General features: G+C 41.8%; 57 protein-coding genes, 4 long non-coding RNA genes and 1 pseudogene across 100 annotated transcripts; 31 read left to right on the top strand and 31 right to left on the bottom strand.

Annotated features, from left to right (window-relative positions):
* The first annotated feature begins 117 nt into the window (after window positions 1-117).
* On the top strand, window positions 118-2,705 carry LOC110182371 (uncharacterized). Its single transcript, XM_020950412.2, has 4 exons — window positions 118-402; window positions 486-588; window positions 1,074-2,040; window positions 2,125-2,705. The coding sequence occupies exons 1-4, from the start codon at window positions 221-223 to the stop codon at window positions 2,544-2,546; spliced, it is 1,674 nt and encodes a 557-aa protein (XP_020806071.2). The 5' UTR covers window positions 118-220; the 3' UTR covers window positions 2,547-2,705.
* Window positions 2,706-21,029: 18,324 nt separating this feature from the next.
* On the top strand, window positions 21,030-46,010 carry Syt1 (Synaptotagmin 1). Of its 5 annotated transcripts, none has more exons than XM_020950440.2 (11): window positions 21,030-21,194; window positions 22,265-22,624; window positions 28,659-28,926; window positions 30,226-30,485; window positions 30,549-30,638; window positions 31,509-31,703; window positions 31,765-31,941; window positions 37,994-38,102; window positions 39,514-39,647; window positions 42,243-42,476; window positions 43,564-46,010. In XM_020950440.2, the coding sequence occupies exons 3-10, from the start codon at window positions 28,677-28,679 to the stop codon at window positions 42,447-42,449; spliced, it is 1,422 nt and encodes a 473-aa protein (XP_020806099.1). In that variant the 5' UTR covers window positions 21,030-21,194; window positions 22,265-22,624; window positions 28,659-28,676; the 3' UTR covers window positions 42,450-42,476; window positions 43,564-46,010. The 5 variants fall into 5 exon arrangements, with proteins under 5 accessions (XP_020806099.1, XP_020806097.1, XP_020806098.1 ...); XM_020950438.2 differs by having other exon boundaries at window positions 37,988-38,102; XM_020950439.2 differs by having other exon boundaries at window positions 30,543-30,638.
* Window positions 46,011-48,252: 2,242 nt separating this feature from the next.
* Window positions 48,253-49,733, top strand: LOC110182362 (rab-like protein 3). The gene is made up of 2 exons (XM_086830984.1): window positions 48,253-48,745; window positions 48,802-49,733. The coding sequence occupies exons 1-2, from the start codon at window positions 48,679-48,681 to the stop codon at window positions 49,464-49,466; spliced, it is 732 nt and encodes a 243-aa protein (XP_086687110.1). The 5' UTR covers window positions 48,253-48,678; the 3' UTR covers window positions 49,467-49,733.
* Window positions 49,734-49,987: 254 nt separating this feature from the next.
* Window positions 49,988-50,779, bottom strand: HINT1 (histidine triad nucleotide binding protein 1). The gene is made up of 3 exons (XM_020950403.2): window positions 50,634-50,779; window positions 50,415-50,556; window positions 49,988-50,349 (listed from the first exon to the last, which is right to left on the bottom strand). Exons 1-3 carry the CDS (start codon window positions 50,672-50,674, stop codon window positions 50,080-50,082), a joined length of 453 nt encoding a protein of 150 aa, XP_020806062.1. The 5' UTR covers window positions 50,675-50,779; the 3' UTR covers window positions 49,988-50,079.
* Window positions 50,780-50,852: 73 nt separating this feature from the next.
* Taf10 (TBP-associated factor 10) lies at window positions 50,853-51,689 on the bottom strand. Its single transcript, XM_020950359.2, has 2 exons — window positions 51,295-51,689; window positions 50,853-51,238 (listed from the first exon to the last, which is right to left on the bottom strand). The coding sequence occupies exons 1-2, from the start codon at window positions 51,535-51,537 to the stop codon at window positions 50,981-50,983; spliced, it is 501 nt and encodes a 166-aa protein (XP_020806018.1). The 5' UTR covers window positions 51,538-51,689; the 3' UTR covers window positions 50,853-50,980.
* Window positions 51,690-51,759: 70 nt separating this feature from the next.
* Taf10b (TBP-associated factor 10b) lies at window positions 51,760-52,377 on the top strand. The gene has a single exon (XM_020950358.2). The coding sequence runs from the start codon at window positions 51,760-51,762 to the stop codon at window positions 52,237-52,239; it is 480 nt and encodes a 159-aa protein (XP_020806017.2). The 3' UTR covers window positions 52,240-52,377.
* A 91-nt stretch (window positions 52,378-52,468) lies between these two features.
* On the bottom strand, window positions 52,469-54,055 carry aph-1 (gamma-secretase subunit Aph-1). Its single transcript, XM_020950357.2, has 2 exons — window positions 53,021-54,055; window positions 52,469-52,963 (listed from the first exon to the last, which is right to left on the bottom strand). Exons 1-2 carry the CDS (start codon window positions 53,414-53,416, stop codon window positions 52,640-52,642), a joined length of 720 nt encoding a protein of 239 aa, XP_020806016.1. The 5' UTR covers window positions 53,417-54,055; the 3' UTR covers window positions 52,469-52,639.
* On the top strand, window positions 53,834-56,355 carry Snx21 (Sorting nexin 21). 2 transcript variants are annotated; one of them, XM_020950352.2, is made up of 4 exons: window positions 53,834-54,082; window positions 54,137-54,283; window positions 54,608-55,304; window positions 55,363-56,355. In XM_020950352.2, coding segments are annotated over exons 1-4 (981 nt in total). In that variant the 5' UTR covers window positions 53,834-54,081; the 3' UTR covers window positions 55,499-56,355. The 2 variants fall into 2 exon arrangements, with proteins under 2 accessions (XP_020806011.1, XP_020806010.1); XM_020950351.2 differs by having other exon boundaries at window positions 53,994-54,283.
* On the bottom strand, window positions 56,326-60,258 carry Tnpo-SR (transportin 3). Of its 5 annotated transcripts, none has more exons than XM_086830979.1 (5): window positions 60,242-60,258; window positions 59,872-59,996; window positions 58,711-59,802; window positions 58,276-58,442; window positions 56,326-58,213 (listed from the first exon to the last, which is right to left on the bottom strand). In XM_086830979.1, the coding sequence occupies exons 2-5, from the start codon at window positions 59,983-59,985 to the stop codon at window positions 56,842-56,844; spliced, it is 2,745 nt and encodes a 914-aa protein (XP_086687105.1). In that variant the 5' UTR covers window positions 59,986-59,996; window positions 60,242-60,258; the 3' UTR covers window positions 56,326-56,841. The 5 variants fall into 5 exon arrangements, with proteins under 5 accessions (XP_086687105.1, XP_086687104.1, XP_086687108.1 ...); XM_086830978.1 differs by having other exon boundaries at window positions 60,120-60,252; XM_020950350.2 differs by lacking the exon at window positions 60,242-60,258 and adding an exon at window positions 58,555-58,651 and having other exon boundaries at window positions 57,840-58,213; window positions 59,872-60,112.
* Window positions 60,259-60,304: 46 nt separating this feature from the next.
* On the top strand, window positions 60,305-61,600 carry Snapin (SNAP associated protein). The gene has a single exon (XM_086830985.1). The coding sequence runs from the start codon at window positions 60,404-60,406 to the stop codon at window positions 60,812-60,814; it is 411 nt and encodes a 136-aa protein (XP_086687111.1). The 5' UTR covers window positions 60,305-60,403; the 3' UTR covers window positions 60,815-61,600.
* HemK2 (HemK methyltransferase 2) lies at window positions 60,824-61,600 on the top strand. Its single transcript, XM_020950353.2, has one exon. The coding sequence runs from the start codon at window positions 60,824-60,826 to the stop codon at window positions 61,490-61,492; it is 669 nt and encodes a 222-aa protein (XP_020806012.2). The 3' UTR covers window positions 61,493-61,600.
* A 1,871-nt stretch (window positions 61,601-63,471) lies between these two features.
* Bacc (nuclear regulator Bacchus) lies at window positions 63,472-67,157 on the bottom strand. Its single transcript, XM_020950417.2, has 3 exons — window positions 66,835-67,157; window positions 64,004-64,166; window positions 63,472-63,941 (listed from the first exon to the last, which is right to left on the bottom strand). Exons 1-3 carry the CDS (start codon window positions 67,081-67,083, stop codon window positions 63,892-63,894), a joined length of 462 nt encoding a protein of 153 aa, XP_020806076.1. The 5' UTR covers window positions 67,084-67,157; the 3' UTR covers window positions 63,472-63,891.
* On the top strand, window positions 64,095-65,431 carry LOC147644019 (uncharacterized). The gene is made up of 2 exons (XR_015271231.1): window positions 64,095-64,207; window positions 64,361-65,431. It is a non-coding gene; the product is annotated as an uncharacterized LOC147644019 (long non-coding RNA).
* Window positions 67,158-70,502: 3,345 nt separating the features above from the next.
* Window positions 70,503-71,300, bottom strand: LOC147644018 (uncharacterized). Its single transcript, XR_015271230.1, has 2 exons — window positions 71,115-71,300; window positions 70,503-71,036 (listed from the first exon to the last, which is right to left on the bottom strand). It is a non-coding gene; the product is annotated as an uncharacterized LOC147644018 (long non-coding RNA).
* On the top strand, window positions 71,254-75,038 carry Pgk (phosphoglycerate kinase). The gene is made up of 3 exons (XM_020950383.2): window positions 71,254-73,538; window positions 73,608-74,552; window positions 74,611-75,038. Exons 1-3 carry the CDS (start codon window positions 73,375-73,377, stop codon window positions 74,849-74,851), a joined length of 1,350 nt encoding a protein of 449 aa, XP_020806042.2. The 5' UTR covers window positions 71,254-73,374; the 3' UTR covers window positions 74,852-75,038.
* Window positions 74,610-77,076, bottom strand: Cwc25 (CWC25 spliceosome associated protein homolog). The gene is made up of 4 exons (XM_020950382.2): window positions 76,986-77,076; window positions 76,760-76,898; window positions 76,482-76,704; window positions 74,610-76,420 (listed from the first exon to the last, which is right to left on the bottom strand). The coding sequence occupies exons 2-4, from the start codon at window positions 76,775-76,777 to the stop codon at window positions 75,036-75,038; spliced, it is 1,626 nt and encodes a 541-aa protein (XP_020806041.2). The 5' UTR covers window positions 76,778-76,898; window positions 76,986-77,076; the 3' UTR covers window positions 74,610-75,035.
* On the top strand, window positions 76,964-80,410 carry LOC110182344 (uncharacterized). The gene is made up of 3 exons (XM_020950384.2): window positions 76,964-77,304; window positions 77,369-77,477; window positions 77,539-80,410. Exons 1-3 carry the CDS (start codon window positions 77,105-77,107, stop codon window positions 78,616-78,618), a joined length of 1,389 nt encoding a protein of 462 aa, XP_020806043.2. The 5' UTR covers window positions 76,964-77,104; the 3' UTR covers window positions 78,619-80,410.
* Window positions 78,661-82,283, bottom strand: Hrs (Hepatocyte growth factor regulated tyrosine kinase substrate). Of its 3 annotated transcripts, XM_020950378.2 has the most exons (5): window positions 82,068-82,283; window positions 81,803-81,887; window positions 81,484-81,748; window positions 80,508-80,888; window positions 78,661-80,455 (listed from the first exon to the last, which is right to left on the bottom strand). In XM_020950378.2, exons 1-5 carry the CDS (start codon window positions 82,096-82,098, stop codon window positions 78,968-78,970), a joined length of 2,250 nt encoding a protein of 749 aa, XP_020806037.1. In that variant the 5' UTR covers window positions 82,099-82,283; the 3' UTR covers window positions 78,661-78,967. The 3 variants fall into 3 exon arrangements, with proteins under 3 accessions (XP_020806037.1, XP_020806039.1, XP_020806038.1); XM_020950380.2 differs by lacking the exons at window positions 81,484-81,748; window positions 81,803-81,887; window positions 82,068-82,283 and adding an exon at window positions 81,278-81,429; XM_020950379.2 differs by lacking the exons at window positions 81,484-81,748; window positions 81,803-81,887; window positions 82,068-82,283 and adding an exon at window positions 80,944-81,210.
* Window positions 82,284-82,663: 380 nt separating this feature from the next.
* On the bottom strand, window positions 82,664-94,952 carry qtc (GRIP domain-containing protein quick-to-court). 10 transcript variants are annotated; one of them, XM_020950372.2, is made up of 8 exons: window positions 94,781-94,952; window positions 91,969-92,438; window positions 86,749-87,101; window positions 85,741-86,677; window positions 85,038-85,136; window positions 84,194-84,286; window positions 83,166-83,365; window positions 82,664-83,104 (listed from the first exon to the last, which is right to left on the bottom strand). In XM_020950372.2, the coding sequence occupies exons 2-8, from the start codon at window positions 92,434-92,436 to the stop codon at window positions 83,002-83,004; spliced, it is 2,253 nt and encodes a 750-aa protein (XP_020806031.2). In that variant the 5' UTR covers window positions 92,437-92,438; window positions 94,781-94,952; the 3' UTR covers window positions 82,664-83,001. The 10 variants fall into 10 exon arrangements, with proteins under 10 accessions (XP_020806031.2, XP_020806030.2, XP_086687101.1 ...); XM_020950371.2 differs by lacking the exon at window positions 94,781-94,952 and adding an exon at window positions 92,585-92,753; XM_086830975.1 differs by lacking the exon at window positions 84,194-84,286.
* Window positions 94,953-97,862: 2,910 nt separating this feature from the next.
* Window positions 97,863-99,251, top strand: Rpn11 (regulatory particle non-ATPase 11). The gene is made up of 3 exons (XM_020950392.2): window positions 97,863-98,048; window positions 98,130-98,903; window positions 98,967-99,251. Exons 2-3 carry the CDS (start codon window positions 98,139-98,141, stop codon window positions 99,126-99,128), a joined length of 927 nt encoding a protein of 308 aa, XP_020806051.1. The 5' UTR covers window positions 97,863-98,048; window positions 98,130-98,138; the 3' UTR covers window positions 99,129-99,251.
* Window positions 99,224-100,297, bottom strand: LOC147644017 (uncharacterized). The gene is made up of 2 exons (XR_015271229.1): window positions 99,628-100,297; window positions 99,224-99,573 (listed from the first exon to the last, which is right to left on the bottom strand). It is a non-coding gene; the product is annotated as an uncharacterized LOC147644017 (long non-coding RNA).
* Window positions 100,298-100,649: 352 nt separating this feature from the next.
* On the bottom strand, window positions 100,650-101,514 carry His3.3A (Histone H3.3A). Its single transcript, XM_020950395.2, has 2 exons — window positions 101,128-101,514; window positions 100,650-101,041 (listed from the first exon to the last, which is right to left on the bottom strand). Exons 1-2 carry the CDS (start codon window positions 101,407-101,409, stop codon window positions 100,913-100,915), a joined length of 411 nt encoding a protein of 136 aa, XP_020806054.1. The 5' UTR covers window positions 101,410-101,514; the 3' UTR covers window positions 100,650-100,912.
* Window positions 101,515-101,826: 312 nt separating this feature from the next.
* On the top strand, window positions 101,827-102,393 carry LOC110182348 (uncharacterized). Its single transcript, XM_020950388.2, has one exon. The coding sequence runs from the start codon at window positions 101,918-101,920 to the stop codon at window positions 102,197-102,199; it is 282 nt and encodes a 93-aa protein (XP_020806047.1). The 5' UTR covers window positions 101,827-101,917; the 3' UTR covers window positions 102,200-102,393.
* On the bottom strand, window positions 102,307-104,150 carry senju (UDP-galactose transporter senju). Its single transcript, XM_020950386.2, has 3 exons — window positions 103,752-104,150; window positions 103,568-103,685; window positions 102,307-103,500 (listed from the first exon to the last, which is right to left on the bottom strand). The coding sequence occupies exons 1-3, from the start codon at window positions 103,834-103,836 to the stop codon at window positions 102,522-102,524; spliced, it is 1,182 nt and encodes a 393-aa protein (XP_020806045.2). The 5' UTR covers window positions 103,837-104,150; the 3' UTR covers window positions 102,307-102,521.
* Window positions 104,151-104,239: 89 nt separating this feature from the next.
* Window positions 104,240-105,840, top strand: eIF3h (eukaryotic translation initiation factor 3 subunit h). Its single transcript, XM_020950321.2, has 3 exons — window positions 104,240-104,485; window positions 104,703-105,380; window positions 105,442-105,840. The coding sequence occupies exons 1-3, from the start codon at window positions 104,408-104,410 to the stop codon at window positions 105,697-105,699; spliced, it is 1,014 nt and encodes a 337-aa protein (XP_020805980.1). The 5' UTR covers window positions 104,240-104,407; the 3' UTR covers window positions 105,700-105,840.
* Window positions 105,841-106,319: 479 nt separating this feature from the next.
* Window positions 106,320-106,613, top strand: LOC147644016 (uncharacterized). The gene has a single exon (XM_086831148.1). The coding sequence runs from the start codon at window positions 106,320-106,322 to the stop codon at window positions 106,611-106,613; it is 294 nt and encodes a 97-aa protein (XP_086687274.1).
* LOC110182309 (uncharacterized) lies at window positions 106,575-109,567 on the top strand. Its single transcript, XM_020950325.2, has 2 exons — window positions 106,575-108,639; window positions 108,701-109,567. The coding sequence occupies exons 1-2, from the start codon at window positions 107,457-107,459 to the stop codon at window positions 109,054-109,056; spliced, it is 1,539 nt and encodes a 512-aa protein (XP_020805984.2). The 5' UTR covers window positions 106,575-107,456; the 3' UTR covers window positions 109,057-109,567.
* Window positions 109,057-111,310, bottom strand: LOC110182306 (ankyrin repeat and death domain-containing protein 1A). Its single transcript, XM_020950322.2, has 3 exons — window positions 110,263-111,310; window positions 109,924-110,130; window positions 109,057-109,870 (listed from the first exon to the last, which is right to left on the bottom strand). Exons 1-3 carry the CDS (start codon window positions 110,363-110,365, stop codon window positions 109,635-109,637), a joined length of 546 nt encoding a protein of 181 aa, XP_020805981.1. The 5' UTR covers window positions 110,366-111,310; the 3' UTR covers window positions 109,057-109,634.
* On the bottom strand, window positions 110,388-110,922 carry LOC110182307 (uncharacterized). The gene has a single exon (XM_086830972.1). It carries the CDS (start codon window positions 110,920-110,922, stop codon window positions 110,485-110,487), a length of 438 nt encoding a protein of 145 aa, XP_086687098.1. The 3' UTR covers window positions 110,388-110,484.
* On the bottom strand, window positions 110,388-115,223 carry LOC110182308 (uncharacterized). Its single transcript, XM_020950324.2, has 4 exons — window positions 115,041-115,223; window positions 113,319-113,727; window positions 111,745-111,848; window positions 110,388-111,310 (listed from the first exon to the last, which is right to left on the bottom strand). The coding sequence occupies exons 2-4, from the start codon at window positions 113,398-113,400 to the stop codon at window positions 111,113-111,115; spliced, it is 384 nt and encodes a 127-aa protein (XP_020805983.1). The 5' UTR covers window positions 113,401-113,727; window positions 115,041-115,223; the 3' UTR covers window positions 110,388-111,112.
* LOC110182368 (reticulocalbin-2) lies at window positions 115,179-119,082 on the top strand. Its single transcript, XM_020950409.2, has 4 exons — window positions 115,179-115,486; window positions 115,539-115,993; window positions 116,826-116,973; window positions 118,155-119,082. The coding sequence occupies exons 2-4, from the start codon at window positions 115,774-115,776 to the stop codon at window positions 118,810-118,812; spliced, it is 1,026 nt and encodes a 341-aa protein (XP_020806068.1). The 5' UTR covers window positions 115,179-115,486; window positions 115,539-115,773; the 3' UTR covers window positions 118,813-119,082.
* SP555 (SPRY domain-containing SOCS box protein SP555) lies at window positions 118,878-122,272 on the bottom strand. The gene is made up of 3 exons (XM_020950410.2): window positions 120,575-122,272; window positions 119,800-120,018; window positions 118,878-119,691 (listed from the first exon to the last, which is right to left on the bottom strand). Exons 1-3 carry the CDS (start codon window positions 121,238-121,240, stop codon window positions 119,650-119,652), a joined length of 927 nt encoding a protein of 308 aa, XP_020806069.2. The 5' UTR covers window positions 121,241-122,272; the 3' UTR covers window positions 118,878-119,649.
* LOC110182370 (uncharacterized) lies at window positions 121,556-122,270 on the bottom strand. Its single transcript, XM_020950411.2, has one exon. The coding sequence runs from the start codon at window positions 122,268-122,270 to the stop codon at window positions 121,626-121,628; it is 645 nt and encodes a 214-aa protein (XP_020806070.1). The 3' UTR covers window positions 121,556-121,625.
* A 1,767-nt stretch (window positions 122,273-124,039) lies between the features above and the next one.
* Window positions 124,040-132,235, bottom strand: Col4a1 (Collagen type IV alpha 1). 3 transcript variants are annotated; one of them, XM_086830970.1, is made up of 9 exons: window positions 131,949-132,235; window positions 131,274-131,381; window positions 130,301-130,349; window positions 129,279-130,226; window positions 128,716-129,212; window positions 127,192-128,642; window positions 126,153-127,127; window positions 124,942-126,086; window positions 124,040-124,872 (listed from the first exon to the last, which is right to left on the bottom strand). In XM_086830970.1, exons 2-9 carry the CDS (start codon window positions 131,291-131,293, stop codon window positions 124,612-124,614), a joined length of 5,346 nt encoding a protein of 1,781 aa, XP_086687096.1. In that variant the 5' UTR covers window positions 131,294-131,381; window positions 131,949-132,235; the 3' UTR covers window positions 124,040-124,611. The 3 variants fall into 3 exon arrangements, with proteins under 3 accessions (XP_086687096.1, XP_020806044.2, XP_086687097.1); XM_020950385.2 differs by having other exon boundaries at window positions 131,823-131,969; XM_086830971.1 differs by lacking the exon at window positions 131,949-132,235 and adding an exon at window positions 131,630-131,862.
* A 2,359-nt stretch (window positions 132,236-134,594) lies between these two features.
* On the top strand, window positions 134,595-153,687 carry vkg (Collagen alpha-1(IV) chain viking). The gene is made up of 9 exons (XM_020950389.2): window positions 134,595-134,685; window positions 134,795-134,995; window positions 147,175-147,357; window positions 147,416-147,460; window positions 147,528-150,138; window positions 150,195-152,112; window positions 152,172-152,286; window positions 152,350-152,573; window positions 152,638-153,687. The coding sequence occupies exons 2-9, from the start codon at window positions 134,906-134,908 to the stop codon at window positions 153,332-153,334; spliced, it is 5,883 nt and encodes a 1,960-aa protein (XP_020806048.2). The 5' UTR covers window positions 134,595-134,685; window positions 134,795-134,905; the 3' UTR covers window positions 153,335-153,687.
* Window positions 153,688-156,013: 2,326 nt separating this feature from the next.
* Window positions 156,014-158,276, bottom strand: SelT (selenoprotein T). Its single transcript, XM_020950348.2, has 3 exons — window positions 157,721-158,276; window positions 157,035-157,624; window positions 156,014-156,935 (listed from the first exon to the last, which is right to left on the bottom strand). The coding sequence occupies exons 2-3, from the start codon at window positions 157,178-157,180 to the stop codon at window positions 156,485-156,487; spliced, it is 597 nt and encodes a 198-aa protein (XP_020806007.1). The 5' UTR covers window positions 157,181-157,624; window positions 157,721-158,276; the 3' UTR covers window positions 156,014-156,484.
* Tfb5 (transcription factor B5) lies at window positions 157,527-158,457 on the top strand. The gene is made up of 2 exons (XM_020950429.2): window positions 157,527-157,672; window positions 157,729-158,457. Exons 1-2 carry the CDS (start codon window positions 157,638-157,640, stop codon window positions 157,913-157,915), a joined length of 222 nt encoding a protein of 73 aa, XP_020806088.1. The 5' UTR covers window positions 157,527-157,637; the 3' UTR covers window positions 157,916-158,457.
* LOC110182388 (zinc finger HIT domain-containing protein 1) lies at window positions 157,962-158,457 on the top strand. Its single transcript, XM_020950428.2, has one exon. The coding sequence runs from the start codon at window positions 157,962-157,964 to the stop codon at window positions 158,409-158,411; it is 450 nt and encodes a 149-aa protein (XP_020806087.1). The 3' UTR covers window positions 158,412-158,457.
* A 140-nt stretch (window positions 158,458-158,597) lies between these two features.
* Window positions 158,598-179,072, top strand: Rtnl1 (reticulon). Of its 9 annotated transcripts, none has more exons than XM_020950334.2 (7): window positions 162,057-162,136; window positions 164,004-164,324; window positions 164,813-164,848; window positions 176,782-176,989; window positions 177,051-177,259; window positions 177,326-177,431; window positions 177,500-179,072. In XM_020950334.2, the coding sequence occupies exons 2-7, from the start codon at window positions 164,249-164,251 to the stop codon at window positions 177,567-177,569; spliced, it is 705 nt and encodes a 234-aa protein (XP_020805993.1). In that variant the 5' UTR covers window positions 162,057-162,136; window positions 164,004-164,248; the 3' UTR covers window positions 177,570-179,072. The 9 variants fall into 9 exon arrangements, with proteins under 9 accessions (XP_020805991.2, XP_020805992.2, XP_020805993.1 ...); XM_086830969.1 differs by having other exon boundaries at window positions 162,066-162,136; window positions 164,156-164,324; XM_086830968.1 differs by having other exon boundaries at window positions 162,066-162,180.
* Window positions 179,073-180,960: 1,888 nt separating this feature from the next.
* LOC110182310 (bridge-like lipid transfer protein family member 3B) lies at window positions 180,961-194,009 on the bottom strand. Of its 7 annotated transcripts, none has more exons than XM_020950326.2 (18): window positions 193,470-194,009; window positions 190,973-191,174; window positions 190,016-190,654; window positions 189,241-189,955; window positions 188,812-188,841; window positions 188,606-188,698; window positions 187,252-188,345; window positions 187,025-187,184; window positions 186,276-186,417; window positions 185,666-186,220; window positions 185,043-185,157; window positions 184,447-184,467; window positions 183,401-183,543; window positions 183,203-183,326; window positions 182,991-183,138; window positions 182,763-182,937; window positions 182,585-182,702; window positions 180,961-182,265 (listed from the first exon to the last, which is right to left on the bottom strand). In XM_020950326.2, the coding sequence occupies exons 1-18, from the start codon at window positions 193,511-193,513 to the stop codon at window positions 182,215-182,217; spliced, it is 4,569 nt and encodes a 1,522-aa protein (XP_020805985.2). In that variant the 5' UTR covers window positions 193,514-194,009; the 3' UTR covers window positions 180,961-182,214. The 7 variants fall into 7 exon arrangements, with proteins under 7 accessions (XP_020805985.2, XP_020805989.2, XP_020805987.2 ...); XM_020950330.2 differs by having other exon boundaries at window positions 187,103-187,184; XM_020950328.2 differs by lacking the exon at window positions 184,447-184,467.
* A 270-nt stretch (window positions 194,010-194,279) lies between these two features.
* On the top strand, window positions 194,280-196,139 carry LOC110182359 (UBX domain-containing protein 7). The gene has a single exon (XM_020950399.2). The coding sequence runs from the start codon at window positions 194,447-194,449 to the stop codon at window positions 195,932-195,934; it is 1,488 nt and encodes a 495-aa protein (XP_020806058.1). The 5' UTR covers window positions 194,280-194,446; the 3' UTR covers window positions 195,935-196,139.
* Window position 196,140: 1 nt separating this feature from the next.
* On the top strand, window positions 196,141-197,203 carry LOC110182354 (inosine triphosphate pyrophosphatase). The gene is made up of 3 exons (XM_020950394.2): window positions 196,141-196,558; window positions 196,621-196,930; window positions 196,999-197,203. Exons 1-3 carry the CDS (start codon window positions 196,435-196,437, stop codon window positions 197,138-197,140), a joined length of 576 nt encoding a protein of 191 aa, XP_020806053.1. The 5' UTR covers window positions 196,141-196,434; the 3' UTR covers window positions 197,141-197,203.
* Window positions 197,133-198,646, bottom strand: LOC110182353 (mannose-P-dolichol utilization defect 1 protein homolog). The gene is made up of 2 exons (XM_020950393.2): window positions 197,995-198,646; window positions 197,133-197,938 (listed from the first exon to the last, which is right to left on the bottom strand). Exons 1-2 carry the CDS (start codon window positions 198,080-198,082, stop codon window positions 197,259-197,261), a joined length of 768 nt encoding a protein of 255 aa, XP_020806052.2. The 5' UTR covers window positions 198,083-198,646; the 3' UTR covers window positions 197,133-197,258.
* A 12-nt stretch (window positions 198,647-198,658) lies between these two features.
* Gmd (GDP-mannose 4,6 dehydratase) lies at window positions 198,659-200,420 on the top strand. The gene is made up of 3 exons (XM_020950363.2): window positions 198,659-198,932; window positions 199,063-199,498; window positions 199,554-200,420. Exons 1-3 carry the CDS (start codon window positions 198,780-198,782, stop codon window positions 200,132-200,134), a joined length of 1,170 nt encoding a protein of 389 aa, XP_020806022.1. The 5' UTR covers window positions 198,659-198,779; the 3' UTR covers window positions 200,135-200,420.
* A 35-nt stretch (window positions 200,421-200,455) lies between these two features.
* On the bottom strand, window positions 200,456-201,845 carry mRpL28 (mitochondrial ribosomal protein L28). Its single transcript, XM_020950367.2, has 3 exons — window positions 201,636-201,845; window positions 200,696-201,519; window positions 200,456-200,590 (listed from the first exon to the last, which is right to left on the bottom strand). The coding sequence occupies exons 1-3, from the start codon at window positions 201,654-201,656 to the stop codon at window positions 200,527-200,529; spliced, it is 909 nt and encodes a 302-aa protein (XP_020806026.1). The 5' UTR covers window positions 201,657-201,845; the 3' UTR covers window positions 200,456-200,526.
* A 252-nt stretch (window positions 201,846-202,097) lies between these two features.
* On the top strand, window positions 202,098-202,756 carry LOC110182338 (uncharacterized). Its single transcript, XM_020950370.2, has 2 exons — window positions 202,098-202,237; window positions 202,295-202,756. Exons 1-2 carry the CDS (start codon window positions 202,151-202,153, stop codon window positions 202,673-202,675), a joined length of 468 nt encoding a protein of 155 aa, XP_020806029.1. The 5' UTR covers window positions 202,098-202,150; the 3' UTR covers window positions 202,676-202,756.
* Window positions 202,757-204,184, bottom strand: eIF3i (eukaryotic translation initiation factor 3 subunit i). Its single transcript, XM_020950365.2, has 3 exons — window positions 204,100-204,184; window positions 203,431-203,920; window positions 202,757-203,371 (listed from the first exon to the last, which is right to left on the bottom strand). Exons 1-3 carry the CDS (start codon window positions 204,100-204,102, stop codon window positions 202,884-202,886), a joined length of 981 nt encoding a protein of 326 aa, XP_020806024.1. The 5' UTR covers window positions 204,103-204,184; the 3' UTR covers window positions 202,757-202,883.
* Window positions 204,127-204,381, top strand: LOC147644015 (uncharacterized). Its single transcript, XR_015271228.1, has 2 exons — window positions 204,127-204,245; window positions 204,306-204,381. It is a non-coding gene; the product is annotated as an uncharacterized LOC147644015 (long non-coding RNA).
* On the bottom strand, window positions 204,278-205,301 carry Scox (Synthesis of cytochrome c oxidase). Its single transcript, XM_020950369.2, has 2 exons — window positions 204,795-205,301; window positions 204,278-204,731 (listed from the first exon to the last, which is right to left on the bottom strand). Exons 1-2 carry the CDS (start codon window positions 205,186-205,188, stop codon window positions 204,370-204,372), a joined length of 756 nt encoding a protein of 251 aa, XP_020806028.1. The 5' UTR covers window positions 205,189-205,301; the 3' UTR covers window positions 204,278-204,369.
* Window positions 205,278-207,051, top strand: Polr1C (RNA polymerase I and III subunit C). The gene is made up of 2 exons (XM_020950364.2): window positions 205,278-205,538; window positions 205,599-207,051. The coding sequence occupies exons 1-2, from the start codon at window positions 205,399-205,401 to the stop codon at window positions 206,458-206,460; spliced, it is 1,002 nt and encodes a 333-aa protein (XP_020806023.1). The 5' UTR covers window positions 205,278-205,398; the 3' UTR covers window positions 206,461-207,051.
* Window positions 206,434-207,736, bottom strand: l(2)05714 (lethal (2) 05714). Its single transcript, XM_020950368.2, has 3 exons — window positions 207,647-207,736; window positions 207,206-207,596; window positions 206,434-207,116 (listed from the first exon to the last, which is right to left on the bottom strand). Exons 2-3 carry the CDS (start codon window positions 207,452-207,454, stop codon window positions 206,544-206,546), a joined length of 822 nt encoding a protein of 273 aa, XP_020806027.2. The 5' UTR covers window positions 207,455-207,596; window positions 207,647-207,736; the 3' UTR covers window positions 206,434-206,543.
* Window positions 207,662-209,898, top strand: LOC110182330 (KIF-binding protein). The gene has a single exon (XM_020950362.2). The coding sequence runs from the start codon at window positions 207,855-207,857 to the stop codon at window positions 209,643-209,645; it is 1,791 nt and encodes a 596-aa protein (XP_020806021.2). The 5' UTR covers window positions 207,662-207,854; the 3' UTR covers window positions 209,646-209,898.
* Window positions 209,782-216,672, bottom strand: LOC110182328 (cilia- and flagella-associated protein 44). The gene is made up of 10 exons (XM_020950360.2): window positions 216,359-216,672; window positions 214,479-216,295; window positions 213,769-214,416; window positions 213,601-213,708; window positions 212,728-213,355; window positions 211,676-212,668; window positions 211,187-211,609; window positions 210,905-211,129; window positions 210,527-210,850; window positions 209,782-210,469 (listed from the first exon to the last, which is right to left on the bottom strand). The coding sequence occupies exons 1-10, from the start codon at window positions 216,617-216,619 to the stop codon at window positions 209,906-209,908; spliced, it is 5,991 nt and encodes a 1,996-aa protein (XP_020806019.2). The 5' UTR covers window positions 216,620-216,672; the 3' UTR covers window positions 209,782-209,905.
* A 124-nt stretch (window positions 216,673-216,796) lies between these two features.
* Window positions 216,797-219,696, bottom strand: Marcal1 (SWI/SNF-related matrix-associated actin-dependent regulator of chromatin subfamily A-like protein 1). The gene is made up of 7 exons (XM_020950361.2): window positions 218,713-219,696; window positions 218,167-218,657; window positions 217,951-218,101; window positions 217,723-217,887; window positions 217,376-217,658; window positions 217,114-217,308; window positions 216,797-217,056 (listed from the first exon to the last, which is right to left on the bottom strand). Exons 1-7 carry the CDS (start codon window positions 219,492-219,494, stop codon window positions 216,850-216,852), a joined length of 2,274 nt encoding a protein of 757 aa, XP_020806020.2. The 5' UTR covers window positions 219,495-219,696; the 3' UTR covers window positions 216,797-216,849.
* LOC110182357 (serine protease 1 pseudogene) lies at window positions 219,682-220,532 on the bottom strand (annotated as a pseudogene). Its single transcript, XR_015271227.1, has one exon. The product of XR_015271227.1 is annotated as a serine protease 1 pseudogene (transcript).
* A 2,756-nt stretch (window positions 220,533-223,288) lies between these two features.
* On the bottom strand, window positions 223,289-224,381 carry Jon25Bi (Jonah 25Bi). Its single transcript, XM_020950406.2, has one exon. The coding sequence runs from the start codon at window positions 224,137-224,139 to the stop codon at window positions 223,339-223,341; it is 801 nt and encodes a 266-aa protein (XP_020806065.2). The 5' UTR covers window positions 224,140-224,381; the 3' UTR covers window positions 223,289-223,338.
* Window positions 224,382-225,112: 731 nt separating this feature from the next.
* On the top strand, window positions 225,113-226,018 carry Jon25Bii (Jonah 25Bii). The gene has a single exon (XM_020950405.2). The coding sequence runs from the start codon at window positions 225,151-225,153 to the stop codon at window positions 225,979-225,981; it is 831 nt and encodes a 276-aa protein (XP_020806064.2). The 5' UTR covers window positions 225,113-225,150; the 3' UTR covers window positions 225,982-226,018.
* A 2,115-nt stretch (window positions 226,019-228,133) lies between these two features.
* Window positions 228,134-228,958, top strand: Jon25Biii (Jonah 25Biii). The gene has a single exon (XM_020950345.2). It carries the CDS (start codon window positions 228,149-228,151, stop codon window positions 228,923-228,925), a length of 777 nt encoding a protein of 258 aa, XP_020806004.2. The 5' UTR covers window positions 228,134-228,148; the 3' UTR covers window positions 228,926-228,958.
* A 21-nt stretch (window positions 228,959-228,979) lies between these two features.
* jet (F-box and leucine rich repeat protein jetlag) lies at window positions 228,980-230,499 on the top strand. Of its 2 annotated transcripts, none has more exons than XM_020950343.2 (2): window positions 228,980-229,820; window positions 229,943-230,499. In XM_020950343.2, the coding sequence occupies exons 1-2, from the start codon at window positions 229,072-229,074 to the stop codon at window positions 230,124-230,126; spliced, it is 933 nt and encodes a 310-aa protein (XP_020806002.2). In that variant the 5' UTR covers window positions 228,980-229,071; the 3' UTR covers window positions 230,127-230,499. The 2 variants fall into 2 exon arrangements, with proteins under 2 accessions (XP_020806002.2, XP_020806003.2); XM_020950344.2 differs by having other exon boundaries at window positions 228,985-229,820; window positions 230,161-230,499.
* betaggt-I (geranylgeranyl transferase type-1 subunit beta) lies at window positions 230,384-233,059 on the bottom strand. Of its 2 annotated transcripts, XM_020950341.2 has the most exons (4): window positions 232,922-233,059; window positions 232,583-232,694; window positions 232,368-232,518; window positions 230,384-231,534 (listed from the first exon to the last, which is right to left on the bottom strand). In XM_020950341.2, the coding sequence occupies exons 2-4, from the start codon at window positions 232,690-232,692 to the stop codon at window positions 230,608-230,610; spliced, it is 1,188 nt and encodes a 395-aa protein (XP_020806000.1). In that variant the 5' UTR covers window positions 232,693-232,694; window positions 232,922-233,059; the 3' UTR covers window positions 230,384-230,607. The 2 variants fall into 2 exon arrangements, with proteins under 2 accessions (XP_020806000.1, XP_020805999.1); XM_020950340.2 differs by lacking the exon at window positions 232,922-233,059 and having other exon boundaries at window positions 232,583-232,853.
* mRpL24 (mitochondrial ribosomal protein L24) lies at window positions 233,021-234,371 on the top strand. Its single transcript, XM_020950347.2, has 4 exons — window positions 233,021-233,435; window positions 233,549-233,702; window positions 233,765-234,154; window positions 234,215-234,371. The coding sequence occupies exons 1-4, from the start codon at window positions 233,352-233,354 to the stop codon at window positions 234,328-234,330; spliced, it is 744 nt and encodes a 247-aa protein (XP_020806006.1). The 5' UTR covers window positions 233,021-233,351; the 3' UTR covers window positions 234,331-234,371.
* synr (BH3-only protein sayonara) lies at window positions 234,327-236,009 on the bottom strand. Its single transcript, XM_086830963.1, has 5 exons — window positions 235,701-236,009; window positions 235,369-235,635; window positions 234,887-235,287; window positions 234,639-234,824; window positions 234,327-234,578 (listed from the first exon to the last, which is right to left on the bottom strand). The coding sequence occupies exons 1-5, from the start codon at window positions 235,794-235,796 to the stop codon at window positions 234,392-234,394; spliced, it is 1,137 nt and encodes a 378-aa protein (XP_086687089.1). The 5' UTR covers window positions 235,797-236,009; the 3' UTR covers window positions 234,327-234,391.
* Between the last annotated feature and the right edge of the window lie 3,092 nt (window positions 236,010-239,101).

Here is a 239,101-nt window from a genome sequence, read left to right as displayed (position 1 = left end):
TAAAATAAGAAAATGTAATATTAAGTAACTAATTTAATGAACCAAACTTGAAATAAACTAATATAATCAATCACTGGAAGGTAGCTCAACCGTTAGTCATGGCCCAAACTGAGAGACAACGTTCAGTTAGTCGAGAATTACGGAGCGTTGCCATAGCAAGCGCTTCGAAAATGACGAATCATTAATTCCAGTTGAAGAAAGTTATGGTCGTGGCCAGCATATGGCTCTGCAATGTATCGTAAAGCCCAAGATGTGGTTGGGTCTTAAGCAGATCCTGCTCTACGTGGGTCTCCTGCTCTGCGTCCTCCTTCAGGTGTGCAGGAGCAAGACCCAGCTACAAATGTACTGTCCCACCGTTTGCCACTGCGATCTCCACGCCCAACGCAATCGGGCAATATGCAGGTGAGTACTTTGGAAAAGTACTTGTTTTTCTTTGAATTTATTATTGATTATTTAATAATATATATTTTGTATATATTTTTCAGTGCCAAGCGCTTGATAAGCGCCAATATAGAAATGCCAAAGACAGTTGAATTGTTGGATTTGAGTTACAATGATATAACCAGCATTGACGATGACTCCTTCAAGGCAAGTGTATAAATAAATAAGCTTTGAGCTCATTGAAAATGTAAATAGTTCGATTAGATCGTTTATATACATTTAAAAAAGCTAAATGGCGTTTTTAATTATGACAAAGACTAGTTAATTCATTTTGAATACCACTGGCTTTTTATAAAAACATTACTCACAAAGGCTGTTTATATAAAAGCAATGGAACTCATTGCAAAAACCAAATATTTCTTATTAATAAACTACCTAAGGCTCTAAGGCATTAAATTGTGTTTAGTTTATAGCAATTTTAATCACAAACCATGCTAAAAAATCTTTAAACCTTTTATATATACTTCATAAGAGCAAACGAAAATATTTAAGTTAAAGAAAACTATTTAACAAATTCAAACCTATCCTTTTATGATTAGTTTTGTCTATAAAATCACCTGTTTGGTTTATAATTTGTATACCTTTATATTTATTTATGTGCATTTATTAAGTATATTTTTGTAACCCCTTAGACCACCATTCACCTGCTAAACCTTACCCTAGCCCACAATGCCATTAGCACCTTGTATGGCGATGCCTTTGCGGAGCTGCATCGCCTTCGGTATCTGGATCTTTCCTATAACCGCCTGGAGCAGATCGATGAGCATATTCTGGAGGCTAATGGCCAACTGATTCACCTCAATCTGGAGGGCAATAAGCTGACCACCCTGGGCAGTGGTCCCATATTGAGGAGTCCTTCGCTTCGCTCACTCAATTTGCGCAATTCGCAGGTAAACCAATTGGGATTGGTACTCCTAAGTGCCCTGCCCCAACTACGCCAACTGGACTTGGCCCAGAACCTTCTGCTGACTCTAAGTCCTGGGGATTTCCATGCTCCTCGATATCTTGCCTCGCTAAATGTGGAGGAAAATCCCTTCAATTGCGATCGGGCTTTGGCCAAAGTGGCAACCGGATTAAGGCAGCGTGGAGTGGCGCTCTTCATGAGCGACTGCGTGGAGGAGGAGCAGGTGGAGTCGAATCAATCGGCGGAACTGGTGGAAATCAAGGAGACGGCCACCATGAAGTTCGAGCGTATGGAGCATGTGGAGCCCAGTACCCAGGGACCTCAGTCTGTGCTGGAAATCTGGCGGGAACTGGACTCCAGTGAGGAGGACAGCAGCGATGAGGAGGAGGCCAACGGTCAGATGTCCTCGCTCAGCGACGTTTGTGAGGGAAGTCGCGAGAAGCTGTGCCTGCGTTACCGCACCTGTTTGGAGCGTGTGAGCCACGAACTCCTGGCTGGCGGAAATTCCAAGCTGGACGACAGCATGGAACGCACACACACCTACGACGAGGATGACCTTAAGCTGGCCTTCATTGTGGGTGGAGCCACCGGCGTTTGCATGGTCATCTTTATCATCACCTTTGCCCTATGTCTCAAGAGTTGCTGCGAGATGCGCAAGAAAAAGAGCAACGAGGAGGTGACCGATGGGGATTCAGGTAGGATTGCATATGGAGATTGTTTCTCCATTGAAATATATATTCAAGTTTGATGATTTAATGTTATTATTTTGTCTGATTTAGCCCCCCTGGACCCCTCCCAGGAGAACCTGCCCACCATTCACACCTGGACGCCGCAGCGGTCACGTCATCCAAGGCGCTCGAATCCACAGCGCCCCCATAGCTCCTCGTCGCGCGCCATTGTCCGGCAGCCATACGGACCGCAGGATAACTTTGTGAACCGCCTATTTGGACGACCGGCAAGGAGTCAGTACTACCGGACCATCAATCAGAATACAGCCACGCTCATCCGGCGGTTGAGTCGGAGCAACCTCTTCAGCAGTCGGGATCGGGGGGAGCCGGTCACGCCAACCACGCCGGCACCAACTTCCACGACCCGATTCTACACGGATGTGGTGGAACGAGGAGCGGCCAGGCCGGAGACACCGCCTCCAAATTATGGGGACGTGGTGGTTATCGATAATTGTGATACGAGTAACAAGTGATGTCGCCCCACCAATTCGCCCTTTATAGTTTTTAAGTATAATTTACCTCATTTTAAATATTTTAAACTGCTCTTAAATTCAGTTCAAGAAAAATATATATATATAAATATCTTGAGTTTAAGAAATTCTTATATGCCTTCAAAGATTTTGAATATTTTGAAAGAGAATAAAATAAAATATATACATATAAAATATATATATATAAATATAAAATATATTATACTCAAACAAAGTCAAGCTATGCTTGAAAAACCCCTTTGAAATTGATATTAAGAAATGGGGTCCATGATAATAAGGAAATTAGTTTAATAACAAATGCATAGCTAGCACAGCGGATATACATATATAAATAATAATTGTCATGGTTAATACTTACCGCAGTAAAGGAAGCACGGTGATCCTCTCTGTCGTCATTTCTTCCAGTGTAGAGTTATGCTTTTGATGACTTCATCGAAGTGAGCGTCTTCCTGGTCATCCAATTGCAATGCCTTGATCAGATGGCATAGTTGAAGTTGAAGATCACTATCACTAACACTAGCACTATCACCACAGATGTTTACACTACAAAGGCCACGTACAGACTGAGGGCAGCGGCGTTAGCGTGCCTCTATTTATAGTTCCCGAGTGAAGAGAACAGAGAAAGTGTGAGCGAGAGAGTAAGAGATACCTCCAGAGAAAGAGGCATCCCAAGAGATAATTAGAGAGTGATAAACATAGCGAATAAGTGAGAGGGAGAGAGAGAGGGAGCGGGTGCTGGAACAATTTAAAATAATGCATTTTCATTGTTTACATTTAGCCATGATCGATGCGGTTATTGATGCTGTTCAGGAATATATATTTGGGGGATAGGCATCGACTCCTTCACCCCATTGCAAAATTCTAATCAATTTCCCCCGCAAGGAAATAAATACTTGTTAAAATTCGCATATATCATTTCAACAAATATTTAGGTAATCTCTTTAAATTTATAGCTAGGAAGATCCCCTTTAGCGAACCCACAACCTCGTGTTCAGCAAAGACCCTGAAATAAACTTTAACATTTCTTCATTCCCATTCGGTTACTCGCAAAAATATCAATTGGGGAATTCCCGCATTTTTGCTTCCTCTTCCCGTTTCTTGGATGAGCATTACTTTTACAAGACTTGGACTTGCAGCTGCAACAAATCGCAATAAAAACTTTTGACAAAACTATCAAAGTTGGCATGGGGGGTATGGCAGAACCAACTGTGAAATTGCCACAGGAAAATCCCAAAAAAAAAAAACGAAAATCCCACAAAAATTCAAGTAGCAAAAGTTTACACACTCAAATAAATGGTAAGGCGCGGAGTGGAGTGAGCTCTTTTTTGGGGCACCCCCTTGCTTCGCCGACAGACAAATCGAAAAACACCACAAAAGCAAATAAAAACCGCACAAAAAAAAATGCCATAAGAATAAAACTGCAAAAACTGAAAGAAAAGAACGGCAAACCCAACAATTTGCACTGCAAAGCGGCAAAAGTGTCTCCAAAGAAACAACCACTAAAGCCCAACCAGATACAAAAAAGAAAATACATATATGTATAAAATATATATTTTTATATATGTGTGTAAATGAATGTATAGGGAAAGAAAAAAAGTCCAAGTTATGTTGCAATGATACAAAAAAATACCCATATTGTAGCAAAAATGTTATGTGATAAAGCACTGGGAGAAAGCTATGAATAAATAATAAAACATAACATATTTTATACCTTGTATAGATCAGATATTAGATTAACAATGAATAGTTACTGATTGCAAGTTAATACAATTTGAAGTCATTACATTCATCACATAATGTTTTAAGATCAACTAACTAATAAATATTACAGGCTTGATCTTTACTTGATCTACCATCTTGCAATATTTTCTTACATTTCCTTTACAAATTCCTTAGTTTTTAATTATAAAGAAAAGGGTAAAACAATTTTCGTATACCATTCCATATTACCTCTATTCTATTTTTAAAAAACCCCACTCTGTTAATTTAATATGCAAAATGCCTGGTCTCAAAATTCCTTAAATATTCCTCCGTAGAGATCTAAATTCAGTCAGAATAAAAATCCTGCTGGCATTTTCAAGGCAACACAGCTCCTTAATTCATTCTTCATTTGCCAGTTCGTTTGAAAAGCAAATTTGCTGTGCGGCATCTTCTAGTGTTCTGTTGTTAAGTGTTTGTCTGGCTGTCTATCTATCTATCTAGCCAAACGTATCTGTGTTTTGTGGTGCCAACTTTCATTGCACTGAGCTGCGGTGCACAAAAGTTAACGTATCCAGGGACCAAAGTTGCGTTGTCAACAACCAAAACGCAGGGACAAAAAATAGAAAAGCATAGGAAATGGGGGAACCAAATCGAGGAAGCTTAACTGAAGTAAAAAAAATATAAAATGCTCACCATGAGCCCAAAGGGGGGAATTGGGGGAAAGTTACACAGCTACAGAGCGTGAAAAAATATCTAAATCCAACATTAATGAAAAACTTTTTGCATAATCCACGAAGAGCAGCAAAACCCCCAAATCAAACCCAACTTCCCCTCTCCCAAGTGGAAATGCAGCCAAGCGAAATCCTTTGCGGGAAAAGGAGGAACTCCCCGTCGAGTGAATAAAATGCAATAGAAGAGGACCGCAGGATAACAAAGCAACAGATTCCGCTGGGAGGCCACGGGGAATGGGGGATTTTTTTTTTTTTTTTGAGGCATTGAAGGACACGCCAAGCGGCTTAAAAGGTGCCGAAGGTTACACCGCACCGCACCGAAGAAAGTAAGTGATGAGATGGCTCAGACTTTTGGGGCTTGGGGAGTTTGCAAAAGTCGCACTAAATCTAAGCCACGACTTGAGAAAAAATGGAGAGCTCGATTTGAAAGGGCATTGGGTGTAGGGAAAACTGATTGGAAAATGGTTGAAAGAAGATCAAACGATTTGAATGTCTATTGTACAGAGATTTTGTAAATTAAAGGGTTGAGTTTATGGTAGAAATAATATAATTACGAGTTCTAAAAATGTTAGATTCTATTAACTTAAGTATAAATTTATGTTTTAGCATGGCATACAAATAAATTATGCTAAAGATAAAGATAATTATCATTCAAGATAAACTTGATTATATTTCTTTTAAACTTATTGTCAAATGATAAGCATGGCTTGAAATTTGGCTAAAAGAAATATTATACTGCAATTGCCTTTAACCTATTTTAAACATATTAAATAGGAAGCTGATTAAAGTCAAAAAGCACTTAGTTTGTTCCAACTACCGCTTAATATTATTCCATTTTTACTCATTTCTTATACTCATAAACTTCCCCCCCTATCGATATAATTTCGTTATTCATTTGCCAGAGAACCTGAACCCTCAATTTAGGCATCTGTCTGTTCATAAGTTTCAGTAAACCGTGATTTGTTTGCCGAGTGTTAAATGGCAACATGGCCATTTGCCAACACTTTGCCCGCTGCAGAGTAAATAAATTAAATTCTTATTTGCCGGGCTGCCCTCGGGCCCTTTAGGTTCCGTGTAAAAGTTTCAGCAGTCGCCGGACACGGTTGCCCGGTGTCGCCTGCGACTTTCGTCCTGTTCCTGGTCCCGGCTCCCGGCTCCAGGACCCTGCAAAAGGCGTCGTTGCCGTGTGTTGCAATAACAAACTCATGCTAATTGCTTTGCTAACAACTCGCAGCAACAGAAACAGGAGCAGAAACTGACTGTGCAACTGCAACAGCAAAAGCAAAGGCAGCAGCAGCAGCAGCAACAGCAGCAGCAACAACATCAAGTTGCACTGACAATAAGAGAGCAGAAAATGCAGCTAGGACAATAAATATCAGCAGTAACTGGGAAGGAGCTAAGGAGCTACAAGTCCTGGCTACCTTTAATTACGGTTTTGCAGGACATCCAGACCACACACACACACATACACGGTGCTAACTAGTTGCACATGGCACAGATACACCCATGACACGATTGACCTCTCGCCTTCGGGATGTTGCCGCTGCCATTTACTCGACGCGTCTGGACAGTGTCTACTACACTGGGACAAAAACTTTACAAAGTTATTGATGACTTCGTAAAAGATGTTGGTCTTTAATGGAGCTAGATGTTTGCTTTTCTTTTAACTGTTGAACATCATCAAACATCATCAGTTGATAACTAATTTATTATAATATTTATGTAATATCCTAAAACGGAATTTTCCTTACTTTATATTCATTATAGTGTACTATCATTTTTATACTATTCTGAGCTATTTTCTCTCTCTGCATCTTCTCCAAGTCCTTTCGGTTTATAGAATTTGCACACGAACTTGCGATAATTGCTGGGAAATGAAATAAAAATGCAATTAAAGCCGGTGACGCTGTGAAGCGGGATCCCAAGCTCGTTGAAATGAGCATTCAATTAAGCGGCAGCCAACGAGCTGCGAGACCGTGTCCTGGAATGGGTAGTGTCCTGTATTCAGTGTCCCTTCTCGTCCCTTCTGTCACAGCCATGCACACACTTGACGGCGACAACGTCGAGGGCGTTTAGAAAATGATTTTTATCTTTATCAAATTAGAAAACGACAACAGCCAGCGGTACTGGTACTAGGAATCGTTTTGCAACGGAATCCCGATTCCTGATCCCAGATCCCAGATCCCCAACCAATGCCTCCGGCTTTCAGCCAACCAGTCAGTCGTGTCTTGGCAGTGTCGTAGCAATTAAAACTCTGCCATGGCTTTTGTGTAGATTACATCGCCAGCGATTCTGGGGCGTGTCCCCTGGTCAGTGGGCAAAATGTTAAACGCTTTGAAGTTTATTTCTAGATTTGCACGACTGCCCTCGGTGAATCTATGTGGGAGTATTATATATATATAAAGATATATATGTATATATGAATGGAAATGGAGGAACCAAATGGTTGTGGGCGGATACGGCATCAGGAGTCTGCTACTATTAGCAGATTACATTTGTTTAACCCAGATCAGAAGAGGATGCTAGCTGTTAGTACATATAAAGCTTTAAGTTGAAATTATATTGAATAGAATTTTAAAATATATTTCAAAACCTTCATTCTGAATCATAAATACTTTTATATTAAGTACATTAAATTCCCTATCACAATCTCAATTACATATCCCTTTTCAAGCTCAACCAGCGTAAGGATCGTTTAACATCCTTTTATAATTTACATTTTCACCTGCTTCACCCCAAAAAAGAAACAAAATCCTTCATTTAAGCAACAATTGCCACTGCCTGTTGCCGTTTGTTCATGTTCTGACAATTTATCCCTGGTGACAGTTAATTTTTAATTCAATGTACGTCTGCTTGCTGGCTTACACAAAGGCCCAGTTCATTGCCTCATTCGCTTTCTTAATGCCGTTCGGTGACTGTTTTCAATTTACATGAACAGGGCACAAAAGGACCCCTTCTCTCCCTTACAGGTCTCTGGTCAAAAACTGCCACGTGACAGGTGAGTGAGGGAGGAGCAAGAGGAGGTGGAGAAAAAAGCCCCCTGGCCAAATGCGCCCTGGGGACACTCGTGTTTTTTCGCTTTCAGCTCCAACTTTTTCAGACCACCCCCAGTAACTCTGCTAAACTTCCACTAAACATTTGCCTTCAATTTTGTGGCTCTTTTTTTACGCCCTACACTTTTTTTTGCCTTTGAACTTGTTTGGCAGTTGGCTGTCGTTTCTGTTGCTTTTTCTGCGGCTCTGTCTCTGCCATAGTCAATGTACTAAACATTTTTTAATGGCTTGTTTTGTGGCCCAAAGTTGTTGACTGGTTGACTGGCCAGCAACCTTTTAATGAGTTTGTTTCCTTCCAGAACACTGTCCTTTATTATTCACAGCTTCATCAATATTTTTTTCTGTCAAGTGGCTGGAAGGAAATCATAAAAGGCAAGTTAAAACGGGATAGAATTAGAAGGGAAGCCAACTTTGGGAAACTGAAATTTCAATTTGCTTGCAACGAAAATCCATCATAACTCTGTCAAAAATTCACTAATTTACAATCGGAAAACGTTTCTATGTTAGTTTTTATTATGACAATAAAACTGCATACTCAATTTAAAATGTTAAAAAATTAAAGTTTTTGTCGATTTTTTACGATTATAAAATTTTTAAAAATTCAGAAAAAAATTTTAAATTTATTTTTCCACCAGATATGGCTAGATCGACTCGGCTGTTGATGCTGATCAAGAATATATATGATTTATAGGGTCGGAAATGACTCCTTCATAACGTTCTAGGCGAATCTCTTTAAGAAATATTAATCATACGCAGTGAGGACATTGTATGTGTTTACCTTTTTACTTAATTTTTAATTTTAAATAAAATCTTAAAAATTAAAAGAGCTAGCAATAAAGTAAATCTTAAGGATTTCTTAGTAAGTATAACCAAATTAATTCTTATTGCCAAAACCGTAAAACAAAATACTCATACGCCCTGTGAACATCTCAAATATGTTTATTTTATTTAAATTTTAAAGACTTATGTTTTTTTATAACTATATCCTAAAAACCATAGTTTATCAATTTGTTTATCAAACCCATGCTGATCTTCTGATCAAAATCATAAAACCCAAAGATTCCTATTCCAGTGAGGGACTAACAAAGTGTTGAGCATAATTTTTTCTTTTCCTGGTATTAACCCCTGAGTGCCGCTTGGTTCATTAGCTTTCATTTTATGGGCATTCCGCAATTTTGTTTGCTCAATTTCATAAGCAATTGTGCATTGCACTGCAATTGCATTGGCTTCTTCTTCTCCGCGCGCCTAAATGTATGCAACACACAGGCACACACGTGCCACACAAGAGATGCTAATGTATGCCAAACACACACACACACATACATTCGAGCTAGAACATTTCTGAATTTCAAAATGGAAGCAAACGAAGTTGCCGCTCACAAAAGCAGGCTACACAAAAGCAGCAGCAAAGTTGCTTCTCATCACGAATAGGGGCGGGGGAGGAGAGGCCTGCGTTCTTGCTTTGCTTTCCTTTGGGCCGCGCAAATGTGTGGAGAAAGTTTATCGGGGGGCTCTACGAAATTTTTCTCCTTCTGAACGCATCACAAGAAGTGCAAATTTTTTCCATCTATTCAAGGATTGAGTGAGGGTAGATTGCTAACAGAAAGTATTTAAGGCGGTAGAAAGGAGTTGAAATTAATTCAAATTACTTTTGAGGTGTGTTAACTTTATTTCATTCAAAATTAAATTAAGATAGAAATCAAATGTGTTACCAAAATAATATTTATATTAAAATATTGTAGTATTTAATATTAAGATAGTTTTTTATGTTAGAAGTTTACAGTTTGCAAATTAATTAAAAGATCGAATTGGAAATCGATTATAAGTAAGCTTTAAAATATTCAGATTATTTAATAGATAATTTTGTATGATAATTTGTTCGAAAAATCGAAGTTTAAAAAACCAAAGCCAAAATAGCATTTATTTCAATTTGAAAATCGTTCCTGTGCTTGTTTTTATTAGATTATTAAATCTGTAAACTGAAATTTAAATTTTAAGAAACTCAATATTTTCGTAAATTTTTAACAATTTTAACGATGTATCTTTAAAAAAAAATAAACGAAAATTTTTTTAATTTTATTTTTCTACCGAACATGGCCAGAAAGAATTGTCTGTTCATACTGATCAAGAATATATATGGTTTATGGGGTCGGAAATGATTCCTTCACAGAATTTTAAGCTTCTGACTGAAATGAGAATACACCGAAAACGTATAAATATTTACAAATTTACATGCCTTAAATTTATAAAAATACAGCTTTACTATTTTTGTAGGTCTCTACTGTTTTATTTTATGTTTGCAAATTAAAAACGAATTAATTCCTATGAATACAAGAAATAAACCAAACCTTTTGGTCTCATATTCTATATTTTAAATTCCTCTTTAAATAAATTTTAATTTTTTTATAATAAAAATTAAAAAAGTTGATAGAAAATATCCCTAAAAAAAAGAAAACCCTTCCCTACAAGTTCCTCTCCGAAACCGAATCATTGTAAAAGTTTTAGCTGGAGTTGCACTCGCCTGATTTGCAGTTGGGTTCGCAAAGCGTTGGTTCGCTGGGCGAAAATGTGGAAAAATGTGGAAATGCGGCGTGTGTGCCTGGGATGAAAAATGTGTGAGAAGTTTGTGAAGTAGTTTCAGGTTTGTTTGCCATGCATCATAAATCCATTTTGTGACCGCAAAACCGTTGGACTCTAGCTAGGGAAACTCCTTCGGTTTGGGTCAAGTGGACAAAGTGGTCAAGTGCCTGATTAGCCTTTAATTTGAGGTCCTTTTGTTAATTTAGATCCGGTGATCCCGCCAAGGGAGAGGTCATGTCAAATGGATGCCTGCCAGTTGGCCACTAAAAGCCCTTGTTCCCAGTTCAGGGACGAAAGTAATTATTCGGTTAAGAGGGAAGGAGGGGTGCGAAGCTCCATATCCATTCAATTTCGGGACACTGAGGGGGAAGGGGCGTGGCCGTGTTGTGTGCTAATTTCCGGTGCTCATATTTGGCAGACAGTCACGCCCACTTACACAGCAGCAGCAAGGGCAACAAATTGCACCACATCCTGCGACGACGCCGTCGATGACGTTGCTTGATGTTAATGATGACGTCCAGCGAGGACACAACGAGAATGTTGGGGATGACCAGGCAAGTGCAGCAAACAAAAATATATAAACAACAATAAACCGGGGGAAACAACAGCTAAGAGCTGACACCCTTGCACAGGCCAAGCATAACATACTAAATCTATTATCCTTACACAGTGGCCATCATCAAATGTTTATTGCCATTAACATGGCACAAGGATTTTCTGGTTTAAAATTTATTTAAAAAGGTTTAAGGGAAGAAAAATAAAATAGATTATAGGAAAAACATTTTTCCATGAATTTAGAAAGCATTTAAGTAATATAATATTTCCTTCTGATTTCATTTATTTCAGTTTCCAACTATTCACTCTACTTTTGTGGCATCTCAACCTAGCCACAATCGAAGCTCGAAAATATTTCAATTGTGCTTGGCGGACCATAACTTTCCCGCCTCATGAGTCACGAGTAACCCGAATGCCCAGGAGTCCTTGCAAAAACAGCCATCAAATGCTCATTCAATGCGCAGCATTGTCCTCATGCCTCTCGTCCTTTGTCCTGCCCTCCTCTTGAGTATTGTTGCTGCTGCTGCTGTTGTTGTTGTCTGCCCGTTGTCCAGTCGACCTACCACCTACCTCCCCCAAACCCCTCATAAGTGTTTGCAGCAATCAGTTATGACCCTTTTGCAACAGCAGTGTGGCACCACCAACAACAATGCACATTTCAGGCATCCTTGGGAACTTGCTTGCCCACTTCCTGTGGCGATTGTCAACAGAGAACGTCGGTTATGTTCGGTTTTTTTTCTGTTCTGCTGGACTGGCTGGACTTTTTCTCTCTGGTTTTATCCCCTGCGGGATGATGTTGGCAGCCTCTATAAATCTGCACAAATTGGCAGCCCTGTGGCTGCATTAAAAAATATTTTATAAAAGAGCAAAAGTAAATAAATACAGCGAAGGCCAAGCACATGTTGCCAGTCAGTTCTTTATACCCGATTTCTTTTCCCCCTCCAACATCTGTTTGTTTATTTATGCTTGCAACGTTTATAAATCGCTTTCCAAAAAAAAGAAAAAAAGGAAAAGAAAAGGACCGCCGCCGGAAAGTGCAGAGCACAAGGCAAAATCTGTGACTGACCAAGGGGACAGACACACACACACATCCTCCTTGTTCTCCCAAAAGGTAGCAGCGAACAACGTGGCGTATGCGCGATGTCCTCAATTGAGTTGTCATGGCTGGCTAGCTGCACTTTCGACCCCCTTTTTGGGGGGGGGGGTGGGGTCACCCTCGGCGTCTTTGCCGTGTGCTGACCACACAACTTCATAAATCAGTCGACACAAAACCGCATCGAACGCTGGCGTTTTGATGACCTTATTACTTGTCAGCCAGCAGTCGCAATTCCAGCAGCTAAGCAATGGTAAATATTTAAGCGATGCACTGTGGTACTAAATACTACTGAAAGTTTCTTTTTAAAATTCACTAAAGGAAAGAGCTCCTTTCATTTATAAATTCTTAAATTGTATTACTTTCTTTAAGTATAAGTTTAAGGAAGGCTCTCTAAAACTGCTTCCTTATATTTAAAAATATAGTATTCCTTTACTCCTAAGTCGAGTATTTTAACTATTAATTTATTTAATAAATATATCATTTGTTAAGGACAGAAAATATGGAATATATGGACTAATGTCTTACTCACTTTTTTATTTAGAAATCAGTTGAAACAAGGCAGAACGATTAATAAAAAAGGAGACGGCTTACTTCACAAAACCAAAACTCACCAATTTAATTTGGAAAGCGTTTCAATTTTAGTTTTTATTAGGTTAACAAGCCTACATTCTCAATTTTAAATATTAAAGATTTCAAATTTTTGGTGATTTATTTTTAATTTTAACCCTTATAAAATTTTAAAAATTATAAAAAAAATTATATTTTTGCAAGACATAGCTAGATCGATTCAGCTGTTGATGCTGATCAAGAATATATATGATTTATAGGGCCGGAAATGACTCCTTCAATGCGTTTCAAGCTTCTGATTAAATATATAATGCCCGGCAAGAATATAATAAAGTAGCAATTTGATGTATCACTTTAAATTAAAATTAACTAATGGGCTTCATGGCAATAAAGAAATTAGTTTAATAACAAATGCATAGCTAGCACTGCTGATATATATATAAATAATAATTGTCATGGTTAAGACTTACCGCAGTGATCCTCTGTCATCATTGCTTATTTCTTCTTCTAGTGTAGAGCTATGTCCTTAATGACTTCAATTAGGTTGTCATCGAAGTGAGCGTCTTCCTGGTCATCCAATTGCATTGCCTTGATCAGATGGCATAGTTGAAGTCGAAGATCACTATCACTAACACTAGCACTATCACCACAGATGTTTACACTACAAAGGCCACGTACAGACTGAGGGCAGCGGCGCTTGCGTGCCTCTATTTATAGTTCCCAAATGAAGAGAACAGAGAAAGTGTGAGCGAGAGAGTAAGAGATACCTCCAGAGAAAGAGGCATCTCAAGAGATAATTAGAGAGTGATAAACATAGCGAAAAATTGAGAGGGGGAGAGAGAGGGAGCGGGTGCTGGAACATTTTAAAATAATGCATTTTCATTGTTTATCACTAGCCATGATCAATGCGGGGATCGGCATCGACTCTTTCGCTCCATATAAATAAATTAAATTTGAGCAGTAAGTAACTCTGAACACTAAGTATCTATGACCAGTAATTGACTACGATCAGTAAGTATCTATGACCTGTAAGTATGTATAATCAGTAAACAACTTTGAACACTAATAAACAATGACTTGCAACTTTTGTAACACAACACATATCTGGGACTTGGCCGGTAGCAGTCACTTCGTTCCAGGGATGTTAGAACCAATTGGGAATCATATGTTCGCATGTGCAAGATTTGTTTTGGAACAATTTTAAGCTATTTCAATGAAACTATGGAGTTATTCTTTTATATAATTTTACTAGTATATAAGTCGGAGCATGGCGAATCGGTGGACTATATATGTATATACATATATGTATATAGCTGCCATAGGAACGGCCGGAAAATTTTTAGAAAAATTATTATAACTTTTCCAGTTTTCAACAGAATTTTATGAAATTTTATATTTAGCCACTATATATTTATCTAGAATTTTATATACAACAACAGTTAAAACAAAATTCTTCTTAAATTTGAAAGACCTATTATATTTATTTTCCCCTGTTTATTTATTTCCACCAGATTCTTTATCATATTTTTAAAATTCATTATCGGATTGACAATTGTGAGTACACTCATAACCACTGTGTCCCGCAGGTGCACTCGCTCGTTGGCCATTGATTTGGCTCGCTTCGAGTGGAGCTGGCTTACCTCGTTGCGTTTGGCTTCGGAATCGAATCACGCGCCTTCCGCATCGCAAATATTTGCCCACTGGCGATATTTCATTTGCCTCCACCGACTCCGAGGCGGGAGGAGAACTCATAAATCTTTGAGGGGAACCACCGGGCACCGGGCACCAGAGATGGGTCGATGGGCAAACGAATGTAATCGGGAAAAGTTTCCCTTTTTTTTACCCCCGTATTGATGGCTGAGGCACCTAGGCAACCACTGAAGGAGGAGCAATCGTTAGACTGACAAACAGACATCAACATCACGTCGGTCGCGGAAAAAGACGAAGGGGGGGGGGGGCGAGAGGGGAATCGAAATCAATATTTTCATCAGAATGAAAAATGACCCGGCCATCAGGAGTGGGGGGCTAAATTGTCCAGCATCCATAAAATCACTTGAAGCCGCCGTAAGCCGTTGGGATCCTTGAATGAAGTGCGGCATCTCAGGGGGGCTTTAGACACGGACTTTATATACTATATATATATATTTATATATACTGGCAGCTTATGTTTATTGTATTCCAGTGATTAGCGAAAATAACTAACTCCTACGCAGCTACGTGAATTTGCAAACGTCGCATAATTGATTAAACTCTGGCAAACGAGAGCGACTTAATCAACGAAGCGAGCAACATGGCGTATACGCAATGTGAGCAGAAAATATCCTTGAGACAAGGAAGCCGCATGCCAATGAAGCTTGAGCTTGATGTGATGAACAAGACCAGCAGCGACCCGAAACAGATACAAAAATATAGATATACAAACGTGGATTTGGGGGGGAGGAAAAAGGGGATAGGAAAACAAAACAAAAAAGGAACACAAAGACACCAATCAGCAGGAAAAACAATGAGGGCCATGAAATAGCTTAAGGATGGGGCGCCAGATGAAAGTGGGAGCCTTTAATAGGCGAAACAGATGTGACTTGGATCTTCAGGTACATGGATTATTATAGGGGTTAGGATTAGTGTGTAGACTATACAAGTCAATAGTTATGAGGGTTTATTTGGTGTTGAATTTCGGAATATATATATTATACATAAATCAATCAAGAAAGAGGTGATTACTTTAAGGTAACATTTTAAGAAGTAAGTAATTCCTTTTTATTTAGAAGCTCTTTAAACTTATGTTTGAGAGATATATTTAAAAAATATTTAAGAAGATAACCCTTATAATACCTTAAATCTTCTCTTGTTTTCCGGCTCACAACCCCCTTAAAATCCAGGTTCAATTTCAGGTTTACAAAACACATATTCCTATGTGGCAGGTCCTTAATTCACTCGGTGTATTCTCCGAAAATCTATTAGTGTATCTAGGGTAAGTCACATTGACAGTATCCGTTTCTTTATCGTCTCGAGCACACTTTTGCTGTTGTTTTTTTGTTATATTTTTTGTTATTTGCTTTGTTGCCGCTTTTGGCTGCTGGTGTTTTGTTATTGTTCCTGTTTTGGGGCACACTCGGCTACGTGACACTGACATGGATTTTCGAGTTCCCTACCGCCTAAGGGGGAGGTCCTTAGAGGCACTCACACACACACTCACACACACACACACACACTTACACACACGTGCTCGCTTATGAGGTGCCTGTCCGTCCTTCCGTCTGCCTACCCGTTCATTTGGCATGTTCGTGCCGTAAGTCGTCGTCGTTCTACTTGCACTTTGTCAATTCGCAAATCTTTTCGTACGCCATTCTTTTTAGCGAATTTAGCCGCTATGTCTCTTCATCATCAAAGGAAACGCACATATTCACTCGGGCCAAGTTTGGAGAACTAAACTGGAACAAAATGTTGAGACAGGCAGGGAAATCGCTGAAACAAGTCTTGAAACCTTGAGGCATCCTCGGTGGCGGTGGTAGCGGTCTCCCTCTCTCTCTCATCACAATTGTGCAAGTTAACTTTGATGAATTCAATTATTTGAGCACAACAACATCCTGTCCCCCTCCCCATCGCTATGTGCATACAACTTTTGCCAAAATACTAGAGCTCTACCTACAATCAATAATGCAAACGTATTTCATATCATTTATTATTTAAACATAGCTGTGAGTTATTTTTAAATGGTAGTATTTTCATTAATATTTAGCTGGGCCATTTGATGGCATTAAGGATTTATGTATGATGATGGTATAAAGGATTTTTGTATGTATTAAGGATTTATGTTTTATTATTGGTAGGTTTTCAAATGGGAATATGTCATTTATTTTCGTTTAAATCATGGAATTCGGTATGTTATTTGTTTATAGTTTTGAAAACTCAAATAATATGATAAGAACAATTTACATTGTTGGAAAAAGTATGCCTTGATTTATAGCAAGCACCAAGAATATTCTTAATTGGTACTTGACTTTATTATTAATATATCCCAGGCTTACCTTATTTTCCTTTTTAAGTTTACCATAATTAAGAGCTGCTATTATTTTGCCCTTGGCTGTATGTATCCCTCAGCACGTGTTTGTCTTCGCCCTCGTTCAATGAGTTTGTCCCCAACGTCGTCGTCGTGCTTAGAAGGAATTGAAATTCCCCCATGTCCTCACGTCGCAAATCCTGCTCCTGGTCCTACTTCCTTCTCCTCCTCCAGTTTCTTCTTCCTCTCCAACTCCTGCTCCTGCTCCTGCTTCTGCTGGCTGTCGTCTCAATCTGTAAAGTGGATTTATTTCGTTGAAATCGAAAGTTGATTTCTCCCATATCCACATGGCCTCTACTGTGTATGTCATTGTGTCACGACCCCGCTGTACTGTACGGAACTGAACCCTTTTGTGCATTATCCGCAAAACATTAAAGGATTTATCAATTTACGCAATGGAAGTTGAGCAAAAGTCAAACAGGTTATTCTTACAGATTTGTGCCTTATTATATAGTTTGGGCGGTTGATTGATTAAATTGTTTCCCCGGCTTTTGTGTGTGGCCAAGTCCCTGGAGGTATTACAGCAACTTTTGGAGTTAAGTAATAAGTTTGATCTTTGATTGAATTTAGCCGAGAGCCGAGAGCCATATCGGGAATTGGTAAGACCTCATAGAACTTAACTGGGCTTTGAGGCGGTAAGCCGCGATAACTTAATTTAATGCTAAAAAGATTTTCAGTTTTGATTTTGGGTTGATTATGATTTCAAAAGAGTTTCTAAAGACGATAGGGTTTTAGGAATATGAGAACATGAGAACAAAAGATAGATTAACTTTTAAAGGAAATAAAAATCGGAAACCTTAAGTTTAAACTGAGAATTGCAGCAAAATCTATTCCTGCTATTTTATTGCCACTTAAAGAAATAAATTAATCAAATTTCCCTCGATTTTCTTGAGTATTCCACCATTTTGGTAACCAATTTTGAGCCAAAGTAATCCCAACAGCTCCATTTCCTAAGCCAGAACCTTCAAAAGAATGGTCATAAACAATCGTAAACGAAAAGTGCAAATGCAAATTGCTTTTTGTGGTTTGAAACAACAACGAGACCTAGAGGAAGAACAGTCCGCAGAAAGCCACAGTAAAACTAGGGGGCTGAATTATGACAATGGCTGGCACTGTACTTATGAGAATGCTCTGAGGTCAACAAATTATGCTTTATTAACGACATGCATCGTAAAAATCGTAAATGGAAATTCCAACTTGGTTTACGATTATCCTCGCATCAATATACATATTATATATATTATATGCCATGAAAGAGATTCCAAGCAGCTTTGGTTGGGAAAGAAAGGAAGGCAAAAATGCCGGAATACTGTTTCAAATTGGTCGCAAACAATCGCAAACAGTTAAAACCAAAAATTGCAAAAAATACAGAAAACAAAATAAAAAGAAAAAAAATTGGGTAGCCTGAATTGCAATTAAACGATTTCATGCATATATGTAAATGCATTGCATAATGCTCAATTGCCGGAATCCGCGGAGCCATGAGAAATGAAATTACAAAATGTAACCATCAGCAGCAACACTGCCAATTGCAATAACAATGAAAACACATCGATTCGATCGGGCCCATAACAACAACTATTAAATTAATGCTGAAAACTGAAATCAATTTATTTGTAGAAAATCATGACGCATGAGGGAACAAGGGAGTCCGAAAAAAGGACAAGAGCCTGACGCGGCCACACATTATTTAATGAATAAATCAGACCGCCGGGAGCTGTGTCGAGCAAATAACCACGACAAATAACCAAAATCACACAAAATTCAATTGCAGCTGAAAAATAGCACACACACAAAAACCTCACATGCCTTTTATCGTCATTCTTCTAATCGTTTTCATATTAATTCTAAAATACAAGTGCCCTTTTCGAATGGCATTTCAATGGGTTTTTTTTTTTCATTTTTAATTATCGTGTCAAGGCAAGAACTATGACTTTGAAAGATACAAAGGTAAACCTTTAATATAATTAATTTTATCATTAGTATTTACATTTTTGACTTAAAAACTAACCTAAAATAATACCAAAAATGATAATAAACAAATTAAATTAAATAAACAAAACCAAGATTGGACCATCTTCTGTCAGAAGTGATAGAGTCCTGAATGTAATATTATAGATTTATCTATACTGTATCTATATAATATAGATATCTTACGTTGAGATATACATACAAGTGAAAAAATCTATATACTTTTTAATATATAATATTATACTTTCCCTTCCAAAATACACCCATAATCAAATGCTCGCCTTCTTGGCAAAACAAAACGTTCTTTACGACTTTAACTATTATTTATTTATTTTGCCACCATGCACTCAATCAAATTTCACTAATTTACAAGCATATTTCAATATATATATATATATATTCTTTTTTTTTTCGGTTTTTTAATGGCAAATCAGTGTGTGGTGTCCTGGGTACTGGCATGCCAACGAGTCCCGGGAGCTTTCTAGTTGGCCAATTAAATTCAAATACATAATTGATAAGCGGCTAATTTAACGGCTCGACGCACAGAGCAACAATAATAGCGGCAACAACAACTAAACGGAGTAATGACAGGAATAACAATATGCACGAAGGCTCGAATTAATGACAAGTAACAGGATAACGATTTCAGCACGAACTCAAACAGAAGGACGAACACGAATTGGAGTCTCAAGTCGCATTCGTAGGACAGCGTCGTCAGTTTAGTTTATTTGATTTGTATTTTGTTGACAGGGACGTAAGGCCAGTGTGTAGTATGTCCTGGCCCCTAAAATGTAAATATATTCAATACCGATGCATGCCACCACTTTGTTTGGCAAAAAGTTGCTGTTTCCGGTCCGAAATCAGTTTGTGTGTGTGCGGCTATATAAATAAGTTAGATGGTTTTGCCAAATTTATTTGATTACGCAATTTATAATTGGAGCTTATCCTTTTTGGAGGGGGAGGAGGATAGGATCACGTGCCATTGGGACCAGACTTCCATGTCACACAAATTCGGCATTTGATTTGTGTTTGCCATGCGTAATTGCGCACCGGAAGTGCAGGATGGCCATTAATGATGCTCCACCATGCATTTTGATACGCTTTCAGTTGTTCCTAGTTGTAGTTTATGAAGGAATTAAATCACCACTGGCGACATCTGTCTGACAATCAAGGAAAATGGGAAAACTTTTGGTGGAAAACTTGAAATAACCATAAAAGCCTGCCTTTGAATGAAGGGAAAGCTCATTTATTTCCCTGTTAGCTTTATTCTTTGAAGCTTTTTCTAAGCTAAGCTTTGTGGTAGCTTACAGACTCCCACTCCTTTGATGTCCTTGCTGACATCCGGCTTTGTCATTGAGAAATTTCCGCCCCAGTACGCATGCACTGAAACACTATGAACAGGTTTTTGGATGAGCTTTCAGCGTAACATGCGGTCAGATGTCAGATGTTTACCTTTGTAAGGAGAAACGTAAGAGAGAGAGAGAGAGAGAGAGAGAGAGAGAGAGGGATAAAGAAAAGAGAATGTGTTAAAACATTAGGGTTGGTTTTAGAATTTAATGCGATTTTTAAGCAAATTGATTTAGATTCCAAAAATAAATTAGATATAAAAAGAAACGGATAAAGATTACAGAGTTAAATTGTATAAATAAGTATAAAGAGTAAAGACATAAATATTGTACTGTCAAGTATTGTATAAAGTTTCTAATTGGATATTATATTGTGAATATAATTCAATATAATATATAATAATTTTATTATATAATATAGATAAGAATCCAAGAACTTTATAAATATGTCACAAAAGAAATATTTGTATATATTTGTATTAATATATTTTTGATCAGATTCACCAGAAGATTTTTTTAGCCAACTTTTGGAAAGAAACAATAGATCACAGAGATTTTAAGAGCTTGTATATAACAATTTCTATAATTTCTAATACTTGATATAAGTGTACCTTGCACTTAATCATTTTCAACCATATCTTTCTTAATTGAAATAGAAATATTAAATTCCAACTGATTACAAAACTGCAAGTGATATTCCAAATTACCCTAGTCTAGGACCTTTCCCCTCTCGAGGTCTCCAAAAGATGGCCAAAAGCTCATATCGCTCGTACACCCCCTCTTACCACCCGCTACCCCACGAATCAAAATCGATGGCAGAACCGTTTCGCTCTCGTTTCTTAGGGACTTCTGGCCAGTCTCCCGAATGGCCGAAGCTTTTTCCTCGCTGCTCCTTGAGCGTGTGGGCCAAAACGCGAATGAACATCGACCGTGGAAGTTGACTGCTGAAGTACAAAGCGCTAGGCTGAAGGTGAATGGGCAATGAAAAATTCTACAACTGCATAGAGAGAGTGAAAAATCCATGGAAAATCTTTGAAAAAAAGCACAAAGAATTAAAGAAATATTAATAATTAATTGGTTAAATGCTGGAAAATGCAGTGACAGTGTTTTGCTATTTGTTATATAAATGAAAACGCCATCGAAAGCACCGAAAAGTGTTGTGCGCGTTTGTATGTGTGCGTGCTAGCCTATTTGTGTGTGTGTGTGTCTGTGTGTGTGTAGCACGCGCTTACAAAAAAGGAGAACATTTTTTGTGTATCAGAATTTTGTGGTGAAAAAAATGGCAGCAATACAAAGAAAATTTGTAATTGTAAATTCCCAAGTGCAAGACGAATAATGATAATAATTAAAAAACGAAGAGAGCAAAAAATGGGCTATCATATGAAAGTGAAAACGCATGTGAGCCACTTGCAGGGATATTGATTTTTCCACATGATTTCTGTGTTCGCGTCTAGCCAAGCAAAAAAACCAAGAGTAATTCCTATACAAGTGTGATATTTGTGCTAAAAAAACGGCTTGATAATATTTAAAATAAAACTAATAAACAAATTAAAGTCATTAAAATAAAAGGGGTTTCCTCAAACCAACTTCAAGTGTCTGAGTGCGAGAGAAAGAGAAAAAGCTCAAAAGGAGGCTAAAAGGACAAGAAAAAAGAAAAAAAAACCCGAACAAGAAATGGCCCTAAGAAAATCTCTATCCTGAATTTGCTTTCTTTGAGGGAAAAAGCGAATTTGCCAACCCCCGCCTCTCTCTCTCTTCGCCCACACACAGGCACACGGTACACACATACGCACACTCGCACACACCCGCACACATAACCTTTTGAGCAAGGAGACACACACAAATTCGCTCTATCAATATTTACGCATACCATTGTATTTTGATATTACGTATACGCTCCGTTTCTCTCTCCCGCTCTCTCTCTCACACTCACCGTATTTCTCTCTCTCTCGTTCCCTCTCTTCGTTCGCGTCTCTCCCAACATTTTGTGGAAAATATTTAAATAAACTATATCAAATAAATCAATTAATATCCGAAAAGTATACGAAATTCATGTGAGACTAGCAGGCAGCGGCCTCACTAGTGCCACAGGCAAAAAAAAAAACAAAAAAATAAGAAAGGAGTACAGCAGCAGGAGGAGGAGCACACCGCACCCACACACACAACGCCAGGACCCGCATCATCATCCTTCCTGCCAGGCTGCCGCCGTGACAACACCACCACCACCCGCCCCCAGCTCTGCTTAGCTGGAGTCTCGCTTCGTTAAACGCTGCTCAAAACCCATCATCTAACTAATAAAGCGGGCGATAAACAAGCACATTAAATACCGAAAGGAAGTGGAAGACCGAACTATAACGGCGAGTCCGATTGGAAATATTGGCAAAATTGTCTGATTAGGAGGTGAGTTTATTGGTTTGTTACAAAAATGTAGCATACTTATTGGGGCTTTATATAGAAAGAAGGAAGATGCATTATTAAATAGGAATATAAGAGTTAACTATAGTTTTATCATGAAAAATGAATCATTTTTGAGTATCCTGGATTAATTGAAAGGTATATACTACAGTAATACCTAATTATTACCTTTATTTAGACATCTATTCTTTGGTTATATGTTCAGTATTCATTTTAGAAATAAAATCTCAAGCAAATGCTTCGGAAAGGAATTTATTTTATTTACTTAAGTATAGAAAACATACTCCCAAATGTTTAAAAATATTCAAAACTTTTGTTACTTATACTATAAGTATAAGAAAGTATTCAAAAGCAAAGATTTAGCCACCAATAAATTCCCTATTAAACATTGTGTTACAATGTATTACCAATTTAAACCATCTCTATCCTAGAAACTTGTTTCCATGGTTAGCTCTCTTCTAAAAGGTCAAGACATATTTTATGTTAATTAAGTTTATTAGCCGCCAGACTGCCAAAATCCGGCCCTTGGCCACATATATCACTTATTCATTGGGCGGCCTCTTATCTTCGCCTAATAAGAGCTAAACTTGATTAAGTCCCTCTCTCTTTTTTGGTAATTAGCTGGAGACGGCCAGGGATTGTGATGGAAGTCCTGCGGCCGGCTATTAAGGGCATTGCAATAAAAATCCAGCTGAGAAGCCAGCAGAGAAACCGCACATAATTGCCAATAATCAAGTTGGCCCCCACGAGCACACACAGAACCTTTGACCCTTTCCGCCCCTAAGAGATATTTTTGGTAACAGGAGGAGTAAACGTAGGGCTTTATGAAATTTAAACATATCAATGGAAACCACTGGTTTTTGATTTTCAAAATAACACACACTTTGTGCGACTACAACGGTATTTTTGTTCAATGAAAGCGATAGAGCATAATGATGTGGAAAATTGGTTTTTCTACTCGGGCATTCTTATTCAGTCCTGAGGCCTCAAGTCCTTGTTCGCCGTCGTCTAGCTGGGGTTTTCTTCATTTTCCTTTTTCCCTTGCCATTTTTCCGAGTTTTTATTTTGTTGCCTTCTCTGGGTTATGTGCGCAGTAAGGCAAGAGAGATGGAGAGAGAAAAGCGAGTGTAGATTTTCCACACTCTCTCTCTCTCTTTGGATTTACCACTCTCTCTCTCTGAGTCGCCAAAAAGTTTAACCGCTTGCTGCTCGGGAAACGGAACGGCAAGGATTCGGAGTTTGGGGTTCCCCCTTGCGATTTTCGATTCGGCCGCATTACGTGCGTGGGTTTCACAGATGTTGCCATAGATTCGAAACGAATCCTTTTTGCCTTTCCTAGTTTTTCCTCTATTTTTTTTTTGCAGACCAGCAGGTACCGTTGTTTTTGTTTTGTTTATCCAAAGCGGTAATGGATAATGGCTGGCTGTCTATCCACTCTTATTTAGCATTAATTTGGTCTGACAGCTTGATTGTCAGCCGGGTTTGTTGGTGTCCCCTCTTACTGAATATTTGATGAATCGAAATTATCTTATCATTTCGGCAAATTTTACCCCTAATCTACGGCCAATTGTTGATTTTTTCCCCTCTGTCACACAGTGTGTCACTGCAATGCACCACAACGCCCACCGCTCACTATCAGATTTCTGATTTCTGCACCACAAATCCCCACCCACAGTCATCAGTCTATTTATAGAGACTCAGACAAAGGTCATAGCATTGGAATTATTATTAGGAAAATGGTTTGAAAATGAACATTGAATAATTGAGTAGGGTACAGGACATGAGAGCTGATTTTCAGGTATTTGCTACCCTTATTAAGGTTTAAATTCAATAAGACTGTGGTAATTGCATTGTTAATTTTTCATGACCTAATGGCTATTAAGGAAGGGCTGGGGAATAATGTACTTAAAGTAATGTATATTGAATTTTAAAGAATTTGTTCATGAACTTTGTTCTTTGTGGGGTTTTATAAAGCTAAAGTATTTATTAAATTAATTCTAAAAATCACTTTATGATAAGAATTATCACTTTAATATATACCTTACATTTTAGAGCATATATAATAAATGAAAATAAAAATATATTCAAGTTTTCCTCCTAACAAATATTATATTTTAAAAGTTATCCAACAATAAACCCACAGAGTGTTTTTTGTTATAACTTTAATTTTAAATAGAATTATCTTCTTTTCCGGCCACTTTTGATCCCCAATCTTCCACTCACTCTCCACTCAATTTCAAATTATATTACCAATAATAATAATAAAATACATTCCGCTTTGTACTTATTACACTTCTGACATTTACTGAAAATGTTTTCCCATCAATTGGGCCCTCAACAATGAACTCACTGACCATTTGAGATTTTTTACTGGCCCTCGAAATGTGAGTACTTGCAAAAAAAAATACAAACAAATGTGTGGCTGGCAAAGCCAGCTGTTGAGGCCATAAAGGGAAAATTCGCCTTTCGTTAGAAAACTGCGTCGTAGTTTGTTATATCGCTGCCACAAATTTTTTCGGGCCCAGACAAGTGGGCACCACAAAAATCAACCATCCGCCCGGTTGACCCGTTGAGGAAAAGAGTACCACGAAAATTGGCAGAATGACAAAATTGTTTTGCCAACGCGGCGACATACAATATTTTTTTGTGTGACCTTCTTTTCCCTGTGGCTTTTCCTGGTTGCACATCTTGTTCTTATTAACCTGCAGGAATTTGTTTTTTGTTTTGTTTTTGTTTTGTTGCCCCAATGGCAGGCCATAATTCAGAGGAGGATTTTCTGCTGCATTAATAAAATATGGCAAGCAAAGTGCTTTGCCTTTGGCTTTACCTTGGGTTCAAGTGTCCTGGCCTCTTCCTGTTCGTGATTGCCATTTTCCGGGAAAAAAGGTGTTTCTGATTGTTGCGTGTACATTTATTATTGATGAGTTTCCCTTCTGGGTCCGGAAAGTAGCGCTAAGTGTTTGTCCGTTTTGTTGTATTCTTCGTTTTTTTCTTTGCTTCTGTCAGTGAGCTGCAACTCAATTTATCTGGCGATATCCTTAGCACCGGAAGGACTCGTGGCACTTTCTAGTTTCCCATTTTTTATTGCTTCTTCTCGCATTTTCTTCTTTCTTTCCATGAAGTCATTTCCAGGCAGCCTCTCCATAGCAGAATGTGTCCTAGATGCATTTAAATTTATTGATTTGTTGGCTATATATTTTACCGCAGGCAAAGGCTTAAAGGCGTGGTCAGCGAACACTTCTGCCACTTATTACAAAATTCAATTTATTTGATTTTTAGAGAGTTTAAATATAAATAAATATAAAATTAAGGCAAGGGGATAATTATTTAAGCTTTTATTGTGTTTATTCAAGTTAAAGCCCTTTTCATGTTAGCTTAAATTTGGTACAACATTATTATTAAGTATATTGAAACATATTCAACTGCTTACCATAATATTATAAGCCCCCTTAAGTAAAATAAGCCCCCCTTAAAAAAAATTAAGAACACCACAAAATTCTTTAAATAAAATCCAAACCAATAAAGTAATTTTTTTGACTACACAAAAACTCCCCAAAACTCCAAATAACTTTAAGAATTTCGTGGCCCTTAAGGCGTGGTCACACGTCTGCGTGATAATTCCTTAAATTAAATAAAAAATTTACTTTCGCCTCGAGGTTAAACGACCCTTACAACATAATTTCACATACTTTCCATGCAAATTGTGTATTTTTGGACCAGCACGCAAAAAAGCGAAGTCCTTGTTAGACAAACACAGAGTTTGCATTTAAATTTTCTACGCGCCTCGAACCCACAACATTTGAATTTTAAGCATATTTATGGAACCGAATAAACAAAGCAGCTGCCTGCAGGCTTTTCATTTAAGCGGCTCTAAGAGTTTCCCCTCAAATCCCCCCTCCCCCCCCCACAAGTTTCCCTTTGCAGTGGATGTGAGTGTGTGTGCCAGGGTATAGATGTCCTTTGACGTCATTTGCCAAGTAAACACAGCGGCAATTTGAAGTCACTTTAGCCTTATATTGAGCTCCTACACCAAGTTCTCTGGTTTTTTTGTTGTAGTTTTTTTAGCCAAGCTTGTTGTTGCCTCTTTACGGGTTTTCCTTTTATTTTCCTCGCTTTCCCTGGGCGGTTGAGTGGTTGGGCGGGCATTATAATTTATCTTTGGCTGTGGAAGCTTTATGAAAAGCGCTACCGGCTTAATGGAATTCCGCGAACAAGAGGTGAAAATGCGAGATGTAAAAGCGAACTTTGTTAAGTATTTGAGAGGGATAATCGGCTTATTTAAAGTAGAATTTCCTGATGGTAATATTAATTAGCTAAAAAGGGTGAGGATTATATGGAAACTAAGTTCTTTGCGTTGCGTTTTGCAAAAGGGAATAGTTGTAGTTTAATAATGATAACAAATATAGAGAGATAATGAATATTTGAGGCATATCTTTACACTTAAAATATAGTTAATGTTGAAAGAGTTTAGTAAATAAGGCCGGATTTTACTACAAATTATTAAACTTACCTGTGAAGTCATTATCTTTGGGATATGCTTCTTTAGGAGAACCAAATCTTTTGTTTTATAGTTTAGGTTTTCATAAATAATTTGTATTCTTAAATAATAAATAAAAAATCTCATATATATTATTATAAATAATAACAACTCTTAGAAATACTTAGTAATATCTATTTATAGACCTCAGACTATAACTGATCCTAAATTCTACCATAAAATTAAACCAATAAACTGCTCTTTTGACTAGATAAATTTATAAGAACATTTTCAGAAGCAAAAACATTCTAATTCTTTTATTTATCATAACTTAAGGACCCCAAAAATATCCAGAAAAATTGCATTAGCTGACACATGTCATTCAACTTTTGTTGGGTCAACAAAATTACATTTTTCCAGCGGAGATCAGGGACTCTTAAAGTCCCTAGCTGCGACAGCTTATTGCCAATCAACGAGATATGAATATACTTATATAGAGCAGGGAAAGCCCCTAAATCCCGGGAGACCGTCTCCGCGACAATGGCGGTTCAGGGTCACTAGATGTCAGACAACAAAACATAATGCAGGATCTGAGCGGACCCAACTCAAGCAGATGATTCCCCTCGTCCATAATTAATGCGGCTCAAATTGTTAAAGCAAATGAAATGCCGCTCAGCATAGAGGGGGAAAATATGGAAAACAGAAAAATAAAGAAGAAAACTCTAAAGAGAGCTGGATGCAGTGTTAATATTAATGAATTCAATTAAAGAAGAAAGAGAGAACAAAATGAGAAGAAACAGGACAAAGTCGAGTCGGGGGATCCCTGCCATTCAAAGCCTTCTGTGTGGGTGCCATTGTGGATACGCCATACTGTTCCATATTACAGATATATATATATCTGGTGGGTGAGAGTGCGTGCCCTTGGCTGGCTAAGGATAAGCACTTTTACTTGCTGCGTACTCACACTCACTCACACACACATTTATAAGCATTTCCTCCCGTTTTAGTTGGCGCCGTCAGCGCATTTCTAGTGTTTCAAGGATGCGAATGTAGGAAAAGTTGCTAACGACTTTTGTGGGATTTCTTTGTGGCGACTCTGTTGTTTTTTTCCACTATTTTTAAAACGCAAACAGCCTGGAAATTAACCGCACATCGTGAAAATGTTTTCTCAAGTTGAATAAAAAATATATATGGGGAACATTTAACTAAAGTGGAACGATAGCATTTTATTTACTAAAGGACCTTGAGTTTGTTACATTTTTGTTACTTATAAGTATTTTATTTACTGAAATTAACTAGCATTGGGTAAATATATAAATATTTTTAATTACAAACTCTAAACAGTTGTTGGATAATTAATAAATATTGAAAGATTGTTACAAAAAATAAATAAAATAAGCTTCAGATTTTCCAGGAATTTTATTATGGCATTTAAGATATTAAAAGTACATGTTTTCAAAAGATTTATAATTACAACATTAAATATTTTACTATCTTTACAATTTAATTATTATAATATTCACAACTTCTATAATTTTTTAGAAACAAAACACAAACAAAATGCCGCCAAATGCGAAATCGGAAGCGGACGCCAAACCGGAAGCGGAACCAGCGCCAGCGTCCGCATCAGAGCCGGCAGCTGGACTGGAATCCGTGGACCAGAAGCTGGAAGCAGAAACACATCATTCCAAGTTCCGTGAGGTGGACAGGCAGGAACAGCTGGAGCAGGCCGAAAAGGCGGCGGAAGCGGCCAGTCAAAGAATCGCACAGGTGGAATCAACAACAAGGAGTTCAACCACAGAGGCTCAGGGTAAATAATTCATTAAAAATAAATATTAATTAATAAAATAAATGAATTAAGAAAGGAAATAAACTTCAGGAAGCCGAACTGTATATATCCTTAAACATATTTATAGATATTTTTCTATGACAATTATATAGATAAATTCAAGTTTTAAAAACTCATAACTTAGCCAAAAATGCATTTATTTTGATTCGGAAAGCGTTCTTATGCTAGTTTTTATAAGAGTAATAAATCTGCATACTCAATTTAAATTCAATTTTTTGTCAATTTTTTAAATTTTAACAATATACATTTTTTGTGAAAAAATATCGAACAAAATTTGAAAATGTATTTTTCCACCGGAGATGCCTAGATCGACTCGGCTGTTGATGCTGATCAATAATATATATAATATATAGGGTCGGAAATGACTCCTTCACTGATTTATAAGCTTCCGACTAAACTTAGAATACCATTTTTGGGTAGATAATCTTCTATATTTTATGTGACAATTTTGTCTGTAATTCAAATTTTACAAAACTCATAACTAAGCCAAAAATGCATTAATTTTGATTCGGAAAGCGTTCCTATGCTAGTTTTTGTTAGTTTAATAAATCTGCATACTCAATTAAAAATTTTAATCAATTCAATTTTTTGTCAATTTTTTAAATTTTAACAATGTAAATTTTTGTGTGAAAAAATATCGAAAAAATTTTGAAAATTTATTTTCCCACCGGAGATGACTAGATCGACTTGGCTGTTGATGCTGATCAATAATATATATAATTTATGGGGTCGGAAATGACTTCTTCACAGTTTTTTAAGCTTCTGACTAAACCTTTAATACCTTTCTTTGAGCCAATATTTAGATATATCTTATGTGTCAATTTTATCTTTAAATCAAATTTAAAAAAACTCATAACTAAGCCAAAAATTAACTAATTTCAATTCAGAAAGCATACCTGTCTAAGTTTTTATTAGGGTAATAAATCTGCATACTCAATTAAAAATTTTAATCAATTCAATTTTTTGTCAATTTTTTAAATTTTAACAATGTAAATTTTTTGTGAAAAAAATATCGAAAAAAAATTTAAAATTGTTTTTCCCTCCGGAGATGTCTAGATCGATTTGGCTGTTGATGCTGATCAATAATATATATGATTTATGGGGTCGGAAATGACTCCTTCACAACCTAACAAGCTTCTAATCAAAACTATAACACCCTAAAAGGATATAAAAATAAAATATCATAAAACTTCTAAAAAGTACCATTTTCATTATATTTTTATATTATATATAAATTATATTTTTCTTTTTCTTTTTCAGAATCCACAACCACCTCATTGCCGGTGATCAAAAAGATCGAGCATGCCGGCGAAGTTGTCACCGAGGCAATTGCCGAACGCACCGGCCTGCCCACATGGGGCGTGGTGGCCATCATTATCCTCGTGTTCCTCGTCGTCTTTGGTATCATCTTCTTCTGTGTCCGGAGATTCCTGAAGAAGCGAAGAACCAAAGATGGTAAGGGTAAGAAGGGTGTCGACATGAAGTCGGTACAATTGTTGGGATCGGCGTACAAGGAGAAAGTAAGTGTCTGACGCGCCATCAAATCTTAGTAGTTATTGGGTTCTGGTATGTCATAGGTTCAGCCTGATATGGAGGAACTCACCGAGAATGCCGAGGAGGGTGACGAGGAGGATAAGCAGAGCGAACAGAAGCTGGGTCGCCTCAACTTCAAGGTGGGTTCTCCCTTTCTCCAGTCCCTTTCCCCCGGGGTCTCTCTTAGCAAACCCCTCCGTAATCCCCGAAATACGATACTAACCAAATAGTTAAACGTGTGCACAGTTGGGAAAACACTTACCACACACAACAGCGGACAATAAATACTCAACATTTCCCAAAATGAGTCTTGTAACTTCCTCTTCAAGGTTTTCAATCACACTGAAACAACAAAAATTACATTAAAACTCGAAATTTTCAGTTTCCACTTTGTAACATTTGGCACTCAAGAAGTTTGTTTACGAAAGTTCTTAATTGTAGCTATATAAAAGTTAAGTTAAGGAAAGAATTAGAATTTTAAATACTTTCAAAAGTATATTAGTTAATAAAGTTGTAGTTGTAGTTAATTTATAGTAGTTTTCAATACCAATTTGGTTGCCCTTAAATTACAATTCAGTTCACCGGAAGTTAAATTAGAACAAGTTCAAGTTAGAGCTAATTTTTAGTAGTTAGATTTTGATACACTTGGTAAAATTTAACTCATTTGTTTACCATATCTCAACACGTTTTTCTTAAGAATTAAATGTTTCTTTATAATTGTTCTGTTAATCAGAAATTATGTTTACAGAAAGTTGGATAACTAGAATTTGGTAAACTTAAATCTTTAAAACTTTGTATTCTACAACTTGTTGAGTGCCTTAAATGTTATTTCTCTCAATTTTCCCCCAGTGCGAAACAGACTCAAATCAGACCTAGCCACCACATTAATAATGAAATATATGACAAATATAAACAATTGACTAACATATATTTTTTCGATCTGTCTCCTCTTTGGTTTCAAAACCGAAATCCCCCTGCTGGTGCCGCCTTTTGAATCTCTCTCTTTTTAGCTGGAATACGATTTCAATTCAAACAGTTTGGCCGTGACAGTGATTCAGGCTGAGGAGCTGCCCGCTCTGGATATGGGTGGAACATCGGATCCTTATGTCAAGGTTTACTTGCTGCCTGATAAAAAGAAGAAGTTCGAGACCAAAGTGCACCGCAAGACCCTGAGTCCAGTCTTCAACGAAACGTTCACCTTTAAGGTATATTTTGTTATATGTAATTTTAGTTAGATATTTTTAATGATATATTTTGGAATCACAGAGTTTACCCTATGCCGATGCCATGAACAAGACGCTTGTGTTTGCCATCTTTGACTTTGATCGCTTCTCGAAGCACGACCAGATTGGCGAGGTGAAGGTGCCGCTGTGCACCATTGACCTTGCGCAGACGATCGAGGAGTGGCGTGACCTTGTCAGCGTTGAAGGGGAGGGCGGACAGGTATGTGAAGCTGGGCCGGGTTTTCCACAGTTTTTGGGGGGTGATCACAACTATATATCCGTAACTCTCTCTCTCTGTCTATGTATACCACTCTGTGTGTGCCTCTAAGTGTGTTTTATTATTTACATTATAATTATTATTCTATAAATCCAACTCAAGAAAAATCCATTGAGATTTATTTATCTCTCTATATACATATATATATTTCTCTCTTTTGTAAGCCATATGATTTATTGCGTTCGTTATTTGTACTCTGAGTTTTTGAGCCAAAAAACTAAGCCAACACTGAAATCGTGTGACATTTGTTGACTTCTGTGACCTCTCTCTCCTCTCTCTCTCGATTGTGTTTTGTGTGTATTTTGCATTCGAACCTAAGTCACGACCAAATTTTATATAAATATAAATATAAATATGAGAATACAACAGAAAGCAATCAGAAGCATTTGTGACACCCACTTGATATATTTGTTTTTAAGTCAACGATCCCCTTAGACCCCCAAACAAAATCCACCCCCTCTCTATAAGTACAATTTTTGGGTGGGGCGGTGAAATAAACAAAAACAATTACAATGAAAACAGAAAAACTTTACTAAAAAAATAAGAGAAAACAGAAACAATATCAACAATGAAAACTTCGCGGTACAGACAAGCAAAAGTTTTTCGAATCTCTTGTGAAAACTTTTACACACCCAGTTCAAAATGCAAATATAAATAAATAACAGAAATTATCTTACCATTTAAATAATCAATACTCAAAACAACCGAAAACCAACAGCAAAACAAATGGGGGGAAAATCAAATGTTGGGAAAGCGCCTTACCTTGATTTTCCCCTCCACTCTCTATCTCTCTCTCTCTCTCTTTGTTAATATCTCTCCGACAGTTTTATGATTTTCCTTGTACCTTTTTCAAACCGAAAACACAACCAATACAACTAATACAACTACAAAAAAATAAAACTCTAAATTTCTCTTTCTCCAATTCCCCCTCAAAAAAAAAAAAACAAATTGATTTCGAAACATATAAAAACTCTTGTTTTACTTGAACTTTTGTAGAAGGTAAATACAAAAACATCATTTAAAATTACGTAATAAAAAACAAAAAAAAAAAGAGAACTCTAACACCTTTGCATACACAATTTGAGTTTATGATTTTCCCTCTATATAACATGCTCTGTCTCTGTGAACTGTCGCTCTTGTACACAAAAACTAAATAATAATAATAAAAAACTGTTTATAATCCATCGAAACACACTTGACTGATTGGCTTAACTAACCTACCTTCAAAACTTTCTATATTTTCCCATCAATAATCAATCAATTTTGTTCATGAGCGATTGTTCTCTGATTTTTTCTCTGTCTCTAACTCTCTCTATCTCTCTCTATATATATATATAACATATATGCATAAATATATACCCCGATATATTGTTATGTCTGCATTCTTTCTCGCATCATTAATATTGTAGTTGAATTTTTGTATTAATATTAACGATTTCATGTCCTGTTTTGCAAAAGAAAACGCATTTTATGACAAATGTTTTCACATTTCCATATGCAAATGATCACACTGCAATATTAATTTGTTGAGAAAACGTGTGGCATATAAACAAAGCCCCAACAAGAAAATCAATCAGCATGGTTGAGTGCTTTTCCTCCATTTTCTTCTCTAGCCTTTTCCTACAATTTCCCCAAAAAATAATTGCCTGTTTTCAGGCCATTTTCCTTAAGCATTCGTTGACCATGCTGATGCAATTATTTTAGTTGCTGAATTAAATCCTGCCCCCACTCTTAAACAAATTATAACAACATGACAACTCTAATAACACAATTTTTCTTTGCACTTTGATTGGAACAATTAAACATCGAAAATACTTAAAAAAAAACCAAAAACTTTTGCATAACTTTCTTAAAGTAGTAATCAACTTTTGCACCCCGAGTTATTTGCATAAAGTCTATCAAACTTTTACCCAAACACAACACACTCTCTCTATCTCTTTTCCTCTGTAAAACCCCCCACCCCCCTACACACATACAGACACACTAAAAACGCACAAAAAACAAAAACATTCTTTGAAATATAACAAATAACAAATTATCTAACTAACTAAATTAAAATGTTGTAAAATATTTGCATTAATTAAAATGAATTGGTCGAAAATGATGAAAGGAATGCTCTGAAAAAGATTCAACACAGATACACACAAAAACACACACAAACACACACAATGCACAAAGGACATTTACAAATACAAATAAATACAATCTAAAAAGCACAAACACACACACACAATCACACAAGGACACAATTTCAGAAATGGAAAAAGCTTTAAGTTTTCGCCTGTGAATGCCGGACATGAAAATGAAATGGAAATGTCTAATTAAATATTTTTCGGCAAACCGAAAGTTTATACAATTGCAGGATAAAAAAGAGTATATAAACAATATATTTAATTTCAGTATTTCTTAATAAAATTATCTTAAAATAAGTTGTGACATTTTTAATGGATTTTGAAATATATAAATATTAATATTAATATTAATTTGATTCCTGTGATATTATAAGAGTCTGATTTTCTATATAAATTAATTCGTTGAATACTTTTATACCATTTTAAAGTTTGTTTAAACAACAAACAGATTTATTTTATAGTTTATATAATAAAAAGGTGCCTTAAAATATTGTGTGAAATATTTTAAATGGAGTTTGCCATATACAAAAGCATAGCATACTTTTTGGAACCATCGTAAAGAAGTTTAATATATACATACATATAAAATACACTATAAAACAAAAACAAATAAATAAAACAAACAAATAAAGTCCCGCAACTGTTTAAATATTTTCAAAATACAATTTCCATGCATTTTGAATGCAAGGAAAATTAGCTTCAGTGCCAAAATAAAAAATCCAAATACTGTAACCTTTCCTTATATGAACTTTCAACTTACTTAACAGTTAGTTTAGAAACACTGCAAAATATACCTTTTCAACCAATTTTTTACTCTACTGCATGTATTTCCTTTTGCTTACGACTTTATACTAATATATAAAACCACACTAAGTATTAGTAACTAACACCAGAACACGCACACACACATCACACGCACATCGAACACGGACATACGACCATTAATTGGTTACAAAACTATACCAACAAAAAAGAAACATTTTTCAAAAACCAAATTTTAACAACTATTATTACTTATCAAAATTCTACTGGAAATGGAATTCAAAAGTTTTTAATACGCTCTTAATTTTTCTCTTTAATTATTTTTGAACGTATCGCTAAAAAACCAAACCAAAAAAAAATAAAAAAAAAACCAAATCCAAAATCTGTAAAACACAAAAATTCGAAAACTCGAAATTTTCAAACTGTACTCGAAATTTTTGACTCATGCCATGGAAAAATCTCGAATCCGAAATGTGAATCATGCGATAAACATGTAAGTATAAAATCGAAGCCGAAGAGAAGATTCATAATTATCGTTATTTGCTTTGGTTGTTGTCGTCATAAATGTGTTCCCAGTTCTGTTTGTTGTGTTTGAGTTACAATTCTGTTCGACCAGCAAAATATGTAAAAATGTATTCAATTCAAGAGCCAAGACATTGGACAAATCTAGAATGAAATCCAACTGAAAAACGATGATGAAAATAAAAAGATGATAATGAAAATAAATATGAAAACGCTTCTTTTTAAGTCTTACGTTTTTGTGTTTAGCTCTCTGTCGCTGTCTCGCCCGATATGTGTGTACTGTAATTACGTTTTCATTTGCATAACCTAATTGTGTACTGTAATGTGTAAGCAGAGCTTCGATGACAGTCAAATACAAAAAACAAATGCTCAATAATCCTGTTTTTTTTTTCAATATTTTTATTAAACATTTTCTTACGTTTCATTTCCGTTAACGTTAAACGTTTCTGTTTCCGTTTCCGTTACCGTTTCCTTTTCCGTTTCGATTGTTATTTGAAACATTTTAGTTACCATGAGACATTCACCAAACATTTAACAAAGAATATTTTGAAAGGCCCAGAAACGCAAAATCAAAACGATAAGAAAAAAAACCTGAACATGAAACGAGTTCAATGAATTAAAATATTAACAAAAAACTAAGAAAAACCTATAAAGTTGCGGTAAGTGACTCCGATATAAGACTCTATAAATTCTCTATAACGCTCGCTCGCTCTCTGTCTGTCTCGCTCGCTCGCTCTCTGTCTCTGTCTTGAAACTTTTTTAACTAATCCAAAATAACACACAACCACATTTTCTATAGCTAACAAATTATAGTTCAAACAATACGATTTTTTGATTGCCCGGGTTTGTTTGACCCTTGGAGAAGTGCTCGAGGAATTGGCATCGAATTGGTTTGTGTTATAAATAATAATAATTAAAAAATTAATAAAAATTAAACTGCAAGCGGTTCGAACCAGCCTAGGGTTGCTATATATGATACTTATATTAATTAATAGAAATACTGATAACTTAGATAGTGTTTTCATTTGTAAAATATATACTTACGATCTTTAATAACCTTTCATGTACATAAGAAATCAATATCTCTCTATCTATTTTTTTCTCTGTATAAGTAACATTTTATTCATTTTGATATCTATCGTACCTTTCGAATACGGGTCCAAAATAGAACTCCAAAATTTAGTCTCTTTACTGTACATAAAAATCGGTTCAACTCTGCTTGACTTCAACTTCTTAACTCTCTGTCTCTGCCTTCTCCTAATCTCATATCAATATAGTTTCTAAGAACAATTTTGAAAAAAACCAAAAATATTTTTGCATTTTGTGCAGTCGGTTTTGAGCTGGGTGTTATTTAAAAAAAAATATAAAAAATCGAAAACAAGACAAACGGAATACTAAACAAATGAATCAAATATAACTCCAAAGTGAATCTGTAAGTGGTATGGTTATCAAGTAATAAAATAAAAGTAATAAATGAAAAGGAAAAACACAAGTCCCCTTTATACAAAGAAATACACTTAAACAATATCAACGAGTTTAATTTCTGTTCAATACTTTGCCTTAGTTTCTTCAATTTTCTTTTTGGATATACTCTTCCCTCAGAAATACATATATTTAGGTATATTTATATATATAAATATTTACACTTAACAAAATCGAAGCTCTAAGACGTGCAGTAAATGTTTTTAATGTAATTTTTTGTGGCGTTTTCGTTTTGTCAATATAAGAAAATGAACTAAAGTTGATGTAACCATTACTTACTATAATACTGTACTGTTTACCCCCAAACCCAAGAACCCCTAAAACCCTGAACTTGTAACAAGTGTACTTAATTTTTTAATTTCCCATTTGTGTGAGCCGTCTTAACGTTAAACTTAGATCTTAAATTATTATATTTACTGGTTATGGAGGAAATATATAACTTGAGTAGCTTAACTGTGTGTGATTGAAAAGATAAAATCTAAGAAAAATGTGATCCTAATTAACATTTGAAAACATTAGAAAGTAGTTACTTCTATTATTTAGGCGTCTGTTCAATTTAACCAGTTAAGGGTTAAAAGTTTCAACTTTTCGAAACCTATAAACTTATCTCTGTCGTTCTATCTATCTATCGTTCAGAACTCTTCTTTATTTGTCTGATAAATTTAACCAGAGGCTTTTTTGTTTTCACTTTTAAGAAGTCTCTCACTGAGAGAGATTTTTCTTCAAAATCTTATCATAAAAGGTACCTAAACTATTTAACTGTCAGTTAAATTTAATAATAGGCTACCTTTTTAGGGTTATTACTTAATTCCTCATTTAAATCATGAGGTGATCTTTATAATAATTTAAAAACCAGTGTTTAAAAAGTTCAAATCTTATTAAATATATACTCTCCCTTGCACTGTGGTGTAGTGCTGACCCCCATTGATCTAGAAACTATATAATTATTATCCCAAATATATATATATATATTTAAATGGATATGTATGTAAATGTATCAATAGACTCTGTGTGACATGTTGTTTGATGCAAGTCTGAAACATTTTGAATAATTTGTACTAACCCAAACGTAAACTCTTTTCCGGAAACAGGAAAAGCTGGGAGATATCTGCTTCTCGCTGCGATATGTGCCGACTGCCGGAAAACTAACCGTTGTCATCCTGGAGGCCAAGAACCTGAAGAAGATGGACGTGGGCGGATTGTCTGGTAATGTGGCGTTATACCAAGGCGCTGGCAGGATTAATCGGGGCATTGATTTAGGCCTCCTTTGGTCCTGTCGGCGTTTTTATTGCTTTCTATGTGTGTAAATTAGCTAAGTGTGTGAAGTATGTTGTTCGTTTTATTTTTACTTTTTATGCCATTGTTTTGTTTTTTTCTCTCTTATTTCTATGACAACTTATTGAGGCCGAGCAAACGCCAAGGCAACGTTTGCTACGAACAAATATAGAGGATAAAGAGCAAAGAAATGCAACTTTTATTCCAATTACTATTTTGTCAACTACTTTTCAACTATCAATTAGCGCCAAACTTATCAACTTGCATATCTTACCGTATTTAACCTAAATCGCGTACGCTACAATTTCCAATTAATTCATTTACTCTCTAATCAAATCAGAAATCAAATCAAATCAATGGATATATTTATTGTCCGGCAACGTTTCCATCCCGAAATATTCGCACAGTTTTTTTTTAAATATATATATTTAATGTATGCCTGGCCAAGCCAAATAGAGAAAAAACCAAATTGAACGCCAAGCTCGTCCAAGCTAATCGACTGACCGAATTCTCGCTTGCTTTAGCTTCACTTTTGCATGTAATCTGTACAATTTATTTATTAACTTTAAACACTCGACATCATTTCGGGCCACTCGCAGGACACTAGTCCCGAGTTGGGATCCCAAAATCGAAAAGAAGTTACAAAACGTTGCCGCTGAATATATCCAAAAAAAAACCAAACCCAATTTAAAGTTCTTCTAGGCTTTTACAAACAACAGAACATTTTCCAGTATGTTTTTTAATGCTCTGAAAATATTCGGATTGAAACTTTCCAAGTGACTACAGATAATATGTTATTTATCTATGTACATTTTAATTTAACACAATTTGTGTGCGTATATGCCTTGAGTTTATAAAAGTTGCTGTGTTCCAAAACGTATCTCTGTATCCGGTAATCGATTTTAACTTGCAATAATTTAATTTTTGTTAAAGATATCAAGCCAAAGCAAAGTGCAAAAAGGTTTTGGAAATCTCCAGTAGTTATTTGAGCAAATCCCATCTAAATATCTAGAGATTTCTGTACCCCAATTGCAGTATATTATAATATTAATCGAGGATATTAGATTATACTTTTATCCTTTGGCCTGCTTTCTTTATACTACTATATCGTTGCGTATTTTCAGTTGATTTTGGGTTTGCCAATTAAAAATTAATCTATTTTTACAAATACAATAATCAATGTTTTTTGGTGTCAATTAATTATTATATATGTGTAACGCCAAAACAAGAAACAAAAAAAATAATAAGATGTGTTCATCAGATTGTTGGTAAATTTTACTTTGTTATAAAAACGAAAAATGTTTTCTTTTTTTCTTTCTTTCAATTCTTTCCTATATTATAGATCCATATGTGAAAATTGCAATCATGCAAAATGGCAAACGTTTGAAAAAGAAGAAGACAAGTATCAAAAAATGCACCCTCAACCCTTACTATAATGAGTCGTTCTCATTTGAAGTACCATTTGAACAAATACAAGTATGCGAGAATGTATTATACTATCCTATAAAAAACCACAACTACTACTACTACTACTACTACTACTCTACTACTACTTACTACCTCTACAAACTAACCTACTACTTACTACCTACTGTTACTACTGTTACTGTCCTCTTCTGAACTATCTACCAAACTACAAACTAAAACCGAGTTTTGAGTAACCTCCAACCTCCCCTCTCTTAACACACACTAGCCTACTTACGTGCAATCGTTGTTGTTAATTATACTACATATATACCGTATATATATATATCCATATATTGAATACTTGTATTCCAAAACCAAGAGACAACAACACCCAACTCTGAACCAAAACAACCAAAAAAAACAACTCTTAGAGACCAAATCTTCGTAATACCCATAAAGATATATCTTAAACTTCCCCCCCTCCTCAAAAACAACTAACTTAATCAATCTTTGTGTTCTATAAGATTTAAAAACAAACAAAAAAACCCAAAAACGTATTCAATGTTTAATGTTGTAATTTACAAGTTTTAATCAAAATTTTGTACCAGCTTTTTATTTTGAATAATCCCTTCTTTACTATTGTAAATACTCAAAAACAAAAACAAGTTAAAGCCCCGAAAAAAATTAGCAACTGTTCTCGATTTGAATAATTATAATTTTAATGCTTTTAATTGTGTGTAGTCTTTGAGAAATGAATTAATTATTGAACCTAATTTTGAGCTTCAGTTCGATGTGTGCTTAGCCCAGCTGATTTGGTTTATGTTTAAGTTCAATTAATTTGACAAGTTCGACGTGTAAGCTCAAAGGCAAAAAAGAGGAGAGCAATGAACAGCAGGCATGCCTAGTGGCTTAGGAAAAATCAGCAAAAAAAAAGCTCAATTAAGCATTATAGATGCGAAACACACACAGCATCCTAGATGCATTTGAATGGAGAGCAAGCCTGTAGTGTGCCGCTTCGCTCGCAATCGAGCAAAAAAATGAAAGCAGGGATGCCCAGTTCGAAGATCCTTTGGGATTTCTTACGAAACAACACAAACACAACACATGAGACACGACTTGTTTCTTTTCAAATTATTATTTCTTGAACTATTCGTGGGCATCCCTGCAGCAAAGCACGAGCCTTACACACACAATATGTAGCCCACACACACACTCCAGAGGGAAGTACAGTGAATACTACCAAATATATATATATATATACAAGAAATTCGAATACCAATTTAAACTACTCTTTCCATAATACAAACTATCGCAAACTCTTTATAACAACGGCGTCAATAATGCACCACGCAACCACCAAATCGCAGTGGGTACATTATTTTGACACTGTCTTCTGATTTGAATATCGAATACCAAATCGCACCACAACAGCTACAGTACAAAATACAGTAATACACAGTATAAATATATACCCCACCACAGAGAAGTATAGCGTATCACCATGAATATACCGAATTCATCAATACCAATTCCAAACATAATTCCAAAACAATCTGGAACATTATGGGAGAACTCTGTTACGGTTACGTTACGTGTGCTAGTACCCCCTGTCTCTAAACAATATATAACATGAATACAACATTTATAAGTAGGACCCGTCCATGCCATGACCAATTAACAATGAACGACAAATGGGATTGAATATTATACATTTTCGTTTACACGTATTTAATGAACATTTTTCTTTTTGGCCACAGCTTAAGTGAACTGCTATCGAATATCAAGAAAAGTAATTTGTTCATTAGTCCCCGAGGTTAAAAGAAAACAACAGACGATATATATACATAAATATTTATATATATATCTCAACCAAACCATATTCATTTGCTTCTCACCTTGCGCTACTCGAAAGCTTTTAGGAATTTCTTTCGTTTATTTTTCAACATTTATCATTTTAAGCTACTCATAATCTAGCTTTAGACATTTGCATGTTCTGCTTGTTTACTCACAACCAAAAAAAAAACAAAAAAAGGGAAAAACCCAAAAAAAAAATAATTTATACAAGTAAAATACTCCACAGCAAGCATAACCCTTTTTGAAGGAGCTTTTTGTAATGCTTGAGAACGCCTTTAGATGTTTACCCCAAAAAAATAAAAACCTATAAACTATAAACCCCAAGAGCTTGTGCTAAAACCCAGTGCCAGCCTGTGGAAAATTTCCAGCCAACGATCTTAACGATTGAACCGGAAGTAGCTTGCACTAAAATTCTTGAATATACAGCACTCAAAAGCCCTTATATATAAAGAAAAAAAATACCTCCACGTAGAGACTGATACCTCTGTCTATAGCCTGCTTCCAAAATAAAAAATCAGCATTCGTAGTGCCTGTTAGCCAAAACAACAGCTCCCACTTCTATCCCCGAAAAATGAAAAACAACTCAAAACCCAAAAACAGAACACGTATATCGAAATACCGAAAAGTTCTTCTACTCAAAAGCGCAGTTCCCCCTCCCCTTCAACCAAATAAAAAATAAATCAAATTATTTAAACAAAAAGAAGAAGAAAAACCGATAATACTCCTAGATCCTAGAATATCCCATACTAATGCCGGTACTCTGCCTTGAACACCTCTTTTCCCTCCAACTAAAAAAACGCTCGCGAGCAGAAAATCTGTCTTGTTGTGACCGTCGTGGATTATGATCGTATTGGAACCTCCGAACCCATCGGTCGCTGCATACTTGGCTGCATGGGAACCGGCACCGAGCTGCGTCACTGGTCCGATATGCTGGCCTCGCCACGTAGGCCCATAGCCCAGTGGCATACCCTCAAGGATCCGGAGGAGACCGACGAGATCTTGAAGAACATGAAGTAAGGCGCTACCATGGATAACAAAAAGCAGGTGAGAACTACATTTAAAACTAGGTTATATGGAAGGATATATGGTAGAGAGAATAATACCACATATGTTAAAAGGCATTTGAATTACCTTATGATAACCCCTTGATGAGAGGGTAATAATAGTTTTTCGGTGAAAGAGTCATTTCCGACCCCATAAATGATCAGCTTGATCAGCATAAAAAGCTGAGTCGATCTAGCAATTTCTGGCTTAAAATTTGTTTTTCGAAATTTTGTCCATTTTTGTTTTGTCAATAAAAGATAAGATTAAAATTCTAAAAATTGTCAAAATTAAAAATGTTTTCAAATTTTAAACTGAGTATGCAGGATTAATATTTTAATAAAAACTAGCATAGGGCAGCTTTCGGAATTAAAATTAATGCCTTTTTGGCTAAGTTATGCGTTTTATAAGACATTGATTTGTCAATATTTTTATATATAAATATAGATAATTAACGGCTCAAAGAATGGTATTATAGTTTCAGTCAGAAGCTAAAAACTAAGTGAAGGAGTCATTTCCGACCCCATAAGTCATATATATTCTTAATCAGCATCAGCAGGCGAATCTTTCTGGGCATGTAGGGAAGAAAATAAATTTTTGCCAATTTTTTCCTAGTTTTATCATCGTTAAACTTGCAAAAAATAATTATAAAAATTTTAATTTTTTTTAAATTTTAAATTGAGTATGTAGATTTATTAACCTAATAAAAACTAGCATAGGAAAAGTTTCCAAATTTAAATTAATGCTTTTTTGGTTTAGTTATGAAATATATTCAACGCATTAGAGGATGTCACATATTTATTACGTATACGCAAGGAGCAAATGAAAAATTTAATTAAAAATTTATATTTTTTGTTTGGCCAAGTCCTTTCTCAAGAGTTTAAATACCGATTTAATATAATAAGCGATTATTTCAAGACTTCTTGAGGGCATAAGATGCTTATATAGTCTATGATTACCAGAAAAAGTTTATTAAAAACTCGAGATCTAGATCAATCGTCTGACTTAGCTATACCATTTTTTCTGACCTCTTCAGGGTACCTGTTTTATTTTGTATGCTTATTAATGAAATTACTTTAAAAAATCTTAGACTTACAGCACATCTATCAAACGTATAAAAAAGTAACCAAAGAAAAACTTAAGCGAACCGTCAAAAACAAAAAACAACATTGAAATCGATGCATCATCAACGTCAGCTACAACTGATCCTCCTCACCCGGAACGACAGCAACAATCAGCGAAATATCGTAGTTAAAGCAAATTGTTCATCTATGCAGTTATCTCAACATAAACACAGACAGACAGACAGACACACAAATCAAAGCCGATTAAGTAATACCTTAGGTGTCTAAGTTATATATCTCATTGGTTGAACAACAAATCGAAATGGAAACTACATATAATGATCACCCACGTAAGACAGGAATCTGAAAATAATTCGAATGATTTTCCCTATATAATCTCACACATGAAATCATTTTAAAATCTATGAAAATCGTTGTTGTCATTGATTGATTCAGAATTTCCAAGCTAAATGAAAATTACGAGTATGTTAAATTATTACTGAAAAGCTCTATATATACTCAATGTATGAAACAAAAGAAAACTATTTAAACGAGGGAGAGTGTATGATTTTTAAACGTGTTAAGTTTATTTCAGTTTTTAAAATTAGTCCAATAATGAGAAGAATCTTTCCGGTTTTCGAATTTGTTTTTCAACTGTTGAAGGATTACTAGTGGATAATATTACTGACTAATGGATATATAAAAGAGCAAAGAACGTAAAGGGCAACTTAAACTGTTATGTAAATTATTTATTATGTTTAAAATTATTGAGAGCATTACGTACTTAACTGTGTAAGTAAAAATCTATGTGTGTGTTTAAATGAAATGAACATGGCCGACGACATATTCACGGGAGGAAATGGAACCGAATCGTAAAATATATATATATATATATATATATATATAGATATATATATATATATTATGTATAACCCTTGCATAGACTAATGTTATGTATACACAGAGCTGAGTTTTGATGACCTAACAAAATCAGACGTATAAGTAGAAAACCTAAAACCAAATAAAAACCGAAACCCAAAAGCAAATAATGAAAGTTAAACTTTGAAGCGTGATTTCAACGGAATATATCATCAGTTTAAACTTTACAAAAAGAAAAGATATCGAACATTTTGCACTATGAAACAGATTGGAATTATTAACTTTAGTTTAATATAGTTTACAATTTAGGGAAAATAGAGCTCTGGTTAGTTTCATTATCGTTTTCTTTGTCACAAAATTATACACAATTATTTGGAAGTTATATCTTTATATTTAGTTAAACTCAAGTATTAAGGTTTCTCCAACTACTTATCCAACGAATTATATTTTTCTCCTTTTCAACTTAAACACATTCTTTGATTTTGAGATCATATTAGGACCTAATGAAAATATACATACTAACTAAATGATTATGGCAAATGTTAAAACAGAAAAAGAAATATTAAGAACAATAATAGTTATTACTATTTATATTATATTCAAGTATATGACATCTAAACAATATACATTTATATATACTTAACAAATTTGTGCTCCTGCTGCACAAGCCTACTAAGAAATTGGGATTTTTAATATGGAAAGAAAAGCGGCGGCGATAACAACAAAAACTTCTACCTACCTAAAAAAAAAGGAAAATCAAGAAAAACAACAAATTAGCTAATTAAGCTAAATAAATAAACAACTCTCTCGAGAGCATTCCAAATAAAACGTCGCGACATTGCGGAGGGATTATTATGAGCCATGATTTTCTGATTTTTTCCATATTGAAAGTAAATGAAATTCAACTAATACATTAGATGTTTTTTGTCCTGTAAATGGTATATTATAATGATAATGATAATGAGTAGTTAGGGATCTGTGTATCCCCTGTACACACACTTACACAGTTGTAGTTATGTTCACCGACGCAAGAGAAAAGATAATGATGCATGAGAAAAAAGAAAACCACACACAAAGAATGCAAAAAACTTACAAAACGTGAAAAAAAAAATACCAAAAAATATTTATGTAATATAATTCATCTAAATTTAACAAAATCGATGTGACGTAAGCCCGATGGATGGAGACCGGAACAAAGAAAAAAAACCAAGCTATACAACTTATTACGAGTATTGTTCAATAACAAAATAAAGTACTTTGCTTTTCCAAATATTAACTGTAAATTATCTCAAACCCAAAAACAGCAACAAAACCAAATAAATATAATAATGACACAAGCGTACACGATATGTATTAAACAAAATGGTAAATTACAACAAACAAAAATCGAAACCTATCCACAACAACAGCAACAAAAGAGACAAGATGCCGACGAAGACAACAAACTATATATACTTGCATATTAAACAAATTATATGAAATTATATAAAATGATGTTGATTATTGATTTAAATTAAAAACTGAGAAAGTGAATAAAACAAATTATATATACACCTATATATATATATAAATATTAAACAAAACAAAAGCAAAACTTTCATTTGTGTTTTCCTTCAGTTGGTACATTCATATATATATATATATTCATTTACACAGCGTTACTACACTGAGCAAAAAGCCTAAAGATAACCAGATAAAACCTTGTGCGACTGTGTAAGTGTTAGCCCCACAAAATCGACATGTACATACACAAGCACAACCACATACACACACCACACCTACACCCGACACACACACACACTGAGACACCCACGAACTGACCAAAAAAAAACCAAAAGAAAAGAAAATAAAAGCAAATCGAAAACATGAATGTATTATAAATTATACATGTTAGTTAATACAATATCTCTGTATATGTAACAATTTCCGTTTTATTAATATTATTTGATAACGTTCTCAAAGCAAGCAGAATGCAGCGCATAGCCCATCACGAAAGCACAAATCAATACTTAGAAAGTGGATAATAGTAGGAGATCGGAAGGTAAATAAATAAATAAGTAACTAAAATAGGAAAAACAGAAACAAAACCCCAGATAATGTAGCAGTCCATGTACTTTTATTTGCTAGATATGTACGTATGTAATTTATATTCGATAAATCAGGCATTATGCATTTAGCAAACCACCAGACAAGAGCATAAAGAGCATGAAGAAAAACCAAACAGTTATCGAACAAGATCAAAAAAAGATCAGAATCAATCTTCCTATCATTCACCATTGAGCAGGGGTGCGCATGCGCATCACCCAAAGCTTGGCCATCCCTGTCTTAGAGTTACACACGAGCACACATAGAGGGCGCACCTGAGGGAACGGGCGATTGAGTAGCAAGTAATGAACAATGAGTAACGTAACGACAAATACAATATAGAGATATGCGTTATAGGTAAATACAAACCCAAGATATAGGACAATGTTTGATGTTGATATGAGTTAATCTGGCCACCTAGCGTGCGCATTATATGCATAGATATGAGCATACATACATACATATGACAGACGATAGACCTCCCCGCAGTGGCGATATCCTTTTACATATATACCCAGCGATCAAGGGGGGGAGGGCGCAGCAAACATTATACATAACCATCGACAGCACCGCATAGTATGAACAGAACATACGGTATATAAGTATTAACATAATCAAGCGATATACATACTTACACACGGGGATAAGGTCCACGTACTTTTCCATCCTTCGGTTCAGATTCAGATTCAGATCCAGACTCTATATACCTAGAAATACACACAAAGACACACTCATCCAGCACTTACACTCGCGGATATCATTTGATGACTCTTTCCGGAGTTTTGTTGTTTACGATAAACTGTTTATAGCTGTTTTTGAATTTTAAATCAATTATATTTACTATATGGCAAACAAAGAATAAACAACACTAAAAGCCAAGAAACCAAAGCAAGTGAAACCATATATAATAGTAATATATGTTTTAAATGCTATTACCAAAACGAATCTTAAATTGAGGCTTCGCGGGCAAAAAGTTTGCTGGCGAATGAATATTATTGAATAAACTGCATATATATATACATACTATAATGCAACTGTATTGCAAGACAAGCATAATATTTTATTTCCAAGGCAAAAGAATTTAACACACAGCCACACTCCCACACACACAGACACACACACACTGCAAACTCTGACACCTGTGCGGTTCGGCGGTAGATGCAGGTGACCCCTGCGCCCCAAAGATGCTGCTGCAACCGCATCGAAAACAATAATTAAAAACTACATATATACCTACAAAACATCTCCACAGCCTAGTAACAATGTAAAACACAAGCGATGTGAAACGACACAGAGAATATACACAGATACACAAGAACTAAACATATGTGAAATGAAACGAGGAATGTTTATAAACAATAAACAAATGTTTGAAAACTATTATCAATGACTTTTCTCTCAATAATGGCTGATAAGAAATATTTTAGTTATTTATTAATTATTATTGCGGAGCTGAGAAATGCCTCAGAGAGAGAAAGGAGAGATTAAATATTTAATGATATAACATTATTATATTGTATATGTATTCTTGATCTGTATGAACAGAAGAGTCGATAGAGGATAAAAACGTTTAACATACTTAAAATTTCAAAGCAAAAAATTCTTTAATTTATTTTATTTTTTTTTAACAAACATTAAGACATCAAACATAATTATTTTCTTATTTATATTTCTTTAATGTAATATTTTATATTAATTTAACGCAAAGGCTTAAGACAAGGCTACAAGTAGTAAATAGGTGCTATTCCCTTGGGCACGACTGTTTACAAGCAATGATGCTATTCAATCTCATTCTTAAATACTTTAAGCTAAGCCTTATCTATAAAGTACACTTTTGAATAAAGTCGCATTAGTATGGCAGCTGCAACCAAGGGCAGCGGATGTTTATCGAAAAGGATTTAAAACATTACAAACCGATTATTAGTGCTTGATCAAACGCCATGAAAAGAGCGGTAAAATTTGATCGAGTTATCGATAGCTCAGATTATATTTACTTTTATAGCTTCGAAGATTTCAGCAGGATTTCAGGTAGGGAAGCTTATAGGTGCCAGAATACAGTGTAATTATTTAAATTTAAACGAAGCAGGCGAGGAGTAAGTAGTTCGTGGCTAGAACTTCGTTTCCTAATCATTGTCAAAAGCTTGTGCACTAAACACGCAGCCAGAAACCCCAGAGAAATGAGTCAGGATCAGCTCAAAGTCGAAGATGTGTCCACCGTCCGCATTCTAATGTTGGGCGATAAAGGTAAGCAGTGATCCTCCTATACCGTTCCATATCTTATTTCACTTCCCTTTTGCCAGGAGTGGGCAAGACGAGCGTGACCAATTTGATGGCCAGTACCCCGGATACGCCCACGTTCGCATCCAGATCCGTGGGCCAGCGCTATTGGAACATCCAGGTGCGGCTGCACGAGTATCCCAACAGCGTGGACATGCCGCCCACACCCACATGGACATCGCCCTCCTCGTCGGATCGGTCGGATAAGTACTCGTTTCCCCGGAACACACCGGCCCGATCCGAGATCCTGTATTTCGTAGAATTCATTGATATGAACAGCCATTGTCGCATGGAGCGCGAGCAGCGTAAGCATATGTTCAAGAATATCGATGGCATTGTCCTCGTGTACAATCTGCAGAATCTGCGCTCGCAGGATAACCTGCACGACTGGCTCTACGAGCCGCTGCGTGAGATCTGCAAGCATCGCCACGGGCGTCCACGTTCGATCCTAAGGAGCCAGCATGTCCCCATTCTGGTGGTGGGCACCCGGCTGGACATGTTGAATCGCCGCCCATTGCGTCGTTCGGTCATTGCCCACCAGCTAAACGCAGAGGAGATCCTACTGAACAGTCAAGATCCCGAGGCCTTCGCGGACAAGAGCCGCAATCAGGGCAAGCTGTCCGGCTTCCTTAATCGCGTTGTCGAGTTCAAGGAGCGTTATCCACTCTCGCGCTCTCGTAATTTCTGAATCGAATTACAATATGTATATATTTTTGAATTTGTTATTGTTGATATTCAATAATATTTATTGAGGAAACAACAAAAAAAAATAGTATAGAGAAGATTTAAGACCTAGATATATATTTTTCCGAGAATCTTGTTACAAACGAGAGTCGTTCTTTTTAATGAGCCAAAGAGAATTAAGTACTTTAGTTGATATCGGTTTAAAAACCAAAGATTATCCCTGGACAATGCACACTATACGTTTTTTCAATAAAAATTTATTAAATAACAACCAAATGTTTTTGTTTTAAGAGGTTCTCCTAGAAGTAAATTTATCTAGAAGTTCTCTGGGCCTTCAAAAGATTACAAAAATTTAATGACTGTTTTGTTTTTTATATTTATTTAGATAAATCTTTTAAGAGTTCATTGTGTCCCCAAGATCGGATCTCCAGGCGATAAGCTGCCAGAGGATCTTAGCCAGGCGGCCACTTCATCTGGCGACCGCCGAGGAAGTGCAAATGCAAGTGGTAAACAGACTGAGCGCCGTGTTTTGTTTTTTATATTTATTTAGATAAATCTTTTAAGAGTTCATTGTGTCCCCAAGATCGGATCTCCAGGCGATAAGCTGCCAGAGGATCTTAGCCAGGCGGCCACTTCATCTGGCGACCGCCGAGGAAGTGCAAATGCAAGTGGTAAACAGACTGAGCGCCGTGCTTGCCATTGTTGATTACCACACGGTAGCCCTCCTCGAGGCCCAAGTCCTTGGCTACCTTACGACCAACCAGCATGAGATGTCCCAAGATGTCGGCATCGGAGTCCTCGGCCAGCGAGAGTTGGGCAATCGGTTTCCGTGGGATCACCAGAAAGTGGGTTGGTGCCTGCGGAGCCACATCATGGAAGGCCACACACTGTTGGGGAGTATAAAGATAATGTAATTTATTGGCTATCTAAGGGTCGATTAGACTTTGCCCACCTTATCATCTTCGTGGATAAACTTGCATGGAATCTCCTTGCGCAAAATCTTGCCGAAGATTGTATCCTCACTGGCGGCTGCCGACTGGGCTTTTTCCACTTCGCTCGCCATTCTAGCACCACAAGTTGCAATGGAGCGCGAACTGTCCAGAAGATAGATTATATATTATATGTTTAATCGATGCAATTTAGTTAACAAAGTAAAAAATAGCGTGCTCACCTGAAAACACGAACAAAATTACGGCCGGCTGACAAGAGCATTGAAAGGTACTAAAAATAACCTGACAAAACGCTCTAGGGTGTTATGTTGCTGACAAAAGCGTCAGTATTTTATTTAAATTTTGTTTTTTTTTAGTATTTTTTACATTTTCTACTTTGCATCAAAGCTAATTTAAAAACCAAAAATTAAATAGCTGTTAAGCTTCTTAAGAAACAAGGATTTGATAACTCATATAATACATATTATATACTTTCAAGAATTTCAGTTAACATTTGTAACAATTGCAAATTTGTCAAGTGCTTCCTTAACTACTTTAAATTGCGTACTACTTTATACATAAAACCATCTTAAACAAAATATTGCGGCTTGCGCATGGTAATCCCGTGATCGGCCAGGGCCGGCACCAGATCCTCCATGGCCAGCGTGTATTTGCGGTCCTTGGGGTTCTTCTTGTCCTTGCTGGAACTGTGGCCACTGGAATGCTGGATGTTCGTGGTGCGAGTCTTGCAGTGCTGCAGTGCATCGTTGGCAATGTCCGAGATAAACTTCTGGGCGGACACGGAGATCAGGCGCACAATTTGGGGGTCCACCGTGGAGAAGCCAGCCTGCAGAACAAAAACAAGAAATAGTATTACTTTGTTATTGACATGGTAGTGAATACCTTCTTTAAAGTGTGCGTAGTCAGGGCATCCGGAATGGTGGGCGTGTAGTCCTCTAGCTGACGCAGTAGCTCATCCATATCTGCATCTTCAGCGGTGGCAGGCACAACTTCCACATCCAAATCCTCTTCATCGGTCTCCATGTCGGATTGCACTTGTGCTCCCATCTCCTCGTCCTCGGTGTCGGTGGCCGAAGCTAGTGACTCCGCGGGCGTTAAGCTGATGTCCTCTCCATCGGAAGCCATTATTTCTTAATAACTTTTTATTTAGTTGCAATATTTATATAAATCTTGTGTTCGTTTTGTTTTTGTGATGGGTGTTTGTGTTTGTATACAATGCTTTATCAATCGAATATTCATATTCGATTCCTTACGAGTATTACATTTTTTTGTCGATTGATTTCGAATATTCGATATTTTGCTGGAATTGTTATTTGTGCACAGAATTCCGTTTTTCCAATTTCTACGATGGTGGGCTCAAACTTTGGCATTATTTACCACAACTCAAGCGGTGGCGGCGGCGGCACCAGCGGCACCGTTGGCGGTTCATCTGGTAACCATGCACAGCCGTCGGGCAATGCGGCCGGAGCTCCAGGAGATCGGGAGCGCTTAGCGCCGGCCTCTCATCTCAGCGATTTTATGTCGCAGCTGGAGGAATATTCACCCCTGATTCCGGATGCGGTGACATCGCACTATCTGAACATGGGAGGATTCCACTCGGACGACAAACGCATTGTCCGCTTGATCAGTATCGCGGCTCAGAAGTACTTGTCCGACGTCATTGACGACGCATTGCAGCACTCGAAGGCACGTACCCATATGCAGACCAGCAATACACCAGGCGGATCGAAGGCCAAGGATCGCAAGTTCACTTTGACTATGGAGGATCTTCAGCCGGCCTTGGCCGACTATGGCATCAATGTCAGGAAGATGGACTATAGCCAGTAGTTAAACTAATTTAACGCTTTAGTTTAAGTAGATTTCCTGCATTCGCTTCGAAATAAATAATGGTCATTTCTGTGTCCATCTCAGACCATGTTTAATCACAAACTAAATACAATTTATTAATATATATTTAAACAACTATTATATAGTCTTTAATATGATGTGACGGATCGTAAACTATCTTGATTTTTAAACCCATAGAAGTCGGAAAATAATTGAGGCTTCTTCTCGATTGGGATCAGTACATAAATATTTTTAATAAACGTGTCATTTACGAACAGTCTTAAAGTTCATATTTGAAAGCATTTACATATCAATCATATACAAGTTAATGTCTTTTTTGTTTTATCATTAAATAATGTTATCGGAGTGCTATAACCTAAGGTAAAAACTAAGCGCTTTATTACTGGCATGTTATGAACTTTTTGAAGCTGCGAGACGTTCCACCAGCCACTCGGAATGCCAGGATGCCAGTGAAGATGGTGATGGCGTAATTAATGAGAAGAGTAGTAGTATAAAGCTCGCTGGCATTAAGCAGTGTTATCAAGGAGACGAACAGGTGGCTGCCCACCACATAGCCCACATGTAGGTAGTTGTTTGTGTCGAAGGCGTTGAAGAAGATCACGCTCCAGAAGGTGTGCAGCAGAATGATGGACAGAGCCTGGGCAGCCGAGGTGACAAAGAACAGCTCCGTGCCACCCTCGAGGCCCATGGTGCCGGGACCACTCTGAAAAAGAAAGAAATCCTTCAGTAAATGGAAAGTACATGCCATGCCATAACTTACCATATCAGCTAGCACATTGACCAGTGCAAACATCCCCGATATGATCCCGAATCCCAGACCGGAAACATAAGCCAGGATGTGCTTGTTGTCCGTCACTCTCGTGTCCTCGGCCACCGCATGTAGTCCCTGCTCCGTGCTCCGCAGTATCCTGTAGATGATGTACCGGAAGCACTCCTGGAACAGCACCGAAAAGACGACGCCGAAGGCCAGGACATCCCGCAGCGGTATCATGGCGAACCACAAGAGCGACGACAGCAACAGTGAGAGCAGCCAAAAGAAGGCCGCCGCTATGAGAATGATGATTCGCACCGGGTCATTCGCGATGGTGAACACGAAAAGGGCAAATGGAGGCCCGAATGCGATAAATGTACAGCCAAAAAACTCGGGCAACGTCATCTTGTTTACTTTAAATTCCTTGAGACGAGACAAGTTTTCTTTTGTTTTTTATGGGTGTTTTGGTTTTGTGTGGGAAGAGATGCAAAGAGGTCGATACATTCGATTCCAAAAATACTATAACGATAACTTTCAGTATGGAAAACGATAATTTTGGTTCAAGTCTTTGCTTCTAGCCCAATGTTGTCATACCCTACAATAAACAGTATTTCCGTTATGCCAACTCTTTGAATGAGTATATGCAATGATGTATATATTTTATGATATAGTCCGTTTAAATTAAAAAAGAAATCGAATAGCATACAAGATTATGCTTAAAATTAATAAATGAACCATGAGAAGTTGCATGTTTCATGTCGAAGAATATGTAAAAACGCTTGTGGTTGTTCCTCCCCCGCATAGGGTATTCGTGCGTCGACTATGTGCGTTTCACCCGCGCCAAGACAAAGGCCTACCGTCCCACTTTCTGCGCCTCGGCACTTACAATATTTTTGTTTGGGGTCGGGATTAGTCACTGTGGAATTGACTCAACTCGCCCGCACCAACTATGAAAACCGCATAATCCGCAATTAACCAGAAACGAACTGCAAGTGCACAGCTGCGGATAGAACGCAGCAGCATCCAGTGAAAATAACAAAACACAAAGAGTATCCATTCCCCATTGGGCGAGTGAGTAGAGTGAACTTTCAATTTGACTGCATTTGCTAATTTGCCGTATGCCAGTGCACGCTGTGATGGCCAAGCGCCTGCTGCCCCACCAACCGTCGTTCGAGGGGGATGCCCCCGGCCCAGATGAACTGGACAGTCCAGCCATTGAGGCGGCGGCCCTCGACATTCCACCGCCGGAGGCTGATAAGGCGCTGCAAAAAGGTGTGTACACTTTCAGCGCCCAAAGGGGAGCACAGTGAAGCTTGAACAAGAGAGAAAGATACAAAAATCTTGAAGATAATTAAAAGATTAAAATGGACATAATACAAGTGCCTTATTTTCTTTAAACCTTGCCACTTTTTAATAAAAAATTATTATTTTATACCCAATAGTTAAATTTCAAGGAAAAAATGGCCATAAATTTATGAATTTATGTGTCTAAGCAAAAAAGTTATATACTTTAAGTGGTCTCTGAGCCATAAAACACTTATTTTGTACAAAAACCTCACATTTTTCAGACTTTTACTAACATGTTATTATTTTTAGGAGTCTGGGAGCGCCCCTCAAGCTCTGAAACCTTTAAACCCCTCACCGATGGCAGCACCGTCCTCCGCTTCGATATTCTGCTGGCTCACATCATGCCTCCCGATGGCGAGGATGTCAAGATCAAGCGTTTTGTGGTGTATGAGCTGACTGTGAGCCAGGATGGTGCCACTGCGGATACTCAGCCGGCAAAGATCGAGCGTCGGTACACGGACTTTCGGGAGCTTTATATGGGTCTGAAGCGTCAATATCCCGCGGAGCTGGCCAACAAGTATTTCCCAGCCAAGGTACTGATGGGGAACTTCAAGTCGGAGCTCATTGGCGAACGCAGTGCCGCCTTCGAGGCCTTTCTCACCTATGTGGCCAGTCAGACGAAGCTCCGGGATTCTGAGGAGTTCCTACGTTTCCTGCAGCACGATGAGCTGTCCAGGGCATGCCAGTTCCTGGACGAGCGACGCAATGAGAATGCCATACCAATTCTGGAGAATTGCTTTCGATTGCTAAACAAGATCTATATGAATCGTTCGCGACCGGTACTTTTGATACTCTGCCGACTGGTGGCAGCCTGCACTTCATCTCCGGTGCCCCATCATGCTGCCGAGAGATGGGCTCTAGTGGCATTAAGTCGCTTCGAGACTCTGTGCGATATTGATCTGCTGCCGCTCTATATTCCTCTGCTTCATACCTGCGCACATCTATGGTGAGTTTGAATATTAATACTTGAAATTTCTTAATTTAATAACCACATATTATTGCAGGTGGCAGCGTGGCCAGGACCAAAAGCCCATCACCGATCGGCTGACTGATATGTCCAAGCAGGGCATTAACATTGCAAACACGGAGAGTCTTATGCAGGCTATTCACAAGATCGATCCAAGGACCGAAACCATTTAAATTGGAATCTCCACCAGAAAATATTAACCATTAGTTAATCTTTTTGTTTCTGTAGTTTGTAGCCGCTAAGCGTAAAGTGCAATTATAGAACATGTGCAATTAATATTAAGGGTAACAGGAACATATATGTTATCCAAAGTAGTTCATTTTTGTTTACTAGCACCCAAAATATTTATAAAATTCAGAAAGGAATAAAAAAAACGGTTCACAAAAGTCCAGAAACACAGCCAAAACATATATCAGCTTTGTAGCAAAAACGAAACAAAGATATTTATACTCAATATTTCAAAATTCCGACTGTGATGTACAAATTACCAATAGAAATAGTAGTGATTATTGTTTGCAATTAAATGTGTAGTCCCTGATAATTGTCATTTTAAACTCACTTACAAAATTGGATTGTTTTCCATATTTAATAATCAGAGCTAGTAAATAATAATTGACCGTTTTATATTTGTAAAGCAATAGCTTAGTTAATGTCTTTTGATGTTCAGTATTTCTATAATTTCCTATTTCCGAAAAAACAAACTACTTTGGTAACTTAAAGGTTTATCTTCACATGTTTGGTTTACAATACGTATTGTTTTTTGGTATTATATATTATTCATTTGATTAGTACTCAGAGGGGGAGTTGTGGCAAAAATATAGCCCCCCCTAGAAATTGAATCACAAATGTATTACCACAAAATATCATGACGCACTGTCTGAATATATACAAGAACACAATTCCATATCAGCCTGAAAAAACAACTCCCTCTGTTATTTATTATTACAGCCAAATGCCTTGTGATTGTTTCTCTCAATGAATAAATATTATACTCAACATGTTTTTGCAGAATATACACACAGATCCTTTATATGTGTCCAGTTTTTTAATCATTAAACGCTTAAAGGTAAGGTATTTTTTATTTGTATTAGTTTGTGTTTGTTATGAGTCATTTGGGGGGAGCGTTGAACTTTAAGTCTAGGAGTGCGCTATTTAATCGTAAAACTAATGCTAGGGCTAGAGGGTTGTGAGGATCTCTTAACCGCACTCATTATTATACAATATGATATTTAAAAACTTTTGACGTCACACACACAATCGATTCAACTAGATTATTAATAGAGTGCGATTTCAACAAATTGTTTTGCGCCATTGCAGTTTTTTTTCTTTCATACATTCCATTCAAATGTACAGAATTAACCAAAAATCCAGGTCAAACTTCCAGTTTCCTGGAAGCTTCTCAGCGGAAAAGTCTCGTAAAGGTTTTCAAGGCTTGCGAAATGGCTTTCGTGGTGTCCGCGCTGGAATATAGAAATATAATCAGTTTAAAAGGTTGAAATTAATTAAAAGATAATGCTCACCTTAGTACCGTTCTGCTGAAATCATCTAGCTGTTGTTGCGTTGCGGTCACATAGCCACCGCTGTTCTTCTTGGGCAGCGCCTCCAGCGCCTGAACCAAGAACGGCTGCATCCGATCGTTGCCTACGACCTGTTTCAGTTCGTTGAGCACCTCGCCCACATCAGCCAACATGTAGGAGTGCAGCTGAAAGACCGAAGCCTGGATCAGGTTCATAACCAGTGCTCCGCCATGCTGGCAGGCCAGTTCCACGACCAGGGGACGGCACTCAGCATTCCGACTGTGACTATTGGGCCTGCCCCAAACCAGAAGATTTACAAAGAATTTCATCACCGACGAGTTCGCCTCGCGATGGTCCAGGGAGCAGGCTATGAGGGCGCACTGAAAGATCGGTGTGATCAAACTGCTCTGGAGCAGCTGAAGGGGACAGCAGTCCAGATATCGTGAGGCAAGCCGAAAGAAATCGTCGACGGTATCGGGATTATTTCTCAGTCCGTTCTCCATTTGCAGGAGGCCAAATGTGGGTTCAATGAAGGCTTGCAACATCTCTAGCAGGCCGCCGATGCACTCGCTTGACTTGGCGAATTCATCTACCAGAATGGAGCCTACGTAGAGGAAACAGCTGTGGTGCTGCACGGCATATAGTATCACCATTTGCTTAATCAGCGGCTCCACCAGCATTACTGCCTGCTTTCTCACCATCCGGATGCCATACCGAATAAGTCGGCAGGTCCGCTCCATGATGCGCAGGTCCGTCTGGTACTTGTCCATCACACGCGATATCAGTTGCCAAGCATCGTTCAATATGGCCACGGTGGGATGCTCTACGGTATCCGGAACATCGGGATTCGTGTGCCGTATTATAGCACAGGCTCTGTCTATCCAGTAAACGGGATCGCTGCGTTCTCCCCTCTGTACGCTGGTCGGACTGGTCGACTCCACCAGTTGGGCCAGCGGTTGCAGCTGAAAGCCAACAATTTCCCTTAGCGCCGGCTGGAGTTGCTCCCTTGGCAATCGGGTAAGTATAAGGGATATGCCCTTCAGTAGTCCAATGGCCACGTCGTTATTAATCTGAAAGCTATCCAAGCTGCGGGCGATTTCCACGAGGCCACTGATGTGGCACACCATCTTCTGGCGGCAGGCGGTACAAATAGAAGTCAAAGCCATGGCCGCAGCTGGTGCTAAGCCATTCTTTTGCTGGAGAGCATACAGCAGGAAGTTGAGTACCGCTTGCAGGGATTCCGCATGATTCTCGATCCAGTCGCAGAGCTCACCGATCAGTAAGATGGCCGTATATCGAACTGCTATATGGGTTTGCTCGGACATGTTAAGAATGGCCTCCACCACTTTGGGTATCACCTCGTTCTCATCTCTGTAAGAAAAATTAAGGTCTTAGTACTTGTAACTTTCAGAGGTTAATTTCTGTAAGCTTACGGCAATATGTTCTTGGCCACATTTTGCATAATAAACAGTGCCGCCTCTGTAGATTCCCAGGTTGTGTCTGGTGCTTGCAGGATCAGGAACATTTGCTTGAAGCAGGCTCCAGAACCAACAATAAAGGCCACGTCTTTGATCAGATCCGAGACCTTGCGCCGAAAGTCCTGAAGGCAAGAAATAAATATGATTTAGAGAGGGTTTCTTAAGCACTAATTTCATGATAATTAATTTATTAACTAATAGCAAATCACATATAATTGCCTTTAAGCACTCAACTTCTCTTAGCTTGAAACCGGTTCTTCAGCTCAACAGTGTCAGCTTTTGTCAATTTATCAACCTGGTGAAATCTATTACCCGTCGAGTTCATATATATCTATTCAATTTAAAGTAAAAATATGCCTTTTATGATATAATTCTAATCCGTGTACTCACATAAAAAGTATTATTCTCCTCGATTAACCCGTCATGGTCGCTCTCCATCTGGGAATGGCGATATAGGGCGCTGATCAGTCGCTCGATGTGCGGCCGAAATAATGCTGTCAGCTTGTCGTCGTTACGCTGGAATAGATCCTCGCTGAGTTTGTACCACAGATGGAAGGTGATCTCGGCGACCTCGTAGTCAAAGTGACCCACACAGAGCAACACCAGGTCCAGACCCTTGAGGCAATAGTGCGGCTTCTGGGGATCGGCCAACAGTTCGTTAAAGAAGGCATCGCACAGCGAGGTGAATATTCGGCAGTAGTTAATCGTCTTATCTGTGTCCTCGTGCGCCACACTCAAGTGATAGGGCGTCTCCAGTGTACACACAGCTGCAAAGATCTGTGCCTCGACCGAGGACTCACATTCGTTGGCACCATCCTGGCGAGTGTTCATGCAGGAGAGCAGGGCGCAAACACATTCCGTGGCATTCTCGTGCAACTTTCCCGAGGTATCTGGCAGTGAAAGCAACCGAAAGGCCAGCTGTGTAAGGGCGTTGTTGTAGACGTGGGCGACGGGAAAAGCGTGGATCACAAGCCAGGCACTGTAGGTCCGTAGGGCGGCATTCCACACGCGCTGCTGGTCGAGATCATCGCGCTGGAGGCACATGCAAAGAAACTTCAGAACGCATTCCGCACTTGCGTCTAGCTGCTTGTGAACCTCCTCCCGTCGATTGGCCCCCAGTCTTAGATACCTGGAGTCTATTTCCTCTGGCAGAACCTTAAGTACCTCCAGGAGCGGCCAAATAGCGGAAGGATGTGGCGCTAAGGTTACCAACAGATCGTTGATAGGCTCCTGCCAGCTGGCCATTAGGAGGGCCAGATCAGCCACTGCTAGACTGAGCTGTGTGACGATCACATTGTCGGTCTGCTCGTCTATCTGTCCGATGTGAGTGATCAGCGAATCGCGCAGGGATTCGTGCGTGTGCGGGGGCAGCTCACTGAAGGAGTTCTGTATCTTATTTCGCATCGTCTGTGCAGCGAAGTAGTTAGCGTGCAGGTCCCGCTTCTGATGCAGAAGCTCGTCCGCAATCGTCCACGAGTAGATCTGCATAAACCACACAAAAATTAGCAACCAAGTGGGGCCAAAACCGCGCCGGATGATGAATAAACTCACCGACTTCTGGAAGTCCTGCAGCCATTTGTTTGCCTTCTCTTGCTCCTTGGGGTTGTTGCCCTGAAAGAGGGCGCTAATTGCCTGGTACACCACGTCCACCGAGTACGTATCCATTTCACCAACAGCTATAATCAGAGCATAAATTTCTTTATCAATTATTATTATACTTTATTAGCGATGGCCGTTTATCGATAACAAGCCGGAACAATAGGCTAGAGATGTGCGTGACCGATAGTCGATTGCTGCACCTGCTGGACTTCAGCCAGAGCTGCGCGGTCACTGTTTTTCAATCTCGAACTTATTACATTGCAATTTAGGAAATTTCGTATATTATACAATTTAATTAAATATTTTCAATATGTTTGTATACTTTTGTTTAAGATTAATGAGAGTTAACAGTAATTGATGTGTTGAAGTGTAATTTTATTTCATTTTGAACCTCGACAGCCCTAAATGACAGGTGGCATTTTCCAACACTGATCCACATCAACCAAGATTAAATTAATTTTTCTTCTTGGGATCAGTTTTTGCCATGGATAAGGATTCAGACAGCACCGTGACATCCTTGGACGAGAACACGGAAAACTTCTGCACGAATCCCACACGCGACATCCTCGCCGAGGGCATCACGAACCTCTTCAAGCCCACCATTGAACGGTTGGACGAGCGGGTGGCCTCCACAATTCAACTGCAGGCGGAGCTGAGGGGCCAACTGGATGCCCTGGCTGTCCAACTTAGGGACATAGAGCGGGCGCAGAGTCAGATTCCCGAATTCGCGGACAAGGTGAAGGAGCTGCTGAACGTGAAGCATAAAGTGACTGTGATTAGCAACGTTCTGGGCACCAGTCAGGAGCGCCTCACGGGCCTGCACAAGCTTATCGAGAAGGAGCAGCGGCGGCGACAGGCACTGCTGGACTCTGCCCTTAGCACCAACATATCCTAGAGCAGCGCCATGGAGACGCCCCACATCGACCACTTAAGCTTGGAGGACTACGAACACGTTTACGAGCCGGCAGAGGATTCATTTCTGCTGCTGGACGCCTTGGAAAAGGATCTGGAATACCTGGACCAGCTGCAGCCGGGACTGTGCGTCGAATTGGGTTCCGGTTCGGGGGTGATTATCACAGCTCTGGCCAAAAGGCTGGCCAGCTCCTCGCTATGCCTGGCCACAGATATCAATCCCAAGGCCTGCGATGCCACCCAAAGAACAGCTGCCCGAAATGAAGCACGTGTCAGTGCCATACGTTGCAATCTGGCAGATGCACTGCGCCGGCGTTCCGTGGACGTCCTGCTCTTTAATCCTCCGTATGTGGTTACCAGCGACGAGGAGCTGCAAACCCAAAGGTTTGATTCCCAGAGCAAATCCGCAACAGAAGGTAATCTGGTCTTCTCCTGGGCTGGCGGACAGGATGGACGGCGCGTCACAGACATTCTCCTGAAGCAACTGGATGACATTCTCTCGCCACGAGGGGTTCTTTACCTACTCCTCCTGCGGGAGAATAAACCCGAGGAAATTATCAAACACTTAGAAGGCCTCAAATTCAAGGCTGTTAAATTTATGGAGCGACGCATTCCTGGGGAATATCTATACATACTAAAGGTGACCAGATGCTCATCATGACTTGGCTAGTTATATTTAAATTAAAAAGGTAAACAATTGTAAATTTATTTAATAATGTTTTCAATTTGATACTCCAATTAAATAATATCCTATTTCTATTTAATTGAAGTTGATGTTTTTGTAATTAAATATTTTTAGGGTTTTGGCCTGCCGAATTCTGTAAAATATAAGGGAACTAAGATAAAACATAGAAATGTAAAAAAAAAAGGAAGCTATAGAATTGATATTTACAAGTATTTGACTAGACAAAGCTCTGCTAGCGATATTAGCAATTTAATGTAGCCATTACTATATGTTCTATCTATGTTCTATGTTCCTTTTTAAGATTTGAATTTTATCAGAATTTGCTTCCAATATTTTAACCATTTCCGGTCTCAGACAAGCTGTTAATCGAAGTATTGATCTCAAATCGAATCCCTCTTCCATCCCTTGCTACATTTATTCACATGGTATATAGGGAGGATGTCAGAAACCAGTATTCTCAACCCCCGTCTACAAAACAGGAAAGCTTTGCGGAGGGATGGGATCTGTACCCATTGTACCTCATGCTAAAGGAATAATGACAAAGGCCAATCAGTGAATTATGTACCTATATGTCCTACCCCTAGACACATTATCCCGTTTACGGGGTTGATGCCCCACCCAAAATGGCTGTCCACGTGACAGCAAGGAACAGCTCCCTCCCCCAAAAAGCCATTGAAACAAAGTTTTTATTGGCATCTGATAGATGCCAATAGGTTTATCTATGTGTGACTTCTTTCGCTTTTACGTAATTACAATAATTTATTTCATCCTTTTAAAAATGTTTCATAATTTCTTTTTTATATTGATTCGTGGTTCTGGTCTTTTTGTCTTTCACTACTTCTGGATGTTATTTATTTCGTAATCTGCAGATACATACATATGTTTAGAGTTTTGTATTTACAAAAATGCATGATTCTTTAACATGGTTTTATCTGTATCAAATTGGCTTATATATCATCGGCCTGTATGCGTCAGTTATATGGTATTTAATTATCCAGTTGTGTGGGTGTGCAATCGAAGCTTTAAGCCTTAAATGCTCTTTGTTTTTTCGGATCTGGGTCAGTGGGTGGTGGTTTGTGTTTCTGTTATTGGGTTATATCGGTTGATTTTGGCGGATAGTTATAGTGGTTGGGTGGAGAGTATATACCTTGATTGACCAACTGTGCACATTTCCTTGTCCGAATATCAGTCGTTAAATGTATTTGTATAATTCATGAACTCGTTATTGTTGCTGTGTGTATAAATATTGTTGGGATACCCTTACTAATAGAGATTTAAGTAACATTAAAAGTTTATTTCTTTCTCGATTTCGGGTCGGTTTTTACAATTTACAAATCAATCGTCATCGATTATTACCGATTCGCTCGCACAATTTATCAACAGAACATATGTATATTAAACCCTTCGCTCTAATACTGACATACAAGTACTTAATATTAGTCATAATTTAATAGCTAAATGCTGAAATGAAACAAAAGGATAGAAATCAAACTTCCCGATGTGGTTTTTCCTGATTTTCCCCGGAAAAGCAAAGACCTAGAAGTCCCAGTGCGCAGTGGGGAAAAGTGTATCTTGGGGGGAAAGTGAAAAGTTTTGAAACCATAGCTAAAACGTTGAGTGTCCGAAATCGGTTGTCAATGCTGATTTTGCGGTTTATTTAAATACAATTTTTATGTTTTATATTTTTGTTTTGTATTTAATTGCATTTGCTGTTGTTGCTCTTTCACTTTTTTCAATTTTTTGCCTTTTGCATTTTGTATTTTGTTTCTTTCGATCTCATTCATAAATGTAACGTCTAATTTTAATAATGAATTTTAATAATTGTGTGTATGTCTGTGTGTGAGTGTGTAATTCATGGGCTTCGTTTACGCTACTTTTTCATATCATTGTTAAGGTTTTTCATTTACGCATAAACTTGGCGTCTAAATTAGGTCTTATGATAAAGGAAAGAAAGATTTTGGTTTTGTTTTTTGTATTGTTTTTTTTTTCTTCTTGTATATAGTGGGGATGTTTACTTTTTTGTTGGGCTTCCGTATAGATTGCTTTTATACGAAAATGCCTTCAATTACAATTTTTGTTTGTTTTGTAGTTTTTTATAAAAAAAGTACACATAAAATACAATTAAAATAAGGTAAGAAATAAAAAATTATTTCTTAAACATAAAAATTATATACTTTTGCGATTTTTTTGTGTTTTTTTATCATCTCATTCTTCTTATCTTCATCATCTTCTTCTTCTCCTTGTTGTGGTTTATTTTCTGGTTGTTGGTTTATTATTTTTTTGTTTGTTTTGTTTTGTTTTTGCTTGTAACTTTTATTTATTATTAATTTAAATTTTTTGTTTGTTTTTGTTTGTATTTTTTGACTACATTATTATTACGCCTGATCGTCCGAGCCAGAACCGTCATCATTATCATCATCGTCATCTGCAGAGGGAAATTAGGGATTAGTTAAGGAACTGCCAAAGGTCTTTATATTTCCAACTCACCATCGCACTCGATGTCATCCTCCTCGCCATCATAGGGTATGTCGTATTCGTCGCTCTCGATTTCACTGTCACCCTCAATGATTTCCTCCAGAGCCTCTTCCTCATCGGAATCGCCATCGGCGGCGGCGGCCTTCTTGGCCTTCTTTGATTCTGCGGATTTGGCCTGGAAAACAAGAATAATGGCAAACGGGAAAGTCAGTAAAGGTTCGTTTTTGGTGATAACAGCCCGCCCTATGTGTGCGCCCAACTCAAACCCACACATCTCCTTGATCAAGGGCATCCCCAAAAGCACTCTCAGTCAGTCCCTCCAATTCCCGTGTGCGTGTATACACATAGTCATAAAATGTATATTTTCAGCCCACAAAAACAGGCAGCAACGAAAATCGTTATTTTCGCCGTAAAAAAACATTTGAAAAATGCGCGCGCCAATGTAATTCGCTGCGGCAAAAGAAGAGAGTGGTAAGAGAGAGAGCCTCCAGAGAGCGAATTACAAGTGCAGCCGCGTTACATCGCCGTGAGTGTGTATGTGTATATATATGTACTAGACGGCATATTTACTACATAATGGAAAAAACAATAAGCGACGCCGACGCCGGCAGCGACATATGTATCCGCATCCGTGAGATACGAAACGAGACCAGCAAGCCAAGCGTGCCAGCGGCAAGAGAGAGGGAGAGTTACAGTGAGAGATAGAGAGAGTAACCGAGAGCGTCCCATAAGCCGAAGGAAACTGTACCTGAGAACGCGTCACGACACAGCAGTTGCATGAATGAATCTCTCTCACTCTCTCACGGGCCAGCTGCTGCAGCGGGAAAAAGGCGCAAAACAACAAGAAAAGAACAACAACAACTGGCATGCGTGGGTTCAACTCTGCTGGCCAACCAACAACAAGCTACATAGCCTAACAGCAGCGGCAGCATGGCCCGGTATATAGGCGGTCACGTTCCCAAGTCAAAGAGTAGCCCGCAATACATGGCCACTTACTATTTACCAGACTGTTACAAAGCGGAAAACAAGCTCGCTGTGGAAATATGTGCAAAATGAAAAGCAGTCGGGCGAATTCTGCCCCCCTTTTCCCATATTTCCCATATTCCTTTATTTCGCTTACAGCATAAGTCACGAGACCCAAGCATTCGAGAAATGTGCAATTACAAGCGGTAAAAAACAGGGTCACGCAGGATAAGAAGGATCTAACAGAATATAAACTTAAATAGAACGGTATATTTTAGAAAATTCAAGTATTGGAAAATTCTAGATAAGTGAAAACTATATTTTATAAGCTCGCTAAATATATTATTAATATATTCAAATAGTATACAATACTTTACCAGAGATTTGACTATCTTTTTAACTATTCTAAAGAAAACAGAATGAAATGCTTCTTTACCAAAAATGTTAAAATAAATAATACAACCTCCTATAATCAAAGGAAACTGAAAATAATATCAGAAAAAAGAACACATATTTCCACAAGGAATTTAAATGGAAACCTACTTCAAACGGAACGAAGATATAAAAACAAAATTCCAAAAAGAAGTTTACTAACGAAAACTGAATACAACCTTCCAGAAGAAGATAATTCATCCCCTTTCTTCTAAAGTATGAAAACAACCTTTCCGATAAACCTAAATGGAAATCTCATTTAAAAATAACAACGGAATAAATACATTCAGCCAAATATGTATTTGTCTAATCTAATCTACTTGCGAATAGCTCTCTCTCCCCACTTACAATATATGTATACAATTTAATTAATTGTGCCTTTTCATCTCAACTATACTCTCTCGTTAATAAGAAAACAAAAAAAGTATCTAGAACCTTGCGACACCCTGTAAAACTGTCTTGTTTTATGTACCAAAATAAATACGCATAAAGCAGAGCAGGAAAAAAGTGAAAGATAAATGTAAGCACAAACGCAAACAGACAAACGGACCCCGTGGTATATATACAAATTACGAGGGAGAGAGCGGGGGAGAAACTCACAGAGAGAGAGAGGAGAGAGTTGGAAACAGCGTGAGAGATAGAGAGCGCTCGCTCCCGTTAAACTGTACATTTTTATTTCGAGTTTGAGTTTTTGAGAATCTAGAACTGCTTGATTTGCCAATTTATCTGCCTTACTAACCCAAACTATATTTTATTTTTATCAAGAAATGTGCTTTTTGATTATGGAATGCGACAGCCAGAGACCCCCCGAAAAAAGCGTGCTCTTTGGGGGAAAACATGACATGAGTAATTTACCGGCCGGCAATGTATGTTTTTATTGAGAGAGTGCATTGGCATCGCCAAAGCGGCAATAAGGCCAAGAGTCCGCGCTATAGCTACAATATCTATAGCTTCTATTTGCCCATCAGGCTATCTGTATCTTATGGCGGCCTTTGTAATACTTTTTGCTGCGACACGTCAATGTTAATGCTAATGACCTGCTCTAGTGCGCTCCCCAAACTTGATTAAAAATACATTATCCGACCGTTCCAACCCCGAGTAACTGTACTCGCGCGGTCCTCTAACCTCGATTTGAACCTAACAATAATAATCTTTGATTAGTGGCTCGCAATCATCTTGGTTAATCGTAAACAACACACTAACAAATCTACGAGAGAGAGGCCCCACTCTCTCCAGCTCCCGCTCTCTTCGCTGTGTATCTTTTCGGTATATAAGCCACTGCGAGAGTGCGCGCGGTTGAAAAACGTGTGTATATCTATTTCTAGAATTTTTTCCCGCATGAAAAGTGGAACTCGCAAGCAAGTGAATCACTTCTGAGGATTCAAAAGCGCGTAAACAAAACCCAAAAACGTTCTTCGCTTGGCGCGCGCGATCGATAAGGTACTTACTTCTGCTGGCCTTTTGGTGCCTTTCACTGATTCCTTTGCGGGGGCAGCGGCGGCGGCGGCGTCGGCGGCATCTTCGCCGTCCTTTGCCGTACCGTTATCGGCCGCATCGCCAGCAGCATCGGCGGCGGCTGCCTTATCCTCAGCGGCCACCTTCGCTTTGAGATCGTCCTTGACGGCGGACACATCCTCCGCCGCCACCTTCTCCACGGCCACATCGCCGTTATTCTGTTGTTCTGTGGCTGCCGACATTCTGTTGTGTTGTTTTGTTTGTTGTTGTTGTTCCGGAACTGGGTATTAACCGATCGGGGGCGATTTGATTATTGCTGAAGAACAGAGTGGAATTTTGGGTTGTGTTTCGACAGTCTCTTGACAAGAAACCAGCGCAAGTATCCGGAGGGTTCGACAAAGAAAAGATCCAAAACGCACGAAGCACACAAACAAACTGGCTAGCAGCTCAGCTGCGGCCCTCTATTTAAGCACTCTCGCTCGCCGAGCGCTGCCAGCTATGCGCTCTCTCGCTCCCTCTCTTTTGGGCCCTCTCTTTCGCTCGCGAGCGGCTCTGCTGCTGCTGGCTCTCTCCCACGCCAGCTCCGCCACCAATGCAATACACTGAAAAACCGCCGCGGCATTTGTACAGCCGCAGTCGATGGCGGCAGCGCAGAGAGAAGACAACAACAACATCAGAGCAGCAGCAGCAGCAGCGCCCTCTAGCAAGCGAAAGATTTTGGAAATATTTTTGCATTGGTTTCTTGTTCGATTAAAGAGTATAGTATAGCTAAAGGAGGTGTATCAGCTGGAGCTACGAGATCCGGCAGGACGATCCATAGATGTCCCGCTGATATCCCCCCGGTGTTAGGTTTATTTTAATTTTTTTTTGTATTTTTTAGTTCCTAACCACCGATATGTGTCCGCGTCGACGGGTCGTACAAGACTGAGCTTGCCGTCATTCGCATGGCTACAAATTGCTGGTTGCTTCTTCTTGCCGATTTTGGTTCGGCGCACTTTTTCGCCTATATCTCGAAGACTTCTATTCAGATCCGATCCGAAACCGATCGAGGGTATAGCCCAGAGTGTCCCTTTAATTTTGGTGTTTTCCTCGGGGCGCTGCGATTAAAACTAGATCTGCAATTGACAAGTTGAGTGGGTTTCTTGATTATTTTCATACAAAATCTGCTTGGGTTCCGTGAGTACAGTTGTGGGCGCGTTTGGCGCTAAATTTGAAAATTGCGCGCACCACCGCTGCTGCTGGGCTGGCTGGCTGGCAATGGTGGTTGAAGAGGGGGAGGGCGGTGGTTCAAGGGGGTGGTGTGTGTGTTCGTGTGTGGTGCAGTGGCTTTTTGTCACTCTGTCTGTCCGGCGGTGGCGCCAGTGGGCGCGTGTGTGCGTGAGACACCCGGTGTTGCTGTTGTTCTTGCTGTTGCTGCTGCTGATGGGAAGAAGTGTTGCAGCATTGTTGCTGCAGATGTGCGTTGTATGTCGAGTGTGGAGAGCCGTTCGGCTTGTATTTATAGAGTGGACCAGCAGCGTGGGCCGTAGCAATGTCGTCGCGGATTGGGGTCAATTGATTGGTAACGTGTGGGGAAGCGCAGGTGATTTTGGCGGCCTAGGAAAGTGGGGATCTATTTTTGAGATTCTAACGATTTAATTGCCCCCAATTGGAGGGAACCCTGTTAGAGGTATAATTATAATTCCTAAACTTGTATTTAACTTAAAGGAACTTGGTTGCTAAAGAGTTTTCTAACAAAATCTCTTGAGAAATCCAAATTAAATAATCATAAATTCACTGAATATTTAATATTTAATAGCCTTTGTCCTACTGAATAAACACATATTTATTATTCAAACTTTCCAGATAATGGTTCTCGAATCGCTACCGCGTGATTTTTTTTTTTTTATTAGTTCCCCACCGAAATGCTTACATCACTATTGAGAGCGTGAATGCTTATCGCTGTGGACGCTCGAAGTTCGAACATGGTCCACCCTTAATTCTTTGTTGTTTCTTTTTTCATGTGCCATTCTTTCTGTTGATCTCGCATTTGTGGTTCGGCCATTTGATGGTACTGTTCGTTACACGAACCTACTTGGTTCAGAAATTGACTAATATATACGAGAACTGCCGAAGCGACAATAATATTACCTGGAAATCCAGGTGCTCAAGGGTATATTCAAGTATTTAATAATTGTGTAAATAACAGAGTTATTAAATAAAAGATCATTCGAAGGTTCATGTATAAAGTGCATTTTAAGTTGCTTAGGTAAATCTTTAAAATACAAAAATTATCATAGATAATATATCTTTAAGATAAACCACATTTTCTCAATGTACCGGAAGGCTCATTTAACATTGAACAAAGGGTCTTAAGTATTCATAAAAAAATACGATACATTTTTATTCTAACTTCTAACATATATGTATATACTAACTCCATACCTTCGCAATACCAGATATCCCTTAGTCGAGTTTCCACCGCACAGTCACCTTTCATACATCGAGCTATTTTCGTGAAAAGGCAAATACAAATACCTAGGGTATAGTTGGTAATCTGAATAATACAGTCGACGACAGAGCGAGCAGAACAGCCGGCAGTCGATGGGGCGAGAGTCGCTTGTCGCTAATTAAAAGCGACGAACCTGTTCCGAGGCATCGGCGGTGTAGTAAACACCTGTAATCGTGGGCCGTCCGCTGAGTTATCACATATTTGAGCAGAAGCGATGACTTTTCGCCAGAGCGTTCTGGCTGATAAGCCGATTTGCGTCTCCGTTTTGCGGCATGGTTTCTGGCCTTTCTCCTTTCTTTCCGCCCGCCGTACTCTCAGTATATGTTCGGCGTTCGTTCCCCCGAGAATCGGTGGGCCTTTCGTACTTCTGCGATATGAATTGAATTTCTCACCGGTCCCGTGAAGTCTTCTCTCTGGCCAGTGAACAATGGTATCTAGCCTCTCGAGGACAACCAGAGAAATTTCCTGTAGTTATCATACAGAAGGTATGGTACGAGTGTGGTCACTATTTCAAGGTTAAGCGATAGGAACTGCTGGGAAAAGCGATAAGAAAGGTTCTGTTACTACCGACAGTTCAGGCAAACGAAAAAGTAGCTAAAAAGGACCCATTTCTAGGAATAACAACATCTGCCTATGGGTTTACCACCAAGAACCATAACCTTAGCCAAGATTCTTGTTAACTTACCATCATAAAGTTGGTTAGGTTTTTTTCTACAAATTTTCTACATCATATTCTATGTATTTGCCTCGTCCCTGAACTGACCTACCCCACAAGAATTTCTTGCAGTGCACTTACACGTTGCGTCATTAAGTTGCTGTAGCATAAAGGTGTGAACAAATCTCAATGCAAACAATCGATACCCAGCCGTTCAAACATGTGTATCTAGGCACACACATCAGCTTGTATTCATGGCGATTAAGTTTTCAGTTCTCCCTTGACTACGGTGCTAATAGATTCGTAATGAGGTTGTTAAGTTTTTATGTGAGTTAAGTTATTGGGATCGCTTGGGGAGTTATGTATCCAGAAATAATAAGTCAAACTTCAAATAATATATATACGAATAAATGAAAGCAGCTTAAACCCCTTGATTTCCAATTTCTAATTCAATTATTAACTTTGTGGAAATCAAAATGAATAACAATATGATCCATATAAAACAATCGATAAAATTTTAAGATATATAATATTATATTTTTGAATCCCACTGGGAATTTATTATAATATTATTCCCAAGAGCTTGAATTCTCACGATTCCGCAAAATAAGTATAATCGAAATGGAATATGAAAGAGAGACGAGTTACTTCAAAAATTCGCTGACTATGTTAATTTTTAGGCTCATTGTTTACATTTCTTTTAAAATCGTATAATGGCTTGACCGATACAATACTGTACCGCATATGAATAACCACTATAGCCCGCCCTTGGAGCGTCTCTTAGGTACATGGCATCGTTTGGTAGAACAACCTGAACAGGTTTACGACACGATTAGAGCGACTGTTAGACTGTTGCTAGATAGTCGATTCGCTTGGCCGCTCCACTCGGGCTCTGACTTCGGATTGGCTCTGGATTTGGAAGACGGTCATCGCATCTACGCTGAGACCCTCTCGGGTCTCGTTTTCCCGGCATGTGCTAATGTTTCCACACGAGTGCCACATGGGCCGGCTGCTCTCTCTTCTCTCCCGCGCGCGCTTACCTGTTCCACCTGCGTCAACGAGCGGTTTACACGCAATTATTAAAATGAATTTCAGTGGGACCCATTGTCTTCGATTTCCAATATTACCCTGGGACCGAGCAGGTCCTTTGGAGCAAGGTGTCACTGAGAGTGGGTACCGGGTCCTTTGCTGGCGCTTTTAATTACGCAGACGACTACCCGTGACGTGTGAGTGGACATACTTCCGGTGATGTTGTTGAGAGGTGAGAGAAGACAGCCACTGTGCATCGCTGCGACTGAAAAGCACCAGAAATAGGCGCATCACCATCATCAGACCAAAGAGATGGCGATCTAGCCCCCTTGGGTGTAGAAAGATATTGTATCTATGTATCTACATTACCTTAGGAAGAAGAAATATTTCTTTGCAGAGTGAAAAAATAAGTATCATTTTATATCTATCTACAAATACTGTATTTTATATTTAGGAATATTAAGTCAATATTTTATATATTATTTTTTTCGGTAACTGAAAATATTTAAAATACCATATCTAAGCTAAAAAATCATTAATTTTATTTCGGAAAACTTTCCTATGTTAGATTTTAGTAGGTTAACAATTCTGCATACCTCAATTAAAAAAATTAAAAATATTAAAATTTTTGTACATTTTTGACAATTTTAACGATGTAACCCCTTATAAAATTTGGGAAAATGTTATAAATTTATTTTTCCACCGGACATGGCTAGATCGACTCAGCTTTTTATGTTGATCAATAATATATGTATATGGTTTATAGGATCGAAAATGACTTCTTCACTGCCTTTCATGATTTTGACTAAAAGAGGTATAAGGCAGAGGATAACTTGTATCTTTATAGCTATTCTCGAATCTGTAACTTCTCTGACTATTGATGTTGGTTAAGAATGTAGGTGGTTTAAGAAACTTTCTTTGTTCTCTTTTACTCTAAGATATATAGATAAAATCATTATACCTTCCAATATTTTTTTAAGTACCATTATGTTTAGCAAGAAAATCGACACATCGACAGTACTGATGCTCTTCCTCTCTTGGCCGGTTTTCGCACTCATCCATTCCATGTTACCTTTGTTGCCATCTGCGTCATGCATTTCGCTGCATTGAGCACTTGTGGTGGGTTGTGGGTGGTGGTGGTGCTGATACTGCCGAATGCTGGCTGGCGGTGGTTGCTCAGACCGGCGGATGAAAGAGAGAATGAGAGTGGTGGCCTCCCATGAATGAATCATTTTGGGGTAAAGAGATGAGCCGTGGTGGCATCATTGGCATTTGTTTTGTGCGTGAGAGAGTGTTTGTATGAGTACAGCCGAAATAAAACTGCGGCCAATAGCCCATCGTCCATTCAGCTGCTTTTGTGTGCGCGTTGTCTTTATTGGGACCGAGCAAAAATCATTTATTTATTTAATAATTACATATTTACACACGCCATGGGGCGGCAATTACACATACATGGACGAAGCTGTGTACATATGTAAATCACATGCTAAATCAGTCAAAATTATTATAATTGTTAGAGAGTTTGGGTTTTCAGATCTTGGAGAGTTAAGATTATTTCCCAACTGAAAACTATATTTTTATATTAAAAAAGTATCTTAATGTTTAACAGAGTTATTTTGATATTACATTACAGCTATTAGAATGGTCCGACGTTAATTAGTTGGATTATTCAGATGTTGATTACCAAACAACTTGTTTTTTTATTCTAGAAAGTATTGCAAACACAGTTTTATTAAACTCGACTACTGTCAAAACATTCTTTTTAATTAAACAAAATTGAAGATTATTTAAATTTAGTAAACCCTATTTGGCGGCACTTTCAAATTCAAAAACCCATAGGTATTTTACAACCCTATTTCACAATTATTTTGCAGCACTGGTTAGAGCCAAAACAGTTTTCAAGTGATCTTCGCATATAAAATTCCAACTACTCTGAACTTTGTGCCTTATAATATCTGGGGTCTATGTCTTTACAAAAACCGGGTATACATCTATAATAATATATTAAAGTTGTCAAGCCCAATATTGATTGTTTGCCGTTGCGATGTTATCGATAAACTCTCACCGCTAAAATCATCATGCAAAAGTGGAAAACAGCCGGCGACCCACAAATGACCTTGCCAAAAAGCGTTGCCAGACTGGACGCCCACCCCCCTAAGTTTGTTTATATCCAAAATTCTCTGTTTTTCAACTTACCCACGAAGTTTTAAACAATTTAAAATAGTCTTAATAGCGCCGCACACCATTCTGCCCCCCAAAGCAGGCCAGAAAATGAGTGGAAAGCCACCAATCCTAACGATTTATCGGTTCCGTGCCGCAAGGTTGCCACCCTTTTAAGCCCTGCCAGTGTGTTGGTGTATGTCTGTGTGTTCAAATTGGGCGAAGAAGAAGAAGATTCGCGAAGTAATCAGTGGAATCTTATCCCGGAGTCTGTTAGTACGCACGAAAGAAATCCTCAAGATGGCCTTCAACAAGCTGAGCATTGAGAACCTGGACTTGGAGGGCAAGCGCGTCCTGATGCGGTAATTGGAAACCCAATTTTCATCCTTTTCAAAAAATCCGTTGCATAAACTTTAAACCGTTTTTGGCAGAGTGGACTTCAATGTCCCCATCAAGGACGGCAAGATCACCAGCAACCAGCGTATCGTGGCTGCCCTGGACAGTGTCAAGCTGGCCTTGGCCAAAAAGGCCAAGTCTGTGGTTCTGATGTCCCACTTGGGTCGTCCCGATGGCAACAAGAACCTGAAGTACACCCTGGCTCCCGTTGCCGCTGAGCTGAAGACGCTGTTGGGACAGGACGTGACCTTCCTTAACGACTGCGTGGGCGGAGATGTGGAGGCTGCCTGCAAGGACCCGGCTCCGGGATCTGTCATCCTGCTGGAGAACGTGCGTTTCTATCTAGAGGAGGAGGGCAAGGGCGTGGACGCCAGCGGCGGCAAGGTGAAGGCCGATCCCAGCAAGGTCAAGGAGTTCCGTGCCAGCCTGGCCAAGCTGGGTGATGTGTATGTAAACGATGCCTTCGGTACTGCCCATCGCGCCCACAGCTCGATGATGGGCGATGGCTTTGAGAAGCGTGCCGCTGGTCTGCTGCTCAACAAGGAGCTGAAGTACTTCTCTCAGGCTCTGGATAAGCCACCAAATCCCTTCCTGGCCATTTTGGGTGGTGCCAAGGTCGCCGACAAGATTCAGCTGATCGAGAACCTGCTGGATAAGGTCAACGAGATGATCATCGGTGGCGGCATGGCCTTCACCTTTCTGAAGGTACTCAACAACATGAAGATTGGCGGCTCCCTGTTCGATGAGGAGGGCTCCAAGATCGTCCAGAATCTGGTTGAGAAGGCCAAGAAGAACAATGTGCAGCTGCATCTGCCCGTTGACTTTGTGTGCGGTGATAAGTTTGCTGAAAACGCCGCTGTGAGCGAGGCCACCGTTGAGGCAGGCATTCCCGACGGACACATGGGTCTGGATGTGGGACCCAAGACCCGTGAGCTCTTCGCGGCGCCCATTGCCCGCGCCAAGCTGATTGTGTGGAACGGGTAGGTGTTTAACTTTGCGTTTGTTTTAAGTTTAACTATATATTCCTTTGCAATGCAGACCACCCGGCGTTTTTGAGTTCCCCAACTTCGCCAACGGCACCAAGTCCATAATGGATGGAGTCGTGGCTGCCACCAAGAATGGAACCGTCTCCATCATTGGAGGTGGTGACACTGCCTCTTGCTGCGCCAAGTGGAACACGGAGGCGCTTGTCTCCCATGTGTCCACCGGTGGCGGCGCCTCGCTGGAGCTCCTCGAGGGCAAGACACTGCCCGGTGTGGCCGCTTTGAGCAACGCCTAAGCGGACGCAAAAAGAAGGTGCTGCTGCGCCCGCTCTCTTTGCAATATTTATATGTTAATCATGTCGTTTATCTTGTAAGCACAAAAAGTAACCAACAAGTAGTAAAAAGTTAAAGTTGAATCTATTTGTTGTTGTGGAGCCATACATACATCCATATATGCATACGAAATAAAGGAAGTTTAGTTTATTTTCGTGCAAAGTTGGTGTCCATAGAGGAGGCGGTGCGCTGGATGTTGTTTCGATTGGCTCGGATGCGATCGCCGATGGAGTTCTGGTTGTCAATGGCCTTCTTCACCTCCTTGTTGATGAACTCCTTATCGAAGTCACGTTCCCTGTTTTGGGCCTCCTCTAGGGCATAGGCCTCCCGGTGTTTGCGAACAACCTGGGTGCGATCCGCCTCCCGCCAGGTGGCATTGTCCATCATCTCGCGCAGACGAGCTTCTCGATCGGCTTCGCTAAGTTTGGGTTTGCCAACGGGTCGGGCAGGAGGACTGCGCTCTCGCCGATCCCTTTCACTTCTTTGTGTGGACTGTGGCTCGCGTTTGGGACTTCGACTTCTGCTGCGTTTTGTTCGGGATCGTTCCTCGGGGCTTCTACTCCTGCGTTTCTCTCTCATTTTGTGGCTTTCCTTTCTATCCTCTGAACTACGTTGTCTATTTTTCCGTCCTGCTGGACTCCTGCTTCTCCGCCTGTCCTTTCTTTCCTCTGGACTGTGGTTTCTCCTCCTTTGCCTGGAGCTCTCGTTTCTCTGTTCTGGACTACTGCTCTTTCGTCGCTGCTTAGAGGTCTCCTTTCTGACTTGAGGACTTCTGCTCCTGCGCCTCTCCCTCTGTTTTCTGTCATCTGGGCTTCTGCTCCTTCGTCTAGAGATCTCATTTCTTTTCCTTTGCCTTTGGTCCAACTCCCTGGAACGTTGTCGTCTGGGCCTCTCGTCTTCATCACTGCTATCGCTGCTTCTCCTCTTGGACTTTTTGCTCTTTTTCTTCTTGGTGGCCATGTCCAGTTGCTTAGATATTGTTCGGTACTTGGCGTCCAGCAGCTTGTCCAACTTTAAGTCACCATTGCCGGAGTCGCCTTTAAGCTTGCTAACTTGGCGGGCCAGTTTTCTGTCCAAGTCGTCGTCGCTGTCACTGTTTGCACTACTGCTGCTGCTGTCTTCATCGCTGGACTTTCTGTTCCTTTTCTTCATTTTCTTGGACTTCTTGCTCTTCTTTGACTTCTTTTCCTTGGCGGCCTTCATTTCTTGCTCGGTCTTGAGGATGCGGTGGATTTCTTTTAGTTTCACGGGATTCTCAAGGAGTTTTCTTCGAGACTCCATCTCACGCTGCTTAATCAGCATCAGGGGATCCTCGAGAGTCTTGCGTTGCATATCCACCTGTTCGGTGGATTGCAGGTTCCGATATTCCCGAATGGAAAAGGGCACGCAGTCGTGCTCTACATGGTTAATGGACTGCTTGACTCCGACCGTATTTTGCTCCTGGCTACGCTCTTCGGCCTGTAGCGTCTCGAAGGACTTGTCGATCTTGCGGCCCAGAAGGTACTCTTCGCGATTGATTAGCTCGGTGCTGTCTGAAATTTAGAGTATCTTAGAGTAAGTTGCTTTGAGGGTATTCCAAGACTAGTGACTCACTTTTGTACATCCACTCGAGTTTGGCTTCGCCGCCGGGTCCTCCGCTGCTGGACAACACCCCGGAGCTTTCTCCCAACCTGCGCAACTCCTCTCTATCCCTCTCCTCGTTAATCTCCTTTCGCAGATCCTGCAGTTTTCGCTCCTCCATCTTCGCCTGCTCCTCGGCTTTCCAGACACGCTCCTGGTTTTTCATCGTGTGCGGATGCCATGATTTCTTTAGGTTCTGCAATGGAAATTATGGTAAATTAATCAGTAATTCAATGGGGAATATAACTTACCAAGTCCCCGCCACCCATATTTGGGTTTTCTTAGAGTTTAATTAATGTAAAACAACTGAATTAAGATAAATTGTTTACTTTCCCTCCTTTTCTTGTGTTTTCATCAGATGTTCAATGGCAGGGCTGCCAGATCGTTAAACTGCTGAAATGGTTGCCAGAAGTTTTACAATTTTAAAATTGTTTGAAGTCTAAAATTGGCGTTATTTTATGATTTCTTCTAACTTACTTTAAATTAAAAAATTTGTCAGAATTCACCCTTTTCTTGTATTTAAAGCAATAAATAATTTTTAAACTTCTAAATATTGCCTAGATCTCTGTATATTATTATTAAAGCTACTTTGACAAATGTTTTCTTCTAAACTTTATTCAAAAATGTTCCTTTTTCAATGTCCGTTGGCGTATATGCATATACGCCAAAATACTCTCCTATGTGGACTAAGTAGGATGTTCTTTGCCAGCAATGAAGAGTACAACGGAAGGGATCAGATGGTGAAGAAGTTGAGCCTAAAAAACGTTGACGTCGCCGGAAAAAGGGTATTTATGAGGTAGATATCCTTATATTTTATATTAATTTAAAAAATAAATAATTATTTCACCCTTCCTGGCAAGGGTGGACTTTAATGTGCCGATGAAAGATGGGAAAATAACCAACAATCAACGTATTGTGGCCGCTTTGCCCAGTATCAAATATATTATTGATAAAAAATGTAAATCCCTGGTAAGTTTATCTAATAAAATTTGATTTTTAAGAATAAGTTGGTCACTTAATAAATAACCAGGTTCTAGCTTCACATTTGGGTCGCCCAGATGGGAAAATAAACAAGAAATTCAGCCTTGAGCCCGTAGCCAAGGAGCTTGAGAACGTGCTGGGGAAACCAGTGAACTTCTTGGACGACTGTGTGGGGGACCACACTCTGGAAGTTCTGAAGGATCCGACTGAGGGCAGTATCTTACTTCTAGAGAACCTACGCTTCCATGTCGAGGAGACGGGCAGCAGACAGGATGCAGACAAGAAGAAGGTAAAGGCTGATCCGGAAAAGGTTAAGGAGTTCCGGGCCAAGTTGGCTCAGCTGGGCGATATCTATGTGAACGATGCCTTCGGCACTGCCCACCGGGCTCACAGTTCGATGATGGGCGAGGGCTATAAGATACGTGCTGCCGGCTTCCTGCTTGACAAGGAACTGCAGTACTTCACCAAAGTTCTACACAATCCAGCGAAGCCCTTCCTTGCCATTTTGGGTGGTGCCAAGATAGCTGACAAAATTCCCCTGATCACCAATCTTCTCGACAACGTAACCGTGATGATCATTTGTGGGGGCATGGCCTTCACCTTCCTCAAAGTTCTCAACAACATGGAGATTGGAACGTCCCTCTATAACGAGAAGGGCTACAAGATGGTTTTGAATACAATGTGCAAGGCAATGGATAAGAATGTGAAGATCCTTCTGCCTGTAGACTTTGTAATCGCCAACAAGATCGACAAGAATCCTGATAAAATCGATACGGCCGATGTCAGGAAGGGCATTCCCAAGGACATGATGGGTCTCGATGTTGGCGAGGTCTCCAGGGCCATTTTCGCCGGTGCCATTTGTGCCTCCAACACAATCATGTGGAATGGACCACCAGGTTTATTCGAAAACGAGCTATTTTCAGAGGGCACCAAGAATATGCTGACTGCCGTAATCCGAGCCACCGAGCTGGGAGCCACCACCATAGTGGGCGGCGGAGATACCGCCACGGCATGCATTCAATTCGGGGGAGCCGATAAGGTCTCCCATGTGTCCACGGGTGGCGGTGCTTCGCTCGAGCTGTTGGAGGGCAAGATTCTGCCAGGTGTGGCGGCCTTGTCGGATGCTTAAAAACCTGTAAAATATAAATAACATAAACTTGTTAAAGGGAAATTATGTATATAAATTGTGATTTATTTTGGAATAACATGAGTCGCTGGTTAAAACTTGATAAAAGAGCTGTTCTTGGCTTAAACAGATCTCGTATAGCTTTCTACTAACCGTAATTTATTTAAATTTTTCGCTTAACTAAAAAAAAAATCAACATTTCATTATGTCTTGGCAACAAAAGCTTTTGGGAATAGTAACTGATGACCGCAATATAAAGTCAAGAATTTTGGTATTAATCCAACATCCACACGAGAACGGTTTATAGCCCAACTCTGAGGGGTAATACAAATAGGGAATAACATGGTTTGGTCTAGTCGAAACTGATTAGTTCCGCTGTGGCCGGTTCGGCAGCCTTAGTGGTCGGCTCCGGTTCGTTTTGGGGTGGAGCTGGAGCGGCAGCCACAGCTTGGACTTGATTATTGGCTATTTCGGTGACCGGTGGAGCCTGGGGAGCAGCAGGAGGCGCTTGGTTGGCCAACGGCGGATGGGTTTGAACCACATGCTGCTGCTGGAGCATTACGTGAGCCAGTTGGGGTTGCTGTTGAGGAACAGGTTGTGGTTGTGGCTGCTGAATGGGAAGTTGCTGAGCCTGTGGATGTGCCTGCTGAACCGGAAGGTGCTGTGCTGGCCCCTGCTGAAGGATTGCTGGGTTGTTGGCGAACTGATTGTCGGGCATGGCCTGCGGCTGCGGCATCATGTGGGCATTTCCGGGCGGCGGCGGTTGCTGCTGTTGCATCATTGCTCCAGGTTGCTGCATCTGCGTTTGCATTGCTGGGTTGTACATGCCTGGTGGAATGCCCTGGAATTGTTGGCCATGTCCATTGGGAGCGGGAGCAGGAGCAGGTCCTGGATAACCGGGAACAGCAGCGGCATACGGATTATAAACGTTGTTCAGTTGATGCGATGGCGAACCATGTTGCGGCACCGCCGACGGTGGAAGGTACGGGAATGGCGGAACTGCCTGACCCATCAAATACTGCGCTTTCTGCTGCTCCTGCCGCAGCTGCATCTCGCGTTCCTGCTCCTGAATACGCTGCAGCGCCAATTGACGCTGATACTGCAGATACTCTTGCTTCTTCTTGCGCATTATCTCAAGCTTCTGGGCCATCTGCATCTGGCGCTGCCGCTCCTGTTCTTCGGCGATTCTGCGTAGCTTCTCCACATGCTCCTGCCGCAGCTGATCTAGGGCAGCTCGCGAATCCTTGATCTGAGTAAGTTTGTCCTGGAGCTGCTCGTACCACATGCGTTTGTCATCCATCTCCTTAATGTAGGAAAGCTGCTGCGAGTGCAACGATGTCAGAGTCATGAACAGCGTCTGAACCGACGAATCGTTGGAGATACTGCGCCCACGACTAGAGTTGGACTTCATGCGGTTCACAAAGATCTCCACCTGGGTGCGCATATTAGCTGCAAACTCATTTATCTGCACTTCATCCGCACTCTTGGGCTGCAGGGAGAGGATACTTTGCTGGGGCTGTGGTGTCGGCGGCATAGGACTGGGGGCCGAGGGACTAGCCATGGACGAGGATTCGCTTATCTTGCGTTGCTCCCAGTAACTGCGATTCAAATATTTGGCCAGCTCCGGATTGGTGGTTTCTTCGGCTGGCTGCTGGAACTCCTTGGGTACTGACGGTGCTTCCGGGCTGGGGGACCTCTGTTGCATGCGATAGGCAGCAGCGGCCGATGTCAGTGATTGCTGCTTCTGTTTCTGCTGCTCGGCCTCCGACTGACTAAGAGCCAGAGCCAGCTGCAGTTCTTCTTCCTCCTTCAGTTCGGCCTCGGTTTTGCGAGCGGGTGTCTGGAAATTGTTATTATTTATTTATGTTTTTGTTTATTTCTGGGTGACTCACCTGCACCTGCTGCGACAATGAGCTGTTCAAATATTCTGCCGGCAAATCACTGTCCGCCGCTCGAGTTGCAGACTTTCCACCGCTGGCACTGCCGCCGCTTGTTGGACGCTGGAGAGCCGCAAAGCAGCCGTCACAGACGCGCACATCCTTCTCAATACCGTACTTGGGCAGAGGACACTGTTTGGACGTGCACTGGCCACAGAACACTTGGCCGCAGTTCCGGCAATGGTGCTTGCGATTGGTGAAGGTGAACTCCACGCGACAGCGATGACAAACCGTACCATCGGCCCAGTTGGGGGCAGTGTCGGCGGTGAACATGGCATCCGCCTCACGAAGCTCAGGGAAGGTATGGCCCTTGGCTTTTAGGATGGTCATGGTGTCCTGGAAACAAGGATTTTTTTATTAATTTGTACAAGTTGTATTTAAATTTACAAACTAGGGACTCCTCATCTAGGCTTAGTTCCTCCTCGGAGCTCATTTTGAGACAACTGAGGGGCTTTTAACATAGACAAAACGCTGGCTTTTCCACTAATTAAATTAAGGTAAAATACAGTGACGGATTTTAGCTTTAGAGGGCCTTTTTAAGGTAGAAATCCGGAAATGTACGGTGTTAAATTACAAAGTCTGTTTAAGATTAAAAACTAATGATTTTTAAAGGATAAAGAGGTGTAGACTTGGTTCTAGATTTTATATTAAAAGTAAATATGCTATAAAATATTTGTTTAACCATTATTTGCAATTAAGAAATATTTTAAGCTAGTTTTTAATACCTTAACTAAACTTTTCATAGGAAACCAGCCTAAATGACATGGTAAATTTAATTGGTTTCAATATGAGATCAATTTTTTAACTATTTAAACTTTTGCAAGCTCTAAATTAAACTAACTCCGGTCCTGAACATGGTGAAAAGTAAAATACAACATGCTAGATGTTAAAATTTCTCAAATTACCCAATGAAATAGGTATGTGGCCCTACCTTTATGGCCTGATATTTGTCCGATGAGCGAAAGGCATTAGCCCAGGTCTGCACCAGCTCCAGCATCTTCTGGCGCACGTTCTCGTGGGGCGTGGACTCAAGAAAGCTGCTAAACATCTCACAGTTCTCCTTGGTGAAGACCTCTTCGTGAACAGGGGCGCCACAGTTCTTCACAATGCTCTCCAGCACCAACAGCGAATAGCAGGCGGAGTGGGGATTGGGTGAGTTCATCTTTTTCTTGATAGCAGCAAAGGCTGTTTTGGGTCTATAAGGTGTAAGTTGTATTACCATGAACATGATAGGAAATCGACCAACTTACGTGACATCTTTTTGATTGATCTCATCGCAGATGAGGAGAATGGAGGGCCAGTCCGGCTCCAACCGCAGATGGCTGGTGGCATTCTCTGAAAATTGAAGTCCATTATTAACTGGTCTTTGTGCATTTTATCGCACTCTTTAATTGCGTTGGCAGGTCATTCGCTTTTTGTTGTTACTTCTTGGAAGTTGTTTTTTTTTTATTTGGGTTTCTGATGAGTCACTTTTATTGGACACTTCGGTCTGCCTTCAATTCGAGGGATTCTCACCTAAATTTTTGTCGAATCTTGATAGAAACATGTTGACAGTTGCTTTTCACTGTTTTTGTTTGTTTGTTGTCGGTGTTTTTCTACTGTTTTTACTGGTTTTACTAATTATAAAAAATTGTTTTGTTTGGCGACTGCGAAGAAATGTTTCTGCAATATGCGCGGCGTTGCCACATCGGACAGCAACTTGAGCTGCCAGACCGCGCTTGAGTTTGTAACGGAAATATGAGTCCATATAAAAAGTTCTAACGCCTGGTTTTTTAAATTATGTTTATTTTAACGGTTCCAAATTATTAAATTGATGAGGACCAATATGGTTAATTAAATTATTACATTTAAATATTTTGTAATGTTTGGTATGGTTTGGCAGTTATTACTTTAACTGCCAAAAGTTAAATTTGATTTAATTTTAATTTTTTAACATTTTTAATTGAGTATGCAGTTTTATTGCCCTAATAAAAAGTAGTAACGAATTTAGTTATGGGTTTTTTTAACCTTGACTTGTTTAACTTACTTGGGCTTCCCGAAGTTGGTTCCCTTTATTGCTAACTCCATATTTTTTATCAAATTCTTATTTTCCCCCAATAAAAAAGACATCATTTCCGATTATTGTTGCATTTATTTGCCATTAAAACTCCGCTGAAACGACCAAAACTATATGGTGTTTTATTCTCACATTGATTAGCTAAATCTACAAAAACTACGTAGATTTTGTAAAATTGTATTTCTCTTAGAACTCTTAATGTTTTCTCTTTTCATTGTAAAGGACGTACTAGTATGCCTTAAGCCTTATACCGAAACTATATGCATTGTAATCGTAATTAAACTTATAGGACAATTTATACACACATTTCGTTGCCAAAGAAGGAAAGAAATATTAAGTGGAATACGCTTTAATTTTAACAAAATTATTCCGGTAATCAAATAAAATTGCAAATTAAAATTGCCAAATGGCTCTGAGATAAGTTAGATAATCTAAACAATGGACTTTAGCACGAACCAAAATCTTAGACATCGACTTGCCAACTTTTGCGTGCAATCTAAGTGGTAATAATAAGTATACGCAATGGTTAACGATGAACGGAAACCGCTCTCTCTCACTTTGGCGTGCGGGCGGCGCTGATCTTCTGCTTCTCGGCATCGGTGAACTCCAGGATGCTCTCGATGGCCTGCAGGTGTCCCTGTGAGTTCTCCTTGTCCGTGAGGAAGTAGAAGATGGCGCTCTTCAGGAATTGCAGCGTCACTTCCGGATCGACGTGAGTGCGATTCTTCTGGGCCTCCATCAGGCGACGATATATGGTCTAGATTTGTATGGTTTTTGTTTTTTCGATACATTTTTTGTACATTAATCGTGTGGGTTAGTTCGGAAAGAAAAGAAGAGAGTGCAGAGAAAGTATAAGAGAATTAGTCAGATTCTTCTGTTCGAACTTGTAATCAAAGGACTGTGGTGGTTGTTAGTCGTAGAAATAAAATGTATTTACAAAAGGTTCGCTTTAATCTTTTTTGGTGGTGCTTTTGCCATATGAACATTTAGGTTATAATGTTATGGTATGTAACACTGAATAATATTCGAGATATATGGTAAAATGGTATCTGTTGGGCTTAATTCGAAATTATTGATTACTTTGGAGGAGAACTTGGATAGATGAACCACATGCTAAATGGATCTTAGGTAGATATTAGTTAGCTTTTGTGTCACTTCTAGCCTGGTGTAGTGTTTATTGATGTTTGTTTTTTGAACATACCTCTAGTTGTTACCTCTACAAAAACAGTTTTGTTTGGAAAAAACAAGTACTTACAAAAAGAAATAACTCATTGAAAGTAATATTTTAAATGTTCAGAAGAATAGTCAGTTTTTTTAAGGACCCAAGAACCTTACCCTTTCCCATGAGCGCGAATGCAGATGAAAATGCTGGTTAGTCTCGAGAAGGTGAGAGGTGAAAGTTATGGGAGGGTGGGAATTTTGGATGGTAATACCCAATGTTCGATATAGCCAATGTGCGTGATCAAAACATAAAAAGCAACTTAAAATTTGCCTTTATTTTTGCATTTTGTTTGTAGTAATTTTGCACTAATAAATCAAAAGTTAGTTGGGGGGAGAGTTTGTTGTTATTAGGGATATTACAAACCTTACGCGCGCCAAGTACCCACAATGAAATCGCCTCTTTTGCAGTAAGGAGAGCATTATTACTGCCGCACTCTCTCATTCTGCACTCTGATGCCTACAAAAATAGTTTCGTTTTTTTGTTTTTTACGACAGAAATATTTAAATTTAGAAAGATTTGTTTTTAATTTTTTTTTCGATATTTTAAAGAAAAGAAAAACATAACCAAACTAAAATAGAGAAAGAAGTAGAAAGAGAGCTAAGGGTTTAAGTCCAGCATGCGATTGGAACGATTCTTAATTAAAATACGGGGAGTTATGGACTATACTTTTGGTTATTTTCATGCACTGCTTGCTTTGCTTGCTCTCCGCACTCCGCACTACGTGACTGTACTTAGGCTACTCGAACTCGCAACGCAACGAAATGAAACGAAAACGGAAACGGAAATGAAACAAATCGAAACTAATTGAAAGTAAACGTTGCATTTAATGTAAGTTTTGAATGGGTGTTCTTGCTAAAAATTAATTATGCAAAATGGTCTTAAGATCTAGGAACGAAATCAAAACGAAAATGTTGCTCGACGGGCAATTCAATTAAGTGCCGCTTTTCCAGCCAGGCAAAGTCAGCCCAATTGAAATGCCACGCCCACAAGCACATAATGGAGAGAGCTAGAATGAAGCGAATGCGTGTCGTATTATCTCATGTCAAGATGTGTTGTTCTTGTTCTTGTGGCTGTTGCTGTTGCTGTTCTTGTGACGGTGACGGTGTCGAGCTGAGCTGAGATGATATGCAGCCTCTCACGATGCAACAAAATGCAACACACAAAACAAAACCGAAAATAGGATGAGGAATATATTGAAGAATCTTACGCGTATGTTCTCCAACTCGTCCTGCGTGCTCTGAAGCTGATGGAGCAGCTCATTGATTGACACTTTACTCTCCGGCTGACGCTGGGCCAATTCCAATGCCTGAAAAAAATTAAATGTTACAAAAATTAATAGGTATAATTTATTTAATTACGGAAAACTAAAAACAAATTTTTCTATGTTGATTGATATTCAAAATGTTCCGTTGATAACATTAACAATTTAAAAATATAGTAGAGTCATAAAAAGACATATACATAAATCCCACAAACATTAAAATTATAAAACTAAATGTAAAATATTTATATTAAAAGAAAAACCCTTATAGGTAAGTTTTAAATTTATCTTAACTAGAAAAATAAAAGTGACTGGTCCCCGACTACCTTCAAAAATGTATGACATCAAATTTTGTGACGATTAAATAGTAACATTTAAAATATACATATTAATAATTTAAATTATTAAATTATTTGCAATTTCTTCCCGGCCTGTGATACCCTCAATCGCCACAAAATCTGACATCAGAAATTGTTGTAGTTGCAGGTGTCATCGTCACTTTAAGCTCCCCTAATTAAGCGTTGTTTTCATTTAATAAATAGAAAAGAAAAGGAAATTAGAATATTCCTAGATCGCTCCTATTAGTTAAATCCTTTGGAAGAACCCTTTCTAGTAGCTGAACTAGACCTCTTATAACGAAATTCCCCACCTGATCCGCTCTGGAAATGCGCTCTGCCTCCTGTCCCTGCTGGTACATGTGCAGGTACATCTTGTTCTGCTTCTCCTCGTGCTCGATTAGCTTCCGCTGCAGATCCTCCAGCTGCTTCTCCAGCTCCCGGATGCGTTGCTTGGCCTGCTCATAGTCCGGCACCATGTCCGAGTATCGAGTGTTGCATTCCGCTAGCTTCTGAAGCAGTGCCTCCACCTTGTCGTTGTGCGAACGCTTCAGATCACTGGTGGCGCTGTCCTGGCTGCGGATGAGCTCCTCGATCCGGTGCTCATACATTCGGATTAGCTCCTGACGCTGCAGTTCGTAGTTCTCCAGGTTGGTGGCCGCATCGCCATCTCCATCGCCACCGCCGCAGGCCCCCACATCCGGTTCGCCATCCGGCGTGCTCGATCCGCAGGCTTCGCTCTGCGTCTGCGAGTCCTTCGAGTGCACCGAGGACATGGTGAGATCCTCAAAGTGGCCAGAGTCTGCGTACGAGCTTTGCATCTCAGCCGACATTTGCATAGCCTGGAGCTGCTGATGCTGCAGGGAGTGATTATGCTGCTGTCGTATGACATGCCGGGGACTGCCCTTGGCATTGCCCTCGTCCACCATGTCCACGATGGGCGAGACATCCTGCGAGGTCTTTAGTTCCGCCTCCCGCACAGTCACCGCATCCGAGGAGGCGGAACGTTCCTCTGGCGAACTTAGAGAGGCCTTGAACAGTCGCAGCTCGACCACTTCCCGCGTTAAGCGTAGAATTTCCGTATCCTTTTGCTCGAGATCCTGGCGAGCAATGGACAGTAGTTCCTTGAGACGACGTATCTGGCGTTGAGCCCGCTGCGTGGGTGTTAGATAGTCGGGTCCCACCTGACCGGCATAGTTGGAGCAATGCACCACGTACTTCATTTTGCGTCCACTGAAGGTGGTTCCGTTTCTAAGGGGGATTCATTTAATTAAATTTTAATCCTACTTAAATAAATAATTATAATAATTAATACCACCTACCTAGCCACATAGGGATGCTCGCAGGACATCGTTGAGCGTCCCGAGGTGGTGGTGGCAAACGAGTACATCGAATCTAGATCATCGTCCAGATACGTGCTGGGTGAATCCGGTGTGACTGGCGGAGTCCTGGGCGAGACCTTGGACTCGTGCAGCGTGGACAGATGCTTCCCCGCGGCCTTGACGCAATTACTCTGGCGGATGCAGGTGTGTGGCGGCGTTTCCGGTTGTAATTTGCCCTGTAGTTGCGGAGTCTGTGGCGTCCTGGGAGTCCTGGCTGTGCCCGAAGGAGGAGGAGGAGGCTCCTTGCTGTCGCCGCCGTTGATGTCACTGCCGCCGCCGTTCAACTTGAGAGACTGGAAGATGAATCAAAGACTGGAATTAGCTATCTAACTAGCTGACTATCTCTCGCCGATGTGGTGGCTGCCCCTCAATCGCTTAATCTTTTTTTACACTCTTGTTTCTTGTATTTTCTAATTTCGTTGCGTGGCCGCTGCTCAGTCGTGCATGGATTTTTGTGAATATATATTTTTTTGTTTCTTTTTTTTCGCAACAAGAGATAAAAAGGTAAAAAGTATTGGCGTAAAATGCTGGGTAAACCAATTCGAATTTGCAACGCCCCTGGAAAAGCAATTTGTTGCCATACATTTTTAGCAAAACATTGTTCGGTTCGGTTTGCATTCGCTTTGCTTACTTTCATTGCTCTCTAAATTCCCCCCTAAACTCCCAGGCATTTTTGTGGTCAATTAACTGCTCGTTAGTCTGGCTCTAAGTTGGTATTTAGCATTTAGCATTTTGTATTTAGCCAGTTAAACAGTTCGCCGCTGGGCAAACAGTTGAAATCGCCGACGTCTCAATTAAATCATTAACTTGGGGAAACTAAACAAAATTCTATAAAAATTTCCCTGACTTAATTTAGGGGAAACGTAAACCTAATATTTGCAAAAAACAATCTAGAGCTAGTTTTAAATTATTATAGATGATTTTAGGAGCTATTAAGAACGATCATCAATCATTTAAACCATTTAAAGTCTAGACTTTAAGATTTTCATATTTTATATTTAAATGTAATGTCACTCTATACATTTATTCAAAATGTATCCTTAAATCATAACTTAATTCTTAGTGTTTAAATTATTAAAATTTACTTGCCATTGCGTCTATGGTATACATTGTACACCTTTGTATACAACCCAGAAGATTTAAGAAACAGACAAATTTAATTTGATTGGAAACGAAAAGCAAGAATTGATTAAATAATATAAAGAATATAAATATTTATTAATACTAAGTAAAAATTTAAAGCTTTTTTGTAAATAACTCTTAATAAAGGAATATGAAAATATTAGTTTATGACTATAAATATTATTTCATAGTGGCATCTCTAGTGATATTTCTAATTGTAGAAGTTTTAAGGATTAATTTCCTTTAAAGTGTCATCAGACACAAACCGGAAGTGCCCTAAATATCTCTATAAAACTGACGATTTATAGACATTTTCAATATAATTTCCAATTGAGCCCAAGTAACATTTGCTAGTTATTTAAAAAGAATTTTGATTTCTAAACCAAAAAAGCAAACCATACTATCTAAATTAAACTTAAACTAAGCTAAACAGTCTTTACTAATTTAACCCGAGCATTATTATCCACATTATAGCAACTCACTGATAGAATTATTTACTTCCCCTGAGTAGTTAATTAACCTAAACAGCCATTTAATCACAGTTAACTAAGTAGTAAAACCTATTAAGTAAATATGTGACAACATAGACTGACAGTTCAATGACTGCCAATGCCTTGATTCTTTTGTTGTCCCCGATGTGAAGTGATTTAGGACTGACCACTGGCCCACTTGTTACCCCCTTTTTTTTTTGCTGTTGGCCAACTCATTGAGCTGGAGCCGTTGTCAGTGATTGGTTTCTGCCCCATTCGCATTCCCTTCCTCATTCTGTGGTAGGGAAGCTCTCTCTGAGCTTCTTGGCATGAATATTTCATAATCTTTAATGAGTTTCTTGCTCTATTTAATTGCCCAAGTTCTGGGGAATAATTCACGGCGGCACAGAAACTAAACTGTTTACGCACGGCCACACAAAACCTGACTTGTAGGGCCCAGACACTATCTCGGGGCTATAAACAAGCCTCTTGGCCACGTTACGTTACGCACTTGCATTCAATGTACTTAAGTTCAGCGACTTAAAGCCAGGCCACAGTCACGTCCCGAGCATCTAGGCGGGCTCAGGTGCCATCAATTAAGCTGCTGACTAAGAAAAATCAATGACTTTGATTCTGAATAGAAGAAGCGGTGGGCAGGTGAGCAGAAAAAAAACTCACGTAATGGCCAATTCAGCCCATTTGGCACTTGGCCAAGTCCCAATGTTCTGGTCACGTGTTGACAATCACTTCTCGCTGCAGATACAATATATGTATATCGTATTTCCGACCAAAGTTCTTTTTTTGGCAACAAAAAAGGACTCGAAAAAACATTGGCATACTTTTCAGGGTCGCATATAAGGAAGAGTTGGAGAAACAATGGCCGAGTAATGGATTTTTAAATTCCTTTTAATTGTAAAATATGGCAAGGACTTTAAATTTAGTTAAGATTTTTTGGGAGCTCAACTTTTCTAAAGAAAGTAAGAATTTATTTAGAAGAGTATTTAATTTATTTAAACACTTTATAGATAACTATTTTTAAGACACAAAACTTCACTTTTTAAGCTAAACATACATTACAATTTGCTCGTATCTCTTTACTCTTGCTTATTAATCTTTCTTTATAAAACCGTATAAATCATCCCTAATTGCAGTAAGTGAAATTTCATATCACAAAACTTTTTTGAAAAGCTTGAAATTCTTGTTGTTCAAACAAATTCAGTAGAAACTTGTTTTCAAAAAGCTTAATTGTGTGTTTATTTAAAAGAATATTTAAACTTAATCAAGTAAATACTTTTCAGGGTAGCCCTGCTTGACTTTTGAAATATCCTTTTTCCGCAGGTAAACACACATAATTAGAACTCCTTGCGTTAAAAATCAATAACAATTATGAATTAATAATGCAGTAGGGCCAACGAACTCCGATTATATTGTTGGCTAAAAATATATGGGGCGAGCATAGTAATTACCATTTATAAGCCATGGCCCCAACAGAGTTGTTGTCTTTAATTATAGACGCTTCCACTGGGCTTAGTACTTAGTATGTACTTGGAATTTCTAGCTAACCAAAAAACAGAGCAATAAAAACACAATGCACGCTTCACTCGTTGCTACCTGGTTTATGTTTTAGGCCTATAAGTTTAAACTTTAAACAATATCAGAGAGCTTCAAAGCGCGGGTCTTGTGCACGCGGCCAGTATAAAAAATCAACTGAAACGCAAATCTCTGGGCCAAGAAGCAAAAAAAAAAAAACAAGAAAAATACGGGGAAAGAGAAAGAGCAAAAGAAAAGAGACGAAGAAGATACGAAAAAAGAAGCACCAACAACAACCCTGGGAAGCAGCAGCAGCGAGAGGTGGAGAAAAGCTGCGCACTTGCTTGCACTCTCTTTACCTTCCTCCCCCGCGAAGGGACCAAAAAGGAGAAGAGGAAAACCCAAACAAACCGAGAATCAGCTGTTTCCTTGGTACGATATGGCAAACGGAACAAGCGGAAGTGGAAACGGAACAGCTGCCACCAAAGGGGGATGGGTATCCCAAAGGGGAGGGGCGGTCGAGAAGGTGAAGCGTGTGTAAGCTGTGTTTGTTGTCGCCTTTCCTTTCTTTCTTTCTTTCTTTCTGGCCGAGCATTATGCAAACTCAGCTTTGGGGTTTATATTTTTGTTCCCTTTGTACTGTACAGTGCAGTATATGCATGTAATATATCTGGTTTAATGATCGCTAGTAAGCTGCGTGTCATCACGGCAGCGATAAAAGCGCAAGTGACAAGATGACATGAGCCATCGGAATCATTTATTGAAGGGGTAATTATATTTCCGGAAACTTAAATCGATAATATCAAGAGATATTCACTTACTTGGCATTTAAATCTAAAAATATATAAATAAATTGAAATTTAAACTTATAGCTTAGAGGTTTTTTATTATTTAAATTATATTTTTCTTTTATCTAAATAACTAAAAGCAAGTGACTCAAATAATATTATTATACCCTTGCAGGGTATTATAATTTCAGTCAGAAGCTTAAAACCCAATGAAGGAGTCATTTCCGACCCTATAAATCATATATATTCTTGATCAGCATCGACAGCCGAATCGATCTAGCCATGTTCGGTTGAAAAAAAAAATTCGAAATTTTTTCGATTTTTTTCAAACAAAAATTCAAATTAAAAAAATTGACAAAATTTTAATTTTTTTACAATTGAAATTGAGTATGCAGTTTTATTGTCCTAATAAAAACTAGCATAGGAAAGATTTCCGAATTGAAATTAATGAATTTTTGGCTAAGTAATGAGTTTTTTTAAATTTGATTTCTAGATAAATATTGACTGAAAGAATGGTATTATAATTTTAGGTAGATGCTTGTAGAACTGTGAAAGACTGCACATAAATAAAACATAATCTACACTCTTTATGAATACACATATGTATTTACACTTAACTCATTTAAATATCTGATTTAAAATCGTAATATCGATTCGGTGGGTTATTTTTTCTGTTGTCGTAGGGAGGTTTTATCTTTGAAGCTTTTTCCTATTTATTATTGAATTATAGTAGGTAGCTACACGTTCGACTTGGGGGTAGGCTCTAAGACCTCTGCAGATGGTAATTTTCAAATTAATTCTTCAAACAGTTTGCCTTTTATTGTATTAATAAATATTGATAGATTTTTTAAATTCCAACTAGTGTATAACTAAAAATTCTAAAAACATATTTTATCCCAAATTTAAAGTACTATACCCTTTCAAAGCTTAAACAATACCCTGCAGGTAGCTCCTTATGGGACCATGAGATAAGCATATGTCCCACTTTCGGGGGAGTTGTTGGGTGAGAGGACACTAAATTCCCGGAAAAACGCCTCTAGCATTTCCCCTAAGCGGTTTCGTAATATATTCCTAGTACATGTAGTGCTTTCAACTACCAGTGCGTGTTCCTACCCCCTCAGAAGCCACCATATTCCTGCGTCGTAACCTCTTACCCCTAGAAGTGCGAGGGCGGTTGGTGCTCATTCGAGTTACATAGGTCAGCAATGGCAAGTGAAAATCAATATGGCAAACACCTCAAAAAAACTCACCAGATTGCGTGGCTTGCTGCTGCCGGCCATGGTGTCGTCGCTGGCCACTTGCTGCAGTAGGACATCCGTTTGGGGCTTCTCAGCTAGGGAAAGACACTCGGTGGCGGTGCATAGTGCATGGCCCGCCTGCGGATCTGCTCCTGCTTCCGGTTCCTGCTCCGTCTTGTGGCCTAGATTGCTCCAGCTGCGCTTCAATAGAACCGATTTGATCGTCGAGAGCTTTGCGCGCGAACTGAATCCGCCTCCTCCGCCGGCTCGACCTGGACACGGTTCGGTTCGTGGTCCAAGCTCTGCTTGATTCCCGCGCAGGCGCAGAGAGGCGGAACGCTGGAAATGGGCCGGATGTGGAATGCGAGTGGGCGTTGTGGATGCCGTGTGGGCGGAGGCGACCTCCTCAGGTTCCTTAGCCAGCTCCTTGGGCTCCTGCTCCATTGCCAGCGATGACGTCTCTGGCGACAGCGACGTCATCTCTAGGACAGAGAACAGGAATGAGCAGCATAACAATTAGGATTTGGAAAATATAATATTAAAAGAATATTTATCTATTTGCTAAAATCCAATTGAGAAAATTTTAACAAGATAGAAAGTAAACTTCGCCAAGTAAAAGTTTGTTTACCATTGCAGTTTGCATTTTGAATAGAAACTTGATCATAACTTATCAAAAAATGCATTAATATAAGTTGGTGTTGATTTGAAAAATTTAGTAATTTAAATTTTTTGTGAATTTTTGACAATTTAAACGATGTAACCCTTGTTACAAAATCATGATTAGATTGGCTCAGCTAATCAACAATACATAAATATGATTTATATGTAATGGTTCTCTCTCTGCCTCCCCCACTCTTTAGCTCTCACAGGTTCGATATGACTGTGTACCTCTAGAGGTTTCTCTTACTCTCTAATACTCTCTGCCTATCTCAAGGGATAGCACTTTCTCCCCCGCTCTCAGTTTCTCTGCTCTCTTGACTTGGAGAGTATAAATACAGGCACTGACTGTGGCCCGGGCCTCATTCTGTCCGCGGCCGGCCCACTGTTTACATCTATGGTGATAGTGATGCAGCAATTTTTATTAATGTTATTATTATTATCTATCAAAGTAAACAGCCTAACTTAACTATAAATCATTCCCGAATATTGATTTCTTACCCTTACAATAGTTCAAGAAGTCCGAATTAGTGACTTTGGCGCCAACTTTGGCTACCTTTCTTTGTTGTTATCATTATCTTACTTTACATTTAAAATGAACATTTATTAGGTATTATATTTTCCTTCCATCTATTAATCATGAAGTAATAATACAAGTCTCAGCAAGAAAATGAGCTGAATGCAAATTGAGCTGAAATCAATTTGAAATCATTATTGGCTGCACTTTCAAAATCTGAGCAATTTTATAATTGAATGCTTCACATAAACGACTTCATTATCTTAAACGCTGGTTGGATAATTAAAACTTTCTTCAGTCCGCCATTAATAATTGCTACCAGGTCCCCCCTTACCCTGTTCCCGCTGATTTTCCTGGGCAAATCCAAAATGAAAAGTGAAATTAAATCAGTTTCCCAGTCATGCAACACTCAGGTTTTATTTTTGCTGCCTGCAGCTAATTACGAAATTTGTGTGTTTGAGATCTTTTTCGCTTGCGGTTTTGGATGTATCTTGGCGTTCTAGTTACACCAAACCCAACCGGAGCTTAAAGGTCTTCGGGTTAGATGAGATAAAGGCACTCACGTTTTTTGGTTAATTTTTATGGAGAACAAGCTGACGAAAGATTTCTGTTAAAAATTTTTGCGGCGACATCAGCAATTAAATGTGATATCGGTGGTGGAAATTTTGACAAGGCTTATAGGGTGGGCCAGGTAATGGGAATTTTTACTTGTAATGTTTTAATAAAAAGTTAATAAATTAATAGAGAAGTATCTGAAAGAGGTGTAGACGCTGAAAATAAGTTATTTAAAATACAATAGTAATTCGGAACTATTGGAAAAGAAATAATCAACATTTAAGGCCCATTATCTTATAGGTTGAGTATTAAATTGTTCTTCCTTACTAAATCTCATTTAAAATCAAATAATAACCATTTAATTTTGATTAACTCCTAATCTCCATGATTCTCCACTTCATAACCCTTTAAAAAAGCTAACGAATAGGTGAAACTGAAATAATTGTTCAACTCATGACCCTTATTATTTTCTCTCTTCCCTGTGGCAATTAGAGCCACTATCATTGTAAAGTATTTCCGCTCATTTCTTTAAAAAACAACTTTAAGATTCCGGCTCAGTTTCGGGGGTTTGGGTTGAGCGGCTGCTGCTGCTAGGCCATAAAAGGTCAATTTCACAGCTGAACAAACGTGTTTTCTTCTCTCATTTCGTTCACTTCACTTTAATTTACTTGAATGTTTTTCTTATGTTTTGTTTTGCCACGTTTTTTTTGTAACCAGATTGAGTAGTGAGGAGTGCATTGACGGCATATCTTCGAACGGGATTGATTTAAGCGATGACAAGGTCAAGATACTCCTATCAGATGTGAAAATATTTAATCAATGGCGAAAATGGAGCGCGTTTCTTAAGTAAATAAATACCCAGCAGCTGTCCAAGTAATTAAACATGACGTTTATAGCTTAGTACTAGACGTAGAGAATATTCCCCTTTGGTGTAAAAAAGCTCTCTAAATTCGTTCTCTCCCTCACTTATCAACAAAAACAATTTCGTTTTTTGATAAGAGACCACAAATCGACACCGCAACAACGCTGGTAAAAAGGCTGTCTCAGCGTAAAGTTTTGCGACCTTCCCTTTAGAATTGTAATTTGTTTTTATACCTTAAATAATTGCACTACTTGCTGGCAATTTGTAGGCAAATATTTGCTGAAAAGACTTTAGCAACTCGGGCAGAACACAACACAACACAGCGACGTAAAAAATATTAAAAATATATTATTGAACAACAAATTGTGAGGTGCGCGTGCCATAGGCGAACGACAAAATGCAACTGAAGCTGAAAAGCCGAGCGGCGAATGGAAAACACTGCTGGCAGATGGAAAAACTATTGTTCAATTACCAAAGCGAGACGGAAAATGGAGTATATAGTGTGTTGCAATCAAAAGCGTTTGCTCTCCTCCAGCTAAAGCCGGTGTCTTAGGATCGCACACCTTTGACTTTGCCGCCCGCCCGGAGATGGCATTTTAAATGAATTTTCGGGGCGCCTGGGAAGGTTCCACAAGCCTAAACGCCAGGTGAAAGGCAACAGGTCTCAGGCAAAAGGTTTTGTGCAATTAATTGGCACAATAAAAGCGCCGGCCTGGCAATGCATTGTACTTGCCCAAATTGTTTCAGACTTGCTGCCGGCGGTCGACCTCATTTCCCATGGCATTTGATGGGCGGAAAGGTGCATTAATAAGTTTTGCGGTGTTCGGTGTTGCGGAAAGTCTTCTGCGTTAGCCTCCGCAACTCATTCAACTGGCAACGGTTCATAACTTATAGGAATGTAATTTTGACAGCACATATGCATTCTAGTTAATGTCTCAAAAAGAAATGAGTATTGTTGAATTCACATCCTTTTGTAAAAATACAAAAAGATAAAACATAGGAATTTAAAAATTCAACACCTGACTGCCTCATTCAAATACAGCGCGCCTATTATTTAGTGTGACCAATTGATAAGGCCTAAATCGACAGTGTGGCCAGAATATCTTATTCAACCAAGGAGTTAACAGAGATTCAGCGAACTATGAAAATGGAACCAGATGGGAACCAGCAGAGAACCACTCGCTGAACCAGACCATGGAATCATGTTAAGAACAATACTAAATTAGATAAAAATAGCAAATTGTTGAATAAAACATTAGGAAACGTGACTGCCCAATAAATGGAAAAACCATTCCAAGAAATTTGGTGGATTTTCATCTAAATCAGCGAAAATTACCTATTTCGTTCATTTTAGATTATTTTAGTAAATCTCTATTAAATGTAACCCACAGATTTTTAAAAATTAACGTTTTCTTTTTCCGATCTCATTTACAAACACTGACTTCATATCGATAGGGGCACCTCCCACACCCTATCGATGACTAGTCCGCCAGAAAATTTTCCTATTGACCATTTAAGCAATTGTATAAAATATACATGCCCCATGAATGGAATTTACATTCCAAGCATTTTGGTAGATGTTTCATCAAAATCCGTTCAGTCGTTCAAAAGAAATTCCGACTTTTTCATTTATTTCCATTTATGTACCGGCGAAATATAAATATATCCGGCAGCCCTGCCTGCCTTAAAACATGAAAATTTGATTTAAGCTTTATGGTTAAAACTTTGTTAAAGGAAGACTGCCCCATAGACGGCATCGCAGTTCTGAACATTTTAATCTATGTTTCATCAAAATCCGTTCAGTTGTTAATGAGAAATCCGACATTTTCAATTATTGCAGTTGGGTACCAGGGGTGCATAGTCATGCCTCCTTGGTATTTAATTAGTAATTAAAATGGTAATTTCTCCAAAACTACTGAACGGATTTCGATGAAACACCAACCAAATTGCTTAGAATAATGATATCATTTATTGAGCAGACTATTAAGTGTTATTTCGAAAATTTGCTTCTCAAATCTAGTTCTTCAATGCCCTTGCATTGTAATATGATTTCAAGTCAAAAATTTGCAACGCAGTAAATAAATTATTTCCGACCCTATAAAGTATATATATTCTTGATCAGCATCAAAAGCCGAGTCTATCTGTCCAATTATAAGCAAACTAGACCCTCATATTTAAAGTTATCTAAATAAAACGGCAATGTACGGCAATAAATGAAAAAGTCGGGATTTCTCATTAACGACTGAACGGATTTTGACGAAACGTGGATCAAATTGTTAAGAATTGCGATCCTGTTAATGGTACGATCTTCATTTTGCATAAGTTTTTTAAATAAAGTTTAAATCGAGTTAACTTAATTTTAGGCAGACAGTGCTGCCAGATTATTTACTCTTCGTAGGGACATTTATGGAAATAAATGAAAAGTGATGTTTTCTCTTGAACGGCTGAACGGATTTTGATGAAACATCTACCAAAATGCTTGGAATGTAAATTCCATTCATGGGGCATGTATATTTTATACAATTGCTTAAATGGTCAATAGGAATATTTTCTGGCTTACTATTCATCGATAGGATGTGGGAGGCGCCCCTATCGATATGAATCCAGTGTTTGTGAATGAGATAGGAAAAAGAAAACGTTAATTTTTAAAAATCTGGGTTAGATTTGAAAGAGATTTAATTCGAAATTTTAGAATATTTTTCCCTCCCGGTTAGATCACTGTTATGCGACTTTGCTCAAAACCTAACGGGTTGAAGAAATTGAAACTGAGTAGGTTAAAACTATGATAAATGTCCTATATTTTGACGTATCGGGTATTGCTGCACGCGTTTGATTAGCCGAGATATTAAGAAATCCGTGAAAACATGATTTTTCACATTCTTTTTCTTACTATATCCAAATGTCAAATACTTTCAAACATAGTAAAAAACAATAGTAAATATATATTTTAGTATTTTAAAACTATTTTATTGGAATTTGTGTCTTAATTACGAAATAAATTGAAAATTAAAGATCCCCTCCAAGTTCCATCTTGCCACCGTTCCACTTCGACGCTAACTCATCGACGCTAATTTGACGGACATCAGAGATTTTCATACTTTAATTTGGCTACTTTCACCAGCCTTTAAACGAATAGAACTAAAAATGTTCATGTTTTTGTACCACACTTGTATTTTAATTATAAATAAATTACATTAAATTAAATTTTTTGACCATTTCCCACACTGAACGTAGATACGTCCTCTTCCCGAGAGTTGGCAGCACCACAAACAAAATATACTTATTTTTGGTCTGTGTTTTGGTATATTTTCTCAGAATTTTTCGGCATATTTCGTCGGCCCCGCTGCGGTCTCACACTATTACTTGCAATTTATAAAACTGAAATTTGTCTGGCTTTGTGTTTTTTGTTGCTGCCTTCAACGAAACTACGGAAATTACACGTAAAAGTGTTGAAAATAGGTGATATTAATCCCGTACACAGAGTATTTACAAAGTCCAGAGGTGAGGATAGCGAACCATCAGAGATTTTGAGTTTGTTTTCAACTAACGTTGCACCTTTACGTGTGCTTCTTCCTCCGGCAGCCGCATAAAATGGATCGTCTGCTTCGTCTTGGCGGCGCCATGCCTCAGGCCGCTCCACCCACAGACGCCCCAGTCGTGGATACCGCGGAGCAGGTGTATATCTCCTCACTGGCCCTGCTCAAGATGCTGAAGCACGGCCGCGCGGGCGTGCCCATGGAGGTGATGGGTCTGATGCTGGGCGAGTTTGTGGACGACTACACGGTGCAGGTCATCGACGTGTTCGCCATGCCCCAGACGGGCACAGGAGTCTCCGTTGAGGCGGTGGATCCCGTCTTCCAGGCCAAGATGTTGGATATGCTGAAGCAGACGGGTCGGCCTGAGATGGTCGTCGGATGGTATCACTCGCATCCGGGCTTCGGCTGCTGGCTGTCTGGCGTCGACATCAACACTCAGCAATCGTTTGAGGCCCTCTCGGAACGTGCCGTGGCCGTGGTGGTCGATCCCATTCAGTCTGTCAAGGGCAAGGTGGTTATCGATGCATTCCGCCTGATCAATCCTAACATGTTGGTGCTGGGTCAGGAGCCCCGACAGACCACCTCCAATCTGGGTCACCTGCAAAAGCCTTCTGTGCAGGCGCTGATCCACGGGCTCAATCGCCACTACTACTCGATTAGCATTAACTACCGCAAGAACGAACTAGAGCAAAAGATGCTCCTCAATCTGCACAAAAAGTCGTGGAAGGATGGTCTGACGCTGTCCGACTACAACGAGCACTGTTCTATCAACGAGGACACCGTGGCAGAGATGCTTGATCTGGCCAAGAACTACAATAAGGTGAGTCCTGGACTTATTCATTTCAAGCATATTTATTAACTATTATTATTTTACTCTCTTTAGTCTCTGGAGGACGAGGAGAAGATGACGCCGGAGCAGCTGGCAATCAAGAACGTTGGCAAGCAGGACCCCAAGCGGCATTTGGAGGAAAAAGTGGACAAAGTCATGCAAAATAATATTGTGCAGTGCCTGGGTGCCATGCTGGACACTATAGTGTTTAAATAGATTCTTGCATTTGCTGCTCTCCGCCCTAATACCGTGTTCCCCCATCATACCACAAATCGCTAAGCTAATCGTATTAACAAATAATAAAAAACTGCTTTTGTTTAAGGCAAAGTTTTACACAAAGTAAAGATTGTTATTTAAATATAAAGCGAAAAATTGTATAAACAAGGACACACTCTTGAAATCTTAAATCAAACTAAGTTCTTAGATCGACTATCTGGTATCCCCCACTGAAATGAGTGTTTTCTGGAGGCGGTACCGTGCTGGTAGCTATCCAGCTGTTGTCATCGTGTCTATAAGAATCGGGATATACAGTGAACCATTGGTTCATTCCGCCATCCTGACTGGAGCCATGTGGAGCCGAATCTACACTCCACCAATTTACTGTATCTCCACCGGCTCCACCTAGCAGAGCAGCCAGCGCTGAAGTGTATATAGCCAGGAACTAAAAATGAGAGATTGTGAATAAATATATATTTTTGACTTTATCTATGCTCACCAGCAATCCCATTGTGACTGGAGGCTGAAATCTTTGGCTGCGACTTATAGGTATCAATCTTTCAAGTCAGATTGACATTGTATAGAGTATGTCATTTTTTAATCATTAAATATTATATATGTACACATATATATAGTATATATATTTATACAAACTGTTTCTATATTTGTTAGCAATTTATTGAACTCAAGAATGTTATCACATCTTTTATTCAAAGTCATTATATATAAATGTTTGTGAATAATTCAAATATCATATAAATAAATATTATTTTAAAATGTACATATGTACATATATAATTTGGTATATCGAAATCCATTTAAAGAGTTAAAAAAACATGTCTATTAAATTCTGATTTCATTAAATGTTATTTATATATCCATAATTTTAACGTATTTCTCTTTTTGAAATTTTAAATTTATTTGACTTAGTATAAAAGAGTTCCTAATGTCGAAAAAAAATTTTAATTTTGAAATTAAATATATATCTTCTTTTGTGATAAACTTTAAAATTAATAAAAAAAAAAAAAACAAATTTAATAGCATTTAAATATAACAAATAGTTTTATATTTGATTATATTATTTTCAACTATAAGTTTTATTACATATATTTTTTTATATCTACGATAGCTATAAGATATGGTGTTCCGATTAGGTTTGTTCCAACATACATACATATCATCCATTTTCATATACCATCTGCAAACTAGTTTGCGTAGAAACGAAATGGGGTGTCTAGATTACTTGGGCTATTGTTATTGATCAAAAATATATGTACATACATACATACATACATATACTTTACGAGATCCGTATTGTTTCTAATTTCTCACCCTAAATAATAAAGATTGTTAAGAGCGCACTACTTGACGATGAGTCATCAATATATATGTATGAAAGTTAAATTCTAATATAATCTATGACGTAAATAATTATAAAATCTCCATTTCATCACAATGGAAAATTTTCTACAACTCCTTGAATCGCCCGTTTTTCCAAACTGCAATAAATAAAAACAATAATTTCCGATATTAAGAAAAAACACTTTGATTTTATTGAAGCAAACGAAAGATGTTTGATCTTTACTTAGGGTTAAGCATACATAGACCTTAGACACACAAACTTAGAACTAAGCGGCGGCCGCTGCTGCTCTTGCTGCTTCTGCTTCCTCTTGCTCCCCTTCTTGCCCGCCAAACGACAGCTGTGGGTTACAGCAACTTCTCTTTCCACCGCCACCGCCGCCGCCGCCGCTACTTTTCCAATCCAAGATGGCGGCCATGGGCATTTAGGCGCGCTCGCCTCGGATGCGTCTGGCCAGCTGGATGTCCTTGGGCATAATGGTGACACGCTTGGCATGGATGGCGCACAGATTGGTGTCCTCAAACAGACCCACCAGATACGCCTCGCTGGCCTCCTGGAAAATTCCAAAGGCAGAGACAATTGATTATTACATGACCACACGAAATCGGGCTGGGGGAGGGGCCAGATGTTCACTCATACCTGCAGGGCTCCGATGGCCGCAGACTGGAAACGCAGATCCGTCTTGAAGTCCTGGGCAATCTCACGCACCAAGCGCTGGAAGGGCAGCTTGCGGATCAGGAGCTCGGTACTTTTCTGGTAGCGACGGATCTCACGGAGGGCCACGGTTCCAGGGCGATAGCGATGTGGCTTCTTTACGCCTCCAGTGGACGGCGCAGATTTGCGGGCCGCCTTGGTGGCCAATTGCTTGCGGGGCGCCTTGCCTCCGGTGGATTTACGAGCGGTCTGCTTGGTACGGGCCATTTCAGCTAAATAATCTAACTGTTTGAACGCTCAAAACAAAATACTTTTACTTTTAACTTTTCGTTAATCACAACCGTACAAACTGTACAAATTTTCACAATCGACTAACTTTGTATTCCAAAGATACAAAAATACCAAAGAGATAAAAGTATCTATCTGGTTCGAAACTAAACTGTAAGCCCTGCAAGTCCTCTCAATCTGTAAAATTCCCGAAATTTTCTGTTAACGCTCTCATTTTCTGTAAATTCATCCACTATTGTCTGTTAACGCTCTCATCTGAGAGCACACGGAGCACTATCGATATCAAAACATGTGTTTTTTGCACTATCGATATTTTGTAAAGTGTTTTTTTACACGTGTAGATAACAATTAATAATATCGTTCTGTGTTACCGATATGATTTGACTCTTGGCGCTCATCACTAAACGGAAGTTTTAAAACATAGCGGGATTTTCTCACGTTTCTCTATAAAAAAAAGGAAAAACATTGGAAGCTTTTGGCGTGCAAAATGTCTGAAACTGAATTTGGAATTTGCCCGTACAACCCGGATCACAGGATCGCGCTCTTCCGCATGCCGAAGCACATCGTCAAGTGCGAGAGGAACTACCGTGGACCGCCGCTGAAGATCTGCAAGTACAACGCCACACACCGCGTTCTCGATATGGAGGAGCACCTTAAGGAGTGTCTCTACTACCGCCGCTTCATAGACAATCGGTGCTTGGAGATAGCCCTCACCACGCGCATTGCGCCCACCCAGGAGGATGGCCATGTCGTCAGCACTTCATTCTAAGTCTAGATATAAGAACAAAGATACCAACAGTTGTATGTCATCTACATACATGCCCAATTCAAAAGCTTCTTGAAGAAGCGCCACCCATTGTAAAGGCTCTAATGGTGTTGATTTCATTCACTTTATGATTAAAGTATATAATTGTTTCGCTGAGAATCTTAACACAAATAGAAAAGCAAAAGTTTTGGTATTTACACGCCTGTCCGTCCCCCTCACATTGCACAAAGCCTAGAGTCAAGTCGTCTTGCGTACAGTTCAAAACATTTGCAGGCACTTTTCCACAACTATTTACAGCTCTAAGTATACGTCTAAGACTAACTATCTACACAATGTCCATGTCTAGGTCCGAGTTGTCCCCTTCGCTGTCAAGCAGCTTCCGCTTATCCGTGGACTTGGCGGTGGCCTCACTCAAATTGGCCAGCGGACGCACCTTGCCCAGATTGACGACCGGACTCTGGGTGTAAAGGTAGATAGCGTAGGAGACGACCGCTATTGCCAGCGCGGTGTTCATGTAGATGGGTATGGAGAACAGGAAGTAGCACAAGACCGCCGTAAAGAGCAGCTCCAAGGCGCTGGCGAAGGTCTTCAGGATGGAGTTCATGTATTTGAGGAAGAAGCTGGTCACGATGCCAATGGCCGCGTTGTTTACAATGATGATCAGCACACTGAATCGCATGATGCTGCTTAGATTGTGGGGACTGAACGCATCAAAGAGCTCGCCACGGAACAGGAGGATCGCGGCATTGCAGATAATAGAGTCCAGGTACATGAAGACATTCTGTACAAAGATATTAACATCCGCACCTTTGTCTTTCAGCAGATACTCGTTGTAAACGCCTGCCAGACACGAGCAAATGGTCTGGGCCAGAATGAAGACAGCGCTCAGGCTGAAGTCAAAGCCGGACATGTTCTTCCCGTGTACCTGCTGTTGCTGATAACCGTCGATAACAGTTTGATTTGACGATTGCTTCTGTTGCTGGATGGCCGCAGACTCGCTGTCGTCGTTGGCGTCGCTGTAGAAGCTCCCAAAATCAATCTGCTTCATCATGCAGCCGAGGGTGAGGAGAATAAGGGAGATCCACTGTCGCTGTGACAGGTACTTCTTGAAGATAATTTGGAACAGAATGCCCGTGACGACGACGCGCAGCTGCAGCAGCAGATAGTAGGTGGTTGGGTCGAACGTGGCCAGATTAACGAAGGCCAGATTGTTGTACAGACAGTACAGGAATGCCGGCACCATGTACAGGGCCAACACGTTCCTATCCTTGTGGACATCCCGCACCAGCGAGCGCAGATTATTGCTGTAAAGGGAACAGTAACATGTGGATTAGTTGAAACCGCGAAGGCGTATTTGCGTTTCCCACTCACTCTCTGCAATAGAGGCAGGTGGAGACAATCAGCTTAAAGATCTCGGTGAGAAGCACCACCGTGACGGTGTTGTAGCCGTAGGAGTTGTTCGATTCCTGGGATGCTGTGACAAAGATTCCTGCAAGATGGAGAGTGGCAATTAGGGCGTTGGTCCAAAGCTCGATGGTGGGAATCATTTAAATACCCTGGCCTATGAAGAGGGACATGTACAGCAGGAATATCACAAAGGTGAGCTTGGTGGGGAAAAGTTCACGCCAATTAGTCGACATCTTTGGGCTCGTTGACTGGCCACTGCCAGCGTAGCGTTGCTAACGACAAATCAAAGTATGCAAAACTGAAAGGGCCCCAAAGACGCGCCTCCCCTAGCGGCTCCGCTCTACTCTGGCAACTGAGGGCGCGCTGCTGCTATCACTTCCGCTTGTTCGTGTCGATTCGTGACAAGAGGGCTACTTTTCGTTATTCTAGGAAATGAAATCGTTCTTTTCAACGTCTGATAAACAATATTTAGGCTTTTTTTTATCGCTTTGGCGACAGCTGATTGGACCAGCAGTGTTGACAATTTAGCTAATCTCTAACTAGTTTCAGCTTTTTTCAGGGTAAATTTGAAACAGTGCCTTACTTAAATTAAAGCCATTTTAAAGCGAAATGGTTGTTTCTTAAGTTGTCTTTGTCTATTTGTAAACAATTAAATTACAAGTTGAGAGAATTAAAAACAAATATAACATTTTCAATAAACATCGATAGTGTCATCGAAAACCTCCCTATCGATAGTACCGATAGTGTCATCTCTTTTCTGATAGATTTCGGCACGCCAAACAGGAAATATTTTCATCCGCAAAAATGGCAAACCGCGCTGGCCGTCACGCTCGCACTGAGGATTCAGACAACACCATCAACTACGTCCAATGCGATGGCCTGGTGAGTAATCAAAGGAGCTATCAGATCTGGCCGGGAACGGCGGGCAAAGCCGGCCAGAAAGTTTGTGCCACGCGCTGTCTCGCAATTTGCCTGCTTCGTGACTGTGTGTGTGAGGTGCACGGGCGTGTGAATAAATTCCCCGCTAAATAATATTGCCTACCCAGATGCACGGTATGACAAATGTAAATATAATTAAATGAAAATTCCCTTTTTGCAGGCCGTGATGAAAATGGTGAAACACTGCCATGAGGAGTCCAGCAACATGGACCTCGCCCAGGGCGCCCTTCTCGGCCTGGTGGTAGACAAGTGCCTGGAAATCACCAACTGCTTCCCGTTCCCCAAGACCGGCGATGAGAGCATGGACGAGGAAATGTACCAGCTGACGGTGATGCGTCGCCTTCGTCGCGTCAACGTTGATCACCTGCATGTGGGCTGGTACCAGAGCTCCGATGTGGGCAACAGCCTGTCGCTGGCCCTTTTGGAGTCCCAATACCACTACCAGACCAGCATTGAGGAGTCCGTTGTGGTGGTCTACGACACGCAGAAGTCATCGCGCGGCTTCCTCTGCCTGAAGGCCTACCGTCTCACGCCGCAGGCCATCCAGATGTACAAGGACGGTGATTTCTCGCCCGAGGCATTCCGCACCTTGAAGGTGGGCTACGAGAGCCTGTTCGCTGAGATTCCCATTGTGATCAAGAACTCGCCGCTGACCAACATCATGATGAGCGAGCTGAATGAGTTGCTGCCTGAGGATAAGGGCCACAATTTCCTGGATCTGGGCACGGCCTCGGTGCTGGAGAACCAAATGCGCAGCCTGATTGAGCGCGTGGATGAGCTGTACCAGGAGGCGGTGCGCTACAACAAGTACCAGCAGGTGGTCTTCAAGCAGGACACGGTAGGAAATATGATTTTGTTTAATTTTATTCGACTTTTAATGGGTTTGTTAAATTTTTCAGGAGAAACACCGTGCCTTGGCTAAGCTGGCCGCCGAGAATGCCGTGCGGACATCGAAGGGCGAGCCAACAGTGCCCGAAGAGGAGGTCATTAAGCAGTTCCGCCCCATGCCCGTGCCCATCCGACTGGCGGCCGCGATTACCTCTGGCCAGATCAACACCCACGCTCAGCACATTGCCCAGTTCTGCTCTCAGTCGCTGGCCAAACTCTTCATCACCGAATCGCTGCAAAACGCCAAGGAAGCCAAGGAAATCAAGTAGATCAACTTATACGTTATATGTTTTTTTTAAATTGAGGCCACATCCGTAATCGAGAAAACAAAAATCGCGATTTACCGCACATACTGATGACGAAAATAAACCTGTACAACATTGAGTGTGTGCCTGGAGGCGAACTACAAACTAAGTGTTGTGTGTGGTTATGGGAGATTATATCCTTATCAAAGGATCACAGTTATCACAATATTCCAGAGGTATTTGCAAGTGATTTCATAAGTTAACTATGTCACCTTTACAGTGTTTGTTTGCAGTCTTCGAAAATGTAGTATTGAACAATTTCGAAACCGGCTAAAAGGGATGATAATACCTTTTTTTGATTTAATGATCTAAATACCTTAAATGCAATTCTCCCCCTAAATAATTTTCCCTCCCTCGCCTGTGGCTATGGGGGTGGTTTTTCCGCCCTTAGAATCAAATCACCGGTCTTGCTCGTGCGCAGACCCATTGTTTGGTTTCAGTTTTTCGTTCGCTCTCCTGCTGACGACATCACCATCGCAGTTTTCCTACACGACAGAGGCAGCTGCTTATATTATTTGGTTTGTTGTTTTTCGCTTCGCGTTTTAAATTAGTTAATAAACAAAGTACAAACTGCAAATGGCAAAATGCTGTCCTACGACCTCAACGAACGCCTGCTGACTGCGGTGCAAGGTGGCGACTTCGAGCAGGCCCTTGGCTGCATCATGCAAGGTGCTCAGGCCTCGTATGTATCGCCCAGTTGCGGGCGGACAGCTGTGGGCACAGCCGCTATACTGGGGGATGCGGAGCTGCTGGAGCTTCTGGTTCAGTCGTGCGAGGAACCAGAACTAGATGTCTTCCATCAATGTGAGTCTTCTCCGCAGACAAACCAATTAACACCATTCCATTTATTCAAGTTAAAAAAATTTCATTTTAGTTAACCATTTCCGATTAAGAATAAAATTCTTGGACACATAGAGACTTATTTGAATCCAATAGTATTTTTTTTTTAATATTTTATTATTTATATTCCAATTTTTTTTTTTAATTTTTAAAAGGTTGTTAAAGTTACCAAAAATGTTCAAATTTGTAAAATTTTTACCATTTTAAATTGAGTATGCAGTTTTATTGCCCTTTTAAAAACTAGCATAGGAAAGGTTTCAAAAAAGGAAAGGAAAATGCATTTTTGCCTTTGTTATGAGTTTTTAAAACTTTGCTTTATTTATAAAATTATCATATAGTCTCGACAAATATTGATTCAAGTTTATTTACGATCGATTTCCGATTTGATCCTATAATTGAATGGCAAACTGCAATGGTATACTTGGGTTTACCAAAGTTAGTTTCCTTTCTTGTTTATGTTGAAATTTCCCTTCCGGAAAGTTCCCTGTTGTTAATATTTTCTCCATGTGTAGCCATTGGCCCACATCTGAGTCCGAACCCGAACACACCCATGAATTTTCGGTTGCCCAACGAAATGCAAGCAAAGCATGCAGAGAGCGAGAGACCAATGGAGAAGAGTGAGTGACCGAGACCTGGAAACCGGTTATGTGGTGCTGGTTCGCCACTGATAACAGTGGGAGAAAGATTGAGTCGGTTTCCCAGAGCAATATCAGTATGTTGTTAGGGCTATGTGTGGCAAGAATGCGGATCTAGTTCTCCTGGTCAAAGTACTTTACTAGAACCAAGACGTCTTTATGACAAATGTCATTTGATTCATTCTATTGATTCCTGTTTCCTCAGCTCACACGGATAGTCTGGATATCGAGCGAACGCCCGAAGGTATGGAGAAACTAGAATGGGTGGATGAGTTCGAGAACTGCTCCGAGAATGTGGGCAGCGGTGGATCAGAGGATAGCCAGCTATATCAGTATTATGCCAAGACCTTTGAGAGCACTGGAGAATTTCTATCTCAATGCTGCCCCTCCTGCCGGGAGCAGGATCCGCACCTCTACGATGCTGACTTGGCTACCCCCTTACACTATGCCGCCTGCTGGGGCCATGAGGAGTGTGTCCGCATCCTCCTGGAACACAATGCCCCCATTAATGTGGTCAACAGCGAGGGCTATACCCCGCTTCACACTGGTGCTGGCTTTGCCGGGGTCACCAAGCTGCTGATCCAACACGGAGCCCTGGTCAATGCCAAAACGTTGAGTGATGGCAAGACCGCTCTCCATTTGGCCATCGAGAACAAGTCCAGGGAATCCGCCCGTTTGCTACTCCAGACTAACATCAATATCAATGAAACGGACGACGAGGGCGAGACCCCCCTGATGACGGCCATTGCCTGCAGTCTGGTGGATCTGGCTGAGGAATTAATGGAGAGGGGAGCCCGCATCAATCTCCAGGATAAGCAGAATCACACCGCTCTGCTGTACGCGGTCAGAGGTCGCCATAGCCAATTGGCCAAGTTGCTGCTCGAGCGTGGAGCCCGTCGGCTGGCATCGCAGCATCTCTTGCATCTCGCTGTCGAGTTCAATAATCGGATGTTGGTGGAGCTCCTCCTGCAATATGGGGAGAGTTTGTCGGTGCGTAACGAAGACAACCACACTCCCATTATGGTGGCAATCCATCTCCAGTGCCCCGATATGTTGGAGTATCTACTAAACGCAGCTGAGGAACATCGTCGATTGGGCCTCTACACAGATGCCCAGGACCAGGGACTGGTTCTGTTCGCTGTGCAGCAAATAGTTATTGTTGAGAAGTTCATTGGCATCTTGCGAGTCTTGCTGGCCAAGCTGCCGAGTGCTCGCGAGGACCTATATGGCACCTGTGCCCCCACCATCGTTTGTGGGCTGATCTACTGCCAAACTCCGTTGTCCAGGGCCATTAACTTGTATCATCTGGAACTGGCCGAGTTTCTCATCCATGAGGGTTGCAATCTAGCGCAGATTTGCCGTGAACATGTCGTCAACGAGCTGCGATCGAACTGTTCGGCCAGGACTTTAGCCTTTGCACGCTTGCTGTGTAAGTTGGTCATAATGGGAAAGGTTAGATCCTCCTGCTAATTATTATTATTATTCCTCAGGTAACGCTGGCTTCCAGTTTCCGCACAAGAAGCGAGATTTGCCCAAGGATTGGCCACCAGCTCGCGTGGAGTTTGAGCGTGAGATGTCACTTTTTGGCACCCAGCCGCGCAGTCTGCAATCTATTACCCGTGTGGTGATTCGAAAGCATCTCCTGAAATCCCTCCGAACACGGCTGGACGTGCAACAGAAGTATCTGGCAACTCAAAAGCGTTCCGCTCTGGGCCGCATTATAGATGAGTTCGACATACCAGCCGCATTGAAGCTCTACCTCAGCGATTTTGCCGACTTGGCAAAGGTGAGGACCATTGAACCGATACCGATACCCGGTTTCAGGACCATTGAATCATGGGATTGATTGCGTTTTTCAGGAATTTATTCAGATTATATAGGTATTATGTATGTAGCATATAGTTTTGTATCTTGGCGATGAGTGTGTTGTGTAGGAATAGGGGGGGAGGCTGCGTTGTGTGAAATATTAATTTTCCTTAATTCTGCAACATTCCAACACGACTCTCTGATGTGATATTAACTTATTTAAATATGTATTACGACTTTAAGATTTCTAAGGGATTTCTGCACAGCTCTCCTTCGAAAGCGTCTTTTTTAACCTTCTTTTTCCTTTAGTCTAAATTACTTGCACATGTTTCATGTTTATTAGGCATGTATATATGGTCTATATAGGTTATATTCATACTAGGTTATTCTTGACTATGCCAATATTAAGATTACTTTCCATATACAATCGATCTCTCATACACACAACTGGGAAAGTATGCAATTTGAAAACTACAATTTTACAACGATATATCGAGTGCAATTTTATAAAAGCAAATAAAAAATATATAGAGAAGGTTTTAAAAAGAAAATGTAACTTTTAGTGCTTAAACTACAGAAAATACATGTACGTTACTGATGCTGCTGCTGCTTCTCCTCCTAGGACTTCAGCAGTAGCTTGAAGTCATCATTGGCGTTCTCCATGATGTATTCAAATGCAATTTTATCCTTCTTGTCCTTGACCAGCTTCAGGGATGGCTCCTTCTGCAGCAAGTATCGGCACACCTCCAGCTGGCCACGTGACGCAGCCCGATGCAGGGCCGTCTGTCCGCACTCATCCTGAAGCAAAAGATTTGCCTTGTGTTCCGCCAGTAGCTTGACGATCTCCAAGTGGCCTGCAACAGGTGAATTAGTATTTACTAACATTTACGTAAATTCATGAACCTACCCATCATGGCTGCTCTATGCAGAGAGGTGGCTCCTGCCTTGGTCACTGCATTAACGTCCACCTTGCCCTCGTCGAGCAAGAGTTTGCAGATTTGCTCATTGCCGTTGCGGGAGGCATAATGCAATGCCGTATAGTCGCACTCATCGCGGGCCATGGACTGGCCTTTCTTGATGAAATCCTTAACACGATCCACTTCGTTATAGATGGCTAAAATGGTAGTAAGATAGTTTAAGTATTATTTATTAAATTAATTACAGTGCTCTATTTGTAATTAACAAATCGTGAAGGGGCTCGCTCAATTATAATGCCAGATTACTAGTTAAAAATAGTCTTGCTCACCCGCATTCCAGATGCCGCGATCAAAGTCCATATCGCTGAGCGTCTGCTGTGCCGGCTGCGTCTGCTTGTGACACTTGCAGTTGTCCGCGCTGTGCTGGTCCATTTTGACTGCTGATAATTTCTAGTTTTTGTTTGGTATTGCCGAATTCCTAGCCTTGCCTTGCCTTATTGTTCGTTCGTTTTTCAGATATCAAATGACAGTGTGATCGCAGCAAACACGATTTACACCTCACGTTGCATAGTCCAACAGATCTCGGCCTCGCCACAACTGCAGACGACCTTATAGCTCAACTGTGCCAAAGTGTTTAGCATAACCATCGGCGACACTGCCACCATAATACCATTCACGCAAGCCTTGACGCCGCTCTCGAAGCGCTTGGACAGAGCCTGAACTTCGGCCTGGTTGAGTCCAAAAACGGTGCAGGTGTAATCGTGCAGGGATCCCTTGACGGTGATGTAGGCAAAGTTACCCTCCGACTGCAGTATGGGCACTGGTATGGTCACCACATTGGCCTGACAAGTGGCAGCGGCGGCAGAGGCAGCAGCAGCAGCAGCAGCGGTGGCAGCGTTCAGGGAACTTGTCGATGACGCGGACACGGCCGGTTGTAGATCGCTGTTGAGATTCAGAGACTCCTTCAGCCCGGTCACGCCCTCACTCATAGTTTGTTTGTCTTCTGGGACTCACTTGGTCGCCCCTCCTACGTTTAGAGTATGTATGTTTTGGAACAGTATTCCCTAGGTTGCTATAGTTTTTCATACACGCACACACAATCACTAACACACAAAATTATACAATTAGAGTTCGTTGGTTTTTTTTGTTGCTTGTTTTTCTGGCTTTTGGCGTTGGCTCTTATTCCGGCAAATCCACCTTGTGATAGTTGCCTAAACTGGCTGCCTCGCGGCCAATATTGGACAGATTCTCGCGTACCACGGACTCGGTCTCCAAGGGTTCTGGCTCATCGAACTCCTTGCGCATCGTCCACATATACTCGTTGTAGTCCTGCTTTACGGCCGTCGATGAGCTGGCCACCACGCGAAAACCCAAAATCTGCAAAGAGAAAGAAAAGGGAGAAATTCATGAGTCATTTTCAGGGTAAATGCCAGCAATTGTTGGTAAAGTTAGGTCATTAGTTGATTATCTTTGGGCGGGGTTTTAAATAAAGAACAAGGACCTTTAATCGTAATATATGGGCATTTAGCTCATTTTCTTGGTATCCTAATTTAGAGACAAGTACAAATTGTAACTATCTAATTTCTCAAAGATAAGGCTTACCAATCTAAAAGTGTCATTACCGGAGTATTTGAACAGTCTAACAAAAGATTAAATGTCCCAAAAAAAAAAATACCCAATCGATCATAAATAAAGATTTTCTATCCAACAAAAGATAAGACAAAGTAAAAGCTACTGAATATACCTCCCCAGGAATGTGAAGCCTGATAAGATAACATATAATTCTTTCTTATAACATAAAAGTTACTCACTTCCAGCGCCGATAGAATGCGACAGGGATGCACTAGGTAGACGATGGTGGACTCGTCACTGTATCCGCCGCAAGAGAACTTGTTCAACTGCTCGATGTCGTCAGCTGAAAGTACATTTACGGGGTGGAGACAGGCATTGGTTATCACGGTTGTGTATTTCTTTTCTTTCTGGGAAATTGCTTTCCTTTTCGTTTATGGTGTTGGTCAATAAATGTTTAAACTGAGCGAAAACAAAAGATAACATGGCTTGGATGACGTCAGTGCAGTCAGCCCGATTGCCATTGTCTTGTCGATGTCACTGTGCTAATTAAGCAAAAAGCAAAAAGCCAAAAAAACATATTGACTGCTTGCTGTGGGTTTATAATAAAAACCAAACAAAATAATGGGAGTTTCTCCCTCTGTGGCAAAGCGCAATGACTTCTCTGTGCCCAGAACATGTTTAAAATGTACCATAAATAGTATATGCAGCCGAATCGAGTAAAGATATATAGTATAGTAAGAGTATGTGCGGTGTACGTACTTCAGACCCGGTCTGTGCTGTGAACTGAACTGCACGCAGCGAAAAGCAAAACGAAACTGACGACGAAGGCCTGGTCTGTGGGAGTAGAGCTTCGCCACAGTGGCGGTCGGAAAAAGTGAGGGGCTAATGGCATGCAATTAAGGTGCAGTTGTTGATTTGATGGAGAAAATAAACTCGAATAAAGTGCTAAAAATATTGAGAGGTGGAAGCATTTAATGTGAAATTAAGCCACTGCTCTAAGGGTTATTATTAGGTAAGCTATTGATGTATGTAACTATTTCTAGAGAATCAGGAAAAGGCATATTTATACATTTATTTTTTTAGGGTTTTAAGAGTTAATAATTAATTGAGTTTATTAAGGATACATTTATTGATTATTAACAATTAAATAAAAACACAATTTTTCGAATTACTTGTATAATTATATAATATTTTTGAGGTCTTATTATTTGCAATTTACAAGGGATTTTATGTTCATTTCTTTTCATCAAATCGGGTTTAAATTCTATAAATTAAAACATGCAAGCTATGCTCATTGTGCTTCACCTCTACTGTTTTGTCATTCAAAAAATGTTTTACAGTGTTAAATTGATGAGTAGAAGAAGCTTAAGCTTCGTACAGTGGCCCTTAAAAGTTAGAGTACACCCAAGTTTCAGTAAAAAACAACATGCAATGAAAACTGAGCTCAAATAAATAGTAAATAAAGACTTCTCCCATATCTTAAAATCCCAGAAAATGTTAAGAAAACTTAAAAGAAAAGTCTCCTCGCAAGTGTGTTCCTCTTCGCCACTGTCTAACCCATTCCGCAAGTGTTTATTTGTAGTGCAAAGTGGAAACGACCGAAAACTAACGCTTGAAAAAAAAGCTAGCGTGCTGTGGATATGTATCTGTGTGTGTGCTTTGTATCTGAGCGCTCTCCAAATTAATTGTGTCGCAATAGTAAAGATACGACAAAACAAAAAAAAATAAATAAAGGCGGAACGAAAACAAAACGGCAAATCTACGAGGGCCAAGATAACCCTGGGACAGATGGATGGTTGTGGTTGGCATTTACCTTTCAATCCCGAGACGAGCACTCGCCATGGATACTTGTGGCTGTAGGAGGCTAAGTTCCCCCGTATGATAATGTACGGCATTTGGCCTGATTTCTGCTGCTGATCTGACGATTAATTAGCGCGGGCGTGCCAACGAAAACCGTAAGTAATAGATAAGTAAGTGAAAAACAAAAGATATATACGCGCAAAACGAAACTGGAAAAAGCCCGCTCTCGAGCTGGCTGAGCTGCTGGTTGGCAGGTTGGCTCACGACTGAAAACGAAACCGAAACCGAATTTGGTTTCGAGGTTTTCCCAGCTGGCGATGGCTTTTGGCTTTGGCTTTCACTGTAGCTCTTGCTCTTGCTGTTGCTTTGGGTTTTGCTGTTGTGCTTATTATTTATAGGCGTCGCGCAGCGTAGTTAGCTCTCTGAAATGGTTAGCAGCTTTTTATTGGATTAGCCTACTACAGTATAAGGTGGCAGATACCCAAATGACAAAGTGACGCATTCGGTCAGGATAATCATCAATGCGATATATGAAAAACAGGGACGTGGGCAAGAAGATACTTTGAAAGGGGAGCTATGATGGTGACATTTGTAGGATCAGGTGTAATTGTTAATTTAAAACAATTAATTTTTAAACTGAGTTTCTTTGACGGTGAAGTTCGCTTGAGAAAATAAAACAAAGAAGGCTAGTAAAATGCCCCGACCATAGAAATATTGGTTCTAAAGTCGCCGACTGTTTTTAAAATAAAATATAGAAAATTAATAAGAAACAAGAAAGAAATCTAACTGATATTTCTATACCTTTACAGTATACAATTGGAACAGGGGACCCAATTTAAGACAAAAATTAACTCATTTCAATTCGGAAAGCTTTCTTATATTAGTTTTTATCAGGTTAATAAACCTGCTTACTAAATTTAAAATTAAAAATAAGTAAAATTTGTATAGATTTTTGCAAATTTTAACGATGTAACCCCTTAAAAAATGTTCTAAATTTTGAAAAAAATTAAATTTTAACCGGACATAGCTAAATCGACTCGGCTTTTAGTGCTGATTAAGAATATATATGAATAATAGGGTCGGAAATTACTCCTTTAGTGCCTAGCAAGCTGTTCACTGGATATATTCATATATTTATATATAAATTTATATATAGGAAAGAGTCTGCTGTGTTAATTTCGAAAATATTAACCCCCCAGAATTCCCTGAGCTTCCATTGATGACACCCAGAGCCCCCAGCGCCTCTACAGTGCTCTTTCTCGCTCTCCCTTACGGCTGGTCGCAACCCCCGCGACCAGTTGCATGCCAAGCTTTAGTCAGGGGCTATAATTACTGGCCGGTCGACTAATGAGCAAGTATTTTTGTGGCTCGGCGCCCAGCGAAATCATAATAAAACCCTACCGAGCCGGTCAACAACTCCTACACACACATACACGCGCGAAATGAGGGAAACCTGGAAACACACACACTGGCGCACATCGCACACCCAAAATACACACAGAGCCATTTGAAGTGTCCTTTGCGTGTTTGGGGCACACAAAATGAACGCTGAATTATGATCAAATTTCTAAATAAATAAACGCGCGGGCTCAAACGAGGTTTATGCCACACAGCTGTCGCAAAATGATGTCATTTGAATTTAATCATCTTTTTCTGTTTTTTTTTTCTAGATGTTTTCGTTGTTCCGTTCCCACTACTTTTCGGTGCACCTGCCAGGTTGGCAGTGATAACTCACCTGAACGGCTGGTTATGATATATCCTTTTGCTGCCGATAGATCTTAGTATGCCTGGAGCGATTTTACCAGTAATAGGTTTATTTATTGTTAATTTTCATTTGTTAAAACCAATTCTGCAAGCTGTGCGCGACCGTGTTGGTAAATTATACAATACCCGTTTTCAGTGTTGGTAATGCTCGATTGTGGTATATCTTTGTAGTATAATTTCAGTATATTTCTAAGGGCAAATATGGCATTTTTTAGAGACTGGCCGGGCGGTCATACAGAACGCGTAAATAAAATTAAACATAGTGTAAAATTAAATAATATTGAAGAGTCTTCTGAATTAAATCAACTAAATACAAAACAAACCTAACACTCAGAGAAAGCTCAATTGGAATAATTGGTGAAGTGATAGAATCAAAGGAGTAGTCAGCGGAGCCAACAGCTGTCGGAGTCTGCTGCGGTGAGTATTCAAATTTCGAAAGAGTCTTTCGAATGACATTTGCATATTTCAGCCGCCGCCTGGCTAAAGGTGAACCGAGTTCATTGGGTTTTTCGGCTATTACGTGTGCGACCCCACAGCCCGCTCCCTGCCAGCGTTTCCTTCGCCACTCGAGAGTGCTTGTGTGTGTGTATGTGAGATCTTGAGAAGAGGCTGCGCCTCTGCCAACAAAATAAAAACGAGAAAACAGAAAGAAACCGGAGGGAACGGAACACGCACGCCGCTCGGCATAATTAATAAAAAAAAGAATGACCAGAAATCTGCCGCTCATCCCACTGGCGCTGTGCGCCATCGCCTTCCTGGCCGCCGTGGGACCCATGCCCGCCTTCGGAGCAGTAGCCACGCACAAGCACGAGAAGCATCTGAGCAAGGAGCGGGTAAAGGACGGCATCTATGCCCCCCGGGATGCTCATCATCACGGCGAGGATGGCGAGCACAACGTAGAGTTTGACCACGAGGCCATTATTGGTGAGTCAGAGAGCAACAAGAAAAACAAAGCAAGATAAAATTGAAGATAGATAAAAATTCTACATAAAATATTAATTTAATATATGTACATACACTGAAAGGAAATCTTTATATCGCTGGTTGATTTTGTTTTTATAATTTTTTATATCTAGGAATACTGAGTAAATTGATACTTATAAAAACATTTTTGTAATATTGACAAATTGATTCAAATTCTATATTAATACTTAAACTTGACCTTCTAAAAATAATAACAAAGATAAAACGGAACTCTAGCATAAATAATATATTATTTTTATCGATTTTTGTCAGTGTATGCTTAGGCGATCTATTTGTTTACCTTTCTGCGGTTTATTTTTTGTAGGTCTGCACACGGAAAAAGCATTAAAACATTGCAAATAAACATTAAAGAATTCAAAATATTCCAAGAAAATGTGTGCTAGGTTTTCAAAAATTCCTATGTATTTATGATGATTAATAATTTAGTTTTATGTTTCATCAAAAATAAAATCAATATCAGATCTAAATTCAAGTGATTTTAAACTTCTTGTTTCTATTAAAAAATATATAAAAGTGTTAGGGAACCAGCAAAAGTTATTTCCAGAAAATTATTTATGAAAAGATATATTTTTCAAAAATATTTAGTCCAAATTTCTTTATTTTGTTCTCTATAATATATCGTATACCAATTATTCGTTCAGTGATCCCAGCAAAAACCATAAAATTCGCATTTTGAAAGAAACACGTCAGTGTGTGGCTTTGCTTCTGCTTTGTGTTCCATATTCATCTTCACGCTTATGTTCAAGTATTTCTATATATCTATGACCACCAGGCAATACCAAGGAGGCCCAGGAATTCGACACACTTTCACCCGAGGAATCGAAGAGGCGTCTGCTGATATTGGTCAAGATGATGGATCTGAATAAGGACGAATTTATTGACCGGCACGAGCTGAAAGCCTGGATATTAAGGTCTTTTAAGTGAGTGTTGTCTGTTGATTAATATCGATGTTGGCCGAGCTATATAACCCAAGCTATTTGGCAAGTTAATGCTTTTGCTGCCTAACCTTACAAAAAACAAGAAAGTATCCAAACTTTGGCACGCCGAAGGTTGCATACCCTTGCACATTGAAATTTGATCACTAGGAATTACAATATAAATTATTTATTATTTTATTTCATTCACCTATACATTTTTTATTTATAGTTCACCGTTTTGCATTTTCCTCTTTTGTTAAAGATCGTTTGTATGGCAACTATATGATATAGTACTCCGATTTTCAAAAAAGTTTTACACAAAATTTTAGATTAACATGTTATGGCTATATTTCAAATTTGATGAAAATAAGTTGAAAACTGGAAAAGTTATAATATATTTTTTTCTTAAAATTTCCCGATCGTTCCAATGGCAGATATATATTTTTATATATAGACCACTGATTCGCCATGCACCGACTTATATACTAGTAAAATTATATAGAATAATAACTCCATATATTCATTGAAATAGATTAAATTTGTTCCAAAACAAATCTCGCACGTCTGTGCATATGATTCCCAACTAGTTCTAACATCCCCGGAACGAAGTGCCTTCTGCCGGCCGTGTCTCAGATATGTGTTGTTTTACAAAAGTTGCAAGTCATTGTTTATTAGTGTTCAAAGTTAGTATCTGATCATACATGCTTACTGGTCATAGATTCTTAGATTCTTACTGATCATAGTTACTTATTACTAATAGCTACTTAATGATTTACTACTGGTCATAGATATTTCCTGATTATAGTTACTTACTGCTCATATATACTTACTGTTCAGAGATAATTACTGATCATAGACACTTAGTGTTCAGAGTTACTTACTGGTGATAGATACTTAGTGTTTAAGGTATCATATTATCATAGTTACTTATTGCTCAAAGATACTTAGTGTTCAGATTTACTTACTGCTTATTGTTACTTACTTCTCATTGATACATACTGTTCAGAGTTACTTACTGTTGAAATATACTTACTGATGCTCTACATTTAACAACCGTTTCTCTGGCAGTTATATTATATAGTATTCCGAATCCGATTCGCTCCCATGGCAGCTATATGTTATAGTGCAAGGGTATAAAAAGGAACCCTCATGAAACCTATTAAACTTATCCATTACGTTTACAGAAAACTTTCCGAAGAGGAAGCTGCTGATAGGTTTGAGGAGATAGATCAGGACCAAGATGAGAAGATAACGTGGAAGGAGTACCTGCAGGATACCTATGCCATGGAGGATGAAGACTTTAAGAAAGAGACCATTGACTTTGACTCCTACGAGGATGAGCAGAAGATGATCCAGCAGGACAAGGAGATGTTCAATGCTGCCGATGCGAATAAGGATGGCAGTTTGTCGCTCGATGAATATGTTTTCTTTCAAAATCCCGAAGAGCATCCAGTGATGCTGCCCATTCTGCTGGAGCACACAATGCAGGACAAGGATTTGGATCACGATGGCAAGATAAGCTTCCAGGAGTTTGCCGGCGAATCTGCTTCGCAGCACGACAAGGAGTGGCTTATCACGGAGAAAGAGCGATTCGATAAGGACCACGATACCAACGGTGATGGCGTCCTCACTGGCGACGAGGTCCTATCATGGATTGTGCCCAGCAATACGGCTATTGCCACTGATGAGGTAGACCATCTGTTTATCTCCACCGACGAGGATCACGACGATCGGCTATCCTACCTCGAAATACTCAACAACTATGATACCTTTGTGGGCAGTGAGGCCACCGACTATGGGGACCACTTGCAAAACATTAACCATCTGTCCGATGAGCTGTAAAGCGATTGCCATCCTACTGCTATAGTGAACCTGTGCTTAGTATTTCATTTACAATATTTTACGAATGTAGTTAGTAAATTTATGTTTTATTTATGTTTCATTTAAGTGACAAGTTTGCAAAAATCCATATCGCTATATTGTTTTGAGCGTTACTTGCGCTTTCATCTTCAATTTTGTCATATACCAATTACATTATGTGTAGTAATTTATATATAGACACCAAAAATAATCTACAAAATTATAATAATGTAATAAATCATTTTCACTAAAGTGTTTCTTGGATTTAATTATATCATTGCAACATTGTACATGTACATATATGCATTGTGTTTATACAATTTATGACTAGAAACGTTGACGTGTCTTATTAAAATAGATTTAAGCTTAGATTGCCGACTGCTGGGATTATACAAAAAATTAGTTTAGCAGCGCGAGTTACCTCTTTGACTAGATTTCACACTCGTCTATATGGAAAAAATACATTTGCTTAGGCTCTAGACTTATTTGGAGACTATATGCCCCAAGATACGAACTCCCCTGCACATCCCACTTATATCACAAATATTGCACCGAATTGGCCTATTTTTCCCCACATTTTCGCTAGAACTTTTTTAACAAATAAAAAGAAAAAGGCTAGAAACAAAACTGAAAGTTGGATTATAATCGTCTCCTGCTTAACAATATTACCATCTGTATATATATATATTTATATATATATCTTTACAAAGCACATTTTACAATTACTACGAAAAATTTACACTTCCCAGAGGCATTGCATCATCGTCTTTTTGATGGCAGCTCTCCGTTCGATGGCACAAAAACAGATTCACGGGCTGCTTACAAATCATAATTTAGTATGCACATCTCCAGTGGATTTACCTGTTGGAGAGGACACACACTCGTATAGACTAAAGATTTTAACTACGACGAGAGGCGGATGCGCCGCGCGAACTTTTACAAATCACACAAAATATCGTAGTTGTCTACCTGGCGCAGCGGCTCCATCTCATCGATCACCTCGCCAAGATAATCGCTGATGGGCGTCGGAAGCTTCAGCTTCTCCAGCTGAGCCGCGTTGCGCACGCGCTTCATGATCACCGCCCGACAGCGATCCTGAAGGTTAACAAACTCCCGCATCGTACACTTTAGGGTCATTTCTGTCTTAGCAGCCGTGGAGCACACAATGGGATACAGGGGTTCGTCAATCTGAAAAAGGGTTACAATTATGAGTAATGTAAGTAATTAAATTTTTAAAATAACTACCAAGATAACCTAAAACATGTGTGTTCTAGGTATAATAAATTGATCCTTTTAATATACAACTTTTTTGGGTAAATCGTAGTTTTTAAAATTTCATAACTTAGCCAAAAATTAATCAATTTCAATTCGGAAAGGTTTTCTGAGTTAGTTTTTATTATAAATAAATCTGTATACTCCATTTTACCTTTTGACTAAAATAATATGTTAATACCTTGCAAGGGTATTAAATTAGGTACGTTTTAAGGCTACCCATTAAAAAATGTTGCTTTCAGGTGCCAATCGATTTTAATCAAAAATATAGAAAACTTGTATAGTTTTTCAGCTCTATTTCTAAATAATTTAATATCAAGTCAAGTTAAAGATCTAGGATATATAGATTAATTAAATTAATGTTCTTGGATGGTACCCAATCTTCTATGACCTGTTCTAACCACTTGGTTTTTAGGAAATAGCTATCTTAAATTAATTTCAATATCTTCCAGGGTCTCCTGTGCCAACTCACCTGGTCCAATCCCCTGAATGCCACTCCCAGGCACTTGCCATCCTTGTAGTAAGTCAGTGTGCCCTCAATGCCATCGAAGAGTATGCCAATCTGGGTGGGATGGTTCTCGCGGAAGCGCTTCGTGTACAGCAGTGCGACGCCCTTGTGCCAGAGCACTCCCTTGTGGGACAAGCCCCAGCCATGCTCGTTCTCGCCCAGCAGATTCCGGAAGGCATTGGCATGGAGTCGGGCGGACTTGGTTCCGATTCCAAACATGATCGACGTTCCAAAGACACGCTGCGAGACATGCAGCTCCCAGTAGTAGCGACCGTTGTTCAGCGATCTCTTACCCTGGACGCCAGCGGTGCCCTTGCTCCAGTTGGGATGAAAGTGCACGGTACGGGCATTGGGTCCACTGAGCACCACCTCCTTGGATCGATGACGCTTGCTCCATGTCCAGTTGTCCTCCACGCCCTCGGAGAGCGGACAGAAACGAGGCGGCGGAGTGGCAGCCGAAGGTGCTGATGTGTTTCCTTGCGTAGAGGATTGCTGTGTCTGCAATCCTCCAGCTGCACCTCCTCGTCTCAAGCTGTGGCGCCGTCGCCTCTGACTGAGAGTCACCATCTGATGGACCGCCTGCACCTGCACCTGCGGCTGCTGTTGTGAATCCACTTCCACATCTGACATACTGAGTGTATGAGTTTTGTTGTGTAACTGAGAAATTTTTGCTACTCGAGCCCAAAGAACTTGGAAAAATGAAAAGTGAGCCCTTTAAAATGTTGATAACAAAAGGTCCCCGGCCTACTAGCAAAGGGGGTGGTTGTCCTTCTCTGCAGGAAGCTTCTGCTCGGAGGGCTCTCCAGTTGCTTGAAGAGCGAACAGGCAAGGTCCTCCAATATCTAGTGGTGGTTACTTTTTAACGTGCTGCTCCTTTGGCTGCTCTAGTGGTTAAGTTAGCCAGAGAAAACCATGGAAATGAGGTTATCTTTTAACAGCTGAAGGTTTTCCTATGATAGTTCCTTTTCTGAAGATCCTAATTGGTTTTACTTCTCGTTGTAGTGCCTGTGCTGGACTACATGTCAGTGTTTAGAAGCAGTGAATCATTAGATCCTGCTTCCTGTGGCAGCTCCAGCAGCTCTTCGTCAAGTGGTGCCTCTTCTAAAACCTGCTCCTCCTGGTATTCTGGCAGTTCCTCTTGTTCCTGAGTGCCACAACTGCTTAGCGATGCATAGCCACTGCTCAGGGAACTGCTGCTCCAGCTAGGATCCAATCTCACTGGGCGATAGCACCTCACTGGCTGATGATACTGCTGCTGCTGCCCGATACTCCTCTTTAGCTCTCGCTTAATCCGTCGCAATTGCCGGAAATCCTGCTCTCCGCTGGAGGAGAAGCGCTGCTTGTGCAACTGCAACTCCTGGAGATGAAAGTGATGGCGACAATAGCCCTGCGGGCTGTGGGCACAGAAGCGACAGGCCTCCGAGTTGAGGCCCCCCACGAGTGGCAGGATGGGTTCAAGGATGCGGCGCTTCTGGCTCCGTTTCTGTTGCTCCAATTGCTGCTCGGCCAGGCGCTGGACGGCCTTACGATCGCCCACCGTTTCGGCCACCTCTTGGAGCAGGCGCACGTTCTTTGGGAAGCATCGGTCGTGGACGTAGAGGACCAGGCGTTGGCAGTAGAGGCACAGCGATTGGAACAGCAGTAGCAGCACGATAATCATGAAATAGGGGTTGTCTTTGGTTATGTGGGGCGGGGAACGGATGGGTAGGTTGTGTTTTTGGGGGTTGACTGCTGCTCCAGCTGCTGCAAGTGGATCGTCACTTCCGGCCTAGAAGTCTCTCAGGTCTGCGGTTTCCAGATTTTCGTGTGACCTCTGCAAATCCTCCTGCTCGCTCGCTTACATTCTCCACCTTTTCCTCCTTGATGATACTTCTTTGACTTCTTCGGTAAGCAAACACACACAATTTTCACAGTTTCTTTTGGGGTACACACATTTTTTTGTCTTGCTTTTTGCAGCTCCTCCACCTCCTAGTGAGCTCCCAAAAGCTGCTCCGCTCGCTGCTTATGTGCCTGAAGGTACAACTCCCACGACGACTCCGCTTCCGTCCAAGGCTCGCTGGCTTCTGGCTCTTCCAACTCGAAGCCACAAAAGCCTACCCTTATTTTTCTTTTCCCTCTGCGAGCTGCTTCCAACAACCACCAATTGGACTATATGTATGTCCATGTGTGCGTGTGTCTCTGCATATCATTATCATATGGTCGTCGCCTCGCCTGCCAACCCCCTTTCACTGTCCACGACCCCAATCGCTATCGCACCACCCTCTCACAACCCAACCCCATTTAGGTTTTCGGAGAGAGGAAACAACAGGCATGCGCACAAGTGCAAGTCGCGTGGTGAATTGGTTTAGCATTAAGGGCTCTCCATCGGATGATTTCCACCACAATAGACCGGGATTTACTCGGTTTTTTTGAACCCTTGTTTTGTATTATTTGTTTAAAGATGATCTTTGTGCTTTATGCGGGGGGTTTTATTGTGTCTATGCTTTTTTGCAGCTAATGCAAATTTCATGTATTGAAAACATAAAAATTCTGTTTAAAATGAAAAAATATATATATATTTAAAATATATTTCTATATGAAATTTTTTTTTTTTAATTAAAACTTAAATGACTCATAACTAAGCCAAAAAAGCATTAATTTGAACTTGGAAAGCTGTCCTATGTTATTTTTTATTAGATTAATAAATCTGCGTACTCAATTTAAAATTTTAGGAAATTCAATTTTTTGTCAATTTTTGAAAATTTTAATGATGTAAAATTGAAAAAATGTTTAAAAATTTTATTTTAACCGGTCATAGATAGATCGATTCAGCTGTAGATGCTGATCAAGAATACATATGTACATATATTTGGGGTCGGCAATGACTCCTTCACAGTTTTACAAGCTTCTGATTAGACTTAGAATACCATTTTTGGGTCGATATTTATCTATACTTTATGTGACAATTTTGCCTATAAATCAAATTTTAAAAATCTCATAACTAAGCCAAAAATGAATTAATTTCAATTCGGAAACATCAATAAAACTGCATATTCAATTTAAAATGTTAAAAAATGCAATTTTTTTTGTCGATTTTTGAAAATTTTAACGATGTAGCCCTTTTAAAATTTGGAAAAAATTAAAAAAAAAAATTTTCAACCGAACATGGCCAGATCGATTCAGCTGTTGATGCTTATCAAGTCGGAAATGAATCCTTCACTGCGTTATAAGCATCTAAGTGAAATTATAATACACCGAAAGGGTATAAAAAAATTATTTAATTTCTTTGTCTCTTTTTTTTCGATTAAATAGGTAGAATTTATTTAGAAGAATATAGGTATCTCGATTAAATATTTCGAATGATGTGAGCAAGTATTTAAATACTCCTAAAAAGAAAATATAAAATCAAATCCCATTTTTATTTCCCCCATATTTTAGGTATTACCTGCCTTTTGTTTATAAATTTTTCTTTATTTTACCATTTTTTGTTTTTGTTTCATAAACGTTAACAAATAAGCGAAAAAGTTGTTGTTTTTTGATTGATGGTGTTGGTGTATAGAATCTCAATGCAGGGTCCTCTCTGGGTTTCGATATTATTAATTATCATAATTCGCATTTAATCGTTTTGATATAAAAATGGAACATGCTGTGGATTTGTATTATTTGTGGACATACGACCGTGGCTAGTTTATTTATTTTTTGTTTGATTTACTTAACTTACGTAACGTAACTTAGAAGCAGTTTACATTGTTTAGAACATTAATTGGCAGATACAAAAATGGCATTGTGGCGCGGCAGCATCCAGGTTCGATTTTTGGTTCTTATTTTGTTAGCACTTTGACCTTGGCGCCCTGTGTTTTCTTTCTTTCTTTCTTAATTTTTGGTTAGTTTAAGGAATTTGTAGCAGTGTTGGTTCGTCTGTGTGTGTGTGTTGTTTGTTGTGTTCGTTGGTAAATTTAAGGCATTACATTTAGATATTAAACTTATGCTGGGCGTCTCAGTGGTGTGTCATCCAGGTGGTCCTACGAGGAGTTCTTCATGCACACCTGGCACCTGGAGACGCGGGACAGCAGGTTGCCGGCCTTGATCGTCTGCTGCTCGGGCTTCTGGAAGCTATCGCCGGACTCCAATGTGACCATCCAGAAGCTGGTCATTGTCTCATAGAAGTGGCATGTGCCCTTGGCGCCATTGCACTCGATGAAGGGCGTGGCACGGAAGTCCTCCAGGCAGGAGCCAGGTGATTGCAGCGCCTGTCCACCGCCTCCATTGGCCACAGCCGTGTGCTAAAAGGTAATAAATGAATCACAAATTAATTATAAATTCATTGATTAAAGGGCATCAAAAGCACATACCATGAGGAAACTGTAGCCGATCCAGAGACCCTCCCATCCATTGGGACAGTTGGGAATTTCCAGCGACTGACTGTGCATGGCAATCACATTGGCTGGCGCCTCGCAAACCACGCACCGTGAGATGTACTTGCTGATCTCGTAGTTCTCCACGGGCATCATCGGAATGGGCGCGGAGGTGGACAGCCAGAAGGTCCTGTCGTTGCGCGACGCATAGTTGCAGATGTTATTCTGGCCGCACGAGAGCACGGGCAGGGTGGAGAAGCGCGGCACACAGGAGCCGGGCGAGCCCAGGTCCTGGTTGTGGGCATAGTCATTGCCATCCACATACAGCAGGGAGTAGCCCGTCCACAGTTGCGTCTGTCCGGGGAAGCATGTGGGCACCACGTCGTTTTGACTGTGACGCGTCACCAGGATGCCGGTGAGGTAGTCAAGGGCCGCGGAGCATGGTGCTCCGGGCTCACCCTTGGCGCCGATGGCACCAACGGCACCCTCGAGACCAATCAGACCCTGCTCTCCGCGATCACCCTTGGGTCCGACACGTCCAACCAGACCGCTCTCGCCAATCAGACCGCGCTCGCCCTTCTCACCTCGATCACCCTGAATGCCGGTCAAACCCCGGGCACCCGGGGGTCCAATTTCGCCCTTCTGTCCATCGCGTCCGGGCTGGCCAGGCTCACCCTTCGGGCCTGGTGGTGGTCGGACTCCTGGCTCACCCTTTTGTCCTGGCAGACCCGGGGTACCATCGCGTCCGTCGCGTCCCTTTGGTCCGGTGAAGCCACGATCACCAGGCGCACCAGCTGGTCCTTCGGTTCCATCCAATCCGGGGTAGCCAGTATCACCCTTGGCTCCTGGCAAACCGGGCACTCCAGCCGGTCCCGGCGCTCCCTGTGCGCCCTTGTCTCCCTTATTGCCTTCAAAGCCGGGCAGACCACGCTCACCCTTGATGCCTTGCAAACCGATGTCTCCCTTTTGTCCTTGGGCGCCGGGGAATCCATCCGCACCCGGTTGTCCGGGGCTGCCGCTCAGACCGCGCTCACCCTTGGCTCCGGCGGGGCCAATAGCTCCAGGCAGACCAACCAGACCAGGTTCTCCGGGCAGGCCGGGCAGACCGCGCTCACCCTTGATGCCAGGAGGTCCAGTAAGACCTGAATCACAACGTTAAGAGTGTTTTTTTGGAGGATGAAAGGATAAGAAGTCTATTTGAAGCTTACCTTCACGTCCGTGCTTGCCATAGCGACCAGGCAGACCCTTCTCGCCCTTAACTGTGAGTCCCGGGAAGCCGGGCTCGCCCTGTAGTCCGATGTCGCCCTTCTGGCCAGGTGATCCGTTCAAGCCGTCCAGACCGCGAGGTCCCTCCAAACCACGGTCACCCTTGGCACCGACGTAGCCGACCAGACCTTGTTCGCCTCGCTCACCCTGTTCTCCCTTCTCACCGGTGAAGCCGCGCTCTCCCTGGGATCCCTTGTCACCGCGGAGGAGTCCAACATCGATGACGGCCGGTAGACCGGGCTGGCCACGTGGTCCGCGGTCACCCTTGATGCCCTGAGCACCGATATAGCCCTGAGGTCCTACGGGTCCAACCTCGCCTTTAAGTCCATTCAGACCCGGAAGTCCAGCGTTGCCCTTGAGTCCTTGAGCGCCGGGGTAGCCAACGGGACCGGGTGCACCTTGAGCGCCGGGCTGACCATCAATGCCGGGAGCACCGGGAATGCCGGGGGGACCCACAGATCCCTTCTCACCGGGCTTGCCCCACATGCCCACAGCACCTTGGTCACCCTTCTCGCCATTGAGTCCGTCACGTCCATCGAGGCCACTGCGTCCGGTGTCGCCCTTCTCGCCCTGCGGTCCAGGACGTCCATGGACAGCCAGACCAGGCAGACCCTTTTCGCCAGGCAATCCAGGTTCGCCTGTCATGCCCTGGTCTCCACGAAGTCCCGAGATACCCGGCTCACCCTTTTGTCCCTTCTCAGAGGCATCACCAGGCAGACCCGGGGCACCGTCCAAGCCAGGCAAACCCTGATTACCCTTCTCGCCGTTCAAACCGTCCAAGCCAGGCTCTCCGGGGGCACCAGTCAAACCTTGGTCTCCCTTCACGCCCATCAATCCCGGTGGACCGGGAGCGCCGCGGCCACCAACGGGTCCATCGTTGCCAGTCAAGCCACGAGCTCCCTTGTCGCCCTTGGCACCTATAAAGGGGTAAGAGGATCTATTAAGATCGAAACAAAATTAATGATAGTCCTAAACACTTACCAGAGATTCCATGAACTCCGGCAGGACCACGCTTGCCAGGAGCACCAGCAATGCCGTTGAAGCCCTTGGGTCCATCATTACCGGGAGCACCGCGGTCACCCTTGTTGCCGGGCATACCGACCAGGCCGGGATTGCCGGGCTCACCCTTGGCGCCGTCACGTCCACGCACTCCATCGATACCGGGAATACCAGGGGGTCCGGGAACACCAGCCGGTCCGACCGGGCCCAAGTCTCCCTTCTCACCAACAGCTCCGGGACGTCCGGCCACACCAGGTAAGCCGGCGTCACCCTTGTCTCCGGGATATCCAACGCTGCCATCAACACCGGGCAGACCCTGGGATCCGGGTGGGCCACGGACGCCCTTCTCGCCCTGCAGACCATCGAGACCCTGGGGACCAGGTGGACCAGCCACCGAAATGCCCTGCTCTCCCTTCAGGCCGCGGTCACCATTGCGTCCGGGAACGCCGCGAAGACCATCCCGACCGGGATTGCCGGCGGCGCCAATAGGTCCCTGGTTGCCCTTCTCGCCTCGAATTCCAGTCAGGCCGCGTGGTCCGACGGGACCCACTGGACCACGGGGACCGGGGTTACCCTTTTCACCTGGATATCCTTGGGCTCCCGTCGGGCCCATCTCTCCGTTTTGTCCTTTCATTCCAGTCTCGCCGCGGTCACCTTTGTCGCCCTTGAAGGGTACAGTCAGATTGGATGCGTCGCAGGTTCCGGGCTCTCCCTTGGTGCCTCTTATGCCAAAAGTACCCTTGTCGCCCTTCATTCCGTGCAATCCAGGAATACCGGGCTCACCCTTGATGCTCAGGCCGGGGGCTCCGTTGTAGCCATCACGTCCAGGAGTTCCGGGATTTCCATCAGTGCCAGGGAAACCGGGCAGACCCTTGTCGCCCTTGAAACCGATCTCGCCCTTGATGCCAGGGAAACCGCCCAAACCGGGCGCTCCGGGGAATCCTTGCACTCCAGGTGCTCCGTTCAGGCCGGGATTACCCTTCTCACCCTTAATGCCCTCCACCTTTGACATATCCGCAATGGCATCTTTACCGGGGGCACCGTCAGCTCCGGGAGCTCCGGGCAGACCGTCAGTGCCTCGATCACCGGGTAGACCAGTTTTGCCGTTGATACCGTCGTGTCCTCGATCACCGGGATAGCCGCGCTCTCCGGGCGGACCGCGGGCACCGGGGTTTCCGGGAATGCCATCCAAGCCGCGGGTACCCTTGTCGCCCTTCTGACCGGACGGGCAGGATGAGCACTTGCCGCCGACGTCACCCTTGATACCCATGTCTCCCTTCTGGCCGGGAGTGCCGGGACGTCCAGCATCACCCTTCTGTCCAGGCGCTCCAGATACACCGGGAGCTCCGGGGCGACCTAATTTCGAGTCACCGGGAACACCGGCATTGCCCTTAAATCCGCGCTCTCCCTTGCCACCCTTCTGTCCAGGGAATCTAAGGGATTACAAAAGCAGAAGGAGGCGTCTTAGGAATATTCGTTGTCAGACTAGGATCGTTGGACACTTACCCAGGTTGGCCGTCATCTCCCTTGGAGCCCTGAGTGCCATAGCCGGGCAGACCGGAGTCACCCTTCTGTCCCTCGGGTCCTGGGGGTCCTTGGTGTCCAATGGGTCCGACTGGTCCCGGAGAGCCATCGCGTCCTGCGATACCCTTGTCACCCTTCTGTCCCGGTGGTCCTTCGCCGCCAGGGCGACCAGGCATTCCAGTGCCGCCCTTTTGTCCAGGATAGCCTTGCAGACCCGGCTGTCCATCAGATCCGCTCAATCCCTGGGGTCCCGGGGGTCCGGTGTAGCCGCGAGGTCCAACTGGTCCAGGAGAGCCGGGAATTCCGCTTCCGCCGCCGGGTGGTCCTTGGGTACCGGTCAAGCCAGGTTGACCCTTGGCTCCAGGACGTCCAGCCTCTCCCTTTTGACCGGGAACGCCGGGCAGACCGTTCAGACCTGTCTCACCGCGATCTCCCTTTTGTCCTGAAGGTCCTGGGGGTCCGAAGTTTCCTTGGCGACCCTGAAAGCAAGAAGGACTCATTATAAATATAGATTCAGGTATAGATTCCCGATTCTCTTCACTTACACGATCACCGGGGCCGCCGGGCAGACCCTTCTCGCCCTTTTGTCCATCGAGTCCCATGTCGCCAGCCAGTCCGGGTTCACCTTTGCGTCCAAATGGACCAACTTCACCCTTCTGTCCTGGTTCACCCTTCGCTCCAATGATGGTTTCGGATCCGGTACCCTGCTTTCCAGGCGCCGGGTCACCCTTCTCACCCTTGTCTCCCTTGGCGCCGGGCATCATGGTGCCAACACAGGAGGCACCCTTCTCACCCTTGGAGCCATGGTCACCGCGGGGTCCCTTCGCACCATACGGTCCAGTGTCGCCGCGCTCACCCTTCTCACCGGGTCCGCCCTGGGGTCCAGGGAAGCCCGATTGTCCTGTGAAACCGGGCTCACCCTTCTCGCCCTTGGCATAGTCACCATTCTCCTTGGCCGGCTCACCCTTCTCACCCTTGGCGCCACCGACGCCGATGTAACCGCGCGGTCCAGCCATTCCAGAGAGACCCATCACGCCGGGCAGACCGTCTTCGCCGTTGCAGCCATCCTTGCCGGGTGTACCGGGCGAACCAGGATTGCCAGCAGAACCCTGTACGCCGGCAACACCGGGCTGGCCGGGAATACCACGAGATCCGCGCTCGCCCTTGTCGCCACGCAGTCCATATGGGCCGGGATCACCCTTCTGGCCCTTGTCGCCGGGCGGTCCGTCGAGGCCAGTGTATCCGGTCACGCCCTTGGGTCCCGTGGGTCCCAGCGGACCCGGCAGGCCACGATTGCCCTTCTCCGCAATGCACTTGGGCACACAGCCCGCATAGCCGGCCGTGCAGTTCTGAGGCAGCTTTCCGCCGCGCTGAATGGTGGCCGAGTCCACGATGTCATAGCTGTCGTCAATGGGGAATGGGGGATCGTTTCGATTGTGATGCCTGACCGAGTCCTGAATCGATCCGGCCGTGCCAGCGGTCTTCCAGAATTGCTGCAAAAAGGGAATCGGAGAAGTCGATTAGCAGCGGATCATGCCATTTCCATGGGTTTCCCCTAATCTCTTACAGCGTTGGCACCAACTAACGCTCCAGCGATGACAGCGGCGTACAGCAGCCTGCGAATAAATGAAAGCAGAGGAGTTCGTCAAGAGATCAGGAGATCATGAAATATAGAAGCATATAGAAGAATATAGTCTTATCAGTGTTCCTCTTGGGTTCACCTCACCACTCTCTTAGACTTTGTTCTCTTAAACAAGCAGTTCTCTGAGTACGTATGTGTGTGTTTGTGTGTGTGTGTGTGAAAGAGAGAAATGCTGCATTGACAATTAAGAGAGCAAAGTCTTTAAAAAAAGAGTGAGAATGAGAAGTGCAACTTTGCCAAGATAATTTAAATTTAAGAAATAGAAATAGAATTTTTATATATTTGTGATTTTTTCTAAGCTTGATTTTAAACAAGATTTCAAGTTTCGTTTAAATTTTTTGTTATTTATTTGCTCTTTAATTGACATTTTTAAAGCTTTTTATAACTTTTGGAAATACCATTATTACAAATAGAGTAGAATATGTTATATATTTAAATATTTTTATTAGAATTTAACAAAAAATACGTCATGCAATTTTATTAATTTGGACCACTTATTTTTATTTTTTAAAGTTTCTTTTATCTTAACTAAATTTATTAATGTTTCCAACTCCAAATATTCTTGAATAACATAAAGCTATATTTATTTACTCATTCTGTTATATGTCAGGTAAAACATTTTTTAAATATATTTAAATTCAAACTGCAGAAACGAGAAAAATTTTTAAGTAAAAATGCATAACTTAACCATGTTTTAAATTTTAAATAAAATTTAAAAAATGTGAGGCTAATTAACATTTCAATTATGAACATTATATTTAATATTCTTTGATTAATTTCAAGACTTTCTTTCGATATTATTTGGACTCTGTAATCTTTAAAAATCAACACATTTTCATGTCTATTTTTTCAATCACCTAATTAAATTTATAAATTATAAATAAAGTTATATATTTACCGCTTCCAAAAGGGCAACATGATGCCCCTGATGCACTTAAGCCTGCACAATTATTAGCTCTGTCGTCGTCGAGTTTTATATTTTTTTATTATGTTGCCGTCGTTGGGCCTGGAAAGATGAGCCAGAAAATTTTCGGCACTTTAATTTCGCAGCAATTGCAGAAAAATATAATGACAAAGTAACAATAATTCGTTTAATATATATTCGTGTTCGTATGGGAAAATTACGGATGGTGGGAAAAACTGTAATTGAGTATTTTTTTTTAAATATTCAAATTGATTTATTATTTATTTAATTTTTTTTTATATCTGGTTTCCAATTTAAACTTTTCTTGTTTTTCAATTTTCACACGTTACAGTTTGAGAGTCACTGGAGCTCACACCACGATTTCAAGCAACATTTCGGTGCAGAACAACTGTCTCTAGCCTTTAGTGCTATATAGTTTTGGGTTCCGTTTCTCCTGATGGCTTTTTTAGGCTTTTTCTCAGATTTAATTTTATTTTTTTGCCCCTTTTTATTATTAGTTTTCATTAGAGGTGAGTTCCTTACAGGAAACCGATCTATCTAAGCGGATCGACGGGAGCGCACTGAACACACGAGCACTCCGCACAGCACAACACACAACACTAAGGAGACCAGATCAGCAGCGATCCCCAGGCCCAGTCTACTACTTACTCGGGGAGACGGAACACGACTAATTATAGTATAAGTTTAAGCGATCCAAAAGCCAAATGCCGAGACCCGAATGGCAGTCGTCGTGCCAGCCGAAGGTAGCCGAGTGCAACCGAACGATCATTCCGACTTCGGCTCACGTACGCTATCCGTGTCGACTGTGTGCCCATCGCTGTGTGTGTGTGTGTGTGTGTGGGGAGATGGGAGGCATGTGGAACGGATGGAGATTTGAGCTGGAGCGAGTATGAAGCAACAACACTAATCCAAGCAGCTAACATAGTCGCTGGCGGAATGAATGAAACTTGGCGATAAGTATTCGAACTAAGTAAGTCGCTGTTGAGTTGATATGCCGCATTCCTCCCTCACTCCCTGGGCGCACCTTCCAGCTTCCAACTAAGTTTCAGCTTCCAGCTCCATTAGCTGATAGCCCCCGCCCCGAGATCGGGCACATGGTTTCCGTTTTTCGACCGCCCGCCCTGCGCAACCAGACTCTTTCGACTTTTTAGGGGTTCTCAGTCTGGGAAATTCCAAGGCTTCGGTTATCAGGCTGCGTTTTAATGTTACTTGTTCTAATTATAAGCGCACCAAATTTGTGTTCTTAAACAAAAATGATTTTAATTTAGGTATTTAAAACACAAAATTTCGAATTTCTTAGCTTTTTTATATCAAAATTTGGTCGTAAATAATTAAAGATTTATTTTAAAATGCTATTCGTATATGAAAATTTTATCGACAATTTAAAGACTAAAAAACTCATAACTAAGCCAAAATAGCATTGATTTCGATTTGGTAAACTTTCCTATGCTAGTTTTTATTACCTAAATAAATCTGCATACTAAATTTAAAATTTTAGGAAAATCAATTTTTTTGTCAATTTTTGAACATTTTAATGATGTAACCCCTTATCTTTTTTTTGCGAAAATCGAAAAAATTTTCAACCATTTTTTTTCAACCGGGGATAGATAGATCGATTCAGCTGCTGATGCTGATCAAGAATATATATGATTTATGGGGTCGGAAATGACTCCTTCACAGTTTTTAAAGCTTCTGATTAAATCGTAATACCCTTTATCCTTTATCCTTCCCTGATCTTAAACTGTAACCTGCCTTGTAAAGTATGCAACGATTTTATGGGCTAAAATTGAAATACTGTTGTTGTATGTACAAATTTGTTTAAGAGAAGTATTTTATGTGTAGGATTCAAAATATTTTAAAACAATAAACTAAGCTACACTTTACACAAAACTGAAAGAAATAAATAAAGGCATTTAAAGTCGAAAATTGAACTTATATAATTACATTACATTACTTATTTAAGGAATAGTTTCTTTAATCAGAAAATCAAATGATAAAATATATTATTTATTTTAAAAAAGCATACCTGCTAACGGTTAACACTTTCAAATCCCATCCAAAAGCAATTAAAAACTCCTATAAACTCATCTAAAAACTTCTTTGCTTCCGCCTGGGAAATAGCTAAGACTAAGAAGAGTTATGAAAATATAGGAACTTCCTATGATTACCCCCCAGCCTGACCAAGGCTGAACCATTTTCCTTTCCCTAATCTTTGCTGCTTCCTAGACAGCTATTGGGGCCATTGGGCCATATCCGACTTCCCCATACCCTCGGACCAAAAACGAACACTTACCCAAGTAGGCCAAGCAACCAAAATATAAAGGCCTTGATTACTGAACTTAGTATCAACGAGGAATTTCAAAACGATCTGTGACCCCAAAACCTAAAACCCCAGGCTTGAATTTCGAAAGGTTCTATTTTTGTAATTCTGCGTAGAAATTAATTGAAAAACTCGAAGCAGAGCGAAGCTTGGATTAATGCTGAGATTTTTCTAACAGGAAATACGCAGCCATATCCGTCTTATCAGCTCCGCATATGCCATATACTAAATGAAAAAGCCTTAACCTAATCACGAGAGTTGTCGTGACAAACAACCAAGCATCGAATTGTTATAGAGGGACAATTTAGACTAGAATATACCTAGAATATATGTTTTTGAAACAAAAAAGAAATGTTGAGAAGGGCTTAAGTTTAATAATACATTTAAGGGATTGTTGCAGGTGTTTAAACAATATTTATAAACAGATTATTCATAGAAGATGAATTTGAAAACAAACAAAAAATAAGGGGAAATACTGGAAATAAATTATAAATAATAGAAATAGTTTGAGAAAAGTTTGTTCCAAAGTAAAATTCCTAATGAAAAATATATCTTAGCAGGTTATTCAAATATTTAAGTTGGTTATATTACCATATTCTGGCTCTTTAAACCCACAGCTCCTCCGAGACACAGTATACCCCAGCAGAAAAGTGCTTCAAAACGGAACCGAAATGGGAAATATAGGAATAGGAATCTTGGAGGAACAAGTAGCTCGGGTATTGGGTCAGCTTTTGTGATTCGGTTAGCTCATTTCCTCGTTTCAAGGCGGCAAAGTGCTAAATTCATAGCCACCATCCGGGCCTCTGTCCCTGGCCTGGGGCCCAGCAGCCACACACCACCACTCCTCCTCAGTCACTGGCACCCACACCATGACAGCTCCACAATGCCTTAGTGTGGGTGAGCCGAACGACGATCGGCTGGCCGAGCGACTGCCGAGCGCGGGGGCCACGAATGTGAATTTCTTGTGGGGCTCGTGTTTAGTAACACTTCGAACGCTTGACGATCTCCACATGTGGGGAGAGTGCTGTGCCCGACGATCGCAGCAGCAGCAAATCAGCGTTTTCTGTTAGTTTCCACTTTTAATAACGGTTTTCAAGCTAATTTTAAAATAATTAAAAAATTCTAAACAAAAGTATATGCAAATCAATTAACTTAATGCTTATTTCGTTCGCAGTTTCGTGTGTGTGTTGACAGAGAGAGAGAGAGGACGAGATAGAGAGAAACATAGAGCAACACAGTGAGATATATACAGTTCCTGTGCAGGACTAAAGGACCCAAACGAAAGATGTTACCCAGAGATCTACGGCATCTCTCGGGTCTGCTGGGCGCCGTTTATCTGCTGGCCGGCGTTGTGTCCTTTGCGGAAGGAGCAAAGGTAAGTCAAGGATTTCATTTAAATATAAAAATTACATTTAAAAAAAAATCATCTTACACATTGTTTGGGATTTTTAAAACAATTCTTTCTTAATACAATTTTTTTAATGTTTGGTAAAGTTATTTTCAAACTGTCAACTTAGAAAAATAATTCCAAGTGCTGCTCAAACTGTAAATATAAAAATCATAATTCAAATGACATTTCTATAACATTTAAAGAAATGTTTATACAACTAAGTTGGCTATCCAATGCTTCTCAAACTGTTTCTTCTCGATTTTGCCTTTAAGAGCAGGCGCCAAAAAAAATTCCTTTATCAATTACTATATAAACAACTAAAATTAGGTCAGCCGCCAAGCTCAGCTCTTAATCATCATCGACAGCAGCAATAGCAAGTGTTATTGTTATTCTTGAATAATATTGCACTCTTTCATTCAAAGCAGCTTCCGGCATAGTTGCAACTCTTTTGCCTCTCCCAAGGGAGATAATCGATTCTTTATTCCGTTCCGGGACTGGCGGGTTCATTGGAGTCCAGCGACGTTTCGGGGACGGATTATGTCATTCAATTTATTTTGGCAACTTATGCTTTTTTTGTTCTTCGAATAGGTGAAAGGTGATAGCCTTTCGTGATAACCGAAACTGTGATAACCCCGTAATCAAGAGGATTTCGTTTAGCTTTTCAAAGATTTGCCATTGAACGTTTCCGGTTGGCAATTAAAATTTTACTTTGATAATTATTTGATTAGCATTTAATTCTCATCATTCTTTTAAGGCAATTTTTGGCAAGGAAATCATTGCATTAAAGAGTTTCAGCTCAGGCAGGGTTTTTAAATGAGTTTTCAAGGAATTTATAGAGTTTTAAAATAGTATTTTAAAGGAATTTAAAATAGATTTTTATTACATTAGTTTACCAATTCAATTTATTAGTTCTAAGTTTGAAACATTTATAGTTATCGAATTTTTAAGTAATAGTTGAATGCACAAACTCTCAGGAACAGACTTTCCCTCTAGAAAAACTGCATTTAAATAAGGAAACTTTAGAAAAAAATCTAGAAAATAAATAGCACCCAGTTATTCAGACTTTTTAAAATAAAATTACTCAGCTTACATGAGCTTAACGTATTTTTAATAAATGAAAACCCTTTATTTGTAAGAACAACCTTTGCCTTTAAGAACGCCCTAAAAAGTATGCAACAGTTTTTGCTACACACAACTTTTAGCCAAACTGCAAACAAAAACCCCTTAGTAAACCTAATTATTTTATGTTAAAAGCATAAAACTACTCCAGTTTCTTGTTAACTAAATGCTGATGCTATTTTAGCTTGAATTTCATAAGCTAAGGATGATGATGATGGAGGAAAATGGAGCACATGCCAGCAATGGCGACAACGGCGGCGCCTACTTTTTGATGGCATTCGTCGAGCTTATCAGGCTCCGAGCCGCTGCTTCTGCTGCCCGCTGATCCTCCACACATTTAATTAGACCTATTTGCTATTGCTATTGCTATGTTGGCGGCATTGACGCCATATTGATAGCATGTTCCGCTGATTGCGACATGAATTCAACTAGATTTCAATTCAGAATTCAAATTCAGAAAATAGAACCGAACGCAAGTGTCGCCAGGGGCTATCTCGGCATGGCCTGACTTTTGGCTTTACCTACGGATCGGCGGCATATGGAGTGGATCGTCGAGTATGGTAGTGATTTCCACAATTTTCACAATTTCTCTGTGTCGCACACATTTTCGCTGCGATCTTCGCTCGTTTTTATCGCCACACTCACGTGTTTGGCATCATAAAACGGCAAAGCTCGTTTGACAACTTTGGTAATTCGACCCTTCAAGTCTTTTTCGCACTCGGTTACGTGGTCAATGCCAGGGCCCTGTATCCCCCAACTCCGATACCGAGTGAGAGCTCCCTCTTCTGGGGGGGGTTTTTGTTTTTTGTGGGTTAACCTGGAGATCTAAGCGCTGCTTGCTGGAAGATCCCCACAGAAACCACAAGGCTCTAAAAACTTGATTTGTTGTGAGCTACTGTTGTTTGGGATACTCTAACGTTAAACGGGAGAATAAGGTTTCTGATAGTTCAAATATAGAGTTTAAATTCTTATTTAAAAATGTAATATTACTATGCCAGAGTGCATAGTATACAGTTAATAAGAGGTAAAAGGGGATTTACATTTTTTAAATGCATTTATTTGTGATAAGCAAGTGACTCAAAGAAATTGCAAGCCATGCAAAATATTATATTATACAATGTATATAGCTTATTAATAATAGGAAGTAAATGAATGAAATGTTATCAACATTATTTCCTTTTGTGACATACTCACATAAAATCATTATTAAAAAGCATATAATATACAGTAAAGATTAGTAATTACTAATTACGTATTAACAATTCCTAGATCTATATTTTATTAGCTAAAAAATTCTATACATTTTATGGCTTAAAATAATTTTTAAAGAGTATTTAAAATTCGGTAGTTACCAAACAGTTAACTGATTTCAAACAGTGCCTGTAAAACCCCTCACGCAATGAGTTTTGCAAGCAGTGAGCTCAGTTTAATGATTTCCTTTTCCGTTCCCCCAAAACACACACTAAAGAGAGTGGGCTCCAACCATTTAAGAGCAGCTCCAAACGGAAGAGAGCCGAGTGCAAAACCAAAGAGTCTGTGAGATTCAGTTCTCGACTGCAGCTGAGACCACGGTCCCTGGTCCATTCTATGAATGAATTTTGATAAATGGTCTTTATCAGCAGCAACAGCAGTATTCGTTCGCCCTCACCCCAAATGTGCATATATCCCCCTCCTCCCCTGCACTTGCTCCCTGGCTGGCTATATATGGAAATGCCGTTATTGTCTGTGGAGCAGCAAGTGTGCAAGTGTGTGCATGTTCGATGCCGACAATTAGCAGCTCAAGTGATCGGTGAAGGGTTCTCTTAGAGAGAAAGAGCGGGGGGTGATTGGGGGGGGGGAGAGTGTGTGGGGGCTGGGGTGGCGGCAATCTTTTGACGTTCTGCCACATTTCAAATTGGAATTAAAACTCGCTCTCTGTTGTTTGTTGTTGTTGCTTCTGCTTAGAAACTTTCCTTCTACACTGGGAAAAATATTACATTTGGGTTTAAATAAATAATAATTAATAATTAAAAGTGAGCGGGTAAAAGGAATAATCATAAAAAATAATTGTACTAATTTTGACGACATAATAAAGTTTAAAAATCTCATAGCTAAGCTAATAAAGCTTTAATTTTAATTCGGAAAACGTTCCTATGTGAGTTTTTAATAGATTAATAAATCTGCATACTAAATTTAACATTTTAGGAAATTCAATTTTTTGTAAATTTTTGAAAAATTTTCATGTTGTAACCCCTTATCTTTTTCTGCAAAAATCGAACAAATTTTCAAAATAGATAGATGTATTCAGCTGTTGATGCTGATCAAGAATATATATGATTTATGGGGTGACTGAAATGATTCCTTTACCTGTTACAAGCTTCTGATTAAAATTTCTTATTGATTTTCTGCTATATTACCTCTAAAAACATTTTAATTATCCCAAGAAGAACATATTTATAATTCAGTAATTTCAGTAATAAATTATCTTCAGAAAGACCTCCTAATAATTTTTCCCAGTGCATTCCCCTTGTGTTCCTCAGTTTTCTGTTTATGTGCTGCGATCCTGAGACTGATCTGAACTGACCCGAGCCCGCTGGCATAAATCACTGACCATTCGGCGGGGCCAGACAGAGCGGGGCCAACTTCTGGGGGGACTCAGTACTCACAGTGTCCAAAGTATCCAAAGTATCCACAGATATTAGCGGGGATTCGAATGGATGGACCGCCCAGGAACAACAAGAATGGCCAGCACTCGGGGCACAACAATGATCATCATCTCATTGTTGAATGGGGCACTCCTCTTTGGGGGAAGTTTATTTGCGTGCTTGAGTAGAATTGTTTGGCGAGTTGCATTTCAATTTGACTCAATTATTTATTTATCTGCAACTGAATGCGGAAATTATGCGAAGACCGTCTCTCTCTCTCTCTCTCTCTCTCTCTCTGTGTGTGTGTCTTGAGATACGGACAACATGTCGTATGAGTGATATGGTCGAGGGGCCACTTAGTAGTGCAGCCTCTGTAATGAATTTTGTAAATTGAAACGATTATTTATGAGGCAGAGATGCTGCCAAAGGAACACATGAAATTGGGTTATCAGTCATCTGTCTCATAACTACAGCTCGTTGTTCTCCTTTTTCGTTGTTTCTTTTTTATATTTTGCCCTGTTATCAGCTTCGGCTTGGCTTTTGGAATTGATATTCATATTCATTAGAGCTGTGCTGCCTGTACATACTATATATTTAGACACTATATATAATATATATACTGAGATTTCAAACGGCAAACGTCTAGCGTCACAGCTAAAAATAAACTGGCTTAAATTTGCCAGAGTCCAGGTCCCAGGCCGAACAAGACTTTTGCACAATTTCGAGTCTTGATTGCCTAAATTATTTAGCGAAATATTTCAGAAAGTCAATCAATGGGTTAATGATTAGAAAGCGATCTATAACAGGACAGTGTTTTGATTGAAAAGCGATCTATAATTGGACCGTATTTGATTGGAAAGTGGTCTATAACTGGACAAGGTCTGATTTCTTGTTGATTTGGAGGCTGAACTTTTAGAGTTTTGATTTTCTTGGTTCAAGAGTTGCAAATTTTAGAATATAAATAAATCGGTTTTCTTTTAATGATACATTATAGTTAAAGAATGTTTTTGATGTAGTTTTTATACCCCTATACATTATAATTGTAATCAGAAGCTTGTAACAGTTGAATTAGTCATTTCCGAACCCATAAATCATATATATTCTTGATCAGCATCAAAAGCTGAACCGATGTCACTATGTCCGGTTGAAAAATTTTTTTGAAATTTTTTTTAGATTTTTGCAAAAAAAGATAAGGGGTTACATCATTAAAATTGTCAAAAATCGACAAAATTAGTTATGTTTTAACATATTAAGCTGAGTATGCAGTTTTATTGCCATAATAAAAACTAGCATAGGAAAGGTTTCCGAATTGAAATTAAGGAATTTTTGACTTAGTTATGACTTTTTTAAAATTTGATTAAAGACGAAATTTTCACATGAAGTATAGATAAATTTCGACCCAAAAATGGTATTCTAAGTTTAGTCAGAAGCTTGTAAAACTGTGAAGGAGTCATTTCCGACCCCATAAATCATATATATTCTTGATCAGCATCATCAGCTGAATCGATCCATCTTTCTCCGGTTGAAAATAAAATTTTAAAAATTTTCTCGATTTTTGCAAAAAAAGATAAGGGGTTACATCATTAAAATTGTCAAAAATTGACAAAAAATTCAATTTCCTAAAATTTTAAACCGAGTATGCAGATTTGTTAACCTATCAAAAACTAACATAGGAATGATTTCCGAATTGAAATTAAGGAATTTTTGACTTAGTTATGACTTTTTTAAAATTTGATTAAAGGCGAAATTAAAGCTTTTTTGGCTTAGTTATGAGATTTTTAAAATTTACTTTATCAAAATCTGCAGGATCAATACAGAGCATATATTTATTGAATGTTTCAGAGTAGGTCTCTGCTAAAACACTTATAATATAGTAAAATAAATAATATAATAATGAATAAATATTTAAAGGAACCACTGTCTTTGCAAAAACCCTTTCCCCAGCAACAATTTCCCGAGCAGGTGTTCGCTGTGATTGAATCAGAATTCAATCATTTGGCGCTTCCTTATCGCCAATTTATTGGCACAAAACGAAAGCCCGAAGCTATGACAGCTCGCTGTCCATCAATTTCAATGTTAATTTGAGTGCAGGGCAATTAGTTATCATCTGTCAGGCTGGTGTCCAAACAATTATGACCAACGATGCCGTAACCGTGCACTTAACTGGCCCAACTGCGATTATTTTTGCTCATTTATGACTCCCGGGCGAGTGCGTGGGTGTTCCCAGTTCCCAGTTCCCAGTTCCCAGTTCTCACTTCCATGATCGCCATGTGTGCCAGTGCAGATTTCTGCATCATATGTACTCTATATAAATGCGATGTCAAGCCGTTGAAAATGATGTCATGCTGCAAGTGCGCCGCCTCCATCGTCACCAGATGTGCATCCATTATGCTCCTCCGCGCATTGCTTTTTCATGTCAATCACACGCTGCTCATATGTTGCCCCATATACGATTTTATACTGCTACCCTGTAGATCTCGGCATGAATCTGGAGCGGTTGTAATCGCAATTGGGTTTGCGCCTGGTCTCTCTCTCAATGAAATACTTTTATGCGAGACACTAAAAAAATTATGATGTTTGAAGTCCATTGTTGGAGCCATATGCATTCGCATTCCTTATGCGAATTGGACTGCAGATCTATATTATTTATGGGCGAATTTTTTCAATAATAATTTTAGGTATATTTGTGTGTATTTTGGAATATTTTATGAATGAGAAATTTAGGTTTATTGGGAGCTCTATTGATTGCTTTAAGACTTTAGTGTTGTACTAACTTAATTACTTGCTTTTTGGTTTGAATTCAATGATCAAATACATAAATAAATTAAAATGTATTAAATACGCCCTTATTTATACATTTATTTATTTATTATTGAAGTATTTTCTAAGCTTATCATTAGATTAAATAATATTTCTCCTGTTTTTACGCATCATTTTGAGTTCTACTACTTTGGTTTTTCTTAATTCTTGCCTGCATTGTTGCATGTCGTTTTCAAAACGTTTATGATGCATATTTTACAACTGATTTGTTGTTCTTATTGTGAAAATTCCCACTCCATTCCATGAAAATGAAAATGTTGTTGATTGATGGCGCGTGTTGTCGGACATGGCAGCCTTTACTATTGTCGAATTGGGTCAATTGTGACGCACAAAAGGATCCTCGATAATTGGTAAATACATTTGGAGAAATCATTGTAATAGAACCTAAAAAAAATAAATATTAAATATTGATTATAGAAACCTGTAAAACCCTTAAAGCAAGTCCTTGTTAGAATATTTTTATTATTTAAACACTTGTGACCGTTTTTGTTAAGAAGTTCTAAGCCCATGGTAAAAAGGAATTTCCCTTTTTTAAAACTTTGTCACTTGACAACAAAGAACACACATTGATGGTGTTGCTTCTGCAACAGATAACCCCTTTGTCCATCGCCTGGATTTCAACATGAAAGAAACATATTAAAATATACACAATACATGTGCATATGTTTTTGTATATAAAATATAATTTAATGACAAATTGAAATGTATTAATTAATTTTCTGCTTGCGTTCTCGGGAGTTAAGAAGCTGTCGCAGCTTATCAGCTGTGATTTATACACTCACTATATATAAGATGACATTCTTATAATAATTATTATTATTCTGTGTTATTTTTTGTTGTATGCCACATCCGGGCAGAGGCAGACCAGGCCACCAACTTTGAGATACAGATTACCAGGGGCGTATGTCTCCTACACAAACAAGGGGTAGATGCGGAAATCATTTCTAGGAGGGGTTTAAGTCATAGTTTTGAAAGGATTTTGAGTAGTTTTTAAAGGTTAAGGCTAAGGTTTGAAGGTTAATTTGTTTATTTTACAAAAGTTAATTAGAGTTCATATATTTTTTGGAATTTTAGAAACTCTTTTTTTAACATTTTAGTGTTTTTTGAGCTTTGACCCTAGTTAATCCATTATTTATTTCTAATAAAAAATATTTAAAATAGTTTTCCTTCCTTTTTTTCATAATTAATCATATATATAGCTTTTTCTGTTAGGTAAAGGTATATTAGAGGTATAGTAACCCTAAAAGTAACCCCCTTTTAAGGCTCCATGCCTGCCTTTCTCTCACTCCTTGATTTCTTCCAAGACTTTTCGCTGTGCTTTGCATTCCCTGAATAACCGCAAAAGTCCGTCTAAAGTTGAAGTTATAAAATAAAAAAAGGTATCGCTTACAGTTCAGCGGAAAGGCATAAACTTAGCACCCCAAAAAGACTGACATTAGATACTGGGGAGACCTTCAGAATTGTATCTCAGAACGTGTCGGGCCAATGGACTTGCCTTTTTCGACCGAGAAATACCAGAATTAGCACTTAAGGGTAGAAGAATTCTCAGCACGATTGGCGTGGGCTGGGTGTGCCCAATTGTCGCGCCAGATATATATGCCAGATATCTGTACATATATATCCTATATGAACAGGCTTAGCTTTGACCTTAAACTATGTGCAAGTTGCACGCTGCACGAGCCAGCGGGAACTGGGACAATTGGCTTAAACATGTGTAAATGCGCTTAAGTGCGATCAACACTGACACACATCGGATCTGAGCGCCGCATATAGATGATATGTATCAGATATGTCTGTGTATATAATGTTTTCCGACACGATCAGACTTTTACAGTGGTGCAACAGGTGGAACTTATTAAAAGGAAGCAGGCAGGCTTCTTCCTTGAAACAAGGATATGCAAGGAGGCAAGTTAGCAGGCTCCTTTTCTTTAACAAGGACAAAATAGATTTTACTTCAGAAATAAACCTATTTATAGAAGATTTTGCCAGAATTTAAGACCTAACTTATAAGGATAGATTCACATATAAGTTTATTTATCTTCCAAAAGAAGGAAACCATAAATATGGTATTGAAACTTGAATATTATTCACAATATTATCTTAAAAATTATGCAAAAGTAATGAAAAACATACATAAAATCAAGTCAAATGAACATTAAATATAAAGGAATAGGAAATGTATTTAATTCTGATATATACTTGTACTTTTGGCCACATTTACATGCCTTAATCTAACCTTTCGGTTAAATACCCAAGCCTTTAGGATGTAACTTAACTTTTAAATTAAATTCTGTAACAGATGTTCTTTATAAATAATTCCAATTGCTTTATAAGCTGATTAACAAGGCCAATACAAATATTATTTAACATTTAAGAGACTTTATCCTATACCAATTAATGCTTTAAAAAAGCAAAGAACCAGAGATATCCTACACCTGCAAATACTTAGTTACCGCAGACACGCGTGCCCCATTCAGGAATTTTAAACCGAATTTTTTCATGAATATTCCCAGAGTCACTGCCTCCTTTGCTGACTTGGCTGTAATTCCTTTTTTTATTATTATTTCTTTAATTTTTTGTTTGTCTGTGAAAGCAAGACACGGTGCCAGTGGCAATCAAAAACACAGTGCACAGTTCAGCTCACCCTTTTCCCACTCGACGACGCCACTTAGTGTGGTGCGTTGTCTGGCCGTCCCCAAAAAAACAAGAAAAAAAACAAAAGAAATAAAAATAAAATAAAATAAAAGTGCTGGATGGATCGGGGTATATATGTACCATATATATATGCATATATGCATTCGGCACAGAGACACAGTGGCCCAGTGTCAAGTTCAAGGAAATTGCAGTGCTGTCACTTTTCAAACTGTTACCGCAACAATTTCCACTCGCTGGCTGCTTATATAGTTTAAATAAATATATATTTATATATATATCTTGTTATCTGAGCAGAATTCCTTAGGTTTCACTTTGTTTCAATTGATTGAATGAAATTCGATGGTATTTTTGGGGGTTTCTGTTGCAGACTTTTCGATTGAAGGAATGTGTGAAACAAAAGACTTGAATAAGACCAAGAACTGATCGAAGTTTAGCATTGAAATTATTTCATTAAAAAGTAAAGCTATTATATTTGATTAACACTGAAAGAAATTTACATGAGAAGGTATATTAAAAGCTAAAAATCTTCAAGTTTGAAGTGGAAATTTAAATTTAAACAAAGCCTCAAGTCTGATTGAAGCCAATGGAAGCTGCTTCTGTGAGCTAAAATCTTAGGTAAATAAATAATAATAAATATAAATATTAAGTTGGTATATAAGAGAGCTAAAATTTCAATCAAATACTTATTTCTCTCTGTGCAGCTACTCAATATATCCCTAATTTTTCACACAGTTGGCTTTCTCATTTTCCAGAAATCGAGTGCAATTGTTTTTTTGAATGCACACCTGCACACACCCCCGTATTTTTTAGTGGGGGGTATTGGGTCGAATGAATTGGATTTTATTTTTGTATCTGCATTTTCTCGGATTTTTCACTTGTTCTTGTTCGAGAAAAAAGAAGAACAAGAGCAGCTACAGCATCATCTTTCGGTTCACCGCAATGCAAAGAAGTCTTGTTTTTTCTTTTTTAGCTTTTTGTAGTTTTCAGTTTTTTGCTTTCCATGTTGTTTACTTTTCACGTTCTCGTTTCGGGTTTTTTTGGATGTGGATATTTGGTTAACAGATGGTTTGATCTCCTTGAGGGCAGTCCAGTTCTGGGAACTCATATTCAGCGGGATAGGATGCTATCTTACAGGGCTTTGAACTCACCTCCAAATCAATATTCCCTAACTCTCTCTATCTCTAGGTGTCTTTTGAAAATCCAAAAACTAAAAACTTGGCCAAACATTTGACACCAATTCTTTTCCACAATTAAACACACACATAATTTCCATATTATATATAAAAAAAAAGAATCTGGAAAAAAAGAAAAGCAAAGATTCTCGGGACACATGCGTGCAACATGTGTGCAGTTTTTTTTTGTTATTTAAAAAATTTTTAGTAGGAAACTGTCTCAGCGCATTGAAAATTCGGTAATAAATTTTTGTGAACTTTTAACCAAGATGAAATTATGTCAATTCTATTAATAAGAAAATACGAAAACCTAACTAAGGATGTTTACGTGCTGACATCAATGGGGGAAACCTCAAGAAATGTGCCAATAAATACATGCGTGTTCCGAGGTGTTCTGGATGGATTTCAAAGCTCTTTCATTACTTGAAATATACCAGATAATCGCACTTTTTTTACCAAATTGCATTATTTGTTTACAAAAATAATAGTGCACATTTAATGGGGTTAAAAATGCGCTAAATGCGGCTCACTTTTCCACCCACCTCCCAAAGATTTTCTGCTGCATTTTCCAGCCTCAGAGAAGCATGCTTTATGCTTTCGCACAATTGACTAAGCAAAAGCAAAAGCAGAAAAAAAGCAGAAAAGCAAAAGGCAAACGGACTCGCAGACGAGTTTAGAAGATTATCTCATTGCAAACGGAAGCCGAGCAATTAAAGCCGCTGCAACTTGCACCAACTCGCACTCGTTGCACTTGCCGCTGTATAATTATAATTATTATTGTTGTTGTTGTTGATTTTCCGACTAAGGCGAGATTTTCATTTGCCTGTTGTTATGGCAAAGCATTTCACGAAATCGCCGAGCATAGAAAACTGCCAGTCGAAGGTCAATAGGTTTATGCCAGCGTCAAGTTTGTGATTTAGTTGGGAAAAGTTGAAACGTATTCAAGCTTAAATAAATAAATAATTAATGCAAGCCAAATAATGCCAAATTAAAATGTTAATAAAAATTTAGCAATCTTAAAATTTAAGCTTAAATCAAAGCTCATTTATGTCCGCTCTATAAACCTAAGGCTTTATTTTCATTACTCATTTCCGATCCCATAAATCATATATATTCTTGATTACATCGTTAAAATTGTCAAAAATCGACAAAAATTTTGATTTTTTAACATTTTAAATTGAGTATGCAGTTTTGTTGTCATAATAAAAACTAGCATAGGAAAGGTTTCCGATTTGAAATTACTGTACTTGTGGCTTAGTTATGACTTTTTTAAAATTTTATTTAAAGACATAATTGTCATATAAAAATTACGATTAATATTAATTCAAAGAAAACAAATATTTTAAGCTTAGTTATGATTGATTTCCGATTTGATGTTATAATTCAATGGCAAACTGCAAGACCTTCCTTTTTTGCTATAATTAAGTAAACTTAAAGCATCACAACAAGAAGATAAACTAATTAAATATTATAATTTGTACTTGAATTTTAAAGGATATATAGTTTTTTATATATATACTAATATCCCAAGAAAATATACACAAATATACAAAATATGTACAAACATATTCAGCATTTAATAAAGTGCGTATAAAATGGTATTGCATAACAAATTTCAATCGAATTGAAACGAATTCCTGCTGACATCTTCGATTAACCAAATGAAAGCTCCCAATCAGGGGCAATCAAGACCAGTTCACAGTTCTCTAGATTCCCTATTCCCGATTCCCGATTTGAATAACTAATAAGTGGACACTCTTTTCTGTTCTGTTAGGTCTGCAACACCACGCTATGCGACTGCAAAGGAATCAAGGGACGCATCGGTGCCATCGGTCCACCCGGAGTTCCCGGCTTGGAGGGGCCTGCTGGCGATGTGGGACCAATTGGACCGGCTGGCTATCTGGGCGAGAAGGGAGATGTCGGCGAGTACGGTGAAGTTGGCGAAAAAGGACATCGAGTAGGTCTTCCTAAGCCCTTTGAAGGTGTCTCTGAACTAACAAATAATGTGTTTGCAGGGTGATGTTGGATTTGTTGGTGAACCCGGATATCCTGGCCCCAGGGTAGGTGACCATGAAGAAGGGACCAAAGATAGAGCCTTAATTATCACATCTCTTACCCCCAAATTAGGGTTTCCCCGGCGAGGATGGCACACCGGGACCCCGTGGCATCGATGGTTGTGACGGCAAGCCCGGTATATCCGGCCCCGCTGGAGCTCCTGGCGAGAACGGAGTTCGCGGTCCGCCGGGCAAGCCTGGTCCCCAGGGTCCACCCGGTGACGCCGGCGAGGGCGGCATCAACTCAAAGGGCACCAAGGGCAGTCGCGGTGACCGCGGTCCTGGAGGCTATGACGGACCGCCCGGCTTTGAGGGTGATCGAGGACAGAAAGGTGACACTGGATTCGCTGGCTTGACCGGCGCCAAGGGAGACCCGGGTCCACAGGGACAACCCGGTGATATTGGCGAACCGATGGAAACACCGTACCGCCTGCAGGGAACGCCTGGAGAGAAGGGCGACCCGGGCGAGAGCGAGCCTGGAGCACTCACCGTTGACATCTCCTTAAAGGGCTACCGTGGCGAAGTGGGTCCACGGGGAGACATTGGACCGGCCGGCCCACGTGGTGAGCAGGGTCCATTCGGACGTGACGGTCTTCCGGGCTCCAGAGGTGATGTCGGCGGACCCGGTGAGCGAGGCAAGCCTGGAAAGGACGGTGAGCCGGGAGTACCTGGAGACAAGGGTGTCAAGGGAGCGCCAGGTTACAATGGCATTGACGGATTGGACGGCAGCCCGGGACAGCGAGGTGAGGATGGATTCGATGGCATGCCCGGTGTCCAAGGTCGTCCGGGCCCCAAGGGTCTATACGATCCCACGATGAGCAAGTCTCTGCCGGGCCCCGTTGGACCGCAGGGAGACATTGGACCCGAGGGCCATCGCGGTCCGCCCGGTGTGCCCGGCAAGCCAGGACGTCGCGGTCCAACTGGCCTCCATGGCCAGCCCGGTGATCAGGGATTCAGCGGCAAACGTGGTCCACCCGGACGCAGTGAGCGCGGCGAAGCCGGTGACTATGGACTGATTGGTGCGCCTGGACCCCAGGGACCGCCCGGGGAGGCTGGTCCACCCGGACGCTATGGACTGCGTGGTGATCCCGGCTACAATATGATCGGACCCAAGGGAGAGGCTGGCCTGAACGGATTGCCCGGCAAGGATGGCTATCGCGGCGAACGCGGAGAGGTCGGTCTGCCCGGAGACAAGGGTCTGCCCGGTGAGGGTTACAACATTGTGGGCCCACCCGGTTCACAGGGACCGCCTGGACTACGTGGCTATCCCGGTGACGATGGCATGCCCGGCTTCCGAGGACTGCACGGAGACAAGGGATTGCGCGGCGACGACTGCGGCATCTGTCATGCTGGACCCCGTGGACCACGAGGACAGGAAGGTGACACCGGCTATCCTGGCGCCCATGGCAATCGTGGTTTGATCGGATTAACCGGAGCTCGTGGTCCTCAGGGCATGCAAGGAAAACCCGGCAAGACTGGCTTCAAGGGTATCCGCGGATCTCCTGGTATTCCCGGCGAGACGGGAGTCCCCGGCAGAAAGGGTGTCGCTGGAAAGGTCATTGTTATTGGCAGCCTGGGAGCAGCGGAAAAGGGCGACGATGGAGAGCCCGGACGTCGTGGATTACAAGGTTTCGATGGTCTGAAGGGAGCCGCTGGAGCCCATGGAGCCCAGGGTGCACGCGGTGAGCCGGGCTTGCGCGGTGACTACGGTGACACTGGTCGTCCTGGAGTCGACGGACGCCCAGGTCGTCCCGGACGTAATGGCAGTCCCGGACAGAACCCAACCACGCCCAAGGTGTACCTGATTGGCGAACCCGGTTACAATGGACTCAAGGGTGAGCGCGGTGACGACGGCGACATGGGATTGAAGGGAGAAAAGGGTAACATGCATCCCGGCGAGGTGATCACCAACAGAGGCGACGAGGGTGACAAAGGCTTCCAGGGTGAGCCTGGATCACGAGGACCAAAGGGTGAACAAGGCATTCCTGGCATTCCTGGCGATATCGGTGAGGAGGGACCGGCTGGCGAGACAATCCAGGGACCCGAGGGTCTCAAGGGTTATCCGGGCATTACCGGAGACTATGGACTGCACGGTGCCCCCGGCCTACCCGGCCTGGACGGCGAGCCCGGTGTCGATGGCTTTGTCGGATTGAAGGGACTTCGCGGTGAACCTGGACAATCGGTGATTCCCGGTGATATTGGAGTGCCCGGACGGCCCGGTATCAAGGGATTCTACGGTGATGCTGGCGAAACTGGACAATATGGACCACCTGGCCGTACGGGAGAGAAGGGAGCCAAGGGCGAGATGGGACCGTATGGAGCCATCGGATTGACAGGATTGCCCGGCAACAAGGGTCAGCGCGGTGACTATGTGATAGGACCACCAGGACCCCAGGGTCAGCCCGGACGCAATGGACGCCTTGCTCCGCACGGCCTTAAGGGCCAGAAGGGAGAGGTGGGCTGGCAGGGACAGAATGGCCAGAATGGCGTCAAGGGAAGCATCGGCTATACCGGAGCTCGTGGTGCTCTCGGCAATCCTGGCCCCCAGGGCTTCCCCGGCAGTCCCGGTATTGGAGGCCTTCCCGGCATGATCGGTGACATGGGTGATCGTGGTGATATTGGTGCAGATGGACGACCCGGCGACATCGGTCCTCGTGGCGCAGTCGGTGAATTTGGACTTAAGGGTGAGTAGCGTACTCTGTTATCCTTAATAATAGCTAATCCCTATCTCTACTGTCAGGAATTGCTGGTGACGTTGGACCGTACGGCTATCCTGGTGCCAATGGCCTGCCCGGACGCAAGGGCGAGCAGGGAGACCGTGGTTTCCCCGGTCGGACTGGCATCAAGGGTTCGGCCGCTTTCAGTGGCATCAAGGGTGACGATGGTGAGCCCGGCTGGACGGGACCGCCCGGCTATACTGGTGCTCCCGGTCCCAAGGGACAGCGTGGTCCTACCGGTGATTCGCCAATTGCCTTTGATGGCCCCATCGGACGGAAGGGAGAGCCCGGCAATCCTGGAATCAATGGAATCCCCGGACGTTATGGCCTGAAGGGACAACGTGGTGAACGCGGTCTCACCGGACAAGCGGGTGAGCCCGGTGCCCCCGGTGCCCAGGGATTGGATGGCTATCGTGGACGAAACGGAGCTCCTGGTCTCAAGGGCGCCATCGGAGAGGTCGGCCCCAGTGGACCCGATGGCCTGCAGGGCCCGAAGGGTGACGAAGGCTACCCCGGCCTGATGGGAATGAACGGTGACCAGGGACCACAGGGCCCCGTCGGCGAACAAGGCTTGAAGGGTATTCAGGGAGACGAAGGTGAAATCGGTTATCCTGGACGCGTGGAGAATCTGGGAGATCGGTACCTGTACCGCGGCTTCCCCGGTGACCAAGGCATCGTTGGTGAACGCGGCGAGAAGGGTGAAATGGGCCAGATTGGCTTCATCGGACTACCGGGTGCCAAGGGTGAGCGCGGTGACATTGGCTTTGCCGGCCAACCCGGCTACGATGGCATTCCCGGAGCCAAGGGCTCCCAGGGTGACATTGGACCGCGAGGTCTTCCCGGCCTGACCCAAGCAGCAGAGCGTGGAGCAGATGGTGACGCCGGCTACGATGGACGCCAGGGTCGACCAGGACGCAGGGGTCAGAAGGGAGCTCCCGGCGAGCAGGGAGAGTACGGAGCCAATGGCATAATCGGACACCGTGGACCCGAGATTCAGGGCCGACCTGGAGATCAGGGTGATGTCGGCTATCCAGGAGCACCAGGACGCAACGGATTGCACGGCTTGGCCGGACCAAAGGGAGAGCATGGCGACCAGGGTCGCCAGGGAGAGCAGGGAGAGGCTGGCTTCGCTATCTGGGGCATGCAGGGCGACATTGGTGATGTCGGCTTCCAGGGCGCTCCCGGCAGAGATGGCGCCAAGGGTGAACAGGGCTACCCCGGTCGTCCTGGCCATTTTGGACGAGTGGGTGCCCCGGGACCAAGGGGACCCACTGGTGACGCCGGCTGGAGCGGCATTGACGGCATGGACGGATTGTACGGCGAGAAGGGACAACCGGGAGAGTCATACTCCTACTCTATGGCCCGACCAGGAGACCGCGGTGAGCCCGGCCTCGATGGCTTCAAGGGTCAGCAGGGTGATGCCGGATTACCAGGATTCGAGGGACTCGTTGGCCTGCGCGGTGCCACCGGCTATCGCGGTGACCAGGGTGAGGTTGGCTATTCCGGTGCGGATGGTCCTCAAGGACCACGCGGTGACATTGGTCCGATCGGTCTGACGGGTAGACCTGGTCTTCGTGGTCTGCCCGGACCCGAGGGTGACCCAGCACCGGCACCGCCACCACCCAAGAGCCGCGGCTTCATCTTCGTCCGCCACTCGCAGTCCGTGCAGGTTCCCACCTGTCCCGCCAACACGAATATGCTGTGGGAGGGCTACTCCCTGTCCGGCAACGTGGCCTCCGCCCGCACGGCTGGCCAGGATCTGGGACAGGCCGGCTCCTGCCTGATGCGATTCACCACCATGCCGTACATGATGTGCGATCTGAACAATGTCTGCAACTATGCCCAGAACAATGACGACAGTCTCTGGCTGTCCACTGACGAGCCCATGCCCATGACCATGACGCCCATCCAGTCCAGGGATCTCATGAAGTACATCTCGCGGTAAGTGATATTTTTGAAATTGAATTCAAAAGGGTTTAATTATTCTTTGTGGCTTCTAGTTGCGTGGTGTGCGAGACCTCGACCAGAGTGATTGCCCTGCACTCGCAATCCATGTCCATTCCAAACTGTCCCGGCGGCTGGGAGGAGATGTGGACCGGCTTCAGTTACTACATGGTATGGAGGATACTTTAGAAGGAGTTGGAGATTCCCTATTAATCAATTTGTAATTCAATTTAGACCACCTTGGACAACACAGGCGGCGTTGGACAGAACCTTGTCTCGCCTGGCTCCTGTCTGGAGCAGTTCCGTGGCCAGCCGGTGATCGAGTGCCATGGCCATGGACGCTGCAACTACTACGATGCCTTGGCCTCATTCTGGCTTTCCGTTATCGAGGAGCAGGAGATGTGGTCCCAGCCGCGCCAGCAGACGCTCAAGACCGATCCGACCAGCAAGATTAGCAGGTGGGTTTTGCCCTGAGCTCTGCTCTTCAAAGAGCTTTAAACATTACCTATAATATCTTTTCAGATGCACAGTTTGCCGTCGTCGTGGTGATGCCTTTGTGGCCCGCACCCTGTCCACCGCATCCTCGTCTTGGTCCTCGGGTTCGAGCTCCGGCTCAGACTCTAGGAGTCCATCGGGCGGCGGTTCGAGATGGTCTTCGGGCTCTGGTTCAGGATCTGATTCTGGCTCCGGCAGGTCATCTTGGTCATCGGGTTCCAGTGGAGGACAACCAGGATCCGGCTCTAGCTGGAATTCGGGCTCCAGCCAGGGGCAACCAGGTTCCGGCTCTAGCTGGAACTCTGGCTCTAGCCAGGGACAACCAGGATCCAGCTACAGCTGGCCCGCAGGACCCGATGCAGCCCGTGGCGGTTCCAGCTGGTCCTCGGGATCCAGTGCTATTCCCAGAACAAACGCTGGCTGGAATACGGCCAACTCAAGGAGTAACCCCGGTTGGCAATCCAATGCTGGCGGCTCCAATCCCGCCGGCTGGTCATCGAGCTCCAGCTGGAGCTCCGAGCCGCGCAGCACCGGCGCCGGTGGATACCAACGGACCAATGAAGCTCAAGCTCCCCGGCAGCCGTACTCCCCGGCTCCATCCAACTACTTGAACGGAAGGTATCAGCAGCGCCGCCCGAGCAACCAGCCGCAGAGCTACAGCGAGTACGCACGCGATCCTCGCCAGTACCGTCGGCGCACGCGCGAGGACACCACCGCACCCTAGACTCCCCACTAAGTAGCAGTTAAATCTTTGTCTTAAGTATATTGCTATCCTATCGCGATAACGATAACGATCCAAAAAACCAAAACCAAACACTGAACAGTGCCATTTTCTGTGTAGAAGTAATCTAATTACGTGGCCGCCAAACGCCACACACTAATAACACACCCAAACCAAGTGCCAAGTGCCAAGAAGAAGAAAGGATTCAGTTCATAAATGGGGGCGAGAGGAGTATCCGTATCCACACTGCCTGCACACAGCTCCAATTGTTGGGATTTAATTGTAAATGTAACAACACAAAACCAAAAACCAAACCCAGTTTTTTGATAAATAAAATTTAAACAACATAAAACCAATGCACACAAAATAAACTTTAAATGCAATAGAGGGAAAGGTGTTAATTATTCAATTTAAATATTTCTCCACTTCGCTCACTCTCCCGCTCTGTCCCTCTCTATATAGCCAGCTCTTTCGGAATAGCAATCACTCTCTGTGTATCTGTTTCTCTTAATTGCTCTATGCTACTCTCTACTCTACTCTCTAGAGCTAACTCTTTCCCCCTGGCTCTCTCGCTCTCAGATTCTCTGTTCTCTTTCCTCGGGGACTATAAATAGAGGTACACACCTCGCGCGCGAATCAGTCTGTTCGTGGCGAGCCCGCTGTTAACATCTGTGGTGAAAGTGATAATGATAGTGATAATGATGCTGATCATTAGTGATAATGAAAGTGATTACTCTTCGGTACCATGGTATACATATGGATAACCGGAAGCAGCTCACTTCGATGGAAAGCCTAATTGATGTCATCTTAGTGAAGGAAGTAATTAAACAATGATGAAACCGGTAAGTCTTAATCATGATTATTATATCATATTAATATATCAATGCCTTGTATCAGGCCTAGTTCTGGAAACATTGTTTTATTTTCAAATGAATTCCTTAATTGTAATCTAAAATTTAACATCAATTTGTATACTCAAAGTTAACACCCTAACTTAATTATTAATTACAAAACTGATCCCGACTTTTGCACCAACTTTTGCTACATTATTATACCCTTGCAGGGCATTATAATTTTAGTCAGATTCGTGCAATGCTCTGACCCCAGAAATCATTTACCATATACATATTCTTGATCAGCATCAACAGCTAAATCGATCTAGCTAAGTCCAGTTGAAAAAATATATATTTATATTTTCTTAGTAATATACGAAAATCAAAAATCCACTGATTGCCATAGTTCATATAAATAAATATTTGAAATCAATATCTTAATTAGCTTAGTTATGATTGATTTCACATTCGAACCCATTACCCCCCTATGGGTTTCTCCAAGTTAGCTTCGTTTCTTGTTATAAGACAATTTTTTCGAAAAATTTAAGTTTAAAAAACAGTTAACCACGAAAACATTAAATTTAATTTGGAATTCTTTCATGGTAGTTTTTATTATGGCAATAAAACTGAATACTCAATTTACTCGGGAAAAAGTACTTCAAAATTCTACAAGCTTCTGACTAAACTTATAATACCATTCTTTGAATCGATATTTATCTATATTTTATGAGACAATTTCGTCTATAAATCAAATTTTTAAAAATTCATAACTAAGCCAAATATGCATTAATTTCAATTCGGAAACATTTCCTATGCTGTTTTTTACCGGGGCAATAAAACTGCATCCTCAGTTTAAAATGTTAAAAAATTAAGATTTGTGTCGATTTTTGGCAATTTTAGTGATGTAAGCCCTTATCATTTTTTGCAAAAATCGAGAAAATTTTCAAAATTTTTTTTTCAACCGGAGATAGATGGATCGATTCAGCTGCTGATGCTGATCAAGAATATATATGCTTTGTGGGGTCGGAAATGACTCCTTCACAGTTTTACAAGCTTCTGACTAAACTTAGAATACCATTTTTTGGTCGAAATTTATCTATACTTTATGTGCCAATTTCGTCTATAAACCAAATTTTAAAAAATTCATAGCTATGTCAAAAATTTACTAAACTTATGTTAGCTTTTATTCTGGAGACAAAACTGCATACTCAGTTTTTTCGGGAAACAGTCCTTCACATTTCTAGAAGCTTCTGACTAAACTTAGAGTACCATTCTTTGAGTCGATATTTATCTATATTTTATGTGATTTTTTTGTCTATAAATCTAATTTTAAAAAAGTCTTAACTAAGCCAAATATGCATTAATTTCAATTGGGAAACCTTTCCTATGCTAGTTTTTACGAAGGCAATAAAACTGCATACTCAATTTAAAATATCAAAAAATTACATTTGTATCGATTTTTTAAAATTTTAACCCCTTATCTTTTTTGCAAAAATCGAAAAATTGATAATACAATTTTTTTTCAACCTGGGATAGTTAGATCGATTCAGCTGTTGATGCTGATGAAGAATATATATGATTTTTGGGGTCAGAAATTAGTCCTACCCAAAGTAAAAAGCTTCTAACTAAAATTAAAATACCATGGAGAGTTTACAAATCCTATAACCTCACGCAGATTTCTAAAAAATATTGAAACTAATATCAAAACCAATATACGAGTGCAATTAATAACAACCCTTAATAGACATTCTTACACTCTAAATTGCTTCTCTCTTTAAATAAAATAATAAATAAAATATTCCATATAATTACCCGCATCGCTCCTTTTTATTTAGTTAAATACACATGATTATGGTTCATTCGGCTTTGAAACTCGACAGCATATTTAATTTTATTACAATTTGAAAAAGGTCTACATATATACGCGTGTAATCAGTTTGCTTGCTCCCTCCCCCGAATCTAACAAGTAATGATACACATTCTCTCGTAAAGGCTATTGGACAAGGTACATCTGTGTATAGGCAGAGGCTGTTCGCACGATGTACCCCGTATACCCGTATCTCTCTCACGGGCAGCTTATCGTACGACATATGACAGGTGGCTACACATAAATATACGTACATATAGATCACTAAGCAATTAAAGGAAATACAAATATAAGGAGGTGACGCTAAAAGTAAGAATGGGGAAACGGAGAGGTACAGCTAAGTTAAGGTTAGATCAGGACAAGAGCTTAGAGTGTAGGATGTAGGAGTAGTAGAGTGGGATATTTGGTGTTGTCCCGCCTCCGCGTCATCATCCAGCCTGTCCATCCACACTATTATTTAACAAAGTCCGGATTCTCCTGGACCTTCTCGTTGAACTGCAAATGGTTGTCGATGATCTGGAACAGTACTTCGGGCGCTGGGAAGCGACCCGTCTGCAGCTTCGACCACACGGGCACATCGTTCAGGGTTATCTCGAACGCACCCGACGATATGAGCTGGCCCTCGAGCATGTTGCCGAGAAAGAAGATCATCATACAAGCGTAGATCTTGTTAGCCTGCAGGTGGCCCCACCAGCTGGGCGTGTTCAGGCCGAGGAAGGTGAACGGACTGACCGCACTCACCACCGACACAATGATGATGATTTTCAGCGCGAATATAATCTTGGAGAGATAGTAGTTGAAGCCCGGCGGGTCGTAGTTGCCGCCATGCACCTGGATCTGCGGGTATTTCTCACCCAGAATGTTCACGTAGTCCTCAAAGGCCTTGCGATAGCCGCAGGAGTAGCTGTGCGGCAAGACAGAAAAAGAAAACCACGTATGTTCAGTCGGACCCACATATATACACATACATATATTATGTTAATTGCCCCGGCGTAATCCTCACCAGTAAAGAAAAGTCATCGTCGGCGCCGAGCTCTGGCCGAATTTCGTGGCCGGTATCTCCTTCTCAACGTCGGCGACCACCAGCGCGTAGGTGGCGCACAGGCACAGTACCAGCAGTGCTATATTTCTTCCATTTAGGGCTTCCATTGCGCTAATTTTCGTGGGTTTTCTTCACTAGAATTTCGGAGTAGTATTATTTTTTTGTACTTTGCCAATTAGTAAGACCGTGCGGCGGTGGCTGGGAAATACGCCTACTACGGCTTCAACTGGGTATGCAAGCAAATTGACGGTCTGGCAGCGCTGCAGTATCCGGTCTATCATCTGAATGTATTTATGGCTGTTTATCCGTATTGTTCACAGAAAATGCTTTAAGAAGCTCTGACTAGACAGGTTGGGCTGCAGTTTATTCATATTGGGAGTCAAAAAGTGTCGAGAAACGTTCGAAAACAGCAAAGATACTTTCCAGCCGGTAGGCGAAGTGTGACCAGTTAATCTAAGCAGGATATACCTTGTTTTTACGACTCCATGGCATAATCCACGGAACGCCGTCCGGTCCCTCCATTCTGCGGCGGATTTGCTCCGCGAAAAAAGCTAAACAAAAAACATGGTAAATGTTATGAAAGGAGTGCTGGTGGAGTGGTAAGTAATCCCAACATATAGCCTAAATTATATATAGTTAATACATACCTTTGCAGTGATCCTGCTATGAAACAATTCCTGCTGCACTTGGACGAGAAGCTGGCTCTGGGTCGCAAATTTATAATCCAGGATCTGGACGAGAATCATTTATTCATCTCTACGGACATTGTGGATGTGCTGCAAGCCCGCGTCGACGACTTGATGGACCGCATTAGCTTCCCGCTGCACGACAAGGACGCCTAGAAACTTCCAGAAAATCTTCAAACACAAAATACAACGAAACTCTACCATGACGGGCCGGGAGTCCAATCGCATCAAGGATGCAGAGAAAAAGCGCGTGCTGGATGTGGCCGCCCGGCAGCGACGCGCCCGCAAGGCTCTGGAGGCTTTGGAGCAAGACAACTTCCACGACGACCCGCACGCCGACCTGGTCATGTCCAAGAAGCTGCCCAAATTCCAGGACAGCCCGAATGGCAAGGAGAAGAAGACCAAGCGCAAGGGCGCCGAATACTTCCGGGCCAAGTATCGCAAGAACTTCCAGCAGCTGCTCGAGGAGGACAAGCAGCGTCCCAACTACGAGAGCGCCACGGCTCCGCCACCCCAGAAACCTCTGCGCCACTTTTGTGCCGTCTGCGGCAATTTCTCCCTGTATTCGTGCACCGCCTGCGGGACGCGCTACTGCCGGGTGCGCTGCCTCAAAACACACCAGGACACGCGCTGCCTGAAGTGGACCGCCTGAAATGGTTGTAGTTTAAACATAAACAATAAATCAAATCTAGAATTAACTAAGAAGAGGCTTTTCGTTTGATAGAGTTGCCAGATCTGGTCAAAGAACTTTCTAGCTATTTTTTTGTGTTGAAAAATTTAATGGAGATTTCAGTTCGTACAATTCATATATATCAATAATTTAGAATTAATATTACACAATAATCATCTAATTATGTTTATTTAATTCCTTTTTAATTATTAAACTATCGTATATATCGATCTATCGATAGTGTCGGCCATATTTTCGATAAGTTCATGTTTTGCCATCTCCAACATCGCGCAGGTCAAATCAACATTTCAAACGAATCGCTTCGAAACAGTCTCGCCTGCAGTCCAAAACAAATTTTTAAGTTTACGTCCAGGAGTACAAGTCCCCTAGACAAATAAAATCCCGCGTGCGTGTGTGATAGATTCCGAATTTGAGCCTTGTCAACCGGCGAAATCAGCTGTAGCCAAGGAAGCAGTTGCGTGTCTGTGTACAAGAGCGCCGTGTGTGTGTATGTGCGAGAGCGCGAGTCCAATCAGAGAGCCAGGATATCCCAATAGCATCCGTGAAAATCGTTAATTTTCCCGATTTTTCCCCGAAAAAATGGATATTAACTTTGCTGATTTGAAGAAGGAGGCAGCCGCCACCAATGAGGACATTTTTCAAAGGGCACAGAAGGCCTACGAGGACCTGGCATCTTCGCCCAATGTAAGCAGCGGCGCCCAGGACGACAATGCCCACACCGAGCACTACTTTGCAAACGAGAAGAAGAACCTGGACTTTGGAGACCCGCAGGAATTCGTGCAGCGACTGTCTGCCGGCGCTAAGGAGGCGCAAGTGGAGCTGGATGCCAAGTTTTCCCAAAAGGTGGATGATTTCGGAGACTTTCTGCGCGACGTCGGCCAGGAGGCGAAGCAGGGCATCAGCGGCTTGACCACTGACTTTATGAATGCCGAGCGTGGCTTCTCTGCTCCTTTGGCTGCCTTCTCAGACACCCCAGCACCAGTGGCTCCTGCTCCGGCTCCAGCTTCTGCTCCTGTTCCAGCTCCAACTGAGGTTGCTGCCGTTCAAGAGGAAGATCTCCTCGGCAGCTTTGGCGGCGATAAGCCACAGGCTCCACTGCAATCCTTCCAGGCCACGGCCCCGTCCAGTGCCAATTTCTATGATGATGACGATGACGATTTCTTGGGCAAGCCGCTCGCCGCGGCCCCTGTGAGTGCCAACAACAAGGATTCTGATACTGAATCGCCTTCCGTCTCGTACACACCGTCGCCGGCCAAAAAGCATATTGTGGATGAGCTAAAGGAGCAGGATAACGAGAAGTTCATCTCTTCGGAAGATCTGCTCAGTGACTTCAAGGAGGAGCGCACAGCCACACCGCCAGCTCACATTTCGGCTCCGGCACCCGCCGTCGCCCTTGTAGCGGCGCCTGTGCCAGTGCCAGTTGTAAAGCCATCGTCCCCGCCGCCGGTTCCAGTGGTTGTTCCCGCTACAACCGCCTTGGTAACCGACCTTGACGACGAGGATGACTTCAAGCCCAGCAGTGTCCAGGTGGCTCCCAAGGCCGAGCCAAAACCGGAACCACCCAAGCCCAAGGAGGAGCCGCCCAAGCCAAAGGTCACACCGGTATCACCGCAGCCACAGCCCAAGATTGTGTCCGTGGAGGAGATCTTCTACAAATATGGATTGGGTGAGTTCCCTTGCTACTCAGAATGCACTCTCTATAATCGTTATCATTCCGTTATTTAATTAATTACGTTGTGCCTGTCGTAATTAGAGTATTATTTGCTGTTTGCCTTTGTTTGTGTTGTCCTTGTGACCGCACCTTGCATCCCACCTGGCCCAGCTCCAGCTCCTCGGAGCCCTCGTTTCTGTGTTAGTCATTTCGTCGCTCTCTTTTTTGCGTTTGGTTTTTTTCCTCAACTCTGCTCCATGATGTCATCGGAGGTCTCTGTTCTCTCTATATTAAATGTATTTCATATCGCAATGCAGAGAAATTTGATAGCTTTAGAAGATTCTTAACGCCTCTCTGTGACTTTCCCTGAGCTTACAATCGTTCTCTTTCTGGATGCGGATTATTAATCATTATGGCATCCCAGCAGCAGCAATCTTATATATTTTGCCGGCATTTTCTCATAGTTTTGGTGAATAGATCGTCACCACTTTGGACTGGCGCGTGATTCACACTCATTTGAATGCGTCAAATCAAGTGAACAGATATTGTGGTTGTATGTAAAGACAGGTCTCAATGACTAAAGAGGATGAATTAGGGAAAAATTTTATTTGTAAAGGAGGTACTTACTTTTGTACTTATTTTTTATAAAACAGGGAGGGATTTTCTTATACTATTTTAAGCTTTTAAAACAATTTACCGAAGGTTGCAGGTTTTGTTTTGTATTTATAAAGCTTTAATTGTGAGTTTTCGAAGGTTTTTATGTAAATTGAATGCATTTTTAAGGGTTTTATAAAGAGTTCCTTATTTTTAGAATACAAATTAATCAAGCTTAATGACAGAGCAATCTTTTGAATTGATTTTAAATCTTTGGCAAGAGAAGGAACAATTTAAAATAGTTAAAATGTCCCTTTAATCTATGAATTCCAATAATCGGTCCAGTTAAACCTTTAAATCTAAATAAATATATTTAAACAGCTGGCCGACCGTTTATTATTACTATTTACAATAAGAGAACGTAATAAAAAAGTATACAATTGTGTAAATAATTAGTACACAAAGTTACACAATAAATTACAAAGTAAAAGGCGAATAAGTAAACAATTTAATACTAAAAATAAGAACACCCAGTAAATGGAAATAAATTAAAGTTAATTGCATAACTAATCCCAAACCAGACGGAGCAAAGAGAGAGGCTACAAGTCATCATCATCATCATCACGTTATAAAAAAAGCTGGCCTGGGCTAGCATTATAACCGAGATACTTTACCGGCATGAATCAGCTGTGCTTGATGGCTAACCTCTCCCCTGGCCACCACACACCTTTTCTATATAAATACCTTTATATATATTAAGTTATATATATATTTTACTCAACCCAAAAGTGACTGTCTGGCCGTTCATTGACGTATGTTTGCCGGTGTATTACCCGTTCATATTTCACTTATTATTTCATTGTAAATGATTCTTGTTTCTGTGCTTTACGTTTCATTTTTCGTATATTACGTTGTGTTGTGTCCATTAAGGCAATTTACGGCACTCGCAATAGCAACGGTAATTTATTGTTGCGTAGCTGACTTCTGCTACTATTTTTTTGTTTTTATTTTCTGCCAAGCTACTACCCTAAGCTAATTTTATGCCATTGGATAATCACATCTCTGGGTGCCCATGCCCTCTGTCTCTGCGGAAAAGCATTTTCCAATTAGTGATTTCCATCGACGCCTCCGGCTGCAGTCTGTGCACCATGCACATCCCTTTTGTTCGCGATTATGCGGCTATTTTTATTACTTATTACCAGCTGTGTACATATGTATGTAACTTACATATATTCATTTGCTTTTTGTTCTTTTGTTCTTCTTTTGTCTTTCAATTTTGCACTTGGTTTTGCTTTGGGGATTTCGGAGCGAGAGAGCTTAGCATCCACGGCTTTACCTTATCTCTTCACCGCTTTATCGCCAGTTACAATAGTTCACTCACAGCTTCCGATAGCGGTGCATTATTTTCCATATAAGTTGTGATATTTCCTTCGCTGGCAAAGTAACATAATATTTATTTTAATTTTCATTCTTGTGTCGTGTTGGGTAAACAAAAAAGTTGCTTCCTCTTTTGGTTCGATTTTGTTTAGTATTATTTTTGGTTAATTGCATCTCCCACGCTGCTCGATGAGATCGATTTAATGGAGGGCAATAGCTTCGTTTTTTTATATATATATAAAGAGAACTGAGAAAAGAACACATGGCATTAAGTGGAAAAAGCAAGACGAGTGAGCCCTGTACTATATAAAGAATGTTATTATTATTGTGCGTGGGGATAACCTTAAAAAGCTAAGAACAAGTTCGATTTTTGTGAATTAAATTGGTTTAATCAATATTTATTCCTGCCACTTGCCCTTTTAGGTTTCTTAAGAGTTCCATCTTAAGCCAGACAACTTATTTTCCTGATTATTTAAAGCAATTATTAAACATTTTTAAATCTTATAAAGTATAGTAGTTTTTGCAACTGCTTAAACTGCAAATGTGGTCTCATTTTAAATAGAAAATTATCCATATTTTATTTATTTTCTATTAAAAATAGCATTTAAATTGTATTTTATGTAGATTTCAGTAGCTATTCCTTTAAATATAAAGGTCAAGTTTGCCTTAAACTAAAAAATTTCTATTATTTTAAATCTAAATCTTTTCTTTATGTACTTTTGTTAAACAAAACCCTTTTCCAAATATATGTAAATATGTAGGTCACTTGGTTAAACATATAGCAAATATTTGTGATAGTTTTTCATAAAAATTTTCCACCGGAAAAATGTATTTTCCTCCTTCTTCTACTTAATATCGATTTCATCTGGCAAGAAAGTGGCCAGAAACTGTGCTAAGGGAGAACTTTGACAATTTGGCAAGCCATATGGATTGGAATGCGTCAGGAATTGTGGCCATAACTTGGTCACTGGCCAAAAGCATACTCCAAACATAAACTATAGGTATTAAGAACTGGTACCCGCCGTCGCTGCCGCCGCTGGGGAAATGGGAAATGCGTTGATTGATTTCCTATCTAATTTTCACACTGCACGCAAAGGGCGGGGCCTGAAGGAGGGGGTTGTTGGGTTGGGGGATGATAGCAACAGCATCTGCATCTATAGCTGCTTGCACTGCTGCCGCACCGCACCCAAAAAGTCCGGATAATTTCCAGCCCACTTGGTGGGTGGCAATAAAAACAACCAAATTCCTAACAGGAGCAGGACGCATGCGCCTTGGGGGGATGGGGGGATGGGGGGAAGGGAAGGAGAATGGTGAAAAGTCTCCACTCTCCAACTCAGGCGGGTCAGCTGCATTGGGTGAAATATCGATGAGTGAGCTGAGCGCGACGAGACTCTGGCCTCTGGAAAAGCCAGGCCAAGCTTTTCCTCGGCGCAGGGTTCAGGGCTAAGAGCGGTTGCTCAACTCAGTGAGACTTGCGTTGCCCTCTGTCTCATTGATTTTGCATTCCGACCCAAAAGGTGCAACACAGTGGGACCTGCTTTGGAGAGAACTAGGTGAAAATTTCTACCAAAAAGAAATGCTCTAATTCTTAAAGATTTTACTAATACTTTTGTATATATAAAATGAAATAACATAGACAAATACTATTATAAAATTTCCAGAGATTTCAAATCTTACAAATGAAAATGTAGCATACTTTTTTGTCTTATTTTTTTTTAATCTCCAGAAATTATAGAAATAAACCACAAAGTTGTATGAATAGATCCTTTACTGTAACTGTAAACGGAACCCAGTGGGGGGCCCACCATTTCTTCCTCTTTTATCTAGTATCTCTCTCTCTCTCGGCGCCGCCGCCGTGGCTTAGGGTTGTCCTTTTTGTCGCAAGGAGATATTTCCTCGCCGACTGAAGCTTTTCCTGATACGTTTTTCAGTCTCTATACGCGTCGTGAGGTCGCAGCACACACGGAAGTGAAATTTCATTCTTGTAGCGTAATATCACGGTAATACGTTAACGTCGTAATATACTCTCGCCGTGCTCTCTTTCATCTGCGCCGTGCTTTTGTCAACGAAAACAATCGAATAGAAAAACGTAAAAACGAAACGAAAAGGAAATTCTGGTGCCTACAGAAAGTGTGCAAAGTTAAAGTCTAAATCACAAAGAATATAATTAATAATAATGTCTGCAATTGGTGAAACCGCTCAGAATGGCGTTTGCAAGCAACGTCCATTGATTTGCTCCATTCTCGATCCCAGTAAGTGGTACCTCGCATTTAAAACGTATTAACCCCGAAACGAAACTCACCCCAAAAAATTCGAAATTCGAAAGCAAAGAAAAGTCATAAGAAAAACAACAAAACTAACCTCTGACAACTGTGGTATGGGGGGGGGAATGATTTTAATAGTTTAACCGTAATTAAGGATTGTATAATTTGTGTAAATATTATCTACGGTAGCAGGTTGCTTCTCTGTATTATAGTAACTTATTAAATTTAATTTCTAGTGCTTAGTATTTCTACTTAATTTAACTGTTAATTATTTATTTCTCTGCTGCTTGATTTCGGAATTAAACTGCTTTCTCTTTCTCTTGTACCGCCTGGAAGCGCGTTTTTTACTGATTTTTTTCAATACACCGCCTCCTGCACGCTATTTCCGTTTCCTTTTGGGCCATTTTCATTATCGTTTTCGCACCACGACTAACCGCTAACTAACGAAAATCAATATATCAATCGCCTATTTGCAGATGCCTGGTTCAAGCCCGAACGTTTGCACCCGCAAGGTAAGTTATCCAGTGGCTGTCAAACTGCGCCCAGGAGCGCTGCTTGACCGGCGCGGCAATCGTTAAATGTAACTGTTAATAAGTGTTACTGTGTAACTGTACAATACCCGCCAACTGTCGATATGCGTTATGATGTCATCGAGAGCCACCCCCTAAATTTCTGCTCAATCCCTTTGTTGTTGTTGTTGTTGTTGTCCACTTTGTTTTGCTCTTTTTTGTTGTTGTTGCTTTTGATTAATCCTACCACACAAATACATTCATATGCTAAGCTTTGTGTTCCCGCTGTTCTCCTTGCCGTGGCTTTATTTTTTTTTGTGCACTTGTGCTCAGGCAAGCAGTGCGGCCCGAAAGTATGCCACATTATTCCGCATATCCTTTCAAGTGCTCTGCATTGTCTCTTTATGCGAGTGTATGTGTGTGTGTGCCATTTAAGTATTTTTATTTGTTTCCTCTTTATTCTTTTTTTAGGGGAATTTTAGTATATAGAAAGCGTGCTTGCATGGTGTAATGTTAAAAATGTTGGAAAGGATTTTTAAATTACCTTTTTTTGACAATTTTTATAGGGTTACTAGTACCAAAAGCTTACTTATAATTCTATCTGTTAGTCATTACCTCTAAAAATAGCATCCTTATATCACATATTCAGGGGTTTTGTATATAAATCTCTCTTAAATGGAGGTTATTTTCGATTTCTACAGCTCTCTCTTTGTCCTGCAAATCGATAAATTGAGGCAAACATGCATGAGCATATTAATAATGTTTACAATTTATTGCCAAAGACGTGCCGCTAAAGAGATACGCTTAATGACTTTAATATACAAATTTTAGTACAGTTTTCAACGTTTGATTTATTTCAAGTTTTATGCAGCTTTCACCCATTTTGTTGGGGGTTGACTAAATATAATTTGCATTTTTTAAATGCACTCCACACGAGGGTAGCTCGGTAGGTGGCAAGCTCTGCCCGGCTCCTACCCTTTCCCCCCCGTTTTAAGTTTTTGGGTGGAAGTCCAGTCGCATTGTAATTAGCCGTCGTTTTGATATAGTTCAGTTACCCGACGAGGCAAACGCTTTGCACTGAAGCGGTGAGCGTTGAGAGGCGGCAACCGTAATCGGATCGCATGCTAAGCCAACCAACAAACTCTCCCCGACAGTCAAACACTAGCAATTGCAGTGGCTAATACAGTGGAGCCTCTATAACTATAATCAAGTCTTACCTTTAATTTCGTTTTTTTGCTGATTTTTTAAATATATTTTTGAAGTATATTTAAGGGAGTATGGTAATCCAAACTCAGAAAGATAAAACATTTTATTCATATTCTTCAATCAATCAATATCCTTGTAGGGAAACCCACCTGTAAAGGTACATAAATTTACTAAAAAAAAAAGTGTACTTTTACCACTGCAAATTGCAAGCTGATATGGGGCGTCTGTTAGTTTCCCCGCAGGTTTCCCGCCAGGGGTCTTGCATGCAATGTGAGCTTAGTCTAAGCTACGCTCCAAACCTGCACTTTCTATAGGTGCTTATATGTCTATATATTTATGTACATATATTCTTTTAGTATACCATATTTAATCAGCTTATGACTGGTGAAAATCATTCGCTCTTGCTGTGACTAATGCACCTTTTATGTGGCCTCCGTCTGATTTTATTATAGTTAATCACTTACATCTCGTTTGCTAATCATGCATTTAGTCTGTGCCTATATTAGTCATACGGCTAAGGCTGAACTTTGACTATCAAGTTAATAATACGTGTCTAATATTTTAAACACAAACAATTAAATCAAATAGTACTTACCTTATAGTAAAGATTTATATTGAATCTAAGTACTGATGAACAGCTTTGATCATACTGAATTGTTTCTATGGGTAATAAATATTTCATTGCAATAGTGATAATAAAAGTTTCAGAAGTGGACCAGTTCTAATTTTTAATATGACAACTATATACATATATGTATATATACAGTCCACCGATTCGTCATGCTCTGATTTATTTACTAGTAAAATTATATAGAAAAATTACTGCATAGTTTCATTCAAATAGCTTGCTCTTATATTTGTCCCAAAACAAATCTCGCACATGTGTGCATATAATTCCCAACTAGTTCTAACATCCCCGAAACGAAGTGCCTTCTATGGGCCATGTCTCAGATATGTGTTGTGTTACAAAAGTTGCAAGTCATTGTTTATTAGTGTTCAAAGTTAGTAGTCATACATTCATATCGCTCATAGATTCTTTCTGATCATAGTTACTTATTGCTCATAGATACTTAGTGTTTAGAGTTACTTACTGCTCATAGTTAATTATTGGTCATAGATATTAACTGATTATTATTACTTACTGCTCATAGATACTTACTGTTCAGAGTTAATTACTGGTTATAGATAGTTAGTGTTCAGAGTTACTTACTGGTCATAGATACTTAGTGTTCATAGTTATCATATCATCATATCATATGATTCCCAACTAGTTCTAACATCCCCGGAACGAAGTGACTTCTGCCGGCCATGTCTCGGAAGTGTATTGTGTTTCAAAAGTTGCAAGTCATTGTTTATTAGTGTTCAAAGTTAGTAACTGATCATACATACTTACTTACTGCTCATAGTTAATTACTGGTCATAGATATTTATTGATTATAGTTACTTATTGAGCATAGTTACTTAATGCTCGTTGTTACTGATCATAGATAGTTACTGTTCATAACTAAGCCAAAAATGCATTAATTTCAATTCGGAAAACTTTTCTGCGCCAGATTTTATTACGGCAATAAAACTACATACTGCATACCCTTATACATTTTTTAAAATTTTGAAAATAGAAAATTAATTTCCTCCAGACATGGCTTGTGCGATTCAGCTGTTGACGATGATCAAGAATAAATATGATTTATTGGATCGGAAATGACTCTTTCACAGTGTAAGGGTATAACATAAAATAAATTTTTCATTGACGTGCCACTCCCAAGTTTTGCAAAAATATTCTTTCCCCCATTTCTTTCTATGCCAGTCTTGGCCAAAGAAATATAATTTGCACGAGTGGCTCTAGACACATAAAACCTGTGGCTTCGAGGGTTTTCTCTCGCTATTTGCCCAAATTGGACATGGCCAAGAGCTTAAGTGCCGCTTGCTGGGGACTGCCCACTGGGAGCACTCTCGGGCTACTTGAACAATCGAGTCAGTCCCGTCAGCTGAGGAAGTCGGCCCACATTAGCATTCGTTCGCTCTCCTCCGCCCACCGGATTTGGATCCGCAAAGGAAAGCCAGCCAAGCGGCGTCAGAGTTTGAGCTTTGATTGGTGAATGCCAAACTGTAAATGTTCTCGTAATTAGTGTAGCGGTAAAAATAATGATTAATCATCAGCCATTGTGTTTTGGGTGTGCATTTGCATGAAATCTGACAGAATTTCGGTCTTTTTACAAATTATTATTCTGTTGCTAAATTAACATATCTTTGGAAGAAGAAAATATATTCTTTTGAGAAGATATATTATATACCTCTTAAGTTAATACTTTACTTTTTATAGAAATTGGTCAAAATTTCACTTTTCATAAATCAATCTATTCTCTTTCAAACATTAATCATTTCCGAAATTCAGGTCAAATCTGTGTCATAAAAGAATATTAATTATATAACAATAAAACAAGCAACCGAAGATTGTATACCCTTGCAATTTGGAATTGGATCAGGGAATAAATTTGAAAGTTAGTTATGACCAAACTAACCCAAAAAAGCATTAATTTCTTAATATTTTTTGGAAAAATCAAAGTTTAAGAAAACGATAACTAAGTCAAAAATGCATTAATTTCAATTCCGAAACCTTTCCTATGCTAATATTTATTAGATTAATAAATATATATGATTAATAGGGTCGGAAATGACTCCTTCACTGATTAAAATATAATAAAAATCATATATTTTCGTTAAAATGCATTTCTAGTGAATGAAGTCAGGCAGTTTTAGACTTTCTTTATCTAGATATTATAGACCAAGTTAAAGATAGTTATATCTTATCCTACGGTCTGTAGTTCCCCAATTTTCGCAACTGTGAGAAAAAGTAGAATGAGTAACGGCCCAGAAAAAGAGAAATGCTTACGTGCCATGGACAAGTTTTCTTGTTGTGTTTATATGCATATAGATTTTTATACTTCCAGGCGAAATCGATTAGATCATCGACACGGCATTTTTCTAGACTTTGCCAATTTAGCACCAAAAATATATGTATGTATATACAGTATTCGCATATATGCGATAAATTTGCATTCAAGTGCAAAACCCGAAATTAGCAACAAATGATAAGGCGCCAGAAATGACTTAATTCTACGGCTTCAGATAACTAACTTGTCTGCATTGCGAGGCAGTATAAGAAAGCTTAGATAATAGACCGCAAGTCATATGCCACACATTTCTCGACTATATATACCCCTGTGACGACATATCTTAACGTTAGAAAATTAAAAAGAAAAAAGAATGAAATTAAGAATTTAAACTTGGGGCGCTTTTAGTCAAGCAGTTTTAACTGCTTGCGAGTGTCAAGCAGATTGTGCCAAGCAGTGCACGCTAGCCCCAAAAGCTAGAAGCGATAACCTTGAATTCTGCAGCGTGAGAGCGAACTTGAGAGAAAGAGCAACAGACAATGAACAACTGTGATTGTTTAGGAAGCTCTCCAAAAATCTCACCGCTCATTCATTACTGCGTTCCCCTGTCCACTTTCGTTGCTCTCATCTTGTATGCCCCCCTGTTTGTCATCCCCCCTTTTTTGGATGCTTTCTGCCCGGCCGGCGTCAACGACGTCTCTCGTTCACAGTTGCCCGCTAATTTTAGCCTTTTAGCTAAGTATTTCAGCCATTCGTTGTTGGTGTTGGCATTCCCTTTGTAGTTGTTGCGGTTTAACATTTAAAGATTACGGCGTAGGCTGCACTGGGCAGCAAGTCAAGCAGATGGATTAGAATGAGATCAGTAAAAAAGTTGTCACTGTTGAGAAGCTGAAATTGTTTGTTAATATCCAAACTGTTCTCAACTATTTTTTAAATAAGTTGAATTGCCAAAAAATTTAATATTTAATTTAAATGCAACTAGGACCCTTAAGAAGGCTTCACTGTAGCAATCATTTCCAACCAGTTCAAGTAAAAACTCCTTGCTGAACGGCAGCCCTGGCCAAGTCCATACCATGTGTACCTGATCGGTTCAGATTCCTTTTATCCTCCTCTCCTTTTAACGCACCTGGATGGACCCTCGCTTGCCCCGCTCCTATCGGCCACGATCCCTCTTACCTGTTCACGCTGCTTGCCGAGACATGTTCGAGCGAAAAGCAGTCGTCTACCTAAACTGCATTTACCCCTACATACATATGTATGTACATATAAAGTGTGTGCATGCTCGCTTAATAGGCGACAACTACATTAACAGCTACAACAAATGCGTGCTGCTTGACAATAAAAACGTGCAGCTCTCTCTCTCTGAGTCTCTTTAGACTCTCCGACATCCCTCTTTCCACCTTTCTCCCGGAACCGTTCTATTTGCAATTCGCCATAAGCAGAGGGAGAAAGACCCTCTCTGTTCCTGTGTCTCTCATTGTCCCTTCGCAGTACAGCAATGGTCACAATGTTAATGAAATGTTATTATAGCATATTTTCTCCCTTTGCTATAAGAATTGCTTAGATTTGGTTAGTTAATACCTCACGTCTTGAAAATATTTTATTTAGTATATATTCTTTTTAACAAATTCAACACTTTTCTCGATATTAGAGTTAGCACCCTTGGTTGCTAATAAAGCAAATTAAAGGAATTCGTTTTCGCGTTTCTAAATGATTGACCTCTGCTGTGCTCTGAGTGGGTACCTGCGTGTGTATTTCGCTACGAGTGTGTGTGTGTAGGCATGAGTGTGTCGCTTCGCCCTGCGCCAAGCTGAGCGCATCTGAAATTAATTGTAGTTTTTAGTTTTTAGTTGATGTACGGACATTGACAACGTCACATTGCCCCCAGACGCGATCGAGAATCGGAGAAAACGAGAAGCGCGACAACGAACAAGGGTAATCGCTAAATGCTCCTTTAAGCACCGCGAGTGTGCCTGTGTGTGTGTGTGTGTGTGTGTACTGCAGTTCGCTGTCAGCTGTTTGAACTCTTTGGATGACCTGCACTTGCAGCTGACAGAAAACACGGATCCGCGACTTTGTCATTGTCGCGGCACAGCATCCAAATTTACCCCGCCACGCCCGCGGAATTTCATTCGTGTTTTTTTTCGTGCGGATACTTTTCTAATTATATAACTTGGATAGGTGCCCTAAACTTTCGGGATATTATAAATGTTGTAAATGTTTTCTACAGTGGTTCTTCGAAAATCTGAAATTCCAGACATATGTAGAGCATTTGAGAAGCAAAAGATACAAAAGAGAAGCATAAGATACATATCATTCAAAAGTTTTAAATGTTATCATTAAATTTCCGTACAAAAATATTTGAGAAGCTAAATGTAGGTAATCCAAATTATTTACAAAACGAATTATAGATTTAAAAACAATAAAAAATGTTTACAAAAGTATGAGTGAATAATTAAACCTCATAAAATTCTCTTTTGTGTAAAGAATAACCTTTTTACTAGTATAGTCTTAGCATTCATTATTCAGGAATTTCCTTTATCTCGGGACCACTGTATCATATTCAATATCAAGACGTGCACTTAGGCTGTACACCGGTTATCGCCGTCAAGTAAATAAATCGGGAGTGAATGAATTTATATTATTAATCCTATCATATTATCTTCTTGACCGTCGTTGACGACTGGCATTTTTCCATATCAGTTCCGCCCGCTGCGATTCCGATTGTGAGGAGTGCGAGGAACTGTCGACAGCGTCGGTGATTCTATATCTCTCGTCTAGGTCGGATCCGCGATCGGTTTTGGCTCGTGAACACCGCGATCGTTCAGTTGTACGCAGACGGTTAATGTTAATGCCCGGCGTCCGTTGCATTCGCATTTCCTCGATCCGTGAACCGCTCGAAAGTACTTTCGCCTCAACACAGATTCTTCTTTCTCTTGCAGTCGAGTGGCAGAAGGCTATATAGTGATAGAATTTAAACCATATATACTCAGTTAGCGTAAACACACACACACAATATATAATGGCTGCTGGTCTGGAAACTCTGCAGGGTCTGCTGCAATCGCTGGGCGAACTCAAAGATTTGCCTCTAAATCGCGAGTCGTGTAAGTATATTGTTGAATAAAAATCAGATCGGAAAATATACTCACAAAGATGATGTATATGTACAACCATCAATCTTAAGTGGTTGAGGGATTTGAGTGCGAATATGAGGGCGACCGCATGGTCAGCTGAAAATTAAATAAAACATTGAATTTCCCTAGGGGAAATTTCTTTTATTTTTGCTCCACTCTTTCTCTGCTTTTGGCCTCTCTTTTTATCACTCTCTTTCTCTGTCTCCTTGTGCTTTGTTTCTAATTGCAGCTATAATTTATTTATAAATATTCTTTTTTGTGTGTCTTTGGGAAAATGTGGGAAAAGTATTTCGGCTTTTAAGGCTGACACGTTGGCTTTCTTCGAATAATTGATTAGATTGGGAAATTCTGAATTAAACCAAAATTGATAAGCACTTATTGAATGATTAATAACTTTTAGTTGCAGTTTCATTTATGATTTAGCTAATCAAAAGCTTCGTCACTTGGGTATGAATAGTGATTTTAGACTTTGATTAACCTAAAGAGTGTTTGGAAGTGATTAATGTTGGGACTCATAGAACTATCTCCAATCTGAGGGGTATGTTTTCCCTTATCAGGTTTTATTTCCTCTATAATGACATTTATTTTGATAAGGGCACCAAAGTCTTCAGTGATTTGTCATATGTAGAACTTTGACTCTTTTTAGATTTTTGGGAGTGTTTCCTAACCTTTACCTTTAAATATAAATTTAAACTCAATACATTTTAGTATGTATGAGGTACTTTAATAAAGCGCTACAATTGTGACCACAACTGTATTTCAGTTTCTTCATTTTCTTCTAATTATACAAATATTCCCTTGTTTTTGATAGGTTTTGTTTTGTTTTCTGTTTTTGTTGGTCGTTTTCAGCATCTTCTTTATTTCTTTTAATTGTTTAATAACGTTTTGGCTTATGCAATTCTTCCTGACAATGTCAGGTGCACAGAATTATTGCATTTATTTGTGTGCTTATTGGCCAACATTATGCGAATTATGTCAGCGAAAATTGCGCTCCCGCTGCGTGATATCATTTTAAGCAAAGCTTACTCATTCAAACGCGCCAAAAAAAAGCGAAAATAAAAACGCAAAATCGTTAGAGGTGATTGGGGTTGGAATTCAAGTGTATGGAGATGATGTCACACAACAAACGCTTTTCGCATTTCACCAAAACGCAGTTAATTGCGATTTAAGCCTGGAATGGAAATGGTTTACAGTTTGCATAGAACTGTTCCGATGACGACAAGCAGTGCATTGAACCGTCGCCCGAGATAAGCAGTGTGTAAATCTTGACTCGGATTCGAGTGCAGATTTAATTTATTGATTTAAACTTGTGTGTCTTAGCATTTCCCCCATTTCGCCATTGTTGGTCACGCTCCGGAGCCATGATTCACAGTCAGTCGAAGTCGCAGCCGCAAACCGCAGCCCCACTACGTCACACAACGTAAAGCGGGCGACGTAAGTCCAATCCACTATGTTCGGTTGGGGAGCCGAAACGCGAATCCAAGTTCGTGTTCGAGGTTGACACGTTTGCTGACATATTCGCCCGCCCCCGCCCACTACTTCACCCCCTACAGACCGCTCGTACATTGTTGTTGTTATTGCGCGTTATCTTTTACTTTCAATGCGGATCGTCGACGCACCGCTCTCTTCTACTCTCACTACTCTCTCCGGATGTGTGGCTCTCTTTTCCTTACTGTGGTTTAAATAGCTATATTTTGTTTGAAATAATTCGGGACAAAATAGGAATTTTTAATATTAAATATAAAGAAATATACTTAATCATACTTAAAGTGGAAACTTCTTAATACCCAAAAAAAAAAAAATTTATTTGTATTTCGAAATAAATTACTTTCTAAATCTCCAGCAAATTCAAATATCAATTCTCCCCACTGTGCAGCAACTGCTTGGCGCTCGCTCCCACTGCTTTTGCTATGGTTCCAGAAAACTTGTTTGCTGCCACTCTGTCTCTCTTTTGCTCTCGCTCCCTACCTATGGGCCCCCACATTCGCTGTCCCGCTCTTGCTGGCCAAGCAGCTCCCTAGCAAATTGGAGGCTTGTTGGTTTAATTTGTGCTCAAACTTCTTACAGTTCTTTCACTGCGCTCGTGTCAGACGGTCGGCCGAATCGTCTCCCCGTGCGATAGTGTGTGTGTGTGCGTGCTCAGCGACTAACTAACTTTCAGAGCTGTAATTAAGCCTAGACACGCGAATATTCGTCACTTTGCATACATTTTGGCGCCAAGCTAGTAACGGTTCATACCAATTCAAAATAACCAAAATGGCAGGCGGCAGCAAGCGCTACTCACGCAACAATTCCAATGGCAACTTCCAGTCACTGCCCGAGCGCGGACCAGGTAATACAATATGAAAAAATAAATCAGAAAGCTATCTCTAGCTCCTCCGCTGGCGCTTATCATTCAGCCAGGTGATGATGAGGATGGTCCACGTTGTCCACTTTGGTCTAGGGCGACGACAGCGAGCTAGCTAGCTTCTTATCTACCGAATAAAAAATATTTATTGGCCCCGTAGCAGTGATTGCTGCTGCTGGCAGCAACGTCAGCATAAGAGCAGCGTCAGCAGCGCCAACGTGGCCGAAATATCAATAAAATAAAAATTAAAAGATCCCCAAAACCTGACATAAAACCATTGCTGAACATCAAAGTTTTTTGCACTTTTCCCCCGTGGTCAGTCAGTGCTAATTTTTATATAAATTTCATGAGTTTTTTTTTTGCCACGTTGAGAACTATGGTTGGCAACGAATATTCGCTCATCATCGTAATTTAAGCTTGCATTGGCAATTTAGTTCAGAAATAATTTAATATACACGGCAAGTACAATGTTATCAGCTTCCCCGAGGTGCTCTTATCTATGCAGTTTTTTTGCTGGTACTGGTATATATTTTTGTATTCTTCGGAGACGCTGCACTTCACTTTCGGCCAAAACTAGTTTCAAGGCAAAACGTAAACCAGTTCCCTGCTCTCAAACATAATCATCATCATCATCGGCTCTTTTGTTCATCTCAAGTTGCAATTGTATCAAAGTCTTGGAATTGGTTCCAATTGATACTTTGGTAACTTTCTCTCGCGAGAGAGCTCTTTAAGTTTAACCCACTTCAGGGCTCAACATATTGTATGTATTGTGTATGCTGCCATCTCATCACCAGTAGTGTCTCCTTTCTAATTTATTTTCCCGGCTATTTACATAATTTCATTCAGATCGTGTCTGTGTCTGGGTTAGCAACGTTAGACAAATTCGAATTTGAATCCGAATCCAAGCATAAAACAAGTTTAAACAACTTTTTTGTTGCTGCACCTCTCTTTCTTAATATTTGTTTAGGTGTACATATATTCTATATTGAAATGTCACCAAATGCGGATGTTATGAAATTGTTAACTATGGTTTTAGCCAATAATTTGTAGTCTAAAGATTGAGGTAATCAAGTTATTTTGATATAGATTTAAGGTAGATCGTACAGGTACATTTTTGAAACTTTAAAGAAGGTTTTAAGACCAACAGAAAAGAACTAATTTAGGGATATATGTCGCAAGCAGTAGTAGGTTCAGTTTTAAGGATATACTTCCTTAAAGCAACTTTTGTTCATTATTTTAATTAAAAATGGATAACAAACATTAATTTAAACAACAAATTTCAAGCTATAACTTTGATTGTCGATTATAAAGATAACCTATCTTAATTACCATTCATTAAAGGTGCCACCTTTCTTTTCTTCTTTCCCCGTACAAATCAGTTCCTATTAATTCCCACCTTTCAATGGGGCAGCCAGCAAACAAATCCAATAGTTCCAACACTTGAAAGTGTATATTTATAGAATCTTCGTTTGTTTGAGTATCTTAATTGGGTTAAACCCAGACGTCGTGGGGGCACCGACTTCTTATCGCTAAATCCAAATGCCAATGAAAGCGAATGGAGCTGAGATGGCAAAGATATAGAAGTGTTTACGTCAGCGGTTCTGTATATCCGCTGGATATATTCCGGCACGAGCTGGAGGAGAATGTTTAAATCGATTCTTAGGCGTGTTTCGATTCATTTCCGTTCCACGCACTTGGACACTCATTTAGGCGCCGCCGCCGCTGCTCTTTTCATTCGCATTAGCATTCTCTTCTAGCTCTCTTTAATTTTCCGGCTGGGTCCGGAAAATTTTAACTCTTCCCTCTAGCCATTCTTTTATACGTTCCGCTAAATAATATTTCTCTAGTGTGTAGAACTTGGCAACGGACGTCAAACGTCGCACCGCGAACGAACCGCGATCCGCAGGAAAAACGGAAAAACCGAAAGAAGAAAAATGTCGAACAAATTGTGTGAGTGAACTGAACCCACCGCACACGAGTGTTGTTGTTGGTTGGTAGTTGGGGTTAAAATAATATGAAAAGCTATAGAGAAGAATGAAATGAAAATGCCAACCGATAATTACCAGCTAAGCAGCTGGGGTTGCCGTGCAGCTCGAATCCATTGCAGAGATTCATCTATTTATCTCATAGATTGCATAATTGCCGCCAGCTGAAAAGATATATCTACACATATGCGTATGCCTGTGTATATTTTGGTATCTGCCTGCCATCCACTTTATCTCTTTTTTGTCTTTTCTGTGAGTGTTTATGAGCTCTATAAATTGGGAAAATGAAAAGAGTCATATGTGTATCTCTCAGATATTCTACCACGAACAGTAACTAATAATGAATCGAACCCTTTGCTTACCTTTCCAGTGGAATCCCTGATCTACTGGCGCGATGTGAAGAAGTCCGGCATTGTTTTTGGCGCCGGCCTGATCACACTGCTGGCCATCTCCAGCTTCTCGGTGATCAGTGTCTTTGCCTACTTGTCGCTCCTCGCCCTTTTCGGAACCGTGGCCTTCAGAATCTACAAATCTGTGACACAGGCCGTGCAAAAGACAAACGACGGACATCCCTTCAAGTGAGTTGATTAAATTAAATATATCAATTCAAATATTCATTTAAATTTGTACATTTTTTAGAGAATACCTGGAACTGGATCTGACGCTGTCGCAGGAGAAGGTGCAGAACATTGCCGGCGTGGCTGTGGCACATATCAATGGCTTTACCGCGGAGCTGAGGCGTCTGTTTTTGGTTGAGGATCTCATCGATTCGATCAAGTTTGGCGGTCTTCTGTGGGTGTTCACCTACATCGGTGCCTGGTTCAATGGCATGACTCTGGTCATCTTGGGTTAGTTTCTGGATTAACCATATTACCACAAGCCGGATTAATACCCTATTTCTTATATACACACAGCCTTTGTTTCGCTGTTTACCTTGCCCAAGGTCTACGAGAACAACAAGCAATCGATCGACACCTACTTGGATCTGGTGCGCAGCAAATTGACAGAGATCACCGACAAGTAAGTGTGGAGAGCCTTAAGATCCCTTCATATATTTATACTAATTACTTGATTCCCATTTAATCCAGGATCCGAGTGGCCATTCCCATTGGCAAGAAGCCAGTGGCTGCCGCTGCCGAGTCTGACAAGGACAAGTAAAGAGATCCCGCAATTAGCTACAGAAACAACAACAATAATACAATGTTTATTTATTTATTAAGCTTTAATTTTGAATGGTTTTAATATTCATCCAGGCATTAAATAAATAACAAGTCTTAGCGGCAATGTTTACATATTAATTGTATAATTGCAATCTACATCTACAATCGATAATTGTAAAGCCAATTCAACAAATTTCAACCCAAACTTATCAACCAATAATAACTTGTAGCAGTTGCAAATATTGTCCAACGTGTCTTTAAGTTTTTAACGAACGAAACAAAACATAAAACAAACAAAACAAAAAAACCAAGAAACATAGTGAAGAGTGAAAAAAGATCATATAGGCGCAGCAATGCAATAAAAACATTTTCGAGCTCCAGTAATTTCCAATTCAAATCAAACATCATGATTTTTTTAGTTTTCTATTATTCTGAAACTTCTTTTTTAATTAATTAAATCTTTGCTTTAGTTTTAGTTTTACTATTGTGTTGATTTTTTTGTATAAAACAACAAGAAGAACTAAGAAGATTACTCTTAAAACAAACAACAAGAAAAAATCAAATAAAAAATGAAGTAAAAAAATCCACAACTAATGATTTTTGTGTTTTCTAGCATTTTTTAATAAAAAGAACAACAAGAAAAATATTTATACATACATAATATATAAGTAAGCTGATCCGTAAGTCATTAAGCACGCAACTCATCTCGACGAATGCAAAATGGTGGCCTAAATGGTGGACCAAAGGAAGGAGCTTGAAGTCTTCATTTTTTTGGCGTGAATCATAAAATAAAACCTTAATCATAAAATAATGATGAATTTCGAGCAGCTTTACCGCTTCATTTCGCATCAAATGGCCTTGTTTCAATAATTGTACAATTAATTTGTAAGCATTTTACATGGAATTAAATCAAATATTTAATGCAAATCTACATTTGTTGCTTCAAATGTTCATTATTACTATTAATTATTACTCTGTAACTCTTTGTTGCTTGATTGTTGAGAGGTCTATGAGTTTTGAGTCGAGTCCCCACATCTAGATATATGTGCATGTGCTGTACTGTACTTTAGGAGTTCTTCTAAACCAGACTAAAATTCATACATACATATATACCAATAGATATTTTTGCAAATTAATACACTCGATATATATATGTATACAAAATGAAAGTGAGATAAAACCAAGACATCGCCTGAAAAGAGAACGAAATGAAATTTTTAAGTGCAACCAACTTTTCGAGGGTTTTTCTTTAGTTTAGTGCAACTTTACATACACACCTATGTAATCGCAAACAAAAAAAAAATAAATAAAAAACAGGAAAGAAAGAAACAGCAGCAAAAGATAACACAAAATATGTAAGTTTGCTATGAATAGAGATCGAGATAAAAACAAAAGAAGCGCGCTCTAAAACGTATTTAATTCTATGAATGAGACAACACAACAGCAACAGCAGTTGGCTATGATCGTAAAGTTTCAATAAAAATAAACTCTTATAAAAGTATATCACTTTAACCATTCTTTTATTTGTGGATTTATACCCATTATTATTTATTATTATTTTAGTTTAATTGTTTTTAAGGTGAAAATAGTTATGGGAACAAAAGTACAAGAACCAAATCTACACATCTCCTGGGACAAATACCACCTGCAAATCAGCAAAGGAGTCATTTTCGACCCCATAAATCATATATATTCTTTATCAGCATCAATATCCGCCTCTATCTATCTATGTTCGGTCGAAAAAAATTGACATATTTTAGATTTTTTCAAAAAAAGATAAGGGGTTGTTACATCGTTAAAATTTTCAAAAATTGTCAAAAAATTTTCCGATTGTTCCTATGGCAGCTATATATTTGTATATATATAGTCCACCGATTCGTCATGCTCCGACTTATATACTAGTAAAATTATATAGAATAAAAACTCCATAGATTCATTGAAATAGCTTAAATTTGTTCCAAAACAAATCTCGCACGTCTGTGCATATGATTCCCAACTAGTTCTAACATCCCCGGAACGAAGTGCCTTCTATTGGCCATGTCTCAAATATGTGTTGTGTTACAAAGTTGCAAGTCATTGTTTATTAGTGTTCAAAGTTAGTAACTGATCATACATACTTACTGGTCATAGATTCTTACTGATCATAGTTACTTATTGGTCATAGATACTTATCGTTCAGAGTTACTGCTCATAGTTAATTACTGGTCATAGATTATTACTGATCATAGTTACTCACTGCTCATAGATACTTAGTTCAGAGTTAATTACTAGTCATAGATACTGATTGTTCATAGTTATCATATCATCATGTCATATGATTCCCATCTAGTTCTAACATCCCCGGAACGAAGTGACTTCTGCTGGCCATGTCTCAGATATGTGTTGTGTTACAAAGTTGCAAGTCATTGTTTATTAGTGTTCCAAAGATACTAACTGATCAAAGTAATTACAGGTCATAGATATTTACTGATTATAGTTACTTACTGCTCATAGATACTTAGTGTTCAGACTTAATTACTGGTCATAGATACTTAGTGTTCAGAATTACTTACTGCTCATAGTTAATTATTGGTCATAGATATTTACTGAATAAAGTTACTTATTGCTTATAGATACTTAGTGTTCAGAGTTAATTACTGGTCATAGATACTTAGTGTTCATAGTTATCATATCATCATATCATATGATTTCCAACTGGTTCTAACATCCCTGGAACGAAGTGACTTCTGCCGGCCACGTCTCGGAAATGTGTTGTGTTACAAAGTTGCAAGTCATTGTTTTAGTGTTCCAAGTTAGTAACTGATCATACATACTTACTGGTTTTAGATTCTTACTGATCATAGTTCCTTATTGCTCATAGGTACTCAGTGTTAAGAGTTACTTACTGCTCATAGTTAATTATTGGTCATAGATATTTACTGATTATAGTTGCTTTCTGTTCATAGAAACTTACTGTTCAGAGTTAATTACTGGTCATAGATACTTAGTGTTCGGAGTTACTTAATGCTCATAGATACTTAGTGTTCATAGTTATCATATCATCATATCATATGATTCCCAACTGGTTCTAACATCCTTGGAACCAAGTGACTTCTGCCGGCCACGTCTCAGAAATGTGTTGTGTTACAAAGTTGCAAGTCATTGTTTATTAGTGTTCCAAGTTAGTAACTAATCATACATGCTTACTGGTCATAGATCATAGTTAATTACTGGTCATAGTTACTTAGTGTTAAGAGTTACTTACTGCTTATATTATATTTTCGGTCCCTGATGCAATTCCAAACTCGGCACAGTTCACAAAACTCGTCTTCCCGAAATTACCTTCCTTCTTCTACTATCTCTTTTTCAATCATTTAGTTTCCAAAACCAAATAAATAAACGACACCAGCAACATTTACATTTGAATATATTTGCAATATTTAATATGACTTCAATTTCTTTAGTTTCATTTCGCCTAGCTACAGATGAAAACTTTCGTATAATGTGTATAACAATCAATAATCGTTTAGGATTAGTTTGGTTTTTGTTTTCATTTTCTTGTTAAACTTTTATAATACAAATACAAACATTTGTTCATTTACAATTCGAAATATATATATATATATATATATATGAAGACTTTTTATTTAAAATTTGTATACGCATAGCGCTACTGACTTGAGTTTATTTTTTGATTTTAATTCAACATGGTACAGCATTTGATTTAATTTAAGTTTATATATAGTATAAGCAGACATATATAGCTTATAGGATGTCGTCTATAACACGCTTTTGATTACGGTAATTGTGTAATTAGTATTTAGTTTTGATTAGTAGTTGGTAGTTGAGGAGCAAACGATGATCGATTGGAATGTGAATGTGGATGCGAATGCGAATACGAATTTTGTTAGAGAATACTTTTAAGTTCCGATTATATAATAAATTTGGCCAAATATATCTTTTGCTAGCACACGAATACAACAACAACAACAGCAATGCATATACACACAGTTACTAGAATTCAGTTTTGATATGATCATGAATCACAACAATAGGTTCTATATATCCAATTATCCATGGAATTAGTGGAATAATATACACAATATATGTATATGTATATGAGTAGGCGTAATATCAATGACACATTAACGCTGTCTGTACATAGTTCCAGCTCTCTCGCTTTGATTATCATCTTGTAAAATAATTAACAATGGTGTTTTTTGGTTAAAAGTTTGCTTTCGAAAAAGATCAACATAAAAAACTTTCCAAAAGTTATCAAAATCAAATAAAAAAGACATTCTTTGGAACGATTGCAAGCTTAATACCGATAAAAACAATATTTTCATATAGTTATAGTTAAAGATTTAGCTCTCCGCGTGTATATATATACGTATAGCTCTTTGTATAAGTGTAAGTATAAGTTTAAGTATAAGTAAGTATGACGAACGGCAACGTGAAAAGTGTCCGTGTTCGGTACGGCTCAGTCTTCTGCTAAACTCAAACTCAAAATCGAATGGCGATGATGTTGAGGACGTCATGGGCATTTTAATATAGATATAGAGGTTTCCCTATCACGACTGACTATCGGCATACGTTGGCTGACTGACTTAAGGCTAGGCATTGTTGTTCTCGCCGCAGCATTGTATGCAGTCCATGCAGTTGTGCTACCTGTTGCCATCACTCTTTCTGTTCATATTCGATGAGGTCAGTTGTACCTATAAGGAAACAAGATATTTAGCAAAATCTAGTACAAATTGGACTAAAGTAAAAAGACAAGCAGAAAGCGTGTGAAAAGTTTGGCATGCTAGCAAGGCAAGGCTCAAGGCGTGCTTGGGCATTAACTGACCTTCGATCCTTGCATTATTATTATTATTTGTGGTGTTCTTAAGCTTAATGTGTCTCAACTTTACGCACACAACACAACGCAACAAACAGGAAGAAGGTGTTTCAAAAAGGTGAACAATACATCCAACAAAGTTAGAGACAGTGAGAACAGTGAGAAAGAAGCTCTGATATATCCTACGCTTAATTTACCTGCAACGAACGTATGGTGTCCAGTAGAGCCTTCTTCTCCTCCAACAAAATGCTAATGTCATCCTGGGCAGCCTTTAAATATGAACGCAGAACATCCGTCTCCTGTTTGGTCCTTTGCCTATCGGATTCATAGTTTATAAAATTAATATTTATATAAGCTTATGCTTTTTGCTATTACCTATAGTTATCCGTGTTCACTTTTGAGTCAACCAACTGCCTGCGCAACTGGTCATTGTCCAGCTTCATTTGTTGCATCACCAGCTGCATGGATAGCAGCTCCCGGTCCCGTTCACGCGGTGCTCCAAATAAGGCACTACCCAAAGCCTGATGCTGGGCGGTACTCATGTTTGTATCTGCCAAAAAACAATCTTTATATAAACATTACTTATAAATTTTTGTGTCTCACCTATGGGCTGGATATTGAGCACTCCGGTCTTATCTCGTTCGAGGCGCATGCGGCCAATGCACAGATTAATGGGCACGGGACCCGGTGAGGTAATATTAACGGGCGGACGATCTTCCAGTAAATTGATGCGAACGTTTTCCACATTTACCTAAAGACAAGTAGGTATAATTTATAATAAATGTGGTCTCTTGTAAGAGAAACATTACACTTACAGTGATTGGCATTGGGGGTGAGATGACTTCATCCTCGGCCAGATCCCCCAGACCAATTACAGTGCTCATTGACAGGTCCATATTGATATCTTTCACTCGGATCTCGGCATGGTGAGTAATCCAGCTGGAATTTGAATTTAAAAATTGAATTATATTTCATGTTTTATGTTATATAGCAGCAGGTTTAATCTCTCTCACCTTTGGATGCGCTTGCGATCAATGAGGCCCTCAATTTCCTTGGGCATGTCCAATGTCTCCTCCATGCGCAGACGGATGCAGGGTGGAGCCTCTGGATTGTACGGCGCCAGATTCCAGGCCTTGCAACGCGCTCCGAACTTGGTCTGAGGTTTAGGGGTTAGAGAGTTAAAATCAGTATAGTATAAGGTCCCATAAAGGCTGAAATCTTGATGATAGACTACGTTTGGAAACAGCTAGAGGAACAACATGCAAAGCTGAAAGCACACCCATGCAATGTGGGTATGAGTAGAGTGTGTGAGTTAGATTGTGTGTGGTGTATTGATGTGGCTTTACGCATCTTTATTTTTATTTTGTCTGTGGTGGAATGTTATTTTCTTTAAGCAGCCATGTGTGTGTATTTAGGTACTTAGTTTTGTTAGTTTTTACGATGGCACAGTTGTTAGTAGTTAGTTACTCTTGTGGTTGTCCCAAGTCAGTAGTTAGTAGTTAGTGCTTTGTGGTGGCCTTTGTTCTTGTTAGTGTTGTTCTACTGTACTTTGCCTAGACTTCTATGTCTCTGAATGAACCAATTTTGTTGCAAATCATAAGTCATCATCAACAAAGCAATACCAGCAAGGAAATCATAAAATCAAATGGAATTTGTAGGGATCTAAGCATGTACTTTTTGTGTGAGGATCATTCTGGATCAATCGTCGTTCTAACGCGCGTTTCATGCTCAAAAAACCATTATTCGTTTGAGAGAAATCCATTTTCATTCGCGTTGAGCAACGTTATTTCCTCCGGCAAGCTATCAACTACTCAACTAATGGCCAAGAACGCCCAAAAATGCGATTGCAAACAGGCCAAAAGTCAACTACAATATCAAATGATAAAATATATATAATAAACGCACCAAAAAACCATTAATTAATTATAATAAATAGATAAATAATAATTCGGTTAGCTTAAACTCTGGATAGTATATGTACAAAGCGGATAAATTATAAATACAAAATCGTAGGCATTTAATTAAGTAAGGAATTTCAATTGTTGTATATTTTTGATACCTTGTTTGCTTGATGCGCGATCTATTTTTGGTTTGGAGTGTTGTTGTTGTAGTTGTTGTTGTTGTAGTTGTTGTAGTTGTTGGTTTGTAGGTTTTGGTGATTGTTGAAAATCGTGTCATGTAAGGATTGTCATAGATCAATTTACAAGTGTGTTTTTCGAATTTCATGTTGATTATAATTTTTGTTTTTTAATTTTTGTATTAGATTAGCACACATTGAGATCGATTTTGAGTATATATTTAATATTTGTTTTTATAAGAGAGAAAGAGAGAAAATATAATGAGAAAATGATTATATGAGAAGTTATCTTACAGGAAGAGCTCACTTGCTTTCAAAATAAACATGTAAATAATAGGAGAACCCTAATGAAACTTTCAAAGTGTTTATATTAAAAGATCTTTGGATAAAAGATATTGAAACATGCAGAATGTTGAGAAAGTTCGAAAGCGCAAAACATTTAATTGAGCAAAATCTTTGAGAAGAAACTGAAAAAATATATATTTTTCATATATTTACAAATTAAACACAAAAACAAATGGAGAAAATACACAAAAAACTGAAAAAAGGTAATATTTTAAATATGGCAAGAAGTATACCTGTAACTCATCCCAAGGAATGGCTCCGCACTCGTCACAGGAAACGGCAGCCACCTGCAGGCGAACCGAGGATTTGGGACCCTCCTGTTGGCGTATCAGCTCAACGGTGGTTAACCTGCAAATATTTAAACAAGAAATTAGTAAGAAATACGTTAAAAAAATAAAGGAAACCAACAATTTACCCTTGCCGTTTCTAATTGAATGTTAGAATCAGATCGGAAATTGATCATAACTAAGCTACAAAATATTCGGATTCTCTGAATCGATATATTTTAGTATGATAATTTTTCGACAAAACAAATCATAAAAAATTCATATCACAGTTAAACATGTATTAATTTCAATTCGGAAAGCACTCCTATGTTAGTTTTTACTAGGTTATTAAATTTACATACTCAAATTAATATGTTAAAAAATTAACATTTTTGTCAATTTTTGAAAATTTTAACGATGCAATCCCTTATCTTTTTTTTTCTACCGAACAATGCTAGATCGATTCATCTGTTGATGCTAATCAAGAAAATATATGATTTATAGGGTCGGAAATAACTCCTTCCTAATTTAGCAAGCTTTTAACTAAAATTACAATACCCTGCAATGGTATAACTATCAAGAAAATTAACCTAAAAGTGGCCATGGACACCAGATCCCGTCGCCGCCAGGTGCTGCCCTCGGAGGGTTCCGATGGCGAGGACATGTTCGTCTTGTAGCTGCTCGGCTGCTCCTCATACACCTCACTGGCCACCTCCACCGGCGAGGCCTTCATGTTGTTGTCGTTGGTGAAGGGATTCAGGCGGAACATCACATCCATGCAATCCATGGTCTTGTCGTCGCCCATCACCGCTGCATAGTTCTCCGAGTCGGAGCTAATGTCGCTCTGTATGGAGAACGTATCACTGGCATCGTCGTTCGGTGTGCCTGACTTAATGGCCGAGTCAATGGAAGTCATGAAACTGGAGAAGCCCTTCTTCATGGACATCAGTCCGGAGTTGATCTCCTTTGTCAAACTGGGTACGGTATCGCCGCCACCAGATCGACTACCGCCACTCTTGCCGCTCTTCGAGGCCGAAGAGATAGACTGGGACTGCGATTGTGTAGAGATGCCCGTGTCCGGGCGCGATCCCTGGCTAGGCGTGGAAGAGGCCAGTGTGGGTGTGCTTTGTATCTGAACATTGTAGCTGCAGGAGAGGAAACTTTAGCTCAAAGCTTATTGTAAGTTTGAACTGATCTCACCCATGCGTATTGGGATTGGATATGTGTATGCCGCTGTCGAAGGGCGGCTCATTGGTCACTGGGGAAGGCGTCTCCACGCTGCCGAAGGTATTGCTCTTCAGCTGATCCAGTGGCGGTGGTGTTGGCCAGGTTATGTTGCCGCCTGGTTACGATTTATGATCGGTATTAATTAGAAATGTTTTTGGGAAAGGGTTTACGTATCGTTTTACAATATTGATTAGTCTATAAAATGGCTCTTCTTGGGTTAGTAATTTAGAGTACAAAATAAACATGCGAGATATACATATTGAAAAGGAGTGATGTTGTCCCTGAAGTCAAGGGAAAGAATAAAAATAGCAGACGATAGTGTGTTATATGTTTACTGGCCTTTGTACCAATTTTTCTCTTGACTTCAGTTCAACAGCTCCTAATAATAATAAGGACAAGTGTGTGTAAAGGTCCTAGGTGCCCAGCCTAAACGCATAACAGAATTCTTAAAGTTAATGTTCTAGTTCGACTTGAAAGCGAGAATTACAGCAGCAAATGTTTAACTAGCTCCTGGGTTAGTTTGGTGAACAAAGTGATGGAGCTTATTATCTTAGGGTTAGGTCTAGGAACAACACGAAATCGGTGAGAACTACTAGTGTGGGTTAAGACATTAACTAGAGTCGTATTTCATGTAGAGCTCACTGGACGTTCGAGGTTAGTTACTTAAGCTATAAAACTAAAGAGAGTTGAAGAGAGACAACAAAAGATATATAAATTCTTACTATTCATGTGTAAATCGTCACCCAAACTAGCTGAGTCGGGTACGACACTTTCAGCATCACCACCACTTGATTCCTTACCAGGTGTTGGCGATGGCATCACGAGCGTCACCTCGATCTGCGGCACAACGCACCCAAATATTATTGATTTTTGTTCATTTTGCTGGGAATTAGAATATTTGTATTAGATGAATTAGCTTTATGTAGTGCCAAGAAAAGATAACTCCTACCTTATGCAAGATTCGCTCAGCATCCAGGTTCAGGAAGGTGGACATCTCATTAAGCTCCTCCGCCATGCGCAGCAGAAACAGCAGCTGGTAGTGATCGATCTGGAGGCTCACCAAATTCGAAATGTGGGCAATGGCGTGCACATCGGCTGTGCGATCCGGGGCAGGAGCAGGCGGTGATGATGCAGCACTGCCGGCTAGACGGACGTCCTCATCACTCATCAAGAAGGGATTGCAGGCCTGAAGGGGCGGCAACGTAGGCAGCGGTGGCAGACCCATGCTCTCCATACTGGCCGCCGCCGTTCCGCCCTTTCCCACATCCAGTTGTGCTTGGGCGGAGCCGGAGTGCAGCCACAGGGTGATGGGCACCGCGTCCACGAACGGAATGGATTTGTTGGGACCGAGCGAGCGGGCGCCCAGGAAATCCACCCACACCGGGTCCAGTTTGATGCACCATACATCCCGAGGCTCCAGCCACATGACATAACGGGACAGGTACTGCGTGGAGGCGGAACGGGGCAGTTGCTGATTGTCGCCGGGCGACATCATGCTCACATCCGAGGCAGCCACGTGCGAAAGGATGCGATCCGTGACAATGCACATATCACCCTCAACGGAGGGAAAGCCAGAGCCAAAGACCAAGGATCCCTCCTGCAGTGAGTGCAGGGCTTGGGCCAGATCCGCCCTCGAGCTGCCCATTTCACGGATATTGGTCAGCGCAAAGCGCGAAACCTGTATCTGCATTGTCTTTGGTCGATCCTTTTGGCTAGGCGAATCCACAGCTGCTTCCATTACGACACGCGGCATAATCGCTTCCACCTTGACATCCATGTACATCAGATTCGGCTCCTGATCCACATTCACAGCGGCCATCTGTGTGCCAATGGAGCCATTGGAGGCAATCGAGCCGCGTGCACTGCGCTGCTCCTGCTGAAGAGGATGTTGTGGAGTATGATGCAAGGTACTCTGGGATCCCACACTGGTGCGTAGCAGGCTTTCATGTAAATTGAGACCAAAGGAGTTGAGCCACAGAATGGAGCTGAGATCGAAGTGCATTTGAATAGGATTTACATGCACGAAGACCTTCGATGGGGGTACTATTTGGGGGAAAACAGAAAAATTCAGTAAATAACAAGAAAGGTAACTAACTTCAGGAAGCCGAAGTTTATTTGCCCTTGCATATTCCAATTAAATTATAGGATAAATTCCGAAATTTATCATAAATCAAATTCTGATCAAGAATATATATGGTTTATAGGGTCAGAAATGACTTCTTTACGGTGCTTCAAGCTTCTGACTAAAATTATAATTCCCTGAAAGGGTAATCGTACTTATTTCTAAATTCCCCCAAACTCACATGGAAAGACAAAGTCGCCGGGGTAGTAGAAGTAGGTATATTCCGCATGGATAATGGGCATCTCGGCGGGAAACGAATACCTATCCTTGTCACCTGCAAAAACGTAATAAAACTAATTAAACCTGAACTAGAGATAGAATCTATGGAAAAATTAAACGAAGGCACAATGATATCAGCGGAGTTAGGATCCTTTGTGACATATTCACCTGAGGATTTGCTCTTCCTTTTATGTTGCGCTACATAATAGCAACGTTAACAACAATACACAACAAGAAAAGCGATATACATGGTTTCATGGATGGAATGAAATTAATCAGATAAAAAGCAACGAGAGAAAAAGAGATGCCAAAATGTTAAAATAGTTAAAGATGCTTGAGTTTCACTTTGATCAACTTATCTCTCAAATGAGTTGTCAATATATCATATGTCTTAATGTTAAAATTCAATACCATTGTCATACACATTTTCAGTAAATATTCTTGACTAATATAGACAAACTCATCTGATATATCAGTTGACATAAAGTGGAACTCTTATGAAGAGTGTGTTCTTGTGTTTCTCTGGCAGTTATGTAGGCGTGGCTTGTTAGGTGGCTTGTTTATCGGCTTTCTTAAACAATTATATCATTAGCATACCCGAAACAAATTCCTTGGGCATCGCTTTCTTTCCAGAAGTTGTCACCCGGTACAGGGTAAAGTCCTCAATCCTTAGAATCACGCATGAGCTCATTAATTTAGCCAGATTCTCCAGCGTGCTTCTTTGCTGGGCTGCCTGCGATAACTGGCTATTGGCGGAGCCACTACCAGAACCTATACCAGAAGCACCCGATCCTCCAGCAAGTCCAGCTGCCGTGGGCGTGCTGCTTCCATTGGAAAAGCTACCCGCTCCGTGCTGTGAGCTTAGCATGCTGGGATTCAGCATGACTGGTGAGGCGGGAGTGCTCCGTTCCAGCGGCGCATGCATCGCCGGTCGATTCGGCTGGCTTAAGTTAAGCACAGCCTCACGGAAGGCATTGAGCGATTCCTTGAGCCACAGCGCCGGAGCCACCGAGGCCTCCTTGTACTTGGCCCAATGCGAGCGATCCGATTTGGCCAGATGATAGGGATAGTAGTCCACCTGAAAGGCGGTGACCGAGACCTGCAAGGCACCGCCCTTGTCCAACTCTGGATAACTGGAACGACCATCACCCTCGTCGTCACACAAATGGAGATCAATGCGCTGGCTAAAGAAATGATACGACGTCTCGCGGACATCGAAGGCGTTGAACATGCGTTGGGCATTGGTCGTGTGAGCGGATTCGGACAGACGGTTCTGCTGCTGCTCCACCTGAGCCTTGTACTCCGGCAGTGTCTATAATTAAGATCAGGATCAGTGGTCTATATAGGGAAGTGATTGTCCAACGCTACTCACCTGCATTTTGCGAGCCGCTTTCGACTTCTGTGTGGCATGTGTGGCCGCCTTGATCAAACCCGACAGAGAGTCCACAAAATGCAGAGCCGCCTTCAGCTGCGAGTCCGTGAGCACCCACAGCAGATCGTCCAAGATGAGGACCAGGCGGGAAGCGAGCAGCGAACAGTCAGACAATCTCTTTCGGATCGTAATCCGGCATCTTGCGTGATTGGTGAGTAACCGCAGCGGCGTCAGTGACTTGTCCTGTGTGGAACTGGCCTCAATGCGTACTGTTTGCCAGGAGAGCTCCTTAAAAATAAGAATAATCCCCTTCTGGGCATCTTTGAGACGCGTCATCCGTAGATCAGCATTGGCCCACTTTGGTGTCTTTGATTCAACCCGAATGCGGGACATCTGCACGGAGGCAGTAAAGGCCGCGCTGACAAAGTTCACGTTCACCGTGTTGACCACAATCGTGATGCCATCGACCACCTTGTGTATGAAGCTGTATTTACCCTGAGGCACTTGTGGCAGAGCAGCGGCCGCAGCGGTGGGAGATCCTGCTCCTCCGGGACCGGATCCTCCTCCTCCTCCACCTCCACCTGCATCGCGTGTCGTTGGATTGCAGGTCTCGATGGTGATGCGCACCTCATCTAGGGTCTGTGGGAATGATTGCGGAATTAGTAATGATTAAGATAAATGAGCAAAGACATGCGTTATATTCTATATATATTTTGGATCCTTAAACTTTTTAAATTGATCTCAAAATTATACATGTTCTACTACACTTAGGATATATATTTTGCTTTAAAGCCTTCCCATTGCAACATTTAATGTACTTCTGCCATAAAAACCCCTTCACTGAAAAGAGGACAGATTAAAGAGGGATACAACTGCACTCTGTACTAATTGGAGTGCAATTTCCTGAGTTGCTCGTCCTTTTTACTATTTCCCTTAATCCCTGGGATTGCTACTCACCAGCGTTATGGGCACGCTCTTGAGCTTGGTCCAGCTAATCCGGAAGGAGACATGATTGCACCAGGCAGAGGTGAGTCGCAGCCAGCTAGGCAGTTCCAGTAGCTCGGTGAGCACCCGCTCGTCCAGCTCCAGGTTTGAGAGCTCTCCCTCGCCGCGGAAGGTGCTCAGGTTGATTTTATCCGAGGATAGGTTCTTCGTGTAGCTACGTGGAGAGAGAAAAAAAAGGAGGGAACGTGAGTTGTCGTCGTCTGCTTGTCTCGCCAATTAAATCAGCCTCGTCGCACATGTCACATTGCATTTGCAAAGTAGGGAAAAAACAAAAAGGGGACTGGTTGTTATGTTGCGGAACCCGGAGAGGAGTAGAGATATAAACCAAGGGGCGAACTCGTGAACTGTCGGCGCCAGATGGTTGCCACCAATTGACCCATTTCCCTCTAATGGCTCTGAGTATAATTGAAATCGAATTGGTTCGGTTATAGAGTCGGGGAAGAGAAGGTTTACGGTGGTAGTAGAATTCCAGCTCAACTTGCTACTTAAGAACTTTTTCTTGGCCATCTCTGAAATCCCCTGGCAATAAGAAATGCCGATCAGGTCGGGTAACTTTCCAACTTCTTTGGCCAAGAGAAAAATGATAACAGCCCCGCCGGGCGGGTGCAGTAAAGAGATTTTCTTTAACTTTTCGCCATCCCACAACTTGGGCAACAAGTTTGCTTTGCATTTTCACTCTCGCTCTCTCTCCTCGGCCATGTTATTTTATAAACTTGGCTTGTTTGCAGCCTAATTGCGTGGAAGGGCATTGGCAGGTGGCAGTGGAGGGCAAGGACAGAGTACGCGGTGGCAATAACGCACAAAAGGTATCCACAAAGGGGCCAAGACAATGCCGCTGTGTATACGGGTAAATATGGCCTTTGTTTAAGCAGGTGGCAGGCCAGGACTTGACATATTAAAGTTCGTGTATGGGGACAGATATATATAAAAAGAATTACTCGGAATCGGACACGTTATGGGGTATGAAAACGGTAGCTTTGCGACATTATTCCCACTTGAAAGCTAATTAATGTTTTCACCAAAGTGCACTTGGAAACAAACTTGAATCTAACTAAAAGTTGTTTTTATTTTATGGCAAAAGCTATAACTGTTCTGATCTGATACCTCTGCTGATCAAGAATATATCGGAAAGATTCCATTAATGTTTTGCAAGCTTCTGACTTAACTTAAAACACCATTCTTTGAGTCAATATTTATCTATATTTTAAGTGACAATTTGGTCTATAAATCAAATTTCAAAAAACGCAGAACTCAGCCAAAAATGAAGTAATTTCAAATCGGAAACCTTTCCTATGCTTGTTTTTACTAGGACAACAAAATTGCATACTCAATTTAAAATGTTAAAAAATTAAAATTTTTGTCGATTTTAGACAATTTTAACGATGTAACCCCTTTTCTTTTTTTGCAAAAATTAAAAAAAAAATTTCGACCGATTCAGCAGTTGATGCTGATCAGGAATATATATGATTTATGGGGTCGGAAACGACTCCTTCAGCCTTTAAGGTTATAAAATTAAGAGTAAGGCATTTGTTTTACATAAGAAATTAATTTAAAAAAAAATTGTATATGATAATAAAATGGCATTTTAAGCCAGCATAAAGTGAAAATAATATAATTACAATTTTTTCAGATCGAAATCTATATTTAAAGCTAGTTTTCATTATTTCCCAAAACTTATTCCTGTGTAATATCTTGGTAAAGCAATCGAAGAACCTCCCTCGGGGCCTGCATTGTTTATAATTATAAGAATACGAAAATAAGCATTTGATTTTTTTTTACCTTCTTCATAAATATGTGTTTACTACCGCGGTGGCGGAGTCGTCAAAGCCCCCCTGTTCCGGACAAGGTTATCGAGTAACCCAGCCATCAAATAAACCATATTGAGCCAAGGAAGAGAAGGAAAATTGAATTTCACATGCAAATGCCGCTGGCGGCAGAGGTGAGGGAAGGCATGAGGGCATGGATGTGTATTCAATTCCAAGGAGACGGAGCCAACGTTAAAAGAAAAATAATAAACATTTACGGATGATGAGAAAATTGAAAGTGCGTGGAGAGCAGAAAATTGGCAATCCACTTGTTACTCGGCGAGGGAGGGGAAATCCCCGGCCGGGGCCAGCGGAGGCTAGCAAATTAGCAACGGGGCAGCGGAAGCGATAAGCGATAAAGAAGGCATAAAAGCGGGGGTCAGGACAGGTGACGGAGGGGGGTGAAAAGACAAGAAGGGGGCGACAGGGAAGCTGTGAAAAACACACGCACACACAGACACGGCCCGAGAGAGGCAAGCAACAATACTGAAAGCTGGGAAAAATCAATTCGCGCTCCAAGGGCTCCACCAACACTCGCAAGCTGGTCATGGGGCCACTGGCCCACCCAAGTGCACCTAATTGAGTTTCGTAATTACATTTCCCACTGACACAGATTAAATCCCAACTAACCCCATCACACTTACATGGACAAATGTTTGAGCAATTGGTTCTTTATCAGCGAGACCATCTTGCGACGTCAGCAGCATTAACAACAAACAAATAAACAACAAACGGGGGCCGCGGAGTTGGAACAACGGAGAGTTCAACTTGATCCGCGCAGCATAACGCGGACAGCTTGAGTAGGCACTCGGGCGGGAGGCAGCAAATGGCACTGGGGATCCGTAGATCCGATTTCAAATCACTGGGAATCACTTTTATTTAATTTTTTCTCTCTCTTCTCGCCTCTGATGCACCTGGCGCACTCGGTTCTGATTGGGAAAACTGGCTTTGTTGGTCCCGGTACGCGGCGGTTCACATATTCTTGGTCACAGCAGGAAGGCAGATTTTTCGATTCACCAGTCCGCTGGGGTATTAGTCATGTTTTTTGGGGGACAACTCCGCGGCAATTGCGAATCTTATCTTAATTTTTCGCGTATATAAAGACGAATTCTGCTGGTGCTGCTGGCCAGTGTTGCGCAGTGACTGGTATTGTGTGCAGTGTTGTGCGTCGGTGCCAGTGGAATGTCAAACTTTTCTGGCGCATTTATGGTGATTACAAAAACATATACCAAAAATACAAATTTAATGGTAATAATTTAAAAAGAATGTTAGTAAATTAGAAACATCATGTTATTTTGACGTATTTAATATAAAAAATATATCAAACTATTATTTGATATAATAGAATTTATTAAAAATGTTTATGAATATGATAAGAGGGATATTTGGTATTTTTACATCATACATATTAACAAACATGCCGGCACTGACAAACAGCATTTTCCAGCACTGTCCTGGCGCCAGCTTACGAACACTGATTTTCTCACAGCTGTGCGGACGCATTTTATCTGTCCCTGGAAAATAGCTCGTTTTGATTTCGTACTCGTTTTTCGTTTCCCCAATTTATTTAACGTTTTTGTGCGCCCAAGGAAGCGAACTCGTACTCCGCGACCGCAGAGCCATGTCCAGTAGCGAGGCGCCGGACGCGCTAATTGAGCAGGTGGTCGAAGTTACCGCTTGCACCGCAGAGGAGGCCAAGCATTATTTGGGGGCCTGTGCCAACGATGTCGCCGCTGCTGTGGCGCTCTTCTTCGAACAGGGAGGCGCTGCAGCAGCGGCCTCTACATCTTCGGCAGCGGCCACCACAGCAGCATCGCTTCCGCTGCTAGACGACGACGATGAAGTGCGTGCTCCCATCGCTCCGGTTCGTGAGCAACTGATTCTGCCAGAGGACGACAACTTCTTCGCGTCCGGAAGCAGCAGCCGCCTGTCTCGGGTCACGCAGCGTGTTAAAGTGTGTCCCCTGCGCGATTTCGCCAGGGAGGGAGCCCTAATGGAAGAGCAATTGCAGGCCACCGGCGTTTATGCGGATCCAAGCGCTCATCGACGTCGGCGGGAACGCTCTGCTCAGATGGTGGTGGCTGGCCAGGCCATAGCGCTCAGCAGTCGCTCGACGGCGGCCACAGCCACTAGCACATCCCGCCTCGGAGACCTGTTCCGCCCGCCCACAGATATTCTCTACTCCGGAACGCTGACGGCGGCCAGGGAGTTTGCCACGAAGCGGCAGCGCTGGCTGCTAGTGAACGTGCAGGGCGATAACTTCCAGTCGCAGACCATGAATCGCGACGTGTGGTCGGACAAGGAGCTTAAGAAGCTGGTGCGACGACAGTTTACCTTCTGGCAAGTTGACAACGACACGTCAGAAGGCCGGCGTTTCGTGGCCTTCTACCATTGCGCCACTCTGCCGTATCTGTGCGTGATCGATCCCCGAACGGGTGAGGAAGTCTGGCGCAGTCCAGAACCAAAGCAGGAGAATGTCCTGCCCGATTTGAGACAGTTCCTGAAGGAACATCGTGATTTTATCGCCGAGGATGCGCCCAGCACCTCGAAGCGTTCAGCCGTAAACGTCGACGATGATGATGACGAAGGTGATCCGGAGGCCTCGTGCTCCTCAACAGCCAGCTCGAGGGGAACGCCCAAGAAGCGAGCCAAGGTGCTGGAGCTCACCGAGGAGGAGCAACTGGAGCTGGCTATCAAGAATTCCATGAATGAGAACGGTGGCGGCTCCAAGACCGATGATAACAATACCGAAGGAGGCAGCGACAACGAGAGCCTTGAGGAGTTCGACGACGAGGAGCTTAAGGGCGTTGTGGCCTCCTCGTATGAAAACCAGTTGGGCGAAGCCAAGGATGAGCTGACTGCCCTCAAGCTGCGCCTGCTCAATGTCTCCGGAACCGAAGAAATGGTCCAGCTGCGCTGGCCCTCGGACACGAAACTGTCAACGCTGCGCCTGTACATCCGCCAAACGCACAAGCACATCCCCCACGAAGGCTACAAGCTCATCTGCGCCTTCCCTCGCAAATCCCTAGAGGCAGAGCACAACGGCTCAACGCTCAAAGAACTCGGCCTGCATCCGTCGGCTAATCTGCATCTCACACTGGATGACTAGGAGACACCACATCCAGGCCTAAATGGTCTCACTTGAGAAACACAAGTTTGCGTACATATTTATTGCAAGTTCGTCTTTCGTATTTGTCAATCCAAGCAACATCCCGCCCCATACAAAAAACAAAAAAAGATACAAAAAATCATAAAAATTAACACGCTGTCTTTAAATTTAAGTGAATACATATTGAATAAAAATAATAAAAATATTTATATTTGTATGTTGCTGATATGCTGGTACTGCTTACCAATTTAAACTGTAATTAATGACATTTTAATTTTAAAAAATAATAATAATAATAGTGTCAATTTATGGGCTGTTATGGGACTGTTACCAAAATTCAAATTAACTTTTGAGTGTAGAACAACCCTGATTAAGCTTTGGCGCCAAAACAGAAACAGCTGATTGCACCCGCATGCTCCACATGAGTGGCTTGCTCTCTCTATTTACTTTAATTGTTTTGAATTGAATTGTGTAAATTTGATAAAGAAATCAGGTGAAAAATGTCAAAACCAATTACCTTTGTGACTGGCAACGCCAAGAAACTGGAGGAGCTGCTGGCTATCTTGGGTCCTAGTTTTCCACGGCCAATTGTGTCCCAGAAGATCGACCTGCCCGAGCTGCAAGGTAAATATTACTGCAGAATCCTTTTAATAAAGTTTATAGCTTAATAATTACATATCTTTAAGGGGACATTGATGAGATTGCCATCAAGAAATGCAAGGAGGCAGCGCGCCAGGTAAACGGTCCCGTGCTTGTGGAGGACACCAGCTTGTGTTTCAACTCTCTAGAAGGGTTGCCGGGTCCGTATATTAAGTGGTTCCTAGAAAAACTGCAGCCTGAGGGCTTACATCGCCTGCTCCACGGCTGGGAGGACAAGTCTGCCCAGGCTATCTGCACCTTTGGCTATTGCGAGGGCATTGGCGCTGAGCCTTTGATTTTCAAGGGCATCACCGACGGTGTCATCGTTGAGCCGCGCGGTCCCCGGGACTTTGGTTGGTAAGTCACTTGCGTAATTAACCTGATAAAAAGTCGTATATTTATTCACTTTATGACTGTAACTACAGGGATCCCGTGTTCCAACCAAAGGGCTACGACAAGACCTACGCTGAACTGCCCAAGGCCGAGAAGAATACCATATCGCATCGGTACCGCGCCCTGGCCCTGCTGCAGCAACATTTCGAGAAGCAGGACAAGCAAATAAACTAGGACTCTATTTATTTAAACTTGCATATTTTTGTTCTACAATGTCGAGAAATATTTGCAACCTAAGTTTTTTTCGTTTCGAGTTCAAGTCTCTTTCTGTTTCGTCTGCTAGCTCTCCAGCCTAATCATCCTTCTTGCTCTTGGGCTTCTTTGCCTTTCCGTCCTTGCCACCCTTGACAGCGCCAGTTGGGGGCTTATCCCAGTAATAGATCAGTTGGCCCAAGATGACAGCGTTGGCGAAAGTGGAGGCGACGAATGTGACGATGATCATTGTGTCGCCAGTTTCCTGGATGGAGGTAAAGATGCGGGCCACCGACCCGGCAAACATCATGATCACTGTGGCGGCAGATAACTGGCCCGTGGATCCAGCCTTGAAGTTGGTGAACGCCTGCGACAGCTTGCCCACCAGCAGGATGGGAATGTTGCAGCTCTGGATGGTGAACAGTGCCGACATCGGCGTTAGTCCAGAGTTGAGGACGTACATCAGTATTATATAGCCTACGAGGAACAAGCCAGACTGCAGCTTGCGACCATTAAAGTAGAGGACAAGGACGGCAATCGCCACGGTTTGGATGGCCAGAAAGGTGCTGTCGCCCCAGGCACTGAACGGATAGCCATGCATAAAGTTGTACGAAAGGTGGAAGGAAATGGCCAGCAGGTCCAACACCACGCCAACTATGTTAATGCCCTCGCCGGACTTGCTATTGAGGATCTTTAGCACCTGGGGCACCTTTACCAGCACTGAACCGGCAATAATGGCCAGGCCCAAGCCCTTGCTCAGCAGAGCCTTAAAGCAGGGAACTGCAAATGAAATAAAATGGATTATTAATTGGCCAATTTGGATTGCCACTACTCACTGTCTAAGAAGTTGTGCTCCAGGAAGTAGGTATCATAGCACTTCTCGCTCATTAGGAACAGAGCTCCCTTCCTGATAAGATCCGTCATTTTGTGCTGGGGACAATTGGCTATTATTTATCACGGCGGTTGTACTTAATTAAATAGTGCCCTCAGGTTCCCAATGTGTAGTATCCGGTCTTTGCCCCGCCGGTGTTATCACTGTTGATTGCTGCTGGACAGCCGACCGTATAATGAAATGGAAAGCCTCTCTGTACTCGTACACGTAATGCTGAAGCCGAAGAAGACACTGCTGCAACCCAGTAGCAAATCGGGTGAGGGAGTGGAAATCGGGCGATAAGACTTGAGGTGGTTTTATCTTCTTTCTTTCGGCCGATTTCGCCTATAAGGTTAAAATCGCTACGTGGTTTTTCACGCTTTGCAACACTGTTACACAGTGGTACGAAGAGTTTCACAAACTGGAATGTATGGGGAGTAGAAAATATATTTTCTTAATCAATCGAAAACCTCTATACATTTAAAGTTTTATAATATACACGTATATTCTTAGAAAAATAAAACATATATTTATAGTTCATGTATTATTCCACCAAATCGTAAGTTATTTCCATTTGGTCACCACTTTCTTTCTGCTCGCTCCACTGTTCCTCACACGGAGTGGCCACTTTTTGCAAGAGTGGCAACACGCTGGCAAAACTAAATTGTTTACTCTCCTCCTCCTCCACCAAAGTCACCGTGAAAACCGGGAAATTAGGATTAGTATTGCTCCCACACTCGCCCAATCAAGATGTCGACCTCCGAGGGGGCCACCGAATCCAAGAAGCCGCGCACCGACAGCAGCAGCAATGGGAGCAGGGATCAGAATGGGACTACAGACTGTGCCGGAGACGCTGGTATGCCCCGTGATAAAGTGGCGCTGATAACCGGCATAACGGGCCAGGTGTGTAAACGAGTGTAAAGGCATTAGTCACAGTGTTTATTAAAGGTGTGCTGGACGGGACATCCATCCATCAACTCCGTGCTTACGTGGTAAAACCGATAAAGCTTTATTTTACCACTCCGTTCTACAGGATGGTTCCTATCTGGCCGAGTTCCTTCTCAAGAAGGACTACGAAGTGCATGGCATTATCAGGCGGGCCAGCACGTTCAACACCACACGCATCGAGCATCTGTACGCAGATCCCAAGGCGCACAAGGGCGGAAGGATGAAGCTCCACTACGGCGACATGACTGACAGCAGCAGCCTGGTGAAAATAATCAACATGGTGAAGCCCACAGAGATCTACAATCTGGCGGCACAGTCCCACGTGAAGGTCTCCTTTGACCTCAGCGAGTATACTGCCGAGGTGGATGCAGTAGGAACTCTGCGCATCCTGGACGCCATCCGTACGTGTGGCATAGAAAAGAGTGTACGGTTCTATCAAGCTTCCACTTCGGAACTATATGGCAAGGTGGTGGAAACCCCACAGAACGAACAGACACCATTCTATCCAAGATCGCCATATGGTAAGCCACGTTAAACTCACAGTAGTTCTTCTCATTAATCACTTATTTTCTTTAGCTTGCGCCAAGATGTACGGCTTCTGGATAGTCATTAATTACCGGGAGGCCTACAACATGTACGCCTGCAATGGCATCCTCTTTAACCACGAGAGTCCGCGACGTGGAGAGAATTTTGTGACAAGGAAAATCACCAGAAGTGTGGCCAAGATTCTGTTGAAGCAGATGGAGTACTTTGAGCTAGGCAATCTGGACTCGAAGCGTGATTGGGGACATGCCAGCGATTATGTGGAAGCCATGTGGATGATGCTGCAGAGGGACTCGCCGTCAGACTACGTCATAGCCACGGGCGAGACTCACAGTGTGCGTGAATTTGTGGAAGCGGCATTCAAGCACATCGGACGGGAGATTACATGGCAAGGCAAGGGTGTAGACGAGGTGGGCGTAGAGAGCGACACGGGTGTGGTACGCGTACGCATCAATCCAAAGTATTTCCGGCCCACAGAGGTGGATCTTCTGTTGGGCGACGCCTCCAAGGCCAAAAGAGAGCTCAACTGGACGCCAAAAGTGAGCTTCCTGGAGCTGGTCAGTGACATGATGAAGGCCGATATAGAGTTGATGAAGAAAAACCCCATTGCATAGGGCCTGGAAGCCCAAACTGGGGACATTTAAACATGGCACAAAGCTCTCTCCAACCGCTTGCTAAGCTATTTAGTACATTTAGTCGTAAGCGTGAATAGTGATCACTGTATTCTTCGATTTGTCCACATCCGTGTATGTATTTTGGTATTCTCTTGGGGATTTACAACCATTCCTTTTTCTACTTTTTGTCGCGTACGTTTTGTTTATGTGTGATTCTATATGTTTTTTATACATTTTATCAATCTAACGAATATTTGCAATAAATATGTTTTATCTTTTAACAAAACTAAATGCGAGGCCATGTAATAAGAACGAAAGATGTTTCCGAAATTATGTTTATTCTTTCGAGGCTAAACACATAAATCAAAAACAAACAAGGACGACTGGCTGGCTTAGGTCTCCTTCTTGCCAAAAGGATTAATCTTGGATAACCAATTGGAAGAGGGCGAGGACTCCCTGTAAAATATATATAAAAATTGATTAAGTTAAGCGCCTTAACTAATATAAAAAAATCTAAGCAAAAGCGAATACAATATGGAAATTAAAGACGGCTTTACTTACAGCTTAGTCAGCGCCTCGATGTCCGAGTCCTTGTGCTCCGTCGATGATTCCGCCAGCGCATCTCCAGACTTCTCCAGCTTTCCTGCCTCGCTTATGCCCGCTTGGCGAAGCTGCTCGATCAGCTTGCTGCGGAACTCAACCTTGTGGGGCTTCACCTCTTCGGCGTCGCGCAGCTGCTTCTGCAGCTTTCGAATGGCCTCTATGTAGGTGTGTCCGTACCAATCAATTTCCTCCGGCGTGTACGTCTCCAGATAGCGCGAGTACTCCTTAAGTACCTCCTGCTGGCGGTCGGGTTCAGCATCGAGAGCTGGAACACCATTCTGCAAAGCTTTCAGCACTTCCCGCTTGAGTTTCAAGGCCAAGGCGGACCGGAGATCGCAGGCCCTATTCTTAAGGAGATAGTGATCAAAGCCGTGGCACTCGTGAATCTGTTCCAGCGTGCGCTCCGTCACCACCACGGACATGTAGGAGTCCAACACATGGCTGTGTACTACCGAACGGCGAAGATTGGGCACCCAGAAGTGCGGGACACGGCGCTTCGTTTGCTCTCGCTTCTGAAAACCCTTGATCACAGCCTCGCCACCCCAGATGCCCTGATGGGATTCCGGCGTGTCGATTAGGGGCAACGGGATGTTTTGCACCGGCTTGATAGCATGCGTCACAGGATCGCGCTCCCATTGATGATCCTTGGGGATGTAGTGCACGGCGGCCGGGGTTGTCAGCTTCCACTCGCGCCAGAACTTCTTGTAGGCCTCGGGCAGCTGGGCTCCCAAGCCCTTGTCAAAACGGCCCGGACGCTTCCATCCGTTCAACAGCTTAACGCCCTGCCAGAGGATCACAACAGTTTGTTATCCATTCGTTTACGAAAGTTAACGTAGCTATTGCGTCACAGAAACGCGGCGCGCTCCGTGTTGCCCTTGTACATTAAGATTCTACTCACCTGAGGAGTGGCGTGCGCCATTTTATGAGGTACCAACTATTTGTATATTGTTTATAATTATTAAATATTACGGTTGGCAGTCTAGATTAGGCTATTTAACTATATTTTCCCTGATTTTGGCCAGGCCAACAACTTGGTACTTCTCCCTTCTTCTTCCCGTTTGGAAGAAACAGCTGATCGCTTGTGAATGGCAAATAAGTAGAGTTGCCCCCTTTTTTAAAGATGGAAATAGCTAAGAGCCGAATTTTTTTTCATTTCCAGTTTATTTAAACGAACTTATAGAAAAGAACAAATAATTGTATTGTAAAAATTTTGAATTTGTCCCAATTCTAAAGTTTGGTATTTTGAGTAATAAAAATCAAACAAAATCATGTAAAATCTAAAATTTAAAACTCTATTTAACGGGAAATATCCAAAGGTCAACACTGTCCACCAGCAAGTAGATAACCCTGAATTGTGATTCAGAGGGATTTACAAGTAAACAAAGAACGAAATTAAAGGAAAACCAAAATAAAATGTCGAAATCATCAAAATCGGGTCCTCCAACTGGGGAAAGTGCCCCCGCGTACGATTATAGCAGTTCCGGGCAGTCCATGGCCATGGTGAGCAAAATGCAGCTAATATGGAGGTCTGAAATATACAAATGCATATTTTTTTAGAGAGCTCCTCCGCCATCTTACGAGGAGAGCCAGCGGAGTGGCGGTGCCGTTGGATACCCGCAACCAGGAGCTGTTCCTTTAAGCAATAATCAATACTACGGGATGATAAGCCACCATCAACAGCAGATGCCTTTTAACGGGCAGCCACAATACGGAATGCATCATGGAACTGGTTTCGGCCTGGCTGGGCCCAGTACATCTGCAGGAGCAGCTGCGTCGCAAGTCCTACACTTGGACTCTCGCGCCGAGGTGAGGACCAATGCCGCCGGATCCGTAGTCATTCCGCCACCGCCGCCTGGTTGCCTGCCAACCCCAGCTCAGTGGGCGGCCATGCAGGGCCAGCCCGTGGTCCTCAAGCAGAAGAAGCGTTCCTTCTTCTAGGATTACTGCAGATCTACCATTCATTCGAATACATAATCCTGTTACTCTCTAAATGTTCTAAAATTAAACGATGCGACTAGATTCGTTTCGTTCTCGCGTATATTTGAAAGTTCCCTAAGCAAACGAACATAGCGCCAGTGAAAGGGATCGGTTGCTGTCCAGTCCACCGGCTCTGATCACTCTACAACAGACTACCGGACGTCGTGGACTACTCGAAGATGTTCTCGAAGTATGTACTATCAAAGGTTTGGACACGCACGAAACCGTCTTCTCCGCCCGAGGCGTAACTCTTGCCGTCCGGATGGAAGGCCAAACTGTTGATGGGTCCAAAATGGCCCTTAAGGCGAGCAAACTCCTCCTCGTAAATCAGGTGGAAGAAGCGCGAGTCAAACTTGCCGGCCTTGGTGGACGTGGTGGTCACCTCCATGGCATCCTGACCGCCGCCCAGCACGACATGATCCAGGATGGGGCTGATGGCCGCCGAGTTTACGGGACGCTCAGTTTTGTAGGCCTTCAGGCACATCAGGGACTCGGAGTCGAACAGCTTGGCGGTGGTATCCTTCGAGGCGGTGACGAACATGGTACCGTCCTTGCTCAGCTGCATGTCGTTGATGCCGGCGGTGTGATCGCTGCCAGAGTCGACCACCTTTTGACCCTTGCGGATGTCCCAGATGGCAATGTTACCGTTGTCGTGCCCTGAAATTAATAGCAGTTATTCTGCGTTTCATCGGGAAATCAGTATTATGCATGCTTACCAGTGATGATTGTCTCATCGAGTGGACCCCACAGCATTGAGGTGATCTTGGACTCTGTCATTGGGATGCGCAGCGTGGGTGTCTGGTCGGCTAGCGTAGAGTCGGCGTTGCGTACATCGATGATGAACAGCTCGCAGCTCTGTCCCATAGCCTTGTCCGTGGAGTAGGCGGCCTGATTGCCCGAGAAGCTGAAGTTGCTTGTACGCACTGACGACTTGGTGGGGATAGAGGCAATGATTGTGCCATACTCGACGTCCCAGATCTTGGTAGTCATGTCACCGGCACCGGTGATCAGCTTTCGGCTCTCCCAGTCTACATCCAGACACCACACCGCACCCTGGTGACCATCGTACGTGCCCAAGCGCTCGCCGTTCAGCGAGTACCACACATTGGGCTTCTGATCCTTGGAGCACGAGAAGAGTAGGTCACCCTCCCGGTTGTATTTGATTTGCGTTATGGAACGCTCGTGGCCCTGGAGCATCAACGGACGCTGTGGAAAAAACGCAACAATGCGAAATATTAGCACAAATAGAAACCGCCTTTTAGGTTATGTTTGGCCGCAACTCCCACAAGGCTTGGGCACATCACAAATCCACGTCATTCTAGCCAAACACTTGGCAAATCTCTTGGGAGCACAGAGGAGTATGTATTCCACAACTATGCACGCACCATTTTTTATTTTATTGTTATTTGTTGCGAGAAAACAATTCTTTTTGCAACAAAAATTCTCCACGCAGCACTACACGCCGAAAAAGAGCTGCCAACCTGTCCAATGCAATAATCCCAAACTTCAACGTGGCGCTGCCAACCCGTCCGTAAGCTTTAACCAAATTTAAAAAATTTTGAATTTATTTCTTTTTGCTATATTTCTACAGCTAAACGTTATACGTAAAAGTAAAATACAACGAATCAACATTTGTTAAGCTAAGCGGCAGCATCTTAGCCAAACCAGCCCTTTTTGTTCAGAGAATTCCACTTGGCGATGTTCACCATTATCGAGGCTACGCATTGATCCTTATCACGATTCTGGCCATAATAATCCACAAACTCTCCGTCCGGGTTGACCAGGTACATGATGATGGTGTGGTCCACGATGTAGTCATTGTCGCTATCGCGCGGTCCGGCGCTAAAGTAAACGCGGAAGGCCTTGCAGACGTTGCGGATCTGATCAACAGTACCCGTGAGCCCCAGGAGTTTGGGGGAGAACTCTTTCACGTACTTGCCTACGATTTCCTTGGAGTCACGCTCTGGGTCCACAGTGATGAATATGGGTTGTACCGCCGGCGTTTGAGGGGATTTTTCTGTGCGAGGTTAGGATTAGGTAGTCTCATTCCAGTATTTTTAATTCTAGAGCCAATACAAACCGATTTCGTCCACCACGGCGGCCATCTTCTCCAGCTCGTCGGGACAAATGTCCGGGCAGTGGGTGAAGCCAAAATAAATTAGCAGCCACTTGCCGAGGAAATCCTCCGACTTGCGTACAGCGCCCTCCGAGTCTACCAGTTCCCACCGGCCGCCAATGGCCGCTTTACCCAGTTGTCGTTTACGTTCCTTCATGCGTGCCTCGTCCTTCTCACTCTTAACGTAGAGCATAAAACCAAGACCTCCAGCTCCCATAGCTCCAATCACGGCCAGACTTCGCCATGATATCGGACCCTTGCCTTTTGTGGGATCTGCGGGTGCAGCAAAGTGACGGACGGCCGGCTGTTGCGCCAAGCGACGACAGCTGCCCAGTAAGCGTTGCAGGGAACGGGACATCCCGGAATTTTGGGCCTTTACGTAAATCTTCTGGAGAATAAAAAATCTCGCCGGTGCCCCTCTTCTTCTTCTGGTGTGTTCGACTGCCAATCACAGGAAAGTCTTGGAAGGCCCTGCCAACTCGAGTTCGAAAACATAGAATTTATTCGGTTCCAGCACGTGCGCGGTTTTTGATTTCTGGTAATTTATTTATTAAAAAAACTAAGAAAAATGTCAAGCCCGGAGCGTGATGAGCCACTACTCTACATGGAGGAGCATCGTGTCAAACAGGACCCGCACGACTATGGCCTGGCAGATGAGGTGTTTACCATGGAACTGTTCAAAAACAAAATGCAAATTGTCATTGTGAAGTTCGTTTGTTATTCTTTGAAAACAAGTTCTGGAGAGGATTAACCATCTTAACCTTCTAGGAACGACGAGGATGGTCTGGAATTCGACTTGATTGGTGTTTACCCCGCCATAGCCAATGCCTTCCGCCGTCTTATGCTGAGCGAAGTGCCCAGCATGGCCATCGAGAAGGTGTACATCTACAACAACACTTCGATCATCCAGGACGAGGTCCTGGCCCATAGAATGGGTCTGCTGCCGCTGCGAGCTGATCCCCGTCTGTTCGCTTACCGCACAGAGGAAAGCCCCGAAGCGGGCACCGAACAGGACACGCTGGAATTCGAACTGAAAGTGAAGTGCAGCCGCCGACGGGACGCCGGAAAGGATCAGACGAACTTTGATGATATTTACAAAAACCACAAGGTCTACTCTGGCCACTTAAAGTGGCTTCCCAAGGGCAAGCAGGCACAGATCTACACCGAAAGCGCCGTGGGCTGCATCCACGAAGACATTCTGATTGCACAGCTGCGACCTGGCCACGAGCTGGATTTGCGATTGGTAGCCGTCAAGGGTATAGGCCGTGATCATGCCAAATTCTCGCCGGTGGCCACGGCCACGTACCGATTGCTGCCGGAAATCAGGCTCAATCGGGAGGTTTCCGGCAAGGATGCCTATCTCCTGCAGAGCTGCTTTTCGCCCGGAGTGATAGGGATCAACGAGAACGAGTGCGCCTACGTGAAAGAAGCGCGTTACGACAGCTGCAGCCGGAATGTGTATCGTTATCCGCAGTTGAAAGATGCCGTAACCTTGGCGAGAGTGCGTGATCACTACATCTTTACGGTGGAGTCCGTGGGTGCGCTGAAGCCGGAAGTTATCTTTCTGGAGGCCGTCAAGGTGCTAAAAAAGAAGTGTCGTGCGTTTATTGACGAAATTGAAGCGGAATAGTTGTTTATTTAGTTATTTAAAGAAATATAAACTTATATGTATGTACATAAGAGAAAAAACGTATTATAAATTAATCTATATGCCTAAGAACTGCGCGTGGCCTCCCGCTTGCGCTTGAGAATCTTCAGGCGGAACTCTGTAAGCACCACCTGTAAGCGCTCCTGGCAGAGCAACGCATCCTCAAGGTCCATGTTATTTAGCTGTAGAGCCAAGCTCTTGCCAAACAGATCGAATTCGCTGATTATAACATCCTCAGACATGTTATCGTCGTTTAGTTCCGGCATCAACTCTTCGTACGCATCCTCGACGTTTTCTACTTCCAAAACATTTTCGTCCATCAGCTCGGCCTCGGCTTCGACAACATATTCTTCCGGCACATTCACCATAGGCTCGTTGCCGAGTAGATCGTCCAGGATGGAGTCGTTCGAGGCGATATCATGCTCCACTACCTCTACGCGTTCAATCCTAGGCTCGCGCTTCACCACCTTGAGTTCCCGCTTCACTTTAACGTTTGACTTGGGTTTGGGCTTCGCCTTCGGCTTGCTACCAGCCCTGGATCTACCTATATGCTGCTGTGCATCGGGATCCCCCTTGATCTTGGCCGCACTTGGCCTGCACATTTGTTTCACTGCATCTGAGTCGCCTTTGATCATGTTCTGCAAGTGAAAATACACACATTTTATAGAAATTCAATTCTAAATGGGAAACATTTCCTGTAGTAAACAAATCAAAGTTTCTCCCTTACCTGCGACAGAAAATCATTGCACCGAGCGCCGTCCTGGTGCTTCCGGGTGATGAGATGCTGTTTGATAGACGCCAGTCGGGCCAGGACACTCACATCGCAGATCCGGCAATGGGCTGAGTATCCGTCATTGGCGGAACCCAGCCAGTTGGCGAACGCGGGAAATTTCTCCCATTCGGGTCGGTACCGTTGGTGGTACAGTCGCTTCACCTTCTTGTCGCTGGAGTCTGGATCGGGCTTGACCTTCTGCATAGTACAGTGCTTGCGTGGAGCAGTTCGTTCTATTGGTGAGTGGAGATCCTTTGAAATGTGAGCGCCAAAGACACTAGTTTTCACTGCTCTTCGATCTAGTAATTATTTTGGATTATTTTGGTATTTGTGATGTGAAAAAAATCTGAAAAACAATGTTGTGTGACTGCAGCTAGATATACCGAGAATACTTACTCTATTTAGTGTGCCCAGCTGCCGCGGAGGTGGAAATACTCCCTCTTTCTAAAAAGATTTTTTAATGATTATACCCGGAGAAGCCGGCGGGCACACTGTTGGAAATAATGACAAAATAGGCGACAAAATATTGGAAAAAGAAACAACTATCTTCGTTTTTTCCTGAAAGTGACACAAACACGTTTTCCGCCCAGCAGTATACGCCGACATGGTTATTCCCAAAGAGATTCTGAGCGACTACAAGGAGCTCTACGAGAAGGCCAACCAACTGGTGGAGGAGGAGAGTCGCAACGACCCGCCAACGGATCCCTTTCGGTCTCACTACAAAGCCCGCGATGTACTGGCCGATTTGAAAAAGCAGCTTGACGACCAACTGGTGTCCGTCCAGGCCAGCGAAGACGATGGCGGACCGGATGACCTCTGCTACCGTTCCCTGCTGGCCTTTGTTTGCCGGGATCTTGGTCGGATTTATGTATACACAGAGGAACAGTTCAAGGGTGAGGAACTCCTTAATCGGTGTTTGGATCTCGTCACGCCGCTGAAACAGCGTCCAGAAGCTATCATTCCCTACATCGGAGCCATTAACGAAGTCAGCATTGTCCTGGCCGCCAAGGAGGAGTACAAAAAAGGCCTGGACCTGCTGCTTTTGGCCGAAAAGAGCTACAAGGAGTTTAAAGACAGTGGATTGGAACCCCTGGCCATACAGGATATCTTCAGTCCACCGGAAGAGGGGCATGAAGCCGCTCCAGCAGGTGTAAAGGAGCTGGAATCTCTCTACACTCTGGTGTGTTTTTATCTGGCGCAGATGTATGGCCACCTGGGAGAGACGGAGAAGTCTGCCAAATGCTGCCATCGCACGCTACACCGCCAGTTGCAGTACAAGTCGTATGATGCCATCGATTTCGCACTGAATACTGCTACCTTGTCGCAATTTTACATCGGAGAGGAGCGATTTGCGGAGGCCCGTCATCACCTGGCAGCCGCAACTCTCATTATGGCCGAGTACGAGACACACATGTTGGAGCCGGAAGGGATGAGTGAACAGCAGCGGCAGGATGTGGCAGAGACCTTCAAGCATAGGTACGCCGATGTGGCTCGTTGTTGGGCTAAGTATGGCTTGCACTTGATGCAGACCTCAAGGGAGCGTCTGTTGCGCGATGAGGACGACAGTGAGGAGGGCAAGCGCCTGGAGAAGGCCATACAAACGCTCCGACTAGCCGAAGCGGAGGAGTCACGGTTTCCCGGTCTGGATCTCACTGCATGTGAGAATCGCATTAGCTGTGACTACTGCCTGACCTTCGACGATGCCAAGCTGGTCTTCCACTTTGTCAACGAGTGGCTGGACATTGCCAAGGACTACTACAAGGCGGAGAACGAGGCCACCGAGTACTGTAAGATAATGCAGGACTACGCCGAGGCGTATGAGCGCATTGCCTTCTTCGAGGAGAATCCAGAGAACCAAGCCAAAATGCAGAAGCGTCGAGCCAAGTACCTGGAGGATCTTCTCGATCTGATCGATCCCATTTTTTACATGAAGATTTGCCGCGAGTGTTGGTATGGTGCAGGCACAGCTCATGCCGCCGTTCTGGATGTCCGTCTCGATGCCATCCGTGCCAAGAGCTCCCCGACGCCGGATGAGATCAAGAAGGTCAACCAGAGCTGCCAGAAAGCTATCAAGCACTTTGAGAGCTTTATCAAATCGTACATGGCCAAGCCGCCGAGCGAGGAGTGGCGTCCTAACATGGATGAGGAGGAGCAACGTCTCATGCTCTATGCCCATTTTCACATTGGACGCATCTACTACAAGCTGATTAGTCCTCATCCTCACCAGCAGCTTCAGCAGCTCACCAATTGCCAAACTTATTACAAGAAGTTTGATGAAGGTTGTGAGCTGCACAAAGAAGCCGCCAAGGCGCTGCAGGCTGAAGTCGGGGTGGTGCGTGAGATGCTGCAGCTGCTGCCACTCAAGATAAACACTGTGAAGGCGAGATTGGGGTAGGATTAGTTGGCACTTTGGACTCATGGAATAGGATGCGTTTTTCTAACGCTTAGTCACATTTTCCATCAGAAGCCTTCTCTTGGTGAAAAATATTGATATAACTTGTTTGGTTAGTTAAAAAAAAAAAACACAAACCTTAAAACATGTAAAATTGTTTGCATTTGCCGAAAGCTTTACACTCCAAATAATTATACAAATAAATTATATTGTTAACGCTAAAAGGGCAAGCCATAGCTGCAGCGCCCTACACATACTACTACCTACTTTTTACTGGCAATCCGTACCGACATCTGCTGCTGCTGACAGCCCTGCTGCTTGTACTGGCGCCGCTTTATCAGGTCCCGTTGAATGCTGCTGGCCAGTTTGCGCACCGGCAACGCCGTAATCCCATCCAGCAAATTGTCCTGGGCATGGTTCAGGCAGCTGGCGATAAGATTGTCCACATCAATGGCGCGGGGATCTACCATGGGTTCACGCTCCAGCACGTCCACGATCATTCGTACGGTCTCGTCCGACTGGAACTCCTCCACGGGCAGCACCTCGATGAGCTCCTTGAACATGTGCCCCACAATAAAGTGGGTACGATTAACCACATCGGCGTCAGCCATTTGAATGTGAGCGCACAGCGAATCCTTGGCGTGATCAAAGATGCCTGAGATTAGCTCCTCCGTGTTCACATCGGAGCGTTCGTAGTCGAAGACGGACACCACCTCGTTAAATAGCTTCCTTAGCTCGTCGGCACTGATGTGGATGAAATACTTCTTGGGCACAATAGTTTGCAGGTGCTCGGTGATGCACTCGGCTATGCGGTCCGTATAGCGGCCCTGGAATGGGATTAGGAGTCAGAAGAACTTTAAAGAAATGTTACGTGCTTTTCTCACCTGGAAGCTGTAGGCAGCCTGGCAAAGGTAAAGAGAGGATCGTTGGGAAAACTTTCGCACATTCTCCGGCGTGGTGTTGCGCCCAAAGAATCGGTTAAAGCTCTTCTGGACGATTGTCTGAACGCGTTCCATGATGAACTCATCGGGCATAGGTGGCAGCAAATACGCATCCACATTGAGGATGGCGGGACAGACCAAAGCGTCGTCATTGGGCAACACTTCGGTGGTTACCTCCGGTGGGACATTAGGATCCAGTTCGTACTCGTTGTTAATCTGCAGCGGCTTAGATTTAAGACGCAGTGCGCAGATTTCCCGCTCCAGACACTATTATGGGGAGAGGATTAGTTAAGGTGGGAACTCATTCAATTCGGTACCCACCTCGATTTGCTGAAGCAAGGAGTTCTCGATACCTCGAAGTTTCTCAATGTCGTAGGTTAAATTAAGCACACTTGGACTGGTCCACTTGGCATAGTTGCGATCCTGAATGTCTAACAGAGTGGAAAGAATATTCTTCTCCTCGCGCAGAACCGTCATTATGTTAAGCTTTTCCGTGTTGTTCTGGGTCTCCATGATCAAGGTCTCCTCGCACCGCGCTAGCTCTTTCTAAAGGATCAAAAATTTCAGTATACCTAAATTTTCATTGAGCGTAGCACCTCTCACCTGCTTCTCCATCAACTCCTTTTCAAGGGCTTTCAGCTCGTCTTCGGCATTGGTTTCCAGTTCAAAGATATAGCGTCGCAAAACCTCCTCCTCCAGCTCATCAAGATTGACAATCAGGCCAAACTTCTTCATCATTGCCTGACGGATCTCCTCCTCCAGGCGTGTGATCTCGAAACGCATGAATTTGATGTCTGTGTTCATGCGTCGCAGGTGAATGAAGTTGATGCGGTGCCAGCGCTTGGTGGCCTTGGTCTCCTCGCTGAGCTGATCCGCCCGACGACGGAGATCCACCAGCATGTCAGCATCGAAGAGTACAGCCTTGGACAGGTCGCGGTAGTCATCACCCTCGTAAAAATGCTGCATTTGGTCCATGCGGACGATAACGCTGATTTTCACCTTGTTGACTTCCTGTTGACGATTGCGCTGGAAAAGCATTAAGAGGAGATTTATTTTTAATTATATTCCCAGGAATCAGTTAATAAAACCTACCCGAAATTTCAAGAGGGCATTTTTCTCCCGCTGGTAGACCTCTTCATGGAACTTCATCTTGATCTGCATCTCGGCGATCTCCTTTCGCTTATTCTCCACATCCCGCTGCAGATCCCGGACATTGCGCTCCAGTTCATGGCGATCGGATCTCATGGAGAAGGCCAGGTCGTAGAGACCTCGATCCAGCCCCGTTGGACAGGTGGTCTCGTCCAACCGAATGGTGGTCATGTCTAGAGAGTCCAGACTCTTGTTGTCCGCTTGTTCGTCCTCGCTGGATGATGATGAAGAGGAGGAGGAGGACTCATCGTCATCGACCTTAGCCACCTTCGGTGGACGCCATTTTTTCTTAAAGATGCGACGCAGGAAATCGAAGAACTTGTGACCCTTCACCGTGCTCATGAAGAGTAGCTGAACGGCGACGATCTGCTCGCCCAGTTTGTCGATGTTTCGGCGCAGGTCGTCCAACTGACGGTTGGTGGCATTGATGACCACCTGCAGATCGTTCCGGGTGTTCATGGCAGTCTTAGCGTTCAGCATCAGTTGCAGCTCGATCTCCTCGCTGTCGCGCAAGATGTACAGCTCCTGGTTGAGGCTGATCAGATACGAGGTCATAAACTCGGCATCCAGCTTGACGTGGAAACGCGTCACCTGCAGCTTGGCCAGCGCTCTGTCAAACTGTTGAACCTCCTCCTCGACCTCCGCCCGGATCGCTGACTGCTCACGCAGCATGTTTCGCACCCACCGGTGTCGCATCTCAACCATTATAGGTGTCGCAACATCCGGGCTCACCTCGAAATAGGCAGGCTCACTGGCAGCCGGCAGCTCCATCAGACTTGCGATCAGATCTGCATTGGACAGGCAGCGTTCCAGCTTAGAGATTTGTAACATTACATAGGCGGAGTACTCGTGCAGTTCGGGAACATTCAGGCCCCTTATATTGAACAGGCTGAGGCTTGACTCCTTTTTGAACTTTGAGGTCTGGGAGGCTATTACCTGTGAAACGAGAATGTATTCTTGTCATTTCAGACTACTTCTTAATCGGGGACACTTACATCATCCACACTCTGCTCCAGGGTGAGAATGTCATCAATTTCCACACCGCAGCCGGGAGTGTAGTGCTCGACCAGATTAAGCTCGGGGAACTCCAGGTCCATGTCTATCTCTTGTATTGGTATCAAGGGCAGGCGATCCGCCTCAGGTAGATAGCTATTTATCACGTCCAAGCGATTTCGTTTGGCGTTGATGAACTGCATCAGATCCTGCTTACGGGAGCGCATCTTTGCCACCGATATGTTGAAGCTGTTCACCATACTATAGTAACGTTCGCGGCATTTGACGATCTCAATGTACTTCTGTGTCAGAGTCTCAGAGGACTTGGGCTCATAGTCGTCGCCAACTTTTAGCTTATAGTCACCCAAGTTGCGCTTGGCCTCCTCGATTTTGGCATCATCATCCGGATGATTGCGATTGGGATCCGGTTTCTGGCGCTCCAGTTTATCCCAGTCAAAGATGCGACGCACTTCGTAAAGTTGACGCTTCCGATAGCGGACCAGGAGACGCATCATCTTCCTGCTGAAGCGTGGCTCGATGCTACGCGGATCCCTGCCAAAGAAAAACGCTTCCGGTGGGGGCTGGCTAGTGAATTCGCTTGACGGCTCGGCTACCACCAGGTCTTGGAGGCTATGGAGATGCCATAAAGAACTATTGTTAGAGATGAATACATAAAGGTTATGAGAGGAATAGGAGTAGTGCAGGGAGTACAGGTTGCTGAGGTACTTAAAGAACTTATCAGGCTTACACTTCCGGTTGTTCTGCCACTCGATCCAACCTGTAAAGGCTGCTTGTTGGGGATTCGGAGAAAAATGTATGTTGTGTAGTCAAGTGTTGATAGCTCAAGTGTCTGATGTCCCAGTTCCCCGACTTACCCCATGTCGTGCTCTTGCTGCAGACGCAGTTCAATGTCACGCTTGATCTGCTCGAACTCCTCGCCCAGCTCTTGCAGGCGAAAAGTGGCCACGCCTGGGACATTAGTACTAACGATGAGATGGTTTAGCTTTAGGAGTACATATTTACATTGTATCAGCTTCACTCACCCCAGTGGGTTCACCGTGAAGGGAACTTCGACTAGCTTTTTAAGGAAGTGATTGTAGAGCTTTTTATGCCCCACCTGGGCAAATTCCAGGTCGTAGGCCAAGTCTTCACGCACGTCATCCAGCTCTGCCTGTAACTCATCCCGAATCTGTTTCTTGATGCGTGGATCCAACAGCAAATCCGTATCCTTGGCCCTTAGTCCTGGCGGCAGATCCTCGTTAATTTTGATGATCTTAAAGTAATCGTTCTGCAGCACTCCGATCTTGGCCAGGACATCACGATCGTGTGCCTCAGCCGCTTCTTGCTGGCGACGCAGCTCTGCATTGATCTTCTCCTGTTCCAGTGATGGTTCGTCTGAATCGACTATATCGGGAACAGCACGGACGTTGGGAGGCAAGGCCATAAGATTATCCCGACGGGGGTTCTTGACAATCCTAGGACCGTGCCAATTGTGTAGGAACATATTGCCATCGTAGCCAACGGTGAGGATGTGCTCGCCATTGTAGCTGGTCTGGATGCTGGGAATGATGCCCTTGAGACCATCGTGCATAGGATAGATGCGGTACTGGGAAAGGTCCCTAAAGTTGTCCGGATTGATGCGGTTGATGCGAAGACGTCCGTTGATTAGGCCAAAAATTAGGTATTGATCTCTGTGGGGGATAGAGAATTAGAATATTGTGTAATCCTACGAAACTGGGGATTTCAAACTCACATAATGCAGTACGAGTGAATCTCGATGTCATCCGCATCCGTAATAATGGTGGAACACGTAGGTTCCGCCGCCTGGAACTCCAGCTCATAGATGTAGCCCGCATCATAGCCAGCCATGGACACCCAGATGGTGTCTCGCACCGTGTAGCGCAGCCAGATGATGGCATTGGGCACAGGAGGTATGAACAGCGGCTCCTCCTCTTCATCGGGCTCTGAGTCGGCCAGGGCCGAATCCATATCGATCTGCAGACCCGGGTTGGCCTTCTTAAGCTTTTCGATCTCGTTCATCTTGCGCTCCCGCTTACGTTCTTTGCGCTTCTTCATTTGTTGCCGTCTGATGTCCCTCCGGATTCGACTCTTCACGGAAGTAAACTTCACGAAGCGCTGACGCGATGACTCCGTAATATTGTAGGATAGGTAGGTCTCCTCCTCGGTGACCTGGGTGCGCACATTGTACTCGTACACCTCGCCGGTTCTGCAGCCCACAAGGACCACGGTGGGTTCCGTCTCATGCCAGTAGAAGCAGTTGGGAATCGCTCTGAACTGCACGAATCCCAAGGGATGAATGTCCACCAACAAGTTATCACCGCGGCCCAACTGGTAGATGAATATGCTCTTGTCGACGCTGCCAGTGAGGAGCAGAGTGCTCGTTCGGTTCACGGTTATCCTGGAAATGGGCGACGTGTGTGCCTTAAAGACTCTCACTCGGGTCATGGTTGGCCGGCTGGGATCGCTCAAATCCAAAAACAATTGCCGCAGAATGCCGTCCTCAAATCCGGCCACCAGTTCGGTACCATTGATCGATATCTGTGTGTCCAGCCACAACACTTCGACGCCTTTTGCCGGGAACTGCTTCTCCAGGATGAGCTTTTCCGCCTCGTAATCATACACCATTATCTTGCCGCTCTCGGACATGCACAGGAAGTGCGGCGACACCGGGGACATCTGGGAGGAGATTACTTTGCCGCCGATGCAGGAGTAGAGCTTTCGGGGCTTCTCAGGTACGTCGTAAGTGTTGATGTCGCAGAACCAAATGCCGCCGTTACCATCCTGGGCGTAGTGCGTAAAGTCCATCTCGTCGTAGAGATGAATCTTTTGCATGCAGCGCAGCTCCACGTCGGCGATCTTAAACTCGTAAATCGGATCGATCTCCACGAACAGATCATCCTCCGGCGGATCCGCCAAGTCCACAGTTTCCCAATACCAGACGCGCACGTAGCCATCCATGCCGACGGTGGTCACCTCCCCGTTCTTCATAGTAATTCGCGTGATGGGCTTGGTGTGGCACGGCTTACGACCCTTGCGGCATATCTCGAACTTGATGAGGCCCGCCTGCCAGAGCAGCATGTTGCCCCAGTCGCAGCCCGAGATCACATTCTCATCGGCCAGCATGTACATGGCGCAGATGTCACTGAAATCCGTCTTGCCAAAGCGCCCCAGATCGCCCTTCAGCTTGAGCCCGGTAAAGGTGTTGGCCATCTTCCAGAATTTGATGTGACTCAGGCCCGACGAGCACAGCAGTATGGGATTGTGCTCCGAGAAGTGTACGAAAAGGATGTCGCTCTGAAAGGACTTGGCTCGCAGCACCACCTCAGCCTTTTCCCAGCGCCAGATGGTGATGATGAAGTCCGGATAGCCGGCCTGTGAGGCGAACAGTTCACCCGTCTTGTTGTAGGATCCGGCCGTAAAGCAAGCTTTCGCTGCATTCAAGAGTTTGATACGAACATCCATCGACGGAAACTCGTAGATGAATACCGTAGGCTGTGGTCCATTCTCCGCTACCGTAAAAAGGCCCTGGAAGTCGGGATGGTCGTTTTTCTAAGGGTCAAAGAATGAGTTTCAAAAGGTAATCCATTAAGGAAAGAAGTCAGGACTACAAACCGTAATGAAGCCTATGCCACAGCCGTACTTGGTCTCCTGAAACGTAATCTCTTGCCGGGAAATGCTAAAAAATTTCAAAAAGTTGCCCGAGGCAAACACCAAGGTATCCTCATCCACCAGAACCAGATTGAAGAGCCTCTTGCAATCGTAGCCGAACGAGTGTTCAATGGTGATGATCTCCGGGATGAACGATTCGTGAAACAAAAGTTCGTTGTCCTCCTCTTCGCCCATCAGCTCAGTATCTCCTTGCGAATCGGCCATGGCTATATCTTTATATATTTTAGTTTTCTTTTAGCTAAGTTTGTGTATTTTATTTATATTTGAAACAAGTGAAAAGGTTTGCTACTGCTTTAGTGTTTGCTTGTTTGTTTGTTGCCAGGACAAGGAACATTGTCATCCCACCAGGTGAGACGTGGAGCATGCGCAAAGACTTGATATACAATTAACTACAATTTATTGGCATTATTCAACAGAAGTTTTAGGACATAAAACTAAATATCTAAGTCCAGCAAGGCCTCATCTTCATCATCGTCGAAAAAAGCTGCCATATCCGACTTGAGAAGAGCTTTTTTGGATTTCTCTTCCACATTATTTTTGGTTTCACTGGGAGCCGGCGATAGAAACTGCCTAATGGTACCCCTATCCGAATGGACAATAAAGGATTTCGCGGGGGAGAAAAATTTCTCGATTTTGTGGGACTTTAAAGTTGGTTTTATCTTAGTAAATAATTTGAAATAAAGCAGAGTAATACTTACTGAAGTGGGCGCCGCTGTGTGCGTGGCTTTTTGAAGATTCTCTGCGAAGATGCCTACCTTACTAAGCACCTCCTGCTTGTTCTTTAGCATATTCCATATAGTATCATCGGCTGTATGAGTGGCCATTAGGTAGCGACATATCACCTCTTTCGTTTGGCCTATGCGATGGGCACGGCTCTCGGCCTGGGCAAGCGTCTGTAACGGTTTCAAAAATTTTAATTTAAAAGAAACTCTCCCCAGTTAACGAGCCACTCAAACTTACACTTGGATTCCAGTCCAGTTCCGCAAACACTATGATCTCGGCGGCTGTAAGAGTAATCCCGGAGTTGCATGCTTTCAAGGAGAGCAGGGCTACCTTGCAGCTACTCTTCTTCTGAAAAGTGTCCACAAAGTCAGCCCTGAGATCACTGCGCGTTTGTCCATCAATCCTTATGTAGTGTACCTTCATCTGAGCGAGACAATCGCTAATGGCATCCATCATTACCCGATGATGGGCAAAAATGATAAATTTCTTATTTTCCTTAAGCAAGGTTTTTACATAGGCACTAAAATTAAGGACAAATTATGAATACCGAACTAAAAGATTTAGGTTTAATTTAAAATAGTTACCAAACGGCTCGAGTCTTTACTTCAGCTGTGCGAGCATAAAAACGCAGGAGAATCTCCTCGGAGGCTTTGCCTTTGCTGGTTTTCAGCTCTCTGTTAAAGGCATCCAAGCTATCCTTGGTCTCCTCATTGGTCCAGACCAAAGACGGATCCAGCACTACAGTTTCCCTAAGAATTTTAGAGGGAAAAATTGATTATACATGTATATTTAACTGCTGCTTTGATAAATACCTGTTCTTCTCAGCTAGCTGCGGCAGTACCTCTGTCTTGGTTCGCCTAAGCATATACTTCAAAGTAAGCATCACCTTGAGCTCCTCCAGGTTTGATTGGCCACTGGCATCCCAGCCAAACGTGGACTGTTTGCCATCACAGTAACGAGTTGCTGAAGTGTAAGAAATTACATATTAAAAAAAATTACCTTACAAATTAAGTCACTTATTTACTTACTAAACTCCATGAAATTCATGAACTTGCTGTCGATTAGCTGCAATTGCGTGAACAATTCCAAGGGTCTGGAGAGAGCCGGTGTACCCGAGAGCAAGACCACACGCTTGGCCTGATCCGTGAGTCTCTTGGCCACCGCCGTGCACTTAGCTTTGCTGTTCTTCAGTGTGTGCGACTCGTCGAAGATTATGAAGCCGTACTTACGCTGTAGCAGCTTGTCCATGTGCTTTTCCATCATGTTGTAGCTGGTGATGAGCACCCGGGCCTCGCCCACATATTGTTGATTGTTGTTAAGCACCTGGATGTAGTGGACCGGCACCTTGGGTAGCAGTTCAACAATGTGCTTGGCCCAGCTGTCCCGCGTCGAGGCCGTAGTGCAGACAAGCAGGGGCCAGTCATCTTTGAAATAATCAGCCACGGCAAGAGCTTGATAGGTCTTGCCCAGACCCATTTCATCACAGATCATAATGCGTCCCTTCTGGGCAATGGCGAAGCTGGGGAAGCCACTAGTAGTGATCATTCTACGAAATTGTACAAGAGAACTCTTACCACACGCCATCCTGCTGGAAGGGCATCAGCTTCTCCGCCAACTTGGGCTCTATGGAGGCCAAGACACTCCGCTCCGAATCCACTGGCGGTTGCTGGCACAAATCCAGCACCTTCTTGGGCACGCCATTCACATGTACGCTTGGCTTAAGGTCAGCTGCATGCAATTGCAGCGCTTGGTAGTCCGTCAGGTCGAAGTTCCAGATGCGGCTGTTGCTGTCGTAGCTTTTGGTGGGCATGTTCTTAAACACGGCAACCAGCTTCTCGTGATAACCGGATGTGTGAGCCGCAAACCGATTTGCGCTGGTCATGTAGAGGTTGCAGGTTATTGAATTCCGAAACACCGGCGCCACTGGCGGCTGCTCCATCTCCGGAGCCAGCGATAGCGTTGGTCTGCTTCTGATGTCCTTGTCGCCGCCATTGGGTCGCTGGTAAGGATGTGCTGCACTGCGGCACAATTCCCGAGCGGAGGTTTGCTTTATTGCCTTCAAGGCGTTCAGAAACGAGGAGCTCTTGTTGTCGCTAGTGGTGGGACCAGTCCTGCTGATCTTCCCCTGCCCTGCTGCTGGCGGCGAGCGGTAGAAGTTCAAGGGAGACTTGACTTGCGGTTGTTTGGGATTTCCATGGCTTCCATTGCGGACTTGTTGCTGCGCTGAACTAGTTGGAGTCGTCGGAGCTGGTCTCCCGCCGTTCGCGTTGGCCAGGAGCTGGGACTTCTTAGCCTGCAGCTTAGACAGCGCAATGCGCTTCTTTTCCGCAATTTCGGACGCACTGCAGGTGGACATACTGCGACCATTTACGACGGAAATTTGGCGGAAAATAAGAAAACAAACAACAAATGAGGAGTCAGTGTGACCAGCCTGGGGGAGATATGTTTATCGGACTGGAGTTGCGCGCGTAGTTCAAGAACATTCAGTATCAAGTGCAAATTGATCAAAAGTATGTTGTATTCCTAAGAAAAAAAGAATAGAGTTTTCATTGCTTTTCAAATAATCGTTTTATTTAATGAAATTAGTAGGAGATGCCAGTGTGGTCGCGAATCCAGTCCAAGTGGTAGGTGACGCGCTGGAAGCCAGCAGGAGCTCCCGACTGGCAGCCGTTGCTGGAGACAAAGTTGCTGACGCCGACCAACTTGTTGCCGTCGTGTGTGACCAGGGGACCACCGGAGTCGCCTCCGCAGATGGACTTGCCGTCGACGGTGCGGGTGCAGATGGTGTTGTCGCCAACGCTGCCGTAGGTCCAGTTGCACTCGTCGTTGTGGACGATCTGCAGGTCAACGCACTGCAGCCAGTCGGGCAGCGGGCTGCCGTCGTAGGTGCCGCCCCATCCGCAGGCCACGGCCCACCATTCGTTGTAGTTGTTGTAGCGGTCGTTGTAGCTGGGCAGCTCCACCTTGTTGACCATGTGCCAGAAGTCCACGTGGGGGATGCGGATCAGGGCAATGTCGGCGTTGGAGTGCTTGATGAAGTTGCCGTTGCCCACGGTGTGAGTGAACTGGGCGTTGGTGCGCCAGGTGGCTCCAAAGTAGACGGTCACGGAGCCGGCGTCTCCGATGCAGTGCTCGGCGGTCAGGACCCAGGTGTTTCCGATGATAGAGCCACCGCACCACCAGCCTCCGCTGAAGCCGAGACCGACGGTGTAGGGAGCCTTGCCCTCGGAGGCGGGGTATCCGTTCGTGATACGACCCTCGATCTTCAGGGTCTTGGGCAGGTCCTTCACGAAGACCTTCTCGTCGAAGGCGGCGGCCGAGGCCACGGCCAGAGCCAGGATAGTTAGGAACACCTTCATGCTGATGTTGATACTGGAGTATGCTACCCAGGGAGCAGTCTTTTATATTCCCTCCATGAGCATGGTTCCCACTATCCGTATCTGGAACGGGAATAAGTTCGTAAATATTCATCGAGACTCCCATAAATCCCGTAAACGATGACAGCGATAAGCACCTAAAGGAACCACTTGACCAAGCTTTCGTCGGCGGAAGAAACTGACTAAAGTCCAAGCAGATAGTTTTTCGGTGTGGTCTGAATTTTATGAATAATTTTATAATTTGTACTTATAAATTAGAATAAGTGGGCTTTACTTTCAATTTTTATACCCTTGCAGGGTATTATAATTTCAGTCAGAAGTTTGCAACGCAGTGAAGGAGGCACCTCCGACTATATAAAGTATATATATTCTTGATCAGGATCAAAGCCGAGTCGATCTAGCCATGTCCGTCTGTCCGTCTGTCCGTCTTTCCGTCTGTCCGTCTGTCCGTTTCTACGCAAACTAATCTCTCAGTTTTGAAGCTATCTGAATGAAACTTTGCAGTTAGTCTTCTATATAGTCTCACTCGTATATATGTAGGAACGGGCCGGATCGGACGACTATATCATATAGGTGCCATACAAACGATCGTTTGATGTAGACGAAAAATGCAAATCTGTGAATGTAAAACTGCAAATATAATATGTATAGGTGAATGAAATGAAAGCAGGTATTACTTCATTGTTTTTTAACACAAATATAATAAATAAAAATAAAAATAAATAAATAAAAATATAATAAATTATATTTATATTGTATGGATTCCTATTCATAGAAGTTCTATCTGCAAGGGTATATAAACTTCGGCGTGTCGAAGTTAGCTTCCTTTCTTGTTTACAATTAATATTTACTGAAAGGAAAAGGGAATGTTAAATGGATTCAAGGAGCCATATATAATAGATATTTTAAGCAAAATGTTTGGGTTTTTCTCCGCCTGTTTTGAATAGTCTTATCAATATTTATGGCAGTGTTTGTCCGTTCTTCATTGGGCGTACACCTTTTTATCTAATCATACCTATAAATCTTTAAACAATTTACAACGATCTCTCGACATGAATGAATTTTCATATTTGTGGTCAACAAATTAAAAATAATACTTGCAAACTAAATAAACATTGCAATAACGACTTTTAGAAATTGTTTATATACCCATTCAAGGTATACATATGTTTTCATATGCAATTATATACATATAACTAGCCCAGACGAAACCTAATTAATAAAACAAAAATGATTGCGAAAACATTTGTATTAATTTTACCCAATTTTTCAAAGAATGGTATTCTAAATTTAGTCAGAAGCTTGTAAAACTGTGAAGGAGTCATTTCCGACCCCATAAAGCATATATATTCTTGATCAGCATCAGCTGAATCGATCCATCTATCTCCGGTTGAAAAAAAAATTTTGAAAATTTTCTCGATTTTAGCAAAATATTAAAATCATTAAAATCATTTTTGCATCATTAAAATTGTCAAAAATCGACACAAATCTTAATATTTTAACATTTTAAATTGAGTATGCAGTTTTATTGCCCTGGTAAAAAACAGAATAGGAAATGTTTCCGAATTGAAATTAATGCATTTTTGGCCAAGTTATGACATTTTTAAAATTTGATTTATAGACAAAATTGTCACATAAAATATGGATAAATATCGACTCAAAGAATTGTACTCTAAGTTTAGTCTGAAGCTTCTAGAAATGTGAAGGACTGTTTCCCTAAAAAACTGAGTATGCAGTTTTGTCGCCAGAATAAAACCTAACATAAGAAAGGTTTCCGAATTAAGTTTAGTAAATTTTTGACTTAGCTATGATTTTTTTAAAATTTGGTTTATAGACGAAATTGGCACATAAAGTATAGATAAATTTCGACCCAAAAACGGTAGTCTAAGTTTAATCAGAAGCTTGAAAAACTGTGAAGGAGTCATTTCCGACCCCATAAAGCATATATATTCTTGATCAGCATCAGCAGCTGAATCGATCCATCCATCTTCGGCTGAAAAAAAATTTTGAAAATTTTCTCTATTTTTGCAAAAAATGATAAGGGGTTACATCATTAAAATTGCCAAAAATCGACACAAATCTTAATTTTTTAACATTTTAAATTGAGTATGCAGTTTTATTGCCCTGGTAAAAAACAGAATAGGAAATGTTTCCGAATTGAAATTAATGCATTTTTGACCAAGTTATGACATTTTTAAAATTTGATTTATAGACAAAATTGTCACATAAAATATGGATAAATATCGACTCAAAGAATGGTACTTTAAGTTTAGTCTGAAGCTTCTAGAAATGTGTATGTAGTTTTGTTGCCATAATAAAAACTAGCATAGAAAAGGTTTCCGAATTGAATTTAGTACATTTTTGACCCCATTTCCGACCCCATAAATCATATAATAAATATAAATCATAAATGATCAGCACCTACAGCTGCATTTGTCAATGTCAGCCTGAAATGATTTTTTTCGATTTTTGCAAAAAAACGATAAGGGGTTACATTGTTAAAATTAAAAAAAATCGACTACATTTTTCATTTTTTAACACTTTAAATTGAGTATGCAGTTTTGTTGCCGTAATAAAAACAAGCATAAAAAGGTTTCCGAATTGAAATTAATGCATATTTGGCTAAGTTTTGGCCGATTTGATTAATTGCAAGAGTGTGAAATCGTTGGCTTCCAGAGGTTGTTTTTGGTATAGAAGTGTTCTCAAAGAGTACACCAGCATCTGGTGTCCCTTAGTAAAGCGATTCTAAAGCAATAATTAATTCAAAACACCATTAATTTTTTGAAGAATTCCATTTATTTAAATAAAGGCCGGACATCGAGCTTAGTAGTAAGCCACGCCGGAGTGGTCACGGATCCAGTCAAGCTGGTTGGTGACGCGAGTGAAGCCGGAGGGCAGGCCGGCGGTGCAGCCGCTGCCGGAAACCCAGGAGGTGACTCCCACCAGGCGACCGCCGTCGTGGAGAACCAGGGGGCCACCAGAGTCACCCGAGCAGGTAGACTTGCCGCCGGAGGTGGACACGCAAAGGATGCCATCGGGCTGGTTTCCGTAGGTGCGGGAGCACTCAGAGTTGCTGATGATCTGCAGGTCGACGCACTCCATCCAGTCGGGCTGGGAGCCGGAGGTGGTCAGTCCCCAACCGCAGGCCACGGCCCACCAACCGTCATACATGTTGTAACGGTCGTTGAAGCTAGGCAGCTCCACCTTGTTGACCAGGTTCCAGAAGTCGACGTGCGGGGTGCGGATCAGGGCGATGTCGTTGCCGTTCTGGTTGGGCCAGTTGCCGTTCTGGATGAAGTTACCGCTGCCCACGGTGTGGGTGAACTGGGCGTTGGTGCGCCAGGAGGCACCGTAGTAGATGGTCACCTGGGCGGCATTGTTGGTGCAGTGAGCAGCAGTCAGCACCCAATCGTGGGCGATGATGGATCCGCCGCACCACCAGCCTCCGTTTCCGCTGAAGCCAAGGCCGACGGTATAGGGGGCCTTGCCCTCGTATGCCGGGTAGCCGTTTACGATGCGGCCATTGATTTTGGTGTTGCCGGACAAGTCCTTGGGATGCACCTGTTCAATGGTCTCCGCGGAGACGGCGGCCAGAGCCAGAGCCAATACGACGAACACTTTCATTGTGATTGAATGTGCCTCCTCCAGGGCTCTAGCCACTTTTATAGCGCTTCCTTATCGGCGTCTGGAGTAGCCCCACTTGGTCTCATCCAATCTGAACGCGTTCATCATTAGCCATAGACGAGAGCCTGCTGATAGCAATGGAAATTAATAGATAGCCTGGGAACATCTAGATAGCTTTTAATTGTTGGTAGAATGTACTCTCAGCCGGGAGCTGGAATACCAAAGGGTGCTGATAACATGGGAAAATCCTAATTTTAAAGAGATAAATTTAGTTATAATGAACTTAAGCCATTGTCTTGGTATTTTCTGTTATAATAACTTTATTTATAATATTTCAGACTCTTAAACAAGAAAGTGAAATGTGATTATTAGTATCTTTGTTGGTTAAATTTTAATGCTGTAAAAAATATGGTAATTGAAAGGATCTCTGGTATTTAGCTTCTCAGCTTGGTTCTGGATGGCAGGAGAGGATTGTTTAAAAACTTGGTAAATGCTTTTAACTAAACTTATGCAGTATAAAATTCTTTAATCCCTATATTCCCCATTATAACATTATCATTACCTCCCATATTTTGTCACGACTTGTTGCCAAATCTTTCTACGCTTCTGTTTAAGAGGTCTTGCGGTTGTGGGTCTCGGCATGAATGGGTGGCTTATCGGGACTTATCAATGGATCTGCTCCAAGAGGCGGCAGTGTGGCCCTAATCTTTTAATGAATGGGTGAAGGTGGGGAAGAGGTGTCAACTCGAGTTGAGTGGCAAGTCATGAGCCGGAAAGTGAGTGGATCTGCCCGATCAGACGCTGAAGGAGTACCCTATGTGGTGGTAGTCAAGCCTATCGCTGAACGAAGGCGTGGAGGAGTGCGAAATTAACTTGATAAGATTGCCTGCCGGCAAGTGGATTGAACTTTCGAGTATCAAGGAAGATCTCCGATATGCCACACAACCGGAGGTATATAAATCAACGCCCGGGATGGAAATGTCCAGTTGAGCTCGCAAACCAATTATCAACATGAAGCTGTTCCTTACTGTCCTGGCCGTGGCCGTTGCCTGCGCCACCGCTCTGCCCCAGAAGGTGAAGCCCCAGCCCCTGAAGGATGCCGTCCAGGGCACCGGATCCGGCTCGATCGAGGGTCGCATCACCAACGGCTACCCAGCCTATGAGGGTAAGGTGCCCTACATCGTCGGTCTGGGCTTCAGCAGCTCTGGTGGCGGTTGGTGGTGCGGTGGCTCCATCATCGGCAACACCTGGGTGGTGACCGCTGCTCATTGCACCCACGGCGCTGAGTCTGTGACCATCTACTACGGTGCCCTGTGGCGCCTGCAGGCCCAGTACACCCACACCGTTGGCAGCGGCAGCTTCCGCCAGCACTCTCACTACAACACGAACAACCTGAACAACGACATCTCTCTGATCAACACCCCCCATGTGGACTTCTGGCACTTGGTCAACAAGGTGGATCTGCCCAGCTCCAACGACCGCTACAACTCCTACGACGGCTGGTGGGCTCTGGCCTCCGGATGGGGCAGGCCCTGCGACAACTGCGGCGTCTCTGACTATCTGAACTGCGTCGACTCTCAGATCATCAGCCGCGATGCCTGCGCCGGCGTCTACGGATCCGATGTGGTCAACGACAACGTCCTCTGCACCTCCACTCCCGATGGCAAGTCCACCTGCTCTGGCGACTCTGGCGGTCCCCTGGTCCTCCACGACGGCGGCAAGCTGGTCGGTGTCACCTCCTTTGTGGCCTCCAGCGGTTGCACCTCGGGCCTGCCCGACGGCTTCACCCGCGTCACCAGCTACCTGGACTGGATTCGCGACCACACCGGCATCTCCTACTAAAATCATTTCGTTTTTGAAATAAATCTATTTGCTTATATTCGGATGTTGTTCTAATGTTCTTTTAAAGTTTAAAGTTATGGAACTATTTCCACTAGAAAGAGTTCATCAGAGGGTTAATGTTTTGAATATATATAAACCTCGGCGTATCTGGAATTATTCTAGGAAATAATCTATATCGGTTGCTATAGATTGGACCTAAGGGATTTGTTTACCTTTGACGCCGGTTAAGTGCTTTGATAAGATTTGGGTTTTTGCTTATTAAATTTAATTAAAATATAATCAATTATATCAAAATATATATTTTAATAGATTTTTTTATAAATATATATATATTAATTTCACTCTCCCTGCCTCTCTTATGCTCTACTACGCTTGATTTCTCTATATCCAACTATCCCTCTCGCTCTTCCCCACTCTCACTTTTTTTACTTTCTCTAGATACCACTTTCTCTCTCGCTCTCACTTTCTCTATTCTCTTTGCTCGGACACTATAAATAGAGGACGTAGCCTCTCGCTGACCTCAGTCTGTTCGTGGCGAGGCCGCTGTTAACATCTATAGTGAAAGTGATAGTGATTACCTTTTGACCCCAAATATATCACTTAACCAATGGAGTAATCTGGATAACCAGGAAGAAGCTTACTGCGATGATACTCTAAGCATAATGTCCTCTACTGCGGTAAGTCTGAACCATTACAATTAAATAATATACATATAGATACTATAGGAGGGATTAGGCCTGGTTTATAATCAGCTGTGCTAGCTATGCATTTTCTGGTTAATTCCCTTATTACTCAACGTAAACAGGCGAACTTAATTATAACTTATTCACGAATATATGGCGCCAACTTTTGTTACATTACTAAACCGTTGCAGTGTGAAGGAGTCGTTTCCGACCAGATATATCATATATATTCTTGATCAGCATCAACAACTGAATCAATCTAACTATGTACGGTTGAAATACAAATTTTGAAATTTTTTTTTGATTTTGTGCAAAAACGATAAGGGGTTACGTCAATGAAATTGTCAAAAATCGTCAACATTTTTCATTTTTTAACATTTTAATTTGAGTATGCAGTTTTATTGACGTAATAAAAACTAGCATGGGAAAGTTTTCCGAAGAGAAATTAATGAATATTTGGCTTAGTTATGAGATTTTTAAAATTTGATTTATTAACAAAATTGTCACATGAAATATAGATGAATATCGACTCAAAGAATATAATTCTAAGTTTAGTCAGAAGCTTGTAAAACTGCGAAGGAGTGTTATCATCAATCTACCGAAGCTTATTTATTTTGTTTTTCTAAACAACTTTTGTTATTTATGGTGTTATTTATATACATATATATATTGATATCCCATTAGAAAGAACTATGGAGAGGACTTAATTGTCTAGCTTGGCAACAGCTAGTTTACCTTTATAGAATCGGATAGGGCAAATGAAAAGAAAATATATTTCTTAATATATTACTCGAGGCACGTACTCGCCAATCAAAATCATGCACTTTTTAAGTACATTTGTGTGCCATTTGTAAAGCTTATTAAACAAAAACAAGTACTTAATGAAGTACCTTAATTATAAACAAATGATACTTTATGCATTTGTAAAATCTTTCTAATTATAAGCAATATTCGAAAATGGCTTTTTACAAGTTACTGATTAAAAATCAAACCACTAAGTTGAAAAATCATTATCGACATGAATGATTGTTGTAAATTGTTTAAAAAATTAAAGGTATGATTAGATAAAAAGGTCTAAGCCCCATCAAGAACGGACATACACGCCATAAATATTGATAAGACTATTCAAAATAGGCTGAGAAAAACCCAAAACATTTTGTTTTACATATCCGGTAAACAATGATTGAATAAAATTATTTTCCTTTTCATCCTAAGTTTTCTTCCAAGCCAAGTTAATAATTTCTTTGAAATTAATTCAGAACACACCGAAAGCCTATCTGCTTGGGCTTTAGTCAGTTTCTTCCGCCGACGAAAGCCTGGTCAAGTGTTTCCTTTATCGCTGTCATCGTTTACGGGATTTATGGGAGTCTCGATGAATATTTACGAACTTATTCCCGTTCCAGATACGGATAGTGGGAACCATGCTCATGGAGGAAATATAAAAGACTGCTCCCTGGGTAGCATACTCCAGTATCAACATCAGCATGAAGGTGATCCTAACTATCCTGGCTCTGGCCGTGGCCTCGGCCGCCGCCTTCGACGAGAAGGTCTTCGTGAAGGACCTGCCCAAGACCCTGAAGATCGAGGGTCGTATCACGAACGGATACCCCGCCTCCGAGGGCAAGGCTCCCTACACCGTCGGTCTCGGCTTCAGCGGAGGCTGGTGGTGCGGTGGCTCCATCATCGGAAACACCTGGGTCCTGACCGCCGAGCACTGCATCGGAGACGCCGGCTCCGTGACCGTCTACTTTGGAGCCACCTGGCGCACTAACGCCCAGTTCACTCACACCGTGGGAAACGGCAACTTCATCAAGCACTCCAACGCTGACATCGCCCTGATCCGCATCCCCCACGTGGACTTCTGGCACATGGTCAACAAGGTGGAGCTGCCCAGCTACAACGACCGCTACAACAACTACAACGAGTGGTGGGCCGTGGCTTGCGGATGGGGCGGCACCTACGACGGCAGCCCGCTGCCCGACTGGCTGCAGTGCGTCGACCTGCAGATCGTCCACAACGACGAGTGCAACTGGACCTACGGCAGCGTTGGCGACAACACCATCTGCACCCGCACCGTCGACGGCAAGTCCATCTGCGGAGGCGACTCCGGTGGTCCCCTGGTCACACACGACGGCAACAAGTTGGTCGGCGTCAGCAACTTTGTCTCCAGCAACGGCTGCCAGTCGGGAGCTCCTGCTGGCTTCCAGCGCGTCACCTACCACTTGGACTGGATTCGCGACCACACCGGCATCTCCTACTAATTTCATTAAATAAAACGATTATTTGAAAAGTAACTGAAAAAGCTGTCTCCAGCGCGTTAGTGTGCCCAGCGGCTGTGGAGACGAAAATACGCACCTTTTCTGTGGGAAATTCAAGTTTGCAAGCGGAAAAGCCGGCGGGCGCACTGATGTGCACCCTAAATTCCGAGGAGGAGGCGCACCTGGTGGCCATGGCCAGTACGGCCTTGAGTACCACGGATTCCCCAAGGACACCTCTTTCGCTGTTCGACGTCTGCTGGGATGACGTGCTCATCCCGCAGGTGGCCGTCTATCTGTCGCTCAAGGATCTCTTCAACCTGCGCTGCTGCTCTCGTACCGCCCATCGATTCGTGGAGGCGGCCTTGGAGAAACGCCAGGAGCTCCATCTGTCCGGGAACAATACAAGCAATATTGAGGAGGGATTTCGAGTGCTGGCTCGTTGTTGCCAACGTCTAGAGGTTCTCCACCTGGCCCGCTGCCGCTGGCTGACGGACGAGCTGCTGCTCCCACTGCTGGCCAACAACAAGAAGCGCCTGTCCGCCGTCAACTTGAACGAGTGCGTCAACATCACGGCCCTGTCACTGCACCCAATCATCGTGGAGTGTAAAGAGCTGCGTGTGCTGAAGCTGTCCAAGTGCCAGTGGCTGACCACCGGGGCCGTGGACGCCCTGACGTTGCACCAGAGCAAGCTGGTGGAGTTTGACATATCGCACTGCGGCGCCATTGGCGAGCGCTGCCTGATAATTTTCTTCCGGAGGCTAAACAAGCTCACCGTCCTGTCGCTGGCCAATACACCCAGTGTTACCGACCAGGTGCTAATCCAGATCGGAAACTACTGCCGGGAGCTGGAGCACATCAACCTGATCGGCTGTGCGGCCGTCTCCGACTATGGAGTGCAGTAAGTAGTCTTTTTGTTGTCCTTGCAATCTCTTCTCGCTGTAGTTCTGTTCGTGTGTGTCTGTGTGGTGTTCCTTGGGTCAATCCTGGACAATCCTGCATCTGCATCTGGGTATTTTTCAGCGCTCTGGCCATGCAGTGTCCACGGTTACGGACTCTGCTCATACGTAGCTGCCCGCGGATTACGGAACGCTCATTGGCGCCACTCCGGCAGCGGTGTCTGTACATCGATCGGCGGGAAGAGGCGGAACGACACAATGCCCACTATCTGAACGACTTCTATCCAAGCGATTTCCTTGTTTACTAGCTCTTCTCCGTTCGTTTTCCCCTATCGCCCGCAGCGCCCTCACCCAAAGCTGCCCCCTGCTGCAGTCGCTAATGGTGCAGCGCTGTCCGCTGGTCACGGAACGGGTCCTGGCCCCGCTTCGTGGACGGGTGCACATCGATCGGCCAGGCATGGGCTACAACCTGCCGGCCATGCAACACCACCGCCTGTTCCTGCAGGTATAACTTACAAAGAGAGATTAACTTGGAGATGGACCAAAACGAGGAGGCTTTCGAGGCTTGCTGTAAATACATGCCTCGGCATGGGACGCTTTAATTTAACTTTAAGCTTAATCTTACACTCGTTGTTAACATTAATTTAGGCTGTACAATAAACGTATTTACTCCCTCCAGAAGCTAGAGCTTCTCGCAATACAAAATACAGGTAGAAAAGCGTGGCTAAAACGTGGCTAAAACCTGGCCAATATAAATACAATAGTGTGTGTGCTTTAACGCCTTCCTCCTTATTGTGCCTGAATCAATGGCGATGTAGAGGTAGTTGCTGCTGTCATCGCCTCGCCCTCCTTCGCCAGCTTCAGTTGCTGCTGGGCGGCAGAGCTCAAACCAATATCCTCGTCGCCACGCCCATTTCTCGATCGCCACTGCTCGTGCAGGTGCTTCAGGTGAACGCAGGCAGCCATGGACATGTTCAAACTAGGATTCACGGCACTCAGGCCCGGTTCACCGGTGAAGGCAAGGCCACAGAGGCCCAGGTACGTGTGAAACGGATCGGGAGTGGCCTGTGGCCACTTGGCAAAGCCCCCAATAAGCTTGTCCTGCGTGCTCAGTATATACTCTCGATTCTTGGCGTAGTCAGTCAGCTCGAAGCCATCCAGAATGCACAACGAAGCGCCTATCCAAAAGGAGTAACAAGTATCCACTGGCTTATTGGGACGCCCCTGGAATCCATCCATCTGCCGGAAGATGAGCCAACGCTTCATCCGTTCCACCGTATCCGCGTCCAGCCGTTTTAGCTGTCCACTGAGATGCAAGGCGGCCAATGCGCAGAATGTGGTTCCGCCGTGGGCCTCGCCTTCTAGTTCCTGGCTGAAACCATAATCGTAGCGCAGGCTCCGCATAATAAATTGGTACATGGCCTCCTTGTCCACATCGCCCCAGTAGTCTAGCATGTGGCAGATGGCGGCGGCACAGTAAACAAATCGCATATCATCCTCGCTACCATCGATGCATGCACCGAAGCTGCCTTCCGCCTTCTGAACAGCAGCCACTCCATCCACAATGCTTCGGCGATCTAGCCGGGACAGATCGTCCCCCAGGGTCACTAGGACGGCAATGCTGGTGTATGTCATTGCCAAGTGGCCCCATTGGTACTTCCGCATGCACTCCAAGAGCGCGGCGTCCTCCGTTTTCGGCACCATGGCGCGGCAGCCCTGCGAAGATAAAGCGGAAGCCCCATTAGTTAATCAATCTTTAAAAGGTTTTGTATGTTGTTCTCGTCATTGATAAAGCGTGGCGTGACGAAACCAAGGTGGCGCCGGGTGGGATGGGGAACTGGTTGCTGCGCAACTGAGGAGAGAACTATTTCCCCTGCAATTATGTATGCATATTTGCACAGCGGAGGCAGGAATAATAACAAAAGCAAGGTCAATTCAAGTTGCAATGCTAGGGAATTACATTTAAGGTTCTCGGAAAGTTGGGTTTAATAAATAAAGAGTATATACTGGAATAACAATGAGCTGTCTTAGATACACATATATGCTAATTTTAAGTCAATTAAAGTGGGATTTATATCTGGGCATGAGCTGTACTACCCAGTTAACCACAGAGTTAGCCAAACTTGTATTATTTATTACATTTTTTTGGCTTTTAATTAAATAAAAAATTATTAAATAGGGCCGAAGACCTTCCTACAGGTGAGTATGTAATAGAGATATAGTTTTAGTTCTTGTATTTATGAACTGTTTTTGAGCTACTTTGTTAATTGTCATTGCAGGATGCAAATTAACAACTTCCCATGAGTATATAAGCCTCATGGATCATATTCCAGAGGAAAACAAATCATGATACGCTGGATAAACAATTAATATTCCGAAGTAACCGACAAGGTCTGCCGCAGTGTCTGCTGCTGGCCCACGTACAGATAAGGAATGGGAATCGGAATCGGAGGAATGGGTGGGATGTTTGCCAAGCGATTCTCTGTTTAACTTGCCAACTGCTGGCAGTTTGTTCACCTGACAGACGACTGACGCGAATATATGCTCACCATGAAGCCACCGCAGTTTTTTTCGTTGTCGCGAGGCACCACCAATCCGCCGTAGATCCAATCGATGATGTCCTGCCGCTGCTGTGGGGGCACCAAATGTAGGGAATTGAGGACGTCCAGACCGCACACAGCAAAGAAGACAATGGTGCTCCTGAAAGGTCAAATTAAATAAATTCCAATTGTTCAAGGACCCTCCCAGGCTTCCTCCCACTCACCTGGTGTTATCATGCGAGGCCATCCGTGCCGGCAACAGATTGAGGAAGCGCAGCAGGTTCTTGGCGTGCTTCGAGAGCAGGACGGGCTCCGGCTCGGCGTGGTCTTCCATATCTATGTGATAGGACATATCGAAGATGTTATTCTGGCCGGAACGGAACTGCGTTATCAGTGTGATTGTGTGTGTGTGTGGGCGAGTGTATGCGACGATGTGGATATATGACTAAGCGCTGCTGCAGTTGACCAGGCCTCTTCTCGGCGCAGATGCTTGCGGTACGGCAGTGCGGCTTCCAATGGAAGTGCGCCCGCACGTGCCCACACTTAAGTAGTCAAGCATTTACCTTTTGTTTATAATAAGCCGGTTTGCATCGCAATTTACGGCTGCGACGAACGATAAAAAACTACAAGAACAGCAACGCAAATAACAGCTGCTTCTTCTTGACTTCTTCTTGGTTTGTCAGTCACAGGGAAAGGCGTTCACACGTAACAGAACTTTGTTGTTTGTAATTTCGTGAATCAAAATGAGTTTTTAATTAGAATATCTTTAAATTTATTAGTCTTCCCATTTTATTTAATTATTTGTATTAAATATTCAGTTAATTGAATAATTCTTATATTAGTAAAATATTCAGCATAAACGGTCTTAACAACCCGAATGACTACGTTTCGTTGCTAATGTCTCTCATCTTCCATCCAAAACAGCTGTTTGCAAGCCGCATTTATTTCCTATTTTCCTAGTTATTTAGTTAATTGTTGAATTAATTGTTAAAAATGCGCATAACACAATTTTTGGGCAGCAAATTAAAGAACTTCTCCAACCTGCCTAAGGAGTACATCGAGCGCAGCAAGAAGCAGGTAAGCTAAAAAGTCCTATTCGCTGTTGCATCCCGGGAAACAGCTCACGTAACACTTAGCACGAAAACAATATTGTTAATAATAAAACCCATTGCTCTCTAAATTAAAAACAGGTGTTCTGGCAAACACCCAAGGAAATCAATTACCTGCAACGTACAGTGGAGCGCAAGCGTTTCCGCTACACAACGAACCGCTCATGGACCGGACAGTTCCGGCAACAGAACCTGCCCGGCACAGTGCGCCGCAAGGTGTTTGTTGAACCAATTGGTGAGTTCTTCGATGCCTTTTCATGCTCAAACATAACGGATATCCATTTAATACTTTTGCAGAGGAATGGAGCTTCTTCCGCGGAGATCGCATCGAGGTTTTGGTTGGCAAGGACAAGGGTAAGCAGGGACTCGTCACCCAGGTGATCCCCGAGCGCAACTGGGTCATTGTTGAGGGCCTTAACTGGCACTACCGCAAAGTGGGCGGTGAGAAGGAGTTCCCCGGCATTATTATCAAGTCGGAGGCGCCGCTGCATGTCACCAAAGACATACGCTTGGTGGATCCCTCAGATCTGCAGGGTACAGACTTTGAGTGGCGCTTCACGGAGGAGGGTGAGAAGGTGCGTGTGTCCATGCGATCTGGTCGAATCATACCCATTCCGGAGACCAATAACCAGACGCACGACTACAAAACTCCGAATGCTTATATAGAAAGGGAGAAGGATACGCCAGGTGGGCTGAAGTTGTAATTCCTTACCTTATTGCTATCTAAAAGTTTCTGTTCGTTTACAGCTGCTGTGGTGGGCGAGATCACCTTCCAGCCGAAGCTGGCCACCTTCGAGATGGACATTATGGAGGAAATGGGCATCAAGGAGGAGCGCACACCAGCCAAGAGCTACTGGTATTAAACCTATGCCTAATCTTTATTAAAGTAATGTACAAAAAATAATATCTTGAGCAAATTTCATGTCATTTGCGCACTGTGGCGAAGATCTCCTCGCGATGGTCTCGCAGCGTCTTGGCCAGCCCGCTCACTGTGGCCTCCGCCTTGTCAAAGTCAGAGCGTAGAGTATTGTTGAAGGTTTCGTACAGCCAAGTGCAGGTCTTGGACATATTAGCTTCGTAGCTAGTAAACACGCGGGTGGTGTGCTCATACCTGAAAGGAATTTATCCTACTTAACAATATTTTGGCGAGGATTTTCATGAGATGACTTACCGCGCCTTGTTGGCTATGTCAGTGATTAAGTAGGTATTGCAGTGCTTGACAGCCAGAACTTGACGATGACTCAAATACTTCAGTTCTACATGCGGCAGAGACAGTTGAGCCGCTTCGAGAGAGATCATGGAGGCATGGAGGAGGCTGCGGCAGTCCAAGGCCCACTGTAACTTTTGCTTGGGATCTCTGAAAAAGGAATCGACATCAGCAAGTGCTACTACCTAGCTTCCGTCAATCAAGACACTTACATCATCCTGGCCAGCTGCCGCCACTGTTTCAGTGCCTGCGTCGAGGAATTGGCAGCAGCTCTGAGCAGTAACCCACAGATGCGCCACTGCTCCAGGGCACTGCCCAGCTTATCCCTCGTATCCCTTGCCGTCTCCAATTGCTCGTCTATGCTCTCCTCCAGCCGGGTCATATAGGTCCCACCACTAATGTAGGCTATAATACCGTCCTGTTTCACATACAGCTCAGTTAACTCCGCATAGCTCTCGACTAGCGTCTTCAGGCGCTCCTTGGTGTGTTCCAGCAGTTCACCGTAGTATCGTATGCTGAGCAAATACAAAGCGGACTCGCTCAGGTTGGCAAAGAAGTCCTCGTGCATGGAAGCCTTGCGGGCATCGCCAATTACGCCCAGGTTGTAGGCAAGCTAATGGGGAAACGGAAACGGAAGTTAATAATATACCAGGACAAATTTCATCACATGCGTTAATGGCAGGTCGTCACTTGCCTGGGCCAGGTCCTTGGTGGGCGTGTTGGCCACAATTTGATTGCCCTGCCGGCCGCCCATTGTGTAAACCTCCTCCTGCTCGAAATCCCTGCCACGTTCCCTCTCCCGCAGCGGAGCCACGTCCATGCCATCGAGGCCTAGCATTGCCTCGTGCTTGCTCTGCAGGTGCTCCACCCAGGCCTCGGCGGTGGCCATCCGCGGACCAGGACAGGTGCCCTCCAGCTTGCCAATCTGCTCGTCCAGTCGCACATATTGCTCGACAATGTTCTGTGGTGATAATGTGTGGTATTGATTAGGCTAGGGGAGGTGGCAGTGTTAGTGGTCACAATTACCGTCACTCCGGCGGCAGTGTGCCGCGATTGCATTCCCGAGCTGACCTCCGTGACGACAGGATTCGTCTGCGTCTCCATAGACGAGCCGCAACCCATCGTCTGTCCAATCAAGTTGACTGTCCTCCGAAGTGCTTCACGAAGGTCGTTTCCCGCACAATTGTCGATGACATTTTCCGCCTCGCACCTTGCCAGCTTGCCTGTCCAGCGCTGAATGAGCTTTCGTTTGGGCCGTCATGTCCACTTATGAGGGAAAACACAACAAGGAATATTATTTTTTTGCGCGCTAACCCATAAAATAGGGCCAAGCCAAAACCACCCCCGACTCTTTTTGGGGGTACCTGGGAGTGGGTGGCAGCGGCGTTCCCTTTTTATGTCAGCACGTGTGTGCCCATTAGGGTGTCACTATAGTATTTTATCAGAGAAGTGAGCTGAGTGGTTTAATTTATAAAAGCCGTTTTCCATTTGTCTCTATTTTTAACGACCGTTTGTTTAGCAGCTATATGATATAGTAGTCCGATTTTCACAATTTTACACAAAATTCTAGATTAATATATAATAGCTATATATCAAATTTCATGAAAATCTGTTGAAAACTGGAAAAGATATGATAAATTATTTTTTCTTAAAATTTTCGGATTGTTCCTATGGCAGCCATATATATGTATATATATAGTCCACCGATTCGCGATGCTCCGACTTATATACTAGTAAAATTAAATAGAAAAATAACTCCATAGATTCATTGAAATAGTTTACATTTGTTCCAAAACAAATCTCGCACGTCTGTGCATATGATTCCCAACTAGTTCAGACATCCCCAGAACGAAGTGACTTCTGCCGGCCAAGTCTCAGAAATGTGTTGTGATACAAAAGTTGCAAGTCATTGTTTATCAGTGCTTAAAGTTAGTAACTGATTAAACATACTTGGTGATCAGAGTTACTTAAGGTTCATTAATACTTACTGATCATAGGGACCTCCTGGTCATAGATACATAGTGTTCAGACTCTGAACTTCAGAGTTACTTACTGGTCATAGATACTTAACGTTCATAGTTATCATATCATCATATCATATGATTCCCAACTGGTTTAAACATCCCCGGAATGAAGTGACTTCTGCCGGCCAAGTCTCAGAAATGTGTTGTGTTACAAAAGTTGCAAGTCATTGTTTATTAGTGTTCCAAGTTAGTAACTGATAATACATACTTACTGGTCATAGATTCTTACTGATCATAGTTACTTATTGCTAATAGCTACTTATTGTTCATAGTTACTTACTACTCATTGTTAACTACTGGTCATAGATATTTCCTGATTATAGTTACTTACTGCTCATAGATACTTATTGTTCAGAGTTACTTACTGGTCATAGATACTTAGTGTTCAGAGTTACTTACTGGTCATAGATACTTAACGTTCATAGTTATCATATCATCATATCATATGATTCCCAACTGGTTCAAACATCCCCGGAACGAAGTGCCTTCTGCTGGCCAAGTCTCAGAAATGTGTTGTGTTACAAAAGTTGCAAGTCATTGTTTATTAGTGTTCCAAGTTAGTAACTGATCATACATACTTACTGGTCATAGATTCTTACTGATCATAGTTACTTATTGCTAATAGCTACTTATTGTTCATAGTTACTTACTACTCATTGTTAACTACTGGTCATAGATATTTCCTGATTATAGTTACTTACTGCTCATAGATACTTAATGTTCAGAGATAATTACTGGTCATAGATACTTAGTGTTCAGAGTTACTTACTGGTCATAGATACTTACTGTTCATAGTTATCATATCATATGATTCCCAACTGGTTCTAACATCCCCGGAACGAAGTGACTGCTGCCGGCCACGTATCGGAAATGTGTTGTGTTACAAAAGTTGCAAGTCATTGTTTACAAGTGGTCAAAGATAGTAACTGATCATTCATACTTACAGGTCATAGATTCTTACTGACCATAGTTACTTATTGCTCATATATACTTACTGTTCAGAGGTACTCACTGCTCATAGTTAATTACTGGTCATAGATATTTCCTGACTAAACTTACTTACTGCTCATAGATACTTACTTTTCAGAGTTATTTACTGGTCATAGATACTTAGTGTTTATAGTTACTTATTGCTTATAATTACTTACTGATCATATTTCCCCGTAAGGGTATGAAGATAACTTTTATATTTTTTTAAAATTTTTTAAATATGTCAGATTTTTCTGTGTCCACATTTAAAAGTAAAATATTAATTTATATATTATTTTCCATAAATTTGCACTATTTTAAGCTTTCAGGATCTACATTCTTGCAATATTTCTTCTATTAAATAAATATTTCTCTCAATAAATAGAATCTAAGGTCCACTCGGGAATGTCCTGTATGTCAACAGTAACTTGTTATTTGCTTTGCTCGCTAGTGCTGCGTCCATTACAGTTTTGTTGTGCTTGTGAATTGGCACACTGTGTATAGTATTTGTACTAACAAGTTAACAACAACCAGCAAAGAGGCAAACCGTTAACATCTGTTCATTGTTTAGCCAATGTGCAAGCCACCTAGCCGAAGGACGAACTTTTGTGGGCTGTGTTTTGGGGAGGTTCCTGGCAATTGGGTACTAATCGACACACAACATAATCCATCAGTTTGGATAATAATCTAGATTTTGATAAATTACTAGCAAATTACAGAGGGCTGACTCTGATGAGGCGTCTTTAGTCATAACAGAGGTGCAAATGCTAATGTTCTATATTACCTGTTTGGCATTACCTTCATTATTTTGTAAAAGGTTTTTATTCTTACTCTTTAAGATGTGAATCAAGTGAATATTTAGTAAATCCTATAAATTGATTTTACGAAGGACTTAATAATAAAGTCATCACATTTTGGATACCCTATATACCCTTCCTTTTATTCCCTTGCCACTGTCCTGTTCTCCTCGTCGCTAGCCAATATGGCTTTATTTCATGGTAGTATGAGGTCAGTGCAATCCCCTCGACAATTGGTCATTAAACTTGTCCAAATGTGCCTTCAATCTTTGGCTGGAAGTGAGGGGTTAGCAATGCGAGTGTGTGTGTGCATGGCGGGACCACATGTCGTATGAGCAATGCGGGGTGGCACTTCAATAAATAATAATCCAGCAAAGTGTTGACAACTGGAGGGAATGGAAGCGAGAAATGCAAACTTGTTGACCGATTGCTCATACACCTTCGTGAATCAGAGAACAAGGTGAGCAAAACATTGAAATACAAAATAAATTCCTGCGCTTGCGCTAAATGAAAGGAAGATTATAGTTTTAATATTAAAGAAATCAACCTCATTCAGTCAAGGAGAAAACGCCAACGAACTATGGGTTCTACTTCGTTGTTAAAGGCAGAAAGACTGGATATAACAAAAGTTGAGTTC

This window comes from Drosophila serrata, unplaced genomic scaffold (genome assembly GCF_035046125.1).
Source record: "Drosophila serrata isolate PLE 108 unplaced genomic scaffold, ASM3504612v1 contig_240, whole genome shotgun sequence".
Classification (NCBI taxonomy): domain Eukaryota; kingdom Metazoa; phylum Arthropoda; class Insecta; order Diptera; family Drosophilidae; genus Drosophila; species Drosophila serrata.
The sequence above is the reverse complement of the archived record's forward strand: the minus strand, read 5'-3'. Positions and strand labels throughout refer to the sequence as shown.

What these genes read in the sequence shown, in the direction of transcription:
- HINT1 (XM_020950403.2), bottom strand. Translation starts at nt 50,674, where the DNA reads ATGCTCTTGTCAGCCGGCCGTAATTTTGTTCGTGTTTTCAG. An exon ending in AATTTTGTTCGTGTTTTCAG is followed by an intron (nt 50,557 to 50,633) that starts GTGAGCACGCTA and finishes TCTTCTGGACAG; the next exon opens with TTCGCGCTCCATTGCAACTT. An exon ending in TTATCCACGAAGATGATAAG is followed by an intron (nt 50,350 to 50,414) that starts GTGGGCAAAGTC and finishes ACTCCCCAACAG; the next exon opens with TGTGTGGCCTTCCATGATGT.
- LOC110182370 (XM_020950411.2), bottom strand. Translation starts at nt 122,270, where the DNA reads ATGATTATCGTGCTGCTACTGCTGTTCCAATCGCTGTGCCTCTACTGC.
- LOC110182307 (XM_086830972.1), bottom strand. Translation starts at nt 110,922, where the DNA reads ATGAGTGAGGGCGTGACCGGGCTGAAGGAGTCTCTGAATCTCAACAGC.
- aph-1 (XM_020950357.2), bottom strand. Translation starts at nt 53,416, where the DNA reads ATGACGTTGCCCGAGTTTTTTGGCTGTACATTTATCGCATTCGGGCCT. An exon ending in TCAATGTGCTAGCTGATATG is followed by an intron (nt 52,964 to 53,020) that starts GTAAGTTATGGC and finishes TTTCTTTTTCAG; the next exon opens with AGTGGTCCCGGCACCATGGG.
- LOC110182338 (XM_020950370.2), top strand. Translation starts at nt 202,151, where the DNA reads ATGTCGAAATCATCAAAATCGGGTCCTCCAACTGGGGAAAGTGCCCCC. An exon ending in CCGGGCAGTCCATGGCCATG is followed by an intron (nt 202,238 to 202,294) that starts GTGAGCAAAATG and finishes ATATTTTTTTAG; the next exon opens with AGAGCTCCTCCGCCATCTTA.
- Cwc25 (XM_020950382.2), bottom strand. An exon ending in ACTCGAGTGGATGTACAAAA is followed by an intron (nt 76,421 to 76,481) that starts GTGAGTCACTAG and finishes TCTAAATTTCAG; the next exon opens with ACAGCACCGAGCTAATCAAT.
- SelT (XM_020950348.2), bottom strand. Translation starts at nt 157,180, where the DNA reads ATGGAAGCCCTAAATGGAAGAAATATAGCACTGCTGGTACTGTGCCTG. An exon ending in ACGATGACTTTTCTTTACTG is followed by an intron (nt 156,936 to 157,034) that starts GTGAGGATTACG and finishes CTTGCCGCACAG; the next exon opens with CTACTCCTGCGGCTATCGCA.
- mRpL28 (XM_020950367.2), bottom strand. Translation starts at nt 201,656, where the DNA reads ATGGCGCACGCCACTCCTCAG. An exon ending in TGGCGCACGCCACTCCTCAG is followed by an intron (nt 201,520 to 201,635) that starts GTGAGTAGAATC and finishes ATCCTCTGGCAG; the next exon opens with GGCGTTAAGCTGTTGAACGG. An exon ending in ATCGAGGCGCTGACTAAGCT is followed by an intron (nt 200,591 to 200,695) that starts GTAAGTAAAGCC and finishes TATATTTTACAG; the next exon opens with GGAGTCCTCGCCCTCTTCCA.
- LOC110182388 (XM_020950428.2), top strand. Translation starts at nt 157,962, where the DNA reads ATGACGGGCCGGGAGTCCAATCGCATCAAGGATGCAGAGAAAAAGCGC.
- Gmd (XM_020950363.2), top strand. Translation starts at nt 198,780, where the DNA reads ATGTCGACCTCCGAGGGGGCCACCGAATCCAAGAAGCCGCGCACCGAC. An exon ending in TAACCGGCATAACGGGCCAG is followed by an intron (nt 198,933 to 199,062) that starts GTGTGTAAACGA and finishes TCCGTTCTACAG; the next exon opens with GATGGTTCCTATCTGGCCGA. An exon ending in CTATCCAAGATCGCCATATG is followed by an intron (nt 199,499 to 199,553) that starts GTAAGCCACGTT and finishes TATTTTCTTTAG; the next exon opens with CTTGCGCCAAGATGTACGGC.
- LOC110182353 (XM_020950393.2), bottom strand. Translation starts at nt 198,082, where the DNA reads ATGACGGATCTTATCAGGAAGGGAGCTCTGTTCCTAATGAGCGAGAAG. An exon ending in GGAGCACAACTTCTTAGACA is followed by an intron (nt 197,939 to 197,994) that starts GTGAGTAGTGGC and finishes TTTCATTTGCAG; the next exon opens with TTCCCTGCTTTAAGGCTCTG.
- LOC110182306 (XM_020950322.2), bottom strand. Translation starts at nt 110,365, where the DNA reads ATGGACCAGCACAGCGCGGACAACTGCAAGTGTCACAAGCAGACGCAG. An exon ending in TCGCGGCATCTGGAATGCGG is followed by an intron (nt 110,131 to 110,262) that starts GTGAGCAAGACT and finishes CTACCATTTTAG; the next exon opens with CCATCTATAACGAAGTGGAT. An exon ending in GCATAGAGCAGCCATGATGG is followed by an intron (nt 109,871 to 109,923) that starts GTAGGTTCATGA and finishes CACCTGTTGCAG; the next exon opens with GCCACTTGGAGATCGTCAAG.
- Syt1 (XM_020950436.2), top strand. Translation starts at nt 28,677, where the DNA reads ATGCCGCCAAATGCGAAATCGGAAGCGGACGCCAAACCGGAAGCGGAA. An exon ending in TGGGTCGCCTCAACTTCAAG is followed by an intron (nt 30,639 to 31,508) that starts GTGGGTTCTCCC and finishes CTCTCTTTTTAG; the next exon opens with CTGGAATACGATTTCAATTC. An exon ending in TACCATTTGAACAAATACAA is followed by an intron (nt 39,648 to 42,242) that starts GTATGCGAGAAT and finishes GCTCGCGAGCAG; the next exon opens with AAAATCTGTCTTGTTGTGAC.
- LOC110182330 (XM_020950362.2), top strand. Translation starts at nt 207,855, where the DNA reads ATGGTTATTCCCAAAGAGATTCTGAGCGACTACAAGGAGCTCTACGAG.
- Tnpo-SR (XM_086830979.1), bottom strand. Translation starts at nt 59,985, where the DNA reads ATGGATACGTACTCGGTGGACGTGGTGTACCAGGCAATTAGCGCCCTC. An exon ending in TGCAGGACTTCCAGAAGTCG is followed by an intron (nt 59,803 to 59,871) that starts GTGAGTTTATTC and finishes TGGTTTATGCAG; the next exon opens with ATCTACTCGTGGACGATTGC. An exon ending in AGGAGAATAATACTTTTTAT is followed by an intron (nt 58,443 to 58,710) that starts GTGAGTACACGG and finishes TCTTGCCTTCAG; the next exon opens with GACTTTCGGCGCAAGGTCTC.
- Marcal1 (XM_020950361.2), bottom strand. Translation starts at nt 219,494, where the DNA reads ATGTCCACCTGCAGTGCGTCCGAAATTGCGGAAAAGAAGCGCATTGCG. An exon ending in GTAAAGACTCGAGCCGTTTG is followed by an intron (nt 217,659 to 217,722) that starts GTAACTATTTTA and finishes CCTTAATTTTAG; the next exon opens with TGCCTATGTAAAAACCTTGC. An exon ending in AACTGGACTGGAATCCAAGT is followed by an intron (nt 217,309 to 217,375) that starts GTAAGTTTGAGT and finishes AAACCGTTACAG; the next exon opens with ACGCTTGCCCAGGCCGAGAG.
- LOC110182310 (XM_020950326.2), bottom strand. Translation starts at nt 193,513, where the DNA reads ATGGTCTCGCTGATAAAGAACCAATTGCTCAAACATTTGTCCAT. An exon ending in TGACGATTTACACATGAATA is followed by an intron (nt 186,418 to 187,024) that starts GTAAGAATTTAT and finishes AATCGTAACCAG; the next exon opens with GCGGCAACATAACCTGGCCA. An exon ending in TTCCTTGGGATGAGTTACAG is followed by an intron (nt 184,468 to 185,042) that starts GTATACTTCTTG and finishes AACCAAAAATAG; the next exon opens with ATCGCGCATCAAGCAAACAA.
- eIF3h (XM_020950321.2), top strand. Translation starts at nt 104,408, where the DNA reads ATGGCAAACCGCGCTGGCCGTCACGCTCGCACTGAGGATTCAGACAAC. An exon ending in ACGTCCAATGCGATGGCCTG is followed by an intron (nt 104,486 to 104,702) that starts GTGAGTAATCAA and finishes CCCTTTTTGCAG; the next exon opens with GCCGTGATGAAAATGGTGAA. An exon ending in TGGTCTTCAAGCAGGACACG is followed by an intron (nt 105,381 to 105,441) that starts GTAGGAAATATG and finishes TAAATTTTTCAG; the next exon opens with GAGAAACACCGTGCCTTGGC.
- Tfb5 (XM_020950429.2), top strand. Translation starts at nt 157,638, where the DNA reads ATGGTAAATGTTATGAAAGGAGTGCTGGTGGAGTG. An exon ending in AAAGGAGTGCTGGTGGAGTG is followed by an intron (nt 157,673 to 157,728) that starts GTAAGTAATCCC and finishes ATACCTTTGCAG; the next exon opens with TGATCCTGCTATGAAACAAT.
- Bacc (XM_020950417.2), bottom strand. Translation starts at nt 67,083, where the DNA reads ATGTCGGCAGCCACAGAACAACAGAATAACGGCGATGTGGCCGTGGAG. An exon ending in GCACCAAAAGGCCAGCAGAA is followed by an intron (nt 64,167 to 66,834) that starts GTAAGTACCTTA and finishes CTTGTTTTCCAG; the next exon opens with GCCAAATCCGCAGAATCAAA. An exon ending in GGATGACATCGAGTGCGATG is followed by an intron (nt 63,942 to 64,003) that starts GTGAGTTGGAAA and finishes TTCCCTCTGCAG; the next exon opens with ATGACGATGATGATAATGAT.
- LOC110182359 (XM_020950399.2), top strand. Translation starts at nt 194,447, where the DNA reads ATGTCCAGTAGCGAGGCGCCGGACGCGCTAATTGAGCAGGTGGTCGAA.
- mRpL24 (XM_020950347.2), top strand. Translation starts at nt 233,352, where the DNA reads ATGCGCATAACACAATTTTTGGGCAGCAAATTAAAGAACTTCTCCAAC. An exon ending in GGTGTTTGTTGAACCAATTG is followed by an intron (nt 233,703 to 233,764) that starts GTGAGTTCTTCG and finishes ATACTTTTGCAG; the next exon opens with AGGAATGGAGCTTCTTCCGC. An exon ending in AAGGGAGAAGGATACGCCAG is followed by an intron (nt 234,155 to 234,214) that starts GTGGGCTGAAGT and finishes GTTCGTTTACAG; the next exon opens with CTGCTGTGGTGGGCGAGATC.
- vkg (XM_020950389.2), top strand. Translation starts at nt 134,906, where the DNA reads ATGTTACCCAGAGATCTACGGCATCTCTCGGGTCTGCTGGGCGCCGTT. An exon ending in CCTTTGCGGAAGGAGCAAAG is followed by an intron (nt 134,996 to 147,174) that starts GTAAGTCAAGGA and finishes CTGTTCTGTTAG; the next exon opens with GTCTGCAACACCACGCTATG. An exon ending in CGGTGAATTTGGACTTAAGG is followed by an intron (nt 150,139 to 150,194) that starts GTGAGTAGCGTA and finishes CTCTACTGTCAG; the next exon opens with GAATTGCTGGTGACGTTGGA.
- senju (XM_020950386.2), bottom strand. Translation starts at nt 103,836, where the DNA reads ATGTCGACTAATTGGCGTGAACTTTTCCCCACCAAGCTCACCTTTGTG. An exon ending in GTCCCTCTTCATAGGCCAGG is followed by an intron (nt 103,686 to 103,751) that starts GTATTTAAATGA and finishes TCCATCTTGCAG; the next exon opens with GAATCTTTGTCACAGCATCC. An exon ending in ACCTGCCTCTATTGCAGAGA is followed by an intron (nt 103,501 to 103,567) that starts GTGAGTGGGAAA and finishes TTCCCTTTACAG; the next exon opens with CAATAATCTGCGCTCGCTGG.
- jet (XM_020950343.2), top strand. Translation starts at nt 229,072, where the DNA reads ATGTGCACCCTAAATTCCGAGGAGGAGGCGCACCTGGTGGCCATGGCC. An exon ending in GTCTCCGACTATGGAGTGCA is followed by an intron (nt 229,821 to 229,942) that starts GTAAGTAGTCTT and finishes GGTATTTTTCAG; the next exon opens with CGCTCTGGCCATGCAGTGTC.
- Col4a1 (XM_086830970.1), bottom strand. Translation starts at nt 131,293, where the DNA reads ATGTTGCCCTTTTGGAAGCG. An exon ending in ATGTTGCCCTTTTGGAAGCG is followed by an intron (nt 130,350 to 131,273) that starts GTAAATATATAA and finishes ATTTATTCGCAG; the next exon opens with GCTGCTGTACGCCGCTGTCA. An exon ending in GGAGATGACGGCCAACCTGG is followed by an intron (nt 128,643 to 128,715) that starts GTAAGTGTCCAA and finishes GTAATCCCTTAG; the next exon opens with ATTCCCTGGACAGAAGGGTG.
- LOC110182368 (XM_020950409.2), top strand. Translation starts at nt 115,774, where the DNA reads ATGACCAGAAATCTGCCGCTCATCCCACTGGCGCTGTGCGCCATCGCC. An exon ending in TGACCACGAGGCCATTATTG is followed by an intron (nt 115,994 to 116,825) that starts GTGAGTCAGAGA and finishes TATGACCACCAG; the next exon opens with GCAATACCAAGGAGGCCCAG. An exon ending in TGGATATTAAGGTCTTTTAA is followed by an intron (nt 116,974 to 118,154) that starts GTGAGTGTTGTC and finishes TTACGTTTACAG; the next exon opens with AAAACTTTCCGAAGAGGAAG.
- Scox (XM_020950369.2), bottom strand. Translation starts at nt 205,188, where the DNA reads ATGTCCCGTTCCCTGCAACGCTTACTGGGCAGCTGTCGTCGCTTGGCG. An exon ending in CGCCGTGGTGGACGAAATCG is followed by an intron (nt 204,732 to 204,794) that starts GTTTGTATTGGC and finishes AACCTCGCACAG; the next exon opens with AAAAATCCCCTCAAACGCCG.
- Rpn11 (XM_020950392.2), top strand. Translation starts at nt 98,139, where the DNA reads ATGGATCGTCTGCTTCGTCTTGGCGGCGCCATGCCTCAGGCCGCTCCA. An exon ending in TGGCCAAGAACTACAATAAG is followed by an intron (nt 98,904 to 98,966) that starts GTGAGTCCTGGA and finishes TACTCTCTTTAG; the next exon opens with TCTCTGGAGGACGAGGAGAA.
- SP555 (XM_020950410.2), bottom strand. Translation starts at nt 121,240, where the DNA reads ATGTCAGATGTGGAAGTGGATTCACAACAGCAGCCGCAGGTGCAGGTG. An exon ending in CATTCAGGGGATTGGACCAG is followed by an intron (nt 120,019 to 120,574) that starts GTGAGTTGGCAC and finishes ACCCTTTTTCAG; the next exon opens with ATTGACGAACCCCTGTATCC. An exon ending in AGATGGAGCCGCTGCGCCAG is followed by an intron (nt 119,692 to 119,799) that starts GTAGACAACTAC and finishes CCTCTCCAACAG; the next exon opens with GTAAATCCACTGGAGATGTG.
- Polr1C (XM_020950364.2), top strand. Translation starts at nt 205,399, where the DNA reads ATGTCAAGCCCGGAGCGTGATGAGCCACTACTCTACATGGAGGAGCAT. An exon ending in ATGCAAATTGTCATTGTGAA is followed by an intron (nt 205,539 to 205,598) that starts GTTCGTTTGTTA and finishes TTAACCTTCTAG; the next exon opens with GAACGACGAGGATGGTCTGG.
- LOC110182362 (XM_086830984.1), top strand. Translation starts at nt 48,679, where the DNA reads ATGAGTCAGGATCAGCTCAAAGTCGAAGATGTGTCCACCGTCCGCATT. An exon ending in TCTAATGTTGGGCGATAAAG is followed by an intron (nt 48,746 to 48,801) that starts GTAAGCAGTGAT and finishes CCCTTTTGCCAG; the next exon opens with GAGTGGGCAAGACGAGCGTG.
- LOC110182348 (XM_020950388.2), top strand. Translation starts at nt 101,918, where the DNA reads ATGTCTGAAACTGAATTTGGAATTTGCCCGTACAACCCGGATCACAGG.
- betaggt-I (XM_020950340.2), bottom strand. Translation starts at nt 232,710, where the DNA reads ATGTCCTATCACATAGATATGGAAGACCACGCCGAGCCGGAGCCCGTC. An exon ending in GCCTCGCATGATAACACCAG is followed by an intron (nt 232,519 to 232,582) that starts GTGAGTGGGAGG and finishes TTGACCTTTCAG; the next exon opens with GAGCACCATTGTCTTCTTTG. An exon ending in AAAACTGCGGTGGCTTCATG is followed by an intron (nt 231,535 to 232,367) that starts GTGAGCATATAT and finishes TTATCTTCGCAG; the next exon opens with GGCTGCCGCGCCATGGTGCC.
- Snx21 (XM_020950351.2), top strand. Translation starts at nt 54,130, where the DNA reads ATGCCAGTGCACGCTGTGATGGCCAAGCGCCTGCTGCCCCACCAACCG. An exon ending in TGATAAGGCGCTGCAAAAAG is followed by an intron (nt 54,284 to 54,607) that starts GTGTGTACACTT and finishes TATTATTTTTAG; the next exon opens with GAGTCTGGGAGCGCCCCTCA. An exon ending in CATACCTGCGCACATCTATG is followed by an intron (nt 55,305 to 55,362) that starts GTGAGTTTGAAT and finishes ATATTATTGCAG; the next exon opens with GTGGCAGCGTGGCCAGGACC.
- Taf10 (XM_020950359.2), bottom strand. Translation starts at nt 51,537, where the DNA reads ATGGCTTCCGATGGAGAGGACATCAGCTTAACGCCCGCGGAGTCACTA. An exon ending in CTACGCACACTTTAAAGAAG is followed by an intron (nt 51,239 to 51,294) that starts GTATTCACTACC and finishes TTTGTTCTGCAG; the next exon opens with GCTGGCTTCTCCACGGTGGA.
- LOC147644016 (XM_086831148.1), top strand. Translation starts at nt 106,320, where the DNA reads ATGCTGTCCTACGACCTCAACGAACGCCTGCTGACTGCGGTGCAAGGT.
- LOC110182344 (XM_020950384.2), top strand. Translation starts at nt 77,105, where the DNA reads ATGTTTTCTTCTAAACTTTATTCAAAAATGTTCCTTTTTCAATGTCCG. An exon ending in GGAAAAAGGGTATTTATGAG is followed by an intron (nt 77,305 to 77,368) that starts GTAGATATCCTT and finishes CTTCCTGGCAAG; the next exon opens with GGTGGACTTTAATGTGCCGA. An exon ending in ATAAAAAATGTAAATCCCTG is followed by an intron (nt 77,478 to 77,538) that starts GTAAGTTTATCT and finishes ATAAATAACCAG; the next exon opens with GTTCTAGCTTCACATTTGGG.
- eIF3i (XM_020950365.2), bottom strand. An exon ending in CGATGAGACAATCATCACTG is followed by an intron (nt 203,372 to 203,430) that starts GTAAGCATGCAT and finishes TATTAATTTCAG; the next exon opens with GGCACGACAACGGTAACATT.
- LOC110182354 (XM_020950394.2), top strand. Translation starts at nt 196,435, where the DNA reads ATGTCAAAACCAATTACCTTTGTGACTGGCAACGCCAAGAAACTGGAG. An exon ending in CGACCTGCCCGAGCTGCAAG is followed by an intron (nt 196,559 to 196,620) that starts GTAAATATTACT and finishes CATATCTTTAAG; the next exon opens with GGGACATTGATGAGATTGCC. An exon ending in GGTCCCCGGGACTTTGGTTG is followed by an intron (nt 196,931 to 196,998) that starts GTAAGTCACTTG and finishes CTGTAACTACAG; the next exon opens with GGATCCCGTGTTCCAACCAA.
- LOC110182309 (XM_020950325.2), top strand. Translation starts at nt 107,457, where the DNA reads ATGGAGAAACTAGAATGGGTGGATGAGTTCGAGAACTGCTCCGAGAAT. An exon ending in AGCCTTTGCACGCTTGCTGT is followed by an intron (nt 108,640 to 108,700) that starts GTAAGTTGGTCA and finishes ATTATTCCTCAG; the next exon opens with GTAACGCTGGCTTCCAGTTT.
- LOC110182328 (XM_020950360.2), bottom strand. Translation starts at nt 216,619, where the DNA reads ATGGCCGATTCGCAAGGAGATACTGAGCTGATGGGCGAAGAGGAGGAC. An exon ending in TTCACGGTGAACCCACTGGG is followed by an intron (nt 213,709 to 213,768) that starts GTGAGTGAAGCT and finishes TCTCATCGTTAG; the next exon opens with TACTAATGTCCCAGGCGTGG. An exon ending in TGGAGCAGAGTGTGGATGAT is followed by an intron (nt 212,669 to 212,727) that starts GTAAGTGTCCCC and finishes CTCGTTTCACAG; the next exon opens with GTAATAGCCTCCCAGACCTC.
- Jon25Bi (XM_020950406.2), bottom strand. Translation starts at nt 224,139, where the DNA reads ATGAAAGTGTTCGTCGTATTGGCTCTGGCTCTGGCCGCCGTCTCCGCG.
- Rtnl1 (XM_020950332.2), top strand. Translation starts at nt 159,030, where the DNA reads ATGGATATTAACTTTGCTGATTTGAAGAAGGAGGCAGCCGCCACCAAT. An exon ending in AACGACGGACATCCCTTCAA is followed by an intron (nt 176,990 to 177,050) that starts GTGAGTTGATTA and finishes TACATTTTTTAG; the next exon opens with AGAATACCTGGAACTGGATC. An exon ending in TTGACAGAGATCACCGACAA is followed by an intron (nt 177,432 to 177,499) that starts GTAAGTGTGGAG and finishes CATTTAATCCAG; the next exon opens with GATCCGAGTGGCCATTCCCA.
- Jon25Biii (XM_020950345.2), top strand. Translation starts at nt 228,149, where the DNA reads ATGAAGGTGATCCTAACTATCCTGGCTCTGGCCGTGGCCTCGGCCGCC.
- Pgk (XM_020950383.2), top strand. Translation starts at nt 73,375, where the DNA reads ATGTCTGTGTGTTCAAATTGGGCGAAGAAGAAGAAGATTCGCGAAGTA. An exon ending in GGCAAGCGCGTCCTGATGCG is followed by an intron (nt 73,539 to 73,607) that starts GTAATTGGAAAC and finishes CGTTTTTGGCAG; the next exon opens with AGTGGACTTCAATGTCCCCA. An exon ending in AAGCTGATTGTGTGGAACGG is followed by an intron (nt 74,553 to 74,610) that starts GTAGGTGTTTAA and finishes TTTGCAATGCAG; the next exon opens with ACCACCCGGCGTTTTTGAGT.
- HemK2 (XM_020950353.2), top strand. Translation starts at nt 60,824, where the DNA reads ATGGAGACGCCCCACATCGACCACTTAAGCTTGGAGGACTACGAACAC.
- Snapin (XM_086830985.1), top strand. Translation starts at nt 60,404, where the DNA reads ATGGATAAGGATTCAGACAGCACCGTGACATCCTTGGACGAGAACACG.
- LOC110182371 (XM_020950412.2), top strand. Translation starts at nt 221, where the DNA reads ATGGCTCTGCAATGTATCGTAAAGCCCAAGATGTGGTTGGGTCTTAAG. An exon ending in CGCAATCGGGCAATATGCAG is followed by an intron (nt 403 to 485) that starts GTGAGTACTTTG and finishes TATATTTTTCAG; the next exon opens with TGCCAAGCGCTTGATAAGCG. An exon ending in GGTGACCGATGGGGATTCAG is followed by an intron (nt 2,041 to 2,124) that starts GTAGGATTGCAT and finishes TGTCTGATTTAG; the next exon opens with CCCCCCTGGACCCCTCCCAG.
- Taf10b (XM_020950358.2), top strand. Translation starts at nt 51,760, where the DNA reads ATGGTGGGCTCAAACTTTGGCATTATTTACCACAACTCAAGCGGTGGC.
- synr (XM_086830963.1), bottom strand. Translation starts at nt 235,796, where the DNA reads ATGGGTTGCGGCTCGTCTATGGAGACGCAGACGAATCCTGTCGTCACG. An exon ending in CGGCAGCTGGCCAGGATGAT is followed by an intron (nt 234,825 to 234,886) that starts GTAAGTGTCTTG and finishes TTCCTTTTTCAG; the next exon opens with AGATCCCAAGCAAAAGTTAC. An exon ending in GACATAGCCAACAAGGCGCG is followed by an intron (nt 234,579 to 234,638) that starts GTAAGTCATCTC and finishes AATTCCTTTCAG; the next exon opens with GTATGAGCACACCACCCGCG.
- qtc (XM_020950371.2), bottom strand. Translation starts at nt 92,639, where the DNA reads ATGCATTTTTTGATAAGTTATGATCAAGTTTCTATTCAAAATGCAAAC. An exon ending in GCATTTCCAGAGCGGATCAG is followed by an intron (nt 85,137 to 85,740) that starts GTGGGGAATTTC and finishes AATTTTTTTCAG; the next exon opens with GCATTGGAATTGGCCCAGCG. An exon ending in GGGTACTTGGCGCGCGTAAG is followed by an intron (nt 83,366 to 84,193) that starts GTTTGTAATATC and finishes ATACAAATCTAG; the next exon opens with ACCATATATCGTCGCCTGAT.
- Hrs (XM_020950378.2), bottom strand. Translation starts at nt 82,098, where the DNA reads ATGTTTCTATCAAGATTCGACAAAAATTTAG. An exon ending in AAGATTCGACAAAAATTTAG is followed by an intron (nt 81,888 to 82,067) that starts GTGAGAATCCCT and finishes TTCAATTTTCAG; the next exon opens with AGAATGCCACCAGCCATCTG. An exon ending in ATCAATCAAAAAGATGTCAC is followed by an intron (nt 81,749 to 81,802) that starts GTAAGTTGGTCG and finishes TACACCTTATAG; the next exon opens with ACCCAAAACAGCCTTTGCTG.
- His3.3A (XM_020950395.2), bottom strand. Translation starts at nt 101,409, where the DNA reads ATGGCCCGTACCAAGCAGACCGCTCGTAAATCCACCGGAGGCAAGGCG. An exon ending in CGGCCATCGGAGCCCTGCAG is followed by an intron (nt 101,042 to 101,127) that starts GTATGAGTGAAC and finishes GGAATTTTCCAG; the next exon opens with GAGGCCAGCGAGGCGTATCT.
- LOC110182308 (XM_020950324.2), bottom strand. Translation starts at nt 113,400, where the DNA reads ATGCCGTACATTATCATACGGGGGAACTTAGCCTCCTACAGCCACAAG. An exon ending in GCTCGTCTCGGGATTGAAAG is followed by an intron (nt 111,849 to 113,318) that starts GTAAATGCCAAC and finishes ATGTACTTTCAG; the next exon opens with CTGACGACATCGAGCAGTTG. An exon ending in GCATTCTATCGGCGCTGGAA is followed by an intron (nt 111,311 to 111,744) that starts GTGAGTAACTTT and finishes TTCTCTTTGCAG; the next exon opens with ATTTTGGGTTTTCGCGTGGT.
- Jon25Bii (XM_020950405.2), top strand. Translation starts at nt 225,151, where the DNA reads ATGAAGCTGTTCCTTACTGTCCTGGCCGTGGCCGTTGCCTGCGCCACC.